Source organism: Molossus molossus, unplaced genomic scaffold (assembly GCF_014108415.1).
Source record: "Molossus molossus isolate mMolMol1 unplaced genomic scaffold, mMolMol1.p scaffold_m16_p_10, whole genome shotgun sequence".
NCBI lineage: Eukaryota > Metazoa > Chordata > Mammalia > Chiroptera > Molossidae > Molossus > Molossus molossus.
Window position 1 is genome coordinate 96953871 of NW_023425345.1, and position 288358 is coordinate 97242228.

Sequence of the window (288358 nt, forward strand, 5' to 3'; positions counted from 1 at the left end):
GACTGCCTGCTCAGGGTTGGGCGGCCCTTTTCCCTGTCCTGGTTGTGTGGCAGTCAGCGGAGAGTGCAGACGGAAGCGGTGAGAGGCAAGAAAAGCACAGCACACACAGCCGGCACCACCATTTGCCAAGCAGGGTGGCAGGAGGCAGGGGTCTGGCAGGTGTAGGCCTTGGAGCACGTAATGTCTGAAGGCCGGCAGGAAAGGGCAGCCTGAAATTTGAGAAAGGCAGTCTTCATCGAGACACATTTTTGAGAATACTTCAATTTCATTCCTGTTTCGTTTGTTAACTTTCAGGGATATTGGGTTTTTCTGCTTTTGACTGCACTTAAAAAGTAGTTCAGAAACATTCTGTGTATCGCTTTTTGGCCTTTCAGCTAAGAAATATTCTGTGTAATGTGAATTTTTGTGGGCTGGCCTGGGAGCCTTTTCCCGTTTGCCTCAAACCACAAACATATGCTATTATTTCTATGGTAAAAGTGTTCTGATTTTTTTAAAATTTCACAAACAGATTTTAATGTATAGGCTATTTGTAAGCCAAGGTCTACATATCCACTGAACTCTTATGCATTTGCTTATTAAATATATAGCTGAAGTGCATAAATGGAGAGATGAGCCTGGTCGCATTAAAAATTTTTTCTGTTGTTAATCCTCACCCAAGGATATTTTTCCATTGATTTTTAGTTAGCGTGGAAGGGAGAGAGAGAGAGAGAGAGAGAGAAACATTAATGTGAGAGCGACACATACCCCGACCAGGGCCGGGGATTGAACCTGCAACCCAGGCATGTGCCCTTGCCAGGGAATCAAACCCACAACCCTTCAGTCCAAGGGCCAATGCACCAACCACCGAGCCAAACTGGCCAGGGTGAACAAGGCCATTTGACTTTAATGGGTTCTCAGCACTTTTGCCTTGGTAGGCTCCTTCCTCCATAAATGTGTGTGTGTGTGTGTGTGTGTGTGTGTGTGTGTGTGTGTATTCTACAATCGTGTTATAAAGAGGAACATAATATAGATGGATCATATAGGTTATTCTCTATTGTTGCTGATATTGAAATAAATAACATTTTTCTGGACCCCTAAAAGTATCGTGGGACCTAGGCATTGTGCTTGCTGTGCTTAGTGGAGAAGTGAGCCCTGGGGATGAGGGTGAGCATTTGCAGAAATGACACTTGAGGTGAGATAGATTTAACCAGGTTAAGATGGAATTAACCAGAAAGTTGAGGGGAATGGCCATCATGGGAAGAGAGAACAGCAGGGGCAAAACCTTAGAAGTGTGAAGGGCAAGGTGATGGATCCCCTAAATCAGTGGTTCTCAACCTATGGGTCATGACCCCCTTGGGGGTCAAATGACCCTTTCACAGGGGTCGCCTAAGACCATCGGAAAACACATATTTCCGATGGTCTTAGGAACTGAGATACCGCTCCTTTATCTATCTCCAGGCGGGTCCACCCATATGCAGATACACCCACATATAACATGAGGAACTGTATTAAAGGGTCGCAGCATTAGGAAGGTTGAGAACCACTGCAAATGGTAGAAAATGAGGTTGGAAGAGGTGGGCCAAAACATGAAGGAAGAGTCTTTTATATTGTTCTAAAAACAGTAAGAAGGTACTGGGGCAGCTGGGGAGTGACAGGTCTAAACGTGCTTTGTAGAAAGATCGCATGGGGGCGATTGGAAGGGAGATAGGAGACAATGGCAAGAATCCATGTGAAAAGTGATGAGAGCTGTCACGAGAATGAACGTGATGAGAATGCCAAAGGACGCCGTTGGTCAACAGGATATGAGGAAAGAGGCAGAAGTCTATCTTTTGTTCCCTTCTCAGGCCTTTCGTTAGTGCTTGACTACCAAGGAAACTTAGACCAAATCAAACCAACGAATTCAGTGATCAAAAATAGCCACTGTCTGTGGTATTCCCTGATCCTTCTGCTGTTGGTCTGATTGGACTAATTTGGACTCAATCTCTTCTGTGCTGACACCCTATTTAAATCCGGTTCTCTACCTCTGAGGCTGATCGGTGTATTGATTTTATACTTGACCTTTGACTCTTCACACCCATAGACTTGAGTACCAGGCACTCCTGCTGCCCACTCTGACCCTTTGGACCGACTCATTCTAGCCAAGCCTGTCCTACCTGACCTCCTCACAGGGCAGAGGGATCAGACTTTTCTGCTTTGGAACTGGTGAATGGTAGAGGCACGGACTGAGCTCAGCAAAGAGGAATGAAGGACCATTTGGGGGGAAATGATTACTTCCGTTCTGGACATGTTAGCTCCGAGGGGATAGCCTGGTAGACGTTAGTCAGGCAATCTCAAATGTGGTCCTAGAATTTAGGATCATGTTCTGAGCTGGAGCTGGAAATATGGGTATATGCAGAGAAGAATTCACATAGTAGGCCTTAGATTACCCTCAGAAAGGCCTGCATCCAAGGCTGACCCTTGGCTGGAATCTGGGAAACTTGATTTGGGGAGTTTTTCCACCATTCCCTAACTTATAAGGGTGGCGTGCCATGCTTAAACTGTTTGTGTGAAGAATATGGTTAAAGCTGAACACCTGCTCTCTGGGAGTCTAGAAGTTGGTACATGCTAGGCAGAGGGTGCCCAGCCCCAGTAAAATCCTTGGGCACTAGGTCTGTAATGAGCTTCCCTGTAGACATTTCTCTCATATTGTCACATTTAATACTGGAGAAATTGAGCATGTGCTATGCGACTCTGCTGGGACAGAACTCTTAGAAGCTTGCCTGGCCTCCTCCAGACTTCATCCCGTGTGCCTCTTGTCTCATACATTTGCTTTGCCTCCTTTCCCTGTGATAAATCTTAGCTTGGGTACAACTATACGCTGAGTCCCGTGAGTCCTAGCCAACCCACTGGGGAGCTGCAACACAGGGACAACCGGGTCAGCGTGGCTCAGTTGGTTGAGCATCATCCCATGAATCAGGAGGTCGCTGATTCGATTCTTGGTCAGGGGACGTGCCCAGGTTCGATCCCCAGTAGGGGGCTTGCAGGAGGCAGCAGATGGATGTTTCTCTCTCATCAATGTTTTTGTATCTTCCTCTGAGCCCTTCTTCTCTGGTGTCAATATAAACATATTTAATGAAAATGTTTTTTCTAAAAAAAAGGACAAAAAAATCTAAATGAACCCCTCCCAATCTAAATGGTAGACTGTTCACATGACCTGACACTTGATAGGTCAGAATGGAAAGCCATTCTGCTTCATCCTGCAGACATAAATGAGGACACCTCTTTCCTATCGTAAAATAGTTGTCTGAAATACTGCAAAGGGACAAGGGTGACACTCAAGGGATGATTTAAAAGGGTTCCCAACTATGCCAGAAGCAAAATCTATTTAGCTAAGAATTAGAGCAATAGAAAGATCCTTCTAACAAAATGCTGAAAAACAAAACGAGTACCACATGATCTCACTTATTTGTGGAACATAACGAACAAAATAAGCTGTCAACCAAAAGAGATCCAGAATCATGGAAGTAGGGAATAGCCTGACAAACCTCAGAGGGATGAGGGGTGGGAAGAGATAAACCAAAGAACTTATAAACATATATGCACAACCAATTGACACAGACACTAGGCTGGGGAAGGCAGGAGAGGGTGGGAGCAGGAAGGAGGGGTCAATGGGGAAAAAGAGGGACATCCACTAACGGTGTTGTGAGGGCCATGATTATTCCTAGTAGCAAATCAAGAATAATACTTTACGAGATCTCTGGCAATGGATACAAGACCCCAAATGAAATTGTTAAGAAACTAAAGTTTTAAGGAAGTTGTATTGTCAAAAAAATCTCCTATCCTGTTACACAGAGACCTATGACTGTTCTACATTATGGCAGTCCCTGAACCAAGCACTTGTATCAAAGTGCTAAGGTCACAAGTACCCCCGCAAACCTTCCCACTTCCAGCCCCATCCTCACCAACCACACTACCAACAACAGGGAAATCTTTCCTCAGGGCCTTTCTGAAGGTGGCCCTAACTTAGGATCTGGACCAGACAAATTGGCTGGCCAGACAACCTACTCTACATCCACATAAGTGAGTCAATAAAGAGATTCTTATGAGACTTACTATTCTTATCATTCATCCTGCTAAACTTGCTCAGCAATATGTGGTGTATATTCTGTACCCAGTAATCAACGTCATCCATGACACTTTACCCCCTTTTAGTTTGATCTTTATTAAACTTTACCTTATCAGGTAGATAGAAGCTACATTTATAATTTATCCTATAAGCTGAATGAGGAGGACTCTCAATTAAACCTGATCAAATCCAAGCTAATGGAGTAATAGATACTATCCAGAGAACCTGACCTCAAAAGAGTGACTAAATTGTGTCACTTCACAATGCAGAAACTATAAGTAAATTTGGATCATCTCCCACTGGGGAAAATGTGAAATGTTTCGAATTGCTCAGAAGACAGTTGGATTATGGTTAAGTAGAGCAATGGAAAGATCCTTCTAACAAAATGCATTTTTGCAATTAAATGTGTGAGGAAGGATGCATATATTATGGGACATCAAGAGGTAACTCCATCCTCAAATAAGATAATACAGTAGAGGAAAAATACATCTAAAAGTGTGTTGGTTTTTTTTTTTCATTGATTTTAGAGAGAGGAAGAGAGAGAGAGAGGAGAGAGAGAAACATTGATGTGTGAGAGAAACATCGATCAATTGCCTCCCACATGCACCCTGTCTGGGGATCAAACCCACCACCTGGGTATGTGCTCTGACCGGGAGATGAACCTGCCACCCTCTGGTATATGGGACAACACTCCAACCAACTGAGCTACATTGGCCAGGGCTGAAAGTGTTTTTTTTTAATTTTCCAGAAGAAATATGATTATTTATCAAAAAGGAAAAAATATAAAGTATAGATGCCAACTCAGAGTCTTTAGAGATTTAATGCTTAAAAAAAAAGGAACAAAAACCTTGCTGAAAGTAATTATGGATCCCCAGTTATCATCAGGGCAGATATATTAAGGGCCTAATACACTCATAACTACTGACAAAAACTCATTATGTGACTGTAGAGATGGAAGAAAGAATCACCACTAACACTCATTATGTGCTTTGGAACACAGCACATTTGGCCTCCTCAATGAGTAGATGGGTCTGGCTTCCTGAGAAATCACCTCCTGTATGTGTGTTAACATATACCCCAACTCTCTGGTTTCCAATGTTACACAAAATTGAGGGAAAGACCCCAAATGAGCCTGCTGCTAATGCCAAGGGAATACTAACTACCCCCTTCATGGGGAGTGCCCTTTCTACACAATTCTTCCTCTGGCCAGGGACTATTCAAATGGAGAGCTAAAGGAAGATTAGATGTTCATTATAAATCCTTGTCTGGGAATAATATTCATGAAAATGCCGGAGTTCGTTTATTAACTCAGGTCCTTGACACAGCATTGTCAGATGCCTCGCTCGTCTCTCTTCTGGATTCTTCCTTATAAGACAGATTCTGTTTTATATCCTTTAAGAGCAGTCCTCTTGTCTTCATTCACGATACAGAAAGGATGTCTTTGGGTATGGAAATTAGGGTACTCACAAAGACATGATATAACCAAGTTATGAAATTAGAAACAGTATCTTTAGGAAGGGGTGAGCTAGACAGACTTCCCAAGGCACTCCCACTTCTCCAGAAGGCAGGGTCGGGGGGAGCACGAGCCTTGGGGGCCAACGGTCCTGTGACTGACTCAGCGCTGCCACTTACTATGTTCAATAGCAATAATACTTCAAGGAGATCTTGAGAGAGTGAATAAAAGTTAATTAAATATGTGTCATAACAATGCTAGTTGAAACTATAAAATCTGGGGAACAGGGTAAAAGGATATAATATGTGGGAAAACAGTTGGGAAGCTGACAGTTTAGAAGTAGAAGTTTGTAAGACAGCCACAATGTGAAGGAAAGTTCTAAGGACATGACATGGAACATAATATTATAGTGAAAAATTTTTGCTCCTTTCTCTATTGGGACCACAAATGGTACAATTGTTGCAAAATAGAAGCTATAGATAGGTACCGAGACTTTGTCTTTGTCATCAGCCTTGTTTACTGGAAAATGAATGAAAAAAAATGAAAGAAAACACTTCTTTGTTCCCAGTTAGCATACCAATTTACAAAACCCATTAAGCTTTCCGGCTGCTTTCAGAGAATTTTCCATATAGTATACATCTACTTCTGTTTCAAATGTCTATTTGGGCTCTCTTCATAAACTGGTCTTTCCATGTCTTGCAAAGAACTAAGTCAAACAAAGAATCAATATAATCAATGTGTTTGTTTTTTTAATCCCTACTTGTTTCATTTCCCCCTTTCTTCGATCTCCTCTTGATTTTCCTAACTGATCAGGCCAGGGGAGGTAGGACTTCCTGAGGAATATTCCCTGAGTAATAAATGCTGGATTTAGTCTCTTGTCAAATGGTAATACTGCAATGAGTGAGATACATGAATAAGGTTGTTTAAAATAAATATCTAAACTGACATAATTTGTACTCTCCCTCACTCAGGCTATTTTCCATCTGTGAATATATGACTCTGCCACCTTTTAATATCAAACCAGAAACCAAATGTCTTTCCCCCCATTTTTACACCCTTCTCTTTCCAGTTAGATAACTGATGATGATGATGATGATAACTGGTAATAATTATCACAATAGTTCCTCCATATTTTTTGCTTCCCATCTCCCTCCAGTCCATTGTGTTCTGAACACTACCACACCAGTCTTCCTGAAATATGAAAAATGATGTCACCATTCAGAACTAAAACTCAAGACATCTGAAGTCTGTAAAAATTCCTTAGCCTGCTATTTAAAGCTTTCAAATCAAACTTCCCAGTCCTATGTCCCATAACTAATCTATATAAACCATTTACTGCAAAGAAAGTCATGACCTTTAGCCCTGGCTGATTTGGCTCAGCAGTTAGAACGTTGGCCTGCAGATCAAAGCCAGTTCCATCTGGTCAAGGGCATGTACCTTGGTTGCAGGTTCGATTGCAACCCAGGTCGGGGTGGTGAGGGAGGCAACCAATCAATGTGTCTCTCTCATATCAATGTCTCTACTCCCTCCCCCAGACTCTCTCTAAAAATCAATGGAAAAATATCCTCAGGTGAGGATTAACCAAAAAAAAAGGAAGTCATGACCTTTACTAAAACCTTTCACTCCGGGAATTAAATGTACTACCTAACAATTCCTGTGCAGGCATCTTACCTATTGAATTGAATACAAAGATGGGCAAAAGTAGGTTTAGTTCTTACAAATAAATAGTACAATTACTAAACAATACAAAAATAAACTGTTTCGGGTACTCACAACTATAAACATACTTTTGCCCACCTTTGTATAATCACTAATCATAAAGAAAAACTAAATCTTGAGATATATCAAAATCTCACCGAATCTGGTCTTCATGTACATGTTCTTATGACTTTGCCCAAGCAGTATCACCACAAGAAAACAGTATCATATATTCACAAACAAACATTAAAGTCAGAACAGTAATTCATTTTGCGAATTGATTTTCAATTTCTAAGACCAAATATGTCTTTCCCATGAAGATAGGGACTTTGTCTTTTAGTCCTCTGAACTGTCAACACCTGCAACACAGCCTGGCACATAGTAGGTATGAAATATTTTGAGTGAATAAATAATAGAAAATTAATAAACAGTAGAAAATAGGACGGTCCATACACAGCTTTGTTTTAATATTTATTGGTATAAATAGATCTTCAATGCATACTTTGTGTTTATATAAATTATACATTCTCTTAAGGGTGTTTCGTTTTGTTTTATTTGGAGTTTTTGGCCTCCAAGTGCACTTAACATATTATCTATGCATTTGATTCTTTACAGACATTTTTTAGGCTCTAGAATTAAATCTGAGAATCCATGCACATTGTGTACCTTAATATAATTCAAAGAATTGTTTGCACATTCAAAAAAGTCACAAGAAGGCTGAACTCAAGTTAAATAACCTATATGTTCTAAAATACCCATGTTCCATTTCTGAAAGACTTTTCAGTATTATATATTGCTTACTGTGTAATAACTTAGATTGTCAGAGATGCTTCATCAAACTAGCTCTATTTTTAAATATCTTAATCCACTCCCTCCCAGAGATCTTGTAAATATTAAACATTGTGCCATATGCAGTATTAGCTGAAAAGCTTAAATAACCACCACACTGGTAGTTTTTAGACTGAATATTTTAACCTTAAAATTATATAACTATATGTACACATATGGTATGCTGCATATTAAATTTCACATTTCAAGTAACTTAAATGCATTTGGGAAACATTCAGCCAAACATTCTTTCATGAAAAGATATTGTCCTTAGAATAAAAAGGTAAAGAAAGGCTTATTTAGACACCAATGTCTGGACATAGTACTAAGACTATGAAATTTGAAATTTCAAGTAAAATCTGTTGTACTATTAAGAAAACAAAGATTGATTTTTAACCCACTGAACTGTGCAGTGTATACAAAAGTGCTTAGCTTAACAAAATTACCAAAATAAAAACATTTGAAAGGTTATTTGGTTCTAGCAATATTAACTATTCTGTATTTCTGGATAATTTAACATTTACATTTTAAATTTTATATAAATATTATCTTTTTAACAAGTTAAAAAAGCACACAAAAAATAGTTTAAACTATAATAATCTGTTACTTTTCATCCTGGTTAGTTTATCATAAATAACAAAAGAATGCTTGAATACTCAGCTCTACTAAAATGCAGTATTTGAATAAATCCATCACTTCATCTATTGAGTGCTATACTAGACCCTAAGACAGGCTGCCGACAGACAGGACAAGTGCAATTCTCTGAGAGCCATCGGTCAATACAATGGATGTGAAATTCGTGCATGCAAGGTAATTGCCTGAGTTTGTTCCCAGTTACATAGTCACTGATACAAACACTACAGATTTTACCCAGTTCACTGTCAATACTGTTATGCTCATAGTTCCGGGTAGAAAGATTGTCAATCTGCTCTTTGGTTAAGCCACGTATGCGATCATCATCATCGCCTTCATTTAGTAAAAAGAAGTGAGCAAGGCGAAGAATAGGTAGTGTTCCAGTGTCCACTAAGTTATCTGAATTTCGTAACTGCCTACCACTTCTACTATCACTGTTTTGGGTATGAGGCTGGGTGGTTTCATTTTCACCACCCATTTCAGTGCTGTCTTCCTGGGCCTGCCTGTCCTGAATGGAACCTTCATGGTGCTGGCTTATGTCATTCACTAGGTTACTCAGTTCTGAGTACATCTCTGGTAAATGCTGACCATTTCTCTGAATCTCTGACTCAGATTCGGCCTCCATTAGAGAACTCAGTTCTCCAAATCCAGTCATGATCTGCCTTAGAATGGACCGAAAAGCCATTGAGGATGGTTCAACAAGCTCATTCTCAGATATCCTACGAAGAGGAACTGTTATGGTACTAACGTAAGTTCGAATACCTGACCGTTCTAAACGAGAAATAGTTCGGCGAAAGCCGCCGCTATTGCTTTCAATAGTGACTGTATTTTCTTCTAGCCCTACTCGAGATCGTGTTCTATTTGCAATATTATCCCGATCTCTGTTCTCTCCAGAATGAATCCTTCTCACTTGAAGGTCCAGTGTGATTGTTGGATGGCGTGCAGCACTTGAGGATCTGCTAGATTCTTCTCCTTCTTCCACTGTTATTCTTGACACAAGTCTTGAGTTAGAGAACGGGTTATATGCTGTACCTCTGCGTGCTCTATCTGGTTCTAAAAAGACACGAGTTATACCTCTCCTCCTAACAGACCTTCTAACCGTTTGTTGTGAAGGTCTACCTTCTCTTTGTGAATTATGATAAACAGTGCCACCTAGTCTCTGAATTGGTGAACGGCTTCGACTATTGAAAGTAGACCGTAATCTTATTGGCTCTAATCTTTGGTTTGTATTCCTCACTGTAACATTAGTTCTAGCCTCATTTTCCCAAACATGTGCTGCTCCAAATCGCTGCCCCTCTCTTTGCCTGAGTTCACTACCACCTGACTGGTTTGTGTAACTGAAATTAGCACGTCGAGCACTAGTTCTAGGAATGCCAGTTGCTCCCCCAGTTCCATTTCTTAATCTTCCTGATGTTGAGAAAGATCTTTCTACTGAACTCTGCCCCCTTGAGCCAAGCCTAGCCCTTGGAATGTTAGAACTACTACCACTGAAATTCCCTGAGGTTTGGCTTCTTGTCCGCCTAGCCACAGGACTACTTGATCTTTGCTGCCTGTTTGTAGTGTGATTACTGCTAATATCTGAAAGTGGAATGCCTGTATTATCTTCATCATGAGTTTCAAGTCCACTATTCTCATGATTGATGTGGATTTCCAGACTAAACCGAAACTCTCCACTGGTTGGGTTTGTTTGACTCATAGCTCTCCAAGTTTGGTTCCCATTTTGTCCACTTCGAACTGCAGTGCCTGTGTGATGAAAGGTATTCAGCCATTCTAGTAGAGAATCTTCATCTGAACTTTCTCTAAGGACTTCTGAGTCTGGAAAGCAAACCAAATCAACTTAAAATCAATTCTTAAAATCTTTCCTTACATTTTTATTGAAAGTTTGTAAGATGAAGTTTTTATTAAGTTATATTTAAGAACATCTGTGCATTTTAATGAATGAAAAATGGCAAAAACTACTATCTAAAAGAAAAGTGTAAGCTATAAGCATATTATACCAATATGTTATAAAATCTTAAGTACTATTTATACACAGCTGTGAAGAAACTCTTGCTTTCTATGTGCCTGTTGTTGGCAGAAATATTAAGGCAAATGAGAAATATGTCCCATACCAAAATTATACATCTAGATTGCTTTATTCATGTGGCAAAGTACAGTGGAAAATTTATATACAATTAATCTAAATCTGTGGAATCCTTCTGGCAAAGGTAACTCAATTGACATTTTTGCAAGTAGGTATTTCTGTAACCTTAGGAATGTCATCCTGTTTCTCAGGAACTGCCAAAAATGTACAGCTAAAAAAATCTAGCTTTCTTGCCCTGGTTGGTTTGGTTCAGCAGTTAGAGCATCAGCCCGCAGTCCAGAGAGACCCGGGTTCGGTTTCCGCTAAGGGTGTGTGCCTGGGTTGCAGTTTGTCCTGGGCCTTGGTTCGTGGTGTGGGTGGCAGCCACTTGATGTGTCCCTTTCACATCGATATTTCTCTCTCTCTCTCTCTCTCTCTCTCTCTCTCTCCCTCCCTCCCACTCTGAACAAAAAATAGAAAGTGTCTTCGGGTAAGGATTAAAAAAAAAAAACTAGCTTTCTGAATACAATGTTAGAACTGCATTATCTTTCTTTATGTGAAACTGGAAAACTTTAAGATGTTATTTAAGTTCTCTATAGCTATACAGTGATACCTCGGTTCTCGAACGCCTCGGTTTTCGACCAAATCGGTATTCGACCAGGAGATTCGAGAAACTTTTGTCTCGGAATCCGAACAAATATTTGGAACTCGAACTTCCGAGATGAGCCGAGTTGAGCCGAATGGCGTTCATTCGGCCCAGCGCGCCTTGCTTGCGTCATCAGTGTGAGTGCAGAGAGAGAGTCACGCTTTGTGGAGAGAGTCACGCTTTCCTATTGGGTTTCATTGCTTCGGTTCTCGAACAATTCGGTTCTCGACCGTCCTCCTGGAACGAATTATGTTCGAGAACCGAGGTATCACTGTATATCCTTATCTAAAAATTGGACGTAGTAGGATAAATGTCACAGAATTACCATGAGGATAAAATAAGCTATTGTATATAAAAATGAATAATACAATAATACCTGGCACATAGGAAGCACTCAATAAATGTTAGCCACTATTCATAATATAACAAGATACATTTTCTGTTCATTTAGAACATAAGCTCCACAAAGACTAAGGGTTTTGTCTTATTTTATTCACTGTTAAATCCTCAACCTCTACAATGGTATCTGGTACAAATTAGACTATCAATTAATATTGCTGAATGAATCAATTTAGAAACAAATATGTTCCTGATAAACTTCGTTGACTCTGATACTGCTACTGTGGTAAGCTTCAGTTTACCATATTTAACCACTAGATTATACAAAGTGCAAAACTGAATGAAAAGCATTCTAATGCACATTAACTATATAAACTTTAACTAAATGAGACTGCTTTGAATTCTGTAATAGCTCATAAAAAGCTTGTTTAAATGTTGACTTAAAGATATTAATCAGCTGCTTGTGTAATAAAATAAACACCAACTTTAGCCATATTCTAAAGATATAAGCTATTTTATATGTGGTAAGTACATTTTCAATTAAAACAAAGGACCAACCTGGCCGGTGTGGCTCAGTGGATTGAGTGTTATCCCATGGACTGAGAGGTCCCGGTTTGATTCCCGGTCGAGGCACATGCCTGGGGTTGCTGGCTCAATCCCCAGTGCAGGGCATGCAGGAGGCGGCCGATCAGTGTTCTCTCTCTCACATCCATGTTTCTCTCTCTCTCTCTCTTTAAAAAAAAATCAATAAAACATATTAAAAAAAAACTAAGGACCAGCTCTAGCCAGTTTTGTTTAATAGTTAGAGTGTTGGCCCGAGGACTGGAGAATCATGGGTTCAATTCCCAGTCAAGGGCACGTACCTGGGTTGCAGGTACCTGGCCCAGGTCGGGTCATGGGGGAAGGCAACCAACTGATGTGTCTCTCTCACTTTGATGTTTTCCTTTCTCACTCTCCTTCCCAACCTTCCACTCTATCTCTATCTGAAAATCAATGGAAAAATATCCTCAGGTGAGGATTAACAAAAGAAACAAAGGACCAATATTACCAGTTGTATGAATATGATAGTACAATTAACATATCTAAACATAAAGTAGAAAAAGAGTTAAAATCCAATTTCCATTTTAAGTTTGAAAAAGACATGAGTAACTCTAAATGCTACTTCCTTCTTTAATTTCTAGAATGTAGTTATAAGAGTGTGTGTCCAGCCCTGGCCAGATCGGCTCAGCGGTTGGAGCGTCGGCCTAAGAACCAGAGTCCCAGGTTCGGTTCCCAATAGGGGCATGTACCAAAAAAAAAAAAGTGTGTGTGTCCAAGAGTTCACTATTTATTTAACAAAATCTATTCTACCCTTCTTCCTTTGTAAATGCAGTGTAATGGTTATGTGGACAGCCTGGCAGTTAGGTGTGGCCATGTGACCAAGTTCTCATCAATGGAATGGGAGTGGAAGTGATATATCTCACTTTCAGGCTGGTGCCTGCCTCTCCATCATGCCAGCTGAAACCAGATATGGTTGTGACTTAGCTTGATCATGCAAACAGAACCCTGGAGCAGCTGTGTCCAGTAAAACTTGGTGTCATAGTGGAGAAGTCCTATATCTATCCTGTCCAATACAGAAGCCACTAGCCACATATGACTATTAAGCACTTGAATGTGGCTAACATGACTGAGGCACTGCATTTTTATGTCACTTGAATTTAAATAGTCATACGTGGACTGCGCAGTTGTAGAAACTGCTAGCTGGCTGGGTCCTAGGAGAATTTATGGAGCAAAGTTTGCCTATCTTCCCTGGCCTGTTAATATGAAAGAGAAATAAATTTCCATCTTATTGAGCTACTGCATTTTTTGGTTATTAACAGTCTTTGCCCTAACTAATATAACACTCTTACATTACATATGAAACTACTAGTAATGAATACCTCTAGGGAAGAAAGTGGAACTGGTAACAGGGACATGACAGTTGGCTTTACTTTTAACTTTATATACTTCTTGTTTAGTTTGAACCCTTTTCATAAGTACTTTGTTTTTCACCATAACTTCTCACATTATGACTTAGTGTTTGTTCAATAAAATGACAAAGCAAACATAAAAACAACAAAACCAGAAAAACAGGTTTTCTGATTCAGTCTTTCTGTATTGCACTGCATAAATTTTTAGAAGCTAGGTTTAGTTATATTACTTTAAAGGAAGTAGTGTGTACATTCTAAGATTAAAAAGAACAATGCTGGTAATTAACCTATTTGTATATTATTTCATATATATGAGCCCCCTGAAGGAGATTTCTGTGTGTAAGACATCTCTGTATTTATATTGCCTGTCCCATATTACCTAATTATACATCCCTGTCCTATATTGCCTAATTTCACTGCTTTGCATATAGTACATCAATACTATCTGAGTAGCACATCAAAACTGCAAAACATTAAAAACAAATATATTGCACAAGATCCAGTAAGTTCATTTCTGGAATTGCTCTAATCAAACATGTTCCTTATGGAAAGGAGTCCACAGTACCTCTGTTATTTGTCTCATTTCTCAAGGTAGGCTGAGATGCTAGTTGTTCCTTGACTCCATTTAACCGCTGTTGTAGTTCTTGTGATGTTATTTCTCCTAAAACAATGAAAAATTGCTCATTGAAATTAAAAACTTCAAATTACCAAGTTTTATTATAACTCATGAAGGGTAAGACTAATCTTTAGCCGTAGAAGACATTCTATTGTTTTCACGTTCTGTCAATTTAAGACAGTTAATAATATTTAAATGATACAAATACACATCAATTTGGTTGTGTTTCATTAATAGTTTATTAAAATTAAGATTTAATTTGAAAAATTAATCAAGTGCTCTCAGTTGATACACTTAGGAACCCATAAGCTATAATTCTGTTTTAAGCCTCACCTGAGGATATTTTTCCATTTACTTTCAGAGTGGGAGGGAGAGAGAAACATCGATGTGAGACACACATCAACTGATTGCCTTCCACACCATTGGGACTGAACTGCAACTTAGGTACGTGCCCTTGACCAGAGTCAAACCTGAGACTCTTTGGTCCGAGGGCCGACGTTCCAACTGTTGAGCCAATCCAGTCCGGGCTAAATTCATGGATTTTTGTCAGAGTTTAAAAGAAACTAAGAAAGGGAGTATTTCTAGAGAAAACCTCAAGAACATACACAATGTTCTTTCCTATGCATACATACCTATGATAAAGTTTAATTTATAAATTAGGCACAGTAAAAGATTAACAACAGTGATAATAAATCAAAACAATTATAACAATATACTGTAATTAAAGTTATGTGAATGGCCTTGGGCCATTATTAAGTAAAATAAGAGTTACCTGAACACAAGTACTACAATACTACCACTGTTGCTCTGATAGCAGAGATGGCTGTTAAGTGAGTAATGGGTAGGTAATGAATGCATCATGACATGATGGACAAAGGGATGACTCAAATCCAGGGCAGGATGGCACAAGATTTTATGTTCCTTGAAAAATTGCAAAGTATTCAGAACGTCATGAAATTTATTTATTACCTTGGATAACTGAAACCTCAGAAACAGAAACCATGAATAAGCAGTGGGTCGGTGGGATGGACACTCAACTACCATAATTTTATTTGTACAAATATTACTCAGGAGAAATAGGGCCATCTATGTAAATACTTACCACTATTATATACATTAACCTGTTAATTTGGTATTTGTATAACAGTGTTCCACATGTAATAAATATTCTTACCTACTTATAAAATAATACAAGTAAGCCAGTGATTTTCTATTTTGTTATATTAAAAAGTTCTTGCCCTGGCTGGTGTGGCTCAGTTGTTTGGAGTGTTCTCCCGTATACTGAAAGGTTGTGGGTTCGATTCCTGGTCAGGGCACACACCTAAGTTTCAGGTTCAATCCCTAGTCAGGTCATGTACAGAAGGCAACCAACTGATGTTCTCTCTCACATCAATGTTTCTTTCTCTCCCTCCCTTCCCCTCTCTCTAAAATCAATAAGCATACCCTCACATGAGGATTTTAAAATAAAGTTATTGAATTCACAGAAACCGTACACTACATTTTGGGAGAGGGAAGGGAAAAAAACTCTCCTGATTTTGAATTCTTTCTTATGATAATGAAAAAGGTGTCTCCTCTTTTACTCATCTCTTACCAGGGGTGCCTAAAAGATTATGGTCTCTCATTAGTCGGTAATCTTCATCACTGAGTTCATTAATAAACTGATAATAAGCTTCCTCTCTGTGGAGACGTTCTTGCTGCCATCTTCTCTCATTTTCACGATGATCATGGTCTTGAAATGCGGTTTCTTCACCACCATCATCTGATCTAGATCTAGACTGATTCATACTGAGGTTCCTGGCTTTCTGTTCAAACAATATATATAAAATTCAAGGTATTAGTCATGGACTACACATGACTTCATGTTTTTAACTCAGTTTTATATATATATATATATATATATATATATATATATATATATATTAAAATTTTGTCCCCTACTCAAATACTTTGTGTGCCATATCTTGCAGTGAAGAACTTACATATTAAAAAAAAAACAAACAAAAAAACAGCTTCTAGGAGCTAGAACACAATTGGACCTGCTTTGCCTAAAGCCACTGTTTAAGTCAGACTGGATTTGGTTTCCCACACATTTCTCATACCTGAATACCAAAGTGATTATCTCATTTTTTTACTCTCTGATTCTCCAGTCATGTTGGTCTAAAGGTCCTCATTAATGTTTCAAATATCTGGGTACTTCATGTTAGCATATAAATTTTAAGCTGGAATCATATACATTATTTAATAAGCAAATGGCTATTGGGAGGGTATTATTTACACTTATTTCCAGCAAGGGTATTCTTCCCTAAATAAAGCTAATAAATGTAATATTACATCCCCCACTCCAACCCAACTATACTTTGTTGTGGTAAAAATAATTTAGCCTACTGATCTATTGAATAGACTTGGAGTTGATGTCTCCTTAAATCTAACAGGAAAAAAATCCCCAACGCATGGCTCTGGGGTTAAAATGCATCAGAGCACTCTGTGTCTCCCCATCCCAAACCTCATCCCTAAACCTGGAATAGTCTAGTCCCAGAGGTTTCTGAGTGCTAGTGAAACGTCCTGATACTGCCTAGGCAAACACTATCTTTAGGATTATACTCAAATGTCATTTCTGAGGAACTTACTTTTAAACTACAAGAAAATCAAGGGAAGACGTTCGCTTTGTTTCATAAATACTTTATAATTTCTTAAACACATCTATTTAGTAAGTCATTAAAGCAACAGTTCTCATCTGGGAGTGCACATTAAACTCACTTGAGAAAATTTTAAGAAATTTAGATGCCCAGATCTCATCCCCAATCCTTGGTCAGAATTTTCCAGGGTAGGGCCTAGTCAATCTTTAAGAGCTACCTTGGGCCCTGGCCAGTTTGGCTCAGTGGTTATAGCATCAGCCCACAGACCAAAGAGTCTTGGGTTCGATTCCAGTCAAGGGCATGTACCTCGTCTGCGGTTCGTTACCGCCCTGGTCAGGGTCATGCCGGACGCAACCAGTCGATGTGTCTCTCTCATATCGATGTTTCTCTCGCTCTCTCCCTCCCACTCTATCTGAAGAAAAATGGAAAAATATCCTCAGGTGAGGATTAAAAAATAAGATAAGAGCTAACTTGGGTGTTTCTGTGGATGAAATAAACTATTCCTTAACGATGTCTGGTTATATAATATAACACATGACTTAACAGAGGCTGGACATCAAATGACTAGGTTGCCAGTGAAGCAACTCTGGTTCAGTGTTTAATATGCAAACTACCTTAAATATAAAATGAAACTAGCCTACAAGTCTAAACTATTGTATGAGTAAGCAACAATCCAATTCAATGCATATTCTAACATTAAATTACAAATTCAAGGATTTTTTGCAGTGACTATTACATCACTTTTTAAGGAAAGATCTGGTAGCACTATTCAAATGCCAATTAAGGTTACTAAAGTCTCAAGATTTCTTTATATTTTCAGAATAGGACTGGATCTTCATTAATAAAGAGCATATTTGGTAGGTACCGCAGTAATGTGATATTTGTAATAAAAAATTTAAGAACTTGAATCTTATCATAAAATCAAGCTACCCTAACAGTATTTACAACTTAAGAGCTTCTCCTCAAAGGTAATTTTCTTGTATAATTAACCACAATTAAATCAAAGTGAATACCTTATTTTCCTTTCAACATGCTTTTAATATATGGAATGGTATCCATCCTTCAATGGTTTTTGTGCTTTTTTTTGAGAGCTGCCCATCTGAAGCAATAAAAGAGAGTTAAATTATTCAATAAGTGGTCTCTTTGAAGGCTAGGAGCTGCTAGTAGTCCCCCAACCCTGCTACAAAGTCAAAGCGAAATCTCCAGTCGATTTTGTTAGACGTTCCCCTAGAAAATTAGATCCCCAAACAACTAGATCATGAAAAGCTCCCCCCAAGGCCCCCTCTCTCACCGCAGAAACTAGGCCTTGCCTCCTACACTGTCACTGCTCCTGGGATTACAACTCCTCTCTCAAAGGCCTTCCTTTCTATCGCGTTCCCGTTCGGATGTTGCCAGGGTTAGATGTCTCCAATTTCCTTCCAAACCTGCACTTTCATGCCACCCCCGCCCTCCGACCGGCTACCGGTTACTTTTGCGGCCGTTGCGACCGAGGCTCGCGCCGGGGTACGGCCCGCACTACAACAAACAGACTGGGTCAAAGACCCAACCAACCTCTTCCCGACCGAGCCTCGAGTAACGCTTCCCTTAGCGACCGAGGTTCCCACCGGGAAGCAGGTGACAGACGGTGCATCTGAACCAATCACCAGTTAGGAGCGCTCCGTCAGAGAGAAGCTAGCCAATCGGAGGAGAGATGGGGGTCCTCTAGGATGGCTCCCTTTCTCTGTGCCTCCCGGAAGTAGTGGCGGGTCCCACAGCTTTCTCCCGAGCTCACCTCGCCAGGAGCCCGGCTGTCCTGCTCCTGCCCGGAGAAAAATCCGTGGCGGGCAGCTGTCCTTTCAGGTCCCAAAGGCTGTAAGCGGGAGGCGGGGGAAGCTTGCCCCCGGAGGCCGCTGCGCCCTCTAATCTCTACTGAAGGGAGAGGCTGGAAGCCCGGGCTGCAGCTTGGGATCGTTCAGCTGGAGGGAGAATATGGAGGGGGGATGGCGGGCCCCCAACGTTCTTCCCCACGGCCAGGTTAACCCTCCCTGGGGGGGGGGGGGGGGGGGAACGACACTCGCGAGTGCTACTGGGAACTGCGTCCGGCAGGATTCTGGAGGCCCGCCTGCCGCGTTCCGCCCTCCACGCCGCGGTCTCAGCGCTCGCGCCCGGGGATGGGCGTCCCTGGGCCGCCTGAAGTTGTGCCGAATACCCGGCCGCTCACCGCTCATCGCAGCCGCGTGGTCCCAGGAACACAGCCTGCTTTCCGCTCCGGGGAAGTACCAGCACCTACTCTGCGCTTTGGTGTCGCTTGTTTGCCACAGAGTGCAACCCAACAATCTGTTCCTGTCTCTTAATGTTCAGGCATCCCCGGAGCTAACCAGCCAGGCTCTTTCCCTGCTCACTGGGACCTGGAAATGACAAATCCTAGTCAGTTCTGGAGTGTTTATATTTTTTTCACTTTCCCGCTAAGAAGGCACTTTGAACCCCCCGCCCCCATCCCCCATTCTCACGTCTCTCATATTTCTGAAATGAGACGCTTACTAAACTCACCATTAGTTACACCCTTGACTAGGACTCTGCCCAGCCTCAGCCTCGTTGTATACTACATTCCTGGCATCCAGAAGACTTGGTCATTGCACAGTGTTTACCCTGCTATTATTCTTCGTTTAATTTCATTCATTCATTCATTCATTCATTCATTCATTCAAGAAATAAGGAGCTACTCTATCCCCCACCTTCATGCTGAGCCTCTGGGTAACAGACAGATGTAGTCTCTTGTAAATATTACAGATGTCCCCCGACAGATGTAGTCTTGAGCATCAATGAGCTACCAGCGTGGTAGGTGTAGATAGACAAGTAAAAAATAATAATAATAATAATATTCTTATACATACTAAACTAGAAAGAAAGAAATAGTGTAATCTACAAGGCCCTTCAAATATTTTTGCTGCATACCTCTACAGACTGATCTCTTCTTGGCATCGCGGAACTTCCTGAAGTTCAACAATCAGAGGAATTCCTAAGCAATGCCCAGCCCTACATATACCTAATTTCCTTTATCTCGCAGGTTTCAGCTCATCTCGTTTTCAAGGATTTAAAAAATGGTACCTCTAAAGTGACACCCTCACTCCACCCTCCAGCCAAATCTCCACATATAAAACTAGGAAGATGCCCCTGGCCGGTTTGGCTCAGCGGTTAGAGCGTCGGCCTGCAGTCTAGAGAGACCCGGGTCCCCTTCCCACTAAGGGCACAAACCTTGGTTGCCGTTTGTCCCCCTGCCCTGGTTGGGTCGTGCGGGAGGCAGCCACTCGATGTGTCCCTTTCATGTCGATGTTTCTTTCCCTCCCACTCTATCTGAACAAAAAATGGAAAAATGTCCTTGGGTGAGGATAAAAAAAACCCAAAAAACTAGGAAGATGTCCCTTTGCGGGCTCCCATAGCTCCCTCTGTATAACTCTATTTTAGCACATTCATTTACTTAACAAATACTTACTGAGTGCCCCTGTGTATTACCGGCTAGTGATGACTGCAGAGAATAAGACAACAAACGTCCTTGCCCCCCTTTCAATGGAAACAGATAACCACTGAGAAAGTACTTATAATGATCTTCTGTTAATTTATAAGTCTCCCCATCTAAGAGTCTAAACTCCTTAAGTTTGAACAGATGGTTTTATTCATTCTTATAGTACCAGAACTTAGCACAGCACCTGGCACAACATTCTCCTCAGCCTATTGCACGATGAGCAGAGAAAAATGCAAACTCTTTGCAAACAAGATGAATGCATGTTAGTACAATGGCCTCAGAAATTGTGAGTATGAGTCAGAGAAAACCACATTATAAGGTATCCAAAACCCAAGCAGAAGTAATTTTATATATTTATACACATTTTAAAGAGTGTAATATTCCATCAAGTACAAATACATTTTAAATATTAAACTGAAAAAAAAACATGTATACCCTAGGAGTCAAAAAATGCAAACTCCAGTCAAGCAATTTACCTGATGAGAAGCTGCAGCTATTTGTGAGTAGAGAGGCAATATCTGTAACTTGAATCAAACACCTTGTTTCAGTTTTTGTAGCCAAAAACAAAGTGACTAGAAAAGGAGACTAGATATGATCATTGGGATAGAGAGATGAATCATTTGGATATCTGTACTTCCAGGTCTCAGGACCTGACAAAATCTGTTCCAATTAATCTCCATCTACTGGAATGGTACCTGGCCTTTTTAGGATATGTGCATCTTTTAACTCCAGGGATTTTTACAATTATGATTTTTTTTTTTAAATCCTCGCCCGAGGACATTTTTCCATTTTTTGTTCAGATAGAGTGGGGGAGGGAGAGAGAGAGAGAGAAAGAAATGTTGATGTGAAAGGGACACATCGAGTGGCTGACACCACACGACCCAACTAAGGCCAGGGACAAACTGCAATTGAGGTACATGCCCTTAGCGGGAACTGAACCCGGGTCTCTCTGAACCACAGGCCCACGCTCTAACCGCTGAGCAAAACCAGCCGGGGCACAATTATGATTTTTAAAATGTGGTATTTTGTTATGGCAGCCCTAGCAAACTAATGCATTCCCTATATCAATAGTTTAGAGTTTTACTCTACCAGAAATTCCTCCAGATAGAAGTGTGAGCCCAGGGAAATGGAAGACTCAACCTTCTGAGCCTGTGTTCTAGAGATGTCCATCAGAGAACTTTCCTATCAGAGAACTTGCCCACTGCTTGGAAGGAGCAGCTTTACCCATGTGACCCCACCCCTCTGGCCACAGCTATTTAAAACAAGATACATACCCCTAATTTTCTGGCAATTTGGAATTATGTCATGGAGACACTGTTGGTTAACTGTGAGTAAAAGAACTGAAGGAGCATATCGACTAAAAGGCTACGACCTCTCAGGAGGAGGCTATCAGCACTGGTAACCCAGAGATGAATCACTACTTCAGAAAATCCTCACCTCCCCTAAGGGGGTAGAAATATGGCCTCTGCGTTGGTTCAGTTTTCCATATTTTGGTGTATACATTTAATTGGCAGAATATAATTTGCATCCCGAACTGTGGTTGCAAGAAAGTCTGGGTAATATCACTTTTCGTTTTCCATACTTTACACAAGAGGGCACACTGGCAGAAGGGCAGAACGAAGATCAGGCAAGAAAATATAAAGTACCCAACACTATTCTCATCAACCTCACCTACCCATTATGCAAAGACTATATTGGGTCAAGTTCTCCAGAAACAGAGCTTGAGGCAAGGATTCTTGATTTAGTAGGAGTGTGGTGCTCTCTGGAGAAAGGGACTGAAGGAAGCAGGACTGACTAGGAAGAAAAGGAAACAAGAATAAACCTCATCTGACCAAAAAGGCAGTTTTCTGTCCCCCTATGCCATTGGATGATATCTTTAGGGGCAGGAAGGCAGCGGAACCTCATCAGGGAGATGGGTCCTGTTTTGGCAAAGGACAATTCTCTAGAGAAGATGGCATCTGGAATTGTTATTTAACACTCAGAGCAGCTGGAGTAGAGATGCACTAGCTTAGAAAGTGGATTTGGGTAGGCCACAAACAGAATTCACTATAGTCTTCCCTTTGCTTAGATCAGTTTTCACATTAAGTTTCTCCATCCGAGCATCTCCAGAATTTGTATGAGTCAAAATTTCCTAAGAGGAGGGTAATGGGGTGAATTACAGTCCCTACTGCTACGGCTGGTCCCAAGGCCATGACTGATACTCATTATCTCCCTCCTCCACCACTCTTTCTGGATTCCCCTCCACTTGAGCTATCACTTCTGCTGCTATAGTTTGGCTTGACTGATGAATTGACTCAGGCACTCATCGCTGAGGGGTTTGAGACCCTGGTTATCACACTCTTATCAGGCTGTAGTGGTTGTATTTGCCAGTTTATAGTTACAATCAGGCATGAAAATACCAAGAAATGCCTACAGTGAACCTCCTGAGTGCCAAGCATATTCCTCTCTGCCTCCATTATGTAGCAGCCCCACCTCTTTCTGATAATTTGCTATTTTACTGGAAGACACATCAGAACAGGGATGGCAAGTCAATATGAAGGTCAATGTCAGTGGAAAAGGAAGCAAATATTAATGAGGACCCACCATGTTCCAGACACCATACCAACTGTTTTCCTAGCAGCCAAGGGGCATGGCATACAGTAGGAGCTTCAGTAAATATTGTCATGTGAATAACAGAGTGGGGATGGAGCAGAAGGCAGGTGAGAGGAAATGACTTCCATATAAGAAACGCCCTGCTGAAAACTGTCTTTTAAATCTGAAAGATGTGCCCAGCCAGTGTGGCTCAGTGGTTGAGCATCGACCCATGCACTAAGAGGTCACTGGTTTGATTCCCCGTCACAACACATGCCCAGATTGTGGGCCTGATCCCCAGTAGGGGGCATGCAGGAGGCAACCAGTCTATGTTCTCTCATCGATGTTTCTATCTCTCTCTCTCTCTCTCCCTCTGCCTTCCTCTCTCTAAAATTAATAAAGGGAAAATTAAAAAAAAAAAATCTGAAAGATGTTATATCTGGAAGAGACTGCAAAAAACTGGGCTGGGAATGGGGAGAATAGGAGACAAGGACATCAAACTAGAGGTGCTAGAAACTAATTTCAGTAAGCATTGTTTATAATTTAGAATGTGTATTCTGGCCCTGGCCGGTTTGGTTCAGCGGTTAAAGCGACGACCTGCGGTCCTGAGAGACCCGGATTCGGTTCCCGCTAAGGGCGCGTACCTCGGTTGCAGTTTGTCCCCGGCTCTGGTCAGTCGTGCGGGTGACAGCCACTCGATGTGTTCCTTTCACGTCGATGTTTCTCTCTCTCTCTCTGTTCCTCTCTCTCCCTCCCACTCTACCTGAACAAAGAATGGAAAAATGTCCTCAGGTGAGGATAAAAAAAAAAAAAAAGAATGTGTATTCTGGGGAGAAAACATGCATGGTAGTTCCCAGGCTAGTCCCAAAATACACATTTAATCTGTAGTGGGTCTAAATTATTGATCATTCAAATAGGGGCTTTGCTCCCTGGGATCACCTGTGCCTACTATAAAGAAAGTGTTGTGGGATGAATGAGGAGGAGGGAGGCGAGTAGAAGAAGAGGAGCACTTTATGACAGTCACTTAGAAATGAAGTTTCTAAATCTACAAGTTGATTGTGTTCGAAAGTTTGTAAATTGTTTCTCAGAACTCATTTCATGAAAAAAAACTATACATGTTGGTTTAGTTTCTAACTAGCCCACAGAGCTTAAGTGGTAATTTGGTTGAAATTAATTTATTTTTATTTTATTTGATCCCCTATAGTCCTTGCCCTGGAGGTTTTTCTTTTTCTGTTTTCAGTTTCTTCTTTTGCTCTTTGTGTGACCTTGAGCAAATTAATCTGTATGTGCTTCAGTTTCCTAATCTGTGGAATGAGAATATAATCACAGTACCTCCCTAATTCTGAGAAGTAAATGAATTAATACCTTGCACATAGAAAATATTCAATAAATAATTTTGATTGTTATTTCTATGATCACATTATTATTATGTGTCTCAGGTTGGTGCTTCCCACTCCCTCAAAGGTAGAACCTTAGACAAGGAGTCGTGTGAAAATGATTTATTTAGAGAATGCTCCCAGGAAAAGCCAGTAAGGGGGTGGGAGGGAAGGAAAGAAGCTCAAGTAGGGGTACAATATCCACTCTGACCTAAATTCAGAGGGGACATAGGAGACAGTGCAGGTCACCCCAGTGCTGTTCCAATCAGAGGACATAAGAGCAGGAGTATTGATACTTGTACCTATAGCCATTAAGTTAAGGTGGGAATTGCTTGATTCCCAGGTACCTGTACTTCAGCTTTGTGTGTGAAAAGGGGGTTCTGGTAGCCTAAAGGTGGTCGTCCCACAAAAAGGTAAAGAAATCTGAAGAGACAGCGTCAGCACACTGACTTTCCATCATCATCATCACCATAAAACACACAATAACACATAGTGTGAAAGGTATTGTGTTAGTTTTTTATCTGAGGATAAAAAAGCTGTAAAAATGATGTTGAATGTAAACTGTAATTGAAAAAATGAAAACGTTTTAAAAAAGAAAGATAAACCAGCCACAGTACAGTTCACCAAAGAGGGGTTATAGGACAACACTGGGGTGAACTTAATGGACTGGTCAAATTTTTCAGAAGACTAGCTTAGGGATAATTAACTTTTCCAAACTTAAAAAAAAATGTACTTTTTTTTTTTTTTTTTTAACTGTCCCTGTCATTCTACACCTTAAAATCCTGTTCAAGAGACAGGATAAACACAGAAAGGTAAAAGAAGTATATGCTAAGTGCCAAATCAGTATAACCAAGGCATTGCTACAGGAGTGTATCTGCACTGGGTGATCAGGAAAGATCCCAGAAGTACCCAAATTGGATCTCAAAGGGTGGGTAGGATTTAGATAAGTAAAAAAGGAAAGGGAGTATCGATGAGAAAAGGAGCGGGATGATGAATGGTTTAGGGAGAATCAATAAACTTGTTCTCATGTAGTGGTTCTCAACCTTGAATGTTCATTAGAATCACTAGGGAGCTTTAAAAATCCTAATGCCTGGCTGTAGCCCAGATTAATTACATCAGAATGTCCGGGGTGGGTCCCAGATATTTTCAATGGACACCCAAGGTTGAGAACCACGGTTTTATTGGATAGGAAGCAGCTTATGAGAAACTGGTTAGGATATTAGAGATACAGAAGAGCTCAGATTGTGGAAAACTTAGCTATGTGGAGCTAGTTATTTTAATTTAATTCTAATGTTTCTATTGTAAGCTTCCTTAAGTATTTTCATAAGTCAGGCTAAAATAAAAAAGAGCCTGAAATATTAGATGAAGTAGCTTGAACTTTATGCTGTAAGCAATGAAAGGTCACATTGGGTTCTTGAAGATTTTTGAGCAAAGGAATGATGTAAATAAAAAAACATTTAAAAACAGGAAGTAGGGTTTCAGAGCAGAAAGGACACTATAATAGAACTTGACCTTGGCTGGTAGGGGAGAAAGGCTACTAAGGGAGAAACAATTCCAGATGTTCTGGGCATGGAGTTGCATGTAAACAAATAGACTTGGGTATCAAGTGTCAGGTGGTTGTAGACGTGACCTCACCATGTTTACATGCATTAGAAAGAGAGCTATGTGGCTCACAGGTGATCCGTGTTTGCACAGGAACCAGCCAGCAAAGACTGGGCTTCTCTGGTGACTGGGCCTGAGCAGAGAGTCCAGCTAGCGGGAAGGTATAACGTACTGGAATATGAAGTCAGGGTAATATATTCAGCCTTGAAAAAGTAAACACAAAACTAAACTGTGTTCATATAGATTGCTTGCTACACTATTGTGCAGCAAAATATTTTACTTTTTTTTTTTTTTTAAATCCTCACCCAAGGACGTTTTTCCATCTTTTGTTCAGATAGAGTGGGAGGGAGAGAGAGGAAGATAGAGAGAGAGAAACATCAATGCGAAAGGTGCACATCGAGTGGCTGCCACCCATACGACCAACCAGGGCCGGGGACAAACTGCAACCGAGGCACATGCCCTTAGTGGGAACCGAACCCGGGTCTCTCTGGACCGCAGGACAATGCTCTAACCGCTGAGCCAAAGTGGCCAGGGCTGTGCAGCAAAATATTTTAAACTGAGAAATAGAAATATGCTTATGCAAGAAAAAAGATACCCAATGAAGGGAAAAAAAGGAGAAGATAACATAGTACCGGGTATCCATTTAAAGAGGTAAATTCTTAATACTTATAGAACATGAGAGCATAATTCATCAACTAATGTGAGATGTTTCCAGTCAGGAATGACCTTATCAGTCATAGTGATGGACATCTATTAGCTAAGAAAAGGAGAGATCATTTTTTAACCTGCTACGTACACTATTTTTCAGTTGTCTGTTTTAATTAGTATGTACTTGATGGAAAGGTCTTGCTACCATACACAAATATTAAGGAAGCAAGGAATGAGGGCAGGTATTTATTTTTGAAATGATCTCACACACACACAAAAAAACATTAAATTGAAAAAATTCAAGCTAGTATTATGATATAAAGGGAAATCCTGTCCTCCCTTTCTTCCTTACCCAGTTTAAATGTCATGGTCTGTCATTTTAACTACTCTACTGCCAATAATCCTCACACACAGACACACACACACCTTGCCTCATCTTATTGTCATCATACCCACCTGGAAAGGCCCTAATCTTGGATGAATCCAACATCTGTCTTTGCCTTGGCCTCCACCTGGCTGTTGAGTGCTAGTGATGAAAACCTCATAATAGGGCAGGTGAATAATGATATAAATGCATGGCCGCACCTGCAAATGGGCCCTTGACATTGGCTAGCAGTCCTACCATGCTGTCCTGCCAGCTCTCATTCCTGTTCTGCCCAGCGATAGTTATAACCTGCAGTTTTTCAGATATGCAATCATTGCTTTTTACCTTCCACCTCATCCCCTCATCATAGCAGGTGAACTTTTCTTTTACCTTCTAGAGAAACCCAAAGCCACCTGGAAAGAAACTGCTTCAATTTTCACAAACTCTACGGATTGATATGTATCCATACTTGGGTAGATTAAAAAGCATGGTCACAATATTTTAAACTTCCTACTATCAAGAGGTGGAGTCCACTTGCCCACTCTTTAAACCTGGACTGCTCTTGTGTCTTCCTTTAACCAACAGATGTGGGGGAAGTGATGCTGTGTGAGTGCTAGAGTCCAGGCTTTCACCTTTGCCCTCTTAGAGCACACCCACATGGTGTAAGTAAGTTTGAGCTTGACTACTGAATGGAAAATTCCGTACCGAGAGGCCCAGCCAAGAGCCAGCACCAAGGCTACAGTCAAGGAAATACGGTCATCTTAGACCCTCCAGCTCCAGTCTAGCAACTGCCTGCAGCCACATGAGTAACTTCAGACAAGACCAGCAGAACCACTCCATTGAGCACAGCCAACCTTTTAGAATTCTGAGAAAGAATAAATCACTGTTTTATGCCCTACATTTTGGAGTTGATTGCAGGGCAGCAATAGATATATATGTGATAATGACTCTTGTCGTTTTCCCCTTCCTACCTGTTAACCACAAAGAGATGCCTAAGCACGGGCCTTCCACCTATGCTCTGGAACATTCTCTCTTGCTGTTTTAGGGGTACAGAACTTCATGCTGTCCTCACTATCTCCCTTGTAACTGGTTCCGTCTAAACAGCAATGAAATATCTCCAGTCTCTTCTGACTAATAAAGCTTCCTTCGATCCCATGTTCACTTCCAGCAATAGCCCTGATCTGCATGCCCTTCATCTCTCCTTCACAGCATCATGGATGAGAATAATAGCTAACATGTACAAAACACTTACCATATGCTAGGCACAATTCTAAATACTTTACATATATTATTAATGCCTGCAACCATCACAACAACCCTGTTTTAATTTTACAGATGAGGAAACTGAGGCTCGAGAAAGTAAAGCAGCTGTTTCATTGCAAGTTCGGGTACAGAAGCCAGACTGCATGGACAGAGTCAGTTCTCGTAACCATTGTGCTATAAATTTATCTAACACTCATTGTTCCATTTCCTTTATTCACACTTACTCTTCAATCCAATGCAGACTGGTTTCAACCCCCAGCTCACCACGAAAACTACCCATAGTGTCAAAAATGACCTGTATGTTGATGAATCATGAATTCTCAATGGAGTGATATTATCCACAAGGGGTCAAAAGTTGGTTCTGAAGGGGCTAAAGAAATTCTTAGGTATTACAGTGGCTCGTAACCCTCCAAAGTGCCACAGTACATAAACAAATATCCAGTTTATATGTGGTATTAACATTTCATAGGGGTGGACAACTAGGAACAGAAGGCCTAAAAATGATCCCTGGTTGCGGGGAGTAATAGTTTTAAAAGAGGTTGTCAAACACGGTGATAAATTAAACACTAGAATCTTTATGATGTTTCTTTTGAGCTCTAGATTCTAATATCCACCTGCCCACTAGTTATACTCAGATATCCGAGACATCTCATGTTTGACATGTCCAAAACAGAGCTCTTACTTTTTCCTCCTAAACTTGGTCCTCTCAAAGTCTTCCCCATCTCAGTAAGTGGCAACGTCCTCAGGAGTCGTCTGGACTCCTTCCTTTTCTTTACTTCACATCCAACTATCAGAAAGCCGCAAATGTATGTATGTATGTGTGTATATGTCTGTCTGTCTATCTATCTATCTATCTATCTATCTATCTATCTATCTATCTATCTATCTATTCTCAATCTTGCCTCCTATAATCCATTCTTAACATTGCAGCCAGGATACTATTTTTAAAGCATAAATCATATCTGGTCACTTTCCTCTTCACAACCTTTCAATCATATTTTATTGTCCTAAAAACAAAGTCCAAGCTCCTTAACATTGTCTAAATGGCCCTATGTAATCTGCTCCTGCCTACTTCCGTCTTCATGACACACAACTTCCCCTGTTACTCATGACACTCTTTTCACACAAGCTTTCTTTCTGCTCCTTGGTTCCCAGCTTAAGGCCTTTGCACTTACAGTCCATCTGATCCACCTGGGCTACTCTGCTCCCAGACCTTGACAGGTTTCGCTCCTCATTATTCAGGTTTCAATTAAACACCATCGCCTCAGAGAGTCCTTGGCCATCCACCCAACATAAAGTAATCCCCTCCCTGTCCCACTTCCCACCACATTGCCCCGTTTTCTTGTTCACAGTACTCTCACTTTCCCTGAGAGCTCCCTACACCCATATTTCTCATCCCTCTGAATAAAGGTGCTCTCTTATCTGACCCTGCTTCCATGACCACACTGCGTGGGTCCAGGTTGGGCTCCTGACCTCACTGGACCACAGCCCTTCCTGGAACTTTTAAACCTGAATTGAGAAACAGAGTGAATTCTTCTTGAATGACAGGCATTGTCTGATATAAAATCCAGCAACTGCTGGTGGCCATGTTTCTAGTCATGCGGAGGAAATGACTCTAAGAACAAATGACGCATTTGTTGGGAGAAAAAGAGTTATTTTTGGAAACTTTTTTGTTTGTTTGTTTTGGTTGTTTCTAAGGTCTAAATTATATTCTGATTGTTTATCAAGTTAGTTGAGAAACTTTTTGTATCAGTATTTTCTTTGAAAAATTAAAAAGGCTAGAGTGTTCATTGATATAACTTGTTTTTTCTTGTGTCTAACACTGCCCTCAGATGTAGATGCTTAATAAGTGCTTTTGATGATAAAGATAATGAGTATTCCACCTTAGACCAGGAGGTTATATACTTCCCATTTAAAGCATACTTTGAGAACACTGAATTAAAAATTCTAGAGACAAGACGTGATCAACTCTGAGAAGACCCACTCAGGCTTTTGCATTAACATACCAGTAAGCACTAAATCCTTCTGCATGCTACAGAAAGTACACATTCAGAGGCAACATGTTAAATGTTTTTAAATGACTACCTCCCCTTTATTATTAAGGTCCATTTTACCCTTTATTGAAATCAACCAGGTTAAACACAGTCTAATTAAATATAATTATGCAAACTATATGTTGGGCACTGTAGGAGACACAGAGATGAATAAGTCAGAGACTCTGTCATGAAGGCTTTTATTAAAGGACAGATTTTTTTAAGTGCATAAAAGAAATGACTAAAATACAAGGTTAATGGGATGTTTTCACGTAAAGTTACAAATAAAGTGCCAAGGGTGCCAAGGATGGAGTAGGAATTCATGGTAAAGAAAGGTCATATTCAGTTTTAAGAACCAGGAAAGGCTTCATGGCTAAGTGAGGTATTTGATCTGTACTTAGAGGATGGGTAGGAATGCAAAGGTCAGAGATGGTATGAGGAAGCATCCAGCCCTTAAGAACAAGGCAGACAAAGGTATATTTGGCTATGAGTGTGAAGAACAATGAGCAGCTAATGGAGGCCTGACTTGTGGGGTTGGCAGTGAAACAGCAGAATGACTGTCTACTGGCATTGCTATTTGCAGGAACTGCACAGCACAGTATGTTCAGTTCCAGAAACTTTCAGTTTGACATGGCAGTACACTATCCCCTTAGTCTGATGAGGTAGCAGCTGAAATGTTGGGCTGGTGTTTGGGAGCATGTTAAGATTGGCACTGTTCAATTTAGAATGTAAATATAACCACATTTTATGAAATGGGCAGCACGGATACAGGCTCCACAGATAAGACTAGACTGATGGCATGGGGATAAACAAAAGACAATTACCACGCAGAAAAGAAAAACCTAAAACTGGATATTAGATATTACAGCTCCTAAAACATTAGCTAACCTCCCCTGTAAGGGGCCCGTGACTACCTTCCTTAGAACCCCATCCTGATGCTGTGTTAAGGGGCCAGCTTACCTCATTATACCATATTTCCCCAAACTGGAGTCCAGACCCTTCATTCTCACCCTACCTTCAGCGAGGAAAGCAGGCTTGTCTCTTTCGTGATCCAAGGCTGGCTTTCCTTCCTGCCCCAGGATCAAACAGAACACTGTTAGTTTGACTATAAGAATCATTTCACTAGCCCTGGCCAATTTGGCTCAGCGGTTAGCGCGTCAGCCTGCAGTCCACAGAGACCCGGGTTCGGCTCCTGCTAAGGGCACGTACCTCGGTTGCAGTTTGTCCCCGGCCCGGGTGGGTCATGTGGGTGGCAGCCCCTCGATGTGTCCCTTTCATGTCGATATTTCTCTCTCTCTCTCTCTCTTCCTCTCTCTCCCTCCCACTCTATCTGAACAAAAAATGGAAAAATGTCCTTGGGTGAGGATTAAAAAAAAAAAAAAGAATCATTTCACTATGTATATGTATATCAAAACATCATGTTGTACAATTAACATTCAGTACAGTAGCAGGATACAAAATTAATATTCAGAAATCAGTTGCATTTTTATATACCAATAGTGAACTCGCAGAAAAAGAAATTAATAGAAAAATCCCATTTACCATTGCAACAAAAAAAAACAATAAGGTACCTAAGAATAAACTTAACCAAGGAGGTAAAAGACTGTACTCAGAAAACTTCAGAATATTGAAAAACAAAAACAAAAAAAAAACAGAGAAAGGTACAAGCAAGTGGAAGCACATCCGTTTTCATGAACTGGGAAAATTCACATCATTAAACTGTCCATATTACCCAATGCAATCTATACATTCAATGCAATTCTTAGTAAAATACCAATGGCATATTTTACAGATCTAGAACAAATATTCTAAAAATTTATATGGAACCCAAAAAGGCCCCAAATAGCTTCAGCAATTTTGAGAAAGAAGAACAAAGCTGGAGGAATCAGTACTGGATATCAAACTATACCACAAGGCCACGGCAATCAAAACATCTTCGTACTGGCATAAGAAGGGGCATATAGATCAATGGAAAAGAAAAGAGAACCCAGAAATCAACTCACACCTTTATGATCAATTAATATTTAACAAAGTAAGCAAGAGCATACAATGGGATAAAGATAGCTTCTTCAATAAATGGTACAGGTACAATGAGACTAGACCACCAACTTACACCATACCCAAGAATAAACTCAAATGAATAAAAGACTTAAATGTAAGTTGCAAAATTATAAAAATCCTAGAAGGAAACATAGGCAGTAAAATCTCCGACACATCACGTAGCAGTATTTTCACTGATACATCTCCTAGGGAGAGCAAAACAAGGAAAAGAAGTACATAAATGGGACAATATCAAACTGTAAAGCTTTTGCACAGCAAAAGAAACCATCAAGAAAATGAAAAGGAAACCCACTGTATGGGAGAATATACTTGCCAATGATACATCTGATGAGGGGTTAATTTCCAAAATATAAAAAGAACTTATACAACTCAACACCAGAAAGACAAACAATCCAATTTAAAAAATAGACAAAGGACCTGAATAGACATGTCTCCAAAGAGGACATAGAGACAGCCAAGAGATGTATAAAAAAATGCTCAACATCACTAATCATCAGAAAGATGCAAATTAAAACTACAATGAGGTATCACTTCACACCTACCCGAATGGCTACCATCAATAAATCAACAAACAACAAATGCTGGTGAGGATGTGGAGAAAATGGAACCCTAGTACACTGCTGGTGGGAATGCAGACTGGTGCAGTCACTGTGGAAAACAGTAAGGAGTTTCTTCAAAAAATTAAAAATTTAACTGCCGTTTGACCTGACGTAGCAATCCCACTTCTGGGAATTATACTAAGAATCCTGAAACACCAATCAGAAGAATATATGTACACCTACGTTCAAAGCAACATTATTTACAATAGCTAAGATCTGTAAACACCCCATTTGCCCATCAGCAGATGAATGGATAAAAAAATCAGTGATACATTTACACAATGGAATACTATGCAGCTGTAAAAAAAGAAGGCAGTCTTACTCTTTGTGACAACATGGATGAACCTGAAGATTATTACACTAAGCGAAATAAGCCAGTCAGAGAAATAAAAATATCACATGTTCTCACTTATAGGTACAATCTAATGAACAAAGTAGTCCAGAGGCATGGATACATGGAAAAGACTGACAGATCTCAGATGGGAAGGGGTAGGGGGGACAGTAAGAGAGTAACCAAAGAACATATATGCATATATGCATAGACCACTGACACAGACAATAATGTGGTGAAGGCCTGGGGAGGGGCAGGAGCTGGGTCGGGGGAGGGGTAATGAGGGGATGATGGGGGACATCTGTAATACTGTCAACAATAGAATAAATAAATAAAGAAATGTGAAAAACAAAAAAAAGAATCATCATGTTGTACATCTTAAATCTATACAATTTTTATTTTTAAAAAACTCAGTTTCTTCAGGGAGAATTCTTACCTTTATCCAGAGTGGATTGAGTCAAAACAGTAGTCAAAAGGACATTTAAAGAAGTCTGGGACCTTCGGGGTTTTGGAATATCACATACAGGTGGTACAGAAGATCTGTAATAGGGTGGGGGCATACAGTGCAGAGCAAAGCCCAGTTCCATTTGTTTTCCCAAGTTTTCCTGCGGTGGTTTGATTTCTCAAGATCTATGGGTATATACTTGGACAAAAAAACACATCCCTCAAGAAACACAAAATGTATTTTTCAGAAAGAGTCTTTTCTAAATCCATATTTAGGAAAAAATGTTGCATTTCTTAATGCAAAGAAAACATAGTTGCTAGAGAATCACCCAATTTATATCGCGGAATAGAAACATGTAACATCTCATTAATGAAAGCTTACCTTTGTTGTGCACTTACTGTAAGCTGGGGGTGGGGGGGTTCTATCTCTATTTTGTAAAGAAAGGAACTGGGGGTCCAAAGACACACTGCTAATAAATGGCAAAGCAGAATTCATATCCAGGCCCACCTAACCAATCAGTGTACTTAAACACTAACTAAGATTTCATGTACTAGGTAAAACCGACTTCATTTAAACTAGTAGTGAACTCACTATTTTCTACAAGAACATTTATATAAGAGAAGAACACTTATGAGGATATTTCATAAAATGGTATCATTGTCATCTGCACATGGATATTTTTTAAATAAACATGCTTACTCATTAATTCAACAGTGTTTCCTGAGCACCACAATCCAGGCATTATAGGTGTCATGGAAGATGCAAATATAACTTCCCATAGGAATTTATAACCTATGGAGAGACAGGAAATAAAAGACAAACAATTTGATGAATACCACAGGAAAGGTGAAAAAGTTGTTATTGTGGTTTTAAAATGTGGTTCTGTTCAGTGGTTAGAGCTCAGCGGTTGACCACTAGAGGATCTAAGGGTCACAGGTTCAATTCCTGGTCAAGGGCACATACTTGGGTTGCAGTTTCCATTCCTGCTTTGGTGCCTGTGCAGGAGGCATCCAATCCACATGTATCTCTCACCTCAATGCATCTCTCTCTCTATCTCTCTCTCTCCCTCTCTCCCTCTCAGCCTCCCTCCCATTCTGTCTGAAGATAAATGTAAAAATATCTTCGGGTGAGGATTTAAAAAAAAATCCTTGGCTGAGGATTAACAACAACAACAAAAAGTGGGAGAGATTATATGTGTTTTGGAGAGTGGGGAGCTTTACTGCAAACAATAACAACTCTAAAATAAATACAAATATAAAATTAATATAAAATCAAAAAATTTAAAATAGACTTTTAAATAAAAGAGTTAAGACAAAATGAGGGGATTATTGTGAAGATATTGGGATTCCTCCAGCTGACACCTTCCCTACCTTAAAATGATTAATAAATTAGTTTCAATGGGTTTAGATTCACTGTTGTAATCATGGTTACAAATTGCTGTTTTTATAGGAAGAGGTGCAGAAGGTCATACTCAAAATAGCAGTCCTTTCTTAACGAATGGGAAGCATTTGGTCATCTGTCACAAAAGTAACACTATTTAGGATTAGCATGGACATTCGTCATTGACTAACTTTTATTTGTTTGTAATGTGTATCAGTATGCTGATATCATTCTGCAGCCCTTATCAGATAGCAAACAAGAATACACCAAGTGATAGTCCATGAGCTGTTTCCAAATATATAGACTTGTTTTTTGTTTTTTGACAGTGATAATGCCCTTTGAAATCTGGAGTTCGGAAGAGGCACAAAACGTGATTCTAATACAAACTAGCCTCCCTTACACGTGACTTTCTTTGGTTAAGTTTATGGCCCAAAGCAGACACTAACGATATCGCTGTAAAAAAAATTTGTTTCCTAAGTGATTGAAACTTATCTCACCTTGGACTACGAATCCCATCATGCAACGCTCCCCATATCCCCACTGTGTGGGGTGGAGTCGTAGGAGGGGCGGCAACAGCGGTGGCCCATGCATTCTGGGCATTGTAGTCTAGGGCGCTGGCCACTGTCTGGACCGTCCACGTGGTGCGTTTGGCGGCAGCTGTGGTCAGTGGCTACCCAGTTCCCTCCACATGGTCCTCCGGGTGCCAGCTCTGGCTGGGGCAGACAGCCGCTGCGGAGTGGGCTGGAGGGAGGGTCGGAGGTAGCCCGAGCCTTCGCGACGTTTTTGCGACAGCCGCGGCCGTGTTCCGAGAGTCCCCTCCCTCCTCCTCTCTCTGAGGAGGTACCGGCTGTTGTGCGGGGCTGCCTTTCTGTTTGAGTGTATGGGAGAGTGAGTGAGTGAATGAGTGAGTGTGAGCGTGCGTGTGAGAGAGGGTGAGGCGTGAGTGCGCGTTTGAGGGAAGGAGAACCCGCCGTGGCCGCCCTGCCGCTCCCCTCAGCGGGAGCAGAACGCGCGGCCGGAGGGAGTAGGAGAACCGGCGCCCCGGGAGCCAGCGGGGACAAGGGCAGAGACACCCTCTCCCCACCCCCAGCCCTCGTCCCTCCGCTCTCCTTCGTCCGGGGGAACCTCCCCGTCCCACCCCACCCCGGGCCGGCCTCTGCCCTGCCGCCCCCCTGGATGTCCCCGGCGCTCTCGCGGGGCCTCCTCCTGCTCTTGCCGCATCAGTCGGGCTGGTGCTGCGGCCGCCGGGTGTAGAGCGGGCGGGTTCCCGGGGGCTGCGGCTGCCGGTGCTTCCCGGGTCCCCACCCGTGTCCCCTGGTCCCCCGACCCCAGCTCCCCGGCCTCGGAGGCTGTGACAATGGACTATGACTTTAAAGTGAAGCTGAGCAGCGAGCGGGAGCGGGTCGAGGACCTGTTTGAATACGAGGGCTGCAAAGTTGGCCGAGGCACTTATGGTCACGTCTACAAAGCCAAGAGGAAAGATGGGTGAGTGTGAGTCTGCGGGTGTCCGCGCTGGGCGGCGCTCCCGCAGGCCCGGGCAGGTAGCCGCGGGGGAGCCGGGAGCCGGAGTGCCGGTCTCCCACTTCCTCGACACCGCATCTGTCTCCGCCAGCCAGGTTTGGGGAGGAAGTGGTGTACGAGGGATCCAAACCCACACTCAGCCTGCGTGCTGCCGCCTCTGTGTTCTACTTTGGTGGCTCGCGGGGAAAAGGAGCCTCTACCCCGTGGACTGTATACTTGTCAAGGGTTTCGGTACTAGATTAAAAAAAAAAATTCGTTATGAAACGTCAGTTTAAATCATTTGGGGGTGGGGTGGGGGAGGAGATGTTGTCGATACATTATGCTAAACTTCTGGGGATTTCCTCACCTGCTTCTGGAGTGACATCCACTAGTCTGGAAGGGAAGCTGCGACCCTTTCCTCCACCAGTTTGTGATTGATTTATTATCAAATTTGGATTTTATTTTGGGGAAACAGAGCAGCAGGTAAATCTAGTCTGAAGAGTTCCTCATAGTGATCATCTGCAACATAAATGTATGTAGCAACTGCTATTTGGATACCATTAGCTGTGAGTTTTATATAGAACAATGGGGGTTTGGTGCAGGGTTGGGTGGTGGGGAAAAAGGCAGTGTTCGGGCTGGTTCCCCAAAATTTAGCAGCTGTCAGTGAACTTTAAATAGTTGCTTTGCTTTAAATATTCTTCCCTATTAATAACTTAATTAAGTCTATGACTGGTAATGTTCCCAATTTAGTTTCTTAAACAGGCAAGTGAAGTGTTCATTTTTCCTTTGTCAGTAGATGAATGTCTTGTAATATTGACAAAGAGAAGGCAATTCTTAGTTGAGAAAATGTATTTAATTAATGCCTTGTTTTCCTCTTGTAAAACGGATATTGTCTCTGTTGCCTTTGACATTATAGAAAATTGCTGGAAAGCTAATATCAAAGCTTATTATATAATCTTTAGATTTTGTTATAAACAAAGTAGCTTCACTTGACCATCTCTGTTAGTTTAGTTAGCTGGTGTTTAACAATTAGAATAATTGCTTTTTTTCCCAAATTAGGTAAGGAGGGTATGTTCAGAACTACATAAGCACTAAAAAATGAAACCATTCATAAAGATGAAGTAAGTTACCTGGGGGTGGGGGAGGGAAGCCATATTTATAACTGCTTTAGTATTCTGGATATTGGAAAAGGAAGTGTATATTTATTCAACATTTTTTTCTTAGATTTACTGAGATATCTTTCTAAAAAACTTAAAATGTACTCAGAGTAATACAGTGATTCTAATTTTGGAATGTGCATTTCAGTGCTTATATGCAGCAGTAAAGCAGTACAGATATTTGTAAAAGATATTTGAAAATTTGAGACTTTGGGTGCTGCCTGTATTGAAAAGTACTTTTTAGTGGAATGAATATTCTGGTGACATTTGAGAAATCAGTGTCTGAAGATAATGTTGACTGTTGTTTATATTTCTTGTTGAAGTATTACTCTGTAATAACACATATATTTAAAAAATAATCCATGTTAATGTCCCATACAATATTTTTCAAAAGCCTTAAACCATCTTCCCATCCCCCAACATTATGTAATTTTTTGCATATTTATAAATTCCTCAACTCCATGAGATTAGACACTGTTGTACATTTGACCAGTCTGTCATTTGTTTTATAAAATTTTGGTGACTTTAAATTATTTTTAGTTTCTCTGAGAGAAGCCAGTTCTGTTTTTATAAATTACCAATTTAAGGTAATAAAATCTACACATTTTGTTAACTTTGATTTTTATATTTTATTTAAAAACTATAATATTGTATATTATCAAGAGGTACTTTAAACTACATTTTATATATCATCATCAGGTTTTAATTTAGGCTAAGAATAATTTTGGAAACATTATACAATTTAAAAATAACTGAATGTGTAGTATAGGAACATTCTTAGTCATTTATGATAGCTGAAAGGTAGCATTGCATTTTGTAAAAAAAAAAATAACTTTTTACTTATAATTCTTTGGGGTTGTTTTCAGCAGCCTTTAATGATTTTGTTTATAGGATGAACTTTTTAAAAAGTGGATCAAATGTCAAGAGAGCTTTAAAATTACTTAAAACAGTGTTTGTTTTCTAAAGGGAATACGTTTTGGCTTAGCTTTTTTTTTAATAACCTCACTTTGGTAAAATACTGCATTGTATTTATGAGATTCTTTTGATCTTATGTCAATGAAGTGTAATTTAATGCATTTTAGTTCTGGTAAAATAAAAATTGGTAGCTGTTTAATCTTTTATAAAAAGATGATGATGAAATATTTTTTCTACTATTGATTTACCTTCAAATTAAATTATATATTCTGTAACTGAAATTTTAGAGTACTCTCAGAACCCAGACAGTAGCACCTTCAAAAAGTCTTGAGATTTACAGTAAAATGAAATGTTTTGTTTAGACAAATTTGATTATTGAAATGAATGTATTTAAATGTTATATCCTTTCCTTGTCCAGGGAGCATCATAGAACATAAATGATTAGAAAAAAATTTAGACCAGAGAAGTTAGCTTCTTAAATTATTAACTGTTAGGAAATACACAGCTTGAAAGTCCATTTCTTTGAGTTAAAGAATTAGTAATACTATCCTGCTAGTATACTGCACTTAGATAAACTCAGCACTTTAGGAATGTGGTACAGGGAGAAATACTTTGTTTGAGGCATGATTATGTAAATGCATGGAACAGGGGCTTTTATAATTGTGTTAATTTCAGATTCAAATAGAATTAAAAAGTAAATGCCCAATAAATCTTGGAAATAATTTCCTCTTACTATCATCATAAATGAGATAGAGAGTGTCCTTTGTGTCTGAACCCCAAGAAGGTGCTTTAGTGAGAAGCAGGGGATTCATTTTCTTTCTGAGTCAATTGTATTTCCTCTTTGCAGAATTTAGACAACCAAACTTATTTGTTCCAAAGAATGGAAAACTGTGAGAAGGCAAAAAACAATTTGTGTTTTTAAATTCTGAATTCTCATGATAGGCACTGGACATTTTTAGAATTTAAAAATCAATTTGGAATAAGAGTTTTAATCTCCAAAAAGAAAAGGAGTCTTGCCCTGGCCAGTTTGGCTCAGCGGTTAGAGCGTTGGCCTGCGGTCCGGAGAGACCCGGGTTCGGTTCCCGCTAAGGGCATGTACTGTACCTCGGTTGCAGTTTGTCCCTGGCCATGGTTGGTTGTGCGGGTGGCAGCCACTCGATGTGTCCCTTTCACATCGATGTTTCTCTCTCTCTCTCTTCCTCTCTCTCCCTCCCACTCTATTTTTTTTACAAAAAATGGAAAAATATTCTCGGGTGAGGATTAAAAAAAAAAAGAAAAGGAGCCTTTCTTTCCTCCTTCTTCTTTCTTTCTCTCTCTCTCTCTCTCTCTCTCTCTCTCTCCCTCCCTCCCTCCCTCCCTCCCTCCCTCCCTTCCTTCCTTCCTTCCTTCCTTCCTTCCTTCCTTCCTTCCATCTTCACCTGAGGATATGTTTATTGACTTTAGAGAGAGAGAAAGGGAGAGAGACAGAGAAACATCGATGGGTTTGCCTCCTGTATCTGCCCCGTCAGGGGATCAAACCCTCAACTTTTTGGTGTATGAGAGGATGCTCCAACCTACTGAGCCACCCAGACAGAGCAAAAGAAGTTTTCTTGAATAAGGTTCTTAGACTTCTTTGCTCTACATTCTAAAGAATAGATAATATATAATTGGGGTTTGTGTGTTTCAAATATGTAGAAAACTTTTTGTAGAAAACCAAGATGTTAGTTGGCAGTGATAATGATAATAATAGCTAAATTATTGTGTAAGTGCTAGGCCCTGGGCAGAGTCCTTTATGTTCATGCTCTATTTAATATTCACAAACACCATATCAAATCAGTTCTGTTTTTTCCCTAACAGTTTTTGCCAGTGAGGAAACTGAGGCTCCGAAAGGTTAAACTAATTTGTCCATGCTTACATGACTACCTGATGTCAGAGCTGGAATTAGAGGATTACAAGCAGGTCTTTTAACTGTAAAGCTCATGCTCTTAACTATTATGCTTCATATTATCAATATATTAAAATAAATGTAAACATAGACATCGAAATTTGGTTTTTAGTGGGTCATTCAGAAAACATGAATGCCTTATCACAGGACTAGTCTTTTCGATTAACTGATGTGCTTGTTTTAGTAGATTTCTATACAGCCTGGTTTTTAAGTGCTACAAAGGTGTATATGTAGATATGTGTGTGTGTATTACACATACACCCATGTATATGTGTATGTCTACAGATACACACACGTGTGTGTGCATGTGTGTGTAGGACAAAACTCTCATAAGGCATGTTAAGATATGAAAGTTCTTCATCTAGTGAAAATAACCAAAATTGGAGAGACTGGAGACCTGAGTTTGAGTTCATACTCTGCCTCTGGTTACCATTATGACCTTGGGCAAGTCATTTCCTTGTAAGATTAGGGGGTTTGAGTTAAGAAAGTAAAAATTATGGCCCTGGCCGGTTTGGCTCAGCGGTTAGAACGTCAGCCTGCGGTCCAGAGAGACCTGGGTTCGGTTTCCGCTAAGGGTACATACCTTGGTTGCAGTTTGTCCCTGGCTCTGGTTGGGTCATGTGGGTGGCAACTACTCGATGTGTCCCTTTCGATGTTTCTCTCTCTCTTCCCCTCTCTCCCTCCCACTCTATCTGAACAAAAAATGGAAAAATGTCCTCAGGTGAGGATATAAAAAAAAGTAAAAATTATGAATATAAAATATAATTTTGCATGATTATGTGAAAACTACTAAAACAAAAACCTTCCTAATGCCGTGACCCTTTAATACAGTTCCTCATGTTGTGGTGACTCCCAACCATAAAATTATTTTCGTTGCTATTTCATCACTAATTTTGCTACTATTGTGAATTGCCATCAGAAATATGTGTTTTCCACTGGTCTTAGGCGACCCCTGTGAAGGGGTCGTTCGACCCCCAAAGGGGTTGTGACCCACAGGTTGAGAACCGCTACTTTTGAACATGGTATATACTTCCATATTTCTTAGCCTCATGCTTTAATGTGGGTCCTTAACAACTCCCAGAAAGAAGTTAGGAAACTCAAAAAGACTTATCAGCTACTTTACCTAACATGTCTTATACTACTTTAACATTTCTTCATACTTATCTCTTAAGATGTTGGGAGTTATGGGCTAGTACCTGTTTCCAATCCTGTGATCCATTCATTTGGTAGCTAGCACAAGGGACTCTTCTGATTCAATCTGCATTGGAGTTTGTATTCAGTTTTATTTTAGTTCCTTAACTATGATCAGAACTTGGTTGGAACCCTTCATTTTCCCCAAAGGAATTTAATAGTTTTTCTTTGAATACTGTTGAACCCTGTATATAGGTTCTGTTTGATTGAAATATTCCTTTAAATGTCAAAGTGCCAAATACAACATGTGATAATCCCCATCACTGGGGATTTTGTACGCCCAATAAGGAGTATTCTTTATAACCTTTAAAAAGTGTGATGAAAAGGGAAAAGCAGAGTATTTTCCTTGCACTTCTTATCTACTGCCATTTGAATTTGTCTGCCTTAGGTATTAGTGCATTCAGATCCACTGTTTAGGCCACTTAGAGGTTTCATTTTCTTGTAAGACTGGTAAATTAAACAAATTCTTTTGGGATTTGTTTATTTGATTATTACTTTTACTGTTTCTCCCAACATTTGAAGAAATCCATTCTATGTGCCAAGCACTGTCCAAGGTATTGGGACTGTAAAGATGAATAAAATATTCCGTTATTTGAGGAGATATCTATTGGGGAAACAAACATGTAAATAATTTGTAGTAATTTAATATGCACTATAATAATTAATACAAGGTACTGTTAGACACAAAGATGGAAGCTCCCAACTGCTTCGGATTTTCAGAAAGAGGATCTCATCAGAAAGGGTATTTCAAGAGGAATGGGACAAATGGGTGCTTTTGCCTTTAAAGAAATGGGACAAAGAGGGTGCTTTTTATTGTGCCCTTACAGGCCCTAGCAAACTTTGTGAGATTGAATTTTTTTTTATTCCCCCACATTTCCTCCCCATTCCTTTTTTCTTGCCAGCATTTTTGATTTTCTGCTTTATGTGTAGTACATGTACTACAAATGTTCCATTGTACCCACCGAAAATGATGCGGTCTCTCTTATTTAATAATAGAGATAAATTTATCAGCATGCACTAGACACCTTTAATTGTCTGTGCTGCAATTTTCCATCACAAGAATGTTGGCAAATCAGAATGCAAGTGGCCTCTGACGTCCAGCTATATGACTTAAGACTCTCTTACATCTAGAACTGCCATGGCAGAACTCCATTTTGACTGCAGCTCTGGATAGCAGATGATTCTTCTTTGGCCTCACCTACATGAGGAGCAGGGAGCCAGTCTCTTCTATGCTGCTGAGGTTGTGGTGGTAATAGATTGGAGGGGGAATTCTCTTGGTTGGACTCTGATGTGTGAAGAGATGGGAGGTAGAGAAATGGCTTCTGGCATACTGGATTTCAGTGAGAAAAACAGAAATAATAAACAAATAAAATAATAAACAAATAATAATAAACAAATTATTGTAAATTATTGTAGGCTATTTGCAAACTTAACTACTTTCTCAAAAATCATTTCCCTGGGAAAATGTGTTCAGAATTATGATTTATAAACATTTGACATGTGATCCATGTGTAAGTTGGGAACTGTATATGCCACTTAGTGTTAATAAATATATATTATGCTCTATATCTGGCATCATCTTTCTTGTAGTGCCTTTTATTGTTGAAGCCAATCCTCATTGTTCCTTTATTCTTTTTTTGTAAAATATGCTTTATTGATTTTTTTTTATCCTCACCCAAGGACATTTTTCCATTTTTTGTTCAGATAGAGTGGGAGGGAGGGAGGGAGAGAAACATTGACATGAAAGGGACACATTGAGTGGTTACCACCCGCACGACCCAACCAGGGCCGGGGACAAACTGCAACCGAGGTACATGCCCTTAGCGGGAACCGAACCCGGGTCTCTCTGGACCACAGGCCGACGCTCTAACCACTGAGCAAAACTGGCCAGGTCTGCTTTATTGATTTTAGAGAGAGAGGGAGGGTGGGGGGGGGGGAGAGAGAGAAACATCGATGAAAAAGACAAATTGATAGGCTGCCTCCTGCATGCTCCCCTGGGGATTGAGCCCCAAACCGGGCGTTTGCCCTGACCAAGAATGGAACTGGCAACCTCTGAGCTCTTTATTCTTTTTCTGTGCTTAGCTGCTTCTAGGGAATGAAAATCCTACTGTTCTTTCCAGTCTTGCAGGACTCCATCTTGACCACCTAGTATCTCTGTCATTAAGTGTTTTAGTCCTTTAACTTCATCTTCTGGGTTAAGTTCACCACCAGGTAGTTTGAAGAAACTTGTTCCCAGCAGTAGCAGTGACACATGGAGTAGCCGGTGCTCATGTACAATCAGAACCGTTTGTACAATCCTCCTTATTTCAGTTTTGTCAAATTTCTCATGTGTTGAAAACTGGCTGCCACAGAGCTGCCCTTCTTATAGAGGGGCTCTTTTATTCCAAAAGTATATAATTGGTAAGAGGTTAGAGGGTGATGGTGCGCCCCAAGGTGAGGGACTTGGTCTGCTGGATATACTTGTTGCCTAACTCTGAGCAGTTGGGCAAAACCACAGACATGCTGGCCATGCTGGCAAGGGCTGGTGGCAAGCGGAAAGGGGGGAGGCAGGGAGACTGTCCAGGTTATCTGTGTGCCACTCAGCAGCTGCCGTCCTCCATTAACATGAGAGTGCAAGAGGAGCTGTTTCTACTTTTTGGCTATCATGAATAATGCTACTGTGAACCTTCACGTGCTAGTTGTTATGTGGATATGTTTTCATTTCTCTTGGGCATATATCCAGGTATGGAGTTGTTGGGTCACATGGTAATTTATGTTTAGCTTTTTGAGAACTACTTTTGAGTGACTTTACCTTGACTTTGACTTAGGATCAAGATCTTTGTCCTTTGTCTATAAAACCCAACTAGCCTTCCTTGTTCCTAGGACAGTATTCACACTATGTTCTATTGCAGTGATTCTGAAATACAGAATAATACAGCTCCTCCTCCATCAAATCAGACCACCATTCAGAACTTTTTCTCAAGCAGCACCTTGTGCTAGAAATATTTTTCCCTCACCTGAAATAGGTTCTAACATTTAGCTTCAGAAAGTCTAACTACTTTATCTTAACATACAACTTAGATAATTCCCTCTTCACTCATCACTCACAAAACATAGTCCTTCATAGATGTATTATGTAACTACTTCAGTGTACATGTGGTTAATGTTTATATGTCCTTTGGGTCTTTCTGGTGAATGTTTATGGGTTAGATATTACGGATTTCCTCTAGGGCAGTAATTGTGTTCCCCTCAGTTCCTGGCACATTGCCAAATGTTGACAGGTATTTAATACTCTTTTATTTGTGGTGTACCTGAAATTTCATATTTGAAAGTCTTCTTTTAAACTTGCTAAAATTAAAAACTTAAACATATTATAGTGGAATAGAAAAGCAGCACCTTGTGCAACTACCCGGAAAAGCAAAGTTTGATGGTTGGCTATATTGATACCAGGAACAGAATTGAACAAAACCAAAGACAAAAGTAGAGGCAAACTTTGTTAATTGGCTGAACAGAACAGAAGGCCTGAAAAATTGAGCCACTACAAAGAATAAAGTATTTTTAAAAATATGCCTGTAAATGAAGCAGTTTAAATGGGAAGTCTATGTTTCTAAGCTTAAGGAAAATATAATTAGCTTCTGAATCAGAGTTGGCATTTAGTTTTGTTTAAATCCATGATTATTTCATACTTGAAGTTTACTTTTGTTATGTGAATAAAAAATTTAGGCTAACTACTGCTCAAGGTAACGTAGTTACCCATCTCTCTAGACAAGCTCTTAAAAATATTTAAGTTTATAATGGCCCATGAATTCTAATAAATAATCATCCTAAGGAGAGGAATTCTTTACATCATCATGATGCAGAGCCTACTCTGGGTGTTTCTATACACCTGAGTTTTATACGTTGCCTAGAAAACTAAAAGGATTACAATGAAAGACTTGTCCATTATTGGTGTTATGGCTTTTATTAAACAAGTATATTTTGGGGGGGGGAAGAATGTAGGTATTGAAAAATTATTTTTATAAGGTTTTTGTCTTAAGAAAGGCCAGTAAGTCATATGAAAATTTAAATTTACATAGAATAGATAGGTTTGGAGTTTTTTCATTTATGAAGGAATCTCTTTAAGTATATGACCTCTCCTGGCATATTTATCCTGTGACTCAATTTGTGAAAAGTTCTGTTTATACACAGTTTCCAAGAAAATGTCAAGCATAAAGTAAGGTATATTTGTCATTTGGTTTCTAATGCTGAATTAACATTGAAGATACATTCATTCATTTATTTATAATCCTTACCTGAGGATATGTTCCTATATTTTAGAGAGAGAGGAAGGGAAAGAAAGAGACTGAGAGAGAGAAACCTTGATTGGTTGCTTTCTACACATGCCCCAACTGGGACTGAACCCACGACCTTTTGGTGTACCAGACAGGAGCCACCAGACCAGGGCTGAAGATGCTTTTAAATGTAAAATTAAATTATTTAAATATTGACATTTTATTACAGCTTCTTTTTAGCTGTAGTTTTTTTGAGAGGTGGGTAGTAAATTTGTATATTTATGATTCATTTGGTAATTAGTTCCCTGATGGCTGTAATAGGCCAGATTCTATGCCAGATATAGGTGATTCAGCAGTGAATAGGTCATGGTCTATGTCCTTAGGGAACTTAAGACTTTTGAGGGACACAGGCAAGTAAACAGGTTATTATAATATAGTGGAATAGGGCTGTGACAGGGAAAATTATAGGTTGCCATGAGGTACCTAATCTGCTTTTGGGGGTTCAAGGATATTTCCATTGTGACTTGAAAGATAATTAGAAGCTACACAAGTGAATGGGCAGTAAATAAGAGTGAGTGGTGGTATAGTACAGGAGTTATAGTGAGGCTGGAAGACTAGCATCTAGTTCCAGAATTTCTCCTTACAGTATAGGAAAGGGGGTATAGTCTCATTGAAAAGGGAATGTGGTATAGGGATTGGATGATATGTAGTGAACAAGTGCTAACTTTAATTGTTTATTTGAGGTAATTTGGGAAGCTTGTATGTTTTAGGGGGGAAGCTGAAGTTCTCCCCAGAACCCTTTGGAGCCACCACTGAATAGCATTTACAAAGATTTGAGGGAAAGATAGTATAGTGAAGGAGTTAAAAGAATTTCACTGCAGATCTTAGGAGTAACTAACGGTAAAGTGAGAGGTGTAAAATATAAAGTTGGGGAAGTAAGTGGGGTCTTGTAAATCATGCTCTGTGGACTTCATACTTTATTCTGAAGACAGTGGGGGCCACTTGTAGGATTTTAAATAGGCAGTAACAAGTTGATTTATCACTTAAAATATTGCTTGGCTATACAATTAGAATGGCTATCAGGAACTGGGGTTAGAAGAATGCAGTAGTAATCCATGTGAGAGATGCTGGAGGCTTGAATTAGGGAAGTGACAGAAAGGATGATAGGACTGTTGAATTTTTGGATGTGAGAGGAAGAAGTGATAATAACCAAGGGTAATGCCTAGGTTTCTGGCTTGAGGAGCAGGATATTGCCATTCACATCAGTAGCTAAAATAGGAAGTGGAACAAGTTTGAGGGGGAAGATGATAAATTGAGTTTTGATATATTGAATTTTAGGTGCCTGTTAAATATCTAAGAAGAAATACCCATTAGGCAGATATGTATTTATTTCTTATTCCATGCTATCAAAGACAGTTCTTATTTTTTAAAAGAAAATAGCTCTTTTTTTTTTTTTTTTACTGATTTTAAAAATGATGATACATGTTCATTGTTAAAAAATTCATAGTCCAGAAATGTATACAGAAACTGAAGCCCAAACTGTAGTACTGGGCCACAATTATTATTTTCCTCATTGTCTTTCCAGATAACTCTATGGATGTAAGTATAGATTAATGAAATCTGCAATGATCTTAAATTTTTACCATTCAAGAATATTATGCATATTTTTATGTCACTAAATATAGTTCAAAGTCATCAGTTTTAATCATGGTGGGCATCACAGATATACGTACACAAATATGTATCTGATTGACCAGTTCTCTTGTGACCGGCAAAATTGAAGTAGTCTCCATATTTTAACCATTAGAGTTGGCAAAGGACCTCCCAACATCGTAGCAAGACCTTTAAGTAGAATTTTAGGGTCAAAGGTTATATACTTTCAATAACTTTTTATTATAAAATAAAACTGAATTATAAAGTTTATATATTCTCTTGATTAAAAAAAATTCAAACAGTATATAAGGATACCCAAGAAAATCTGTTTTCCTTTTTGAGGATAGTCATTGTCAGCAGCTAATTGTGTATATGCATATATATGTTTGGGCAGACTTTAAAATTTACTTTAATTTTTTATTCATTTTGGACAAGTAATACATGCAAATGGAAAAATGTAAATATGCTGAGGAAGTGAGAACTTAAGTCCTATCACCCCTGTCTTTACCAGCCATTCATTTCCTCTTCTCAAGCTGTCCACCATTTTTCTTGTATATGTTTTCCAGTTTGTGCAGTCATCTTTTGATTTTGTTTATGGTATTATTTTTCTTTTTAAAAATTAATTTATTTTAAAGTATATTTGAAAGACAATATTGTATTATTTTTCATGTACAACTAATTTTTATGAAGTCACATTTAGTAATCATTCCTTTAATGGTTGCTGGTGTCTGTATGTCATCATCTTTAAACACAAATTGTATGATATATATTATATAATATATATTATTCTGTGCCTTATTTTTCAGTTTATATGTTTTGGAGATCGATATCAACACATACTATAATGTAATTCATTTCATCAGTTCATCTTTCCATTTTATGGATATAGTGTAATGTAGTGGTCCAATTGAAGGACATTTAGGCTTTTATTTTTTATGCTCTTAAATAGTACTGCAGTAAATGTCCTTTACATCTGTCTGCACACAACAACTTCTCAGATACAGGTAGAACTTACCAGGTCTCCAAAGTTCCTCATGGGATATTTGCTGTGGATGCTACTACTTGCAAGGAGCAGTTTTTATGAGAAGCTTCTCCCTTGCTATGTCAACAGCAATTTTTATTCCTCCTGGTTTCTTTCAATGATGGTTCTAGAGATGGATCATCATGCCCAAGCACAAGTTACTGGTAAAAACCCCAGTGCATCACTGGTCAGTTTCCCAGGGATATCTTGTAACAGGCCTGGGCTTCAGGCGCTTCTGAGGTCCAATCTTCTGTCTTCTAAAAAGGCGGTATGTACCAATTACATTCACAGAAAAACTCCAAAAACAAAACTTATTTGTAAGGAAGAAATGGTAACAGATACAGTAATGACATATTTAGGTCATGGGGGTTAAATACATTGTAAAGTTAGAATTGTATGATTATTTTACAAATTTTGCTTTGGGTTTTCCCTCCCCAGTAGTCCTTTGTATTTTAGGTTACTGGTTGGGATCAAAACTTTAAGTGTATTATGTTTTTATATCTTCATGTTTACTTTCATCAGATTTCTTTTTTTTTTTTTTATCCTCACCAGAGGACATTTTTCCATTTTTTGTTCAGATAGAGCAGGAGGGAGAGAGAGGAATAGAAAGAGAGAGAAACATCAATGTGAAGGGACACATCGAGTGGCTGCCACCCGCACGACCAACCAGGGCTGGGGACAAACTGCAACCGAGGTATGTGCCCTTAGCGGGAACCGAACCCGGGTCTCTCTGTACCGCAGGCTGACGCTCCAACCGCTGAGCCAAACCGGCCAGGGCCATATTTCTTTATTCCAACTTAATACTGCTGCCACACTTTGTTCCTATCACAAATGATTGACACTGTTCATGTATTCTGCCTCAAACCAGTGCTTTAGCTCTGACCCTTAGTTCTCTTGATGATCTCTCTCCCCATTTCCTATTGCTTGGCTTTGGTCTTCATCTCATTCCTTGCCTGGCACTGACATTCCTCCACCCAGTCTTTCCCTTTCTTCCCCCTTTGGCTTGCTTTTTCTGTTTTGTGCTGATTTTGGCTTTGGCCTTGTTCCTTGTCATCTGTCTCAGTTGCATTCATCTCTGGGCTTAACTTCATAGACTAGGAAGCTGGAGCCCCTTTTACTGTCAGTGGAATTGCTTGACTGAGTGTTCAGCAGAGGTAATCATTCATGGTGGGTAAGGAGACAGGCGATTATTTATAAGACAATTTGGATGTATTTTGTTCATTTCTTTTTGTATTTTGTTAATTTCAAAGAGACTTAAAAAAGTTTTAAGTTCTACTCAATAGAAGTTGTAATGTACTTATTCCTTATAGATGGGAAGCTAAAGAATTACGCAAATATCTCATCTTTTTGTCTGAAAATCTATTTTAGAACAAATGAGTTCAGCTCTGCTTGAGAATTTAAACCAGATATCCTGGAGCTGAAAGTTACTGTTGTCCTGTTTTAGCCAAGACTAGCTGACCTTTGCAGATCCCTTTAGGCTTGTGACATGAACTAGACTTGGAATTGCTAAGTGAAAAACATAAGAAAATCTGTCAAACACATACTTCCCATACTTCTGGATTTTTTTTTTTCTGGATTTTTTTGAGGGGGAGGAGAGATAGAACCACTCAATTCTAAAAGGCAATACAGATGTTCTTTAAATACTTGGAAGTTTTCAGTGCATGTCAAAATACTAACCAAGTGTACTACTTTGTAACTTTTTTTTTTTTAATCATTAGTATCTTTGCTCTATTAGTATTTCACTTTGTGTGACTGGACTCACTAAGTTTAAGTATGGTTGCTGGTTTTCAATTCAGAATACAGTATAATTACATTTTTCCTTAGTGAAATTCTGTACTGTAATTATCCCTAAAATGTTTTGAATGTACGATAACATTTGCCACTAGTTATTTATTTTTAAGTGTTTATTTTTTAACTTATCTTTATTGTTGAATATATTACAGATGTCTCTACTTTTTTCAATAGGGAAAAAGTATTTTTAAGTGTTTAAAAAATAGTGTTTGATTTTGTTGTGGTCTACTAAGTAGAGAAACTAAATCTGTTGTTTTTATGGAGAAAATATAGTAATACCTTGCAAGAAGATATACATTTATAGTTTATAAAGTTTAAAATAACTTTATTGAGATAAAATGCACGTACCATACAATTTACCTACTTAAAGTTTATAGTTTATTTCTTTTTAGTGTATTCACAGAGTTGTGTAGCCATTACCACAGTCTAATTTTAGAATATTTTTGTCACCTCCAAAAGAAGCCCTGTATCCATTAGCAGTCATTCCCCCTGTCCCCCTGCCCACTAATAAGTTTTCTGTCTCTGAATTCACCTAGTATGGACATTTCATTTAAATGAAATAATTCAAAATGGGGTCTTTTGTGACTGGTTTCTTTTTCTTAATATGTTTTTAAGTCTCATCCATGATTTAGCATATATCACATTTTGTTACTCATTCATTAGTTGATGGATATTTGGGTTGTTTCCATATTTTGGTTATTATGAATACTGCTGCTGTGAACATTTATGTATGAGTATCTGAGTACCTGCTTTTAATTCTTTGGATATATACCTAGGAGTAGAATTGCTGGATAATATGGTAATTCTGATTAACTTTTGACTAACCACCAAATGGTTTCTATAGCAGCTGAACCATTTTACATTCTCTCAAGCAGTGCATGAAGGTTCTAGTTTGTCCACATCCTTGCTAACACTTGTTTTTTTCTTTTCTTTTTTAATATAACTGTTCTTAGGAGTATTAAGTGGTAATTCATTATAGTTTTGATTTGCATTTCCCTAATGGTTAAAGATGTTGAGCATCTTTTCATGGGCTTATTGGCCATTTGTATATCTATTTGGGAAAATGTATATAAATTCTTTGCTCATTAAAAAAAAATTGTTTTTAAATTGATTTTAGAGAGAAAGGAAGGGAGAGGGAAAGAAACATCGATGAGAGAGAACATCGATTGGGTGTCTCCTACATGCCCCCCACTGGGGATTTGGTCCACAACCTGGGCATGTGCCCTGACCAGGAATCGAACTGGTGACCTCTTGGTGCATGGGTCGATGCTCAACCACTGAACCACACTGGCCAGGCAAATTCTGTGCTCATTTTTATTTTACTTTTTTATCCTCACCCAAGGATATTTTTCTGTTTATCTTCAGGTAGAGAAAGAGAGGGAGAGAACGGGGGAGAGAGGGAAACATCGATGTGAGAGGGACACATCCACTGTTGCCTTCCCCACGACCTGACCAGGGCCAGGGACTAACCGCAACCTAGGTACATGCCCTTGGCTGGAATTGAACCCGGGACTCATTGGTCCATGGATCGACACTCTGCTGCTGAGCCAAACTGGCCAGGGCTCTGTGATTATTTTAAAATTGGGTTATTTATCTTTTTAATATTGAGTTTTAGGAGTTGTTTATATATTTTGAATATTAGACCTTTGTAAGATATATGATTTGCAAATATTTCCCCCACTCTTTTGGTTGTCTTTTTACTCTCTTGTTGGTATTATTTATAACACAGAAGTTTCACATTTTGATGTAGTCCAATGTATCTATTTTTCCTGCTCGGGCTTTTGTTGTCATGTCCAAAAACCATTCTCTAACCTAAGATCACAAATACTTTTATGTTTTTTCCTAAGAATTTTATAATTTTAACTCTTAGATTTAGGTGTATGATCAATTTTGAGTATTATGTGAGTTTGGGTCCAAGTTGATTTTGCTTGTGATGTCCAGTTGTCCTAGCATCTTTGAGTAGTCTGGGCATCTTTGTTAAAAATCAATTGGCTCTAAACAGGATTTTCCCCTACATCCTCAATTCAGTCCCATTGATCAATGTTTGTCTTTAGCCTGGTACTACAGTGTATTGATTACTGTAGTTTTGTAGTTAGTCTTAAAATTGAGAAGTGTGAGTTTTCTTAATTTTGTTTTTTTTCAAAATTTTTTTCCATTCTTTTTTTTTATTGCGGTAAAATACGCATAACATAACATTTAGTGTCATAACCAATTTAAGTATATAATTCAGTGGTATTAAGAACATTCCTACAGTTGTGCAACTATCTCCACCATCTGTCTCTGGGACTCTTTATATCCTGAAAAACACAAACTCTGTATCTGTTAAAGAATAACTCACATTCTCCCCTCTCCCCAACCTCCGGCAACCCTCATTCTGCTTTTTGTCTCTGATTTTGATTGTTCTAAATATCTCATGTAAGTGGTCTCATACAGTATTTGTCTCTTTTGTGACTGGCTTACATCACTTAGCACAGTGTCCTCACAATTTATCCATCTTGTAGCATATATCAGAATTTCCTTTGTTTTTAAGGCTGAATAAAATCCTACTGTATCTATATCCACATTTTACTTATCCACTGATTCATTGCTGGAAATTTGGGTAGCTTTCACAGTTTAGTTCCTGTGAATAATGCTGTTATGAATGCGGGTGTACAATATCTCCTTGCAACCCTGCTTTCAGTTCTCTTGGATGTATACCCAGGAGTGGAATTGCTGGGTCCCATGTAATTCTATTTTTAATTTTTTTGAGAAATCACCTGCCTCTTCCCTCAACAATAGATTATGTATATTCCATGTCATTAGCCATCTTTCTAATCTTTTCATTAAGTTTTAATGTATGTATTTATTGTATTGTGGGGTGGCATCATTTTTTAAAATAATTTACATTTACATTTTACTTTTACATTACAGTTTTTCATTTATTTGACCATATATGTGAAGGTTTATTTCTGGACTTTTTATTCTATTTTATTGGTCTGTATGGCTGTCTTTGTCCCATGACACCCTTAGGAAAAAATTCTAGAAGTGGATTTGCTGGCAAGTTTTTAAGATTTTTTTTTAGAAATAAAGGCCAGGCTTTCTCCTAGAAAGTTTGAACTAATTTGTAATCTCATTCATAATGAAAAGGAGTCAGTTTACCACTTAATTGATTAGTATGTTTATTGTTTTCTTTAACCTTTGCACATTTGATAAGAAGTCTATGAAATCATGGTTTTATTTATATTTGTTTCATTAATATTTAAATATATAGTTTCTTATTTATTCATTATTTAATTTCTTTGTGCTTTGCCCAATTTCCTATAAGACTCTTTTTTAAAAACTTTTTTGATAAAGTGCTTTGTTTATTGGTATATTAACTTTTTATTCATGCCTTATTTGTTTATTTTTACATTTATAGTTTAATGGTAATAAAATCTGTCATTCTGTTACTGCTTCTGACTTTTCTCAATAATATACATTTTTCTTACATTCTAAAATATTTGGGGGTTTAAAATTTTTTGCAGTTACATTTTTATTTAATCTTAAATTTATTTGATATCAAATGCAGACTACAGCCAAGAAATCAAGAGAAGGCTGAGACTTGGAAGGGCCACAGTGGAAAAATTAAGAAGAGATCACTAAGAGCAAAGATGTGTCAATAGAGACCAAGGTTAAGATCATCCATACCCTTGTATTCCCAGTTACTATGTACAGATGTGAAAGTTGGACAGTGAAGAAGGCTGATAGGAAAAAATGGATTTATTTGCAATCTGGTGTTAGAGGACAGCTCTATGGATACCCTGGACCATGAGAAAGCTGAACAAGTGGGTCCTATAGAGCAAGTTAGCATATAATATTGCAGGAGGCAAAAATGATAAAGCTGAAGTGATTCTACTTCAGGTACATCATGAGAAGGCCTGGTTCTTTGGAAAACACAATAATGCTGGGAAAAATAGAATGCAGCAGGAAAGATGAAGACCATGAATGAGTTGGATTGACTCCAAGAAAGTGCCATAGGTATGAATCTACAGGAGCTGAGTAGGGCTATTGAGGACAGGTCATGGTGGATGGTGGATGTCACTCATTCATAGGGTTGCCTGGAGTTAGAGTTGACTCAGTGGCACATAACATAACAGGTTATATAACTGTATTTTTTTAGTCATTTTAATATGTTGAATACTTTCATAGTTGATTTGAAATGCTACCTTTACCATTACCCTAAGTTCTCATGTTTTTTCACTTCTGGACTTTCTCTGCAAGTCAATCGATCTGTCTATTCCTGTTACTTCCCTTTTAAGTCTTATACATTTATATTATCCATTAAGATCATACCCTTTCATTATTCTTCTTTTTATTTTTATTTTAAATCTTTATTGTTGAATGTAGAATGTATTACAGATGTTCCTCATTTTTCCCCATTGACCCCCTCCTCCCCACTCCTGCCCCCCTCCCACCTTTTCCCAGACTATTGTCTGTGTTCATTGGTTATGCATATAAGTTATTTGGGTTATTTCTTCCCACCCCCCTACCCCTTTCCCTTTGAGGTTTGTCAGTCTAGCAATGAATTTGTACTTCTTAATCCCTTCACCTTTCACCCATTCCCCCAACCTCCCTCCCATCTGGCAACCAACAAAATTTTCTCTGTATCTATGAGAATGTTTCTGTTCTGCCTGTTCATTTTGTTTGTAGATTCCATTGTTGATAGATTTGTATTCATTGCCATTTTGTTTGTTCATATATTTTATCTTTTTCTTCAAAAAGACCCTTCATCATTTCATGTAATAACGGTTTGGTGGTGATGAACTCCTTTAACTTTTTCTTGTCTGGGAAACTATATGGCCATCGATTCTAAATGACAGCTTTGCAGGATAGAGTGATCTAGGTTGTAGGTTCTTGCTTTTTATCACTCTGAATATTTCTTGCCACTCCCTTCTGGCCTGCAAAGTTTCTTTTGAGAAATCAGCTGACAGCGTTATGGGAACTCCCTTGTAGGTAACTAGCTGCCTTTCTCTTGCTGCTTTTAAGATTCTCTCTTTGCCTTGAACCTTTTGCATATTGATGATGATGTGTCTTGGTGTGGGCCTCTTGGGGTTCATCTTGTTTGGGACTCGCTGTGCTTCCTAGACTTGTATGTCTGTTTCCTTCACCAAGTTAGGAAAGTTTTCTGCCATTATTGTTTCAAACAGGTTTTCAATTTCTTGTTCTCGCTCTTCTCTTTCTGGCACCCCCAAGATGCGTCATTATTCTTCTTTTTAAAAATTATACTTTTCCTTGTCCATTTATTACAGCTAAACTTTAAAATCAACAATTCAAGTCTAAAGAGTATTACTCTCCATACTCAGCAGTATGGTTATATATTTTTCACATGGACTGGTTGCCACCCACACAACCCCAAATCTTGATAAAGTCTTATTTTTTTCATATGGATCCCACATATTTTTTTATTACTAGGTATTTTGTCTTATTTATTTTAATAATTGTATGTACAGGTTTGTGTGTCAGTTGGTTTTAAGTAATATTTGTCACATACTTATACTAAAAATTATTTGTTACAGAATTTTAAAAACATACCCCAAAACAAACACAGTTCAAAGAATCCCAATTACCGTACCTTACCGTACCATAGTGCTCAAATAGCGATAAACTTTCTGCTGTTCCTGTGTTAACAGTTTTTTATTGCATTTGTGAGTCTTTCTTAATCTATTTTTAAAACTCTTATATCTAGTATATAATTTTATATATTGGGTTTAAACACTTTTAGTTCACTATCTTGGATTATCTAGGTAGATATTCATATAATCTGCAAATACTAATAGTTTTATTATTAGTTCCTTTCTAGTACTTCAGCTTTAGAAAATCTGATGTTATTGCATTGATTGTAACTTTACAACTAACTTTTAAATAATGGAGTGTTGAGGTATTTTTGCCTTTTAATTTTAAATGGGAATGTATCTAGTGTTTATGTTTTCTTATTTTTATTCTCATAACATTATTAGTTATGAGATTGACATCTTATATTCAAACAGCTAAAACTTTGAGCTTGAGCAGTTTATGAACTCCTTCTGAGCACTTCAAATTTCTCATCTGTAAAATGAATTCATCTCACAGAGTTCTTTTTGTATACCACAATAAGATAAAGCATGTAAAAGAAGTTTTCAAGTTCTCACAAGGCCATAAAAGTTACATGTACTTAATATATATATTAAATTAATCTCACTTGCTCAGTCATTAATGATTTCCTATTTCTCTAGTGCCCATTTATGCTAATTCACATTTTTAAAGAAGAATTTATGATTGTTAGTAGATAATTTTCCTAAATAGAGAGTGGGGCAAAAGTAGGTTTACAATTGTATGTAAAACAGTTTATTCTTATTATTTATTAATAATTGTATTATTTTCTATATGAACAACTGTAAACCTACTTTGCCCACCCTGTAAGTCTGTTTGTAGATAGCAACCTGTAGTCCTTCTGCTATAGTATCTTGGTTGTGTTTCTAAGTAATCTCTTATGAAAAATCCCTTATAAAAACGGCTGTTTCAAGGTAAAGGGGGCTAGAATGTTTCTGTAGGACTTGATAAAAGTATTTTTATAGCTTTAATCTAAAAGTAATAAATCTATTGATTAAAATTAATAGAAACAAACCAATTGCTTGCTCCTTTTCCATTTAGTCCACTCAGAAGATTCTTAGATTCCCCTATCACCTTTGTCCTTTTTTTTTTTTTTAATCCTTACCCAAGGACATTTTCGCATCTATCCTCAGATAAAGCAAGAGGGAGAAAGGGAGGAAGAGAGGGAGAAACATCGATGCGAGAGACACATGGACTGGTTGCCATCCACACAACCCCAACCAGGGACAAGGACAAACTGCAACCTAGGTACCTGCCCTTAGCAGGAACTGAACCCAGGTCTCTCTGGTCCTTGGGCCAACGCTCTAACCTTTGAGCCAAATCGCCCAGGACAGATTCCCCTATCTGCCTTTGTCCTTGACCAAACCAAGCAGCTTTGCTCGCAGTACTGTTTGTTACCAGTGCCAAGGGTAAACAAAAGCATAAAAGGATGCTTGAATAAATGAAACAGTTCTGTTCCAGAAGAACACCCAGACACCCAAACATTCTACATGTTTGCATGCAGTTATTATTTTTATTTACCCCGTGCTCATTCCAGTTTGCATTGTAATAATGCCTCCATGTGGTAATGTTTTCTTTCCCTCCAGTTAATCTGATGATGTTATAGCCACATTATGTTATAAAAACTCATGCTATAAGAGACTTGCCTATATTTGCCCTTGACTGAGAATCAAGCCCCAGGCTCGTGTTCACTGCTTTCGCTATAACCACTGAGCCAAACTGGCCGGGAAATGTAAATCTTTCTAGGATATTACTTAGGCATGATTTTATAAATGATGGTTTAAGACCTTAAATAAACTCTCAAATAGTCTTTTAAACCTTAATGTAGCACAAATCATATTAGAAGTAACTTTGAGTGACTCTAACTTTGTGAACATTTCACCTATTCTTTCTTGGAGCCTTGAACTTGCATTAAAACTGAGCCCTGAGCCCCCCAAAGACTGAATTTATAAAGATATTGGAATAATGAGATGGTGGCACTGGCAACTATACAGACCCTGTAGTTCTATAATAGTAAGAAGCTCAAAACTTGGTACTATCTGTATGTAAGTTAAGCCAGTAAGCCACTGGTGGTATGTTGTGGTACCTCAATGTGATTTTAATGTAATTTCGCTGATAATTAGTGAATGCGAGCACCTTTTCATATGATTAGTGGCCACTTGAATATCTTCTTTTGTGAACTATTCAAACATTTTGCCTGTTTTTCTACTGAGTTGTCTTTTTTTTTCTTATTGATTTGTAGGAATTCCTATTCTTTGTTGAATACATATGTATTGTAAAATTTTTCTGTCATTCTGCAGCTTGCATGTATACTTTTGTAACTGTCTTGATAAGTTCTTCATTTTTATCACAATTTAATCATTTTTCTTTTGTGAGCAGCAATTTTTGTGTCCTATTTAACAAATTGTTGCTTCAAGGTTGTTTTATCAACATTTAGATCTACAATCCCATGTAGGATTGATTTTTATATATTGTGTTAGATAGGGTCAAGATTTATTTTATTTTATTTTTTATCCTCACCTGAGGACATTTTTCCATTTTTAGTTCAGATAGAGTAGGAGAGAGGGAGGAAGGAAGGGAGGGAGGGAGGGAGGGAGGGAGAGAGAGAGAGAGAGAGAGAGAGAGAGAGAGAGAGAGAGAAAGAAACAGCAACAGCAACAGCAACATGAAAGGGACACATCGAGTGGCTGCCTCCCCGCATGACCCAACCAGGGCCAGAGACAAACTGCATCCGAGGTACGCACCCTTAGCAGGAATTGAACCCCGGGTCTCTCTGGACTGCAGGCCGATGCTCTAACTGCTGAGCCAAACCAGCCAGGGCAAGATTTATTTTACATTCTGTTGTAATTACTGTAACTTTATAATAAGTCAGGTCAGATAAGTCTTCCAGTTTGTTCTTTAAGATGATCGTGGCCAATCTAGCTCCTGTTTATTTCCATTTAGAATTAGTTTATCAATTTCTACCAAACACACACACACACACACACACAGACACACACAAATCACAAACCACAAACCCTATTGGAACTTTTTTTTTTTGGTACATGCCCCTAGCAGGAACCAAACCCGGGACTCTCTGGTCTGCAGGCCAACACTCCAACTGCTGAGCCAAACCATCTAGGGCCCTACTGGAATTTTTATTGTGATTATTTTGAATCTATAGATCAGTTTGGGTGAAACTTAATATTTTTATGATACCGAACCTTCCATTCCATGAACATGGTTAACCATTTCTCCCACGCTTCATAGTTTTCAGTGAAGTTCTTACACGTTTTGTGTTACATTTGTAACCAGGTATCTAATTTTTTTATCTTATTGTAAATTATATTTATTAATTTCATTTTCTATTTGTTGCTAGTATGCAGGAATACAGTGGGTTTTTATATGTAGACACTGTGTCCAGAAACTTTTACATTTGCTTGTAAATTTTAATAATTTGTCAAAAAATTTTCTAATTCTTGGTTTTATCCCTAAGATTTCTCTATCACAATCTAATGCACCAACACTTTTTTTTTTTTTTGTAAATGCTATTAAATTTTCTTGAGTGCTATACTGCATTTAGATTGGAAGTCATAAATATTTGATATTCAGTTAATGTGTTGTAAAGATAGGCTTTCTTATCTACCAGTTGTAGTCCAAATATTAAACATAATTTCATATATATCAAATTACAGAAACCAGATCCAGGAAGGTGCTAGTTTTTACCATGAGCTTTCTTTTAGAAATAACTTTAGCATAATCATGTATTAAAATATATTAAAGCAGTTTTAAAAACTATAATCAGATTTATGAAAGTTTACTAATTCACACTTTTCAGAAATACTTCTTTTTTTTACTACCAGAACATCACATAAGTTTATTTCAGATGTTAACAGCAATGCTAAAGTCAACAAGTTAAATTTTTTTTTTATCCTCACCCGAGGACCTTTTTTCCATTTTTTGTTCAGATAGAGTGGGAGGGAGAGAGAGGAAGAGAGAGAGAGAGAGAGAAACATTGATGTGAAAGGGACACATCGAGTGGCTGCCACCCACACGACCAACCAGGGCCGGGGACAAACTGCAACTGAGGTACATGCCCTTAGCGGGAACCGAACCCGGGTCTCTCTGGACCTCAGGCCGACGCTCTAACCTCTGAGCCAAACCGGCCAGGGCTAATTTTTGTTTTTTATACTTATCTTTATTGTTGAATGTATTACACATGTTCCTCTTTTTTCCCCCTTGACCCCATCCTCCCCAATTCTGACCCCATCCTCCCCAATTCTGACCCCTTCCTGCTTTCCCCACACTATTGTCTGTGTCTATTGGTTATGCACATATGCATGTAAGTTCTTTGGTTTCTCTCTTCTCACCCAACAAGTTTAATTCTTAACTGCACCAAGTACACTTAGCCATTTATGTATTTTTTAAGTTATTCCCTCCAAAAAACGAGGAAGCTTTTCTTTCCAACCCCACATACTACGTTTCCCAGTACTGTTTTTGGAAGACTTTCAGTTGATGAGTAAATTGCTTTGGGGATATTTCAGAACTTCTTTTCCCATATTAAAACTAATCTAGACATATTATATATTATAGATTTCTCTGCAGATTCTTTTCTTTAGAACCCAAATGCAATTTTCATCCAGTATAATTTTTACCTATTTGCCCCACAGTAAAAACTATCTGTCCTGAAAAATATGGTTATATCCTGTAAGTCAATCATCCAGTTAATAGAATTGTTTTATCTCAATGATTATTTTTATCATATTTCATAATAACCAACTTAACATGGGGCATTATTTTAGTCTTTACTGACTCATAAGCGGTAGTACCCAGCTTCTACTTCTATATCCTCCTCCTCCATAAGTAGATGGAATTATTTAATAGAAGTCTGATGTAGGACAATTAACCTTTTACCTTTACATTTTAAGTTAGTCATTGACTAGAAATACTTCTTGTTTTTCTTCCATTTATTAGCATTTATGAAGTGTCTGTTGTGCCAGGTAACTAGTCAGAGAGCTTGGAATTCAACAAGAGTAGAAGTAGAGGTTGGAAGCAGGTAAATAGTTGTAGTAGAGTAACACCATCTGATTGTAGTCTTCTCAGTGTCATAGAAACAAAGAAAGGGGTCATCTTATCCATACTGGAGAAAGACTATTCTGAGTATTAATGGTGCATTTAATTGCTGAATACAGTATATATACTCTACTAACCTTTTCTCCTAGGTCCCTATAAATAAATATCTTGAAAGTTACTTTAAATCTATCTCTTTTGCTTTCTTTTCACTGATTAGTTAATGTTGACATGAGTTGATATTTCATTACATCTATTTCAGTGCATTATTATATTGGTATTTGGGTTTTAAAAAATAACATGTTTTTATATCATAAATGTAATATATGTTTATTTTTTGAAATTTTGGAAAGTGAAAGAAAAAAAAAAAGTTACATATAAAATGTTAAAACGAACCCAAATATAGAAATTCAGACTGGAAGAAAACATCCCGAGGTATTGAATAGTACTTTTTTGAGTGGAAGACAAGTAAATGACTTTTGTTCCAAGATTTCTGCAATGAAGCTGTATTATTTCCTACTGTTTGGTCTTGGGGATATATAACTAATATATTTAACAGACTTCCTATATAGAACATTTAAGTTGTGATATAATCTAATGTTAAGCTTCATTTAAGAGTATTCCTTGGACAAGATTTCATTTGTTTATTTTAATGCAAATTATAAATCTGTTTTTTCTGGCAAAAATATTACTAGACAAGTAAGTATACATCAGTAGTTTTTGTTTTGTTTTTAATGAAACAGAAACTGAAAGCAGCTATAAAATTGAGGTCACCTTTATCTCATTTAGATGTCATTTCCATTTATTCTCTTAACTTTGTGATATAAGATAGCAAGAAAATATTTTCTTGAGTAACATAACTTAGTTTCTTGTTAAAATCTAATTCATTGAATTAAATAAAAAATACAAAAATAAAATGAATTTTCATTAGGTTTCTTTTGTAAAGATCTCATCTGTGTGAGGTGGAGAGAAGTGGTGAGCTTTATAATACAGTCTGCCCTCGTTTATCGGGGTTAATCAGTTCCGGACTCTACCATGATAAATGAATTTCCGCAAAGTAGGATTCTTTATTTATACACAGTTGTGAAAGTCAAAGCACGAAGTGGCAATGGACAGCTGTACTTATACAGGAAGATTACTACTTTACGTACAAAGCCCAGACTACAAAATAAGGACCTATATCAGAGATATTATAGAGTCCAATATTGTATAACAAAAGTAGTAGGATGTGAATCAGCTTTAATGCTCATGCTTAGTATAAGTACATGATTATACTTTGGTGGTCTACTCAAGATTTAAGCATATTTTTATGTTCTTTAAATTGCATATGTATCTCAGCTGCCAGCAGTCACTTCATCAGTTGTCATATCTTCCCGTGCTTCAGATCTCATCTTCCATTGTTTTCAACCACTGGCATCCAGAAATCTTAACCCAGCACTCATTATCCCTTGCTTTCTCCACCCTGCACTCTTCCTCTGTCCCCTCCCACTGCCCAGCATACACACAGGTGCATTACTGAACAATGTTGACTTTACAGAAGTGTTTATAAAAGAAATAGAAGCGCTTCATATGCTTCAAAAGTTCCTAATAGCCCTGGCCGGTTTGGCTCAGCGGTTAGAGCATTGGCCCGTGCACCGAAGGGTCTTAGGTTTGATTCCCAGTCAAGGGCACATACCTGGGTTGTAGGTTCGATCCCCAGTCAGGGTCATGTGGAAGGCAATCAGTCGATGTGTCTTTCTCACATCAATATTTCACTCTCTCTCCCTCCCTCCCTTCCATTCTATCTAAAAATTAATGGAAAAATGTCCTCAGGTGAGGAATAACCAAAAAAAAGAAAGTTACTAATAGACATTTCTGTTTTCCAGTCCCTTTTCTTTTTTATTCTGCCTTCTGGCAGCATCCAGAATCATTGACTTCTCCAGTTCACTCTTGATATGCTTGCCTCCTACTTCGAACTCCTCTTCTCTCTGTTTCCAGATTTGCAAACCCGAACTCCACAATGCATGGCAAAAAAAGGGACCCTTTCTAGTTAGTGCTTAGAAGCCCTAAGAGATAGTGAAAATAATTTATTCAGTTACACTTAAGTTTAAAAGCCTTATTAAATGTGACATCTATCAATAATGTTTTATTTATTTATTTTCTTTATTGATTTTTTTTAGAGAGAGAGGAAAGGAGAGGGAGAGACAGACAGAAACATCGATGAGAGAGGACATCAACTGGCTGTCTCCTGCATGCCCCTCACCGGGGCATGTGCCCTGACTGGGAATCGACCGGCAACCTCTTTATGCATGGGTCGACACTCAACCACTGAGCCACACTGGCCGGGCTATCAATAATGTTTGATGTATATAAACTATATATACACACATATAACATTTTCAAATATATGTAATATATATATGTGAAATTGTTAATCTGATCTCATGGTAGAATTCTGAAATTTGGAGTCTTATGAATGAATTAGAATAGCAACAATGAAATGATAACTGCTCAAAAAAATTTTAAATCAATATAATATATGTTCAGATTTTTAAAAGTAAAATGTGTATAAAGCTTATAAGAAAAAATTGCATTTTTGGCTCTCATCTTCTCTATCTTGTGATTCTTGCTTCTAAGAGGCACATACTTTCAAGTCTTGGCAATTTTTTTTCTATAATTTCAGTATACTGCTGTATTATTCTTCCTATTTTTTTATTTTTAAATTTTAGACTTAGCATTTGATTTTCTAAAATGGAATATGAAGGACTTAGTTTTGTTAAGCACGTTCTCCCATGCCCATATATAATTACATACTTTCCTCTCCCATCTTCATAGAATGTCTTAGGAATATTGAATATACTGTTATCCTGAGTATTCTTATAACCTGTCTCCTGTGTTGGATCCTGATTTCTGGAACCCTATCCTATATTTTGCTGAAACACTTCCTTGAGTAATTTTCTGAGAGAGGGTGAATGGAAGACACATTTTTTTTAGAACTTGCATGTCCAGAAAATGCCTTTATTCAGCTTTGTATTAGGTTTATGCATTAGAATCATAACATTAGATTCATACAGTTCATATTAATAGAGAAACCTCCCAAATTTCAGGTATTTGTGCGTGTGTGTGTGTGTGTGTATATGTGTATCAGACACTGATACCCACCTCTGTCCCTCTCCCTCTCAGCTGGTAGGTGATTGAGGCAAGGTAGAGTGGATTTTTGTGGAGTTATACAGGGATCTGGGTGCCTTCTATCTTGTCACATCATTCTCTGCTCTTGGACCTACCTGCTCAACGCTTGATTCCCAGACACAGCAGCCACATCATATGGGAGCTTGTTAAAAACGCAGAATTTCAGGCCAGAAGCAGACCTAATAAATCAGAATCTGCAATTTTCATAAGACTCCCAGGTGATTTATGTGCACATTAAAAACTGCTGTGTGGTGTACCCTTATCTATCTACTCAAAGATGACTTATCACCCTGTCCTCTTGCTTCAGCCAGGGAGATGGGGAAGAGGAAGGGCATGCAGATTTGTTTTTAGGACATGAACTGGAAGCTGCCCATCTTGTTTTCACTTAGATCTCATTGGTCAGAAGTTTGTCATAGAGCTACACCTGTTAGTAGTTACAAGGGGAGTAGGAAGCATTTAGTTAGAGGGGTGGAATGTGCTCAGGCATGTTTGGCAGGCGGTTACTAACAGGAAGACGAGAGGAATGGACATGGGAAACTAGCAGTGAGAATTTGGCTGAATATGAAATTCTAGGTTGGAAATCTTTTTTGAAACCCTAGAATTTTGAATATATTATTATGTTGTCTTCTAACTTCACTGTTGTTGAAAACTCCAATACCATTCAGATTCCTGATCCCTGTATATAACTTGTTTTTTTTCTGGAAGCTTTATAGTTTTTTTCTTCTTTTTACACTTACATTTTCTGTAATTATCATCATTATTCACATTTGTGGGTCTTATTTAATTTATTGTGCTGAGATGTAGGGACACAAGGTTTTCAATTAGAAAAGACTTATCCTTAAGTTCTATAAAATGTTATTTATTTGGTATTTTCTTTTTCTCCACTTTTATTTTTCAACTTTTCTTTCAACCTTTCTAGTTAATTTTTTATTTCTGCTTTCATATATATTTTTACTTGTCATCTGAATATTCTTTTGTTATAGCCTTGTTTATATTTTAGGGATGCAGTAACTTATCTCTTTGTGAAGATATATTTGTTTTAATGTTCTTTTCTCCTTTGTGCATTGTCTCTGTTTCCTCTAAGCCAGTGGTTCTCAACCTGTGGATCGTGACCCCTTTGGGGGTCGAACGACCCTTTCACAAGGGTCACCTAAGGCCATCAGAAAACACATATTTCTGATGGTCTTAGGAACTGAGACACTGCTTCTCTATTGGTCTCCAGGCGGGTTCGTCCCCATGCAGATACACCCACATGCAACATGAGGAACTGTATTAAAGGGTCGTGGCATTTGGAAGGTTGAGAACCACTGCTCTAAGCTATTTGGTCTCTCCTTATTTAGAAGCTTTCCTTAAATATTGTGATTCTCAGCAGTTTATTAATACTTAAGCATAAAACACCAAAACATTGAAAGATTCACCTATGGAAGAAGGTCAGGTAGGACACAAGCCATTTTTATGGACTCCCTTGATTTTAGTATCTGAAGATCTTTTCTTTTGGGCTTTCCAAAAAGATTTCAAAAATATCTTATTAATAAAGCAAAGCCTAGTTTATTGTGTACTGTAGTAAGGGAGCCTTTTGCCTTTTCAGAATCTTAGTAGTGTTTCAGAGAGGGGGAGGATATTTATAAGGCTTTTGGGATCTAGTTCAATGGACATCTTCCACTGCAGAGGCCTGGTTGGGATAAGGCACAGAGAACGGCAACAGGCAAGGGTTTCAAATCGAGTCTTAGAGAGTAGTCTTTGATAAGCTTAGTTGAGGGACATATTGTCCTGGGAAAGGGGTAATGAGTAGTTTACTTTTGAGTAAATGTATTTTGGGGACATTCCTGAAACAAACAAGGTCATTTGTAACTTCATCTTCCTGGGAAAGAGTTCCTGGAGTAGTAAAGCCCTATTAAGTCAAATAGTAAAGCCATGTTAATGTAGTCAAATGTGTGGTTTTAGATGGTTCTCAGCCTTTGCCTTCTCCATGCCCCCACAACACCCCCCAGCATTAATATCTAGGAACATGATCAGTCCAGATCTTTATTACTACATGAGGTTCCATGATGAAATAACAAGCTGGAGGGAGGGTACAAGGGTCACTTCAACCTTAGTAAGAAGCAGTTCCTTTAAAGAAACTGTGCAGTAGCATTTAGTACTCTGGAGGTCACACACTTAAAGCACTACAACATAAATACTAAGAAAAGGATTATGATTGGAGTCTGCAGTCCACTTAAAATATTTTTACTTTTAAAATTATAGTTGACATACAATAATATATTTCTTTCAGTTGTACAACATAGTGATTCAACATTTATATGCTTTGTGAAGTGAGCATCATGATAAGTCTAGCTACTGTACATAGTTATTATGATATTAATGACTATATTCCCTGTGCTGTACTTTATATCCCCATGACTTATTTTATAACTGGAAGTTTGTATTTCTTAATCCCCGTCTCCTTTTCTGCCCATCCCCCACACCACTGCTGGCAACCATTTTATTCGCTGTATCTATCTCTATTAATTTGTTTGTTTGATCATTTGTTTTATTTTTTAGATTCTGCATGTAAGTGAACTCATATAGTATTTGTTTTTCTCTGTCTGACTTATTTCACTTAGCATAATATTCTCCAGGTCTGTCCTGCAGTCCACTTCTAAGCCAGAAACCAGGAGTGCCAAAATCAAGCCAAGAAAATAGATTCCACTTTATCTAAAGAATCCACAAAACCAGATGTGGGTTATTGGCAAAATTAACAATTTTGTGATTATTTTCTTTGCTTCTTCAGTCTTTTTAGTAATAGTAAAGATCCCAGAAAGGATTGAATGGTTGTAAGCATGACATTTCCTACTAAGACAGACCAATATTATATCTAAAGTGGCTCTTTTCTGAACTACTACCTGTTTACACAAGCCTCTTGGATGAAGAGTTCCTTGATTTTGTTTGCATTGTCTAGTTCCATTGCTATTCTCTGAACCTTAGTGTATAGAATTCTTCTTACTTAATGGGCCTCTTGTAAAGCTGGAGTGAAGAAGCTTGCTATGAGAAGGAAGCAATTCAGAACCCTTACGAGTGGTTAGGGAGTTAGATTCTTGAATTGTTTCCAAAAGTGAGGAAACTCATGGGCCAAAATGGGATCTGGGTGATATGTCAATATCATAAGGTAGCTCTAAAGCAGAAGAGCTTGTGGTTGGATTTAAGTAATCTGTCTTCATTGTGAGGTCTGTGACAGTGAGACAGCCTCCACATATATTATCTATTCTCTAATCCAAGGCCTATTTCTGTGAAAGTTAAGTTATAAAAGCTGCCTCCTATGAAAGATCCCTGTGTATTGTTTTGATGGAGATAGTAGCCTTTCTTCCTATGAACTTATATGGTAGATAGCCTTTTGTAGGACTTACCACTTTAAAAGGTATTTCACATTTAAGCCCAGTTACTCAGAAAACCAGTGGATTCATTACAAGGAACTGGTGCCATGGGAAGCTGGGTGATTTCCAGAGGAAAATGGGTATAAACCCAGTAGTCAGTGCTATAGACTGAATGTTTGGGTCTCCCCAAAATCCATAGTTTTAAACCTAATCCCACTGTGTTAGTATTTGGAGGTGGGCCCTTGGGGAGGGCAAGCCCTCATGAATGGGATTAGTGCCCTTATAAAAGAGACTCCAGAGAACTCCCTTGCCCTTTCCACTATGTGAGAACACAGCAACAAGATAGCTGTCTATGAACCAGGCTCTCAGCAAACACTGAACTGCCAGTGCCTTGATCTTGGACTTCCCAGCCTTCAGTACTGTGAGAAATTTCTGTAGTACCCAGTTTATGGTATTTTTGTTATAGCAACCTGAATGGAATAAAGCAGTCTAGTTTGATTATATGTTTTAGTCAAATCATGCATACGTTTTAGCCAGGCTCATACCAAGTAGTGACTAAAAATGGGGGGAAAAACCCAAACAACAATTTTAAGAATAGGGGTCTTATAGGTAAAATAGTTAAAGATAACCTTAACGCAGAAGAGGAAAGAAGATAGCTAGGAAAACAAAGAATAGAATAACAGAGATTAAATTATAACAACCACTAGTCTTGTTCTAGAGGTCTTCAGTTAGAACATTTTCTTTCCAAAGACCTCCTTCTAGAAGGTTCTTAAGAACCTTCAGCTTGCGGTCTGGTTGGAAAGTCTGCCAATGACTCAAGGCTAACTTACACCCTTTTAATTGAGAGACATGATTCCAAGCAGTTTCACTGCCATACCAGTTAACGGTAGACAAGTTCTTTCCAATAGATTCTAGGACTGTCTTTCAAAAGACCATGTCTTTAGGTTTTAGGTTACATAGGAGTTATTTATGTGGATGTTGAGGAAAGGCTGTTTATACCTGTTGATAGTAAAACCGGCTATATTGCACGAGTCCCTGGCAAGACAGTATGGCTGTGTCTGCTTGTATAGTATCGGAAACAATTCCTAAGTGTATGGGCTGTTCTGTACTAACTCACAATTGGAGAATGGTTGAGCTCCAGAAGGAATTGATTTCTTTTTCATTAAAGACAGCGTCAGTATCTTAGGCCATAGAAGTTCTGAGGCCTTTGCTAATAATGGTTTCAGAATCCCCTTTGTTCTTTCTACCTTTCTTGAAGATTAGAGGTGATGTGGACATTAAAGTTTCTGAATAAGTGGAAGGGTTTTGGAAAGCTTTTTAATAGTAGTTTCAGCAAAATGGGTAACCCTCATGAGAGAGAGAGGTTGAAATTCCTCAGGCTTGGAACACAAAATCGAGTAAGTTTTCTTGCTACTGTTTGAGCTGTAGCTTTCCAACAAGGAAAGGCTTTAAGTCTACCCCAAGAATAAGCAAACAACGACCAGGACACGTTGAAAGCCCTTGTATGAAAAAACATTTGGTGGTGTTCAAAGGGATCTTAAGGTTTAGACTCTTGTCTATGTCTCACTTTTACTGTTTTACCTAAGGATTATGCTGGTGAGAGATGAGACATAGACCACAACAGGCTCAGCAATTTCAGTAAAGTTTCCCATTGATTTGAATTCACTAGCAAATTTCTTCTTATCAGGGTATATAATTTTATGTGAAAATTTCTGCAGGTTCCATTTGAAGACCTCTGATGCCACAAAGAAACTGTCCTGAGAGCACCAGTGGTGAACTTTAGTAATCTGCACTCATATTTCTCCTCCACTCCTCTCTTTTCCAGCTTCAGAGATAGTCACTGGCATTCTCTAATAGCCTCTTTAAACCTCTTTAAAGATTTGGTCTTTTCTTATCACAAGGGCTGGGATCTTAGTGAGGGATGCCTATGTGCCATGAGGATTAGCCAGGGCATTTTATGTAACCTTAATATTATCTCTTTTTTACAAATTGGCTTCTATCTTTATAATAGTTTTCTCTCTATGAAGCATGTAATGTTGAAATCAAGAATGCTTATCGTTTCTGGAGCATACCAAAATTGTGAACTACCCCAAAAGCAGATCCACTCTCAGTTTGTATATATTAACCCCTTTATCTCTGGTGCACTTGCTAGCTAACTGGCAAACTCTGGTGAATGCATTGAGTTCTGTCACCTGGCCATGTCTTGCCTCTTGTAAGAGGTCACATTCTGTGGGTAAGTTGAGATCTGTTCCAGCATATCCTGCTTCATATTTTCTTGTTTCATTCTTGAAATATGACCCATCAATAATGAAGATTAAGTCTGAATTTTCTAGAGGAGTTTATGATAAGTCTATTCAGGGCACAGTATGCTAGCAGAAACTAGTTTCGCTTTTTGGGGCGAAATAGAGGAGTAGCAGGCATCAGCAAACTTTTCCTGCAAAGGGCCAGATTATAAATGTCTTAGGCTTTTTGGGCCACATAACAGTCTGTTGTGTATTTTTTTTTTTAAACAATCCTTTATATATGTAAAAAACTATTGTTAGCCTTTGAGCAGTGAAAAAACAGAACGTGGGCTGAATTCGGCCTATGGATCATTGTTTGCTGACCCCTGAAATATTACAACAACGAATGGAAATGTATGAGGAATAAAGTTAATAGGATTTTGTATAAGCTAAGCTTCCTTGCTGAGACATGTTATATCTTTTTAATTGGCAACAAAAATTGTTCAGCATGAAGGACCTTGAAGATCCTTACTGTGGCTATTCTTAGACAAACTGGGTAGTCTTTTGCCAATGGGTCAAGAGAAACTTTAATAACCTAGATTTCTGATGGTTCTCATGAAGTTAAATCAGAACACCAAGGGCTTGTTCAGAATTGTCGTGGGTGAACAGGTGGAAAAGTTTATGATGATTAGGTAATCTCAGAGTAGGAAGTTGCTGAAGTGCTTATTTTAAATTGTAAAAGATTTGTACATGGTGAGGTTCCCAGGGAAGAGGTTTGGTTATTTAGGACTTAATTAAATAATTTAATAATCATACAATTATTGAAAAATGGGTACCCAATGTCTACAATAGTGAGATCTAGGAATCTTTGTAATTATATCTTAGTTACATGCCTTGGAGTTTTAAACAATTTTTAATCTGTCAATAGTAAAGAATTTACCTCCTTAGGATAAATCATGTGCTAGGTAGTATATTTGAATGAGGTTGCAACTTCTCTTTGGGAATCTTATTATGTACTTTCTGAGCTAAAATAGAAAAATGTAATCAGTCTTAGAGCTTACCTCATATTTCAAACACAACAGAAGATTATTTACATATTAAAACTAGAATAGAAATGCAGGGAAATTTAGAGTCCCCAAGATACTGGTTGAGGATTTGTTGAAAAATTGGAGGATGCCTCAGTAAACTCGTCTGGCTTAACTGTCCAGATATATTATTAATTTTCTCACGGCAAACAAGTATCAATATTTTGATCTAAAAAAACACTACAGAAAGACAAAGATCTATAAGTGTGATATATGTAGCTTCAGGAGGCTGTCAAGATAAATGTTTTGGTTTGGTTCTGTGGGAACGTGAAGTGGGAAGGGAGATGAATATTCTATTTATGGCCCTGAGATCCTGAATAGATCTGTATTCCTTTCCATTGTGTTTTTTCTAACCACAAAGATGGGAATATTACAAGAATTAGTATGAGGTATGAGTTCATTCTCTATAAAGTTTTCAGCTGTTAGTTTTAGTCCTTTTAGCTTCTGCTTTAGAGCATATTGTCCAAATTTGGGAAGATGTTTGGATGAGTCGGTCTGAACCTTGGTGGGTTTAGACCCAATAAATCTGCCCATATCAGTAGCTTTTTTTTTTTTTCCACAGAAAGTCAGTCTTATTAGAGATGCTAACTTTGGGCTTGATTTAAACACAAAGACACCATTAAATAAATATCTAAATTAGCTTGTGACTTGGTTATTGAAAAGGAAGACCTTGAGGATTTCAAGGAAAGGGCCATTAGGAGACCATTTAATCTGGCCATTCCTTTTGCACAGTAGATCTCTCCTTATTAAATTACCTGGAGTGATGTCACAATGGGGAGGAAAAAATGTTCCTCTGTTAAAGGATTGCCAGTGAGTTGAGATAGTACTGTCACCTGTGGGTAATGAGAAATGCCACCACTGAAGTAGTATGTCAGCTCCAGGGGAGAGGTTCTGTAACAGTCAGTGGTAGGATTTAAGGTTGATAATACCATCAGCATTAACACAGATTTTGCAAGGTTGTCCTTTAATATTTAGAGAAATTTCTCCTTGTGAGCTTAAGGGTAAAATGGGACATTCTTCATCATATCACCTTCCTTGATCACTCAATTTTTTTCCTTCACTTTCTTAGCAGTGGCAGAACTATTGTTTTTCCATTGTACTTTCTAATTATAGTATGCTACAGATGTCTGTCAAGAGACTCCCTTTATTAACTTGGACATTCTGTGCTCTTGCTATTTCTTGAATGGTAATTCTAGAGATTAAAACATTTTTGATTTACCAATGTCTAATATTTGGTGCATGAATACTTGTACAATGTACCCTTTTCCAACAATGCAAGAATATTAGAATGTTTTAACTTTTTTTACTCTCCCATTCCTGACTTAACATGCCAGTGTTGTTATATCTTAATTCTGAATGTTTAAAACTTACAAAATACTATCATTGTATACAGTCAATGTTCATTTAGAATTACTACCACCTTAACCATTTCTTATTTCTTTCTGCATTATCATGCTTCCTTTTGGGATCATTTTCAATCTGAAGAACACTCTTCAGTATTTTGTTTGGTGTGGAACTGTTGTTAACAAACTCTCTGTTTTAATTTGTCTGAAAATGTTATTATGTGACCTTCAGTATTGATATGACACAGGGTATAGAATTCTAGATTAGCAGTTGTTTTCTTTCAGTATTTTAAGATACTCTTACTCTTCTGATTAAGAAATAAGCTGTTAGTTCAATGAACTGTTCCCTTGTAGGTAATGTGTCTGTATTGTTCATTCTTTTTCGATTATTTTCTTTCTACCTAAAAAACACCCTTGTTACTTTTGTTGCTCTGATTCATAATTTTTTTTTTATCTTCACCTGAGGACATTTTTGCATTTTTATCTTGAGATATATACTGGGAGAGAGAGAAGGAGGAAGAGAGAGACACATCTAGTGGTTGCCACCCACATGACCCCAACCGAGGCCGGGGACAAACTGCAACCGAGATACGTGCCATTAGTGGGAATTGAACCTGGGCCTCTCTGTTCGGTGGGCCGATGCTCTAACTGCTGAGCCAAACTGGCCAGGGCATGATTCATAATTTTAATCTGTAATTTGCTATCATTAGTTTCTGAAAATTCTCAGCCATTGTCTCTTTAAATATTTGTTGTACTCTTTCTTCCTTCTCTTGTGTTGGGATCCAATTATATGTATGTTAGTCCTTTTTATTGGTCTTATCTATGTCTTTTATCCTCTTCATGGTTTTTTATCATTTTGTCATTCCATTCTTTCTTTAAAATACTAACTTTGTAAATAATATCTTTTTATTGATTTCAGAGAGAGGAAGGGAGAGGGAAAGAGAGATAGAAACATTGATAAGAGAGCCCTGGCTGGTTTTGCTCAGTGCTTAGAGTGTAGGCCCATGGACTGTTAGGGTTGTGGGTTTGATTCCTGGTCAAGGGCACATACCCAGATTACAGGTTCAATCCCCGACCCCAGTTGGGGTCATATGGGAGGCAACCAGTCAATGTTTTGTTTTGTTTTTTCTCTCTCTCCCCCCCTCCCTCCCTTCCACTCTATCTAAAAATTAATGAAAGCGTATCCTTGTGTGAGGATTGACACGAAAAAGAAATATTGATGAGAGAGAAACACCTGTTGGCTGTCCTCTGTAGGCCCCCTTCTGGGGATCAAGCCAGAAACCCAAGCATATGCCCTGATCAGGAATCAAACTAACAACTTCCTGGTGCATGGGACAATGCTCAACCAACTGAGCCACACTGGCTGGGCTTGTCATTCCATTCTTCATTTTGAATACACTGCTGTGATCTCTCTAGGTCATTAATAATCCCTCTGCTGTATACCTCTTCTTTTAAACCCATCTACTGTGTTATTAATGCAGTTATTTTTTCTGTTTTAGAATGTTTTTCCCCTTAAAAACTTGTTGCATCCTATTCTTGAGCTTTTGAGACTGCCAGAATTCTCAGTCTTTTATCATCTTGAGAAGTATATACATAAATACTGCATAGGAGCTCTTATGAGTCAATTTCTGTTGTTTGTAGTTTCTGCTCATTGTCTTATCTCCTCATGTGCCTGGTTATGTGTTACTGCATTTGAAATTTTGCTTTAGAAGTAACTTTATACCTAGGACATTTTCTCTTCCAACAATTAGCACTTTATTGGTGCCTGAAAGAGCTAGCAATCTGGGATTACATTAATCTGTTTTTAGGCTTTGATATTTGAAACTGAGCTGCAGTATCCATGAGGGTCAGCATACTTCTTGTTCATATTATATTTAGAATACTGTTTTTTAGAGTCTGAACCAAAAATGCATGGACATTTCTTAGCATCCTTTCCTTTTTTCCTGACTTTAGTGGTCTTTGGACTATTAAGTTTTATCACCTTAGCCCTGCAAAGCTATCAAAGGCATCACTTAGCTTCTTTGTAGGACTAAACATAACTCTTTGACTAGCATTACATCCTGAGTTAGCTTGTTAATTATGTACTGTTTGTACCATATAAATAAATTTTATTTTATCATAGTTTTTCTTATAGTCTTCATGCCAGTGATATTTTCCTCTTTTGTTTGTTTGAATAATTGGAATTTTTTTTTCTTTTCAAATGAAATGTTTTATAGGAAATTAAAAGGCAATAAAAAGAGGACCTGTTTAGGTTGAAGCAGGGCCAAGGCTTTGATTCTCCCATACTTCCTTCCCTTGACCAACCCTTTCTGCTCTTGAGTGATCTCATTAAATTTTAGGAGTCTATGAAAGTTTGAAAAATTTGTCTTGGAAGAAAATGTCACATCAAATGTTTTAAAACACATTTGAGGCATAAAAGAGATATAGTAAAAAACAAAATGAACACTTCCTCTACTTAAGGAATAAAATAAAGACTTCTTGCTTACCCTTCTGTGGGAGGGAGAATAATGGCCCTTGAAAAGTATCAGTGTCCTAACCTGGAACTTTTGAATATGTTGTTACATGGCAAGGGAGAATTTAAGTTGCACATGGAATTAAGGTTGCTAATCAGTTGACTTTAATATAGGAATATTATTCTGGATTATCTGGGTGGCCCCGATATAATCACAAAGATCCTTAAAAGTAGAAGAGGGAGATAGAAGTGTCACAGAAAGAGATGTGACATCCGAAGCAAGGTTAGAGTGATATGAGAAGTGCTTGACCCATTGTTTTTGACTTGGAAAATGGAGGAAAAGGCCCATGAGTGAAGGAAGGTGGTGGTTGCCTCTATAAATTGGAAAAGGCAGGGAAACTGGTGCTCTTCTAGAGCCCCCAGTAAAGAATGCAGCTCTGCTGGCATCTTGATTTTAGGTTACCGAGACACTTGTTGGACTTCCAACTACAGATCTGTCAGGTAATAAATTTGTGTTGTCTTAAGCCAAGTCTGTGGTCATATGTTACAGCACAATAAGAAACTAATGCACCCTCTCTGATCAAAATTATATCGCTCACCCTAGAAGTAACCAGTATGCTGGTGTTATAATTCCCATCAATGCTTTTATACTCCAGCACCATATATATGTCAAGTAATGCTTGAGTGTGTTTTAACTTCATACAAATGAGTGGTACTTGTGTGGCAAATTTGTTTTAAACATTAACATTTTTGATAAATACAGTTATATCTTATTCATTTGATTGCTATGAATTCCATTGTAACTTGTGAAAATTAGATATCTGTTATATATCCTTCTCTTAATGGACATTTGGGTTGTTTGGTAAGCAAAGTGAAGAGGAAAGTTGTGAGAGCAACAGTAGACCTTAAAAAGAAGTAACTGGGCCACCGAGCCGGTCTCCAAGTTCCAAGAAGACATGATCTTCTGTTCAGGATGGTGCCCTATGTCTCTTCATCTGGCTGTTGGCTACTGAATACCCTTTTCTGAGGATTTTTCCTTGTTGTGGATATGTGAGTCCAGGTCTGCAAAAATTGAGCCTCTCACCAAGACAAATAGAGTAAGGGAGCTTAAACTATAAATGTACGGTGTTCTTTTACCTTTGGAAGGATTCCTCTGGGTCAGACAAGATTAAAGATACTGTGAAACTGGAGTCCTAGAGCCTAGCTGCGCTGGTCAGCAGTGAAACTTCCTGAGCGAGCAGAGCTCCACCTGGCAACAGCAGAGTCTGGGAGCCTAGCTGCACCCAGCAGCAGTAGAGCCGCAGGAGGGGGTAGAGGCCTGCTGTCACCCACACACCCCAGCCAGATCCTTGTACCCCAGCAGTTCCTTCACGAGCCGCCAGCCGTTGATCCTCCTGGACCCGCAGCAGAGGAGAGGCACTGGCCCCCAAGGCGATGCACCAGCCTAGAGCCGCTGACCCTACAGACCCCGCAACAGCCATGAGCCACCTGCCTCATCACTGCAGCTGCCCTCGAGAGCTGCCAGCATCCCCAGATGACTGTACTGGCTCCGATCCACCCCACCACTACCTGTCGCCCCTGGATGCACCAACCTGCCAGCACGACCCTGTGCGTCCCAACTACCGGACTGCAAAAATGGTGAGACAAAGAAACAACCCCCAAGTGAAAGAAAAGGAAGGAGGAATCACCAGAAAAGGAACTATATGAAAAGGAGACAAGCAGTTTGTCAGATAAAGAATTCAAAATATTGGTTGTACGGGTGCTCAAACAATTTAGTGAGAATTACAAAAAACTTCATGAGAGTTATAAAGAACTTAGTGGGAGCTTGAAAAAGGAGGTAGAAGCTGTTAAGAATCAAGTGAAAGTTAAGAATGACACAGCAGAAATAAAGACCACCTTGGAAGGATTCATTAGTGGATTAGAAGAACCTAAGGACCAAATCAGTGAGCTAGAAGACAAGTTAGAAGAAAACACCCAATTAGAGCAGCAAATGGAAAAACAATTTAAAAAGCAAGAGGAGAGTTTAAGGGAGCTTGGGACAATATGAAACATAACAATGTACCCATCATAGGGGTAGCAGAAAAAGAACAATCAGAGAAAGGAATAGAGAACCTGTTTGAAGAAATAATAACAGAAAACTTCCCTAACATGGTGAAGGAAAAAGTCGCACAAGTCCAGGAAACAGAGTCCCACTCAAGATGAACCCCAAAAGACCCACACCTAGATACATCATAATTAAAATGGCAAACGTTAAAGACAAAGAAAGAATCTTAAAAGCAACAAGAGAGAGACCTACAAGGGAGCTTCCTCCCATTAGTCTGTGAGCAGATTTCTCAGTAGAAACACTTCAGGCCAGAAGGGAATGCCATGAAGATTACAAAGTAATGAAAAGCAAGAGACTGAATTCAAGACTACTCCATCGAGCAAGGCTATCATTCAAAATTGAAGGTGAAATGAAGAGCTTTGCAGACCAAAAAAGGCTGAAGGAGTTATTATTACTAAACCAACATTGCAAGAAACACTAAAGGGACTGTTGTAAGAAGAAGAAGTAGAGGAAGAAGGAGAGAGAGAGAGAGAGAGAGAGAGAGAGAGAGAGAGAGAGACAGGCATAAAGAAAAAAAATTGGCAACAAATAAGTACATATCAATTATAACCTTAAATGGTGTAAGGTTATATAAATGGTTTAAATGCTCCAATCAAAAGACAGGATAGCTGATTGGATAAGAAAAGAATGGCCCATATATATGCTGTCTACAAGAGACCCACCTCAGAACAAAAGACTCACACAGGATGAAAATGAAGGGATGGGAAAAAAATTTCCATGAGAGATAAAAAAAAGAGCTGGGGTAACAGTACTCATATCCAATAAAATAGATGAGAAAATGAAGACCATAACAAAAGACAAAGAAAGGTACTACACAATATTAAAGGAATTAATCCAACAAGAGAATATAACCCTGGTAAACGTATATGCACCCAATATAGGAGCACCAAAATATATTAAAAAACTGCTAGAGGACTTTAAGGGAGAGATCGACAGCGACACAATTATAGCAGGGAACTTTAACACCCCACTGACATCACTGGATAAATCTTCTAGACCAGGGGTGGGGAATGTCTGGTTTAATTTATTAAATGATTTTGACACCCTGGCCGGTTTGGCTCAGTGGTTTAGAGCATCGGCCTGTGGTCCGGAGAGACCTGGGTTTGCTTCCCGCTAAGGGCATGTACTGCAGTTGCAGTTTGTACCTGGCCCTGGTTGGGTCGTGTAGGAGGCAGCCACTCGATGTGTCCCTTTCACGTTGATGTTTCTCTCTCTTTTTTCCTCTCTCTCCCTCCCACTCTATCTGAACAAAAAATGGAAAAAATGTCCTCGGGTGAGGATAAAAATGAATGAATGAATGAATGAATGAATGAATGAATGAATGAATGAATTTGGCAAAGTAGCAGGATACAAAATTAACATCCAGAAATCGATGGCATCTTTATACATCAAAAATGAGACTCAGAGAAACTAAAAAACAATCCCATTTACCATTGCAACCAAAAAATTAAGATATCTAGGAATAAACTTAACCAAGAAGGCAAAACACCTTTCTCAAAAAACTACTGGACATTGAAAAAAGAAAAGGGGGAAGATATTAAAAAATGGAAGCATGCACTTCATGGTTGGAAGAATCAACATCATTAAAATGTCCATCTTACCCAAAGCAATATATAGATTCAGTGCAATTTGTATTAAAATAACAGTGGCATATTTCACAGATCTAGAACAAAACCTCCAAAAGTTTATGTGGAACCAAAAAGACCCCAAATAGCCACAGCAATCTTGAAAAAGAAAACAAAACTGGAGGGATCACAATACCGGATATCAGGTTATATTACAAATCCACTGTAACCAAATCAGCCTGGTACTGACACAAGAACAGGCATATAAATCAGTGGAACAGAACAGAGAACCCAGAAATTGACCCAAGACATTATGCTTAATGTTTGACAGAGGAAGCAAGAGCATACAATTGAGTGAAGACAATCTCTTCAATAAATGGTGTTGGGAAAATTAGACAGGTACAGGTACCTGCAAAAAAATGAAATTAGACCACCAACTTACACCATACACAAGAATAAACTCATAATGGATAAAAGACTTAAATGTCAGCTATGAAATCATAAAAATTCTAGAAGAAAATGTAGGCAGCAAAAATTGAAGGCATCACATGAAGCAGAATTTTCCGATACATTGCCTATGGCAAGAGAGACAAAGGAAAAATTGATTAAATGGGACTACTTCAACCTAAAAAGCTTCTACACAGCAAAAGAAACCAGCATGAAACTGAAAAAGGAACGCAGTGTAATGGAGAACATATTTGCCAATGATACATCAGATACGGGGTTAATGTCCAAAATATATAAAGTACTCATACAATTCAACAAAAGGAAGAAACACCAATTTAAAAATGGGCAGAGGAGCTGAATAGACATTTCTCCAAAAAGGACATGCAAATGGCCAAGAGACATATGAAAATACGCCTGTCTCCCCCACCTCACCCCATCCTCAGTATCACTTTTCATCATTCTCCCTCCTGTCCATGACTCTTCAGTCTGTTTCAGTCCCTCTTAAGTACCAAGTATCTTTTTGCCTCAGGGAACTTGGTGCCTGTGGACTGCTGGTACTTAACACATTGTTGACTGCTCGCTCACGAGTTAACTTGTGTTTTCCTGCCCAAACGTTGCTGCCCGCTCACGGGTTAACTCATGTTTGCACTTGCAATAGCTACTTCAATTTTAGAAACTCAGGGTAATATAGGATTATGGTATTTGTGACTCTTCGCCCTGAGGGTCGAAGTTTGAAAAACAGCACATCCTTCTGTATTCTTGAAGTAGCGAGGGAATGGGTATCTGCTGGTTCAAGTGAATGCAGCTCAGAACCTAACACTTCTTCTGGTACTCCCAGAAGAGCTCCTGACATTGATTCACCTCTTAGGCTTTCAGGGCAATTAAAAGACCACGTTTTAGAAAAAATAGTCACTGGTATTAAAAAAAAAAAAATCCAACTAGCACGAGTGAAGTGTGTGTTTCAAAAGGCAATTGCTATACAGTATACCACACCAAAAAAATTACTAAAATATATAATATGTATAAAATATATGTAGCAGATATGTATAAAGTTTCATTTAAATACATTATGTAGAAAGTATACTGAAGTTTATTTAGATTGTTTCACTTTCATACCCAATTATGAAAAAATAGCCAGTGACATGAGATAACTTCTACATAAAATTGCCAGTCAACAATGTGTTAACATTTGGAACTCAATCTAGAAAATGATAGATGTACATTAAAAATGGTTGAATAGCCCTGGCTGGTTTGATTCAGTGGTTAGAGTGTGGGCCCGTGCACCATAGAGGCCCGGGTTCGGTTCCCACTAAGGGCATGTACCTTGGTTGCAGTTTGTCCCCGTCCCCAATTGGGGTCGTGTGGGTGGCAACCACTCGATGTGTCTCTCTCACATCAATGTTTCTTTCTCTCTTCCTCCCACTCTCCCTCCCACTCTATCTAAAGATAAATGCAAAAATAAAAATAAAAAATGGTTGAATAAATGAAAGTGAACTTACTGTATATTTTACTGAAAAAAACAATGGGGGCAGCGTAGGAGAGATTTTCTCATCCTGTCTTCTTGTTGAAGACCTCACATTTCCTTTTTTCTTTACCATTTCTTTCTGTTCTTTTACTCTCTGCCTTCTTTTCCACTTTTCCTCTTTACTCTTCCTTCTGTTCTACAAGTAAAAATGTAAAAATATTTATTAAGTTCTTATTTATGGATTATGATGCATTTGGCTGAAAATAATAGAAAATTCTGTCTCACAGTGATTTAAACTGTAAGGAAGTTTTAATATCTCACAAAGCCATTAAATCAAGATTTAAGGCAACGTCCAGTTACAGTTCTCCAAGCACAGGGCCCCATTGATGTCATTAAGATTCCAGGTTTCCCCCTCTCTGTACCTGTTGTCCTCAACATCAACATCATCCTGAGACAGGTCTCTTTCATGGAGACAAAATAGTTATCACAGGCAGTTGTGGCTTTGTGCTTTCTGGGAGAGATTCTCTCTTTTTTGATCAGGTAAATCCCCCAGGAAGCTGCCCAGCAATCTTTAACTCGTGACTCATTGGCCAGAATTGGTTCTTAGCCTGTTCCTGAACCAGTCACATACATTGGAAATAAAATTACCTTTTGATCATTCTGGCCCACCTGGGAGCTCAAGAGGGATCATATTCTTTTGAGGCATATAAATTATATGGGAAAAGTAAGGAAACCTGAATAAAATAAGCATTCTGTAAAGAAGGAGTTAAGAGGAATTGATACTGGTAGGTAACCAACAGTGTCAACTATATATACAATATGCAGGCCCTGTGACAGCTCATATTTGTCACTTTTCCCTGAAGGTGTTCCTCCTCCTTTCCAAGCTCTTCCCCTCCTGTTAGGCTGTTGTGCTTCTGAGATGATCTTAGTTTGATTCATCTTACCTTTCCTGAATGTGACCATATTATTGTATTGGTACTTAACACTGTGTTCGTTTAGTAAATGTGCCCTATTTTAATAGTTTCAGCTGTCACTTCTAAATAGTTGATTTCTGGGTCTGCAGTTTGCATTGTTTTCTGTAGCTTTCATTTCTTTACCTCTCCACTGAATATCTCGGTATGAATGCTGTCATCTCAGGCTTGTTTCTCGAAACTAAAACCAATGCCTTGGCTATTTTTTTTTTTTTTTTATCCTCACCCAAGGACATTTTTCCATTTTTTGTTCAGATAGAGTGGGAGGGAGAGAGAAGAAGAGAGAGAGAGAGAGAAACACCGACATGAAAGGGACACATCGAGTGGCTGCCACCCACATGACCAACCAGGGCCGGGGACAAACTGTATCCGAGGTACGTGCCCTTAGCGGGAACCGAATCTGGGTCTCTCTGGACTGCAGGCCGACGCTCTAACTGCTGAGCCAAACCGGCCAGGGCGCTTTGGCTATTTTTAACTCATCATTTTTACCATCCATCCAGTTAATTCTTTTTTTTTTTTTTTTTATTCTTTAATTAATTAATTTATTTTTGTCACAGATGTTTCTCCTTTTTCCCCCACTGATTCCCCTCTGCCCCCTCCCAGCCCTGTCCCAAGCTGTGTTGTCCATGTCCATTGTTCATGCGAACTTGCATATAAGTTCTGTGGTTTATCTATCCTCCCCCTCTTCTGGGGATTGTCAGTCCCACTTCCACGTCTCTGGGACTACCCCATTCCTCAGTATGTTATGTTCATTATATTCCACAAAAAAGTGACATCATGTGATATTTGTCTTTCACTGTTTGGCTTGTTTTGCTTAGGATAATAAATACTTTCCAGGTACCACCATGCCATCTCGAAGGATAAGAGATCTTTCTCATCCAGTTAATTCTTATGTCAGATTAGCCTTTGCTTGTTTGTTTGACTTGAATTCATACTTTTTTTATTACTTTCATCCCAGTTTCTTCACCTAGAGTATGACTATCTTAGAGGCATGGATTGGGCCTTGTTTATCTTTGTATCTCCATAACATCACCATTCACTGTTTCTAGCACATTATAGATGCTTAGTAAAGGATGGACAAGAGGTCTACTACAAATGAGAGCCTCAAGTGGGGTGATGAAAGAGGTATTGAAAAGAGATGGGTGGATACCTATGGCTATCATTGGATTTCTCAGCAGAAACTTCACAGGCCAGAAAAAAGTGAGATGATACATTGCTGAAAGAAAAAAACCTGCCAACCAAGAATACTCTATTCAGAAATGAAGAAGAGATGAATAGTTTCCCAAACAAAAGTAAAGGGAATTCATCATTAATAGATCTGTCATAGTAAATGCTAAAAGGAGTACTTCAGGCTCTAAAGAAAGGATGCTGATTAGTAACAGGAAAACATACAACACACTGGTAGGTATATAGTCAAAATCAGAATACTCTAATACTGTAATGTGGTATGCTAACTACTTAACCCTAGTATAAAGGTTAAAGGACAAAAGTATTAAAAATAAATATAGCTACAATAATTTGTTAATGAACATATAAAGAGGACAGTTGTGACATTAGAAACAAAAGGAGGGGAATAAGAGTAGAGTTTTTGTATGTAATTGAAGCATAAGATAGAGTTATATCTATGTTTTATATAATCCTCAGGGTAACAACAAACTTAAAAACTATAGTTGGTACTCAAAAGATAAAGAGAATGGAATCAAAGCATGCCTCTACAGAAAATGATCAGTTCACAACAGAAGTCAGCAAGAGAGGGAGAAAGGAACGTGGGAACTACAAAATAGCCAGAAAGCAATAAGGTGGTATTACCTAGCAATAATTACTCTACATATAAATTTATTTAATTCTCCCATTGAAAGGTATAGAGTGACTCATTAGATAAAGAGTAAGACCCAACTATATGTTGTCTACAAGAAACTCACTTTAGCCTCAGGGATACAAATAGGCTCAAAGTGAAGGGATGGAAAAAGACATTCAATGTAAGTGGAGACCAAAAGAGCCAGGGTAGCTCTACTTATATCAGATAAAGTTTTGTTTTTTTTTTTTTTTTATCCTCACCCGAGGACATTTTTCCATTTTTTGTACAGATAGAGCGGGAGGGAGAGAGAGGAAGGGAGAGAGAGAGAGAAACATCGATGTGAAGGGACACATCGAGTGGCTGCCACCCGCACGACCAACCAGGGCCGGGGACAAACTGCAACCGAAGTACGTGCCCTTAGCGGGAACCGAACCCGGGTCTCTGCGGACCGCAGGCTGACGCTCTAACCGCTGAGCCAAACTGGCCAGGGCCAGATAAAGTTTTAACTAAAAATCTGTAATGAGATATCAAGAAGGCCATTATATAACGGTAAAGGGATTATTTATCCAAGAGGGTACAAGTCATAAATATATATGCCCCCAGCATTGGAGCACCCAAATATATTAAGCATATATTAACAGATCTGAGGGGAGAAACAAACAATAGTGCAATATAGTAAGGGATTTCAGTACCCCACTTTCAATAATATATCATCCAGGCAGAAATCAATATGAACTATACTTTAGACCAGATGGACCACACACACTCAATTCCATTCAGCAGCAGCAGAATATGCATTCTTCTCAGGAACACACGCATTAGTCTTCAGGATAAATCATATTAGATCATAAAACAAGTCTTAGCATATTTAAGTAGATTGAAATCATACCAAGTATTTTATCTGACCACAATAATATGAAACTAGAAATCAATAACAGAAAGAAAACTGGAAAATTCAGAAATATGTGGAGATTAAACAACATGCTCCTGAAAAACCAATGCGTCAAAGACGAAATAAGAAGATAAATAAATATATTGAAACAAAAATGCAAATACAACATACCAAAACTTATGAGATGCAATAAAAGCAGTTTTATGCCTACATTAAGAAACAAAAAGATCTGACAGACAGCCTCACTTTACACCACAAGAGGCTAGATATTACAGAAATACATAGGATCTTAAGAAACTTCTGTGAACAGTTACATGCCAACAAATTGGGTAACTTGGAAAAACGGATAAATTCCTAGAAACCTGCAAAGACTGAATCATGAAAAAATAGAAAATCTGATAAGACCAGAGCAAGTAAGGAGATTAATTATGTAATCAAAAACCTCCAAACAACAACAACAACAAAAGCCTAGGACTAGATAGTTTCCTGGTGAATTCTTCCAAACATTTAAAGAATTAACATCAATCCTCAAACACTTTTAAAAAATTAAAGAGGAGAGAACGCTCTTAACCTCATTTTACAAAGCCAGCATCACCCCAATACAAAGCCAGATAAAGACACTACAAGAAAACTACAGTCAAGCCCTGGCCAGTTTGGCTCAGTGGTTAGAGCGTCGGCCTACAGTCGAAAGAGACCCAGGTTTGGTTCCCGCTAAGGGCTCGGTTGCGGTTTGTCCCCAGCCTCAGTTGGGTCATGCGGGTAGCAACCACTCCATGTGTTCCTTTCACATTGATATTTCTTTCCCTTCCTCTCTCTCCCTCCTACTCCATCTGAACAAAAAATGAAAAAATGTCCTCTGGTGAGGATTTAAAAAAATAAAATGAAAAAAATAATCATACACCATGATCAAGTGGGGTTTATTCCTGGTATTGAGAATGACTCAATGTGTATAAAGGTGATATACCACATTAACAGAATGAAAAGTAAAAATCATGATCATTTCAGTAGATGCAGAAAAAGCATTTGACAAAATTCAACCTTCCATCACCATAAAAACTAAAAAATCATATATAGGAGAACCTATTTAAAAATAATAAAGGCTGTATATAACAAGGTCATAGCTAACATCCTCAGTGGTGAAAAGCTAAAAGCTTTTTCTCTAAGATCAGAGTATTCACTCTCACCACTCCTATTCAACACAGTACTGGAAGTTCTAGCCAGAGCAGTTAGGAGAGAAAAATAAATAAAAGACATCCAGTTCAGAAAGAAAGGAACATTGCTTCTGTTTGCAGATGATATGATCTTATATATGTGAGATCTTAAAGACTGCACCAAAAACGTAGAATTAATTAACAAATCTATTTTTAATCCTCGTCTGAGGATATTTTTTTTTAGAGAGAGGAAGGAGGAGAGAGAAATATTGATGTGGGAGAGACTCATCAATTGACCAGGGATAGAACCAGCAACGTAGGTATGTGCTCTGACCAGAAATTGAACCCAGAACCTTTTGTTGTACTGGACAATGCTCCAACCAACTGAGCCACCTGGCCAGGGCTTATTAACAAATTTAGACTCCACCAAAAAACTTAGAACTCATCAACAAATGTAGTAAAGTTGCAGGATATAAAATCAACACACATAAATAAGTTGCATTGTATATACTAACTACAAAGTATCTGAAAAAGAAATTAAATCAGTTTCATTTAAGACAATAAAATACTTAGGAATAAATTTAACCAAAGAGGTGAAAGAGCTGAACACTGAAAAGTAAGACCTAATGAAAGAAATTAAAAGACACAAACACATTGATATTTCTTAAGTATTGAAAGAATTAATACTGTTAAAGTGTCCTACTATCCAAAGCCATCTGTAGATTCAGTACACTCTCTGTTAAAATTTTGGTGGCATTTTTCACAGAAATACAACAAATAGTCCTGAAATTTGTGTGGAATCTCAGAATACCACACATAGCAACACAACCCAGAGAACAACAAAGCTGGAGACATCATGCTTTCTGATTTCAAAATATACTACAAAGTTACAGAAATTGAAGTAGTATATGGTACTGACATAAAAGTACACACATACATAATGCACCAACTACAAAGAACAGCATTTCAGACACATTATATTGACATTCAAGAGCAAGGCTCCTGGCTTCGAGTTCAAGATGGCAGAGTAGCAATATCCTGAGCACACCTCCTCTCACTGACACCAAATCTACAACTACGTATAGAACAGCTGTCTCTGAGAATGACCCGAAGACTAACAGAACAGATTTTCTACAACTACAGAGATAAAGAAAAAGCCACATTGAAACGTATGGGAGGATTCAAACTAAGTCTAGTCAGGACCTACCCTCTCCCTCACTCCCCATGTGCTGACTCACAAGTGGGAGGGATATCACAACTGTAGTGGTCATCCCTGAAGAGCAAGAGTTCCAAGCCCTAGCCTGGGGGACCTGACCAGGAGGAGGAGCCCCATAACTTCTGGCTTTGAAAACCAGCGGGGCTTATCCCTGGGAGAGCCAAAGGGCTGTCCTCTTTCTGAGTCCTGGCACAGAGGCAGCAATTTGAAAAGCACCTAGGTCATACATTAAAGTGATACATTGACTAATTTTAGGGTGTGTGCTGGAGGGACAGGGATCTATTGGGACTTTCTCTTGAGACAGAGGTTCTGGCAGGTGCCATTCCCCCCTCTTACTTTAACTTAGCTGGTCTGACACTGGTAGGTGCCATTTCTGACATTCTCGATTAACCTTGCTTACACAGTTCACCCCACCCTGGCATTTTCCTGAGGACCCACCTAGGCTAGCACCCCTTCAAAGTGGCTCCTGTCCTGCCACACTAAGTAGGCACCAGCACACAGGAGTGTGCCTGTAACAGTTGTGGCGAGGCCTTATAACCAGCAGGCCAGGGACCGGCCTTACCTCTCAGTGAATGCATACAAGTTGTGACCCAGCCACAACAGGAGACCACGCTACTCTACCCAGGGCACATTTCTGAAGTACCTGGTGCTGGTGACAATGGGGATTTCTCCATTGGGTCCCACAGGATACCTTCTAAATAAGGCCACTTCTTCAGGACTAGGTGATTTAGCTGACATACCTAATACATAGAAACAAACAAGGAAAGGAAAGAATGTGTTACAAACAAACAAAAAAACAGGACAAAATCCCAGAGAAATAACTAAATGAAACTGAGATAAGCTGTCTACTAGATGAAGAGTTGAAATAGTCATAAGGATGCTCATCAAACTCTGCAGGCAAGTAAAAATTATTATTTTTTTTAAAAAGGGACCAGTCAGAACTGGAGAATATAACAACTGAAATGAAAGATATACTGGGGTGAATCAACAGTAGATGAGATGACATAGAAGAATGGATCAGCAAGCAGGAAGACAGGATAGTTAAAATCACCCAATTGAAAGATCAAAAAGAAAAAAAAGTGAGGATAACATAAGGGACCTTTGGGACAACATTAAGCATATTAACATTCGAATCATAGGGGTTCCAGAAGGAGAAGAGAGAGAGAAAGGGACAGAAAACCTATTTGAAGAAATAATGGCTGAAAACTTTCCTAACCTGGTTAAGGAAACAGACATCCAAGTCCAGGAGGCCAGAGAGTCCTAAACAAGATGAACCCAATGAGACCCACACCAACACACATTATAATTAAATTGTTAAAAGTTAAAGAGAGACTCTCAAAATTAGCAAGAGAAAAACAACTAGTTAGACAGAAGGAAATGCCAATAAGACTATTAACTGACTTTTCAATAGAAACTTTGCAGACCAGAAGGGAGAGGCATGATATATTCAACATGGTGAAAGGAGAAAACCTACAACCAAGAATACTCTACCCACCAAGGTTACCATTCAGAATTGAGGGAGAAATCAAGATTTTCTCAGTCAAGCAAAAGTCTAAGGAGTTCATCACCACTAAATTGATATTACAAAAAATGTTAAAAGTAATTCTTTAAATGGAAAAGAAAAGGCCAAAACTAGAAATAAGAAAATACTTGAAAGAAAAATAATCTCACTAGTAAAGGCAAACATATAGAAAAGATAGTAAACCAACCACTTATAAATCTAGTATGAAAACAATTAAAATGGCAATAAGTACATACCAATCAATAATTACTTTAAATGTAAATTGACTTAGTGTTCCATTATAAAAACATAGGGTGATCGAATGGATATAAAAACAAGCCCCTTACATATGCTACCTACATGAGATTCAAATTGAACAACACACACAGACTGAAAGTAGAGGTGGAAAAGGTATTACATGAAAATGGAAATAAAACAAAAACAAAAGCTAGGATAGCAATACTTATATAAGACAAAATAGACTTTAAAACAGACTGTAACGAGACAAAATAGGACCCAGCAATTCCACTTCTGGGCACTTATTTGAAGAAAATGAAACACTAATTCAGAAAGATATGCACCCCTATGTTAACTGCAGCATTATTGGAAGCAGCCTAGGTCTTCATCAATAGATTAATGGATAAAGAAGTAGCGGAGATCTCTCTCTCTCTCTCTCTCTCTCTCTCTCTCTCTCTCTCTGTGTGTCTGTGTGTTTATTACACAGCCATGAAAAAGAATGAAGTCTTAGCATTTGTGACAACATAGATAGACCTAGAGGGTATTTATGCTAAGTGAAATAAGTCAGAGAAAGAGAGATACTTTATTATTTCACTTATGTGTGGATTCTAAAAATCTAAACAAATGAACAATCAAAACAAAAAGACTCGTAAAGAAAAACTGATGGTTGCCAAAGGGTTGGGTGGCTGGGGGTAGGCACAAAAAGGTGAAGGGGATTAAGAGGTACAAACTTACAAATAAGTCGTGGGGATGTGAAGTACAGCATATGGAATACAGTCAATAATATCACAATAACTTTGTATGGTGAAAGATGAATAGTGGATTTTTTATGATCACTGTTAGGTGTATAAATGTGAAATCTCACTAGGTTATACACCTGAAACTAATAATATTGTATGCCAACTATACTTTAATTATAAAGAGCTTTACATTCCAGAATAAAAATTAGACATGAAAAAAAAAAAATAGACACATAGACCAAATGGAACAGAATTGAGAACCCAGAACGAAACCCTCGCATGTACTAACATGTAACCAATATTTGATTAATACTTGGCAAGGGAGCCAAGAATACTCAGTGGAGTAACTAGGAGGTATGGAACCAGTTAGTTATCTGCTGTTATAATTAAGGACATGGGATAGTATGCCCAAAGAGTGGCACTTAGGAGAGAGTATAGTTTTTGATAACTGATAAGTTTAGATGAAATAAAGGAGAAAAATAAAATAATTTTCAAGTTGGTAAATGGTGAACTGTGAGTTGTGAGGGTGGTAAATAGGGATAGGACAATGATTTGGAATGTGTAAGCATGGAAGTAGATCCCTTTGGACTCTTTTGTTCTTTTACTTCAACCCTCTTAGGAAGTCTAGAGTTTGAAGGCTAGGGAAAAGATGTCTGAGAGCTTTTGCAGGTGTTAATTTTCTAATTCAACATAGGTGTCTATCATTTTTATGTTTCATTCACCAGATAGTTTTTCTATTTAATTTTTTTTCTTTCACATTTTATTTTGGAGATAAATCTTACAAGTAATTTTATCTAAGACTTTCTACATGTATTTTTAGTATAGGTGTATTCAGAAAAATATAATTAGGAAATACAAGCCAAAGAATATTTTCAAGTTTCTTTAAACATCATCAGTATAAATACTTTGCTTTTAACTCAACTTGAAATAAAATATTAGAATACAAGCTAACTCTGTAGCTGTGGCTTATATGTTTTGGAGAATTGGGTGACTAGGATGTAATAGCTTATATGTTTGTAGTTTTTTATAAGTCTGTGTCATATCTATATTACGGCTATCAATTCAAAATAGATATGTAGGTATAGAGTTGGTCTTCATGTAGACATTCTTGTTCTTAGATATCAGGTTTATAAGATCTATGTGCTTTAATCTTGAGATACTTTATAATAGTAGGAGTAAAGGCAAAAGTAATCCATAGAGGCACCAAGCTAGTCTTGTAAGTGCAGTGATGTGGAATATGGGAAAATTTGGAATTGCATTACCTGCTTTATAGTCATAAAAATACATTCTTTATAATTGTCTTCTCACAATTGATCTTTTCTCCAGATGTCGATTCAAGAACAATTTCATAGGTGTTTAATTACAAAAATTGTAGCAGCTGACATGTTACATGATACAGATTGTTTTATAAAATACAGCCTATCATTTTGAAGGATAGTTTTCATTTAGAAGGATTTAATTCTTTAAAGGTATAAAAGATCAGTTGAGTACTACTAGCAAAGCTTATTTAATGTGTAGGAAACGTTAAGGGTTTGGTATGGATAATCTAAATTTGTTTGTATCTCTTTTGTGAGCTGTTTAGAAATTAATTTTTATAATACCTTTATATTTTGGGATTAGTCTAGCTCTAATAATCATTGATGTGCCTTTTCTCTTGGTTTTGAGTCATAGTTTTTATACACAACTTAATATTTTTCACTTAGGTTTTTTATTTTTATATAATTAAAAGATCATAGGCTGTGAATGCTACAAATAAAACTAGAAACTTCAGGTTGTCTTTTGTTTGAAGGTGTCTCGGTCCTCTTTTTTTGTTTATAGAATATAGGCATGCTTTGTTTTTATGGCAATTTGCTTTATTACCCTGCACAGATACTGTGGATTTGTTGTTGTTGTTGTTGTTTATTACAAATTGAAGGTTTGTGGCAACACTGCGATAGAGTACATCTATCAACGTCATTGTTCCAATGGCATTTACTCTCTTCATATCTCTGCCATGCTTTGGTATTTCTCACATTTTAAACTTGTTTATTATATTTGTTATGGTGATCTATGATTAGTGATCTTTGATGTTGCTATTATAATTATTTTGGAGCACCATGAACCACAGTTAATATAAGATGATGAACTTAATCGATAAATGTGTGTGTTTTGACTGCCCCACCGACCAGCTCTTTCATCTTTCTCCCTCTCTTTGGGCCTTCCTATTCCCTGAGACACAATATTGAAATTAGGCTAGTTAAGAACCCTACAATGGCCTTTAAATGTTTAAATAAAGGAGGAGTCATGCTTCTGTCCCTCACTTTAATTAAAAGCTAGAAATGATTCAGCTAAATGAGGAAAGCATGTCAAAGGCCAGGATAGGTCTAAAGCACAAAACAGTTAGCTAAGTTGTGAACGAGAAGGAAAAGTGCTTGAAGGAAATTAAAAGTGCTAACTCCAGTGAACATACCAAGATAAGAAAGTGAACAGTCTTATTGCTGATATGGAACAAGTTTTAGTGGTCTGGGTAGATCAAACCAGCCCCAACATTCCCTTAAACCAAAGCCTAACCAAGAGTAAAGCCTCAACTGTTTTTGATTCTATGAAGGCTAAGAGAAATGAGGAAGCTGCAGAAGAAAAGTTTGAGACTAATAGAGGTTGGTTCATGAATTTTAAGAAAAGAAGTCTTCTTTTTTTTTTTTTTTTATCCTCACCTGAGGACATTTTTCTATTTTTTGTTCAGGTAGAGTGGGAGGGGGAGAGAGGAAGAGAGAGAGAAACATCGATGTGAAAGGGACACATCGAGTGGCTGCCACCCGCACGACCAACCAGGGCCGGGGACAAACTGCAACCGAGGTACATGCCCTTAGCGGGAACCGAACCCGGGTCTCTCAGGACCGCAGGCCGACGCTCTAACCGCTGAGCCAAACCGGCCAGGGCAAAAGAAGTCTTCTTTATAACATAAAAGTGCAAGGTGAAGCAGCATGTGCTGATGTAGAAGTTCCAACAAGGGATCCAGAAGATCTAGCTAAGATGATTAATGAAGGTGGCTACCCTAAATAATAAATTTTCGTTGTAGACAAAACAGCCTTGTATGGAAGAAGGTGCAATCTAAGACTTTCATAGCTAGAGAGAAGAAGTCAGTGTCTGGCTTTAAAGCTTCAAAGGACAGGTTTACTCTCTTATTAGGAGCTAATGCAGCTGGTGACTTTAGGATACAGCCTAGGCTTATCTGCCATTCCAAAAATCCTAGGGTTGGTTCTTAGGAATTTTGCTAAACCTACTCTGCCTGTGCTCTAAAAATGGAACAACAAAGCCTGGATGACAGCACATCTGTTTACAACATGGTTTGCTGCATATTTTAAGTCTACTGCTGAAACCTGCTCACAATAAAGATTCCTTTAAGAATATTACTATTCATTGACAATCCACCTGGGCACCCAGGAGCTCTGATGGAGATGTACGAGAGTAATGTTTTCATGCCTGCTAACAACATCCATCCATTCTGCAGCCTCTGGATCAAGGAGTAGTTTTGACTTTCAAGTCTTATTATTTAAGAAATACATTTTATAATGCTGTTGTTACCGTAGATGGTGATTCCTCTGATGGATCTGGGCAAAATAAATTAAAACCCTTCTGGAAAGGATTCACCATTTTAGATGCCATTAAGAACATTTGTGATTCATGGGAAGAGATCAAAATAGCAACATTAGCAGCAGTTTGGTAGAACTTGATTCCAACCCTCAGCAATGACTTCAAGGGGTTAAAGACTTAAGTGAAGGAAGTTACTGCAGATTGTCGTGGAAATAGCAAGAGAAACAGAATTAGAAGTAGAGCCTGAAGATGTGACTTAGTTGCTGCAATCTCATGATAAAACTTGAACGGATGAGGAGTCGCTTCTTATGGGTGAGTAAAGAAAGTGGTTTCTTGAGACGGAATCTACACCTGCTAAAGATGGCTGTGCAGATTGTGAAATGACAACAAAGGATATAGAATATTGCACAGACTTAGTTGATACAGCAGCAGCAGGTTTTGAGAGGATTCCAATTTTGAATAAATTTCTAGCATTGCATGCTACAGAGAAATCACTCATAAAGGAAAGAGTCAGCTGATGCAACACACTTCATTGTCTTATTTTAAGAAATTGCCTTCGTAACTAACACTCTGATCATTCATCAGCAATTAGCATCAAAAAGATTAAGACTTGCTGAAGGCTTAGGTCTTAGCGATAAATTATTTTTTAAATTAAGGCATGTACATTGTATTTTTAGACTTAATGCTATTGTACACTTAATAGACTAAAGTACAGTGTAAACATAACTTTTTTTGTGTAGTGGGAAGCAAAAAAAATTGTCTGACCTGCTTTATTGTGACATTCATTTCATTGCAGTGGTCTGGAACCAAACCCACAATGTCTTTGAGGTATGCTTTAATATATCCTTCCAGCCTGTTTTCATTTCAAGTATCTTTATTACATATTTGTATTCATGAAAATCCTGTTTTTGTGTATGGCTTAACATTTTTATATAAAAAGCTTTGTGGTATAAATCTTTTTTTTTTTTTTAATCCTCACCCGAGGACACCCTTCCATTCTCTGTTCAGACAGAGTGGGAGGGAGAGAGAGGAAGAGAGAAAGAGAGAAACATCAACGTGAAAGGGACACATTGAGTGGCTGCCACCCGCATGACCAACTAGGGCCAGGGACAAACTGCAACCGAGGCACATGCCCCCAGCGGGAACCGAACCCGGGTCTCTGGACCACAGGCTGATGCTCCAACCACTGAGCCAAACTGGCCAGGGCGTGGTATAAATCTTTTTTTAAGATTTTTTTCTTTCTATTTAACTATATATAGACCCAGTTCATTGCTTTTGACCACATAACGCTCAATATATGTACATACCACATGTTACTTATTTGTTCCCAGTGATGCACACATAGTATACCTCTATTTATCTGCTTCCACAAATATGTCACTTTTTATAGCTATATGGAATCTTTCCACAGTACATAATCAGGAAAGAAAATGAAGGTGTAGGAAATATACATACTTAATGTAACTATTCCAGATTGTTTTCTAAAATGGTTGTATCAACTTATACTCTTAGTAACAATGCATGGAGGCTATCCTCATCAGTTTAAATGAGAACCATTAAGTGATATTAAAATATTTTTATTGATTTTTTTTTTTTTAAGAGAGAGAGAGAGAAACATCATTGTGAGAGAGACATGTCGATCGGCTGCCTCCTGCATGCCCCCCACTGGAGATCAAGCCTGAAACCCAGGCAGGTGCCGTGACCGGGAATCAAACCGGGACCTCTCAATCCATGGGACGACACTCAGTCCACTGAGCCACACTGGCCGGGCTCTTTCTAACCTTTAAAGTTAGAAATATTTCTTTAAGTTCTGCATAGCTGTTTATCTAAACAAGTAAATATGAGTTCTAAGTATGAGAGCAAAGAAATTTAGCTTCAGTTGTATCAGATAATGCAGGTGAGAGATACTCATTGCTAGGTTTATAAGAAGCTTTGGAAGTTCTTGGAGCTTAGCATCTGGAGCTGCCAGGAAACTTGAAAGTAACTCCTGTTGGATCTCACGTTCAGTGCTATATATCAGGGACTGTAACGATGCCAAACACACGAACTTTCCCCAAATTGCCAAGAAATCCCCTCAAATCTAGAGTTAGAGTAGTTCCAATAGTCTTTTTTTTTTTAAATCCTTACCCTAGGATATTTTTCTGTTTATCTTCAGATAGAGTGGGAGGGAGGAAGGGAGCCAGAGAGAGAGAGAGAGAGAGAGAGAGAGAGAGAGAGAGAGAGAAAAGAGAGAAAAGAAAACATCGATGTGAGAGACACATCAACTGGCCGCCTCCTGCATGACCCTGACCAGGGCCAGGAACGAACTGCATCTGAGGTACATGCCCTTGACTGGAATCAAACCTGTGACTCATTGGGCCGTGGGCCGACGCTCTAACCACTGAGCAAAACTGGCCAAGGCAGTTGTAATAGTCTTTTAAATAAGCTTATGTCATTAACCAAAAAGTTAACTAGTGGGTTTTATTTGTCAGAATGATCAAAATAGTAAAACACGTTAATATGACAGGTGTTTTTAAGCAAAATATAGAATGTACTCTGTCATCAGAGTTTACCCAATTTAAATGAAAAGAAATATTTGTTTGCTTTAATGTATTGTAATTTCATGTAAGATAATTGGGCATAATGAATGACAAAGGCCACCAGGAATGCATCTATAGTCAAACAAAGTTTATTATCCTGCTGTAGCAAAGGAGAACATACCTAGCTGGGCACTATGAGGTGTCTTTAGTAAGAGAAAGTGGGCAGGGGTTTCATAGGGTTTAGGCTTGGGCTAAATGATTCTTAGGAATGTAGTCTGAATTGGAAACAGTCCTGATATAGGGTCAGTTTGGTAACTGGGTATCTCAGCATTCTGTTCAAGAGTAGGAGTGAAGCAGAGCTGGGTCTCTTTGGTAAGAATGCAGTACTCACTAAAAAAGGACCAGTTAATAATTTTGTAGCCGCGGTATGTCCTTGAGCAAAATTTCATTTCCGAGTTTTCTTACTCCTGGCCTGCCATTCATTCATCTGTTAGGGATATTAGGGATATCACAATCTGATTACCAGTGGGGCTTCTTTTTACTTTCTCAGTCCCTCCTTTTTGCCAGATTCAGCCATTCAGGACCATTGTTCTATGAAATCCAGATCTTTACTTTTACCATAATTCCATTGATCAGGAGACTATTCAGAGAACCTCATCTATTGTTGGACTAAAGGCAGTTCTTTTTTTTTTAATCCTCACTCAAGGATATTATAGAGTGTGAGGGAGAGAGAGGAAAAGAGGAGAGAGAGAAACATCGACATGAGAGAGACACACATCGACTGGTTGCCTCCCACCCGATCCTGACCAGGGCCAGGGACCGAACTGCAACCGAGGTACGTGCCCTTGACCAGAATCGAACTCACAACCTTTTGGTTGGCAGGCCGACGCCCTAACCGCTGAGCTGAACCAGCCAGGGCTAAAGTCAGTTCTTTATGAAACCTTTTGTTGTAAGGTTAGTTATTGAATCATCCGAAGCAAACGTGGCTGTGTACATTTAAGACTCTGGAGATCACATTTGAGCGCTGTAAAGAGTTGTAATCTACTTCTAAAGCCAAGAGCCAAGGTCCCAAGTGTGGTTTTAGTGTAGATAGAAACTACTAGGTTTGACATCAAAGGGGCTATCTATTCTGTTTACTATTTTTAGTTTACTGTTTAGAGAGTTGCTTGGAAATTGAGTGTAATTGCCCAGGAACTAGAGTGAGTTGAGTTGCACCTAAAAGAAAGTGGCTACAATCTCAACATATTTCAGTGAAACTGAGCAAATTGTAGCCAGGTATTGGACTCATACAGGGAGTGACTAGGAGATGCAAAGAGCAATATTATGTGTATGGTTGTTAGAGATAACAAGTGTCTGTTAATAATTCAGAAATGTAAACCAGCAGAGAGGGAAGAAAAGAGTGGTGGTGGTGGTGGGGGGGCATACAGATAAAAGCATGATTATCTTTGGTCTGGCCAGTCAGATCTTGTTCAATGGATCCTGGATGGAATCTTGATAATGGTGCTTGATTTGATGGTCTTGAGGAAAAGCTGCGTCATTCTCTTTTTTTTTTTTTAATTTTTTTTTTTTTATCCTCACCCGAGGATATTTTTCCATTTTTTGTACAGAGAATGGGAGGGAGAGAGAGGAAGGGAGAGAGAGAGAAACATCGACGTGAAGGGACACATCGAGTGGCTGCCACCCGCACGACCAACCAGGGCCGGGGACAAACTGCAACCGAAGTACATGCCCTTAGCCGGAACCGAACCCTGGTCTCTCCGGACTGCAGGCCGACGCTCTAACCGCTGGGCCAAACTGGCCAGGGCGCTGTGTCATTCTCTTAAATCATCTTCTGTACTACACCTGTACCCGATTGACAGGCATGCTAACTCCTACAACCAAAGATCAATTTGAAAGAGTTATTGCATCAGCCCTGGCCGGTTTGGCTCAGCGCTTAGAGCGTCGGCCCGCGGACCAGAGAGGTCCGGGTTCAGTTCCCACTAAGGGCATGTACCTTGGTTGCAGTATGTCCCTGGCCCTGGTTGGGGTCGTGTGGGTGGCTACCACTCAATGTGTCTCTCTCACATTGATGTTTCTCTCTCTTCCTCCCTCTCTCCCTCCTGTTCTATCTCAAGATAAAAATGCAAAAATGTCCTTGGATGAGGATTAAAAAAAAAAAAAAGGTTATTGTGTTAGTTTTTGTATATGAACATGAGTCTGCCTTTTCTTAAAATATACAATCATTGAACATACATACATGAGTGTATTTTATTTGCATTCAACTAATCATAAAGACAACCCTTTTGATTTGTCATATAAATGAATTTGGAGAGAACAGTTTTCACAATAGGAAATCAAAAGATATTTTAGGTGTTAAAGACTTCTTGTCAGTTTTATTATTTTTATTTTGGGACCTAATTCACACAAGGCAAAATTAAGAAGAGTTTTAAATGATATAATACATGAACCTTAGTCATGATATTTAAAGGGTAAGAAATAATTCCAGGCAATATTTGAAAATACAGCAATCAGAACAGTAATTATTAGGACTTAATCTTGTAAAATAAATAAATTTGATTTAAAATACCACTAAGGCCCAAATAATATATTTAAGAGCATTTTTAAATCCTAGATAGAAATATTAAGATCATTAAAAATACCAAAGGTATTACTAAAACAAGTCAGGCTTTTCAGTTCACATCTGTGTGGCATAAGGGCCAAACTGGTTTATTATCTTGCATAATCACTAAGATATCATTCTGTAGTCCAGCATTCTCACAAACTTTCTCCCCTCAATAACTATCGTATCTCAGCATACGTTAACAGTTGCTTATGATATGCTTCATATTATCACACAATAGAGACAACTAAATCTTAAATTTAACACATTAGCCTTTATATAATTTACAGTTTTTACTATATAACTAATACAGTGATTAGTTCAGCTGTTTTTTGTTTGTTTTTCCCCCTAAACAACTTTGTCCATGAAGGAAGCAGAGCACTGATTTATATTCTGGTGCTAACTCCTTGATCTGGGTGACTGTTCCATAATGTTTTCTCATCATTGCAGCTGACGATGTAATCCTACAGAACAGACCTTACACAGAGCTTTAACTCCATACCACAGCTGTTAACGGTGTAATCAGTACTTCATGATTGCATTGCAGAGCTAGTCTAGAACTTCTAGCTTCCAAACTGCTGTTGAGAAGTCCAAAGGCAAGGAAGGTATCAATAGATAAGTGGATAAAAAAGCTGTGGTGGCCCTGGCCGGTTTGGCTCAGCGGTTAGAGCGTCAGCCTGCAGTCCAGAGAGACCTCGGTTCGGCTCCCACTAAGGGCGCGTACCTCGGATGCAGTTTGTCCCAGCCCTGGTTGGTCGTGCGGGTGGCAGCCACTTGATGTATCCCTTTCACATCAATGTCTGTCTGTCTGTCTGTCTGTCTGTCTCTCTCTCTCTCTCTTCCTCTCTCTCCCTCCCACTCTGTCTGAACAAAAAATGGAAGAATGTCCTTAGGTGAGGATTAAAACAAAAAGCTGTGGTGAATTTGCACAGTGGAATACTACGCAGCTGTAAGAAAGAACGATCCCTTATCCTTTGAGACAACATAAAGGGACCTGGAGGGTATATTATGTTAAGTGAAGTAAGCCAGTCAGAGAAAGACAAGTATCCCATGATCTCACTTATTTGTGGAATACAATGAACACAATAAGCTGTCTAACAAAATAAATTCAGAGACATGGTAGTAGGGAACAGACTGACTAACCTCAGAGGGAAGGGGGTGGGGGGGGTGAGAAGAGAAAAACCAAAAAAACTTACATGTGTATATGTGTAACCAGACAACAGTGTGGTGAAGGTGGGGAAGGTGGTGTCAGTTGAGGTGGGGGGGTGACATCTGTAATACTTTAAACAATAAAGATATATAAAAACTTTTTATTGAGATATAATTGACATTGTGTAAGTATAAGGTGTACGGTGTGTAGGTTTGATAAATTTATATATTTCAGTGTGATTACCACCACAGTGTTCGTAAAATCTCTAATATGTAATGTAATTATTTGTGTGTGTGTGTGTGTATTGTGGGAACAATGAAAATACTGTCTTTTAGCAACTTTAAAATTTATAATACTGTAATTACTATGTTGTGCATTAAACCCCCAGGACTTGCCTACTGGAGGCAAGTTTATACCCTTAAACAACATTTCCCCAGTTCTTCCACGCCCCAGGCCCTGGTAACCACCTTTCTACTCTCTATTTTTACAAGATTGAACCATTTTACTCTCTGTTTTTACAAGATTGACTTTTTTAGATTTCACATATAAGTGATATCGTGCAGTACTTGTCTTTCTATCTGACTTATCTCACTTAGCGTAATGCTCTCAAGGTCCATTGGTGTTGTCACAAATGGCAGGATTTCCTTCTTTCTCATGGCTGAATAATATTATTGATTCTTTCCAAGTGACCTGTTACCCCTCCCCACTGGAAGCATGTAAAATCTGCTTTTTTGCACTTTTCTGAAATGTCTAAATATTGTGTGGGTCTGTGTTTCATCCATTTGTGTTGGGACTCATTGTATTCTTCCAGCTTTCCAAATCCTGTACTTCAGTTTGGAAAGTTTCCTTGAATTACTTTATAAATTTTCTTTCTTTCTCTGTTCTTTTTTTTTTTTTTTTTTCCTGGAACCCCTAATTATTTGAATATTGGATTTCATGAACTGGTTCTCTCATTTTTCTGTTTTTCTTGCACATTTCTCTCATTTTTGTTTTATTGTTCTGTTTTATAGGATAGCTCTACAACTTTATCTTTTCATTTGGCCAATTTTAGTTCCAGAAGTATCTCATACTCTCATTTCTCTGGCTTTTGAAGGATTTTGCTATGTAAATATAATTGGTTTTCAGCTCTGTTTACTGTCAGTTTTTTATTTAGTTTTCTTTGATCCTCTTAGACATTAGCTACTGTTTGTCCACTTACTTTCTAGTTTCCAAATTTTTATGCTGTCTTCTCTCCTATTTTTCATCTTTAAAAAAATTCCCTTTACCTTGTTTTAGTAGTGTTGTGGGAAGGATATGAAGTTTGATATATGTGTTCAGAACTTTTATTTTACCAAAACACTACTCACTTTTTAGCCATTTTTCTATAGCCATTTTATATTCTCTTTAAAAAATTTTTTATTGAGTACCTATCATGCCAGGCTAGAGACTGGAGATACAGTGATACCTCGGTTCTCGAACGCCTCGGTTTTCGACCAAATCGGGATTCGAGAAACTTTTGTCTTGGAATCCGAACAAATATTTGGAACTCGAACTTCCGAGATGAGCCGAGTTGAGCCGAATGGCGTTCATTCGGCCCAGCGCGCCTTGCTTGCGTCATCAGTGTGAGTGCAGAGAGAGAGTCACGCTTTGTGGAGTCACGCTTTCCTATTGGTTTCATTGCTTCGGTTCTCGAACAATTCGGTTCTCGACCGTCCTCCTGGAACGAATTATGTTCGAGAACCGAGGTATCACTGTATATCAGTAGATAATCTATAAAGACAACTTCTGGTGAAGGTGATAGCGTAGGTAAATGCAGTACTTGAATCCTTTCACAACCAGATCAAAATTACGGCAAAACTATACAACAGCCATCATTCAGAACTGCTTGAAATCTGGCTGAATGGAGGTTCTACAAATAGGGAGTTAAAGAAGAAACACATGGAGTCTAGTAGGAAGGATGGGGGTGTGGAGCAGGCTGGTCCCACACCCAAGTGTGGTGGATAAAAAGCAGGAGGAATATCTTGGCTGCAGAAGTACCCCCTGAGGAGCGAGGGGGTCCCAGCCCCACACCAGGCCTCCCAGCCCAGGGTGCCAGTGCTATGAAGAGAAGTCCCCAAAATTTCTGGTTGTAAAAACCAGCGGGATTGAGGCTGAGGGAATTGAAGGGATATGGAGCCCCAGGCAGTTCCTCTCAAAGGGTCTTTGCAGAGATTTACTTAGATTCACACTCTCTGAGCTCCAGGATTAGGGCAGCAGCTTGAAAAGCACCAGAGACACATGGGGAGGAACTGAATTGTCCCACATCAAGGTGAGAGCTGGGGTGCCCCGCTTTCTCTCAGATAGAAGTGCTGACAATGGCTGGTGTTGCTCAGTGGTTAGAGTGTCAGCCTGCACACCAAAGTGTTGTGGGTTCGATTCCTGATCAAGGGCGTGTGCCTGAGTTGCAGGTTTGATCCTTGGCCCCAGTTGGGGCCACATGCAGGAGGCAACCTAGCGATGTATCTTTTTCACATCGATGTTTCCCCCTACCCCACCCTCTTACACTCTCTGTAAAAAATCGCAAATATATCCTGAGGTGAAGATTTAAAAAATAAAATAAAATGCTGGCAGAGGCCATTGTTCTTTTGACGAGTCCTTCCCCCACAGAGCTGGCAGATGGGCACCATATCTAAGACTCTGTCAGCCTGATTCACAGGGTTTGCCCTGTCTTGGGGATTCCCTAAGGCCACACCCAAGCTGTTTCCAGTGGCTTTTCCACATGAATGGGTTGTCTTGGTTCATGCTTCATACTTTCCTAAAATATCTCAAACAAGTGGCATTTGGCCTCAGAATGCCCTGTACCTCTTGCTAAGTGGCCCCAAGCCTGGCAGTAACAGCAGCTGGCCCTGGTTCACAGCTTGGCCTTGCCTGGGTACCCCAAGCTCAGCACAAGTAGCAACCATATACAGTTCACATTGTAGCTCATGCTGGGTACCCTCAGCAGAACTCAGGTGGCCTGTACCTCCTGAAAGACCCCAGAGCCAAAGCAACCAATGGACAGTTTCAGACCCTGTCAATTGAGACACCACAACCTAACCATCTCCACAAGCAACACACTCAAGGGGCAGACTCATTGGGCACCAGACCCCCGCTGAAGTAAGTCCTGCTCTTTGGGGTGGGCTCCTGCATCCCACTCAGTGGTTGGTGGTCGTAGCCTGTCCTTGCAGCTGATTGGCCTGGGGGTAAATCCTCCCATTGGTGTACCAACAGTAGTCAAGGCTCAACTACAACAGGAGGGTGTATAAGCCCACACAGTGGGTGTACCTGGAGTGTCCAGCTTGGGTGATCAGAGAGGTTGTGCCACCAGACCTTAAGGGACACCTGCTATATAAGGCCACTCTACCAAGCCCAGAAGATGTAGCAGCTCTGTGTAAAACATAGAAACAAACACAGGGAGGCAGCCAAAATGAGGAGACAAACAAAATGGAGACAAGCAATCTACCAGATGTAGAGTAGTTATAAGGATACTCAGTGAACTTAGGGGAAGAGTATGTGACCTTAGTGAGATTTTCAACAAAGAGATAGGAAACAAAAATGGAGATAGAAAACGTAAAAAAGAACCAGTCAGAAATGAAGAATACATTAAATGAAATGAATATATTACAGGGAATCAGCAGTAGAGTAGATGAAACCTAGAATCAAATCAGTGATTTAGAATGGAAGGAAGCAAAAAATACCCAATCAAAACAGCAGAAAGAAAAGAGAACCCACCCCCAAATGAGGACAGTATAAGGAGCCTCTGGGACAACTTCAAGCATACCAATATATGCATTATTGTGGTGCTGGAAGGAGGAGAGAGAGAGCAAGGAATTGAAAACCTATATGAAAAAGTAATAACAGAAAACTTCCCTAACTTGGTGAAGGAAAAAGACACACAAGTCCAGGAAGTACAGAGTGTCCCAAAGATGAATCCAGAGAGGCCCACATCAAGACACACCATAATTAATGAAAAAGGTTAAAGACAAAGAATCTTAAAAGCGGCGAGAGAAAAGCAGTTAGTTACCTACAAGGGAGCTCCAATAATCCTGTTAACTGATTTCTCAACAGAAACACTTCAGTCTAGAAAGAGTGACAAGAAATATTCAAAGTGATGAAAAGCAAAGAACTACAACCAGCAGTTATAATTTAGAGTTGAAGGACATGTAAAGATCATCACCACCAAATCAGTATTATGAAATGTTAAAAGGTCTTCTTGAAGGAGGGGGGTGGGAAGGGGGAGGGGGAAGGGGAAGAGGATAAAAAATAGGAACAGTAAGATGGCAGTAAACACATATCTATCAACAATTGAATTAAAACAAAGTAAACAAGAACAGGAACAGGCTTATAGATACAAAGATGGGAGGGAAGTTGGGGGGATGAGTATAAAAAGTGAAGGTATTAAGAAGTACAAATTGGTTGTTACAGAGTGGTCATGGGGATGTAAAGTACAGCATAGGGAGTATAGTCAATAATATTCTGAAACTAATTTTGGTGCCAGAGAGGTGTGAAATTTATCAGGATGATCACTCAGTAAGTTATGTAATGTCTAATCACTGGAGTATACACCTGAAACTAATATAATAATGTATGTTAACTGTAAATATAAAATAAAAAAGATGATTAAAAATGTATCATGCATCACAAAAAAAAAGTCCTATTATTACAAAATTTGCTTTAGTAACTTTTTTAATTTAAATTTTATTTTTCAATTACAATTGACAGTCAATATTTTGTTTTAGTTTCAGTTGTACTGCATAATGGTTAGACAGTCATATACTTTACAAAGTGTTCTCCTCGATATTTCCAGTACCCACTTGACACCATACATAGTTATTGCAATATTTTTTACTATATTTCCCTTGCTGTACTTGACATCCTTGTGACTGTTTTGTAACTACCAATCTGTACTTGTTAGCCCCTTCATCTTTTTTTTTAAATCAGAAGTGTGAGTTTATTAATTAATTTTTGTTACAGATGTTTCTCCTTTTTCCCCCCACTGATTCCCTCCTCCCCCTCCTTCCCTGCCCTGTCCTCAGTTTGTTGTCCATGTCCCTGTTCAAGCATACATGCATATAAGTTCTGTGGTTTATCTCTCCCCCACCATCCCCTCTTCTGGGGATTGTCAGTCTGTACCCCACTTCCACATCTCTGGGACTACCCCATTCCTCAGACTGTTATGTTCATTAGATTCCACAAATAAGTGAGATCATATGAAACTTGTCTTTCTCTGTTTGACTTGTTTCACTTAGGATGATACTTTCCAGGTCCCTCCATGTAGTCTCAAAGGATAAGAGATCTTTCTTTCTTACAGCTGCATAGTACTCCATTGTGTATATGTACCAAAGCTTTTTTATCCCTTCGTCTACTGATGGACACTTGGGCTGTTTCCAGATCTTAGCTATTGTAAATAGTGCTGCTACAAACATGGGGGTACATATATTCTTTCTGATTGGTGTTTCAGGCTTCTTAGCCCCTTCATCTTTTTACCTAGTCCCTCACCATTTTATATTTTCATCTTACTCTTCCCACCTGTTAAAGGCAAGTGTTCATCATGGTTCCACCTTCTTTTTGGTTTCTCACATAACATAATTTCTGTCATCTTTTTTTTTTAATGTGATATTTTCTTGTCACACCTATTTGTTTTCTACATTCCTTAAGTGAAGTACATATACTCTACACCGCTCTTTGGAGACAGCTGGCATAAAGATCCTCTCCCATGTTACTCCTGCCTACTTCTAAAATCTCATCAGTCCTCAGGGCTGTCCTCATGGTTCAGCAATATTAAACTGCTACTGCTACTCTGCTATTCTCTGAGCATGGCAGACCTTCTCTATGTCTCTTTATTTTTGTCCATGCTGTTCCCACTTCCTGGGATGTCTTGTATTAACTGATTTTTGTGTCACCCTCTTTACCTTTTTTAAGTCTTTCAGAACTCATTCAGACTTAGTGAACATCAAATACAGATAGATATTCTTATTGTATTTTTAATATGAGTGCCCATACTGCTTTACTAGAAAGTATATTAAAAAGCTGATTGTGCCCTGGCCGGGCAGTTCAGTTGCTGAGAGCATCATCCTGTACACCAGAAGGTGGTGGGTTCGATTTCCAGTCAGGGCACATGCCTGGGTTATGGGTTACATCCCCTGTTGGCGTTTGTATAGGAGGCAGCCAGTCGATGTTTCTCTCTCACATCAATGTTTCCCTCTTTATATATAAACCAATTAAAAAATATATCCTTGGACGAGGATTTAATAAAAAAGCTGATTGTCATAAAACAAATCTTTGTTCAGAAAAATAATGTTGTAGATGGTATTTGTTTTCCCAACTAAGGTTTGGATGTAGAATATGTTGTAAAAACAAAGATAAAGCTATGTAGGTTTTAATAATCATTTAAAATGATAAACTATTAAATGAACTTAAATGAATTGATTTTATAAGGAGTTATTCATTTGTTCAGTCATTCATTCATTCTATTCAAGTCTCCAACTCCACCATCCCTGCCCTTCTTTTAGTATATGACCTCATTTCTAACATAAAAAAAAACGATGAAAGCCATCAAAATGAGAACTCCCAGTTTTCTGTCTCTGAACTGACTTCTTTGCGTCTGTATCTGTCCTTTTCTCTATCATCTTTCTTCCCATTACAATGGAAGAAGTATTTTTCTTTTTAGCCCTGACTCTAATTTCTCCTCAGCGTTTCAGTCTTTGTTCTGATAATTTTTTTCTCTCTCTCCTGTATCAGCAGCTTCTTTTCTCTGGGTTCTTCTGTCAGTACTTAACATACTCGAGTTTCTTTTATCTTTTTTTTTTTTTTTTTTTTATCCTCATCCGAGGACATTTTTCCATTTTTTGTACAGACAGAGTGGGAGGGAAAGAGAGGAAGAGAGAGAGAGGGAAACATCGATGTGAAAGGGACACATCGAGTGGCTGCCTCCCGCACGACCAACCAGGGCCGGGCACAAACTGCAACCGAGGTACATGCCCTTAGCGGGAACCGAACCCGGGTCTCTCCAGACCGCAGGCTGACGCTCTAACCGCTGAGCCAAACCGGCCAGGGCGAGTTTCTTTTATCTTAAAAAAATAATAATTTGCTGCCTGGCTGGTGTGATTCAGTGGTTGAGCATTGACCCGTGCACTAAGAGGTGGCCGGTCCGATTTCTGGTCAGGGCACATGCACAGTTTGTGGGCCCGATCCCCAATGGGGGGCATATAGGAGGCGGCCAATTGATGTTCTTTCTCATCAGTGTTTCTCTCTCTCTCCCCCTCTTTTTCTAAAAAGTCAATAAAGAAAAAATAATAATAATTTGCCCTGGATCTGTTTGGCTCAGCGGTTAGAGTGACGAACCTAGGATTGAGGGGTCACAGGTTGGATTCCCAGTCAAGGGCACATACCTGGGTTGCAGGTTCCTGCCCCAGTGGGGGTCTTGTGGGAGAAATCAATCAATGTTCCTCTCTCCCTCCCTTCCTTCCTCCTTTTCACTCTATCTAAAAAATCAGTGGAAAAATATCCTCAGGTGAGGATTAAAAATAATAACAACAATAATAATAATTCTTTAACCTTGTGTATTACTCCAGCTGCTGCCCTATTTTCTCCCCTTCAGGGAATTATCTTCATTTATGGTCTCAATTTACTTATGTCCCATTCATTCCTTAGTCTTCTGCTATATAGACTCTGCCACTATATCACTGCAACTATTTTAGCCTTGTCCACTATCCAGTAGTGACATCATCTCTTCTAAATTTAGTGGACTCTTCTTGGTCCACCTTTTACTAGACCTCTCTGCAGCTTTTGATACTATTTACTTTCTGCTGTTTTTGAAAAATTTTTTCTTTCTGGTCCTTCTTTATGGTCTCATCTCATCTACTCTGGTGTCTTGGATTACTATGTATATGCTAATTACAGTAACTTTCTCTTGAGCTTTAGATGTGTTTATTTAGCTTGCCACCCTTATTTAGGTGTTTCACAGGTATACAGACTCAACCTACACAAAATGGAACAATCATCTTCCTGTTTCCTCAGATATTTTCCTCCTGCTGTTTCTTACTCCAGTGCATGATTTCAATAACCTGTTACCTGAGACAGAATTATCATTGACTCCTTCTTCTGCCTTATTTCCAATATTCAGTCTTCAAATGCTATTGGTTTTACTTCACATCGGTCCTGTCTATCCACTCCCTATAGTAACCACCATTCTGTAGTAGCCACCATCATCTCTTACCTGGGAAGTTGTAATATTATTACTTTTAACTGGTCTCTGCCTCCTGTTCTTATTTACTCCCCTTAAACATTCAAAAGACAGTTAAAGCCCTGGCCGGTCTGGCTCAGCGGTTAGAGTGTCAGCCCGCAGACCAGAGAGTCCCGGGTTCGGTTCCCGCTAAGGGCACGTACCTCCGTTGCAGTTTGTCTCCTGCCCCAGTTGGGGTCGTTGGGTGGCAGCCAGTCGATGTGTCTCTCTCACATCAATGTTTCTCTTTCTCTCTTCCTCTCTTTTGCTCTATCTAAAGATAAATGCAAAAAAAAAAAAAGTCCTCAAGTGAGGATTAAAAAAAAAAGAGTTAAAGATATTTTTCCAAAATAACATATAATTAACTTTCTCTGTTAAAAAATATTTATGGAGTGCTTTCTGTTAGAGTAAAAAGACTTTTATGTTCTGGTTCCTAATTATATCTCCAGCCTCATCTCCAGTTGTTTGATGTATCTGTTTTTTCCTCAAATGCGTTGCTCTCGCCTCATATTCCTTCTCATTGTTTCCCCCTCTTAACTGATATGCGCTGTTTGTGGTTTGTACTTGCCCTGTCATAGTACTTGTCATATTTTGTTTTGGTAGATTATTTACCTGTCTAGTTCAGTAGACACAGAAAGCTTAAAAGAAGGAACTCCATTGTATCCCTGGTACCTAGTATAGTTCTGGATTCATGGCAAGTGCTTAATAAACACATGTTGTGGAACTCTCTTTGAAGGTATTTGATGTGAGGACTACACCATGTTTTAAATTATAACCATTTTGTACCTTAATGATGCATTCATTGTTTTTTGACCCACTAATGTGAATGGGTTTTGAAAGCAAGTTTTATTGTGTGTGTGTGTGTGTGTGTGTGTGTGTGTATTGTGCATAGAGAAGAAGTGTATACACATTAGAGCAGAAAGAACCTATTACTACTGGAAGTCAGAAACTCCATCGACTTCCACAAACAACTGAGGAACCTTAGACAAATCTTACTCCTTTGACTCTGACTTCCCTCTTCAAATAATGGGATTGGACTAGATTGTATAAAAAGTTTCTCCTGTATGACACTGAATATATGTGAGAGGTGTCAAATGTATATTAAATATGTGATATATATTTGTCTTTTATTTTATTAAAATGCACATAAATTTAGATTTATCTGTATATTAAAATAACTTTGTTTTTACAGGAAAGATGATAAAGACTATGCTTTAAAACAAATAGAAGGAACCGGAATCTCTATGTCGGCATGTAGAGAAATAGCAGTAAGTGAAGCTCTTTTTATTATCATTATTACCAACTGACTTAAAGGGTCAATTATATAGGTCTCTGAATTGTGTTTGTCACATATACGCATTAAATGAAAGTTAATATTTTTATATCAATTATCTATAGGAAAATATATTCAGTTTTTAAAGAGGTGTAGAGGTGGCATGTAGATCTAACAAAAATTTTTATATAAATTCATTTTATTGGAATTAAGTCAGTCTCAATTGTTTATATAAATAGATGTTATTCCAATAAATGTCACTGGATAGTTAAAGGTTCAGTTTTTCTTTTGATTTCGTCTAGTGTAATAAAAGTGGTATGTTAATTCTTATAAAATTAACCTTTCTATTTTAATGAGATTGTTACTTATATGAACTTAAAGTGAGATTGTGTTATTTTTCATTGTCTCTATTTATGTCAACATATATGCCTTTTTCTTTTGGAAGCATAGCTTTCCATTGGTATTAGAATCTCATTTTGATTTCAAAGGAAAATATTCTTTATGTTAATACATTACTAAATAAATATTCATACAATTAAGCCTACTACTCCCATGAGATTTTACCTCATTTCTTAGTATATAACTATGAGTCCAAAGTTGTCTTTTTTGGCTTCAATTTAAGTAATTTTACTTGTTAATTTAAATAATTTTACTCATTCAACAGATTCTATACCATAGGGGTTTTAACTAACAGTCATTTATTGTATATCATGTTGACAGGAACTAGAGTAGGTAGAAGTAAAGAAACACAACAAGGGTCCTTGGCCATAAGTATTTATGTGCTGATAAGGAAAGAGACTTAATAAATCTTATGATAATAACTATGCCAAGGACTATGACAAAAGTCTACAGAGAACGGGAGAAGGGTGTAACTCTAAACTAAGAGTCAGGGAGATTTTCAGCTTTTGGAGGATGTTTAAGAATTACCATGAGGGAAGAATAGGGGTGAGATGGAGGGTATTCTTAACCAAAGGTATACTGGGTTGGAATTGTATTTTACTTAATGGATAACTTTTTCATACTTTTGAGTCTGGAGGCAAAATATCTGTACATTAACTGTCAGTTCTTCAGCACCTACTATTCTGTATATTCTAGTCAGGTTAAAGAATTAAAATCCATTGAACTATGGTAGGGATGTTAGAAGTCATGATAGTGATTACTTTTGGAGGGGACAGGGAGTGGCAAGAAGTGGAGACAAGGTAGTTTTCAGAATGCTAATAATGTTCTATTTCTTGATCTTACCCTGAGTCTGGTTATATGGGCTTGATATGTTAAAACTCACTGAGATGGTTGAGTGCTTTCTCTCTTTTATATTTCAACCAGAATTTTTAAAAGCAAACAGAACTCCATTGATTTCAGGAATAGACATTCTTTATGTTTATATTGGTAACTGTAAGTTCAATTTAAGCACAAAAAGAAATATGAAAGTTTAATGTACTAATTATGGTTCTTCAACCTAAGGTGGAGAGAAATTGTTAATTTTGATGAAGTCTAATTTATGAATTTTTTTCCTTTTATGGATGTTGTTTTCTGTGTCTGGCTGAAGAAATTTTTTATTGACCTACTGATTGTGAAAATATTTCTCTCTGTTTTCTTTTAAAAAGCTTTTATAGTTTTAGCTTTACTTTCTAGTCTATGATTAAATTTTGTTTGTTGTATATATGTAGGGTTTGAGGCTCTCCTCTTCTCATTCTATATGAATATACAGTTGCTTTTTGAAAAGATTATTCCTTTGGCACCTTTGGAGAAAACTAAATGGCTTTGTAAGTGGGACCATTTGGGGGCTCTAGTTTGTTCTATTCATCTCTTTGTCTATCCTTATGCCAATACCAAATTACTCTAGCACAGTGATTTTCAACTGCAAGAATTTTTTAAACATGAAATACCTGACTATTTATTTAGTCAGGGACACTGACTTCTTTTCCCTTAGATTGTCAAATAAGAAAACAACAATAGCCAACACAACAGCCATTCGGTGTGAATGAATCAAAATTATACCTATATTTTTTGTCAAATCGGCAAAAAATATTTTTTGGTGTGCCGTGGAATTTTAGTAATTAGTTTATTTGTGCCATGAGATGAAAAAGGTTGAAAATCGCTGCTCTATCATCATAGCAAGACTTGAAATATGGCGTATAAAGCTACTGGCTTTATTCTTCTATTTCAGGATTGTTTGACCTTTGCATTATTATATAAAATTTTTAATCAGCTAGTCAGTTTCTAATTCTTAAAAATCCTTGCTGAGATTATGATTTTGATCAATTCAGAGAATTGACATCTTAATATTGAAACTTCTAAGTCATGAATCTAGAAAGACACACTTCCCATATTTTAAGATTTTCTTTTCTCTCAGTGTTTTAGTTTTTAATACAGAGGTTTTGTACACCTTTTGTTAAAAGCATCCCTAAGTACTTCATGTTTTCTGACAATATTGTACATCGAATTATTTAAAATGTTTATTTACCATTTGCTTCTGTGCTCAGTAGAATTGATTTTTTAAAATATTGTACATACATATGTATATATTACATATGTAGATTCACTGGTAGGTTTTTGGTGATATTTGGGGATTTTCTACATAATTAATTATGTTATCTATGAATAAAAATTACTGTACTTCTTTCCATCTTTATGCTTTTAATTTTTCCTCTTTTTATTTCGCTGGCTAGGGCCTTGCATACAGTGTTGAATAGTAGTGAGAATGGACCTCTGTAACTTGTTTGCAGTCTTGGGGGAAAGTGCTTTCAGTGTTTCACTATTAAATAAAATATTAACTGTAAGTTTTTTTATAGATGCCATTAGTCAGGCTTAGGATGTTGCCTTCTATTTTTTCATGAAAGGTATTGAATTTTATCAAATGTTTTTGTGTTAAGGAGTTCTGGGTCTATGAGTTTGAAGGATGTTAGTCTAATTATCTTTCTTGTAATGTCTTTGTCTTTGGTATCAAGATTATACTGTCCTGCCCTGTCCAGTTTTGCTCAGCGGTTAGAGCGTCGGCCTGGGGACCAGAGAGGCTTGGGTTGGGTTCCCACTAAGGGCACATACCTCGGTTGCAGTTTGTCCCCGGCCCTGATTGGGGTCGTGTGGGTGGCAACCACTCGATGTGTCCTTCTCACATCAATTTTTCTCTCTCTCTTCCTCCCTCTCTCCCTCCTGCTCTGTCTGAAGATAATGAAAAAATGTCCTTGGGTAAGGATTAAAAAAAAAAGATTATACTGTCCTCATGAAACAAGTTAGGGAGCGGTTTTTCCATCTTCTGTTTACTGACAGTTTCTATATGATTGGTAGTTATTCTTCCTTAAATGTTTGATACTATTCACCAACCAGTATTATTTTCTTAATAGATATAGAACTCCTAAATTTTTTATTTTATCTTGTGTTTGATAAGTTTTATTTTTTAAAAGTACTTTGTCCATTTCATTTAAAGTTGTTGAATTTATTAGCACAAAGTTGTGCATAATAGTCCCTTATTATCTTTTCACATCTGTAGTTTCTGTAGTGATGTCCCTATTTCACTGCCGATTTGGTTATTTGTGTTTCTGTCTATATCGTTGATTTCTGCTCTTAGCTTTATTATTTCTTTTCTTCTGCCTACTTTTGGCTTACATTTCTTTTTTATTTTCTTAAGGTGGAACCTTAGATCATGGCTTTTTAAACTATTCTAAAATAAGCAATGAAAACTATACATGTTCCTTTAAGCTTTATTTTACTTATATTCCACATATATTGTTGTATTTTAATTCTTTATAGTACAACATTTTCAGTTTTCATTATTTCATTTATTCATGGATTATATAGAAATGTATTGTTTAATTTTTAAGTATGTGAGGCTTTCTAGATAATTTATTGTTGTTGATTACTAATTTATTTTTTGTTGTGGTCAGAGAAAAGAGAACTTAGGTATGTTTTAGAGATACATACTGAAATATTTAGAGGTGAAATCATATGTTATCAAGGATTTACTTCAAAATTAATCCCACTTAAGGTGGGAGGAGAGGGTATGAATATAGATAAAATGATATAGCCCGTGAGTGGATAATGGTACAGTCAAACCTTGGTTCTCCAACATCTTCCATCTCCAACAGTTCGGTACTCGACCCAAAACCCTTTCATGCTGATGCCCATATGATCAGTCAAACGTGTCTCAGGCTACAAACAAAAGAGAGAATGTGCCAGTATGAGTCAGTTTACTGTGAAACCTTGCATTGTTAACATCTCAGGAAATTGTGCTGTGAATATTTTCTAATGGGAAAAAATGTTCAGTATTGGAACACATCGCTTCTTCAACAGACTTCCAGAACGAATTAAGTTTGAGAACAGATACTGGGATTTGCTTTACTATTCTACTTTAGTTACTTTTGAAAAAATTTTCATAATAAAAAAATCCTATCTTCTCTACCAAATCTTATCAGACTCTCTTTCATTTATGAAATCTTCCTCTGAGAAGTCCTGTTTTCCCACCACTCACCTCCATTATTCTCTTATAATCTGTACCTAATTTATTTTCTTCGTAGCACTTAATTACAAATTATAGTTATAAGGAGTTTCTTTTTTTTAAATCTTTATTGTTGAATGTATTACAGATGTTCCTCATTTTTCCCCCATTGACCCCCTCCTCTCCACTCCCGCCCCACTCCTGCCTTTTCCCACACTATTGTCTGTGTCCATTGGTTATGCATCTAAGTTCCTTGGTTTATTTCTTCCCACCCCCCAACCCCTTTCCCTTTGAGGTTTGTCAGTCTAGCAATGACTTAATCACTTCACCTTTTTTACCCATTCCCCCAATCCCCCTCCCATCTGTCAACCAACAAAATATTCTCTGTATCTATGAGAATGTTTCTGTTCTGCCTGTTCATTTTGTCTGTAGATTCCATTGTTGATAGATATGTATTCATTGCCATTTTGTTTGTTCATATATTTTATCTTTTTCTTCAAAAAGACCCTTCATTATTTCATACAATAAGGGTTTGGTGGTGATAAACTCCGTTAACTTTTTCTTGTCTGGGAAACTCTTTATATGGCCATCGATTCTAAATGACAGTTTTGCAGGATAGAGTTATCTTGGTTGTAGGTTCTTGCTTTTCATCACTCTGAATATTTCTTGCCATTCCCTTCTGGCCTGCAAAGTTTCTTTTGAGAAATCAGCTGACAGCCTTATGGGAACTCCCTTGTAGGTAACTAGCTGCCTTTCTCTTGCTGCTTTTAAGATTCTCTCTTTGTCTTGAACCTTTTGCATATTGATGATGATGTGTCTTGGTGTGGGCCTCTTGGGGTTCATCTTGTTTGGGACTCTCTGTGCTTCCTAGACTTGTATGTCTGTTTCCTTCACCAAGTTAGGAAAATTTTCTGCCATTATTGTTTCAAACAGGTTTTCGATTTCTTGTGCTCTCTCTTCTCCTTCTGGCACCCCCAAGATGCGAATGTTGGCGCGCTTGAAGTTGTCCCAGAGGCTCCTTACACTATCCTCATTCTTTTGGATTCTTTTTTCTTTTTGCTGTTCTGATTGGGCATTTTTTGCTTCCTTATATTCCAAATTGATGGTTTGTTTCTTGGATATACGTACTCTACTATTGAATCTGTATAAATTATTCTTTATTTCAGTTAATGCCTATAAGGAGTTTCTTTTTATTTATTTACTTATTTTCTATTTGTTGTTTCTACCCCCACTAAACTGTTACACGTTTCTCCACCATGTGTACTAGGTCTGACACACAATCTTTGCTCAGTTAGTAACTGTAAAGGGAAGGGAGGAAGAAAAGAACTCTTGAGAATTTCTACCAAAGTGAAGAGCATTGCATATCTTCATCTTCACTGTATTGTAAGTGGTTTGTTTTGTGTTTCCAGAATTTCTTGTGAGCTGTAATTGTTTAGCATACTGGTTTTCCAATTGTGCTTTAGTGGACCCTCCTTATTCCCAGAGGCTGCCTTGTAGCTGGGATAGGGAAGCTAGGGCAGCAGAGGTAAACTTCCAGGCTTTCTTTTTAAGGCTCCACATCTCATCTACTTTAATCTGAACACCTCAGTTTTTAAAATTAATTTTCAAGAATTCTATTAAAGAAGAGGTTCCACAGCTCTTTAAAAAATTGAAATAAATTTTGGAATAATTTTCCATATACTTATATAGTAATTTTAACTCAACTATCATACTTATGCCATAAATTTAGAATTTATTTTTGTTTCCTAAAATTTTTAATTTTAGAAATCAATGTCATTTTGAGAAAATTACAGGTTTTCTTAACCTATTTTCTCACCATTGTCAGTGGTATTTATTGATAAACTTTAGTTTTAAATATTATTAATAATTAATCAGTTTTTACTTTAAAAGTTCAGATTAAGTATGATATTTTATGGCACAATTAGAATGAATTAAGTTTATTATAAATGAGGTATTAAAATATTTATATTTTTAGCAGTGATCTTAGTACTCAGGAAGTTAAGAAATAGGCATTTATATATTAGGGCTCTCCATGGGGTGATAAAATGCTGAAGTTCTATATATTGGATATGAAAATTGTAGAATGCTTCCACAGTGTCAGAGCACCAACTTCACAATATTGCCCCTAGTGGTTAAGACCCTAGCTAGATTACCTGAGGTTTTATTCTAGCTTTACTTGTTAACTCTCTTGAAGGGCCCAAAGCAAGTTACTTAATTTCCCTGTTTTAGTTTCCTCATTTGTAAAATCGGAATAATAATAGTATCTCATAGGGTTATGGTAAGGAGCCTAGAATACTTCTTCAGACATAATAATTCATTTATTCATATATTTATATATTTACCAAATACTTAATATCTGCCTCCCAGGTGCCAGGCAACGTGCTAGAAGCTAGCAGGGCAATGCCAAGCAAGACAGAATGCCTGCCATTGTTCAGTTCACAACCTAGTATGTATTTAAAACATCTCTGTGTAGATTGTAAAGAGAACTAGTCCCCCGGTTTTTAGGTTTGGGAAAGTATTGGTATTTGCCACAGAGTATTGGCTTTGTATTTTTTAAGTTAATTAATTTTACCTAGGAATATGATCTTGAGCAAATTATTTAATCTCATTATACTGCTATTTCCTCATTTGTAAAATAGAAGTCCAGTAATCCCTCTTTATCCAAAGAGGATATGCTCCCCCACTAGATACCTAAAACAACACAGATAGTACTGAGCCCTGTACTATTCAGTTGACCCTTAAACAATATGGAGTTTAGGGCTGTCCCCTATCCTTCCCACATAGTTGAAAATTTCAGCATAATGTTGTTTTTTGTTTTTTTTTTTTCAATACTGATTTTAGAGAAAGAGGGAAAGGTGGTGCCGGGGCAGGTGAGAGAAACATTGATTTCCACTTATTTATACATTCATTGGTAGATTCTTGTATTCGCCGTGATGGGGGAGGGGATCAAACCCACAACCCTGGCACATCAGGATGCTCTAACCAACTGAGCCACCTGGTCAGGGCCTGAACATAACTTTTGACTCGCCAGAAACTTAACTAATAGCCTGTATTCCTACAATAAAGTAAGCTAGAGAAAACAAAATGTCATTAAGAAAATCATAAGGAAAAGAAAACACATTGACGGTATTTATTGAAAAAAAATCTATGAACTGTGCAGTTCAAACCAGTGTTGTTCAAGGGTCAACTGTACTGTTTTTTCCTATACATACCTATCTATGATAAATTTTAATTTACAAGTTAGACGCAGTAAGAGATTAACAACAATAATAGTAAAATAGAACAGTTATGAGAATGTACTGTAATTAAAGTTATCTAAATGGCTCTGGGACCATTACTTAGTAAAATAAAGGTTACTTGAACACAGGCACAGTGATACCAAATAGTGGATCTGATAACTGAGATGGCTACTAAGTGACTAATGGTGGGTAGTGTATGCGGTGTGGATATGCTAGACAAGGCAGATGATTCACATCCCAGCCTGTACAGTGTAAGATTTCATCACACTACTTAGAATTGCATGCGATTATTTCTGGAATTTTCCATTTAATATTTTTAGACCACAGTTGATGGTGGGTATCTGAAACCACAGAAAGTGAAACCGAGGATAAGGGAGTCTACTGTAATATAAATACATATTTCATAGGTTAATTCATGATTGAGATAATGTGTGTCATATGCTTAGCACCATACTTGGCAGCTAGGAAGAGCTTAATAAAATGGTTGCTGCTTTTAATTATTTTTTAAATACAGGAGCTAAATCTCATCTTGGAGGTGAAATTGTGGAGATATCTAAGAACAGCTTTACATGTAGGTTTCTAATAATTGAAGAGAACTTTTGCCAAAGCTTTGGCATTTGTTTGTGTTAATTTCTACCCTGCCAGTTTCCAGAAAGGACTTGAAATAGCTGTCTAGCCAAGAAGTGTGCTTCAGTTGTGAGGTAATGGAGAAAACACTGACCCAGTACTGAGATGAATTTAGTACTAGATTTAGCTCTTTCAGCCAGCTGGATGATCCTAGGTGACTAGGATCTTTGCTTTATTTATTAATTAGGATATGGTCACTTTTAGACACTGGCCTTTAGATCTGAGGATTTGTACATAATCTCTAATGTCTCATAAGTTTGGAATTATATTCTAAAAGCAGAAATATATAACTTGAATTTAATCTTGCTCCTGACTAAAATAATTATCATTTTCTAGAGAGTAATTGTTAATATAAGTGACTTAATATATAATCTATTCATAGTCTCTCTTTTTTGGCTGAATTTATTTTAGAGCCCCTGAGATTTTACCATTGCATTTATATAGATTCTTGTTTTGGTGGCAATGTTCTTATAAAAGGTACTGAAGTCATAAGACCTTGATATTCTCACATGCCTGTCATGTATTAGGAACACATTTGTGAGGCACTGTGTAAGTTAAGTTTTAACTGATATAAGTATATCAGGCTTCATGAGAAGTTTTTTCTTGTCATTATTGGTATTATTTGTGTTTTTGCCTGGTGGGATGGAAGTGCTTTTTAACTGATGGATTATTGGGGCCACTTTGGTTATTAAATGAGATAAAATAAGGAGATAAAAGATTTTAGATAGAAGAATGTCCTGCTAGGAGATGAGAAAGGTTAAACCCATGAACATGTGTTCTACTAGGATGCTTCTGTATGTATTGTTTTATGAAAAAACTTATAAAAGTTTAATCAACTTTACTACATAATTTAAATGCCTAAAAAAATAGGTACTGTTATCTCATGGAGTTACAGATTTTGATTCTCATTTTGATGAATGCTGTGTTTTCTAATGTTTTAATTAGTTTATTTTAAAAAGAATTACAACCTAAAGATTGGTTTTAGTTCAATTGTTTTGTAATGTCAAAACATAAACTAGCAGAGTGGGAGAAAATATTTGTAAATTATGTATCTGCTAAGGGATTAACATCTAGACTTTATAAAGAATTACAACTCCACAACTACAACAAAAACCCAATTCATAAATGGGCAAAGGACTTGAACATACACACATACATTTCTCCAAAGAAGATATACAAATGACCAATAAGCACATGAAATCATGCTCAACATCATTAACCACTAGGGAAATGCAGATCAAAACCAGAATGAAATACTACTTCACACCAATTAGGATTTAGCTGTTTAAAAAAAGAGAGAAAAAAGAGTGGTGAGGATGTGGAGAAGTTGGGACCCTCATGCATTGCTGATGGGAATATAAAATGGTATAGCTGCTGTGAAAACCAGTGTAGTGGTTTCTCAAAAAGTTAAAGAGTTATAACATGATCCAGCAATTTCACTTCTAGTTATATACCTAAAGAATTGAAAGTAGAGAACTCAGGTGCCTGCACACCAGGGTTCATAGCAGCATTATTCATAGCAGCCAAAATATGGAAACAATGTCTGTTCATCAGCAGATGAATGGATAAACAAAATGTGGTGTGCACATACATAGGAATGTATTCATCCATAAAAAGGAATGAAATCCTGACACATGCTACAACATGGATAAACTTTAAAGATATTATGCTAAGTGAAATAAGCCAGGCACAGAAAGGACAGATATTGTTTAATTCTACTTACATGAGGTACCTAGAATAGGCAAGTTCATGGAAACAGAAAGTAGAAGTTACCAGTGGCTGAGGGGCAGAGGGAAATGGGGAGTTATTGTTTAATAGGTACTGAGTTTCTATTTAGGATAATGCAAAAGTCTAAAGTAGATAGTAGAAGTGGTTGCACAACATTGCAAGTGCTCTTAATGCTAATGAATTGAATACTTAAAAATTATTAAAAGGGTTATTTTTATGTTATATATACTTTACCGCAATAAAATATTAAAGTAAAACAAAATTAAAAACCACCTTAATAAGATAGATTTATTCCTATATTATCTTTTCACTGTTTTCCCCACAGATTTTTTTTTTTCCTCATATATCACTGAAGCACCTGTATGGACATCTCAAAATTATGAGAGTACTTATTAGATTTTTAGGATTGCAAATGATTAGATTTTAGGATTGAGTTTGCCTTTGAATTACAAACAGTGTGGGTTTTTTCAAACATTTTATGACAAAGATTTTTAATGGATTTCCTTTGTTTTGCAGTTACTTCGAGAGCTTAAGCATCCAAATGTCATCTCTCTTCAAAAGGTGTTTCTGTCTCATGCAGATAGGAAAGTATGGCTTCTGTTTGACTACGCTGAACATGACCTCTGGGTAAGGTGAATTGCTGGTAGACCTAGAGCCACTAGTTTCGGTCAGGGGTGTAGTAAGAGGGACTAAAAACAAATCTAGGAGCTAATCTTACTCTGAGATTTACATTTTAAAATAAAAATAACTTCATAGAATGTGGTTTATGTATTATCAAGGCTAGAGTAGTTTGCTTTGTATTACATTTTGAACTTATTATTTTGACCTTTGTAACATATTACAAAAAAAACAATAGAGCCTGAAGAGTAAAAATAAGTATTTTCTATTGCTGCCTAGCTGTAGTTTCCCCCATCTATAAAATGTAATGCTTTTCTTGCCATTTGTACATGATTTTTCTGACGAGTAATTTTGTATTCGAAAAGCTTTATAAACTAAGTGTACTATACAAATGTAGGAAACTATTATTAATCATGTATTAAACATTCACAATTGATATTCAGTATTCTAATGTATTTCCTATTTTCATCAGCAGAAATTCAATATTGCGCTTACTAGAATTGGGCATATTCTTTTATAGCAAGACTTCTTTGTGGCAGAGAGCTCTACTACAAAGTTAGATCAGCATGAAAGTAGATTCTATTGCAGCTTTTAGATATTTTATGTTTGACCTATAATGAGAATATTTTTAGATAACTAGACTCAAATATTTGAAGATTCTCAAAGTTATTCCAGTTTACAGTTTAGTTAATATAATGAAAAAGTGCTATCTTGACAAAAATTATTATAAACTAAGAATTTAAATACAGTTTTTCTAAATAGCTGAAATACAAACAACTACCTCAGTATTTTGCATTTACTAAAAAGATTATTTTTAAAGTTGTTATTAATTAAAGTCTGGAGTAACTAAAATTTGACTCCTTTATTAAATATAACGGTTACAGCCCTGGCCGGTTTGGCTCAGCGGTTAGAGCATCAGCCTGCAGTCCAGAGAGACCCGGGTTTGGCCCCCCGCTAAGGGCATGTACCTTGGTTGCAGCCTGTCCCCAGCCCTGGTTGGTCGTGCTGGTGGTAGCCACTCGATGTGTCCCTTTTACGTCGATGTTTCTCTCTCTCCCTCCCACTCTATCTGAACAAAAAATGGAAAAATGTCCTCAGATGAGGATTAAAAAAAAAAAAAAGTAACGGTTATATTTTTTAAAAATTTAAATGCCATATTGGGGATAAGACTTTCTTATATGTGTATAATGAAAATATATAACAGAATAGCCAAAATAATTTTGAAACATACTCACAAAACTTTAATCCTGATCAGTTATGTGTAAAGAACATCTTAACACAGATTACAGTTTAAAAAACAAGTAAATAAAAACCCCATACTACATTAATTAATTTATTTATTTAAATTTTTTTTCCTTTATTGATTTTAAAGAAAGAGAAACATCGATGAGAGAGAACATCGATTGGCCGCCTCCTGAATGCCCCCCTCTGGGGATCGGGCCCACAACCTGGGCATGTGTCCTGACTGAGAATCGGAACGGGCGACGTCTTGGTGCATAGGTCGTTGCCCAACCACTGAGCCACACCAGCCGGACTACATTAATTTATTAACAGCTACTTCACTACTGTGAACTATATTTTTTTCTGATATTTGAAAGTAATAAGATCTTTAAACACTTCACTGTGTTTTGCATACTGGTCTATATTTGCTAAATTTATTATGATTGTTCATTTATTGAGATAAAAAAGAAAATACAGGGTATGACAAAAGTAGGTTTACAGTTGTTTGTATGGAAACAAATACACTGATTAATAAATAATACAAGAATAAAATCTGCCCTGGCCAGTTTTGCTTAGTGGTTAGAGCATTGGCCCACGGTCCAGAGAGACCCGGGTTCGGTTCCAGCTAAGGGCACATGCCTCGGTTGCAGTTTGTCCTCGGCCCAGTTGGGGTTGTGCGGGAGACAGCCACTCGATGTGTTCCTTTCACGTCGATGTTTCTCTCTCTCTCTCTCTCTCTCTCTTCCTCTCTTTCCCTCCCACTCTGAGCAAAAATGGAAAAGATGTCCTCAGGTGAGGATTAAAAAAAAAAAAAGAATAAGATCTGTGTTTCTCGTACTCAAAACTGTAAACCTACTTTTGCCCCATCCTGTATAAATATTGATACATAAGAGATTATAATATCCTGACTCATTTTCAAAATAACATATTTTTCATTCAACTCTAGTTTGTAATTATAAATACAAACTTTTGAAATAAACCAAGCACATTAAATTCACATTCAAAAATAGTAAAGTAGTTTCAAACTCTTTTGCTGATTTTCAAAATTAGCCTCCTTTATATAACTTTAACTTTAACAGATTTCAGAAATGGAAGTTTATCTGATTTTCATATGCTTTCAGATTTTTAAAAAAATTTCACTCTTTATACATTTCAGTTTTCCATGACTAAATGTAATATGATTCAAATTGCTTTTGTAAATTATCTGGAATTATTTCAAACAGAATATAGACACTTGAAATTTTCTGTTTTGTGAAATTATTGTCCAAGGTTCATGCAGATTGTAAATATTTTTTTTCTTTTACTGTTAGCTTTTGTTCATTTAAAAGAAATCTGGTAAAATCAGATTGGGGTTCCTTTAATAAAAATTCATTAAACCAGTAGCCAACATTGAATTGAACACTCAGCATACTCAAGCCTAACATAAACTCAAATATAATTTCAATTTATAAGAAAATTTCCAGGCTGGTTTATAAACATAAACATAGTTGAGCATAGGAGATAACAATATTCAGTGTGATTTCTAGAATGTTGGTACCTGATATTTTATTTTACACATAGGTATAGTAATTATACTTTCACAAATTATACTGTATTTAATGTTGCCAGATGTGTATAGATAATCAACATTGGCTTTATCATCATCTTATTAATACTCTTTTAAGACAGGTAAGTGTTTTTAATGTTCATTTTAATGAAAACCAAATGATAATTCAGTTTGCTAAAACCTCCTTTATTTTGTTTTCTTATTTTAATTGGAATATTGAAATGAATGAGCTGGAGTATAAGGCAGCAGAGGGTATCCGGAAAACAGTTTTGGTAGAGAGTCATTTATAATATCACTTAGATGTTAGTGAAATTTCATGGTATACATACCCCGTATTTGTATAGATCTTTAAGAAAAGTAAAGCAAAGAAATGTCCATACTGTGGTTTTTGTAGTTATAAAATGTTGGTAAAATGGGGACTTGTAACACCCTAATGAAAACATGAACTGAAGCCCTGGCCAGTTTGGCTCAGAAGTTAGATCGTCAGCCTGCGGTCCAGAGAGACCTGGGTTCGGTGCCCGCTGAGGGCAGGTACCTCGGTTACAGTTTGTCCCTGGCCCTGGTTGGTCGTGCGGGAAGCAGCCACTCAATGTGTCCCTTTCACATCGATGTTTCTCTCTCTCTCTCTCTCTCTCTTCCTCTCTCTCCCTCCCACTCTATCTGAATAAAAAATGGAAAAATGTCCTCAGATGAGGATAAAAAAATAAAGATAAAAAAAATAAAACATTAACTGAAGAAATGTATGTGACGTCAGTTGATTATCTCCCCTCCCCTCCATATGTGTTCTTTTCGTTCTTACTCTGGCAGGTTTTAAGTTTTTAAAAGAGAATGTATTTTAATTTACTTTTATTAAGCTCTGAAAGCCACTAGCTCTCCCCAAGCTGAACAGACTTGATTGCCACATCATTTCTTAGGTGACAAAACAGTCTAGATTATTTTGTGTGCTTGCTCTTCAATTCTTTGAGTAAAAAAATGACTGAGATGAAAATTACAATAATGTAATGCTACTAATATAACATAGATTAATCATACACTTTACCTTTCCACCAGGTAGTCTTCACTGTATATTTTTTCTTTAGAAAGTAAAACACTTTCACTCGTTAATCATTAGTTATTCCTTATCTGTTCTTCTGCTTTCTATATCGTAAGAAAATACAAAGTAAAAATTTTAACTTATAATATTAAATATCTCACTCCTGTTTTAATAATGTTTACTAGTTTCAAGAGTCTGCTGCTGTGCATACGCACAGTGGTGCACACAGTCAAATTTACTGCAGCTGACTTCTAGATTTTCTTGCAGTTAAGAGTGCTTTAATTAGAATCAAGAAGCCTGTCAAGAGAGTTTGAAACATTGGATCTTATTTCTGTCGAGGTACATTTATTTCTAAAGTGATTGTTCTGTTTATAAAGTGGTCTTGTGTATTCCTAGATGTCCATTAACACTATACCTAGAAAGCTTTGATGGATGGTAATGGCTTTTTTTAATATGAATTTTTCATATTTCTAAGTATTTCCAGTGTGAACTGGTCATTTACATGTTATTTCTTTGTGCTTCAGTACATTTTATTAAAATATTTCCTCATTTTCTTTCTTTATAACCTATATATCACAAGTAGATACCACATCTATGCTTTATAAGCCTGCCAGAAATGTCTCTCAAGATTTGTTCTGTGGTTTTCTTTTCATTTAATCACTACAGGAAAAACAAACAAACAAACAAAAAAAACGATTCTGTTCTGGAAAATTTTCTATCAGATAAACAAGGGTTAAGTATACTCTAAAAGTAACTTTTAATTATACTTTAAAATAAATTTACATTATTTTCTCCTTCTCTGTTGTAATCATTTATTTTGTGAGACACTATCATATGCGTAGGAAATGAAATTTTAGCTCCAGTTGTTAGGAAGTTTATAAGTTGTTATTCAGCAGAATGTGAAATTATATTGTCAGTATTTTGGGGACTCCCTAAGTGTTTCTTTTTTTGTTAGGAAAATATTATATATCAGATGATGTTTTCCTCTTTTCTTTAAAGTGTCTGGTGATATCTTTCTTTTTTTTTTTTCCCCCAGCATATAATCAAGTTTCACAGAGCTTCTAAAGCAAATAAGAAGCCAGTTCAGTTACCTCGGGGAATGGTGAAGTCACTATTATACCAGATTCTAGATGGGATTCACTACCTGCATGCTAACTGGGTGTTGCACAGGGATTTGGTAAGTCGATATGTACTTAAGTTTAAGCAAGAAAGATGCATTTATATTTGGATTATTTTTTAGTTGTGTCTAGATAATCGGAGCTAATAGGCCTGTAAACCTTCTAGAGGGAGTGGGATTGCCTCAGTCTCAACATCCTGGCCTTGAGCTGTTCATATATTGTCCTGCTTCTCTGATGTACACTAGCTGTCGTCCACTGAAGAGGTCAAAGAGGGCATATTTTTCCTAAGCTTTTGCCCTTTTCTTAAGTCTGTAAATAAAGCATTGGTTTGCTTTACATTGATTATTAGATGCCAGGCAAGCTCTAGAAATTGACATTTATGAATAACTTGAAAATAAAACTTGGAGCCTACTGCTTGCTAAGTTCCCTGTTAGAAGAGGAGATGTTAATCCACTATATTAGTAGCAGTCTTATGACCACTAGGTCTTTGTTAATTAAAATTGAGTACATCATTGAGAAACCTTGCCATGTTAAGGTGCATTAAATTTTAAGGATTTAGAAACTTCAGAAGTTGGCTTTTTTATTTTTATTTTGTGTGGCATAATAGTTTATGCCTCTTTTTTTAACCCATCTAACATGAAATTGTTCATTGTTTATTAAATCTTAATAGACTTCAATTATTTAAACCTCAAATTCCCCTTGCTTATTGCATAATCACATTGTTGTGCTTTTGTTGTTCTTTGTGAAGGTAGTAACAATAGTAAGGTTTACAGCACTGCCTCCATTTCAAGCAGTTATAAACACAGTGCTGGCAATGATGATTTGGTCTCTATTCATGTATGTGTGTGGGGGGGGAAAACCCTGCAGACTTTGAGGTAAAGCTGATCTGCACTCATGCAGATATTCTTTCCAAGCTGCTCTATATTTAATGCATTTAATCTCTGGCCTTCAAATCAGGTGTTGCAGTATTGTATTTCATCGGTCTTCAATAAATCTCCTTGAAATACATTTAATGGTAGTTATTTCATGTTCAGTTCTCATACCTAGAAAGCATTTAGACTAAGACCGATAACATGTCAGAAATTTGGTTGAAAGAACTTCTTTCCTCATGCAAACTTTCTATTTATTAGTATTAGAATATTTTATTTACAAAATAGTGTATTTACAAAACAGAAATGAGAAATTATTTTAGTCTTTATGAAGATAAAAATTTCAGCTTTTAGGGGGTAGAGTTAACATAGGGAAAAATTACTTTTGAGCTATTGATCTTTTTTATGCTCTCTAAAAGAATGAAGTCTGGTCTAAAGGTCATTTTATCCCCCCACAGAGTTAATTATGCTAAAATAATGTTACATTTTAATGTAAATTATATTTTCATCATTAAAATGTGTATGTTTATTAGATGAATACAAGCTGATTTTTAAACCAGTATTTAAGTTTTTATGTTACTGTATTTTGTACTTGAACCACTTTACAGTAATAATAACTACAGTAGTAAATATAATTATGAAGTCTAATTTCTTTTACTTCTCTTTTGGGAAAGCTTTCTGTTGCTGTGGTTTAAACAAGTTCTTTGACATAGGGATAGTGTAAAACAGGTCGTTTCACAGGTTGTTTTAGTCATCTGTGTTGTTAGTGCTGTACCAAGAGTTGGATGTGATGGGAGCAGTGCACCCAAGGTGCAGGCAACAGAGGCATGTACTATCTGTAGATGATTTTAAAATAATAATGAAGCAGACTAAAAGTAGTGTTTATTGTCACCATATGCTGGCAATTCTGGACAATATCAGTGATAAAATATTTCTCTTCAGCTGAGGCAGACCACTCCCACTCCTTTACCCCTCTTGATATGCCACTGCTATCTGTTTAGTAATCTCTTCATCCAGAATAGTTTCCTGACTGGAATATATTGTTTGTCTACTGCTACCTCCTTTGATTTCCTTATTTGGAGTAAGATTTCCTGTATTGTCTGTGCATGACTTCTTAGTGCTCTTTCTAAACACCTAACCCTTCTGTGCATCGTAGACACACACAGGCTTACTGAACCATTGTCATGTAAGCATAACCTCTGCCCCTAATTTGCATCTTACTGGTTCAGCTGTCTAACTCTTGAATTATTCTTCAGTTCCTAAAGCAAAGACTCATTTTCATGTTGTTGTTTTTTTAATGTGCCAACCGTTCTGCCAACTGAAAATTAAATTTTGGTGTTTTGATGTTACAGTCGTCCCTCGTTTATCACGATTAATCTGTTCCAGACTCTAGTGGTTGCACCTGGCATTGAAGGATTCCTGGGGTGCTCGAATACATAGGCCTGCAGTCCATACATATAGTCATTTTAATTTTAATTATAATACAGGGGTGTATAATTAATTCACACAACCGAGTGCACGCTGTATCATTTTCACTGTCTCGATCAACATTTTTTTATCCTCACCTGAGGATATTTTTCCATTTTTTGTTCAGATAGAGCGGGAGGGAGGGAGGGAGGGAGGGAGAGAGAGAGAGAGAGAGAGAGAGAAACATCGAGTGTCTGCCACCTGCACAACCCAACCAGGGCTGGGGACAAATTGCAACTGAGGTACATGCCCTTAGTGGGAACCAAACCTGGGTGTCTCTGGACTGCAGGCCAACACTCTAACCTCTGAGACAACCTGGCCAGGGCTCAATCAACTTTTTAATGAATGTATTTGAAAAAACCGATAGAGTGAAGCCATGAAAGTCGAAGCATACAGTGGTGAGGGACAACTGTACATACTTTTTCAACTATAGCTACATGAGATATTAATATATGTAGTAATAAAGAATTTACTCTGAAGAATACCCTTCATAAGATGTCAAACATGACTTTTTATTGTTATTTGCAGATGAAATATTTACCCTATAAGAATAAATATAAGTAATAATTAATTATATTCTTTTTTTGGTCAGTTTTAGATGAAATGTAGTAATACTGACCTTAACAGATCTACATAGATTTCTAATGTTATAAATTGAACCTGTTGATTGAGTTTCCAACTTACTAAAAGAAATTTCATACTAATTTGGATAATTGGCACAGACTCCCAAAAAAATACGATTCTAATAATATCCCAAAGTGTTATTGAAGCTTTTGCCTAATAAAATTGACTTTGTTATTAATAGAAATACTGATTTGAGATGGTAGAGTTATGAAGTTTTTTGTTTGACATGTGAAGTTAAACTTTAACAATTAATCTATTTAATAAATAAAGCTTTAGTTACTATTAATTATCCCATAGTAGCAGATCAATAATTGGGGTCTGTCATCCTTGATGGAGGTTTAATAATTCTGGAGCCCTTGTTGGGCTGAAAGTGATAAAAAGTGCATATGTGTGGATGTTTTAAGAAAAATGAGTCAGAAAGGAAACACAGTATTTATTTTTGTGAGACAATTTAAGAATCCAAACTGAACTTTTAGTTTTAGAAAATTACAATATCTGTGTATCAGTTGGGTGGGCCTGAGGGAAGGGTTGCAGTTGAGTTCAAAGGCAGTCTAGGGGCAGAATTCTTTCTTTTATCCTCACCCAAGGACATTTTTCCATTTTTTTGTTCAGATAGAGCGGGAGGGAGGGAGGGAGGGAGGAAGAGAGAGAGAGAGAAAAACATCGACATGAAAGGGACATATCGAGTGGCTGCCACCCACACAACCAACCAGGGCCAGGGACAAACTGCAACCGAGGTACGTGCCCTTAGTGGAAACCGAACCCCATCTCTCTGGACTGTAGGCCGATGCTCTAACCGCTGAGCCAAACTGGCCAGGGCCAGAATTCTTTCTTGATCAGCTTTTTTCTATTAAGCTATTCAACTGATTGGATGAGGCCTGCCCACATTATGGGGGGGTGAGGGGGGTGGTAATCGGCTTTACTCAGAGTCCATTTAAATGTTAATCTTATCCAAAAACTTATCCAGAAACATCCAGAATAATGTTTGACCAGATACCTGGGCACCATGACATTGCCATCCTATATAAATGAGTAAACAGAGGCACCAGTTGATGTCATGTGGGACAAGTTATTTCAGGTCCCCCTCCCCCCCAGCTTACCTGCTTATATAAAACAGGAGTGTTGGTTTAAGGACTATGAAGAATTTTTACCTGGTATTATAAAAAGGAACTAAGTATGAAATTTTAATGAAAACTTTGAATAAAAATATATTTAAGTGACTCAAAATAAGGAAAGGTTTGAAGTCTTAGGCTGATTGAATTGAGATTGGTGGTTTTCTGAGTCCAGTCAAATGAAAAGACATGAAATATCCAAGTCATATTTGATATTTTTGTGTAAGAAGCCAAGGTTTGATTTGACAGTGGTGTCTGACACTTCTGAAAAGTTAGTCCTCTTGTGTTAAGTTACAAGCACATTGGCGCCTGGCTGGTGTGGCTCAGTGGTTGAGCATCCACCCATGTACCAAGAGGTCACCGGTTTGATTCCCGGTCAGGGCACATGCTCAGGTTGTGGGCCTTATCCCCAGTGTGGGGCATGCAGGAGGCAGCCAGTCAATCTCTCCCTCTCCCTTCCTCTCTCCCAACTCAATAAAGAAAAAAAAGTTTTAAAAAAATTGTGAAAATAATTTTTAGAAAACACATTGGCAACTCTGGCCAGATTAGCTCAGCGGTTGGAGCGTCAGCCGGCGGACTAGAGAGTCCCTGGTTCGGTTCCCATTAGGGGCGCGTACCTTGGTTGCGGTTTGTCCCCGGCCCTGGTTGTGGTCGTGTGGGTGGCGACCACTCATGTTCTTATGTTGATGTTTTTCTCTCTCTCTCTTCTTCCCTCTCTCCCTCCCACTCTATCTGAAAAAAAAAAAGAAAAGAAAAGAAAACACATTGGCAAGGGCATGAAAAGTATTCACTACCAGTGCCTCTGTTGTGACCATTTTGAGGACATCCAGCCAATTCACTTACTGTCTGGCCTCTTTCAGTAGAACTAATTATATTTTATAAAACTAAATTTAGGAATGGTTTTCTTGTGCAGTGTGTGAAATAAATTTCTAAGTCAATTAATTTTTCTCTTACTAGGAAAAATTCTGTGATAAATTAACTCAAAAACACTGTCAAGTAAATATGCATGCTAATATTTGTGAATTGGAGTGAAGACTGACAGTGGAGTCTGGCTCCCATTTCTTTTTCTTCCATCTCCTTATGCTTATGTTTCAGCCAACCCAGAGCTAGCCCTGCCTGCTTGAATTCCCTCCTACCTTCATCTCCAGCATTTGAAATTCTCTTCATTCTTTTATGTTATTTTTATTTTAAATTTATTTTTGTTTTTGAAAGTATTACAGATGTCCCTCCTCTTTTCCCTCATTGACCCCCTTCCTCCCCACTCCTGAGCGTGCCCCCTCCCCTGCTGCCCTCTTTCACCGCACTACTGTATGTGTTCATTGGTTATGCATTTATGCATATGAAATTCTGTTCATCCTTTAAAGCTGTACTCACTCCATCCAGCTACCTCATCATTGAAGCACCACAGCCCCCAATCCCCCATCACCATCTGGAAAAGAGAATGTTTACATCTAATATCCTCTAACAGTTACTCTGAACTGCTTATGGGGCACTTACTAGTTTTGGTAATCTGTTCTTTATTTGATTATAAGCTCTTGAGGGCAAGGAGTGTGGCTTAATAATTATTTTTATCCCTCCCGATGCCTAGCAAAATACATATGTATATATAATATTACTTATATTTGTTGAGTGAATGAACTAATTTATAACAGAAATAAAATGGCTTCCAGTTATTTTCTATAGGTCATTTCTGATATTACCTGATACTTCACTAAATTTGCAGACTCATATATATACTCTTATATTTTTTCTTTTTTACTATCCTCTTAATCTGTGCTGTGATTTACTGCATTGAAACAGTACAGAAAACTTTTTCTGTTCATACATTTTAGTCCTTTCTGCAGCCTCCTTCTTTCTACCTGAAAGGACTCAGCTGTTACCAGTTAGTTCAGAGACCATTCAGCTAATGATACTCATCTATTACTCTCTTTTATCACACTCTTCCTTTACCCAGTGTTTTTGTTTCACCCAGTGAAACTTATTTTCTTTTTTTTTTTTTATCCTCACCTGAGAATATTTTTCCATTTTTTGTACAGATAGAGTGGGAGGGAGAGAGAGAGAGAAACATCGACGTGAAGGGACACATCGAGTGGCTGCTACCCGCACGACCAACCAGGGCCGGGGACAAACTGCAACCGAGGTACGTGCCCTTAGCGGGAACCGAACCCGGGTCTCTCCGGACCGCAGGCTGACGCTCTAACCGCTGAGCCAAACTGGCCAGGGCGAAACCTATTTTCTGACCCTTCACTTATCTATTCTGATGTTCTCTTTATTTCATTAATTTTTTCCCATTTTTTTCTTTAATCTTAAGGTTAGAACATCTCCATCATAGTTCATTTACATCCCTCACTTTTTTTTCAAAAACATCTTAAAGTCCCTTCTGTGTAAATTATTCTTTAATTGTAGATAAAGGGGCATTACCTACCTTCTCCTAAACATACCAGCTATTCTGGCCCTGGCCGATTAGGTTCAGTGGTTAGAGCGTCGGCCTGCGGTCCAGAGAGACCTGGGTTCAGTTCCCGCTAAGGGCGTGTACCTCGATTGCAGTTTTACCCCGGCCCTGGTTGGTCGTGTGGGTGGCAGCCACTCGTGTCCCTTTCACGTCGATGTTTCTCTCTCTCTTCCTTTCTCCCCCTCCCACTCTGTCTGAACAAAAAATGGAAAAATGTCCTTGGGTGAGGATTAAAAAAAAACATACCAGCTATTCTGAATTTGCAATTCTCATATTTCTTTTTTTTAATCCTCACCCAAGGATATTTTTTTCCATTGGTTTTTAGAGAGAGTGAAAGGAAGGGAGAGAGAGGAGTGGAGAGAAAGAGAAAAAGAAAGAAAAACATCAATATGAGAGAGACACATCTATTGGTTGCTTCCTGCATGGTCCTGAACCAGGGCTGGGGATGGAACCTGCAACCCAGGTATGTGCCCTTGACCAGGAATCAAACTCAACCCTTCTGTGTGCAGGGGCGGGATTGCGCTCTAACCACTGAGACAGCGCTTGCATTTCACTTTTATCCAGCGTTTAACTGACCAGTTCATCACTAGTCACAGTGTAAATAATTCCTAGCTCATAGTTGTTCATTTTTTAATTTATTAGTTCATTAAATTGCTGGCTGAATTTTATGCTTTTTGTTGAAAATATTTGTGCAGCATATCAGACCATGGAAATGGTTTACACGTAAATCAGACGTCTAAGTAGTAAGTAAAGACTTGGGCTTTTGACATATTTTCTAAGGAACTTAATAGAGAGTAAAGGAGTAGTTAATATGACTGACCTATTTGCCATTGATTTTTGTTACTATATATGTCAACTTCTCATCAATATGTTCCTTTTTTTTATCCTCACTCGATATTTTTGCATTTATCTTGAGATAGAGTGGGAGGAAGAGAGAGAGAGAAACATCGATGTGAAAGAGACACATCAAGTGGTTGCCACCCACACGACCCCAACCGGGGTGGGAACAAACTGCAACCCAGGTACGTACCCTTAGTGGGAACTGAACCCTGGCCTCTCTGGTCTGTGGGCCGACGCTCTAACTGCTGAGCCAAACCGGCCAGAGCAATATGTTCTTTTTAAAAAATCTGATATCCGCCCTGGCCGGTTTTGCTCAGCGGTTAGAGCGTCCACCTGCGGTCCGGAGAGACCCGGGTTCGGTTCCCGCTAAGGGCATGTGCCTTGGTTGCAGTTTGTCCCCGGCCCTGGTTGGTCGTGCGGGTGGCAGCCACTCGATGTGTCCCTTTCACGTCGATGTTTCCCTCTCTCTCTCTTCCTCTCTCTCCCTCCCACTCTGTCTGTACAAAGGATGGAAAAATGTCCTCGGATGAGGATAAAAAAAATAAAAAATAAAAATAAAAAAATAAATAAAAAATCTGATATCCAAAATTTTATTTTAATTATTGCTTTAATGATTTTATCATAGTGGTAATTAACTTGAAACTGCCAGACACATAGGGTTGAATTTTTGCCTTGTTGCACTAAGTGGAGGATAGTATTAAGTGAGATATACTATAATATGATTTTTCATCATAGTTTTTTTTCATTCAAGATGAATTACAAGGTTGTATATGAAATTTGGAGTGTTTTGCAGTATTGCACCTATCTGCTAGTTGGTCTCTCCTGCCCTAAACCAATTCAAAATAGTTTTTTATGCCATAGTAAAATTTCCTAGAAAATAAATCTCTAAAGAGATTTCCTTTGGGAGTATCCCAGTGGGAATGTGTTACTGTGAGTAGTGCATGATGTGAAATAGCCCAGGGGGCTACTGCTAAACATATTAAAAGATGGCTGGAGCTATTTCAAAGCTTTAATCTGACTTATTTTCCTAAATATCTGATAGTGCTGCTGCCCTGCAGTTTATTTTAATTATACTGAGTAACTTGGAGTCACTTGGTGTGGCTTTAGCTGTCCTTGGTGAAGAATGTTTTGGTTTCCTAGCAAACATTACATTAAATAAGATTAAACTCTCAGAAGTGAACCATGGACTAAACTTAATTGTATAGGGCCTATTTTATCAAGGCATGTTATTATATACTGATGGTAACATGGTGAATTATTGGGGTATTTTGGATCGGATTCTTTGTATTTGAGTGAAAGATTGCCTTGTTTATTAGTTTTGCTTACTAATACCAATGTTTCCTCATGATTATATGTTTTTTTGTTTGTTTGTTTGTTTGTTTGTTTGTTTGTGGTGCACTTTCTTAATGTCCACTGAACTCTACAACTAGTAAGTGGAAAAACTGAGTAACAGTTAAATGGCTTGATTCTGGTTACTTAGAGAACTCTAACCAAGCTGGACCACTAAATTTAAGGAATTTTCTTCTAGGTCAATGATTTTTAAATTGCAGATCATAAGCCGTAAGTGAGTTGGGAAATCACACAACACAACCAGCCTTTTATTTCTTTATTGACAGAGAAAATATCAGAGTACATCGAATGTGTTAACGGAAATTGTTGTTTCATGAAACTTCTGTTTAATGACGTATGTTTATATGTGGATATGGTCATATAATATTAAATGATTTTTTTCTATGGATTGTGTTCAAAAGGTTTGAAAGCCACTGCACTAGACTCTCTCCCCAAACCTACTTGCTACTGTTAGGAAAAGAGAACACCAAGGGAAAAACTTAGTTAAATCTTTAGAAAATACTTAGTATTATAAGTAGTTTATTGTTTTATGCAAACTTCTTGACATTGATTATAAAATCATTTTGAATAAAGCCCTTTATGGTATATATTTTTCTAGGTAGAGTTTATATATGGATGGGAGAATTTGAGGCAAGTTTCATTTTTTTCTTTTAATACCTTTCTAAATTGTCTGGATAATGTGTAGTTAATATATATTATTGTTATAATCAGGGAAAAAAATGTGTAACAGACTGATAGATCTCAGAGAGTGGGGAATGGGAAGAGAGTAACCAAAGAACTTATATACATGTATGCATAGCCCATGGACACAGACAGTAGTGGGGTGGAGGCCTGGGGTGGGGTGGGAGCTGGGTGGAGGGGGACAAAGGTGTGAAATGGGGGGCATCTGTAATACTGTCAACAATAAAAAATATATATATAAAAAACTGAGGAAAATGTCGATTTAATCTATTAATAAAGTTTACACAAAATATTCAATGTGGTTTAGTGTATTTTATGTTAAAAGAAGATTGCTATTGAAAATAAAAGGCCATGAATATACTTTATGCCTAAAAAAGAAGGGTCAGTAAATTCTTTAGGAGAAAAATAAAAAACAAGTGGAAAAGACCTAAGAATATCCATGTGCTGAAAGAGATAAAAGCAACAATGTAATTGAACAGTTAGGAAGAAAGGAACCTGCATTCATGGCCTCTGTTCTCACTGTTTTGCCCTTTCTCTGTGAATTAGCTTCCTTGAAGTAAGTGTTGAGATCAAATTAAGTATGTTTTCTTTAAAACACAGCTTCTTGGAAGAAAAATGCTTTGTAATTACCAGGTTTAATCATTGTTTATTACTTGTGATTTGCTTCATTTATTGGGAACTCCTGGGATTTACTCTAATTTTCTTGTTTAATTGTGAAGCTAGTAAAACATACGAGATTGCATCCATAAAATTTAGGCTTGGGGATAAAACACAGGTTTTGTTGATAACAACTGGTTAAGGCAAACTTAAATGAGGTTTGCATTAATTTTGTTAACATTATGACTGGTGGTTATTGTAGAGTACGTTTACTTAAATGAGCAATTGGGTAGTTTTCCTTCTCGAAAGTATCTGCGAACAATCCATTTAGTTTCTTGATAAATCCTATATTTGCCTGATTTTGATAGTGATATTGAGCACACACAATGGACTGTGTTGTATTATTTGTAAATAACAAAATGTTTTCCACTTAATTTTACTAAATGGCACAACTGCAAATATTATTTATGTTTATATGGGTAGATTACAAGTTCATATTAAAAATACTGTTATTTGGTTTGCATATTGCTTCTAGTCTACTTTTCTTTAGATTCCGAATGTATTTTAGATACTTTATTAGCACAATGCTAGAATCTTTTTAGTCAGATTTCTCACCAATCAAGAATGGTTGGCTATTCTAAATAATCTCATCAAGTTGTGTTCTTTTCAGTGGAGTTTAAGATAATATTTCTCGGTGGTCCTGAAAATTAACCAGAAGTAGAGGGATATCTAAGTTGTAAGTTAGATGTATCTTTTCTCAGTTTTTAACATAATTGATGTGATACATCATTATGCAATTTACATAACTGCTCCCATTTTTATAAACAAAATTTACTATCATCCAGAGTAATGTTTCTAAAGATGGGGCAGATTTGGGGTGATTTTGTTTAAAGGACTTTTGAGTTGTATTCTTGGAGACAAGAATTCACCAGTCTCTGCCTACACATCTGATACAGGCTATTGGCTTATTATATATGATGTTAATGGTGTAGCACCTGCCCACCACCACTTTATTTCTTTTGGCCTTTAAAAACTCTTACATTAGCAAAAGAGAATATACTGTTTGTAGTCAGAAATAGGTTTTCCAAAAAAGATTTCAGAATTCTCTAAATGATACTCTGAAAAAGCATATAAAATCAATATTTCAGTCCAACTTTTTAATAATAGACTCAGGCCTGAGAGTATTATATAATATCCCAGAGTTTTAAACATTTGCCAAAGTAATTTAATCTTTAAAGACAGAACGTATTAGATTAGGTTTTCTCTTACCTCAGCTAAAGTTATCTAAACATGTTTTAAGTCACTGGTGCCCACGGCCACATACATCTTTCATTAAGTCTTTTTCAGTTTGGCAACCATATCACTTTACTGGATACAAGCAAATGAAAAATGATCAAACAAGGGGTAAAATAAGTCTTCTAACTGAAATAAGCACAAGCAGCTAGCCATATTTCAAAGTTAGTTCAACATAAAAGTTCAAGATTTTGTGTAGATTTTTATAAATGTTTTTCTAATCAACACAGGAATTTTAATTTAGATTTAGTAAAGCTCTTTCCTCATGCACAATTAACTATTAAATGAGCACTAGTTATTGAATTAACTATTGAAAAAATATTTCTTTATTAAAGTTACCTAACCTCAGACAGCTGGATTTTACTTTATACAGTATCACTTTGTTATAATTACCTATGTTCATGTTTAATTATTTAATTTATATATAATTTGCCTTCAGATTTATATCATGCTGTAGATACAATACTCTAAGTAGTATATAATCTGAAGATTCCTAACTTTCTGTTCTAAAATAGATGTCTGAATCTAAGATTCGTTTCAGCTCTGAATTTGTAGTCTTTTCAAATCACAGATAGGCTTGTAATTCAGGTTAGTACAGTTCAAGATGCCTATTTAACAAAAATATGAAAGGTAAATACAGGCTACTGATTTTTCAACTCATATAAATATGGCATTGAAGTGAAAATCATATTTTGTTTTCCCTAACTTTATAGACTAATAGACCATAACTTGGAAGGTATCTTAGAAGTGACCTGACCATTCCCATCCCTTGCATGATGTGGTGATTAATTCTTGGAATATCTGCAGCAGATAATAATCCTGTTACTGCTCATCACCTCCGATAGTGGCTAGCATTCTGTCTTATTAGGAAAGATTTGTTGTTACACAGCTGTAAGCCTTAGAAGGTTAAGTCACAAATTTGGAGTTCATGACACTCACTCATCCTTTGATCCCCCTCTTTTGATTGAGTTTGTTTTGTATTGTCTTTCTCTTGATTAAATTAACACAAAGGCGGTAAAATCAAATGTTGTCTGGGACTTCATGGTGAAGAAGAAGAGGGAAATCTGAAAATAAAAAGAAGTAGGTGAAAAGTAGGAAGAAGTGAAGAATAACAAAAAATTAAGAAGAAAAATAAGAAAGAGTTGAATATAGTAGGGAACAATTAAGGATCTTATTTTTTCTACCCTGAATAATCATTTTCTATCATCATGACCCAAGGAGGAAAAAATAAGCCCCTATTATTGTGGGCCTGTGATTTGTATGAACCTTCATTCCACCACTTAATTATGTAACCTTTGGAAGTATTACCTTTCTGTGTTACTTTCCTCGTATATAAAATGACCCTTACCTATATTTTTGTCTTTTTAATAGTCATCTGAAGTATTAGGACTGTGTCTGGCACACAATAAATGTTCACTAAGTGCATTTTACTTTCATCATCATGTTGCTCTAGGAATATAAATTCCTTAGGGGAAGGAACTTGATTAATTTTATTTATGGCTGTATCATCAGTACCTAGAATATTGTATGTATAATATAAATTTATTGAATGAATAAATGGATTCTTGTCAGCTCTACCTTCAACACTGTAGATCAAGTTACAGGAAGACCCTCTGTAACTCAAATTTGAGTATAGTACTGTTGGCCATTGGTCCCAGTGTTCTGACCAGGGTCTTTTCTCAAAGAAGAGTAAACTGTAGTGCTTATTTTCAGGGACAAGAAGCTTCAGGAGTGTAAACCATGAAAGGAAGGGCAAATCTGGCAGAGATTCTGCAGTTCTAGCTCACTATCCCTGGATCAGTTCAATAAATCAGGTGCCAACTAATGCAAGATTCCAAAATTCTTTGCTGCCAGGACATGATTTGGATTTTGTAGGTGGACTTCCCGGACTGCTAGCTGTACAGGCTCACCTTGTTCATTTCATTAATTTCTATTTGCCCTACGATAATCTGATCTCCCATCTCCATCTTCCAGTTTACACTGTTGAATTTTTTTGGACTTCACTTATTACCTCAAGGCTTTGCTTCTCATCATTTCTATTAATATTATTTTAATCCAGGCCATATGGATTAATGCAAAAATTCTCAAGTGATCTTCCTGATTCATAGTCTTACATTGTTATGATCTAATATCTATATAGCAATCGAATGATCCCTCTGAAAAGTAAATCAGTCATTCCCCTACCTAAAATTTCTTAGTAGCTTCCCACCTGTGAGACTGATACACTCAAAATCTATCCCAAACGTATCATGTTATGTCTTTTAACTGCAAAGACTAGAAAGCTGAAAATTGCAGAATTGTTTTATGTGTCACTAAGAAAGAAAGCATGCTGCCAATTTGACTGTTACACCACAGAGGTTGTAAGACACAACCTGATTATGAAATGTTAAAATTTAAAAGAAAGTGAAAATTGGAATTTATGAAATGCAATTTTCTTGTCATTTGGTAATAAAAAATTGTTAATATATATTTACTAGTACAGTGGCAAATAATTGAGACTGTTATTTCTGTCTCTAATGAGAATTCTTAAGCTTCACCATTATATATGATATTTCTTCTGGGGTTTTGGTGGCTATCTTTTATAAGGTTAAAGATGTTCCTCTCGCCCTGGCCGGTTTGGCTCAGCAGTTAGAGTGTCAGCCTGCGGTCCTGAGAGACCCGGGTTCGGTTCCCGCTTAGGGCACGTACCTCGGTTGCAGTTTGTCCCCAGCCGTGGTAGGTCGTGCGGGTGGCAGCCACTCGGTGTGTTCTTTTCACATCGATGTTTCTCTCTCTATCTGTTCCTCTCTCTCCCTCCCACTCTACCTGAACGAAAAATGGAAAAATGTCCTCGGGTGAAGATAAAAAAAAAAAAAAAAGGATGTTCCTCTATATCTAATTAATTGTTTCTAAATCAAGAGTGAACTTTATTAAATGCTTTTTCTGCATCATTTGAGATGATCATATGGTTATTTTCTTTAATCTGTTAATGTGGTAACATATTTATAAGGTTTTATTTTGTTTTTTTAAAGTTGAACCATCTTGCATTAGTGGGATCAGCACTACTTGGTCTTGATTTCTTTTTCAGTCACTATTGGATTTCCTTTGCTAATATTTCATTCTGTCTATATTCACAAGTGAGAGTGGTTAGTAATCTTCTGTTTGTATACTGTCTTTGTTCTATTTTGTTATGATTATATTAGCTTCAGAAAATGATTTTAGTCTTGGGAATAATTTGTATAATATAGGAATTATTCTTGAAAGGTTGGTAAAACTCATCTGTACAACTCTGATTCTGGTGTGTTGAAGTGGGGATGGATGATTTTTGACTACCATTTAAATTTCTTTAGTGGTTATTGAACTACTGGTGTTCTGCAAAACCCTGGATTAAATAAGCATTTAGAAATAAAGTACAAATTACTATAATTGGCCCTAGAAGAGGTAGAAAAACTAAGTAGACCAGTAACTATAGAAGAAATAAAGACATTTGTCACAGGGCTGGCTATCTTTAAAAATGTAACACGAAAATGGTTTCACAGTTGTTTTAACCCTCAAATAACATAATCCTGCATTACATAAACTATTCTATAGTAGTTAGTGGAAAATAAAGTTTCCTTAATAATTTTGTAGGAAGAAAGCATAACACTAACACAAACCTGATAAAGATAATGTCTATAACCCTGGACCAGTGTCACATGTAAATATTTATGCATCTATCTTAAACAAATGTTAGCAAATAGGATTCAATGGGACATTAAAAGCCTAAGACTATGCTATAACTAAATGAAGCCCATTTCAAGCATGCGAGGAGGATTCCATATTTGTAAATGTACTAACAATTCACCATATCAGTAGTGCTAAGAGACTAACACTATGGTTATAACAGTAGTTGTAACTAAAACTTTTGCAAAATTCAATATTCAGTTTGACAAAATTTAAAATGTTCATTTCTGATTGAAATTTTTTTTTTTTTTAAATCCTTACCCAAGAATATTTTTTCATTGATTTTTTTAGCTAGAGTGGGAGGGAGAGAAACATCGATGTGAGAGAGACACATCGATTGGTTGCCTTGCTCACGACCCCAACCAGGGCTGGGGTCGAACCTGCAACCAAGGTACATGCCCTTGACCGGAAATCGAACCCATGATTCTGGTCTGTGGGTCACTGTGTTGGTGGTCCCATAAGATTATAATGGAGCTGAAAATTGTTGTAGCCATTATAAGTCACAGCACAACATATTTCTCATGTGTTTATGGTGATACTAGCGTAAACAAGCCTTTTGCACTACCAGTCATAAAAGCATACATATAATTATGTGCAGTACACAATACTTGATAGTAATAATAAGTGACTATGTTACTGGCTAATGTATTTACTGTACTATATTTTCATTATTTTAGAGTATACTCGTTTTACTTAAAAAAATTTTGCTGTGAGCCCTGGTGAGTTTGGCTCAGCGTTTGGAGCGTCAGCCTGCAGACCAGAGAGTCCCGGGTTCAGTTCCCGCTAGGGGAACGTACCAAAAATAAAAAATAAAAATTTTGCTGTGAAACAGTTTGTGGTGTTAGACCAGTGACAGCCTCATAAATGTGTTTACCATGTCTCTTGATAGCTTCATTTTCTCTTGTGCTTGATTTAATCTCATGTTTTATAAATTGAGTGTGACCTGAGTGTACAGTGTTTATAAAGTCTGCAGTAGTGTATGGTAATTTCCTAGGCCTTCAGTTTCACTCACCACTCACTTACTAACCCACCCAGAGCAACTTCCAGTCTTGCAAGCTCCATTCATGGTAAGGGCCCTGTACAGGTGTACCACTTTTTATCTTTTATACCATATTTTGACTGTACCTTTTCTATGTTTAGATATATTTAGATGCACAAATACTTACCATTATATTATAATTGCCTATAGTATTCAGCACAGTAATATGCCAGACAGGTGTGTAACCTAGGAGCAATAGGCTATAGCACATATAGCCTAGGTGTGTGGTAGGCTGTACCATCTATGTTTGTGTAAGGGCACTGTATGATGTTCACACAGTAATGAAATTGCCTGATAATTTCTCAGAATGTATCCTTGTTAAGCAGTGCATGACTGTGCAGCTATTCTGCTAACCTTCTATCTCTACTATTAGTTAACAGTGTTCTGGAACTCTTCTGGTCCAAACATATCCTAAATAACTATGCTAGGGAAGGTTAAATAAAGTAGGATAAATGCAGTAGTTACTGTGCATTTGTTATTCATTTACGGTTGAAGGAACAAATATAGGAATCAAAAGAACCTTTATAAGAGATTTATAATAAATGTAAATAATACAGATTTAGAGAAAGCTGGAATTACGTCCACCACAATGTTTGTAATGATTCAACTCTGTAAGATGAGATTTCAGGTAAATTTTAATTTCTTTATACTTTTCTGTATTTTCATTTTTGACAAGAACATATATATTTTTTTAATTTAAAAAAACTAGCTAATAATAAAGTTTTTAATCTGTAAAAGGCATAAATGACTAAAAGCTAGAAAATGATCAAGAGCAACTAAGGTCATCTTATCAGGTGGTATAGAAAAATCACATTGGAGGCACTGTCCAATCATGCATGGGTACCCTGTCTTCCAGGAAGTTTCTACTAAAGAATCACCTCAATAGCAAGTCACTGTTAAAAAAATTATAGTGTTATCTGCCTTTATAATTATCATGATAAAACTTCATGACTGTTTATATACCCAGCATTATATTAGGCTGTTTCTGTGTATTACTCACTTACAATCTTAGCAACAACACTAGGTTGACATTTCTCTGATTTAAAATGAGGAAATGAATGTTCAGGTCCCACAAGTAAAATAGCTGATGATATTCCTGATTATTTTTTCAGCCTCTTTATGAACTGTTATTCTTACCTTCTGAAGAAGTCTATCATATTTCTCAAATGTTTAAGGGAAGAGAAAAGTTGAGAACTAATCATCTAAAGTGTGTCCAAATATTGAAAAAAAGTTATCAGTAGATAAAATATATTTCAAAAGTTTGAAACATTTTGTAACAGCAGAATGAAAATACATCAGAGAACTTATGGTTTCTTCAATTTGGCAGTTGTATCAAAAGAAATAGAAATATGTAGTTATGTACCTTGACATTTTTCTATCAGATTATTATTTTAAAATAAAAAATGAGCAAAAATTATGGAGTTGCATATTTAGAAAAAAATCAGTGTGTACTGGAAGACAAAGATATACATAGTAAGTATTCACTAAAGCACAAATTCTGCATTAATTTCTCAGAATACAATAAAATGAACTAGAAATAAAAGCAGAATTATATTTTCTTAGCTATTATACGCCATCAATTGAAGTTTTGCCATTTAAGATACAGAGTTTGAAAGTATGAAAGATATTCGAGTGAAATGTATACATTCATGGCAAGTTGTAAGACACATCCCAATGGCAGAATTCTTTGAAATCATACAAGTAGGCAGAAAGATACAGCTTTAAACCAATTGTTTGAAAACCAAATAACAAAAACTTGGAATATGTTAGGAAAAGGAATAATAACAGATCCATATAAGTTAAGAAAAACACCAAGACTAACCAAAAGTCAGACCACAGGTAATATAAGCAATAAATTCACTCAACATGCATATGCATAGACATATATTGTGTGTATAAACATGTTTTTAGCAAGTCCAATTTTGTTAGCAAAGTAATGCCATCATATCAAGGAGATGTCATTTCCTCTGGTTAAATGACAGCACTCAGTTGTGCACTGGAGTGTGGTGCAGTCGCTAAGAGGATGGACTCTACCCATTCGAGCCCTGGCTTTACTAATGATGAACTAGTGTCAAGTGGTTAATGTGAACTAACTCAGTTCAGCTGAGTTCTTTCTGGCTTTGGTCATCTTCTCCATAAGTGGAATAGTAACACCTACTCATAAAGAGTTATTGTAAGGATGGAATTAATTAATCCGCGTAGTGGACCTGGTACATAACATTCATATTGCTCTTGTCAAATTGTCACTTCCTTCCAAAAAAGCTTTTACTGAAATTTTATTTTAGAGCTACAAAGGACATTTTATTTTATTTTCATTTTTAGAGCAGACAGACAGCTGGGGTTATTGTGGGGAAGGATTGAGCACAAAAGAAAGAGAACTCAAGGACAGCAGTGAGGTGATTGTGGGGTGGAGGGGGATGGGTGGAAGTGGAAGATGGCATAGAGGGGATAACAAGTGATGGAGAAAATTAAATTAAAAAACTGAAAAACAGAACAGAATAGAGATTTACCAAGCAAAGCTCTTTGTGTCTTAAAAACAAAACACATATAATTATGAATGATACAGCTAGGGAGCCCACCGTAAGGAAATGGATTTGTATTCACTATACCTTATATGAATAGCACCATGAACTTCTTTGCTGTAGTTTTTTCCCCCCAAATGTGCAAAGGACATTTTATATGCAAAGTAGACCCTGCATTGTCTGGCCCCCACCTATGTTAGTAACCCCATTTCCTGCCAGTGTGCCCCTGCACAATATGCTCTGCCTACGAATGCCTTCTTGAATAAACCAAGCCATTTCCCACTTCGGAGCTTTCTTTTTATTGATTTTTTTTTTTTTTTTTTTTTAAGATAGAGGAAGGGAGAGAGAGATAGAAACATCAGTGTGAGAGATGCATCAACTGGCTGTCTCCTGCATGCCCCCTACTGGAGATCAAGCCCACAACCCCGGTATGTGCCCTGATCTGGAATTGAACCCAGACCTCTCAGTCCATGGGATGATGCTCAATCCACTGAGCCACACTGGCTGAGTGCACTGCAGAGCTTTCTTGTTTTTCCTTCTGTCTGAGAAGTTTTTCTGACTTCATCCACTTATATAACACATAAGTAATCCTTTCCTCTGGGTAGTTCCTTCTTATCCTTCAGATCCTAGCTTACATGCCACCTCAGAGAGGGCTTCCCTCACCACTCTCTCCAAAGTCGTACCCCCCCTTTTTCCTTTTCCTCACCACCGGATTCAGAGTAGGCTCCCCATTCTCTCTAACAGAATCCTTTTATTCTTGTATAGCATTTATTACACTTGATAACTTTTTACGTATTTGTTTATCTTTACTAATATCTAGCTTTCCTGTGTGACAGGGACCATGTCTCTTGTTAACCACTGTCTATCACATGCCGAGGACAGTACCTGATATGCCCTCAGTATGTTGAGTGAATGTCATAGCTGCTATGACATAAATTACAACCTGGAAAGTAAGAATTATCAACAACTTAAAAATATTCATTTCTTTTGATCCATCAATCCTACCTTTAGTAAACTTTTAGTAAACTCTTTTTTTTAATCCTCACCCAAGGATATGGTTTTATTAGTGATTTTTAGAAAGAAACATTGATTGGCTGCCCTCCTTACACATCCCAGTGAGGGTTGAATCCGCAACCAATGTATGTGCCCCGAACAGGAATTGAGTCCAAAACCTTTTGGTGTACAAGACGATACTCTAACCAACTGAGCCACCCAGCCAGGGTTTTCATAAACTCTTTTAAGGGTATTATTTTTAAAATGATGAAAAGGCCATCTCACCATTATGAATAATAATGATAAGTTGAAAAAAATTATATGTCTAACAACTAGAAAATAATTGATCAAATTATGACACAAAAAAAATTGTATAGTCACATGAAATTGTGGTAAGCTTAAATAGTGTTACCATGTTAAGAGAAAAAGCATACACAAAATAGAAATAAGAAACTAAAACAAAATACATCAACAAAAGAAAGTATACCAAAAAATTGTGGTTAAAGCTGTATAGTAAATTGTATTAATCATATTTAAAGAAAATTAAGCCCTGGCCAGTTTTGCTCAGCGGTTAGAGCGTTGGCCTGCGGTCCAGAGAGACCTGGGGTCGGTTCCCGCTAAGGGCATGTACCTTGGTTGCAGTTTGTCCCCGGCCCTTGGTTGTGCGGGTGGCAGCCACTCAATGTGTCCCTTTCATGTCGATGTTTCTCTCTCTCTCTCTCTCTCTCTCTTCCTCTCCCTCCCACTCTATGGGAACAAAAAATGGAAAAATGTCCTTGGGTGAGGATAAAAATAAAAAAATTTTTTTAAAAAGAAAATGAACTTTTCTACAAAACCATGTATTCTAAAAGGAAAATGTATTATGTTTTTTAAAGTATCAGAAGTATTAATAAAAATTGCATGAATAGATTCACACTATGTTCATATTTATACAAAAGGGAAGAAACTGCTTTATTAGAAAGTGGTAATTTCTGTTTTAGCTTAAAGTTGTTAAGCACCAGTCCTGGAGGAAAATTTACTATTACAGGTTTAAAAAATACAAATTCATAGCGCTGAAGAAAAACTGAAAACTATTATTAAGATATCTTCCTGACCACATTCACTAAATTTCCAAATTTCTATCTGTAACTGAACTCCTTAGAAAATTTTATTAAAACAGTTTTTTAAAATGACTGAATATATGTTTATTCAAGACTTTGTGGGCTGCATTTGAATATCATATATATATACATATATCATGTATATACATATATACATATATCATATACATGTATCAGTTAATTTTTTCAGTATGTGTTGTAGTACAAAATGATTAACAACCAAAGTCAACGTCATTGAGTATGTAGAGTTTTGCCACCAGGTTGTGTTGTTTATGGTGTTTGATGTTTGTGAAAGTTTAATTGTGAACAAATCTGGGATAAAAGCACTTGGTTACTTATGGATTGCTTCATTTTTTCATAGACAGATCATCGAGAATCAACTTTTCCTATTGACTCAAAGTCTCCATTTTGCCTCAGTACATTAGTGAACATATGAGGACCCCATTTTCATCCTTGGAATAAAGAGTTGCATTTAATTTGGCAATAAGCCTCCATTCTCTACTTCTGCACCTGTGTCAGATGCCTCTGATTGATGGTGGCAGTTGCCTGATCAGTCCAATTTCTATTCTTTCTCAGGAAAGAGCTCTCGGTAGTACTTACTTTTTTTTTTTTTTTAAATCATAGTTGGCTCAAGTGAAACCAATTTGCCATTTCTGCTGTATGCCAAAATTATCAATGTACTATTCCTCAGCTTGTCCACATGTTCAGTTCTGGAGAACAGAAAGCCTCTATGAGGATGGTTGTCTCTGCAACACAAAAATCTTGCTTTGAGAATGAGTGTTTGTTTGGAGCATAACAACAGAAAGCAAGAAGCAAAGCTGTGAGCCTACAAAGCAAGGACATGTTTTTTCTATTACAAGCATAGTTGTTTTTTGTTGTGGTTTTTTTTTGAAGGAGGAATGAAACAACAATAAGATAAAGATATAGTTTCAAACAAATATACCTCAAATAAGTCTCTCATTGATTTATTTCATTACTCAGCGTGCAGTAAGGTGTCTGTAGTCATTTCTGTGCCTAGCATAGCTGTACTTGAAGATGTTGCCATGATGTTATAACACTTTTAAATCGTGTTGGACCTCTGATCTCCATAGCAGCAAATATAGTCTGATGGAGTAAATGCCTCATATATCACCAGCAGAGTTCTATATGTTCTTTCAAGGTGATTATATTTGATAGCATATGAAAGATCACAGACCATTTACCAAAATAACAGTTATTACTCATTGTTTTGTGTATTATCACCAACTACTTGGAAATTTTTGGCTCTAGAGTTAAATACTGCTACCAAATTCTCCTACTTATATCAAAATAGAAAAAGAAATTTGCTTTTTTAGAGGATAGAATATTATTTCAATGTGGCATTAAGTACTGCAACAAAAATTGTCCATCAAGTCCTTTATTTATGTATGTATGTATTTATTTATTTATTTTTGGTATGTGCCCCTAGTGGGAACCGAACCCGGGACTCTGTGGTCCGCAAGCTGATGCTCCAACCGCTGAGCCAAACCAGCCAGGGCCCATCAAGTTCTTTGAAACTTTCTCTAATACTGATTAAGCAATGAAACACATGCTGATAAGAGTATTCATGATCTTCAGGGCCTTTCTCCCTTTTTCCAGTGAGATTTCCATTAGGTTACATGTACAAAAGAAACTTAGACTTGTCTGCTCATCTTAATATCATGCCCAGGGGCATATGGAATGCTACCATGGAAAATAACAAGAGGAAGGACCCATTGTTTATTAAATAGTGTTATTAAAGCAACACTGAAAACCAGCCCCTTTATGACTGTAAAGTATGTCCAAACTGAATTTAAATTCACTTAGAGGCAGAGGCGCTGTTTGGTTTTTTTTTTTAAGAACTTTACATTTTATTTTTCAATTATAATTTACATTCAGTATTTTGTATTAGTTTCAGGTATACAGCATAGTGGTTAGACAGTAATATATTTTACAAAGTGTTTTCCCTTATATTTAAAGTACCCACCTGGCACCATATATAGTTATTACAGTATTACTGACTATATTCCTTATACTGTACTTTATGTTCTAACTACCATTTTGTACTTCTTGGTTCCTTCACCTCCTTCACCCTGTCCCCCAACTCCCCTCCCCTCTGGCAACCATCAGTCTGTTCTTTGTGTCTATGAGTCTATTTCAGTTTTGTTTGTTTCCTTTATTTTGTTTTTTTAGATTCCACGTATAAGTCAAATTATATGGTATTTGTCTTTCTCTGACTGATTTCACTTACATAATACCTTCTAGATCCATCCATGCTGTTGCAAATGGTAAAATTTCATTCCTTTTATGACTGAGTAATATTTCATTATATATATGTACCACAACTTTTTTATCCACTCGTTTATCTGTGGATACTTGGGTTGCTTCCCTGTCTTGACTATTGTAAATAATACTTCAATGAACATAGGGGTGCATATAGTTTTTCGAATTAGTGATTTGGGTTTCTTCAGATATATATACCCAGAAGTGGAATCGCTGGGTCATATAAGGCAGTTCCATTTGTAATTTTTTGAGGACCCTCTATACTGTTTTCCTTAGCGGCTGTACCAGTCTGGATTCCCACCAACAATGCATAAGGGTTTCCTTTTCTCCAAACCTTCACCGACATTTGTTTGTGGATTTATTAATGATAGCTATCTGACAGAATCTCATTATAGTTTTAATTTGCATTTCTAGGCAGAGATACTTTTAAGTAGAAGTATGTCATGTCTTTGCCTAAGACCTACTTCTGTCCATACAACAGTCAGTGAGTTGCCTAGCAAATTAATGTTTAATTAACTGGAGCTTTGGCCCTAAACCCTAATACTAGGCCATACCTTGACAAAGAAACTGTTTACTCCCTACCAATACTCAAATCCAAGTTTGGAACTGGACCAGTCCCGTAAGTCTAGAATAAAATGAAGAACAAGAGAAGGAGTTTTCCCTCTTTGCCCAGTAGCAGGCTGACCAATAGCTACCATCCCAGGGCTTCTCAGTTCTGGGCCCAGCTGCCGAATGACTAAGAAGAGGGCAAACAAGATTTTTTCCCACTCCTTCCAAATATAAGTAGGAGAAAGATGCCCATGAATACTTGTGATTTTGCCAGATATGGAGATACAGTAAACCCTCACTCAATTTTGCGAACCTTGATTTAACGAATTTCAGATTTAACAGACAAACTATCTGGTCTGTATGTTGTATGTGAAAATGAACGCCCTGTTAATTTTAAAATGCTTTTAACCAAAATTTGCTTATAATTAAATTAACAGTTTATATTCTGTTATTAATTCACTGTTATTTCTAACAAATTTTAGTGACTAGGCTATATGTTGGAAAAAACACTGTAGTAATTTTGCCGACATAAATAATATTACATATCTCCAACTGTAGTCTACACATTTAAATCCAAGAGTCACCGCACATAATAGTAGTTGGCAAATGGTTAGCACATGATCACACTGCATTGCTAGCAGTGACAGTGACTGTTTCTGTTTTCCCCAGTCATGACTATGCAGCAGTTTTAAGGAATCCTGGCCTATGTTCCCACTGGGCTAAGCCACACCCCCAGTCGCATGCATTGTTTACTTTTGGTGACGTGAATGCACACATTTACTAGACCTATTCAGTATAAACTTTAAAGTACTGTGACATATAGAAAACTTTTCTGTGAAATTAAACTTTTCATACATACTTATTTTAATTACACAAACATGTTTACATAAGTAAAAGTAGGTTAACTAATTTGTCAATTTTTTAACATACAAAATCGGAAAACCTACTTTATTATGTAACAGACTTTTGGCTTTAAAGGACACCCCCTTGCCCTAATTAGTCTGTTATATCAAGGTTTTACTGTAATATTTTAGGATTGAGCACTCTAGTGGTAGAAAAATCCATCACAGCAAATCAGTAGTTACCTTGTTCCTCTGGAGAAGAGAGTGGGACTTGGGGTGAAGGAGCAATGGGTGGTGAGAGGGAATGTCTTTGGGGACAGAAATGGTGGGATAGCAATGATACACCTGTGAGAAGTCTAGTCACACAACACTGAACATACATGTGGCAGAGCAGTGTGAAGTGGCGAAAAATTGGGCTGCAGAGATCAATGGGAATGAGCTTACAGGTGTCTTGCATCCCGTTATAAGGACTTTGGATTTTGCTCACATTTGGTAAAGGAATAAATGAAGTTGAAATAATATTTTAGTAATAATAATAAAGCATAGCAAAAGCATTCAAAGACATTTTTGAAAAGGTTCATCCATACCTCCTTCTCTTTCTTGTTCTAGTCCTACTGAGCACTTTTTAGAAACATAGTTATAATCATAGTTTATGTATGTATGTATCATTTTGTGTTCTGCCCTTTTCCCCTAATCTTCTTGTAATAATGTTTCACTTTACTCTAGAAAAGTTTAAGGGAAGGTGTGACAAGATCAGTTTTATCTCAGAAAGATAACCCTGGCATTAGTAGGGAAGATGGACTTGATGGGAAGAGAATCAAAATGGGGTTAAAGAGTAGGGAGTGTGTTTAAGAGATGTTTAGAGAGTCCTGTCCTGGGAATCATGAGAAGAGAGTTCTAGTAAACATGAAAGTATCCTGCTGAGCCCACATTGTGAGTTGAGAGCAAGCCTTTTCCACCAGCCAAATAGAAATGCTGTCTTATTCCCCTTGGAAAGCTTCCCTCTGCCTTCACCAAAGTCTCAGAGATCTGGTTTCATTTTGAAGTAGGCTGACTCTAAGAGTCTCTGCAGAGATGAACCCAGTGTTGGTCCATGAACAGTGCACAAAGCAGGCAGCACACAGGGGATATTATTAGTGCTGTACTTCCTTTTGGTGCTTAGCCAGTTATCTCAGTGGCCAGGAGTGTGTGGGGGGTAATGACAACTTTTTCTTGAATATAACTATCATTTTTGTTAATTGCAGTAATACATAATAATTAAAAAACTCACTACATAAAGTTACTTTCAGAATAATATATTAGGAAGGGAGCACTAGATTGTTTTGAGATGGGGTCGATTCTGCTGCTCCCCCAGTCTTGTTGATTATACTTAGGGCAAGTCATTTAATCTCTCTGGTGCCCAGTCTCCTCACCTTCACAAATATAGGGATGTTTAACCTCTGAGATATATATGCTACCATTTCAGCAATCTCTTGTATTTTTCTGGGGACTAATATTTTTTTGATCTTTTGTGGTTGATAGAATAATGCACTATAAGTTGTATTTTGTCAGTAATAGTACAGGGGCTGTCACTAAGCAGGTTAGGAAAGCCTGTGAACTAGTTACCACTGAAAAGAGCCTTCATTAAAATCTTAAATTTTATTTTAAGGCTGCTTTGATCAATAATGAAATCTAGTTTCACTTTTACTTAGCAGACTGGTAGAATTAGTATAACAGGATGAACACAGCGTGGGGATTGCTTCTTTCTTCCCCTCCCTCCCCTTCCCTTCTCTTCCTTCTTTTCCTTTTCCTCCCCCTTCTTGAGGAGGGAGCAACCCTTTTATGTTAATGTAGTAGGTACCACGAGAACAAACTTTAAATGACAGTTAATCATATACATTTGTAGAGATTTAAAAATTTTTAAATATTTTGTAAAATCTTACTTTAAAATTTTAGCTTTCTTTTTATATTTAAAAATAAAAACCTCAAAACTGTTCAGGTCACGGAAAATTCCTATTACTTCACTAAATCATTTAGAAAAGACTTTATTAAATTGATTTCACTATCATTTTCTCATGTAAGCATGATGCATACCTGGCTGTTTTCAAAAAGGGGGTATTAGGTGGCTGTAATTAATTTGCTACTTAGTATTAAATCATCTTTAAAAATCTATTCCTTAAAGTTGCAAGATATTTTATATAATTGAGAGTTAAAAGGAACCACAACACACACCTTTCTGTCAGATGATCCACAGTTGTGAAAACACTGACAGAAGGGCCAGGAAAAGCCTTAGCTGTGTGGAGAAAAGCACTGCCGTATTTGGGCCTTCGTGAAGATTCTGTATTGCTTTGCATAGAGTTTCTATGGTGACCTGTATTTGATTTTAATTTTTTAGTAAATGAGATTTTTAAAAGGTGGATTTATGTTATATTGGCATATTGTATATTTGAAAGAAACCACTGCTGTCTACTGAAAAACACTATTTTGTTTCCACAGAAACCTGCTAATATTTTAGTTATGGGTGAAGGTCCCGAGCGAGGAAGAGTAAAAATTGGTATGTTATATCTTTGATAAATCACAGTGTAGTACTTTTGAGACTTTTGCAGGCAGCTTTATCACTTCTAATTTTTGCTTTAATAATATGCATACATTCATGTACCTCCATATGATCAAAGCCATTTTTAAAGAGTATACACGAAAAGTGAAAAGTGTTTCATACTCTTAAAGGTGTCAGAAAATCTTTAGACTGAAGTGTTCTAATTATAAAATAAGCCATGCAAGTTTTTTAGAAACCTTTACCTTCATTAAAAATAGCCTGTGGAGGTGAGTGGCTTCTATCTATGTTAGATGCTAGCTTCACCTTTATTTTAGTCCCAAGGGCATACAGCAGCATACTAGTAATTAAACCATCAGTTCTATTCATCTGAGCCGGATTAGATTAGAACATATGCCTCCGCTGACCTCATCTAGATTAGGAATTACAAACTAGGAAAACCATTGAGGCCAGATAGGCACTGAACCATAAGTTCTAACAAGCCTGTCTTGTAGCAGGCCTTTGCCTGATGGGAAAAAACTTAATGAGCATTCTCTACCTTGGCATGTTTTAAAATTTTTTTCCATTGATTTTTTTATTTTGTAGAGAGAGTAGAAGGGAGGGAAATAGAAAGAGAGAGAGAAACATCATGTTGAGAGAGAGACATCAATTGGTTGCCTCCCACACTGCCCTGGTCAGGGACTGGAGAAACCTGCAACCCAGGCACATGCCCTTGACCGGAATTGAATCCCAGACTCTCTGGTCCCTGGGCCGATACTCTAACCAATTAGCCAGACAGGCCAGGGCTCTTGGCATGTTTTTTAACAGTTTTTTTTTTTTTAAATAGCAAAACAAAATTTTACCCATTTTTGGTCTGATAATCTATAAGGATAGAATGAATTTATCCTACCTGGTTACTTTTTTTCATTGTCATTTCTAAATTGTGTTTGTCACATTTATTTAGTTTGTTTTGTGTGTGGGTGGAAGAAATGTTGTAACTGAATTGTATTAATTTAAAGGCAGCAGAATTGTGGGAGTCTTTAACAAAGTAAATAGTAATTTCTGATTGCATAATTTAATATGAGTTAGAATTATAAGCTGATTTGTATCACTTCTCCAACAAAGAAAAAGTAGATGTTCCACACCCAGCCGGTGTGGTCCACTGGTTGAGCATTGACCCATGAACCAAGAGGTCGCTGGTTCGATTCCGGGTCAGGGCACATGCCCGGGTTGTGGGTCCGATCCCCAGTGGGGGGCATGCAGGAGGCAGCCAGTCGATGTTCTCTCTCATCGATGTTTCTCTCTCTCCCTCTCCCTTCCTCTCTCTCTAAAATCCATAAAGAAAAAAGAAAAGTAGGTACTCCTAGCTCTCTTCCCTATCCTCCTCTATAAATTCCCCAAGTATCACTTTCCACTTTTAATTAGACTCAGATATACTTTTATGATATAAACTTTACAAAATCTTTAGTAGTGATAACATCTGATTCACCTAAAAGTACTTCTAGTTATTGACTTCCAGGAGAACCAGGCCCAGTAAGTACTGTCATCAAATGACTGTTAACGTCCTCACATGTCCATCCAGTTTTGTGGCACCAAATTCAAATATAAGCTTGCAAATTCATGCAAACTATAAAAGACCCATCCAAACAGTAGTTACAGATGTGTTCCTTACTGTAAAATTTGAGGAAAACAATAAGATAATCTATTTTTGTGTAATTATACTTTTGTGTAATGTATATAATGTTGGCTGGTTTGGGGGGCACTAACAGCTCAAAGCATTCACATTTAAGAAATGTCAGTCTTCTATAAACCAGTATTTAGTAATCTGACTTATAGTTTTAATCCTTTGCCAAATGTCTGTGTTGTTTCTTTAAACCTCCATAGTTAATTAGGTTAGTCTAGGCGCAGTGGTTCTCAACCTTCCTAATGCCGCGACCCTTTAATACAGTTCCTCATGTTGTGGTGACCCCCAACCATAAAATTATTTTTGTTGCTACTTCATAACTGTAGTTTTGCTACTGTTATGTCTTAGGCGACCCCTGTGAAAGGGTCGTTCAACCCCCAAGGGGTCGCAACCCGCAGGTTGAGAAGCACTGGGCTAGGGTCTGTTTCATTAAAAATGTATATCAGGCCCTGGCCAGTTTGGCTCAGCAGTTAAAGTGTCGGACTCAGTGGTTTGATTCCCAATCAAGGGCACGTATCTGGGTTGCAGGTTTGATTCCCCAGTTTTGGTGGAGGTCATGTAGGAGGCAACCAATCGATGTGATGTTTCTTTCTCTCTCTCTCTATCCTCCCACCCCCACCCCACCTCTCTCCCTTCCACTCTATCTAAAAAACAATGGGAAAATGTACTCAGGTGAGGATTAAAAAAATGTATATTAGGAGAACAAAACTAAACAAATAGTGGATAAATGTTGAAATTTTTGAATTGGTGGTGTGATAGTGATTTTTCATTCAATATGTATTTGCCAAAAGCTATACCTAATGACACCCTACTTGATGCTAAAAAAGGCAGAGAGAGGAAAAAGACAAATTTTGCCTTGAACAAGATTATAGTTTAATAGGATACAGCCGTACCTGAATAACTACACTACATAATTAAACCATGTTAAATGCCACGAACTGCATCTCACCACTGCTCCAGTTCTGATATGAGTGATGGCATTTGTCAAGTCCGTTTTCTCATTTGGAAAAAGAGGTGATTGAATTATATGACTTTAAAGTCTTTTCTAGCTTAACAAAATACTATGATTCTTAAGTTAGTAAAATTCATCCCAAATAAATGGGGGGAAATAGTGGTGTTAACATATTATACATTCAACTTTTGATTACACCATGAATGAGCTATTTGATGAAATAATGGAAAGCCTTACTCTGATCTGGTTTCTCAGTGCTTTTGACTAATGCAAAGAATGGAAATGCAGCTTAACAATCCTGTCCCCAGTGGTGGTATGACAGATGGAAAGAAATCTGCCCAGAGGGGTAGGGTCACCCTTGACCTCTGGCAGCACAGCCTGTCTCTAACCCAGTGGAAGGGTGAGTGATAATTGTTTGCAAAGAATGAAGATCTCAAACTTGTTTTATCATTAGGTTTTGTGGGGTTTTTCTCCAGAATTCAGCACATTTTTATATCTTACTAAATAACAGTGGTAAAATTAGAGTAATCAATTACATTTGTTAAAATCTATTTATTTAACATTCTTCTTTGTTTGTTTGTTTTTTACAGCTGATATGGGCTTTGCCCGATTATTTAATTCACCTTTGAAGCCTTTAGCAGATTTGGATCCAGTAGTCGTGACATTCTGGTACCGAGCCCCAGAATTACTTCTTGGAGCAAGACATTATACCAAAGCTATTGGTGAGTACAACTGATTAAGAGTCTATGACATTTTAAAAGTGACTTTGTTGTTGTAAAATATACATATTTCTATATATTTGCAAATCAAATAACAGAAAATGATAAAAGTAAGAGCAAAAACTAACCTAAAATTCTACTACCCAGAAATACCATCATTAGCATTAGCGGTATATCAGTATATCATCCCAGACATATCTCTCTGATAGATAAATAGATATTAAAAACATTTTAAATATATGGGATCATGCTATGCATTCCAAATAAAAAGTATTTTAAATTTTACTTGAAAGGAAAAATAAGCACAGTAAAATTTCTAAATCTTTGAACTTCAGACAATTATTCTTTGAAATATTAGCTCCTAAAAGATCCCCTTAAAGTTAAAGGAAAAAAAATATTTTAAAAAGTAGTTGTTTAGAACATTTAATTGACTTTTAAATTTTTATGAAATTAGTGCTCTTATACTTCTTCCCCCACCTCCCTCTCAATTTATAAACTATATTAGTAATGTCATCATCATAATTAGTATTACTACTTTGTCAATGTTTACAACATTTATTTTCTGTTCAGAAGTCATAATTCCCATAGTTTATACCTAGATCATATATTGTAATAGATTCAGTGTTCAGCTGCCAGTCCTTTTTCCCCAAGTGTATGTTCTTTGCCTTTATTGTGTGTCTTTATTGCTCACTTAACTTGTTCTGTGTTCTCCAGGATGGTATTGAGCCCACCTTTCTTTCCTTGGATATATCCATCCTGAAGTCTTCTGCATTTTGCTCTGTTCTGGGTTGTGTTTCGTCCTGGCTTTTCCTTTTTTTCCCCCCTCTGGGTTGGATCTATTTCTTTCTGGATTTCATTATCTCATTCCTTATTTTGCTGCAGCATATTCTCAAGTAATTGCCTTTGGAAGGGTGTCCTAGAGGTAAATTTTCTAGTTCTTGTATTTCTAAAAAAAATGCCTTTATTATACTTGACAATTTGATGGGGTTTACAATTCAAGGTGCAAAACAATTCTCTCTTAAAATTTGATGACGCTTCTCCATTGTCTTCTAGCATGATTGTTGCTAATGAAATGTCTCATGCCAACCTTATTCTCACTTACTGGTTGATTTCCTGGGGTTTTTGTCTTTCTGAAAACAAAACAGAATTTCTCATCCTTATATTTCACAGTGATGTGCTGGGCACTTGGTAGATATATTCATTCCAAAGTTTATTTCCTACATCCCTGTTTTTTCTCTCCTGAACTAAGTATAGACAGATGTTGGACATCTTGGATTGAGCCTTTATACCACTTTGCTTATGTTTTCTGCCTTTGTCTTTTTTATTTCCAAGATCCCCTTCGTAATTCTGATGATTACTTTTTCATAATATCTTGTATTACTTTATGAAAAGAAAAGGTTCTCAAATTAAGGCAGTGATAACAGTGCTCTTTAATTGGTTATAATTTGCTGTATTCCTGGAATAATTAACTGTCTTCTCTATAGGCACTCTTTTTATGTGTATGTCTTGGTCACCTCCTCCCATGTGGCAAGTATTCTTCAACTGCTGTTGACCCTTGATTGTCTTTTAATATTTAAAAATATGATTATAAAAAGTTGCTTGGGAATTTTGTGTACATAGATCATAGGACTTTACTTTGGGGTGCTCCATCAGAGAATTGCCATTAACTGGGGAAGCTCTAAATGCTAGTATATACAAGTCTTTGCCCTGAGACCATTCAAATTCTTTCAAGGAAGAATTCTCCAACTTTTGGCCCAATCTGTGTATATACCTGATAGCCCCAGGGCAGTGGAGGAGAGTGGCGGAAGGAGGATCAGCTCTTCAAAAGATAGTTGACTCTTGAACAGCGCAGGGGTTGGGCGACAACCACCCACACAATCAAAATTCAGTGTATGACTTGATGGCCCTCCACATACTTCGATTCCCAACTGTGAATCACAACTATGTACCAATTTTGTAGTTGGTATTTTAAAGTACAAAATTTTCTAGAGTTGTGCAGGACAATTCTGCTTCCTACTTAATAATAATACTGTAGCCTAGGGCCTTCTCTGAACTATTCCACAAATAATTTCTATGTATCTGCCTAGATAGGTCTTCACATGGCCAGTCTCTTCTTTTCATTCAGATCTTAGTCAAAGTACTGTCTCTTCACAGAGAAATTCTTTGACCACATACTAGAGTAACCACCCTACCTTCCCCATCACTCTTCTATCTTACTATCTTGATAGCACTGAACAGTGCCTTGAAAAATAGATCAACCTGTCCTAGCTGTTCTCCATTGTAGCCGGTGCCTATATGGTACATAGTGGTTACGTCATACTCTTTTGAGTCAGTGAATGAATCTTGTCCCTGAGGATCTCTTCCGGTTCTTGTTATTATTGTGGATTTGTACCTTCATTGCTTTATTGCCATTTCAATGTATATTCAAGAAGGCAAAAGGAGAAATACTTGTGATCATTTCCCCATGTCAATCTTGAATCCAGTGTGTCTTTTTTTTAAAAAATCTTAGTGTTCACTACTCTTCATACCAGCTTTGAGACCACATTTTATTTTATAGAAAAATAAAGGTAGATAAAGTTAAGTCAGATATGGAATTTCTCAACTATCTTGGTGGCTTTTCTACAAATCTAAAATAATTCTAAAATAAAATACATATATTTTAAAAATCAGAAGGAAAAGTAAGATTATTGAAGATAGTTCTGTTTCTGAACTATCCAAACATAATATGTTTATCTTTTTTACAAGTACGTTATCAATGTACTTAAAAAAACATATAAACTAATATGGTACATAGCTATTTTTTCCACCTAGAAAAGGAATATTTAAAAGCAGTGTTATTTTTGGTAAGACATTAACAGACCATACAAATAGAAAGTGATTACCTAATCTTAGCTGATGTTAACTGAAAACTTGAGACTTTGAATTCATTTAAATTAATTAAAAAATATACTTTCACCCTGCTAGTATTGCTCAGTGGTTGAACCTCGACCCATGCACCAAGAGGTTGCTGGTTCGATTCCTGGTCAGGGCACATGCCCAGGTTGTGGGCTTGATCCCCCGGGGGGTAGGGGGAGGCAGTGCAGGAGGTGGCCAATCGATGATTCTCTCTCACATCCATGTTTCTATCTCTTTCTCCTTCTCCTTTCCTGTCTCTCTAAAAATCAATAAAAATACATTAGAAAAAAAAAAAGGAAATATACTTTCGACCCTAGATGGGTAGCTCAGTTGTTTAGAGTGTTATCCCAATACACCAAAGTCTCAGGTCTGATCCCTGATCAGGGCACATACAAGAAGCAACAAATGAATGCAAATAAGTGGAACAACAAATCTCTCTCTCTCTCTCTCTCCTCTCTCTCCCTCCCTCCTTTCTCTCTCTCCTTAAAATTAAGAAATAAAAATTGAAAAAAAAAGAAATGTGCTGTCACAGAAGCTTGTGACTGTTTCATTATTTATTATCTTTTTCTTTTTTCTTAATAAACTTGTATTTACTGTGAACAATAAGATTTGTATAACCTGTTATTCACCAATTCTACAGTCCAGCAGTTTCATTGCAAGCGTTCTTTGTCACAAAGCTAACCTATCAGCATTTAGGTAGATTATTTTATTCTAATGACTTTATAATTTGAGAAAGAGACTGTCTTTACATTTTTCCCTTTTCCTTCTCATCAACATTAACATTTATTGGATAACTTAAACATTTTAAAATTAAGAGAAACCAAATAAATGCAAATTAATGTAGTTTAAGGGATGTCCAGTCCAGATGAGAAAACTATGAATATATGCATAAAATAATTTTCTCCTATTTTTAAACAATAGAAGTAACAGAGACAGGCACTCTGTCTTATAGCCTTAGTAGCTTTGTCATTCTGGAGGGTGTGTGTGTGTGTGTGTGTGTGTTTAGGCAAGACATTTAATCCTTTAGCCTCATTTTCTGAAAATGAGAATTTAGCCTACTCATCTCTTCAGTTCTGTGGCCTTAGGTAAAAACAACTGCCTTCTGAGATAGGAAGATCACAGGTTACTGACTTGGGTGCAAATGATTGACACTCAGGTCCATGGTAGTTCCTCCGCAGTGGTGCTCCCTACCCTCTGTCTACCTGACTTGACTGGGAACAGTTTTCTATCAAATTATTATCTCAAAAAAATTTATATTGGTATCTTACAAATTGCTTTTTGTTTGCGGGAGAAAGAAATTACACATAAACCGTTTTTAGAATAAAGGAGTAAAAATTGAAATTTCTTCCTTGATTTCAGTCTCTCCCACACATTCACATTCTTTCCATTACCTATGCAGGTAGCCTAAGAGTCCATTAAAGTAACCAACAGATTCCCCACACCACAGGGAAAGCGCCTGCCAAGATCTTCCCTAGCAGATTGACTTTCCCAGCAGATAGTTGTAGTGTGAGTAGCATATAGAAGAACCAGTGAGGTTGAATCTATACACAAATACCTTTGGCATCATTTAGAAGGGTTAAATCTGCTAGTGGAGTTTAGTGGATTATGTTAAACTAAAGGCTACTAAGAAACAGCAAAAGAGCATAGGGAAAAAATCTGAACATCCAACTAACATGTTCCCACTTTCTAATACAAACAGATTTTAGTGCTGTGGTCATTTATTCTGTTCAGAAACTGAATCATTAAACCAAAGAGAGAAAATAATAGGTTAGTAAACATTATACTCCCAAGGACAAAGTTTAACTCAGTTTTGATTGACTTTGTGGAGAAGGCTGGAAGAAAGTTATTAATTTTTCATTAATTAATAGTAAGGTAGTCTTAAGTTTTACTAAAGTATGGACTTTCAAGCTCAGATTTTTATCCTCAGATAACTGAATGCCCACTTATTATGTAGCATTCTTTAAGATGGGAAATGTACAATAAGATAGGGAGAATGAAAACTTACTCTTTTATTAACTAGAAGCTTGCTATTAGTACACCTGTTGATTAAAACATTAGTTAAGAAGTCTTCCTCTCCTGTTTGGGCCTATGTAGCATGCCAGTTGTTATCGACCTTTCCTGGCTACTTCAGTAGCTACACATGAGCGTCACAGATTTTGAGAAGTAGATGGAATTTATATGTTTCTAATTTGGAAAATCTTTCTAGAAGGAGTTAAGCTGGTAGGTGAGCAGGAAAGGACTTTCCCATGAAATGAACTTGGTAACTGACAAAATAGGCATGATAGGGAGGAGAGACTACTTACAAAGGTTAAAAAGGTGTCTGAAATAATAGCCTGATCAGCTAACTCAAATTCATGATTCATGTCTGGATCAGGATTTTGAAGGAAGGAAGGTTGGTGAAATGGATAAAAATGAAAGATAGCAGAAGAAATATAAGAAAAGAAGTTATTAGAGTGAGGTTGAACAAGGTTGAATAAACTTTTTTCTTTCTTGACTTTTTATTGAAAAGCAGTATAGCTTTAGGGATACCTACTTAGATCGTTTATTCACCTCCCATCTTTCTTTACATATTTTATTTTCTTCTTTAGAGTTTTGCCTCGCTAACCAGAAGGACTTGTTACATTGTCTTCTGGGTGCTATGAGTCGAGTTTTAGACATGCAAGCTGACCTGTCAGCCCTTTTTGTGATCCTGCTCAGCTTGCCTGTCTTTCATTTGATAAAGATTATCAGGGGTCAGGTTTATGTGGGGTACACATGTAAAAAGAATTAATTACAAACTCCATAACATAATTTTCCCATTTACGTTCAGACATTAAAAACGAAAGCTTGGTTTATATTTCCTGATGAGACTTTTCCATATGGTGGTATGAGCTGGACTTGGTTCCTAATGTAGGATAATACTGATAAACAGTGTAATTTTCTAAAAATCACTTGCTGATAGTGAGGGTGTATAATCTTTAAGTAAACAGATAATTTATTTGTTACTCTGAAATGTACATGTGATAATTTTATTTTAAATTAAGTATATTTCAGTTTTGGAGTTTAAGAATTCTGTTACTTATAAGTTAATTTTTTTGTCATTTTCTATTTAAGTGACAACTAATAATAGATGAACAATCAGCTTTAATAAAAGTGATTTTTATTTATCCCGCTATGGTTGTATTGGTTAGATCAGTCAGAAAGCACTGACTGAGCATCTGCTGTGTGCTTATTGTACTCAATGTGAAGAAGTTAATATTGTCACTCTAGAGATTTGTTACGAGTAGAACTGAAATACTTTCAACGTTAAATTCTAAATTGGTATATAGATCTTTCTGTTGAGTAAAAATGTAATATGAATGAAAGTTATCCTGTATCTTAATGCATATGAAGGGAATTTGTTGTGTACAGAGAAATCCATTTACTTGATTTTTATTAAGTTATAGCCTTTGTACCCATTTTAAAGGTAGTATTTTACACCCCCCCCCTCCTTTTTTGTCCCTTTAAATACTTCACCTTGCAAAATCATCTGACACTTGCTAGACCATAAAGAAAAACTTTGAATGAAAAACTCTTCAAGTAGAAATAACTGTTTCATTTAAAATATTTGAGGTCAGTCCCTGTCCTTTTCTTGTTGTAATAGCACCTTGCTAAATAGTGCTAATATGGGAGCATAATTACTAGACTTTACAAATTAGCAAGTACATAAACAAGATAAAGAAAAAAATATTTTTGCCAAAAAAAATTGTGCTGATTACTTTTGGCAAGTATGCTCCATTTCAGAGGTTGTTTGGGTTTTTGGTTTGTTTAATTTTTTTCTTTAGTTTTCTTTGTTTGTGGTTCCCAGGCTCCATATGTAGCTTTGTATGTATTTCATAGATAAGGTAATGTTTGAGACATTTAAAACTTGCCAAAAATGTAGCTAATAAATTGATTTAAACTTGGAATGAAACCACTGGATGGGGTGGAGGTATAACAGGGAATGAAAAACTGGGGTGGGTGGAATGGGAATCTGTATTTGCAAACCATATTCTGTGATATTTATAATTATAATTGCTTAGGAATTAATAATGACTTATTAGGGAAAGAAAGGAAAGAAAAACACTCCCCACCAAGATAAAAATGCATTTTCTTTTGGAAAGAACCACTTTATTTTCCTCCTTTCTTTTTCTTTTTTCCTTTCCTTTTTTATTTTTTCCTTTCCTTTTTTTTTTTTCTTTTTCTTTTTTTTTCTTTGTCTTTTTATTTTAAAGATATTTGGGCTATAGGGTGTATATTTGCAGAACTACTAACGTCAGAACCAATATTTCACTGTCGACAAGAGGACATCAAAACTAGTAATCCTTATCACCATGACCAGCTGGACAGAATATTCAATGTAATGGGATTCCCTGCAGGTACACATTATGTTTTTGTTTTTGTTTTTAAATCACTGTTGTTTGAACTTAGTATCTTCATTGGAAAGGTGTATATTTTTAGCTGATCAAAGCTACTCTTAACTTGATTCTTTATATTTATGACTTGCCTTAATCAAAGATCCATAGAAGTAGCAAAATTTGTAGAGTTCACATTTTAGCATAAAATATTTATGGGTTTCCTGAGGGTGTATTTTTGTTTCATTTTGGTTTCTGTTTTATTTTGTTTTGTTGTTTAATATTTGAAATGACAAAATATTTGCAATATCTGTATTAAAAAGGAAGGTGCCTTTAGTTCTCACCAGTGGAAACTATAAATAAAATTCAGTAGCGTGCATTTTTGTCTGGCAGCACATATAATACTGCCATTACTTGGCATCTGAATATAAATTTTGAACATTATTTTTATTTAGGGCACTTTATAGAATCACATTGTATTGAATAATAGCATTTTTTACTCTATAACTTTTGTCAATAAGAACATTATTTTAAGTTTTGTGTTAGAACAGTCAGAATGTAGGTAGAAATGTAGATTTCACAGCAACCTTGCCTGCACTGTTCTGTCACAAGTAGAAAGTTGTTTAGGTGTCTCACCACAGGCGTTAGATCTCTCCAGCTGTATCCCGTTCCTTTGTTATACCACAAAATGATAGTTCATCGGTCACCAAAAACTCTGCCCAGTGGTCCAGAATAATGAAAATTTGCTTAAAATACCTACATAATTTTGGATAGTCAAGTACTTATTAGAAATTGTTGATTAGGAATTTTTCTCAGATCAATATAACTCAAGACTAATCCAGAAATATCTGGGAGTTATAATTTCACATTCCCTTATAAGGGTGTTAATTATAAGTAAATGCAGAGTAACTACGCAGATACTACCTTTCCCCAAAAGTAGTTAACAATTCTGCGAAGACTGCTTTGTTGTGATGGGAATTTCATTTATTCACTGAATATTTACTGAGTACCTGCCATGTGCCAGGCACTGTGTTAAATATAAAAAATGGTTGACTTAGACATGATTCTCGCCCTCTTAGAGTTTATATTGTACTATTCTAAGTAGTCTGTTTACAGAACAGAGATGGTTTGAGTAGATAGGGAAGAGTGCCTTTGCTTTCCACTTCTGAATGGGCCCACTGTTTCTAAGGTCCCAGGGAAAGGAACGTGGCTAGGATGGGGTGGAAGCGGGTAGGCTCAGCTTAGAAGGAGCTTGAAGAATAGGCAGCAGGATTTAAACTTGTTATGCTAAAGAGTGAAAATCCATGAGAAAAATTTGAGAACTATTGGCTTGATTTATGTTACATTTTTAAAAGATTAGAATGGCAGTGGTATGTAAAAATCAATGAAAGTAAGTAACGTAAGTCGGGGAAACCAGCCGCTTGCCTGTAGCAGTACTGCAGGTGTAAAGTGATAATGCAGATGGAGAATCAAGGACAAATGTATAAATTTGTAGGAAGTGTATAATTGAGGGAAAGTTAAAAGATTATCTCAAGATTTCTAGCTTGAGAAATTGACAAAATAGAGAAATTGAATTAAGAAAATAGTTGAGAAATTTTATTTATGAGCTTAAACTATATATCTAGTTTACTTTATGAAATGTGATATTTGTGGAGGAAAATAGCAAATATTTTTACAAGTAAATTGAAAGAAAATTGAACCTGAAAAGGCCATTTAAAAGCTAAAGGTGCTGTTTAGTTAGCTACCCGTTGTAGTGCTGTGCTCCTCGTAGACTCGTTTTACTTTATCAAAGTAAAAGTTCATTGATAATGATGGAGTAAACAAGCTATCTATCATGTATTGTTTGAGCAACTCTAATGCCAGCAAAACTAACTGGAACGTTTTCTACCTAATATATTAGTAGCTGGAGTTGTTTCTGTTAATGTTACTGAAACTATCCAAGGCAACAGCTGACTGATTAATATAGTAGTTGTAGCCTACTTTATTCTATTTCAAGTAATTATTACTACTTACATATTGTTGATGTAAAGCAATGTATTTAATAAGGTAAAAATGAGGAGGGCCATATAAAAAGAAGTATACCTTAAAGCTACTGAGGGGAAGATGTTACATTTATCATGGAAGAGATTGATTACTGATTTAACCAAGAAATTTGGCAGAAAGGGGAAAAATGGTTTTATAAATAGAAATAGAACTATTTAATAATAGAAATATTTATAACTTATTACCTTCTAGTTATAGAAATTGAGGTAACACAAACAGTAACACACATAGAAAGTAGGCATTAAAAAGAGAGATCTAATGCTATACAAGGGCGAATTGTATTTATTTACAGTTCAAGATGAGATGTTTACTATAGCTGACTGTTTATTTGAAGTGTGCGTTTTCATAGAGGTTAAAAGTATAGGAAGTGTAATGAAAATTGAAATAACCTTTATTAAAGTTCTTGAGAATAGGAACCTAGACAACATAAAATTTTATCAATGTATTTCACAGATAAAGATTGGGAAGATATAAAAAAGATGCCTGAACATTCAACATTAATGAAAGATTTCAGAAGAAATACGTAAGTTGGAAAGAAAATAGACCTTGTGTTGAGTTTTGCTTTTCCAGAATGCTCGGTAGAAGATTGAATACTCCACATAATAGAATATAAAACATAAGATTATTCTAATAAATAATTTTTTTATATTATGACAGCCTTCATTTCTTAAGATGTTTAAATGATATAAAGAAGGTAAATATCTAATATTAGTAGCCGATTTGGATATGAGAAAAACTTATTTTTTTCCATATTTATGACTTTCTCGAAGCATCAGTGGAAAGTATCCTAGCTAAGGCAGCAAGAGAGTGAAATTAAAAAACATTGTAGATAGCCACTTGCCTGTCCATGTAGGTTGTGTAATTTTAACAAGTTTCACTAGAAAAGAAGGAATATTTCATTTATAAATTCAAGATCAGGATTGGGAGAGGACAATTGATAGACCTGTAATAAATTTTTTTCTTTTTTATTTATTTATGACTGAGTTAAACTTCTGATCTATAATGTTATTTAAGATAATTGTTGAGATAACATTCATATGAAAAAAGCTATTCAGTATATATTATTAATGAAATTATCTTGCATGTAATCAGTGATATGCATTCAAAAGTGACTAGTGTGAATATTCAGTGAAATATAAAATTGATTTAGTGCCACTCTTTTTATGCTGATCATACCATTTTTAATATATATTCAGTATTGATTGAAATAACCTTTATTAAAGGTTATTTAATATATTTAATAAAAGAATTCTGTTTGGAAAAACTTTAGCCAATGTAAGATTTACCTCAAATCTAATATAGATATTTCATAGTATTTCTCTTTCAGGTATACCAACTGCAGCCTTATCAAGTATATGGAAAAACATAAAGTTAAACCAGATAGTAAAGCATTCCACTTGGTAAGCTTTAGATAACAGTACTAATAAAATGCATACCCCCCCCCCAACTGATTAGCCCATCCTGAGGCTTTATTGGGTCAATTTATACGGTTACTTAGCCCATTTAGAGTACTTTAATGATAAATGTGGAAATCTTGTTGGTAAATACCAGTAAAGACATCAAAGTATTTGTTTTTCCAAACTCAGCATGATTTAACATGGTAGAGTAGGTTTTCTAAAGATAGTCATTATATCGAGTCTGTCAAGAGCATTTTAAAAATTACTTTATTGGGTTTCATCCGTTATTTTAAAATTTCTAAAATTTGAGAGAAGAATCAAGAAGAAAACCCCACCATTCAGAAATATTTTTTACAGATTGTTTTGTATTTCAACTCTTTTAAAAACTATTCACAGAATTTTTAACTCCCAAGATACCTCCTATAAACTTGGGTATTAGAAGTCCTTCAGCGATTGTATATATTATTTGCTTTTTCTGGAAGAGTATGAGAGATGCAGTATTTATCAGTGTATAATGGAAAAATAATGACCTAGAATATGAATTAATCCATGCACTATCAAGGTAATTTATGATGTGGTTATATTCAGCTATTGCCAACTTAAATTTGTTTAAAATATTTCTATTTTTTATGCCATAAAAATTTAAAATGTTTTTCACTTTTATGTTTTCCACAAAAAATTACATAACATAAAAAGGGTAATCTGAGGAATCGGGTTACATTTCGCTTAGCTTAAAATCGTTTTACTCCTTTATTCCAAATATTTTTAAATTAGTTTATTAAATGGGAGTTTTTTTATATTGTAAGAATTAAACTTACCTTTATTAGAGTCTAGGCCACTTGGCAAACATTTTTTCTGTTTCTGCTTTTCTTCTCCTTCTACTCTTTCTGCTTCTGTGTCTTCAACTTATTTTTATATTGTCATATATATTTCATATCTCATCAGCAATTTAAAAAATAGTGCTTGCCCTGGCCAGGTTGGCTCAGTTGTTAGAGCATCGGCCCACAGACCAATGAGTTGCGGGTTCGATTCAGGTCAAGGGCACACACATACCTTGGTTTTGCTTCGTCCTGGTCAGATCATGTCAGAGGCAACCAGTCGATGTGGCTCTATCACATCAATGTTTATCTCTGTCTCTCTCCTTCCCTCCTTCCCTCCCTCCCACTCTATCTGATGATAAATGGAAAAATATCCTCAGGTGAGGATTAAAAAATAAATAAATGAAAAGCAGTGGTTAATGTATTATATTACCACACGATGTATTATTATCCAAATAAGCTTATTGTAATGTACTTAAAACAGGACCCAAATTGGAAAGTAAGTTAGATCCTTCAAAAGGATGGACTTAACTTAGTGTACAACATAATGATAATAGTGATAGGTAAACATCATGATTTAGGGGAATTATTCTTCCCCCCTATTCAGTGCTACTCAGTGTAGTAGTCTGAGGTGACTCTCACTACTGTTACTGCTGAAATTCTAGAGATACACCACCTCTGCAGCTTATTTGCTTGTTTTTACTATAATGACCTGTCTTAGCTGTTCCCATCTAAAAATTCAGCTATAACTCCATTAAAACTGTTGTTGAGTATTTTAAATAGCAAATCCATGCTTTCCCTTTCTACTTTAAAAATAAAACTGTACTTTCATTAAAATATCAGAGTATTAAAATTGAATTTAAATCTCACTATCCCAAGCATTTTAGATGTATTTTTAAATATATTTTGTCCTGTCCTCTGATTGTGTCATCTCCCTTTAAGGCTCAACGTGTCTATTAGTTCCTTGGTTTTCAAAGTGTGGTCCTAGTCCAGCAGCATTAGGATAATCTGGGAACTTGTTGAAAACGCAGATCGTTTGGGCTCCTGCCCGGGTAGACCAGCAGGAGCTCTGGGAGGAGGGTCCAGCAATCTGTTTTAAGAATTGCTCCAGGGATGATTCTGTTGTACTCTAAAGTCTGAAAACCACAGCATTACATCAGAGACTATAAGCTAAGAGAGCATTATTTTGATAAGTTCTTAAATCACATTAAAATAAAATATTCTAGTTCATAGAGGCTTCAGTCAACTGTTTAGCTAAAAAAAAAATTGAGTTTTCACATTAGTGCCATGTTTCTATATGTAGTGATGATGATGATCATAGTAATTAACACTTATATAGTGCTTTCTTTGTGCCAGCCACCAATATAATTGCTTTTCATACAGATATTAACTCATTTAATCCTGAACAAACAAAGATAATAGGTTCTATTTTTAGTCTCCATGTGACATGTGAGGTTACAAAGAGATTAGCTAACTTATCCAAAGTCATTCAACTAAAAAATGTCAAGTCAGGATTTTGACCCAAGCAGCCTCTTTCCAGGATCATCCTCTGTACTTAACTACACCTCTGTACTTTCCAAGTTCTGTATCAGTCACCATATTTATTTAGACTAGTACAGCACTGTCCAGGAGAACTTTCGCTGATGAGCTGAGCTGTCCAATAGGGTAGCCCAGCAACATGTAGCTATGGAGCTCAAGATATGGCTGAGAAATTGATTTTTAAATTTTATTTTATTTTAATTAATTTGGATTTAAATCTGAAAAGCTGCATGTGGTAGTATATTATTTGTGTTATAACATTTTTTCCTCTCAATAGAAAAAGAATAAAAAGTAGAAGAATTTTAGTCCTGTTCTAAATTGAATGAACCAATTTGGATAACAGGGAAACGATCATTGGTTTAGAGTAAGAAGATATGAGTTTAGTTACGTCTTATAGGAGAACCACATGAGATAATGAGTATTAGAATGACTAAAATGTGAATTACTACATTAAATTTAATGATTCATTTTTATCTTAATTTGGGGGGAACAAATGCCCTCCAAATTGTGGTGTTAGTCATCGAACAGCATAGACCTCCCACCTGTGTGCCAAGGGGTATAACTAGGAAGGAGAAGTAATGCGGTACTGTTTTATGACTTACGGTTTCAGCTTCAGAAGTTGCTTACCATGGACCCAATAAAGCGAATTACCTCAGAACAGGCTATGCAGGATCCCTATTTCTTAGAAGACCCACTTCCTACGTCAGAGTAAGTGATGCATTATTAACTCACCAGCAAAATTGGGGGAGGCCTGTTTTCTTTTAGTCATCAACTCCGAGTTGCCACTCCTTTTGTACAGGGACCCAAGGAAATCTTTACAAGCAGACAGTGAGCACTGGTGACTGAAGTGGCACGCGGGGCTTTTGTGGTTTAGAGGTGCTCCTGCTTCTCTGTTGCTTATGAAACACTGTAGCGTTGGTCTCAGCAGGGGTCCAGGTGGTGGGTGGAGGGTGGGTGTGCCGTGCTGCGCCCCGGGCTCCCTGAGACCACTCACTGCTTTCAGGTCCAGCTTTGTGTTCCGATGACAAATCCATTTCCAGATAAACTCTGTTCCCTGCACCATCTTGTACCTTAAATGTGGTGGGGAGGGTAAAAAATAATTGTGTTTGGACAGTGACATCTCAGCTAGAATCTGTATTTTGGTTGTAGTAATAAAAGAGTAATGGTGGGATAAAAGAAAAAGTTGAGTCATATTAGATGATTATTGATTATTTTTATACAATGAAAAGCCCTTAAATGACCTGCTGTAGTGTCACTGATGAGAATAGATTTGTTTTATCCCAGTTGTATGAACGGCCTTTATATTATAAATATGGAGACAGACTCCATCTTAAAAGATGAGAATGAAAACCACTTAAATGAAGTATTTGAAATATTGATTAGTATACCAGAAGTCTTTTTTTTTCCCCTCTTGTGATCAGTGTTTTTGCCGGTTGTCAAATCCCTTACCCAAAACGAGAATTTTTAACAGAAGAAGAACCTGATGACAAAGGAGACAAAGTAAGTATTAAAGTATAGTTGGCAGCTTCTTGTTTTAGTCAGTTCTACCATCACATTTTCAGATTTGTATGTATTGTGTTCTCCTTCTGAGTTGAACTTTATTTTTCTGTTTAACCAATTGAGAAGAACCAGCAGCAGCAACAGGGCAATAACCACACTAATGGAACTGGTCACCCAGGGAATCAAGACAGCAGTCATACACAGGGACCCCCGTTGAAAAAAGTGAGAGTTGTTCCTCCTACCACTACCTCAGGTGGACTGATCATGACCTCAGACTATCAGGTATTTCACGACTGTTTTGTATTGACCTGCCGTGTCAGTATTTGCATGGGTTTGTGACCATCGGGAAATGTGATGTAATTAAGAAAAGGCCTTTATGTACCTGGGGAATTTCATGGACATGCAGTGTCACTGGCATGGAAAGTGCTGACGTCAGTACCGTAGAGGGAGCTTAGACTTTTGAACTGGACAGACTTGAACTTCTCAAATTTAAATTATGCCATTTATTAACTGTGTGCCCTTGGACAAGTAATATACCATTTCCTGGCTTTAGCTTTTTATCTGTAAGGTGAGACTGGCAAATAACTTGCAGTTGTTGTAGGAGAAGACATGATAAATCTTAGCACCTTGTAGTAGGAGCTCAATAAATGGTATCTACTGTTTTGAAAGAGCCGTATACTATAGTGATTAAGAAGAATACAGGCTCAAACCCTAGCTCAGGCACTGTTCTGGGTAACCTTGAGTAAGTGATGCAGAGGTACTCCCTTTCCTCATTTGTAGAATATGGAGAATGGTAAGTGTGAGGTTGCAGTAGGATTAAATGAGAGAGTAGATGTATGCTAAGACACCCTACGTGTGTAAGGCTTACCTGACACAAGCACTTACAATCACACAAATCACTCGTATTGTTTTTATTATCATTATCATTAAAAGTCTTAGTAGCATTTATGGTGCCCAGTAAGCACTTAGGAGCTGTGGTGGTGCTGCTGCTGCACAGAGGAATCATCAGAGCTTGCTGAGTGCTCACGGTGTGCCAGCTGCTGTTCTAAGGATGAAGCATGCGTTATTTTCTGTCATTTCAGAGAACTGAGGTTTGTAGAGGCTAAATAACTTTCATGTGTTCATTCAACAAGTTGGTAGTAGCCCCAGGACTCAACTCAGATCTGGCTACAAAGGCCACTACATTGCCTACTTGTGAGTCCTGTCAAGTGACATTGTCAGTTCCTTTGCGGAAAGACCTGTTTTGAAAAGTGTTTACCACTTCCCTGCTTATTCTAATCATATTCCCAAATAACCTGGGTTTCAATGTGGGAAGGATACTGAAGCCTTGACCAGTTAGAATTAGTTACCTACTAAAGAGAAAAAGAGATTTTGTTAAACTGATAAGGTTCCCAGAGCCGCTGCTGTACTTCAAGAATTAAATACTGACTCTGCTCTGGGTACGGAGAGGTCCAGGCCACCCAACCATGGAAATTGCCTGAAAGTAGTCTCTTCCGGAAAGCCAGACTAGGAAATCAAGGCAGACATCTGTGAGCACTGGTGTTTGTTCCACCACCTTTTTCTCCCTGTCTGGATGGGAAGCGCCCCCTTGGGCTCCAGAACGTGTCTGCTCAGGGAAGTGGCGGCATCCCTAGGACGGAGCGGAGCAGTGTTCCAGCCTTTGCCCCTGAAACCAAGAAGATGTGACTGCGTTTCTCTGTTGATGTTATTATTGTGGTTGGTGTTTCTGGGTGATTTCAAAAACAGTATCTCTGTCCACGCTTTTTAAAATGTAATTTTTGCTAGGATGGGCAGAGTTTAGAATTCTGTGACTTATTAAATGGGCTTTGAAAGAAGAAAGTAATCAATTATGGTTCATCTTTATAGTGCTTGTCTTGCGAGCTAATAGAGTGAGAGAGGTGCAGGAGCGTGAATAATGTAACATCAGAATTAGAGGGCTCTAAACTCCATCGCTGTTCTTTCCCTCTGTGCTATCTTTAGAACTGAGAATACCACTCTTACATTTCAGTAATTTTACTTTTATATATATCTTGTAGCAGAAAGTAAGATTCATTAGTTTAAAGGGCATAACAATATTTAATGCCAAAGAAAATGATTCTGTGGTACCTTTTCTTGTCATGTTCATTTTTATTCTCTAGTCGTTGGGAGGTTTCTGTTGAAGAGACTAGCGTGTAAGTTTGCTTTGGTTTACTTAATACGTAAATGTATACATCATGAAGTTCATGTGTAAACCTCTCAAGCAGATTAGTTGTTACTTATCAAGTAGATATAAAACAGCATAAAAAGGGGTTATTGCTGTAGGAAAAACGAACTGTAGTATAGTAATAGACTCAACTAAGTGTTCTTTACTAGCAATACTTCTGATGTTCATAAAGAAAAGCTGATATTAAACAATCTGGGAGGTTTGCCATTTTAATGGTAAATCTAGTACATAGCACAAGACTTTTATTTCTTTATGCCTTGAAGTAAATGACATTTCAAACACACATGATCGGCCCTGCTGGCTTGGGATGTAGCCAACTCAGAGAAACACATGGATCACATGTCTCCCTCAATCTCCTTTCTAGCGTTCCAATCCACATGCTGCCTATCCCAATCCTGGACCAAGCACATCACAGCCACAGAGCAGCATGGGCTACTCAACTACCTCCCAGCAGCCTCCACAGTACTCACATCAGACACACCGGTACTGAGCTGCGTTGGAATATTGTCAATGCACTGTTGCTAATGCTGCAGGACTGACTGTGCAGCTCTCTGCGGGAACCTGGTATGGGCCATGCGAATGTACTGTACAACCACATATTCAAAATGTCCAGTAGCCAAGTTCCACCACTTTTCACAGATTGGGGTAGTGGCTTCCAAATTGTACCTATTTTGGGGTTAGACTTGAACGAAAGTGCTAGCACAGTTTGTGTTGTGGATTTGCTACTTCCATAGTTTACTTGACATGGTTCAGACTGACCAATGCATTTTTTTCAGTGACAGTCTGTAGCAGTTGAAGCTGTGAAATGTGCTAGGGGCAAGCATTTGTCGTTGTATGTGGTGAATTCTTTCAGTGTAACAACATTATCTGACCAATAGTACACACAAAAAAGTTGAACTGGTACTTGAAACATACAGTATATGTTAATTCAACAAAATAACCGAGACTCAGAATCAGATTATTTTGGTACACCTTTCATCTTAGTGTCTTATCCGTGGGTTGGTTCATTTTCTACAGTAATCAGTGTTTTTTGACCAAGAATATTGCTTGGGTTTTTTGGAAAGTACAAAAAGCCACATAGTTTTTCCAGAAAGGTTTCAAAACTCCCAAAGATTAATTTCCAACTTCTAAGTTTGTTTTTATTTTCAATCTATGACTTGACTGGTATTAAAGCTGCTATTTGATAGTAATTAAATATGTTGTCATTGATATAAATCTGTTTGGTTCAGCAAACAAACTAAAATGATTGTCATAGACAGTGTTTTATTTTTCCTGTTGGTGTTGCTGATTTGTGAGCATGCTTTAAGATGAAAAAAGCATGAATGGTAACTTCCTTAAAAAGGTGCGGCATCCAAGTCAAATATTTTGTCCTGATTTTAAAGCTGGTTGGTGTAGTGCTATTAAAATTTTATTCAGTTAATTTTTTTTAAAAAACTTGTTCGCACGTTGTTTAGGGTGCCCTTACTTCAGCAAAGGAGACGGAGTAGGAGAGCCTTAGAATTTTTGAGGAAAAAGAAAACCTATAACATACAATGTACTGTATCAAACTATTTTACATGAATGACAAGTATTCTGAATTAAAAAAAAATTGAACATTGTTAAAAACAAGGTGTTATGTAATAAATTTATTTTTCATAAATCAAAATACGGAGTCAGCTGTATTTTTATATAACAAACGGTGTTTTATTTTAAAATACGCCTTAACATGTGGCCTCTAGGTCAGTCTCCCGTTGTTTTCATTGATGCCCAAGCATTCTGCCCCCACGGTGAGCAATGACAGTGGAAGCAGATGTGGATTCCTTTCTGCTGCACTCAGTGCTGTACCCCCGGAAGATATGCAGGACGGCTTCCTAACTGAAAGAAGTTACAGTGAACCTTCCGTTTCTAGAATAATGCCTAATTCTTTGTCATGCTGAGACCAATTTGACTGTTTTGTCCCAATATTTTTCCTCCCTCCTTCTGGACAAAATACAAAAAATAAAACAATTTTTTTTTAATTCAACTCATTCATAGAAAAACATTCCAGAATAATTTAAGAACTGCGGAATACCAATACTAATAGGCCTGATCATAACAAAACTCATAAAACTACACTTTTTAAAAAATATGTTTTTATCTCCTGGCTGGTGTGGCTCAATGGATTGAGCATCGCCCCATGTACTGAGAGGTCCCAGTTCGATTCCCAGTCAGGGCACGTGCCCAGGTTGTGGGCTTGATCCCTAGTGGGGAGCATGCAGGAGGCAGCTGATTCATATTTCTCTCTCACATCAATGTTTCTATCCCTCTCTTCCTCTCTCTCTAATCAATTTTTTAAAATATGTATATTTCAGCCCTGGCCAGCTTGGCTCAGCAGTTAGAGCGTCAGCCTGTGGACCAAAGGGTTACGGGTTCAATTCCCAATCAAGGGCACATACCTGGGTTTCAGGGGCCTTGCGGAGGCAGCCAATCAGTGTGTTTCACATCAATGTTTCTTTCTCCATCCCTCTCTCCCACTCTATTTAAAAAAATTAATGGAAAAATACCCTCAGGTGAGGATTAACCAAAATAATAAGGATAATAAGCCCAGCCAGTGTGGCTCAGTTTTTGAACATCAACCCATGGACCAAGAGGTCACTGGTTCGATTCCTGTTCAGGTCACCTGCCCAGGTTGTGGGCTTGATTCCCAGTGGGGAGCTTGCAGGAGGTAGCTAATCGTCACCAACGTTTCTGTCTCTCCCTCTCTCTAAAAATCAATAAAAACTTATTAATATGTGTGTGTGTGTGTGTGTTGATTTTACAAGGAGAGAAAGAAACATTGATGTGAGAGCAAAACATCAATCAGTTGCCTCCCATATGCACCTCAACCAGGGATCAAACACGCAAACTGGGTAACCTGCAACCTTTCGGTGCACAGGACAACGCTCAACCAACTGAGCCACCCTTACCAGGGCCAAACTGTACACTTTAAACTGGCGATTTATACTGTATGTAAATTATGCCTTAAAGTTGATTTAAAAAAAATCTAGCCCTGGCCAGTTTGTTAAGTGGTTAGAGCATCAGCCCTCAGACCAAAGAGTCGTGGGTTCAATTCCAGTCAATGCACTTACCTTGGTTGTGGTTCGGTTCCCAGCCCTGGTCGGGGTTGTGTAGGAGGCAACCAGTCGATCTCGATCTCTCTCTCTCTCTCTCTCTCTCTCTCTCTCTCTCTCTCCCCCCCCCCTTTACACCCTATCTGAAAATAAAAGGGGAAAACAAATCCTCAGGTGAGGATTAAAAACATAAAATCTAATAGGCATAAAACACATGGCACATGCCTAGCATATAAGCATTTGTTCATTGTTATCTCTCTATATGGGATGTAATTTTTTCTTAAGACTTAAAATATGACCCAGTTCTAGCAAGTAAGTTCATCTTTCTGAGTCATTTCACGGGCAACCATTTCCTAGCCTCTTGTGAAGCGACCTCAAGTATTCACATGAGCGAAAGCCGAGTGCTGGAGTATTGATAATCCCAGGGCTGAAATATTAGAAGTCCCTCTGCATTCAGTAATCTTTGTTAAGTTTTTCCTTTTTAAATTCTACAAAAGTTAGGGGTTCCTGCCTCTCAAAAATGTTACTGAACAGTGAATGCTCTTCACAGTATTCATCTCACCTAGGCAGAGCTTATGGTTTCTCATAACCCGAGAATGTTCTTTGAAGGAGCAATAGAGTTAAATTTACTAGATATTTACCAAGCACTGGGTATGTGTTTACTAGTCACTAGGACTTGTGGTCCAGCAGCTGAAACAAACCACAGTCTCCTCAAATACGCAAGGAACTTAACTTAGTTGCGGAGTCGGGATACGCACACGGGAAACGCAACAATGGAAGCTGTTACCGGATCAGACCCCAAACGGAAGGCTAAGAACCGTAACTTCCTCTTTTGAGCAGAGAAAAGTGGGGTGGGAGAGGCATCAGAGGAGAGGGGGTGGGTGTGGGGCATCAGGAAGAGCATGAGCTTTGGGGGCATGGCCCCGCCACGGGTGGAAGGCCTTGGTCAAGCCATTCGACTCTCAGGCCCCCGTAAGTAATAGTGCGGTAATCACTGTGACGCGCTCACTGACCCCCCGAAATGCTGAAAGGCACTGTGTAAGCCAAGCTGTAAAAATCTTCTAAGTTGCACAGTTAACTTTAGTATCTCATCTGGACCCTACAGTAACACTGACACCTAGCATGTGCCAGGCACAATATGAAGCATTTTACACATTTTTTTATTCCTCATAAATACCTTGTGAGTTAAGTATTATTTTTGCCATTTTACAAATGAGAAAAACGAAGTTCGGAGAGATCATGCCCTGCCCCAATTCAGTCAGCTATGTGGGAACATCAGATATGTTTGACCTCGGCGTCCAGGGCCCACGGGAAGGAATCGGCCTAGGATGGGCATACTCTCCAGAGCACAAAATGTGACCTGGGCAACAACAGATAGCCAAAGACGAGATTGCTAAGCTTGTGGGCTGCCAGTAAAGGCTGTTCCTTTTCCAAATAAGTCACTTTTTAGGTGTGTTTTCCCACTTAAATTTCAGACTGCAAAAAGAATTTGTATTTCACTAGTTCCTGATAATGTCTGTTGAAAGCATACTGAACAGAACTAATTGATTTAAAAACTGATGCTGGTTTAATAGGCCCTAAAATCGGCTTGATTTAATAGGCAGTAGGTGCTTTTCCAGTTGTGTTACTTCGTTGGTAGGAAAAAAATGGTACACGTAGGTAAAAGTAGACAACTACCAGTGTTCTCTGATTTAATTGGAAGCTTTTACTGTGCCAGGCAATAACTGGACTCTTCCTGTGCACCCTCAAAATCCCCTTTGCCCCCTTCTTCCAGCCACTACTGCAGTGACGAGTTCTACAGGGGCTGTGACCATGTTTGGGGAGGGGCTTTGCCTGGGGCCCTAGTCAGGCATGTGTCCCTTCCTGCCACAGAGCTCGATCGTAGTGCAGAATGCCCAGTGGATCCACTCTGGGCTCAGGAATTCACAACTTGCATGTGAGGGGCGCTAAGGCCCACAGGGTTACCCTTGCCCAGTGGATTAAAGGAGTCAATAGGTAGATGCTTCCTCCTTCGATTTCCAAAGCAGAACAGTTTGGAGCTGCATTTCATACAGCTTTTTAGAGGGTTTGACAGAACTGAGCAGCAGTGGCCCGTGTCAGCCAGCTGAACAATGCATCCTTGTATTGGTTTTCATGCTTCCTTTTCTCTCCCTTATCTCACATTACTGCCACCTGAGATCACACTACAAGTAAACCAGCTGCACACAGCCCTTTGTCTCAGTGTCTGCTTTGGGGAGCGTGGAATCCAGCTTTGAAAAGTTTGTATTTAAACGATCTTCAAAAGCAGCTGGGCCCTGGCCGGGTTGCTCGGTTGGTTGGAGCATCGTCCCATATACCAAAAGGTTTGGGGATCACTTACCACTCAGGGCACATACCTAGTTTGTGGTTTGGGGTGTGTGTGGGGGGGTAAGAGTGGGAGGGGACAATGGATGTTTCTGTCTCTCTCTTAAAAAAAAAGTATATCCTTGGTTGATGATTTTTTAAAAAGCAGTTGGCAGTAATGTGCCCGTTGCTAGTGGCAAGTGGATGGTACTCCCTGCTTTCCAGTAGCATCAAAATTACTAAGGTTTTCCCTGGGGTCCTTTGGGGTGATCACTGGGTTATGAAAAAGCCAGGGACATTCGAACAGTATTGAAACAAGGATATTTAAAATATGGTGGGATTGGCTCACTGTTGTTAACTGCTTTTGGAGAACGACAAAAACAAAATGACAAGTTCAGGTCAGCCAATTAGCAATTTAAGACACGCTGTTAAAGTCAGAGAGTCGGAATAAATGGTAAACTAATACAAATTTAATGTCGACTGAACCAAATAATAGCCCTAATTGCAGCTGCTTTGCCACACGTGTTATCTTTGTTGTTGTTCATGCTCACCGGAGGATATTTTTTTCCGTTGATTTTTAGAGTCAGTGGAAGGGAGGGGACAAAGAGGGAAACATCGATATGAAAGAGACACAGCAATTGATTGCCTCTCACACACACCCTGACCAGGACTGGGGATCAAACCTGCAATCCAGGTACACGACCTTAATGGGGAATCGAACCTGCAACCCTTCAGAGTGCAGGCTGCCACTCTAACCACTGAGCCACACCAGCCAGGGCCACCTGTTATCTTCACTAGAACAGATCAACATAGCCTCTGGCACTTCATATGTGGCTTTTGATTTGGCAAACACATTATTCTCAATTACCATCAATAAAGATAACAAACATGTTTACCTGGGAAAGACAATAGTGCAGTCTTCCTCTTGCCTCAGGACCACATTAACTCATTTGTTACAATAGTGTCTGCAGAAGGGTTATGTCAGGGAAAGTGGCGGAGTCGGAAGCTGCCAGGAACCCACCTCCACCTGGACAACAAATTACTGGCAGAAATAGCCTGAAGTGAGATTTAGGAACTTGAGTTTATTTGAACATCTGCAGCTTCCGGGGAACAGGCTGGCTGGTAAATTGCAGTTTAGTTCCGCAGTCAGTGTGTTGGTGGCTACCTGCCTTTCATCCTGTGGCAGAAATTTGGGCACAGCAACCCACATTTCTGGCACAACTAGCTGAAGCCAAAATAAACAATAAGGACCTTTAAAATATCTGGGTTCTGTGTTTTCATTGGGGGTGTTTCTTGATCACTGAGGGGTGGGCAGGGAGCCCAGATGCCCTTTTATCAACCTCTGCTAACGGAAGCAGCTTCCAGGAGATTTAAGGGAGCTGAAGCTGCACCTGTTTTTTGTTTGTTTGGTTTTGGGTTTTTGTGTGGGTGAGTGGGTGGACATTAAAAAACAACTGTGTGTATGGGAGGATTTAGAAAATCACCACACACGCTCAGGAAAAGACACAGGCTCAGATAAACCATGAGAAGAACTTAAGCTTTTACCTCAGGCTGATCCCTGGCATAGACACCCTACAACATTTTTTTTTTTTTTTTTTTTAAATACAAAGCCCTGGGGAAGGGTTTTTAGAGTTTCCATATGAGATTCAAGTAACCAATTATCAAGAACAAAAAAAAATTACAAGGCATATAAAGAAACAGGAAAGTGTGACCCATTCAAAGGAACAAAATAAATAGATACAAAATGTAAGTGAAGAAGCCCAGGCATTGGACTTCCTAGAAAAAGACTTTAAAAGAACTGCTTAAGGATGCTCAAGAAGCTCAAGGAAGACATAGACAAATACAGAAGCCAGTGTGTAAACAAAATTAGAATATCGATAGAGATAGAAATTATAAAAAGGAACCAAAAATTCTGGAGCTGGAAAGTACAATAACTGAAATTTAAAAATACACAAGAAGGGTTCAGAATTAGATTTGAACATGCAGCAGAAAGAATCAGTGAACTTGAAGATAGGACAACTGAAATTAACAAGTTGAGAACAGAAAAGAGAAAAAATGTAGAAAAGTGAACAGAGTCTAAAGGATCTGTGGGACAACACATGCATCGTGGGAATCCTAGGAGGAGGAGAGAGAGAAGGAGCAGAGAGATTATTTGGACAAATAATAGCTGGAAAATTCCCAAATTTATATCTTAAAGGGCCAGAAAAATAAGAAAAAAAAATGTAGCTTAAAGATAGCAAAAGGAAGTAAATTATAAGGATTAGACGAGAGATAACAAAATAGATAACAGGAAAACAACAGATAAAATTGATGAACCCCCAAAGTAGGGTTTTTGAAAAGATCAGCAAAGTTGGCAGACTTTAGCTAGACTTACAAAAAGAGAAGATGCAAATGACTAAAATCAGAATTGAAAGTGTCATTACTACTGACCTTACAGAGATTAAAAGGATTATAGGAGAATACTATGACTAATTGTACAAGGATGAATTGGATATCCTAAAAGAAATAAACAAATTCCTTTACACACATATTAACCTAAACTGAATAAAAAGAAATCACAACAGACGTACAAGTAAAGAGATTGAAGGATCAGTAATCAAAACCTAACATATTAATATCCTGGACCAGACGGCTTCACCAGTAATTCTTCCAGTATTTGGAGAAGAATTAATACCCCTCTTTCTCAACTCTTCCCAAAAACATGTAAGAGGAGGGAACACTTCCAGAATCAGTCTGTGAGTCCGGCATTACTCTGAGACCAATGCTAAAGGCATCACCAGAAAATTACAGACCAATATCCCATAAGAATATAGAGGCAAACATCCTCAGTAGAACATTAGCAAATTAAATCCAATAACTTATTGAAAGGATTATTTATCATGACCAAACGGGGTTCATTCTAGGAGTGTGGGGTGGTCCCACAGAAGAACACCAGTCAGTGTAGTAATATATTAATATTATGAAGGGGGGAATGATCACCTCAATTGATGCAGAAAAGGCATTTGACAAAATCCAGTGCCCTTTCATGATATAAACTCTTAGCAAACTGGGAATGGAAGGAATATCCCTCAACGTGATGAAGGGTGTTTATGAGAAAACCCGCTGCTGACGTAAGCTGACAGGCTGGGCGCTTTCCCAGGGTCAGGAACAAGACAAGGGCGCATATTTTCACCATTGCACAGTCCTGTGCGTGCTAGCCAGTTGGTAATCAAAGAGAAAAACGTCCAGATTGAAAAGGAAGAAGTAAAACTATCTGTAATCATAGATGACCTGAAGTTACATAGAGAAAATTAAAACACACACACAACACAATAAAGCTACGAGGGCTAATGAATTCAGCAAGATGCAAGACACACGACGAACACACAGAAGTCAGTTCTGTTATCCACCAGCAATGAACACCCCAGAAAGGACATTAGGACAGCAATTTCAATTACAGTATCCCCTACAAGAAGTAACTACTTAGGAATAAATCAAGAGAGGAAGGTAAAAGGCTTGTATGACAAAAAAAAATTGCTGAAAGAAATTCAAGAAGATCCATCCAAATGGAAGGATATCTGGGTTCACAGGAAGACAACATTGTTAAGAAAACCTGCAGTGTCTAATTGGTTACTAATATCATCCAACCTATTTTTTTTTCCTTTCAGCTATTGTGTTTTTCAAACATAAAAATCCCATGTGGTATGTAGGCTCTTTCATCTCTCATAATGCTCATATGTACCTCTGCCTTCTTGAATTAACAGGGGTGGGCAAAAGTAGGTTTACTATTGTGAGTACACAAAACAGTTTCTTCTTGCATTATTATGTGGTGGTATTTTCCATCTGAACAACTGTAACCCTACTTTTGCCCACCACTTCGTGGAGCACATTACAGCTGTTACTTTAACATCTTGTCTCCAGCTCCCGTCCTCTCTGTCTTTTTTAGGTCTATGTTGGTTGATTGATTTTGCTCCCACTTATGGCTCCTATTTTCCTGCTTCTTTGTAAAACTGGTAATTTTTTTCCAGCTTTTTTTTTAGGTAAAATGGACTAATCGATTTATAAGATATTAAAGTGTACAGTGTGCTGATTTTACATGAGCTGTACATTGTAAAAAGATACCTCTCATCTAGTTAACACATCCATCACCTCAAATATTTATTTGTTTATTTATTTTTTGGTGAGAACATCTGAGTTCTACTCTTTTAGCAGTTTCAATTATACAGTACAGTACTGTACTATCAGCTGCAGTCACCATGTTATACATTAGAGCTTCGCATCGTATTCATTTTGGAGCTGAAAGTTTGTACCCTTTACCAACCTCTTTCTATTCCCCCATCCCCCAGCCCCTCACAACCATTTTTCTACTCTATTTCTTCGAGTTTGACTTTTTTTTAGATTCCACATATAAGTGACACCATACAGTACAGTGATACCTCGGTTCTCGAACGCCTCGGATTTCGACCAAATCGGTATTCGACCAGGAGATTCGAGAAACTTTTGTCTTGGAATCCGAACAAATATTTGGAACTCGAACTTCCGAGATGAGCCGAGTTGAGCCGAATGGCGTTCATTCGACCCAGCGCGCCTTGCTTGCGTCATCAGTGTGAGTGCAGAGAGAGAGTCACGCTTTGTGGAGAGAGTCACGCTTTACACTGAATTTAACCCTTAGACATACTGTACACTTTTATTTCTTGTTGAGACTTATGTTTTTCTACATATTATATACAAATTAGGCCAGTAAATAGGCATTTTCTGGGGCTTGGAACGAATTAATCCAGTTTCCATTATTTCCTATTGGGTTTCATTGCTTCGGTTCTCGAACAATTTGGTTCTCGACCGTCCTCCTGGAACGAATTATGTTCGAGAACCGAGGTATCACTGTATTTGTCTTTTTCTGTCTGGCTTATTTCACTTGACACAATGCCTTCAAGTTCCATCCATGTTGTCAAAAACAGAAGGATTTCCTTGTTTCTCATAGATGAATAATATTTCATGTGTATATAATATATATATCACATCTTCTTTATCCACCCATCCACTGATGGACACTTAGAGTGTTTCTATATCTTGGCTATTGTGAATAATGCTGTAATGAACATGGGGGTGCAGATATCTCTTTGAAATAGTCATTTTAGCCCAGCCACTATGGTTCAGTGGGTTGAGTGCTGTCCCATGGACTGAGAGGTCCCTGTTCAATTCCTGGTCAGGGCACATGCCCAGGTTTCCTGCTCGATGCCCAGTAGGGGGCGCGCAGGAGGCAGCCAATGGATGTTTCTCTCTCACATCTGTTTCCATCTCTCTTCCTTCCTCTCTCAAAAAATATCACTAAAAACATATTTCAAAAAAGAAATAGTAGTTTTATTCCCTCAAGATATGTACCCAGAAGCGGAATTGCTGGATCATGCAGTAATTGTTGTTTTTTAATTCTCTGAGGAGCCTCCACACGGGTTTGCACAGTGGCTGCACCAACAGCACACACCCTCGCCAGCATGTGTCTGTTGTCTTTGTGATGTGCTGGTTCAGAACACTGCCTCTTCCCACTGTCACTAACAGGACATGATTTTTATTCCATCTCTTATGTGCACCTTTGACTTTAGTAGTTTTGTCATTGCTATAATGTCTTTCTGATTTATCCAAAATATCATTGTTAGGTCATCAGAGTTGCTTGAAATAAAGTACTTCTTGACCTCTGTGTGTTGCTCTCCCTGGAAATTTTGCCGAGGCCACAAGAATTCATTCGCAGTACAGGAGGTGACTCACTCAAGGGGTGTGATGTTCATTAACGTGGGCTTGGACTCGCTGTGTACGCTCGTTTGTATTTGTTTTCCTGATCCTTTGGCATATTAACAATTTCCGAAGAAAATTTTTGTCTTTCTCGCCCCCTTACTACACAGACCGCAGGCATTTCCTGCCGTGAGCCCTTTAAGGGCAGGTTGGGAGGTGGGGTGCCCAGCAGGGGTCCCAGGCTTCCAGAACCCCTTTCGCCCTGACAGCGTTTGTTTATTTTTGGTTGTTTTTTTTTTAGACAGAAGTCTTGAGGACTGAATTTCCTCATAGAACTAAACGTGTTTCCTCCATTCTTTCCGCAGCACGGTAACGACGATGTTTCATTCTCCCCGCACCGGGAGTCCTGGCGGGCGGCAGGTCTCTAACAACTTCACTTGTCCAGCGCTTTATTAAATTAGGAGGGGAAACAGCATTCTCTGCTTTGGTTCCATTGCAGAGTCGGTGAAAAAGTGCTCAGCTCTTTGTGACTCCCGATTGTCCTCAGTTAGCATCAAACTGCGCCCGGCTGGCATCGCTTCCTGATCCGAACATGACCGCTGCTCTGTGGCGGGGATGCGCGCTGGAGGTGAAGGGACAAGCCGGCAAGGGATGCAGCCCAGCCTCCCTGGGGAGCAGGAGCCTGAGGGGAAGCCGTGCGGCAGGGGCAGGTCTTCCCCGCATGGGCTGACAATGTTCACTGTGGTGGCACTCGGCGATTTGGTTGATTGGTTGGTGTTTTCCTGGCGTAGCAGAGCAGCTGCAGCCCCCGGCTCTGAGGGAAGGAGAGGCTCCCTGCCTCGGGCTGGCAGGGGGAGGGCAGGGCGCCCGCTCGGCAACTTCTCTGCCTCGGCTTAAAAGGAGTTTCTCCAGCGCATTCCTATCCCCGAAGAACATCCCGCTTCTCCTTCCAGCAGGTTCTGGCTCTGCCAGCTAGACGGCTGATAGTAACCAGAGCTGGGCCAGCCCCGGGCGCCAGGCCTCGTCCACATGCTGACTCGTGTTTTCAGCAGAGCCGGGTCCGTGTGTGCCAAGTACCCGGTTCGGAAAGGGTTTCTGCAACGGGTCGGGACGGTGGCATTTCCTCGGGCTCTTCTCTCTCCGCCCTCAGGGCAGGTGTCCGCGGCCCCGGTGTTAGAGCATCCTCTCGGCCGACCCTGCCAGGCCAGCTTGGAGAGGTGCCCGACGGTCTTCCTCTGTAACTTGACTTCTTTCACAGTGTTTTCTACGGAAGGATGACGTGTGACTTGGGGTCAGACTGGAGAGGGGCCTGAGGGGACGGTGTGCCCTGGAGGGAGGGCGGGACCAATAGTGTGCCCCACTCCGGGCTCCTAGGGCAGCCTTGAGCACCTCAGGCTGGTTCTCTGTGGCTCGTGTCCCCTCGAGAAGCAGGGAGAGGGAGATGGGCCCACAAAGCAGTCCTGGGGCTGCCGGGTGAATTCCAGGCTGAGGCCTGCTGCCATCTTCACAGAGTGCCGGCGCCCCTGCGTGGGCGACCAGCATCTTCGCAGAGTCCTGATGCCCCTGCGTGGGCGAGCAGAGCATCTTTACAGAGTCCTGATGCCCCTGCGTGGGCGAGCAGCATCTTTACAGAGTCCCGGCACCCCCCGAGTGGGTGAGCAGAGCATCTTTACAGAGTCCCCGCGCCCCTGCGTGGGTGAGCCAGCATCTTTACAGAGTCCCGGCCCCCTGCGTGGGGGGCCAGCATCTTTACAGAGTCCCCGCGCCCCTGCGTGGGGGGCCAGCATCTTTACAGAGTCCCCGCGCCCCTGCGTGGGTGAGCAGCATCTTTACAGAGTCCCCGCGCCCCTGCGTGGGCGAGCAGCATCTTTACAGAGTCCCCCCCCTGCGTGGGCGAGCAGCATCTTTACAGAGACCCGGCGCCCCTGCGTGGGCGAGCAGCATCTTTACAGAGACCCGGCGCCCCTGCGTGGGCGACCAGCATCTTTACAGAGTCCCCGCACCCCCTGAGTGGGTGAGCATCTTTACAGAGTCCCCGCACCCCCTGAGTGGGTGAGCAGTCTCTGGAAGGCCTGGGATGGGACTCACACAGGCTCACAACAGCCCCCCTTTCTGTGACTTCCTGCCCCACCCTCTGTGAGCTTCGCTGGAGCAGGAACCCCACCTGATACGTCCATGGCCTGGTGGCTGGCAGACAGGGTCACTGGTGAAGGGGAGACTCCCTGACCCGAGGCTGAGCAGCTTGGACCGTCTGGGGAGGGAAAGGGTTAGCTGGGTTCCAGTGGGCAGAGCTCAGGAGGGGGCGGCCGGCACTACGGAGGAAGAGAAGAGTAGGCAAATAGAAATTGTAAGAAGTCAAATGTCATTTTTATGGTTATTTTAAACATTTTGGTTGCCTTTTTTTTTTCTTTCCCTGGAGAAAGTTGCTTAGCCATTTCAATGTTTGATACCTGTTAAAAGTATCAAACATGTCTGAGCACAATGAAGTACTTACCGTAACCTCGTCCCAAAACAACTAACTGGGAATATGATGTCCCCAGGCCGATCCGTTCCCTCCAGGAGCTCCGCTCAGCTTCTCGGGGCTTGAGCCGGGTGTGGCCCTTCTGGCCTCAGACAGTAGAGAATGTCGGGTTTCTTTGTGCACAAGTGTTTTTAAAAAAGCATTCTGCTCCCATTGAGTCAATAATACCCTTTCTTAAAAATAGTGTACTTGGTTCGAATAGCAGTTCATTATGAGACCAAATCCGTGCTTTACATAAAGGAGCTTCAAGAATTTGAAGGCGCTCGGAGGGTTCTGCCACCTTCCTCCCCCTTCTGCTTCTCTCTGCTGTCCGCCCGGTGCCAGCCCGGCACACCCCCGGTCGCGCTCCTCTCGGGGGCACGGATATCCAGGGTGGGGTCCCACCACGACCTGTCCCGACAGCCTCGGCGCTCTGCATTCCCAGTCTTGTCTCGTAGGCTTGCGAGGTGCCTGCGCTCCGCACGCAGTCCCCTCGCCCCACAAGGGCGAAGCGTGAGCGCCTCCTTTCCAGGGCCTGCTGCCTGCCAGCCGCCGTCTCAGCACCCCACTGAAGCCCCACAGCAACCCCGGAACGTGGACGCTTCTTCCCATCCGCCAGACGTGGAGCCTGGTGCGTAAGAAGCTCGCACTTGCCCAAGACGCACAGCTCTCGGCAGAGCCGGGTTCGCTGGGCGCATCTGTGTGGTCTGCAGCCCTCGGCTGTGATCAGTGAAGTCCGTGGTTCCATCAAGTCTGGGTATGGGAGGGGGGCCGGGGCCTTGGGGTGCAGCTGACCCTGCGGGTGGCAGAGCCGGGAACCACGAGAAAGCCTGCCCCGCTCTGGGCTTGCACAGCAGGCAGCAGACACCCTTCCTCCGGAAGCCGGCCGGTGGTGTTTGCAGTGGGCCCTGCAGAGCTCTGGCCGAGCCAGCGCGGGGTCTGGGATCCTTCGCCCCCTGCGCACTGTTTACAGCCGAGCCCCCGCGGTCGCCTTCTCTGAGGACGTCTTCACGATGTGGGTCACAGACCAATTGGGAATCAGACCATGTCCGTAGGCGAGTCAAGTGTGTTCACATGCTTTCGTTTCCGTGAGTGTTAAACCCTTTAACTTCTGTCTGCCATGCCCTCCGAGGTGGGCTGCCTGGGGGCACGGAGGGGGCGCAGTGGGGTCCTGGGGCGCTGCAGCTCGCTCCGGCCACAGCCCCTTTCACAGCCCTTCCCAGACTGGAGAGCGCTTCTCACCTCCCCAGAGCACGCGGGTCAGACATGGTCAGTCCGGGCCCAGGCCGCGCCTCGGCATCCCCGACGACATTGAACCAGGGCCCTTGTCCTGAACACCCCACTCTAGTCACCAGGAGCACTTGAGCTCATCCCCACGGACGGAGGGCGCCGCAGTGAAGGGTGTCACACACCGCTGGGGCAGTGAAGGGTGTCACACCCCGCTGGGGCAGTGAAGGGTGTCACACCCCGCTGGGGCGGTGAAGGGTGTCACACCCCGCTGGGGCGGTGAAGGGTGTCACACCCCGCTGGGGCGGTGAAGGGTGTCACACACCGCTGGGCGGCCCCAGCTGGGGGCGGGGAGACAGCGCTCAAGGGGTTCGGTACCATGCAGACCCATTTGCTCCCGGACCTGCTGGGCCGAGCCTGGGAAAGGGATGGGCCGGAGGAGAGGATCCCTGGCCGTCCTGGTGGGGACACTTGAGCTGCCTGTAATTGTCCTGCCAGGGGTACAGCCATGAGGGGACAGTGCCCGTGGGCACACGACTAGGAAAAGAGAGACCAGGGTGAATGCAGACCTTCAGAGCAGCCCCTCGAGGTGGAGCCTGGACCCCACGGACAGCTCAGCCAGCGAACAGGATGCCAGGCTCGGCGCGTGGGGAGGCGGACACCCTGACAGGACAGCACTGGACGTGGGGAGGAGGACACCCTGACAGGACAGCACTGGGCCTGGGGGGACGGGCACCCTGACAGGACAGCACTGGGCCTGGGGAGGCGGACACCCTGACAGGACAGCACTGGGCGTGGGGAGGCGGACACCCTGACAGGACAGCACTGGACGTGGGGAGGAGGACACCCTGACAGGACAGCACTGGGCCTGGGGGGGACGGGCACCCTGACAGGACAGCACTGGGCGTGGGGAGGCGGACACCCTGACAGGACAGCACTGGACGTGGGGAGGAGGACACCCTGACAGGACAGCACTGGGCCTGGGGGGACGGGCACCCTGACAGGACAGCACTGGGCCTGGGGAGGCGGACACCCTGACAGGACAGCACTGGGCGTGGGGAGGCGGACACCCTGACAGGACAGCACTGGACGTGGGGAGGAGGACACCCTGACAGGACAGCACTGGGCCTGGGGGGGACGGGCACCCTGACAGGACAGCACTGGGCATGGGGGGGACGGACACTCTGACAGGACAGCACTGGGCCTGGGGGGGACGGGCACCCTGACAGGACAGCACTGGGCCTGGGGGGGACGGGCACCCTGACAGGACAGCACTGGGCCTGGGGGGGAGGACACCCTGACAGGACAGCACTGGGCCTGGGGGGACGGGCACCCTGACAGGACAGCACTGGGCCTGGGGGGGAGGACACCCTGACTGAGTCTAGAGCAGTGAGGTGGCCCGTGGGTCTCGGCCCTCCGTGCGCGGGGTCCGGCGGCCTCTCCGCTGAAGCTCAGCTGGAGCTCAGGGTGCACTTGCAGGGTCAGCTGTGGTGTTAGCGTCTGAAGGACCAATCTGTTCTGTTGTTTTCCTTTTTTTTTTTTTTATCCTCATCGGAGGATATTTTACTATTTGTCATCAGGTAGAGTGGGTGCGAGAGAGAGAAACATCGATGTGAGAGGGAGACGTCGACTGGTTGCCTGTCTCAGGACCTGAGCAGGGCCGGGGACGAACCACCACCGAGGCACGTGCCCTTACCGGAATCGAACCCGCAACTCGTGGGTCCACCGGCCAACGTTCTAACTTCTGGGCCAAACAGCCAGGGCATTGTTTTTCTTTTTTTTTTATTAATCCTCACCGGAGGACGTGCTCAAGAGAGGAAGGACGGGGGAGAAAGGGAGAGAAACATCCTTTGGTTGCCTCCCACATGCGCCTTGACAGGGATCGAAACCGCCACCCCGGTGCGTGCCCTGACCGGGGACGAACCAGCGGCCTTTCCAGGCGCACAGGACACCGCGCCAGTGAGCCACGCGGCCCGGCTGGGGCTGATCTCGAAACCACGCTCACTCACGAGGCCGTCTGTGCCCCACTGTGGGCGCTTCGGGAACTATTGCGAACAGTGTCTTCTCGGGTGGGTGCGGGGAGGTGGCCTCGTCACAGGTCTAGTAATATTTTAAAAATTCTAAACTAGCTTCTTATGCAAAGAAATGTTGTTATAACGTCTTTCCTAAAATGAGAACTTCTATAATTCAAAGTCATCCTATTTATAAGTACTGGGGTTCACCGCCGGCCAGTGGAGGGCTGGGGAGCCTCCGAGCAGCTGGGCCCGCCCCCTCGAGCCTTGTGAGGAGTGACAGGGACGTGGGGCTCCGCCCCGCCCCCGCCCTGGCGGATGAGGGGCGGCAGGGCGCACCCTGGGTGTCCCTGGGCTCCAACTCCCCTTCCCGGATTGTTCTGCGCAAAACTCACCTCGTTGTGACGTGTTTGAAAACGTCCACTTGGGGCCTCAGAGCCCTCCCACAGCTCTGTGGGTGCAAGCAAGCGGGGAGGGACTCCCTGGGGAAGGTAAACATTCCCGTGACAGTCATCAGGAAGGAGGCGGCCCCCAAACCAGGACACGGGCGGGCCCTGGGCCCTGCGGGCGAGGCTGGGCCCCCTGGTTCCGAGCCTCCCTCCCTCGGGTGCTGCTCCAGGACCTCTGTTCAGGCCCCTCATTGCTTCCCAAGGGAGGTAACATTCGGTCCGGAGAGAACCTGCGGGAATGCACCGTGTTCCTCACACAGCCTAAAACCGGCCCCGTCCCCCGACCACACACCGATGTGCTCTAGGCACGAACAGGTTTTAAATGCAGGAATTATTCTGTGACAGGCATAGTTATATTGCACTCTATCTGTGCAGGCATGCTAAATTTATTAATTTATTGAACTGGAAACAGTTTTGGGAGGCGTTTGATATATATATATATATATATAGATATATATATATATATATATATATATAAAACAAACACACCCAAGGTCATTTTTTCCTCACCCAAGGTCATTTTTTCAGATAGACTGGGAGGGAGAGAGAGGAAGAGAGAGAATCATTGATGTGAAAGGGACACATCGAGTGGCTGCCACCCGCACCACCCAACCAGGGCCGGGGACAAACTGCAACCGAGGTACGTGTCCTTAGCAGGAACCAAACCCAGGTCTCTGGACCGCAGGCCGACGCTCTAACCGCTGAGCCAAACGGACCAGGGCTATTTTTATTTATATTTTTAATTAATTTTTGTTACAGATGTTTCCCCTTTTCCCTCATTGACACCTTCCTCCCGACCCCCCTCCCCAGCATTGTTGTCTGTGTCCACTGGTTATGCATACATGCATATAACGAACTGGGAATATTTAAAACACGGCAGTATTTTTGTAACTGCTGTGCATTTCTTCAGTTTTCAGTATATCAGGTGATTTTTTAAAAAAAAATAGACACAAGGGTGTGGCTCTGGCCTTTTCTATCTCCGAGAGGTCCTGTCTGGCCCGGAGGTCAAGGTTCCCCAGGTGGAGGGGCCTGGCTTCTCCAAGCGTGGTCCCTGGGTCAGCACATCTGAGTCACCTGGAACCGGTCCAAAGAGGAGAATCTACCTTCTGACAAGATCACCAAGTGATTTCCAAGCACACAGAGTCTGAGAAGCACAGCTCTGGGAACAGAAGAGGAGGAGTCAACCAGAGGCGAAGGCTCTGCTCCGCGGCTCCCTGTGCCTGCCCCTTGCATGTCCATGGTTGCAGAGACAGCACCCCCTGCTGGAGCACAGCCAGCCCCCAGACCAAGGAGGAGCTCACAGAGAGCTAGGCTCCCAGATCCAACCACTCCTTGACTCATTTCAAAAATAAAAAAGTAAGCCCAGCCGGTGTGACTCAGTGGTTGAGCATCGACCCATGCACCAAGAGGTCACTGGTTCGATTCCCAGTCAGGTCACATGCCCAGGTTGGGGGCCTGATCCCCAGTGGGGGGCATGCAGGAGGCGGCCAATCAATGTTCTCTCTCATCAATGTTTCTATCTCTCCTTCTCTCTTCTTCTCTCTATAAAATCAATAAAGAAAAACATAAATAAAAAAGTGCTCAGTTAGCACCATCCCATTTAAAATTTTGTCAACAAAAAAAAATGACAGAAATGTATGTTCTTGTTTATTTTATAAGTCAGTCTCATAGGGACAGAAGTAGAAGGGTGGCTGCCAGGGGCTGGGAAGGGGGAAGGTTGTTCAATGGGGACAGGGTAGCAGTTTTGCAAGAGGAAAAGTTCTGGAGATGCATGGTGGTCATGGTTGCACACCGTGTGCATGGACTTAACACTGCTGAACCGCACACGTGACACGATTAGAATGGTAAGTGTAACGTTATGTGTATTTTACCACAATGAAAAGGAATAGAAAGGCGGTACAATCAGTGGGACTCCTCGTGGCCTCGTCCTGGCTTGGACACGGGTGGAGGCCAGGACAGAGGGTGGCGGCTGCACTGTGGTCCATCCTGAGTCCATCCCGGCTCATGGCTACTTACCCTTCACCCTCTGCTCCCAAAGGCAGACGCCGTGTTCGAGTCCTGCCTGCTGACAGATCAGTGGCGGAAATCCCGCCTCCCCGGAAGAGTAGGTGCCCGGGACAAAGGGATGGAAGAGCAGTAGCTCTCCAGGCAACAGGTCAGGACAGCCTCAGCAGCCAGTCCCGGCCGTGGCCCGAGCAGTCAGGTGCCCTCTGCCTTCTGAGCCTCCTCCAAGAATTCGGCAGGTCTTGGGGTGGCAGGGCAGTGAGGGGGCTGGAGGGCAGGGGATGCCAGGCTGCTTGTGCAGTGGGGTCCGGGACCACCACGGCACTTTCCTGGGGGACGAGGCCATGAGGCAAAGCCCAGCCGAGGGCCCGTCCACACCTCTGACCTGCACTGCCAGCTGCCGGTCGAGGAAGGCAGACGGGTCCCGGACAGGCGGGTGCAATTGGGCCAGAGGAGGCCTCCGAGTGGGCTCCTGGGCTCCTGCGTCAGGGCTGCAGGTAGGAGCTCACCGATCCCGTGGCCAGGGCTCCATGTGTCCCGTGTCCCCTCTTTGTGCTCTGACTCTCGTCCCACAGCTCCCTCCAAAGCCATCCTTGAACAAGAGCCACCCTGAAACGGAAGCTGGAGGAAAGGGGAACCTTCGGTCACCAGGACAGGGAGGCAGGGCTGGGGCAGGGCCCTGGGCATGGGGACGCCCTGGAGAGGGGTGGGTCAGAGGCCAGGGCTGGAGTCTGCCCTGTGCCCAGGGAGCCAGGACAGGTTACTGGCCCTCGGCTGCCTGCAGGGCGTCTGGGAGTGGACAGGGCCCTGTGGCTGGCTCTCCGCTGCTTTGTGAAGGGGAGGTGGGGACGAGGAGGCAGGGCGCCGTTAGAGGATTCGGGGACTCCGCTGCTTGGGCATCTAGCCTTCTCTGCGGGCTAGCTCGGTTGTGGAGGGGTCCCTCTCGTGTCACCCTTGGGTCAGAGGGCAAGCTCCTGTTCCAAAGGTCAAGTGAAACACAGCCCTCACTTACCTCCTGGGTGGTATGAGCTGTCAGTAAACCATGTCTGCCTGGTTCTCTGAGAACATAAGAGATGGAGACATTCTTGAATGTTACCCACTCTCAGAGCCTTGTGGTTCGAAGGGAGCCTGACGGGACTGGGGGTGCTTCCAGGCCAGGCCAGGCAGAGCCCTGAGTCCGGCTGACCCGGGACACCGCTCCCCCGACGCCAGGCTCACTCGAAGTCTCTTTCAGGGTCCACTTCCCGAGCGTGCCGAGCCTTCGATCCTTTCTCTTTGCCTTAAGAGCTCCTGGTCACCCTGGCTGGGTGGTTCAGTTGGTAGGAGCGTTGTCCTCTACACCCAAAGGTTGCAGGTTCGATTCCCAGCCGGGGTGCGTACGGGAGGTGACCACTTAATGTATCACTCTCACATTGATGCTCGTCTCTCTCCCCCCTCCTTCCTTCTCTCTCTAAAAAAATCGATGAAAACAAAGCAAAACAAATCCTCGGGTGAAGATTTAAAGAACCCAAAGAATTCCTGGACAAACTTCAAGGCACTTCCAGTGACCTCTGTTCCCTGCCACGAGCCCAGTGCCCGGCCTGCCTTCCAGCCTGGGCCCCGCCGCTCTGGGTTTTACACCTGCCGGCCGGCCGCCAGCCTCTGAGCCACTCCTGGGCGGTCAGCCTCCTGCTTGGGCTCGAGTGGGGTCAGGCTCGCTATCAGTTCTTGCTTCCAGGACATGAAGACCCTGAGCCTCGTCATGCTCAAGGGCAGGAACCAAGGACACGCGACGGCCGCTCTTCCGCAGGCCAGCGGCCAGGAGCACGCAGGGCGGCCAGGAGGAGGGCTGGTGGAGGGCAGCGGGTGGAGGAGCCCGAGTGAGCAGAAGAGGACACAGGTGGGTGGGTGTTTCCATCAAGAGCTGCCCTTGGGGAAATGCCCGCTGAGGCCCCTGGGTGGAAGGTGAGGCTGAGGCGGGGACCGGCCGTGGCCCAGGCCACAAAGCAGAGGGCAGAGCCTCAAGGGAGGTGATTCGAAGGGGGTGGGAGGGAGGCGAGAGGAGGGGAAGACGGGCCAGTAGCCAGCATAGGGAACTGAGTGGCCAGCGACTAGAGAGGCCCGTGACCGGGAGGGCAAGGCCAGCTACGAACTAAGGTGTTTAAGTCTGTAACCACATTGATGTCATCTGAACCTCTGGGTTCCCATGACCCGAACGTGGTGTGTATGTGTGTGGTGTGTGTGTGTGGTGTGTGTGTGGTGTGTGGTGTGTGTGTGGTGTGTGATGTGTGTGGTGTGTGTGTGGTGTGTGTGTGGTGTGTGTGTGTGGTGTGTGTGCGTGCACAGGAAGGCAAGAGAAGCGTTTCACTCTGGGCCTGGCAGCAGGAGCTCATGGGCAGAGGCCCTGGGCACAGGGGCTCCCTCTGCCCGCAGGTTCTCAGAAAGTGTAGTTCTAGGGCGGCGACTCTCGCTCCAGCTGCACGTTATACCCGCCCAGGAGGCATGCTTTTTATTTTTCTTTATTGATTTTACAGAGAGAGGAAGGGACAGGGAGAGGGAGATAGAAACATCGATGAGAGAGAACATCTACTGGCCGCCTCCTGCATGCCCCCTGCTGGGGATCTGGCCCACAACCTGGGCATGTGCCCTGACTGGGAATAGAACCGGCGACCTCTTGGTGCATGGGTCGACGCTCAACCACTGAGCCACACTGGCCGGGCAGGAGGCATGTTTTAAAACCCATTGTGGGGCGCCCCTTCCCCTCCCCAGATTCTGGCCTCACCCGTGTGATGGTGGGTGTCGGCCGTGGTGCGTGTTAAAATGTGCAGAAGGGGTGAGGACTGCTGGTCTGTGGGAGCAAATCAGGAAAGAAGGGAGAACGGTCAGTGAGGCCCCCAAATGGGAGTGGAAAGCAGGGATGCTCTGGATCAGGGGTCAGGGGGGCAGAGAGCTGGACCTTCTGGGGACACGCAGAGACCCGGAGACCCAGTTCCAAATACTAATAATTGCCTGTGTGTCCAAGCACAGGCCCTGGGGGCACTGCTCCAGGGGTCTCTCAAGTGCTGACTCATTGAAGCTTCACAGCATCTAGTTTTGTTTTGTTTTGTTTTTTGTTTGTTTTTTGGTACGTGCCCTTAGCGGGAACCGAACCTGGAACTCTCTGGTCCGCAGGCCCACGCTCCAACTCCTGAGCCAAACTGGCCAGGGCGCTTCACAGCATCTTGTAAAGTAGCCGCCTGCCCGCCTGGGTACCAGATCCTGCCCTCTGTGGCTGCTACCACTCTGGTCTTGGTATCAGCTTCTCCGTGGCCTTAAAATGATGGAGACGCTCAGTCTTTATTTTAGCTCATGAAAATGAGAAAAGATTCTGGTTGCCTAACTCAATAAATCTAGTGTTGTTCGTTCCAAATTATGTATGCATGGGTCATAGACACGTCCATAAGGAAACTTCATCAGTGAGTCACCAACCCTAGGAGCTGCGGAGGACTCCAGGCAGAGAAGTGGAGGGTTGAGTCCAGTCCCTTGTCCCACCCCAGAGATTCGCCTTCCAGGCTGCACTCAGGAATCTAGATTTTAAACTCCCTGGGTGACCTGGGTGCCAGGGATTGGGAGCCCCTGGCCCAAATGGCCGACAGAGCAGAAGTCAGGCCCTGAAACTAGTTGGCTTTACTGCCTCCTACAGAACAAGTGATGGCCGAGGCTACGGGGAGGAGGGGGAGACGCCCTCTGGGGGCCGCAGCCCTGAATTCCAGGCCTGGCTCTGTCCGCATGGGTGCTCGGCACCCCGGGCTTCTCATCTGTGAAATGAGAAGACGACGAAGGAACCTCCAACCCTTTCCTGTTGTGAATTTATCTGAAAATATGAGAGTGGAATTCCTTATTATTCAATGAAGATAAAGATATTTCTAAAAGAATGGGGATGATTCCTGATTCTGCTAAGGAATTTGGAGAGACCTCCCACCAGCTCTCTTGTCGTCCTTCCTTCCCACCAGAGGGACCTGCTATGCCAGTGACCCTGGCCCCCGGGCCTTCCGCTCCTTGGCCAGCTCCCAGAAGTCTCTGCTCTGACTCTCCTGCTCCTCCTTTCCCTGGAATCCCCAGAACCGCAGTGTTGGAACCTGGCTGAATCATGCAGAGGCTTGTATGAAATATGGATACTTGGACCCCATCCCAGACAACTGAATCAAAATCTTGGGGGAGGCTTAGGCACCTGCGTTTGTAACGCTCCCTGGATGACTGTGATATATAAAGTCAGAGCCAGCTCCCCAGAGCTGGTCTGAACGCAGGGGTGACTAGATCTCTACCTCTTTATCCAAGTAGAGGGAGCAAAAATTAGGGTTGAATTTCTTTGTAGCCAGGTCTTCTCTGCCTAGGCCTACTTGCCACATTTTTAAAAATGTATCTTTATTGTTGAAAGTATTACAGATGTTCCTCCATTCCTCCCCCCCCCCCCACATTGACAGCCTCCTGCCCGCTCCTGTCCCCCCTGCCTTCACCACACTGTTGTCTGTGTTATGCATGTATGCATGTAAGTTCTTTGGTTTATCTCTTCCTGCCCTGGGAAGGGGAGTGGGGAGGCGAGAAGAGATAAACCAACAAATCATCAAACAACAAATGCTGCTGAAGATATGGAGAAAAGAGGACTCTATCTAGAACATTGCTGGTGGGAATGCAGGCGCATGCAGCCACTGTGAAAAACAATATGAACCTGTCCAAAGCAGCAGTTTCCTCAAAAATTTAAAAATGGAACTGCCATTTGACCCAGTGATTCCACTTCTTGGAACATATCCTAAGAAACCTGAAACGCCAATCAGAAAGAATATAGGCACACCTATGTTCATAGCAGCACTATTTACAATTGCTAAGATCTGGAAACAGCCCAATGTCCATCAGTAGACGAATGGATAAAAAAAAAGCTGTGGTACAGTTGCACAATGGAATGCTAAGCAGCTGTGAAAAAGAAAGATCTTTTACTTTTTGGGATGGCAAGGAGGGACCCGGAGAGTATTATGCTAAATGAAATAAGCCAGAAAGACAAGACGTATCACATAATCTCACTAATATGTGGAATATAATGAACAAAATAAGCTGATGAACAAAACAGAGCTTTTTTTTTTTTTAATTCAAGTGAAGTTTTAATTAAAACCTGACCTTGACAGGTCTTGACTAGATACTTTCTAGAACAATACCTAAAATGGCAATTGTCTCTTATGACAGGAAATTCAGGTTGCTCTTGGAGTCTCACTCTTATTAATGAATAAAGGTATTTAACAAATAAAAATTTAAAAAATGTTTTCAATTATAGTTTGCATTCAGTTTTACTTTGTGTAATTTCCAGGTGTAGAGCAAAGTGGTTGGACAATCCTAGGCTTTACAGATTTGATTTCCCCTCTATTACCCACCTGGGACCATGCATAGTTATTACAGTATTATCGACTATATTCTCTGTGCTGTACTGTACACCCCCTTGACTATTTTGTAACTACCAATGTTTTTAATGTGTCTTTATTGTTGGAAGCATTACAGATTTACCCCCTTTTCCTCCAAAGCCCCCTCCCACCCCCACCTCCGGCCCCAGGCCTTCTCTGCACTGTTGTCTGCATCTGATGCCCGATCAATATGCACAGGACCAAGCACCAGACATGCTGGGAAGTGAACGGAAAGGCCAGGCCGACCGGCGCCACCACATACCCACTGGTTGGCTGGAGTCAAGTCTCCTGAGATTCAGTTTTCTCATATGCAAAGCGAGGCCTGGGATTTCCCTCTGACCTTACAGGTTGTTAGGTGGATCAATGGGTCTAAGCAATTTGCATCTAGGGAGTTCACATTTCCAACAGAAATGGTGTCAGTGCGTCCCCAAGTTAGCGTCTGGATTCAATCCCAATCCCAGTCAAAATCCCTGCCAGCTTTCTTTGTAGAAATCAACCAGCTGAGTCCCAGGTTTGCATGGAAATACAAAGGGCTTGAGGAGTCTAAACAGTTCTGCAAAGGATGTACAAACTCGGAGGACGCATATTTCCTGGCTATGAAGCAATAGTCATCAGGATAGTGTGGTATTAGCGTAAATATAGGCCATTAGTGCTATGAAATAGAGCAAATCTCAAAACAGATAGATCCCCGAATAGACGGCCATTTTTAACAAATTGCCAAGGCGGTTTAATGGAGGAAGGATAATCCTTCAACAAATGATGCTGGAACAAGTGGACAGCCATAGTTGAACAGACATATGTAGATGTATGTATTTATATCTATATATTTACGTGTCTATATCTAGCTAGCTATCTAATTATCGATCTATATAGCTATCTATTGACCTTCACCTCATGCCATTCACAAAAATTAACTTGAAATGGAACATAGATGTAAATAAAAGAGTTGAAACTATCGTAAAAAAAAACTACAGGAAGAAAATCTTAGCACTCTTAGGCTAGTCAATGATTAATATTAGATGAGACCCAAAAAGTAAAAAATTGATCAGTTATATTTCATTAAAATTTAAAACTTCTGCTCTTCCAAAGATAGTGCTAAAAAATTAAAAAGCAAACCACAGGCTGCGAGGAATTATTTCCAAAACATATATATGACAAAGGACTTATGTCTACAATATATAAAGAATGAATACAACTAAATAAAAAGAAAACAACTCAACTTAAAAAAAAAAAATTAGGCCAAAGATTTAAAATACCTTTACCGATGAAGAGAGGTGTATGGCGAGTGAAGACTTGGAAAGATGCCGCTCTCACGGATCAGTGCAACACCACGCACACCCGCTGCAGCAGCTGTGGATTGAAACACTGGCGAGATGTAAATGCAGGAACGCGGTGCGCTGCTGGTCCGAATGAAAATGTCGTGGTCATTCGGGAAAGCAGCATGGCAGTTTCTTATGAAGTTAAACACACACGTACCATATGACGCAGGAATTCCACTCCTCCCATATGTCCACAACAACTTGAGCTCAGAAGTTCTTATCAGCTTTATTCGCAACAGCCTGAAACTGGAAATACCTTAAATGCTCATCAAGCTGTGAGTGGATAAACAAACTGTGGTTTAGCCAGGCAATCGATACTACACAGGAAGAGGAGTGAATCCGAGGCGTGCATCCGTGTGGATGAGTCGCTAAAATATTATAATACTAAGTGAAGGAAGCTGGATGCAAAGGTTATAGATTTATATGATTTCACTTATGTGAAATTCTACAAAAGGCAACACTGTAGTGATGGAAAGCAGATCAGAGCTTGCCAAGGGTCCCACGGGTGGAGGAGGGGACTGACTACAGTGGGACCCGAGGGGCATTTTGGAGAGATGGAAATACTCTGTATCACGATTGTGGGGATGGTACACAGCTGTATACATTTGTCAAAACTCACTAAATTGTTCTATTAAAAATGGTGAGTTTCATTGTATGTAAATTTTATTTTTATTTATTTTTTTATCCTCACCCGAGGACATTTTTCATTTTTTGTTCAGATAGAGTAGGAGGGACAGAGAGAGAGAGAGAAACATCGACGTGAAAGGGACACATCGAGTGGCCGCCACCCACACAACCCAACCAGGGCCGGGGACAAACTGCAACCGAGGTACGTGCCCTTAGCGGGAACCAAACCCGGGTCTCTCTGGACCGCAGGTCGATGCTCTGACCACTGAACCAAACCGGCCAGGGCTGTAAATTTTATATTAAGAAAGTTCATACACACACAAAAAAATAATTGAAGCCTTCTGCCTGCCTGGCACTTTGCTGGCAGTATCACGATGAATCGGACGTGGCCCCGTCTGCAAGTGCTCGCAGTTAAAAAAAATGAAGTGCAACAAAGCATTGAAAGTGCTCTGATGATAGAGATTTGCATGCAGGATAGAGAGGTGTTGATTCTAACTAAGGAGAGAAAGCAGGCTCGCGGAGTCTTGAAAGATAGGTAGCTATTCACCAAGTAATAAAGGAGAGAAAAGCAATGCCAGGCAGCAAGAGCAGAAGAACAAAAGCTCAGATAGTTAGATAAGTTCCAGGAAATGCAAGGGGTTGGCTGAAACGTGAGGTTCTGGGAGTGCCTGTCCCGAGAGGAGCAGGTGGACAGCAACGGTACTCGCCGGGTCGCACACCGCTCGCCAAGGCTCTCGGGCTTTATCCGGTAAAGAAGGAGAAACTGCTGAATAGTTGTGAGCTGTAATAAACATAGTCAGCCTTGCGTTTTGTAAATATTACTCTGGAAGCAGGGAGGAAGCCAGATTGGAGGCTGGTAGTAGCTGGACTGAAGACTGAGAAACCGATTAAAAGACTCACCGTCATTAAAATCGTGTAAGACGTGAGTTCTGTTCTGTGGAGTAAAGTGATGCAGAGGGGAGAGTTGTGACAGGTATAGAGAGAGTATAATTGGCCCTGGCCGGTTTGGCTCAGCGGTTGGAGCGTCGGCCTGCAGTCCAGAGAGACCCGGGTTCGGTTCCCACTAAGGGTGCGTACCTCGGTTGCAGTTTGTCCCCACCCTGGTTGGTCGTGCGGGTGGCAGCCACTCGATGTGTCCCTTCACATCGATGTTTCTCTCTCTCTCTCTCTTCCTCTCTCTCCCTCCTGCTCTATCTGCACAAAAAATGGAAAAATGTCCTCGGGTGAGGATAAAAAAAAAAAGAGAGAGAGAGTATAATTGCACAGAATGTGTTTGAGGCTCCATCAGAGAATGATGAAGAGGCAAAGATGACTCTTTGGATTCTGCTTGGGTGACTGTGTGGTCCACCGTGACATTTGTGAAGATTACGAATGCAAAGAAGAGCAAGTGTGGGAGGGAAAGATGAGTTCAGCTAGGGCAGGTCGAGTTTAAACTGGTTCATCCCAGCAGAGTGTCTAAAAGATCTCTGAATACCCAAGAGTAAAATTCAGAAGAGCGTTCTAGACCAGATGTGTGGTTCAAAGTCATCCACGCAGAGATGGCGTTCAAGCCAAGGAATGGATGAGGGTGACCACACAGAGCGGCGAGGAGGGCATGTAGTTATGAAAGGGCTGAGCAGAGAACAGGAAGCCTTACCGGAAGCTGAGAAATAATGGCCAAGGAGGCGGAGACGAACCAGGAGAGTACGGTGTACAGGACGAAGGAACAGGCAGCTCTTAGAGAAAGACCCGGTCAACACCGTCAAATGCATACCTGGGCGAGACATCGTGAAAGCAAGACAGAGTCCAGTGGAGTTGCCAAAGCGGAGACTGTTGTCAGGTGCCAAAGCGGTTGCTTTAAAGTTGCAGTGACCTAGCCTGATGGCAGAGGTGGAAAAGTGGAGGCTGAGTACACTCGGGCAGCTGGGCAGCAGAATGGCAGAGAAAGTTAGTAAGTAGGCAGAGAAAAAGATTTTTTTAATGTTGAAGAGACTTGAAAAATTGTATAGACTGTTGAGGAAAAGCCAGCGGAGTAGACATTAAAAATATAAAAGAGTGGTCCAATGAAGAAAGGTCTTAGTCATGGAGGAGACAAAAAGGGCAGAAATAGGTAGAGCGTGCCTTTCCCTCTGGGAATGCAGGGAGAAAGGAGAGAGCAAGTACAGATACAGGTGATTTTGCAGGTTTGTGGGCAGGAAGATGAGGGAAGTCATGACTACAGACTCGTCTCAGTCTTCATGAAAGTTGGAATGGCTGTTGCAAGGTGTTGGAGGGAGCTAAGCCGTGAATTGACAAAGGCAGTGCAGGTCGGACTCCGCACACGTGTCATCTGTCCATAAGGGTTCTGATTTCTCTGCATCAGCACTGAACTGACTATGTGGCAACCAGGAACACAGCTTGTTGGATTCATCCACGATTTGGATGTAACAGGAAAACGAAGTAGACGGGCAACGTGGTGGGGACATTTAGAGGTTTATTAGCAGGGTGCGGAAAGTGATGAACTCCAGGAATCAGGCTGGATGGAGAAAAAGTGGAGCCATCGTGGTGGAATCAGAGGTTTAGGGGTCTTGGTGAGAAGGCAAACAGATAAACTGATAGAGCAGGACGAGAGCAGATTCTGGTCAAGAGCAGGGAACTCAAGCATAAGATTTCAGAGAGAAGACAGTTCTGGGCAATGCCAAAGTCCGAACTGTGGTCATGGGAGTGGGAGCCTGGGGTGGAGGAGAGGAAAGGTCATTGGTGCCCAGACTGCGGTGTTGCAGGGCATGCAGGTGCAGAGGAATATCGTGACCAAGGTGTCCAAGTCCTCAGTGGATGGGGCAAGGGAGGGTAAGAATGTCACCTGTGAGCTGCATGTATGGTGAGCGTGGCCTGGACTTCAGAGGAGAAGTCTGTACACAAAAGTAGCAGAGTGATGGTCTGGGAGCAGCAGTGGGGAGCGGGGGTGCTGCTGCCACCTGAGGGCTCTGAGATGTTGAAAATGGGGTCTCTGCTTCAGAGAGAGGCTGGGGTGTTTGGGGGCTTGGATGGGTTTCCTGTGAAGCTAAGAGATGAGAGAGGTTGAAGCTAACGGCACAGCTGATCGGGTGATGGCAAGGCCTGGGCTAGGAGGGGGCCAGCAGCAGGAAACCAGGGAAGGGAAGGGGTGGCACCGCTGGGGCCTGCGAGGACACCGAGAGGTCCCCGTTGTGGCTGGTGACAGGGTGGCCCGATGAGAGGCACGGGCGAGGTCTGTTGGCCTCAAAGTCCTGGGCAACCACATGTGGAGACTTTCAGGGGTCTTAGTTCCAAACCGAGGAGTGTGGTGGATGCCCCGGAGGAGGGGGAGGAGCAGGACACTCTGCAGGGATCAGGCCTAGAAAAGCATTTCTGCCCGGGGGGCTGCAGAGCTTCTAGGACATTGACAACTTGCTGGAAAGAGCATTACTTATGTGACTTGGAAGACAAAGACTTTACCTGTACACTCTTACTGTTTGTTTGTTTGTTTGTTTGTTTGTTTTTAATTTAAAAACAAATCCTCACCCAGGGATATTTTTCTATTTATCTTCAGATAGAGTAGGAAGGAGGGAAGGAAGGAGAGAGAGAGAGAAACATCCATGCGAGAGGGACACATCAGTTGGTTGCCTCCTGCAGGACCCTGACCAGGGCCGGGCACTAACCGCAACTGAGGTTCGTGCCCTTGGCCGGAATTGAACTTGTGAGTCATTGGTCCGCGGGCCAACACTCTAGCCACTGAGCCAAACTGGCCAGGGCTTACTTGTAGACTCTTTAAAGGGCAAAGATTATGCCTGAAGTTCCCTCAACAGATATTTGTTTAACCCAATTGAAATGAACAGTGGAGCTCATCTGTTACTTGTGGAACACAGAACTCCCGAGCTGGAAGGACTCATCGGAGAGCCAATGCGTTTTCGTCCTCTCCACACTCTGGTTCCGTCTCCTGCTCCAGCTCATCCCCCCACCGCACCAGGGGTCTCCACTTCGGGCTTCCTCGGTCTCGTCTGGCTCCTTTGGGGCTCCCCGCACACACACCTCTCTTCTTGGAAGGAATCTTTCCTCTTCTGTCTGGCTAACTCCTCATTTTTCAAGCCTCACAGCAAAGCCAAACGTTTCTTCTGTGTTAAGCTATTTCTGGCTCTCCCAGCAGACTTAGGGCCCCTTCTGCTACATTCCTACACTCTCTGATACTTTCAATAAAGCAGTGATCTTATCACAGTAGACTTGCTTATTGTGATACTGTGATTTATAAGAAACATGTATTTGGTCATTCAGATGACTGAAATATATTTCTGATGTGTGCTTGCTCTTTGTACATGATTCCTGGTTCTTGGCTCAAGAGCCTTGGAATTTCCTGGGTGATAACAGCTATGGAGCATCTTGTGTTACAACATTTAGTTTCTTATTCTCGGTTCCTGAAATTGCTTAAGAATCATAAGATAAAATTTATTGATCGCTATAGCAAATTCATCAAACCCAAGGAGGGGGTTGTGGGAATCTCTCTCTGATTTATAGCCCATTGGTCAGGAGCACAGTCAACAACCTGGGCTTGTGACTGGTGTCTGAAATAGGGGAGTCTGGTGGGATGGAGCCCCTTACCTGTGGGATCTATGTCTAGGTGTATAGCATCAGGGTTAAGTTGAACTCTTGGACGCCCTGGTGGTGTCAGAATTGCTTGGTCCAGAACCTCATTATTTGCCTGTCTCTTGACTGTCAACTCTTTGAGGGTGACGACTGTCTTCTCATGTTTTACCCCCAGCTCCTAGAACAGTGACTGGACACTCATTAAAGATTGTCAAAAACTGGTTGATGAATGAATGAATGAATGAATGAATGAATGAATGGGCAAGAGAACGAGAACCGAGAGAGACTTGGGGCTGGGGAATGCCCCACATCCCATGCTCAGGCTCCGTGTGTGCTATTTGTTTAAGTCTCATCGTTACTGTAGGTAGACATTACTAGTTCACTATACAGGTAAGGAAAACACGACTCACAAAAGGAAGTGATTGTTACATGGAGCCTCATTTACAGAAGGGGCTTTGATTCCTGTTCTGTGAAGATCTCTGTTTTTGTGTCTTTACGCTCAGCTTTTTTGAGCTTTAGGGTCTCAGTAAGTGATTAAATGCACTGATTTTGGAGCAAGACTCAAATTCCAGCTGTTACTTATTAGCTGCTGTCCTCGTAAGTACCTTAAGGCAAGTTATTTCATCTTAAAGTCTCAATCTTGTTGTCTATACAGTGGAGGTGATGGTAGTGGTGTCAGTGTAAGTCGTGCTGCTGTTCTGGACTTGAACTCGGACCACGAATCCAGAGCTCTTCCCACAGGGCCCGGCACACGGTCAAGTCTCAGTACGTATTAACCATCACTTTTATTGCTTTTTTTTTTTTTTTAAAGATTCAGAAATTCTCTGACAACCTAGATCTACAAATCCTGGTGAATTCAGATTTACACCACTTTATAAACCAGGAGACCCGAGATTAGTTCACAATAAGAAGGCCAAACAGACCAGACACCATGTTTCCCTCCCACCTGGGGGCAGTCCCAGGGACACACTGAGAAATTGTCATCACCCTCCTACACATTTTTTATATTCTGGTATGACTACTAGTCTTTGCAATGTCATTTTCACTTCTTTTCATGTCGCTTTCCAAGTAATTTCCATCGAGCTGTGATAGTGAAAGTCTCCTTCATTTCAACTTTCAGTCAAAAAAACTGACCCTTCCCTGGCCTTTGAGTCGAAGATCTTGGACTCCCTCTGACTTTGAAAACTGACCTCCCTGCCCGGTCCACTGAGGACACTGTTCATCCCCAAAGGAAAGAAAGGCGGGTTTTTATTTATGGGCCAGATGATGTATCATATAGAGTTGCAAAGTATTTCCCGCTGGAGACTCAGCAGCGGAGGATCAAGCGCGCTAGTCAAAGACACTATTGATGCCAAGGGAACAGGGCCAAGTGTCCTCAGCTGCCCTGGGAACGTCTTTCCTGAGATGTTTGCCTGGGAGTGGGCCTGACATTTCTGACATTGCAAGGGAGCCTGTGGGACTGGCGTCTTAAGTAAGGAAACAGCTGGTAGCTCTCTCTTCCAATCAGCCCTGAAATGCTGCGAAATTCCTTAGTTTCTCATAGCCCGTGAACAGAACCGGAGAGATGGGAGTGGGTCATTACGGATTGTTCTTTTTCTTTTTTAATCCTCACCCGAGGACATTTCTGCATTTATCTTCAGATAGAGCAGGAAGGAGAGAGGGAGGAAGAGAGAGAGAGAGAGAGAGAAACATCGACGTGAGAGAGAGATCGAGTGGCTGCCACCCACAAGACCCCAACCAGGGCTGGGGACAAACTGCAACGGAGGTACCTGCCCTTAGCGGACACCGAACCCAGGTCTCTCTGGTCTGCGAGCTGACACTCTAACCGTTGAGCCAAACCGGCCAGGGCCAGATTGTTCTTAGACCACACCTGGTTCCTCACCCCCAAGCTGGGAAGACGTTCTTTCTGTCCTCTCTACCTTTCTGTCCCTGTTCTTCCTCTCCCACCTCTCCTTGTACTTTCTTTTCCGGGGTGTGTGTGTGTGTGTGTGTGTGTGTGTGTGTGAACCTACACAGAATGCTTTAATAACACCTATCCTGGAGGTTAAATATATTTAGGATAAAATGTACTTTTATTGTAATGCTTTTTAAAATTAAATAAAAATTCTGAAAGGTCAAGGGATATATCGCAGGAGTGTCAGGAAAGAGCGGATCTCACACATCTTATTTGAGAGAAGGAACTTCAGGTATGGTCTGGGGTTACCGCCTCCACGGGACCGTGTCTCAGATCTTGGTGTGGCATTCTGATGGCTGTGGCCGGGTCCAGCTGCACCGCGGATTTCTCCTACGTAAGAAAATGGCAGAGTGCTATATCTGAAGGTCACGTTCACTCAGACTCATACGTGCCTTCTTCTTGTGCTGGATGACTGAGCTCCTCTCCTGGATAAGGGTACTGAGTGATTTTGTAAAACTCAGGGATTACCACCACAAGCCGCAACACTGGCAATGATGAAACCTCTAAGGCATCAGGTGCAACACCCAGAGAAGTACCATGACACAATGAAGGCTTGATTTCCCAGCTTCATTTAAAATTATTGTTTCCCCGAGCATATATATATATTTTTTTTAATTTGAACCAATTTCTTTCCGTTGCTGAGATATGGAGTTGAAGCTTATCAGCTCAGCTGTCAGGTAGGTTCGAAGGTTTATCAATGCTTTCATCTGAGTCCTTGCAACGACCCTTCCAACATCTTAACCTCATGATCCCACATCCTTCATGACTCCGTGTCGCCCCCTGGCTGGTGATATCTTGGTCCTCGCTAAGCCTTGCACTGCTTCCCCTCCCTTCTCCCAAATTCCCATCTCTCTACCTTAACCCACTTGCCACTCTCTCCCTCCTTGTTGTTTTATCCACGCAGGAAGAACCATGCTCGCCTTCCCCATCCTCACAGCGAAGTGTCTACAACTAGCTGGGGGTGAGAGGAGATGGCTGATTTGTAGCATTTGTTGATTTCTGTTGTGTAAACACTCTCATTATGGGAGTATTTCAAGCCCATTTAACAAGAAGCTCACGGAAGTCCTGGCAATGTGAGAGCCAGCTCTCCCCGAGGGGGGAGGGCCCCAGGGCCTCGCTGCCACCTTCCCGTGGCTCCGCGCTTACTTGAGCTACATCTTTCTCCTTTGTTGGCTGTGAAGCTTCTCAAACAGCAATCAATCTACAGCCATCACTACGCGTTCTAGTGTTGGACTCTCCCTTTGGCCTTTGCAATCTGGGTTTTACTTCTTCAAGATCATTAGTGATTTTTGTTGTTGTTACAAAAGCTATCCATGTGAAATCCAAAAGCAAAAAAAAAAATTGCATCAACCAAAATGAATAAGGGTATAAAAGTGATACTGTCAATGAGTTTTGAATTGCAAATCTCCACTCTTACTCCTCATTTTCTTTAGCATCTCTGGACCACTGGTCACTAGTGACCCCCCGGGCTCCCCACCCCTGCTGTCCCTTCTTTGGCTTCCATAAGGCTGCATTGCCCTGTCCTTCTGTCCCTCTGATGCTCCCTCCTCTCTCACTTCTTCCTCCTCCACCCCCATGATGTCCATGTTCCAGAGCTCTGACTTCAGCCCTCTTCTTTTATCTTCATCATCGCTTCCATCGTTCTTGATGTTGGTGGCTCACAAACAAACAGATCTTTCTACATTGGACCTCTCTTTGGAGCTCCAGTTGCCTGAAGGGCCTTTGTTCCCAGAAGTCTGAATAGTCCAGAATAGACTTCAGCAGCTGGACGTTCACATCTTCTCTGCCTTCTATATTTCACCTGCTTCTGTTAAAGTGCCAACCACCCTCTCAGCTGCTGAGGCTACAAATATAGATATGGGTTCTTCCATGCTCTTCACCCACACATTCTACTGATTGACTCTCCAGCTACCTTTGATTCACCTTCATAGTTCAGACCATCATTACCTTTTGTCACGACTTTTAGTCTCTAGAATTGATAAGAGTTCCTCTCCCACTGATAAAAACCCAGCTATAAGATTTACATTTATAAGGCAAAGCTGGACTAATCTCACCTTCCCCCCCTCAGATACCTTTTACCATACCTGAGGTGTAACCTTACCCTAGCATCAAGGCCATCAATGTCACTGCCCTGTGACCTCCAGCATTATCTACAGCTATTCACCTGGCCCTGACCTCTGCCCATGTTGTTTCCTCCTTCTGCAATTCTTCTTCCCGTTTCTGCATATCTAAATCTTCAAAGCCAAGGTCAATGCCACCTCTTCCATTAAATCTTTTCTGAGCTCCCCTAGCTGTAAATAATTGCACCCATTCTCTGAACTCTCAGCACTTTTCCTTACCTCTCCTGTGACACCACTTTCTGCCTTGCATTAGAGCAATTTGTGGAAGGAAGGAGGGAACTAACATTTATTAGGTTAGTCATTGCATTAGGAATTTTTATTAGCTCCTTCAGTGTTCACATAGCCAGAAGAGGAAACAGTTGCTCAGAGTGGCACCATGAAATTGAACTCTGATGGCAGCTCGTCTGACCTCACATCTGTGCTGTTACCGCTGGGTCGTGTGTACGTTTTAACTGGTCAGTGAGGACTGGATTTTTTTCTTCTTTATACACCTCAAAATTCCTGGAGCCTGGCTTGGCACCGGGCCGCTCTCTAGATGCTGAGGGACTGGATGGCGGGTGGATGGCCCGGCTGGCCTGCCCCTTGCCGGTTCCCAGCTGTGCTGCCGACTGCGGCCGCTCTTCCGAGTTACACGTGCTGCAAACATCCCACCGCCCATTCGCGTCCAGATGTTTTTCCTGCTCTCTGCGCCCTGCTTCCGCGTCTCTCTCTGGTTGGCAAGCTGTGCGGCAGGCAGACTGAATGTGCGGTACTCCTTTGTTCCGCTCCTGAGCATAACACCAACAAATGATTTCAGGCGATGAAAACAAGTTGTTTATCGAGGTGATTTTGTGCTGCTTTGTAAACCAATTCTGCTTGCATTTTAACAGACAGAAGTTGCTTGTGACGTCTACTATGACATCACCTCCGTTGTGAACATTATTTATTCTCAAGATCCCCAGCGTGTTGAGACCTATTCGGCAGCTCCTTCGGCACCCACACCTTCCCCGCACTCCATCCCCCACTCCTTGCCCAGGGCCCTTTCTCGCGTGTCTGCGCAGGCGCGGGTGTGGGGCTTCCTCCAGGCCACGCCCACAGTCCTGAAGCCCTGGCACCAGAGCATACCTGCTCTTGGTCTCTGCTAGCTCTACTTGGCTACTCTTCTAAACTAACCGGGACTAGACAAGTACCCGGGGAATGACTGCATTAATTCCTTACTCCTTCCATTTGAGCAGTGGCTTTGTGAAGTCATTTACTTGAAAAGTATGCAATGGTGGAAACTCAGGCACCAGGATCTCCTATGGACAGAGATATTTTAGGGGAAGGGGACCGTTCTGAGGATCTTCCCACTGCACCTGCACGCCATCACGCAGGTCCCACCTCAAGAAGACGGACTTGCTCTGCAGCCAGGAAGTGATGATGAGCCCCCACAGCTGCCTGGTATCTATTTAATAGTCAGCACGACTCACAGACCAGGCTGGTAACACTGGTGACGAACAGAAACGTGACTCCCCCAGGGCAAGAGGGATACACAGCTCCGGTGGGGCTGGGCTGTCACCTGCCTAAGGGGCAGTTTTCAAAGGCAGCCAGGGAACACCAAAGACCACCGGGCACAGCATTTCTGCCCTTCTGAGGGCTGGTGGATCCCTGCTGCCTCTGACAGAATGGGGTACTGACCTGGTCCTGTGTGCCACACCTCTCCAGCGCTGAGACCGAGAAGGTGGAGTGGCAGGGTGTGGGAGGGCACCACGCCTTCCCTGTCCTGCAGATGGTGGCATGAGCAGAACCCTGTACATGCCTTTGCCTTTTCAAATCACCAGAAAGTCTCCGACTCCCTTGGCGTGTTACTTTGATATTAGGAAATTCTTGTTTTGCCTCCAAATTCATGCATAAATCCCGCCAAGGCTCAGGATTTATGGTGGGTGAATTTCATGGGCATCAATGGCCCTGAGCAGCTGCTGTGGGATTTCTGGCTTTTGAATGCACATTTCATTCCCAGGAAGAGCTCCTGGGACATCTAAGCCTTTGCATGCTTCCTCCTCTGCCTGTCCTCGCTCTGTCCCCAACATGGAGGTCATTGTAGCTATTTCTGCAAATGCTCCAGGCTCATTCAGTAAAAAAGTTGTTCCTTTTGCTCTGGCTGGGTGGCTTGGTTGGAGCATCATCCCTTACACCAAAAGGTTCTGGGTTTGATTCCCAGTCAGGGCACATACCTAGGTTGCAGGTTTAATCCCTGGTCAGGGCCCATACAGGAGGCAACTGATTAATGTTTTTCTCTCTCTCTCCCTTCCTTTCTCTCTAAAATTAATAAATATATCCTATGGTAAGAATTTTTTTTTAAAAAGTGTTCCTTTTAATCCAGAGTTAATGAAATGTTCTGTGGTTTATTTGCATATATTTATCTGAATCTCAGTGTGTGGTGGGATGAAATGTAACAGTAAGAAGTAAAATCATTCTACTGTGACTAAGGATAATGTTATTATTAGTCTCTTTTTGGATATGGGAAAAATTTGATTTGTGGCAAGGTGATACATTGAAAAAGAGAGAGTGTATGCCCCTGATAGAAGAGTTAGGAACTAGTCAGTTAAATGGCAGGTATTACAGATAGATAAACAGGTACATATGTACACAAATATATGTAACAGAGAGATGCAGTCTCAGCTACTAAATGATAGGAGTTCAAAACTTCTTTTTTTTTTTTCTTTATTGAGTTTTAAAGAGAGAGGAAGGGATAGGGAGAGAGAGATAGAAACATCAATGAGAGAGAACATAGATTGGCTGTCTCCTGCACGCCCCCCATTGGGGATCTGGCCCACAACCTGGGTATGTGCCCTGACCAGAAATCGAACCAGTGACCTTTTGGTGCATGGGTCGATGCTCAACCACTGAGCCACACCAGCCGGGCCAAAACTTCTTTTCTTTAAGGAGAAGGAAAACCAAGGCATGGCCGTGAGACAAAGGAGGACGGGGGCCTGATCTCCTGTACCCTCAGCCAGACAGTTGTTGTCATGTGCTGGCTCCAGCCCTGGTACCGGGATTCACCTGTAGGCTCACCAGTTCCCAGCGTCCGCAGAGGCAGACCGTGGCCGGGGTGCGCTCCCCGGGCCAGCCAGGCCCGTTCCCCAGGGAGCCCCGAAGCATCCGGGAGTGCAGCCTCGGGAAAGGCCTGGCATTCGTGCACTTGACCTTCCAGCCGCTGCACAAGCGGGAAGTGACCCCCAGCAGCAAGGGCGCCCTTGAACGTGAGGCATGGCAGGGCCGACCTGACGGGCAGTGTTAAGGAATGAGGAGCTCTGACACTTAACCTTTTAAACTCTTTCACGTTTGAGCAGTTTCTTGAGCTCTCAGATCCATCATGACAAAGCATAAATGTGATCTTCACTTTAGAGGCAATTATCTAATCCAGATGCCAGTCTCAGGACCAGCTGTTCCAGATAATTTGGTCAACTTGCTGAGAACACAGATTCCTGCCTCCCACTCTGACTTCCAACATAGTAGGTCCGGAGTGGGCCCTGGAATCCTCAGTTAAACAAGCTGGGGTACAGCCAGACTGGGGACCTGGCCTGGTCTAAGTCCCCGCAAACATAGAAATCCCTTCCACAATACTCCTAAGCCAGAGTCTTAACAGCATTGTTTCTCTTACTGAGCTGAAATCTGCCACAGAGAACTGTTTACCCATCTGCCCGGTAGCCTTTGGCACAACAGATCAAAGCCCTCTGGATCTGAGGGGCTGGGAGAACAGCCAGGCCGAGGAGTTGGTGAGCTGTGAATAGGGGTGTGTGTGTATCCGCATGTGTACCATGAATGCATGCTTGCATGCGTTGGGGGAACTGGTTGGAGCAGGCATGAGACAGAAGGAGAGCTAGCCTTTAGAACTCAGTCGGGGGTTGGCAGTCCAGGTCCAGCAGCAGAGAGCGGGCAGACAGGAACGGCCAGGTGTGCAGAAGCAGCGCGGCGCCAACACAAGACCGGCTTGCCCGGGGGGCTCCAGCTGCCGTGTGTCTGGTGGAGGAGGACGGAGCCTGACCATCAGAAATGGGGGACTGGAAGAGACGGGGTAGGAAGCCGGCATCAGGCACCCACTGAAGTGAAGGAAACTGATCCAGGGAATCCTCCAAGGACCCAAGAGACTTGAGCGGAAGGAAGTCAGTCGTCTCTCCTTGTAGGGGAAGAAAAGGAGCCTCTGGCGTACAGTGTCAGCGTAGAGTGGAGCCCTCACACAGAGCAATAAAGCGATTTCTAGGCCTCACTAATTCATAGGCCCAGGGCTGTCACCAGAATGGTTCCCTTCATTCTGGAGGGGTGAGGGCTGGTGGAGAGGAAGGGTCTGGTTTTGGGCTTCTGACTATTCTGCCAGGACGGAGCAGCCCCAGGTCCTTGAATCTGCAGCTACCTCTTAGTTTTCAAGGGACTCTTTGCCAGCCGGTTGAGCACCTTCAGTTAATAAAGCACAATATTTCAGAGGCAGTCTAATCAGCACAGAATAGGGTGGAGCTAACACCTTCGTCCTGTACACCTCACTGCTGTCATTGTGGTCCCCAGCGGCTCGTTCAGCCTGTAGCCGTCCTTTACCAAGGCTGGTTTGCACCGACCTTGCAGACATCTAAACCCGCTGGAGACTTTCACAGAGTTTTTCTTAAAATCAGATCAGAGTACAAGGGGAGACTTTACATTTCTCCTTCTTCAATTTTATCTATTCATTTTAACATACTTTTTCTAGGTTTTGGAGGTTTTTCTGAATCCTGATGCACAACCAAGTCTTTAACTGTCCTCCACGAGTTGATGTCATTGGCAAATGTGATGAACATGACTTTGATGTCTTCATGTAAGTTTAAAAATTTTTTTTTGTTCTTTATTGATTTTAGAGAGAGAGGAAGGGAGAAGGAGAGAGAGATAGAAACATCGATGAGAGAGAACATTGATTGGCCGTCTCCTGCATGCCCCCCACTGGGGATCAGACCCATAACCTGGGCATGTGCCCTGACCAGGAATCAAATGGATGACCTCTTGGTGCATGGGTCAACGCTCAACCACTGAGCCACACTAGCCAGGCTTCAGGTAAATTGTTTACAAAGGGCCTGGACAACCTAGAACTGATATAAATCTTTGTGGTGCAGTAGTGGAAACCTCCCTCCAACTTGACGCTGAATAATTAATGTTCTTCAACCAGCTACAAAGTCACACTTGTTCTGTCCCACACAGCACTTTGTAAATAACTCGATCACATCATGTATCAAAGTGTATCATAATTTCTTTACATAGCTGTCTCACCAGGCGGAGTTTCTCCAGGACGAGGACCATGCTTCATTCATTTGTGTGATTTTAGTGTCTAGCAGAGCACAGTAAGGTACCATGTATGTGGTATGGATGACTAATCTGGCCAACATTTCTCCAACTTGCCTACAGAAATATGTATCAGAGAGATTCCTAAATCATCTTGCCAAAAGGAAGGTGCTCTTTTATCATGCATCTCAATCTATCAAGAAATTTAATGAGATGTGAGGTTAACTGGACAGACGTGAACTCCCCAGAATCATTCCTTCTTCTCCTTAGTGTACATGAAACATCAGCTTAATAACACACCATCGGTTTGGACCGCTGACCTAGATATTTGTTAGGACTCGAGGTCACACTCCCTCGTGTGTAAGTTTTGGTATCCGCCTTGTTAGGTGCCCCCCACCTTTGCATATCCACAGTCCCTATGCCTCTCATCATCCCCTGTGATTTCTCAAAAATTTCTAACTGTCTTTATGCCTCCAGGGCGCCTCCCCCGCCTTCCTGGGAGGTCTTTGCCTGGCCCCGCCTATCTGACTGATGGAAAGCCGTCAGTGCCGCTGCCTGTTTCCTCCTTTCTTGGACCACACATCCCTGTTAACCAGGACTCAGTGTGGTCTGTGGCCCGGTCTAGAAGATGAGGTGAGGATGTTGTCTGGGGTCCCAGGTCAAGGCCAGGAGGCACCGCCCCCACTCTCAAGGACTCTGGCACAACCCTGCAAGAAAGAGACCTCCACACAATCACAGAGATTGGATTTCCTGCTAACCCTGGAAGGAGGGATGGATGAGGCTTGATGTAATAGAGAAACATTGAAGAAAGCAGCTTGTCTTCCCTCATGAGTATCTCAGAGTGAAAATATACTCTTACATAATCTTTCTTCTCCTTTAAGATCATGTTCCCCGACAGAGAAACCAAGGGCTGGAAGCAGGGCTGAGTATCTGTCTTCACCATGCTGCTTTTGTAATCTGGCCACCTGCCAAGCCCAGCTTCAAAGCTTCTGGGCTTTATCTTCCTGAATCTCATCTCAAAATGTGCATTACTCTGTCCTGTGCGTCCATTCTCAACTGTGACCATACATTCATTCAACAAGGGGTGTGTACCACCCACACTGTGGGGACAGCACTGAACAGAATGGGGGAACTCATCACCTTTGCCCTTAGGGAGGTCACAGTCCACCAGGAGACAGGCGACACACCAGACAAGTAAAATAACTGACGTGCCAGAGGACCATAGCTGCTGTGGAGGAGAGCTAAGCAGAGAAGGGAATGGGCGCTGGAGGGGGATGGACGGGAGTTGAGATTTGAATTAGTGTGGCCTGGACAGGTCTCGCCGAGAGGCGTTCGAGTCACCTCAGATGGGAGGGAGGTGGGGAGCCGGCCAAGCAGGTGCCTGGGGATGGCTGTTCCAGGCAGAGGGAACCGCAGGCCTGAGCTACAGCCTACTTGCTTCTTCAAGGCCGGGGTGACTAGCACAGAGAATTGGAACCTGTCCTATTAACATCGGAGCTTCCCAGAGAACCTGCTAGCGTCTCCCTCTCTGTGTAGAATCGACCGTTCTGGACTCTGATGCAGGAATGCGCTAGCGGCCATGGAAGTAAGTGGGTGGGGCTCTTGGACCCACCAGGTGGCCCCGATGGCTGTGCCTTCCGAGTTCTGGAAGTCAGGCCACCCACTGGCATTGCATTCATTCGTTACAGACAGACCAGCCCATGCCCGTGGCGCAGCCATGAACAGAACCTTCCCCACCCTGACCTCGTGCAGGAGGCGGCCACGAATACGAGCAATTGTTCTGACGTAAGCAGCAAGGGGCCGCTTATGGTGGGAAACGACGTCCAAGCCCCATCTTGAAGAAAGGACAGGAAGGAGCAGACGCAGCAGAGGTGGGGAAGCGCACTGCAGACAGTATTCCCAGGGTACCGGGGGTCTGGCATCTGCTCTAGATACTCAGGTCTGATGTCCCGAGGGGGTGAGGTGGTGGATTGCTGGGGGTGACAAGGTAAAGCATGGCCGGGAGACGAGTGTGGTAGTCAGCAGCTCTGGTCAAGTCTGCCCTTGTCAAGGAGGATGGTATTCTGAAGAGTGGAAGTCACCGAGCAGTCTGACTGGCGGAGTGACATGGTCTGATTGGCTCGCTTTGGGGACATGAGGAGAGGACATTGGAGAGAAGCTCAGCAGCAAGACCTGTGAGAAATGACGGTGGCCTGAGCTTGGGCGGTGTCACAAGCACAGAGACTGATGACAGATGGAAGTTTAGGCACCGGGTTTTCGGGTCGAAGCACCGATGAGTGTCTGGTGTGAGGGAGAGGGCGGAGTTAAAGATGCCACGCGTTCTGGCCTGGATGGTGGGTGGGGGCGGTGCGTGAGTGCTGTCCCCTGAGCTGTCGCTCTAGCTCTGGTTCCCCAGAGGCAGAGACTGAGGCGGGGATCTGCTGCTCCAGATGTTTGGAGGGAGAGCTTTTGGAAGGAGGGCAGTGAAGGAAGCAGGACGGGGCAGGGCAGCTCAGCAAGGGTGCGGCCTCAGCTAGACTGATGCTCGGGGGCTCTGGAGTGCGAGCTGCCCCCAGGTTGGCTGCACATTGAGCAAGGCAGCCTTCCCTTTGTACCCCTATCATGTACCCCACAGTCTGCCATTAGCTGCGGGCTGTCTGGGACAGGGTTGGGGGATGCTTCTAAACCACTCCCTGCTTCTGCCAAGGACAGTTCTCCCAAGGAGACACCTATGAGTCCATACCAGCCACTATCCCCAGGTGCTGGGGTTCAGGGAGACAGGTGCACAGGCCCAACGGAAGGGGCCTGGGAGGGGCAGCCCCTCTACCCCCAGGCTCTTCTCGTCTTCTGTTGATTGGGAAACCAGATAACCATACTGACTTCAAGGATGTTATAGTCTGAATGTTTTTGTCTCCTCCAACTATTTGTTGAGCCCTGGCCACTTTGGCTCAGCAGTTAAAGCATAGGCCTGCAGTCCAGAGAGAATCGGGTTTGGTTCCCACTAAGGGCACAAACCTCGGTTGCAGTTTGTCCCCAGCTCCGGTTGGGGTCGTGTGGGTGGCAGCCACTCGATGTGTCTCTCTCACATCGATGTTTCTTCCTCCCTCTCTCCCTCCCACTCTATCTGAAGAAAAATGCAAAAATGTCCTCAGGTGAGGATAAAAAAAATAATAAACTATATGTTGAAATCCGAACCCCCAACTGTTGGTATTAGGAGGTGGGCCCTTGGGGAAGCATTAGGTCATGCGGTGGAGCTTTTGTGAATGGACCGAGTGCCTTTATGAAGGGTTCGCAAGAGCTCCCTGCCCCTCTCCCCCACTACGAGAGGATGTGGGAAGTTGGCAGATTGCGACTCAGAAGAGGGCACACACCAGAAACTGGCCAGGCTGGCACCTCCAGTGTCTGCTGTTTATAAGCCACCAGTTGTGGCACTTTGTTATAACAAATAGAAGAGGCACCGAGAGGAGAGGTTGCGCGGACTGAGGGCCTGATTCACTTGCTAATGAGCGATTGCACAACCTTGGCTTTCGAAATCTGTTTCTACTTCAGAAGGTTTTTCTGGGGCCCAACTAGTTCTTGTCTGTTAGGTATAGTTGAGGTCACTGGAAAGTGAGTTGGTATTCGGATCCCAAATAGATGGTGCTAGTGTTACTCCTGCAGGAGGGCCCTCGTCTCAGTCTGTGCGCACAGCGCCCCCAGGGCCCAGCGGTGGTGGTACACCTGGGCGGCCCTGCACAGCACCCAGGGATGTCCTGAATTGCCACTCAAGAAACCCCCAGCAATACTGCCCTCTGTTAGCTCCTGGCTCTTGCTGGTTTCTAGCTGAGGTGGGGCTGGTAGGCAGTGGGAGGGGCCGCTGGGCAAGGAGCCCTCCAGACCTGCTGCTCCGTGAACCAACCACCCGGCACCAAACACGGATTACAAAGTCCCAAGCGCCCGGAGGCCTGTGCCTGGCTCCCCTCCCGTGGCATGCAGTATGTGACCGTGACCTTGTTCCCCCGGGGACCGTGCCTCTTTTACATCATTGCTGGACTGTGTCCAGGTTGCTGTGGGAACGTGCAGGGGCTCTACTGTCAAAACCCAGACCCCTCGGACCTGCTGCAAAGTAAACAGGATGGACAGGGCCAAGTACCTGTTTCTGTGGCTCACAGGGCTCATGGGGAAAGCTCTTGAAGGGACACTATCCAGCCCTGGGCCTGTTGCTGGGAGACAGTGCCCGTCCCTCCCTTGAGGAGGCTGTGCTCACACACAGGACTCACTCCCTGGGAGCTAGGAAACGGAGGAAGGGCACAGAGGGAGGAGGGAAGACTCCATTCAAATCCAGGCTCCTGCACCCCCAGGCCACCCTCTTTTCAAACAGTAACAGCCCCATCCCCCAGGGTTGTCCTTGGGCTTAGATGAGAGAATGCAGGAAATGCTGAGCCTGACACCTGACGCCTGCAGCCCTTAAATGGCAGCCAGTGGAGGCAGAAGGTATATTATCTTCCTACCCATAGCCTGGTGCCCTTTTCAGATTCACGGTGTCCTTGGTGGCATTTAGTGCCGGAAGCTTGGTAAACATCGGGGACTCTGCTTCTTCCAGAGGGACCGTGCTTCCCCAAATGGCTCATCCCTTCTCAGCTAGTCTCATTATCCCCTTTCCCGTTGCCTGCCACACTCCCACGTCACACAGGAGCTCGGCCGGTAAACACCTTTAATCTCTGTAACTATGGTTTCTTTTGTGTGCTCCTCTTCATGTGCTGAGATGGGAGATAAAAATAAGCTCTGGTAATACCTCATCGTCATAGAAAAACTAGGTAATGCAGATAAGCAACAAGCAGAAACATAATCAGGACAATCCAAATTTTCCACTCAGAGACACCACTGTAACATTAAGTTTTTCCCTTGTAAATGTAATGTTGATTCATACTGTACCTATAGCTGTTTTAATTGCTTTTCCAACTTATATATGCTGAACACCCTTCCAAATAAGTAAAGACAGAAGTATAATCTGCAGCACCATTTAAAGCGGCTGTATAGTACTCATATAGGACATACTATATTTTGGTAATTATTCAGGAGGTTTGGATAGTTTTTGCTGCTATGAACACTGTAGTGAGTAATCTTTTTAAAAAATATTTTTGTACTGATTTTTTAGAGAGAGAAGAAGCGAGAGATAGAAACATCAATGTGAGAGAGAAAACATCCACTGGCTGCCTCCTGCACGCCCCCTACTGGGGATCAAGCCTGCACATCGGGCATGTGCCCTGACCGGAACCCAACTGGGACCTCTCAGTCCACGGGACGATGCTCAACCCACCGAGCCACATGGGCCCGCTGTAGTGAGTGATCTTATGCTTCGTCTTTGTTCATTTACCTGCTTGTCCCTGAGAACACACCCCTGGAAGTTGAATCATATGAAGGGTGTGCATCTTCTGAAGGCTTCGGATTATTTCCTCAAGTCGCTGATTCCCTCCGCAAGTGCACCTATTTACAGTCCCTCCCATCAGAATGCGGGTCATTTTCCTCATACCCACAACACTGGTTATTAGTGTTTCAACATTTTCCCCACCCAACGTAGGAAAATGCATTCTCGTCATGGTTTCTTCCATTTGTGTGATTTTCTCCCCTTTGTAGGAGATTTATCACTTTTGACACTTATTGGCCATCTGTTTTTCTTATTTTATTAAATGTCTCTTCATTACTACTCTTGGCCATTTTCCCACGAGGGTGTTTCTCATTCTTTGCTGATTTATGCGGGCTTTCCACCTGCGCTCACACGGAGTGGTGGGATGTTCCCCTTGCGCGGGGGCAGCGGGAGCACAGCTCCGGCAGGTGCTGGCTGAGGCCCCCCCAGGCCTTTGACGGAGGCTGGCTCCCAGGGCAGGGTGGGGGTTGGGGCGCTTGTGCTTATTGTCCAGACTGGTAGTAATGAAGACTGACCCGGGCAGCGGGCACAGCGATTGGCCTTGGGGGGGGGGGGGGCACCGGCTCGAGGTGCCGGGAGTTGGGGAGCCGGTCACTGCCCTACCTCATGTTCGCCACCCCTCGGGTCCAGACAGGCAGCCTCAGCCTTGCTCAGAACCCTCTTTAGCAAAGCAGGTTCTCAGGCCCCAGCCCAGGACTCAGGAGACGTGGTAAAATATACAGACACAAAATACACGGTCTGAATTCTTTTAAAGTGCACGGTTCAGTGGCATTAGGCACATTCACGTTACTGTACGACCATCACCACCATCCAGCCACGAACTTGATCATCACCCCAAACTGAAACTACCAGCTAAACACAGAGGCCCCGTTTCTCCCTGCCCCCGCTCCGGCGACCGTCCTCCTTTCCGTCTCTGCGGACCCCACCACTCCGGTGCCTCGTACAAGTGAACCACACAGCACTGACCTCAGGTGGCCAAATGTCCTCGAGGGCCACCCGTGCTGCGGCATGTGACGGAATGTCCTTCCTGTCGAAGGCGGAGTAGTGCCGCACGGCCCGCACACACCACATTGTGTCCTTCCGCCTACTAGTGAGCTGACTGCCTTCTGAGGAGCGATGTGCACAGAATCCACGGGGAAGGGGTTAGACACATAATTCAATGAGTATTTCTGGAGCGAGACTGAGACTCTGCAGCAAGCTTCTGGACCGCCTGCCCTATGAGCCGGGCCAGTTCTCCATCCACTTGGGAAAATAAGCCACAGCCTCACGGGCTGATCTCAGCGAGTCCGGCCACATATCTTACAGGAAGCTTGTTACAAACACAACCTACCCATTCTCCCTTCCAGCCTGTTCCACCCTCTGCCCGTCCCCACCACCTGCCAGGTCAGAGCGCACTGAGTGGGTCCCAGTGCCTGTGGGCTGTGGCCAGGCCTCCTCGGCTGGCCCAGTTCCCACACCCCTGCAGGCCTCTCCCCCGCTTCAACCCCCGAACCCTGTTTTGATCTGTTCTGTGTATTTGACTTCACTCGTTTGGAACGAGGATCCCGAGTCTAAAAGTCTGTATTCTGTCTTCATCTATTCAACAAATATTTATTGAGGGTTACTACGTGCAAAGCACTGATCTTTCTAGGTACAAAGGATGCAGCAGAGAACAAGAGGCCCAAATCCCCGACTCCATGAGCTGTCATGCTGGTGGGGTCAGAGATAACAAACAAGCTAAACAAGCACAATATTGGCTGGAGATACACATGAAGCACAACAAACAGAGTGAGGGGAGAGACAGGAATTGGGGTGATGCTGAGTGTTTGCAGAGGAAGGCCAAGCGGTCTTCACGTAGGAGGTGACAGCAGGTGGAGCTGTGGGGAAGTGAGGGAGCCACCGAGTGTCTGAGAGGCTCTTCCAGGTCCAGAGAACAGCCAATACCAAGTCCCCTGGCAGGAGCCTGCTTGGTGCACAAGGAGGCCAGTGTGATGGGGACAGCGCGGGTGAGGCAGAGGGGGGAAGGAGACAAAGCCAGAGGGCAGCGGGCTAGATCATGTAAGGCTCCGGGACTGTCCAGAGGAGACATGAGAGCCACGTGTGTGCTTTTCAGTTTTCCTCCCTAAAAAAAATAAAATAAAAAGAAACAGGTGAAATTCATTTTGATATATTTTATTTATCCCAATTTATCTAAAATGTTATTTTAACATGTGATCGATATAAAAATTATTGATGAACCCTGGCTGGTGTGGCTCAGTTGGTTGGAGCATCGTCCCATATAGCGAAAGGTGGTAGGTTCGGTCCCCAGTGGGGGCACATACAGAGGGCAACCAATGGATGTTCTCTCACACATTGATGTTTCTCTCTCTCTCCCTCTCCCTCTCTCTAAAGTCAATAAGCATATCTTTGGGTGAGGATTAAAAAAATTATTGGTGAGCCCTGGCTGGTTTGAGCATCGGCCCTGGGTTCCAAGAGTCTTAGGTTCGATTCTGGCCAAGGGCAAGTACCTCAGTTGCAGTTTGTCCCCAGTCCTTGTCGGGGTCATGTGGGAGGCAACCAATCGATGTGTCCCTCTCACGTCAATGTTTCTCTCTTTCCCCTTCGTACTCTATCAGAAAAATAGAAAAATATCCTTGGGTGAGCGTTTTAAAACATTATTGATGAGATATTTTACTCTTTTTTGCATTGTCGTTGAAACCCAGTGTATATTCCACACTTATTGCACATCTCAGTTTTGACACCACATTTCAGGTGCTCACGCCATATGCCAGTAGCTACTTCAGTGAGCAGCAGAGTCCAGAACATGAAGAACTCGCCTTTTCCCCTGAGGGCATGTTAAAATGCAATGGATCAGGAAATGAGTGCCACCGAAAAGCTAGTTGTTACACTTACAGTTCCCAAGGGAAGGGGCGCACCACAACATAACGAAGCACCAGGGTCAGCCAGGAGGCAGAGGGGAAGGGGAAACTGAACAAGAGACTTTATCGTGGTTTCCATGGGAAGGAATTAGAGAGCGTGGGCAAGCAGGCACAGGGTTGGTCATTTGGATGATTCCAGTGGACTCTGGGGCATTGGGCTGCCCCTGGCCGTCTGGCAGCCGGCCCTGGGATGATTAGGCCAGGCAGGCAGGCGGGTAGCGGCCCAGAGTGTAAGGGCTTCTCAGAGGAGGTGTGCGGGTGCGGGCTCTGGACTGGTTGATTTGGGTACGAAAGATGCCCCGCCTGCCAGTTTGCTCTGCACACCCTGGGTGGGACAGTCCCTCCACAGTCCCCATGTCCCAGGATGTCAAAGCATCAGAAAGGCAAGGTTAATCCAGGGGAAACTGGAGCTCTGCAGGGCTGGAGCCTCAGTGTGAGCAGCAGCTGGGTGTGAGGGACTCTGGTGGAGGGGAGAGGAAGGTGGCCGGGCGGAAGTTAGAAGGCTGCTGCCACACTGCAGGGAGTTGGGGGGGGGGGGGGTGTAGGCTCTGGGGTGGGGGGGAGGAGCAGCAGAATTCTACAGACAGGTCATGAAAATGATTCCTCACGTAAGCACCTGGATGCTGAACCACATGAGAATAGGCCCGGACCAGTGTACTTCTGAGGCCGACTAGGAGAACATGTTGCCCAAACACTTACATATTCATAAAATTCCGGGGGAGTTTAGACAGTGAAGTAATACTGAGACAGACCCAGAGCCCTCTCTGCTGGCTCCTCGCCAATCGGACGGTCCCTCTGCCAGGCCTAGTTGGGTCGTTATATTTCCCAGGTTGAAGCCTGGGGTTGGAATCGGGGTCTGCCCCCAGTGCAGGTCAGTGCCCAGAGAGGGTACGCTGTCGGGGCCAGCTGAGGCCCTCTGACTCCCATACACCTCGTTTACATGGGGTGTCCCAGGGCTTTGCTGCAGAAAGACTGCTGTTCAGAGAGCCATTTGTCATTCTGAAAGTGCTGCCTGGCCCGAGGTCCAGTGTCAGGAGTCAGTGGGGCTCGATCCGGCCAACAGCTCCTCCACGCCATCCATCACCTTCATCCCGGCATGCAGTCGGGAGACGCCAGACCGACTTGTGCGTATACTCTTCATACTCCAAACAGGATGCCTGGCCCTGGCCCCCTCGTGCCTCTTCACTAATCCAGCCCCGCAGCACAGAGCACAGCCGGGGGACGTTCCCCTCTGCGTCCACGCGAGAGAGGGTCGAGCCAGACTCAGCTCACAGGGGTGCTGAAGACAGAAGTATCGAGTCACACAAAACCACCGTTTTCCTAGAGCAGGTGACAGGATGGGGACATTTTTAACCAGGTGTGTTTGTAAGGCGACGAGGCACAGCACCTGCGAAGTCGTGCCCCCTCCAAAGAGTCCTGCCCTCGGAGCTCGTGGGGAACGCGCTTCTCGGCAGGGGACTTCAGGGTCCACTCCAGCCTCCCAGGAAACCCCAGCTCATCTTCTAGGACAAAAATAACAGTGTTACCCACTTTAATTTAATATATTGTCTCCCAGATTTGATTCTGAATTTTTTTTTTTTTTTTGCTACTTTCCAAGTCAATTAAAAAAAACCCAAAGGCCTAAGGCCTGAAAGCAATTATATTCAAAGTCTGCTGTGACATTCAAGTCATTGTTACATCATGGAAATGAGGGTATTATTACAACTGGATGTGTATTTAACCTCTCATGGAATAACTATTTATTGAGAGCTTATTCCGAATTTACATACAGAAAAGTTTCCAAATTGTATGTGTACAGATTGATGAATTTTCAGGACCTGACCCCCTGGTGTGACCAGAGCTGTCAATCACAGTGCATACTACCTTCTCATCATGCCTCCCCGGTCTTCCTTCCTGTGCTCCACCCACATCCTCTCTTCGCAAACACACACCCTGTCCAGCGGGCAGCCTCCCTCCTCTCAGGTCTCTGCAGCTCATGGGGGGGCCCTGTGGGGCTGTGCACTGGCCTTCATTTCATGAATGTCCCCTGTGACGATGAAGCTCACCGGCTCACTGCACCATCCCAGATGACCGATTGGCCCATCCTCCTGAGTCAGATGTGGCCACAGAGTCACCTCCTCAGGCCAGAGGCCTTCCTTTCAGGATAACATCTGTGTCTGCTGCCAACTAATATTACTTTCCCAGTCTGGATGTCCCAATTCCCAGCTGCCATGACTGGGTTTTAGAATGGACATCGATCTCTTAAAGTTGGATTAGGGTCTAAGCCAGTGCTGCGATTAGAGTTACCACACCCTAAACGAGCTCTGCAGCCCACAGACAGACACCCAGGCTGCAAGGAAGCCTTGGAAGGTTAATCACAGGAAGGGGTTGGGACCGGGGACCAGCAGTTCAGGTCCTGGCACACATGTCTTGAAAACCCTCTTGGGATGAGCTCTGCACACCTAGGACACCTTTTATCTTCCGCTGTGTGGTCTTCGCCCACAGGGGTTGCGGTCCATTTCTGACGCCCGAGCATCGCTCTCACAGGGGCCAACAGAGTTCATTAAATCACACCCCAGGTCTCTTCCTTGACCAAGTGGGAGATGAGGAAATGGCCTAAACTGGGTACCCCGAGTATATGCCCACTACAGAGTATCTTAGACTTTCCATGTTGGTGGGCAAACAGAGCTATAAAAGAGAATGTTTAACTGTAGTTCGGTTTTACTTTGTAAAGATGAATTTTCTTCCCTTAGTAGATCTGTCCTTTTCTCATGTTTTGCCAAGTCGAATGTTACACTATTTTTGTGTTTCTTGAGCACACATCAGAGACAGGGGCCGTGGGCAAAGTGGGAAAACCCGCTAGATATTTCAAGTACCCGGCAGTGCGTGGTGTGTAGTAGGCGTGCCAAAGGCTCTCACAGTGCGTATGAACGTTTTGCTAACCAGTCCTCTCGGGCCTTAAAACTGACCTTCTCTCTCCACTGTTCCTCAGCAATCACAGTCTTCGTTCCTTAACTCTCTTTACTTACTTTCCATTTCCTCACTTGTCTCCCGGTGGTTTCATCTTCAGCCCAGCTGTCGGAAGGTGGGACCATTCTCCCTTCTTTCCCCTCATCTTTCTCCCCTGGTTAATTTCCACCCGCCCTCCATGAAATCCAGTCTAAATCCAGTGGCCACTGAGTTCCTGCTGCCTGTCTGGTTTAGATCACTTACTGCTTGGGAGTGTAGAAAAATTTCCCCCAATTGCCAGAGGCTAATGTTAAATTTTAAAATAAAAACTTAGGATGCTAAGAAAACAAGCATGGCTGTATGCAAAGATTACCAGGTTGTCCATCACAACATTGTCTAGAATAGAGAAAAAAATAGAAGAAAAGTAAAAGTCCATCTATAGAGACTTAATTAAATTAAGGTGAGTTCTTACAATAGAGTATTAAAAGCCATAGAAATATAATATTCGATGATGGGGTGAGTTGTTTATTATATATTATTGGCAAAAAAAAAAAGTTAAAATCAGTATGTAGAGGATGAGTCCATCTTTGTAAATGAACCAAAACCATGCATCCCTAGTCTCAGAAAGAAAAAAACCCCAAAGTGGATGAGAAATAACAAATGTTAATGGTATTAGTTCTGGGTGCAGGAGAATCATGTTTGGATTTTATTTTCTTTGTTTGCTTATCTATATTTCCTTAAAAATGCACATAGAAGTTTGAAATAAATTACTTTTAATTTTTTTAATTTAAATTGTCAATGAACAGAGACATAGTCTTACCGGGGACCAGAAAGGAGGCAGGCAGAAGCAGGTGCAGGTGCAGCCATGTAAGCTCCATGAGGCCCCGCCATGTAAGCTCCATGAGGCCCCGCCCTCTTCACGGGATGCCTAGTGGGTGTTGCACCTGAATTAGACAGCGACCAGCCCTAAAGAGGCCCCTCGGCAGGAAGGATACAAATGGAAAGATGAGATGTTCAATGATACCGAACATTTACCTTCCTCAACAGTGGGGAGGCTTGTGGCTGAGTTATCTACTAGGGCCACCATAACAAATACCACAGGCTGGGGGCTCACACAACAGAAATTCATTCCTCACAGTTCTTGAGGCTGGAAGGCCAAGATCAAGGTGCTGGCAGGGTTGGTTTCTCCTGAGGCCTCTCTCCTTGGCTGGCGGATGGTTGCCTTCCTGCTGTGTCCTCACGTGGTCTTTCTTCTGTGCATCATGATCCTGGTGTCTCTTGGGTGTCGGTCCATATTTCCTCTTGTTATAAGGATACCAGTCTTAGTCTTATTGGACTAGGGACCACCGTAGAGGCCTCATTTTAACTGAGTCCCCTCTTTAACGGCCATCCCTGCAAACACAGTCACATTCTGGGGTCCTGAGGGCTTGAACACATGAATCAAAGGGGGGTGCTACGTTAGCCCGCCGCAGCTGCTCTCAGACAAGTGTGGGGCATGCTGCAGAAAGGCATCCTGGGTTTCTTAACATCATGTGCATTTTTTACCTCTCTCCACCAGAGGGCAAACTTTTAAAATGCTTATTGGAAAATGTTAGCCTTGACTCTTTAACCCTTCACAACCTAAACAGCTTCTCTTAAATAAAAAAGAAATAGTCAGAAACAGATAACATCTGTCTCAAGAAATCTCAACAGGCCATTCTTCTCTTTTTTTTAAAGTTCAGGATCATAGACTAAGGTAATGTTCCACTACCAGGCCTGAATGTCTCGACAACTTCAAAACCAGTTGTTCAAAAAAGCAAGTTTTTGCTCATATTACCTTTTATTAGAACTCCTATAATTTTAGTTTTGTTACCTCATCTTTTAAACACCTTATGAGGTAAAGAATGATCATGCAAGATTACTCACGGTGAATTTGACGTCAGAGCACTTGAATTTGCTCATTTGTTTATTCGGTCACTGGTCCAGTCAACAGACGGTTACTGGGAGGGAAGGAGCTGGGAGCCACTGGATCTCAGCAGCATAGCTCCTGCCTGCCCTGCATGTGACAAAAATCACAAAATGTCCCTGGGGGTCAATATCGACCCGGGCTGAGGACCACTGAGCTGGAAAAAATGGGATTGTCATCAAGCAGAGGCGTCCCAGCCCAGTTCCTCTCTGGGTGCAATGGCTCAGTCCAGCCCCCTTGAAACCTGGTCCACACTGTCCACACTGTCACTTCCACAGCTGCCTTCATCCAGGGACTGCATTCCAAGGAATGCTTTACAGGCAGGAGCTCCTGGAGGTGGACATTGCTTTGAAGTCTGATTCGTAAGTGAGGAGCCCAAGGTTCAGAAACTGTGCCCAAGATCACAGGCGAGTCCAGATCTGCCTCTGAACTCATTGTTTTCAGCATCTCTACCTCCACTGGTAACTAATGACACCCCACTTGGTCACCCATCTTGCATACACTGCCTAATCCAACGGCAGGCTTTTCAAGGACCGTGTCCCAGAAGACTGCCCGTACCTGCCCGCGTGCTGACGCTTGATCGTGCTCCTGGGCTGACTTAGCACTTTCCAGGTACTCTCACCTTTTGAAAATGGGAGTGAATTCGGGAATCTGTCTCTTTGTGGACCCCGTGCCGCTCCCTCTCATAGACAGGGTCGTTATGAATGTCAGAATCATTCGGTTCCATTGACGGAGACGGTCTGTCCAGGGGAGGTGTGGATGCCCTCCCTTTTGAGGGGCACAGCTGTAGGGGGTCACCGCTGGCTTCTTATTGTTTACTAGACACATGGCGGTGGCGCTTAAAATCTCATGCCAGAGCGTTCACCTTTCATATTTGGGATACGGAAAAGCTGGGTAACACAAATATAGAGAGAGTGAAGCGGAGCACCGTGGGAATTGACGGGTCAGAAATCCATAGGCTGAAAAGAGATCAAACATGGATTCAAGGGCGAAAAACTAACAAACGCAAAAGACAGAATCACAGAAACGCTGTGAGGCCAGCACAGCGCACTGGGACTGCAGAGGCTGAAGAGGGGGTGGAACAGTGTCCGTGGGCTCAGGGTTCCCATCTGTACAGTGGGCACCACTGCCGCCGACCTGGCAGCTCAGCCGTGAGCTCTCTCAGGGAAGTGGCGTTCGTAATCAACAGCACGGCGCCTGGCATGCAGTACCGTGCCTCACGCCACCCCTCTTCCCCCCTTTGGGCCACCTTCTCGCTCTTGGCCTTCTCGTCGGTCCAGAAGGGCTTTCTCCATTTGTGGCTTGGAAGGAGCAGTGTGTAGACACCCACATGGCATCATGCATCATGTTGCAACGGCACAGCAGAGGGTGTCACAGGAGGGGCGCTCATTCACAGTATGGGGTCTCTTGGGCTCAGGGGCTTGAGCCAGGCCTTGCTTGATTGGTGGTGGGCAGCACTTTTGGAAGGCAGGGTCCCCGGACCTCTCCAGCATTTCTGTAGGAGCAGAGAACGGGTCCAGGACCCTGCACCCAGACACCTGCCAAGCCCCAGCCAAGCCCCTTCCCTGGGGCCTCTCAGTCAGAGGAGGCTTCAGGAACTCCCCCTGCTGGCTTTCAATGAATTGGCATCTAATTTTCAATGACCTTATCCTTTTGTTTTTTTAATATGTTTTTACTAGACAGAGAGGAAGAGAGAGAGGGATAGAAACATGATGTGAGAGAGAAACATCGATTGGCTGCGTCCTGCCTGCCTCCTACTGGGGACTGAGCTGAAACCCAGGCATGTGACCTGACCAGGAATCGAACCGGAACCTCTCAGTCCATGGGATGATGCTCAGTCCGCTGAGCCACACCAGCCGGGCCAATGACCCGATCCTTAAAAAGCCTTAGCTTCCTACTGCTTGAAAATGCTTTATGTTTGTAAGTAAATTTTTGCTTATTTTACTTATCCTTCTAATTCTCTAAGGCTTCTGGTCTTTGTTTTATAACTTTATGTGTTTTTAATGACCTTAATTTCCTCCTTATCCCGTTTAGAACTTTTCTATTTATCTTTTTCTTAACTTTTATCTTTTAAAAATTTTTATTCCTTTATCATGGCTTATAAATTATTTTAATTAAGCTAACACCATTTTATTATCCCCATTTTAATTTTTTAGCTATCATTTTAAAATCTTACATTTTGTCCTTCTTACACTCTTTATTTGTTGTTGTTTCTTTCAGTTTCTTAGTTTTGGGTAATGTCTGCTTTCTTTTATTTTATTTTTTAAATATGTTTTTATTGATTTTTTTTTTTTAGAGAGAGAGGAAGGGAGAGAGAGATAGAAACATTGATGTGAGAGAGAAACATCCATTGGCTGCCTCTTGCACGCCCCCTACTGAGGACCAAGCCTGCAACCCAGGCACATGCCCTGACCGGGAATCGAACCAGGACTTCTCAGTCCATGGGACGATGCTCAATCCTCTGAGCCACACTGACTGGGCTGTCTGCTTTATTTTTAGCTCTGGTTTATCAATGGTGGGCAAGATATGTGTGTGCAGAGTGAGAGAGCCTGGTGGGAGGTCGTCTCTCACATGACTATAGATGGGAATCTGGGTACAGCTTCCATCCCCTTCCATGTCCATTAACCTCAGTTCATATCATTAGAAGCACCCAAGATGTATTCATCCCCAGGAGAACGATGATTCACCTGTGCAGGTAGCAACCTGAATTCATTATTTAACAAATGCCCACAGGCACCACCTGGGTGCCACTCTGGTGCCCATCAGACAAGGCGCCTGCCTCCTGGAGCTTCTGCCGGTGGCAGACAATAAACAGCTTCTGGGAGTCATACAAACCACAAGGGAAACTGAAGGAGAAATGAAGGAACAGGCTGAAGAACGACGACGTGAGGAGTGGGAGGCTGGGGAACTCCGCAGAAACGGTGGCAGGACCCTGCTCCGGACCCTTCCTCTCTAAAGACAGGGTCGCGCCTCTTTCTGCGGCAGGTGGTGGTGCCTGGGCCAGGGAGCCCGCGGTGTGAGGCGGGGGCTGGAGGCCTTTCAAGGAGTTTTCAATTCTGTGGTTGTATGATGAACACCTGTAGCCATGTACACCCATTTGTTCTTTTTATGTTGTTTGCTGGTTTTGGATAGCTGGGACCTTGGAAAGAAAAAGTGTTGGACAATTTCATTCAGGAAGATTTGCCTGAGTGGTGTTGATGTACCATTTATATACTAACCACATCCCCTATGAGGCACGAACAGAGTGAAATCACATACAAACAAGCAAAAGAGATGGCCTCTGCCACCTGTGGTGGACAGACCTTGGGCAAGCCATGCAGGTGACGGACTCCCAGCAGGAGGGACGGGCAGGCCCTTCCCTCCTCTCGGGGGCACCAGGCCAAGCTGGCCTGCAGGAGCTGGGAGTGATGCACGCCTGTATGAGGTTGCCAGCAGCAAGGCGAACAAGGCCTTCCATTGCTCAGGCGAGTTTACTGTACGGTGGTCAGGGAAGAGGGCTGAGCCACGGAATCATTCTGCAAAGCCCATGGAATAGCGAGCAACTTCGAGCCTCCGGCCTCTCCACAGACCCTGTGTCTAGGCACCGGAGCTGGGCAGGGATGAGGCATATAAGTCCGCCTTCAGATTCTTGCTACGGGCTACAAACCCACCCAAGTGTTGAGCGAGGGGACCTGGGGAGGAAACGAATCAAAATGTCATCTAAGTGATCCAGGGCTACCACAGTTTTGGGACCCGGTTGGTCTTTGCAACCCTGCCTTATCCCCTTCTCTGGCAAGAAAGTCTGACAAGCCCAACAGGAGTGGCTCAGTTGGTTGAGCATCATCCCAGGCACCAAGAGGTCGCCGTCGATTCCCAGTCAGGGCACAGGCCTGGGTTTTGGGCTCCACCCCCAGTGGGAGGCATGCAGGAGGCAGCCGATCAATGTTTCTCTCTCGTCAGTGTTTCTATCTCTCTCCTTCTCCTTTCCTCTCTCTCTTAAAAAAAAATCAATAAAAACATATTAAAAAAAAAGAAAAAGAAAGAAAGTCTGAGAAGGCTGGCCAGGCCAGTGGTGTCTAGCAAAGCCGGAGTGAAAGGTGGCGTGTCTGTCACCCTCACCTAGCCGGGCATGGAGCCTGCAGGTAAACACCAAGTGGATGCCAGGGAGCGGAGCCAACGAGGTCTGTCTGCCACAGGTGATAGTGCTGGGCATGCAGGCTTGTCAGAGAGGCCCCAGGAGAGGCCAGAAGACAAGCAGGGGAGGGAACTGGAATGACCCAGTATGCACTGTGACGGCAGGCCCCAGCGAATGGCATGGACAGACCCCACCCTCTGCAGGGCCCAGGATGGTTGGGCCTGACTGGAGGCTCCACCTGGGACTGGGTGCCGAGCCCCTGGCGGGACTGGAGCAGGAAGCCTGGTGCTGCCTTCTGAGAGGACTCCCTGGGAGGAGGGCGTGCGGAGGGTGCCAGCCCCTGCAAAGCTGGAGCCTGGTGGTGGGCTCCCCGCTGCGCCCAGCGAGTTACCCCTCCTCTGGAACAGCATGCCTCCTGCCACATGGCATCATCGTTGTCCTTTTGCAGTTTAGTCCACTCATTTGTACATTTAGCGCAAGTGAATTCAACTGTAGATGCTTGAAGGAAACGTTAAATTAAAAAAAAAAATGTAAATAACGTGCGGGACTCTGCCAGCCATCCCCAGAATAAGCATATGCCCCGGAGTGTGACTATGTGAACATTTGCATCTAGTTCTGATCCTCTCGTGCTGGGAGTATCTCACACATCAGTGTTTAAAACCAAAATACATGTTTTTCATGCAGCATGACCTCAAAACGCAAGCCAAGCCCAGGGCTTCCTCCGGTGCTCAGCCGCGAGCGAGCGACCATCTGCTCAGTGCTGCGCAGAAACGGGCTGTGTGTATTCACTGCGAGCCCATGTCTCAAACGCCAGTGTACCGCCTCCCCGAGGGACGTTTTTTCCAAGGGTAATTTTGACGGTACTTGATCTTCTCTGGGAGGTTGATTTGAGAATGGAACTAACCACTGCTGAGAGGCAGCTCTGCCTGGCGCCTCCCTTCCCCACGCGGCTGGGAGCTCCTGGAAGGCAGCCCTGTGCCATGAAGGAAGGAAGAAGCCAGAGGGCAGCTGAGGTCGGTTCCCGGGTGGCCTTGCTCATTTCCCCGAGGGCGGGCAGAGGATGGTCTGGTGGTGGTTCAGGTCTGGGTGAGAGCGGTGCAGCTCCAGTCTGTGCTGTGTTCACCCACCATAGCTTCTAGCATTTCCTTGCAGGGGCTGTCTTCTGTGGGTGAAACCTAAACACTGACGCACACCGGAAACACTCACCTTTTCTAAGGGTCTGCAGCCCGGCTCCTAGTAAGTGCTCAGTAAACACGTGCTGCATGTCGAGGGAATAAATGAACAGATGAATGCGTCCACTCCCCTTCTTGTCTGCTGAGTAAACGTCTCCTTAAACTCCTTCCCTAGAGTCTCAGGCTCCTTCTAATATGCAGTCTAGTCTCCCAGTGACCATCTTCAGCTGAGTTCCCTAAGCACGCCTGATGTCTGACCTGTTCCTTCTGAACTTGTCCCGTCCTCTCCCGATTGGGTTCCTCCCAGCAGGGTGCACAGCAAGGCTTAGAAGTGTGGCTACACCACTGGTAACGTTCCTGCCTCTGTTCTCCAACCCCATGACGAAGATGATGGCTCCAGTGAATCTGGATGCCAAGACGGCTGCAGGGCCGTGAACACCCCCCACCCCACCCCCTACTCCACCCCAAGATCTGAACTGGCGGGCTCCGACCCAAAGCTCTGGTCTAGAGATTACGTTCATTTAAATAGAAAACCCCTTGCTGACCTCAGGGCAAATGTTTAAGTGGCACGGCCCACCATCCTGCTGCATCTCGCTGTCCAGGGCAGGTGCCACTGGACTTGCCTGGCAAGTTCCTTTAAATGCTGATTCTCACAACTGGAGAAGCAGATCCTACTGGCCTGCGGCAGGGCCCAGTACTGATGTATGGTAAAAGGTCCCTGGCGACGCTAGGTTTCAGAACCACTTCACCTATCATGATGCCCTTGAGATGTGCCTGCCCCACTCCGGCACTCTCTGGAAGCTGGTGTCACACCGTCTTCCCTCCCAGACGCCCATCCCCCAGACAGCTCGACCCCAGCTTCCCGTGCCCCATCCCCACACCAGCATCTGCACCCAGGGCACCTTAAGTGATCCTGCCCAACCCCCTAGGTTGTTTTGTTTTTTTAATCCTCACCTGAGTATATTTTTTCCATTTATCTTCAGATAGAGAGGGAGAGAGATAAAGAGAAAGGGGAAGATAGAGAAACATCGATGTGAGAGAGACCCATCGACTGGCTGCCTCCCGCACGACCCCCACCAGGGCCGGGGATGAATCGCAACCTTGACCAGAATTGAACCTGAGGTCATTGGTCCACGGGCCGACTCTCTAACCACTGAGCAAAACCGGCCAGGGCTCAACCCCCTAGATTTTAATACCTTCTAGTATTGTGCTTTTCAATATGGTAGTCGCCATCTACATGATGCTACCAAGCCCTTGAGATGTGCCTGCCCCACTACTCCCCGCAGTGAAACTGGCTTTCTTACAGTTCCGCAGGCATGTCAAGGGCATTCCTGTCTCAGGGCCTTTGCACATGCAGCCCATTTTCTGGGAGCACTTTGCTTCCTGGTCTTGTGCTCCTTCCGTCCCTCCCTGTAGTGCAGAGGCGGGGAATGCCTGGCCCGAGGGCTGTACAAGGCCCGCAAAATTATTTGGTCTGGCTCTGCCAAGGCAACTGCAGGTGGGACTTGAAATTCAATAAGTCCAGGAGCTTGTTTCATAGCAACATAAATTTAGATTAAGTGAATCATAATAATAACGTAAATTTTGAGAGACAAACAAGGAAAGTCCTTTCCGAGAGAGACAGGACACATACGAGTACACAACAGGACAGACATGTATACTTCTCGTTGGCCGCCTGCGGCCCATCTGCCTGTGTTTCGGTGACACAGAGGACAGTCAGTGCAGGCAGGATGGGAGTGTACACGTTGTGAAACTGTTAACACACTGTGGTGAAACTACGATGATCCAGTGATGACGAAATGAGATGTGATGGGATGATTCCTCGCGACATTGATGACCTTGCCTCCGATGATTGACAACCATGTTGTAGACACAGACAAGAACTCCAATCCAACCTTTATCCACACGTCCACCATTGACAATCCTCGCAAAAACTCAATCCCAGATGAAGTTTCAGGAAGTTACAGTTCACAGAAAAGACCTCAAGATCTCAGTTATTAGAACTTGAGTGGTGTGACATCCTACAAATGGCGACTACAGAGAAAAGTTGATGCAGAGTGTCAATCTTTCCGAGAGAAATGGAAAATGATTCTTTGTTGTTGTTGAAGTCAAACGTAAACCTGTGTGCCTAGTTTGTGGTGACGCGTTAGCAGTAATGAAAACCAATCTGGAGCATCCTTACAGCTCAAAGCATGTTAAACCCAATGACTTGGGAGGCCAAGTGCGTCTGGAAAAAGCCAATGCTCTCCAGCAGAGTCTGGAATCACAACAAGCCGCCTTCACCAGGCCTCGTTGTGACAGAGACACCGTTCTTCAGACCAGTTAGTAGTGAGCTAACCCGAAGAAGCTGAGGCCTCGTGCAGAGGGAGAGACTGTGAGAGCATGGTGGCTGCTGCGGAGTTGTTGGCACCAGAGAGAGTAAAATTGGCTCAGTGTTGGTTTGTCTCTGAGAACCGTCTCAGATCAGATTCCTGACTTAGCCCAAGATATTGAAAAAACACTGAAGGTTTCTGCAGGAGATTTCCAATGTTTCTCTCTGGTTTATGATGAGACAACAGACATAACAAATAATGGCCAACTGGCCGTTTTCTTTCGTGGGATATCTGTAGAGTTTGACACGTAAGAAGACTGCTGTCCCTGGAAGCCATGCATGGCACTACAAGAGGCGCGCTTGTTTGAGGAATTTGTTTTATCAATGAAAAAACTTGAGCTAACATTTGAAAAGTTAAGTGGCCTTACTACAGATGGAGCTCCAGCCATTGTTGGCTCGCAGGAAGGGTTAATTGCATTGGTCAAAAAAGAACTGAATTGTCTCAGTCTTGATCCAAGTGAGTTAATTATATGCCACTGCATCACACACCAAGGAAGTCTCTGTGCACAATTGTTGCAGCTCGACAATGTGATGTCAACAGTAGCGTCATGCATAAATTTTGCCAAAAGCAGAGGATTTAGCAGTTGAAGGAGTTACTGAATGATCTTGACTCTGCATACTGTGATCTTGTTTATCACTGAAAAGTGCGGTGGCTGAGTCGCGGGAGCATGCCCACGAGGTTTTACGAACTGCGGGATGAAGTCAAGCAGTTCATGGAGAGGAAGGGAAAACCAGTCAGGGAACTCAATGATAATAGCAAGTGGCTGTGTGATTTAGTGTTCATGGTGGACATTACCAAGAACCTCTCAGAGCTGAATGTCGAGCTGCAGGGCCCCAACCAGCTTCTCAGCTCCCTGCTTTCAAATGTGAAATCATTTGAAGTTAAATTAAGGCTGTGGAAAGCGCAACTAGAAAGGAATAATGGTGCTTTCCCCAGTCTGGAAGGACAAAAGCCTTCTACCACACTTGAATATGCTGGTGAATATGCAAAACTAATTGAGGCATTTAATGAAAGAATCAAGGACCTGACAAGTAAATAAATGGAAGGGAACATCTGTGCTACGGAGTTCAATGTGGAACGGCTGATGCGCCTGATAACCTCCAGCACGAAATCATTCAGCAGCAAAGCGATGATGAGTTGAAAGCTGGGACAACCACCCCCCACTGCTGGAGTTCCATAAACGTTACATACGCAGTGATGAATGTCCCACTCTGAGGAGACAGGCACGGAAACACGCATCTGTGTTTGGAACAACGTACTGCTGCGAGCCGTTCTTTTCACCACTTACCATCGCAGAATCGACTGCGCTCCAGGCTGACCCACGCAGACCTGGTAAAGCCGTTGTGAGGGCAACATCAGCAGGGCCAGCTACCATCACAGCCTCGCCACAGAGAAGCGGCTCCAGCCATCCCCTTAGGGGGTCAATCAGTTAGATGTTTGACCAAATACAGCAGGCTCATTTTTAAGTTGATAATTTGTATGGCCTGCGAATGATGTTACAATATCCAAATGGCCCTTGGCAGAGAAAAGGTTCCCACCCCTGCTCTAGGCCAGGGCACCCTGCCAGGTCGGCCCTGCTGCCGGGGAGGGGGGGGGGGCACTTCTTTGGAGCCACACATGGCTTATTGCACATCACCCGGGGGCTGATTTGGCTGTGGGAGCCAGGGGTGGGGAAACTTATATGCCAACGGCCATTTGGGTATTTATAACATCATTCGAGAGCCATGCAAAATGATCAACTTAAAAATGAGCCTGCTGTACTTGGTCAGGCTAATTTGATGAGATGTGTGGTGTTAGCTGGTATTGACTTGAGGGCCTTATACAGCCCTCGGGCTGGACGTTCCCCTCCCCAGAGGTGACCTCACTCACCAAGTGCTGATGGGACTTCTGGGCTCCAACTCCAGGCCACACTGAACTCCCCCAGTCCCAGTCTCCATCAGTAATGACAATAACAAGCGTTTCCACCCCGTAGGTTTGTTTGGGAGCATGGAAGTGGTAATCCTGGTAAAGTACCAGCACACAAATATTCAACATATGTCAACTAAGACATTGCTGACTTTATTAGTCAAACTTATAGATGAGGAACTGAGAGCTGTGTGACAGGACAGGGCAGCCTGTAATCCAGGTGTGTCATTCGTTGTACCCACTCACCAAGAAGAGAGGCTAAGGGATAGTTATTTTGGGGAGGGGGTACATAATCTGGTTTTTAAGAGAGAATCAAGTCTCATGTTACAAAGTTAGCATTGGCCACAGGAGTGGGTTCCGGATGTTCTCTTACTACGTGTCATCTTTACTGGGTTTGACTCATCACTACCTTCTAGGCTGCCTTTCTCCCAACTCAGCATGTCGGGCCTACGGTCCCAGCAAGTGACATACTGATTTTAAGGTGAAATGTGTGATCCTGGCAAGTTGAGACTATGTTGGGAGAAGGGGCTTCTCGTTAAAATGGGCACATTCAATAGGAACTGCAGCCCTGAGCCAACGAGAGGGTAGAGGTGTGTCTCGGTTACAGGTAGGTGATGGTGACAGCAAAGGGCATGTCCTCTCAGAACCACTGTCTGCGTCTTCAAGGAACACAAGTGGGAGGCGCACTGGGGGACTCCAAGCAGAAAGTAGGAATTTTCGAAATGTAAAAACAAGAAGAGCACATGGAGCACTAACCAGAACGTAACCTGGTCTTTCTCTGATACCTCACAGGGCATTTCGGAGCTGCGCTGTTGCACCGGCTGAACTTCCCGGGGGGTGGGCACAAGTTCACATTAACCCGCTGACTGTTAACCATTAACAGCTTCCAGGGCAACGGGGGCTGATGTGTTAATAATCTCTTCCATTCACCGGGCACCCTCTGTGCCAGGAGCAAGGCCAGGCGCCTTCCTTACACTTTCTTGTTTCACCCTTTCTGCCACCCAGTGAGGTCTGCACTCCGAGGACACTGAGGCGGAGAGAGATGAGCACCGGGACACAGGGACAGTGACAGGAGCCGAGACTCCCCACAAGGTCTGCAGTTTAAATGCGGTGCTGGTAGCTGCTGCTCCGTACTGCCTAGAAAACCCAGACTGTGTTTTGATGAAGGAAAGACCAGAGAAGCGTCGAGCGAGGAGACAGAAAGCAAGCATCGCAGAGAACAGGCCAGGGAGGCTCTGGGGAGTGCCCCGCACTGCCCCCACGAGGCAGGGTCTCCAGGCTGGGCGCAGCATTCACCCGGGATGAAGGCTGCTCTCCACGCGAGTGCCGTGAGCCGCCTGAACCCAGGGTGCGAACTCCAAGTGGACTTGACGTGACGCCGCGGCCACCTGCATGCTCGCTGTGTGCCTTATCGGTGTGGCTTCCCCTCTGCCTCCCAGGACCGGCCTCTGGGACCAACGCGTCGTTTATAGTCTGTCAGTGAAAACGGCCCTCCACCTTTCCTATGTTCTACTTCGGATTACTTTTACTTCATCAGCCCCAGGCCCTGGCAGGAAGCAAACAGACCCTCAAACTAGGTACCTGAGGAGAGTTTAATGAAGGGGTTATTCACAAAGATCTGGGCAGGGCTGAGGTGAAGGGGAAGGATACAGGGAAGGTGTCAAGACTCTTTGGCTCTCTTGTTCTAGAAGGACCAAGAGCAGGGAGCAGGTTCCAAAGCCTGGGGACAGTGGCCGTAGGCAAGGCTGTGTGGCCTGTGGAACATGCACAGAGGGGGTTGGGAGGGAGGCCCGGGAGGCATTCAGAGTCTAACCTCACTCCCTTCCCAACCTGGACCTGCCAGGGCCTCCCAGGAGAAGTCGCTGAGCAAGAGAACCTTTCTGCTCCCAGGACACAGAACAAGGTGAAGAAAGATAGAAAAGGGATTTGGGTGGGTTTAACAGAAGACATCTAGCACAGTCCTATACCCACCCACCCCCTCCCAAAAAATTAAATTCAAACCATTAAAACAAGAGCAAAAAGGAAAAAGCCAACTAATAAAATAAATCATACTAAAAAAAAAAAAATCAAAACAAAAAATACCCATTGAAAAGTCACAAAGAGGCCTCAAGCAGAAAATAGCCCCGAGACTATTTGACATTGCCTGGTACATGTTTTACACACATCTGAAGTCATTGCCATTATTTAAATATTTGACGATTTGACACGGAAATCTGTATTTCCTGTTTTTCTTGAACAATCCCAAGATCCCACACGTTGGCCCACAGCTGGAGCTGAGGGGCTGCTGCCCCCTGGAGGAAAGACTGAAACATGCAGCCTCCAGTTCCTGGAGGTCCCCAGCCTCCCCACTTGCCAATGTCAACTAGCTGGGTGGTCTCAGTGGGCAACTGGGACTTATACCAACTAAGAGAATCTGAGGCACCTTAGTAGAAAGGCGAATTCTAAGCTTTCTGGCCGTGAACGCAACAAGGGAAACTGTACGGGGCTCTTTGTATTATAAATGTAACTGTACCAATTCATCAGAAGAGTATGTTTTTTCTAGTTCTAGTTGTGAGAAGAAACCCAACCAAAGGCACATCAACGCCTTTTTCTCCTACTACGTTTTATGTTCAGAAGAAGCTCAGCCCAGCGGGGATAGGAAGACGGGAACAATGGCAGGGGAAACGGCTGTAGCAACTCAGACTGCCGACTTCCCTGCACTTGGGCCTGGTGCTGCTCAGAAGCTTTCCATGACTCCCCATGGCCCCTGGAACAAGAGTTGCCAATAAAGGGAACTTTTACTTTCCAGAGGGCATTTGGCAATGCCTAGAGCCATTTTCTTTTTTCGTCTTTATTGGGGAGATACTACTGGCTACTTTGGGCACGAGCCAGAGATACTGCTGAACACCCCACAATGTATAGGACCGCCTCCTGCCCTGCCCCACGATGAAGAATTCCTCAGCCCCAAAGGTCAGTAATGCCAAAGCTGACAACCCTCCTGAGGAACAAGGTCCAGATTTTTCCACCCCACTCAGGATCTCCAGTGTCCTCCCCTGCTTGCACCACCCTCCCCACCGTCACGCCACAGTCCCCCACTCCTCTGATGCTCTCTCCTGTTTGGGCCTCTGCCCACACTGCTCCTGGAGCAGAACACACCGCCTTCATCTGCCAAGGGACAGTCTACCTTAGATCTCTCAGCTGTCACCTTAGTCCCTTCCTTCGGGAAGTGTTGTCTCCAGGGGCTCCCACGGCGTCCCCAGGCTGGTAATAACTACGCTCCATCATCATCTCTGGACTAAATAAAAAAGGCAGGGACTGGGACTGTCTGCCTGTTGTGTCCCCCAGTACCTGTCCACGAAAGCCACTCAATACTATCGGATGAATATGTGGCCACACCCTGATTTCTAATAGGTTTTTTTTTTTTTTTTTTTTTTTATCCTCACCCGAGGACATTTTTCCATTTTTTGTTCAGGTAGAGTGGGAGGGAGAGAGAGAGAGAAACATCGACGCGAAGGGGCACATCGAGTGGCTGCCACCCGCACGACCAGCCAGGGCCAGGGACCAACTGCAACCGAAGTACGTGCCCTTAGCGGGAACCGAACCCGGGTCTCTTCAGACCGCAGGCCGACGCTCTAACCGCTGAGCCAAACTGACCAGGGCTAATTTCTAATAGTTTTAAAGAAATCCAAGTCAAGTCCTATAAGCAGCTTTAGTTTCGTCTCCAAGATAACCAGTGTGAATCAAGCGGCATCCGGGAGAAAGCGAATGACTTTGAAAAGCTTCACTGGCTCACTCCCCAGCAAGAGCTGACTGGCAGGCCCCAGCAATCCCGCCTGTCCTGAGAAAACATCTGGGTTACCACGTTCTGGCTTGGCCTCGGAAAACCAAGAGCACGTTCAGTGTGATCACCATTCAGCGTTAGGCAGCATAGACGCCCAGAAGTCTTCGCTCTACATATTTATTAAGAAATCCATCCACCCTCATTTTTCTAGACAGGGCAATTTCAGACGCTTCCTGTCTCCATGAAGTCATTGCTAATATTGAATTCCTATAGATGTGAAACTGTGGCTGGCAGCCAGTCAAAGATGCTTTAAACTCCAGCCTTCCCTCGCTCGCCCAGTGACTTGTGAGCAACCTAACAGGCGCTGAACTCGCTGGACTCTGAAGCCCAGGTCTTTCTCTTCTGGGGGCAAGAGCTGAGTGAGGACCCATAGCCCCAAGGAGCTGCTCTTGCCATCAAAATCGCCCTGCGCTCACATGGAGTATCATTTTCCCAGAAGACTGGAAAATGTCCCCTGAAGTGAGAAGGGAAAATGCTGGAACACATTTGCTTTCTCCAACTAGAAGGCAGATGCCATTTCTAGACCTGACCTCAGCAAGGCAGGCAGGGAGGGTGCCAGCCAGCTCAGGCCCCTGTCGGGCTGACCCGCAGGTCCTCGGGAGACGAGAGAACCCATCTGCTCGCCCAGCATGCTCTCGCTGTCATGCGTGCGGCAGGTACCTTGTTATTTCCTCTCTGTGGGGGTGTCACTTAATGTCTGTTGAATGCAACCAGAATCGCAAAAGCATGGAGTGATCAGGGGGAAATGGGCCTCAAGCTGCAAACATAGCCCAATAAAAAGTAGTGTTTTTTGTTGATGGGCGTTCCCTGGGGAGGGACCCCACCCCCAGGAGGAAGGAATTACATTACACCAGAGTCCTTCAGCACCCCTGACAAGAGGACATGACAGTCCACAAAGAGGTGTAGAAGTGACTGCTCTGTTATTACCACGCAATTAAACGTGACTCATTGACAGGAGCAGGAGGAAGCGACTGCTACGTTTATCTTTCTTTCCCTGGAAAGCGGCCTGAGCTGCTGGAGGGCGCGTGGTCTCTACAGGGGAGCCCATCATGCAATTAACAACTGGTTTCACAGAATCACGGCTGTTCCAGCTCCAAAGAACTGGGAGCCCCGTGACCTCCTCTATAAAATGTGTTTCATGGCCTAGGCCGTGAAGCACCTCAGGGCCTGAGTGATTGCCCAAGGTCACCAGGGCCTGTAGTAGCAGAGAGAGGACTGAATCTCTTGTTTCAAACTGTTACCCCCCCACACCCCATCACCTCCCGACTCTGCCCTGGGGCACAGCCCTGCACACGGGCGCAGTCAACAGCTGTGGGGTTAAGTGCTATCTCAGTCTGTTTGGGCTGCTGTAACAAGAATACCATGGACTAAGTGGCTTAAACAACAAACATTTATTCTCACGGTTCTGGAGGCTGGGAAGTCCAAGATCAAGGCCCCAACCTATGTGGGTCAGGGCCCCCTTCCTGGGCCGTACATGACGCCTTCCCCCCCGTGTCCTCACATGTTGGAAGTGGCACAGGATCGCTGGTTCCCTTCATGCAAGCTCCAGGTCCTGATAGCGTCACCGTGGGAGCTAGGAGTCAGGGTGAGTTTTTCAAGGACACAGCACTCAGTCTACACCGGCAGGACAGAAAGGGCCTAGGCCCACAGGGCTGCTCCGCAGGCGGCAGGAGGCACCTTCCTGCACTGGCTCGGCTTCCTTTCTATCCCCTGCCTGCTTCTTTTCTCCTAAATCAAAGACCGAAACGCTAAGGGCAGGAAAGGTTCCAAGACTGCAAACCACACGGCAGTGGGGCTGTAAGTCACCAGGACGTTTGACATCTTCTGGGACCTGCAGGTCCCCACCTCCAGGCTGCACACACACCTCCGCCCAAAACCCTCTTTCAGTCAGTGGAACCCGTGCTGACAGGGAAGTTCAACCATTTCCTCTTGCCAAAATAAATAGCTGCAAAGGGAATGTTGTTGAGGGGCCTAAGAGGGTTTTGGGGGGGGCGGTGTCAGATACCCCCGATGAAAGGCAGACTGGGCAGGAAAAACAGAGCTGGTAGGTTGCCACACTGCATGACAGTCCATCCCTAGCCTTGGTCTCTGTGTTATTTCCTCGGCGGTTAGTGAAGGAACTCCCAAGAAAGTATAAACCATCTGATGTTGCAGTTGGGGATGGATGAGCTCTTCTGTAGCCCAGCGTCTCCGACCTATGCTTCATGGGTAATGAGCTTCCTCTCCTGGACCCACACAGCGTGGGGAGGGGTAGAGCAGGAGGGGGCCGCTGGACGCCCAGGACTTCATGCGTCCAGTGTCCATGGCAATCCTGTCCTCCATCAGCCAGGCTGGCGGTCCTTAAAATGGGCTTTCAGTGATAAAGTGGGGGAGGGCCAGTAGGATCTATCAATTCTACTTCCTCTGTAACTTGACATGAGCTATGGATGATAGATTTCAGAGTATGAAGAGAGAAAACGGTCACGTTCATCCCCTGATTCCTTTTATCAGTCAGGCAGTAGTGGAGACAGGGATCTGCTCCGACAAGGAGCCAATAAGCTTGGTTTTCAAATTTATTGAATTTTGCCTGATCGTGAGCTTCCCAAAGAGTATTTGCTTTTTAAATTTTTTAAAAATTAAAAATATTTTAGGTCTTTCTGTAAATGAGTAACGTGATCTTTTTGCAAAACAGCTTAGCCTGCTAGCTGGTCCCTGGTGAAAAGCTCAGTCTCTTCATTACTTCATTGTAAAAGTAAGTTTGCCTCAGTGAATTTACCAAAGTAAATAATCCTAAATTCTGAGAAACTCTACATTCAAGACTGCGCATATGATAGCACCACATATTAGCATGAAAATAATAAACACTTTAAATATTTTATGATAGGGCAATGGTTAAGTAAGCTGTGCAAATGTCCTGTAAGGAATATCATTCAGCTATTAAAAGTGATGAGAAAATGCTAAGTTCACTGAAAAAAATCAGAATATAAAATTAAATGATATTCATGCACCTCTATAGAGACATGGAGGAAAAAACCTGCCATAAAATTTGCTAAAACATCAACAGTGATTGCAGAAGGGTGATTACTTTTGTTATTTTAAAAATTTGTAGTTCCACAATCATATTTTTATAATGGGAAAATGTGAATGTAATTTTCCAAAGTAAAGCTATTCCACTGACCCACTGAGGGAAGCCGTCCTCTGGGCCCGGGAAACAGCGACCTGGCCTGAAAGAAACCCACGTGCAAAGGATTTGGTCGTTCAGTGACTCGTCCAGGCCACCCTGAGCCAACGGCGTCTACTGCTCGCTAGGCGGTGTGAGAAAGGTGTGGTTTCTAGAGCTCCTGCGGTTCTCGGTGCTGGTCAGGTAGCGAGCAGAGTTACCCATCCAGAACTTGTGTTAAAACAACCAGAAAGTTGTAGGGGTGAGAATTGCTGCTGGGGAAGCTGAAGTCTCAAGATGGGCAGGTGGATTGGCGGGGGGGGGGGGGGGAGATATGGCAATGGCCTTCTGGTGACCTCAAGTATTTGGGAAACTGACATCTTGTTTTGTCTTGACATCTAATCCCTCCTCACTAGGAAGCTGGTACTTTGATCCAGGAGTGACCAAGGAAAAAGTCACTCTTCTGTCCTTGTTGCCCCGGCTCTGAATCCTCTCTGCGATTCTCACTGTTTCATGTTCGAGGACAGTTGGTGTTGGAATCTCCCCCCTTATATCAGGGTTGATTTGCCAATCACAGACAGAATTCTCCCGCTGTAGTTGCTTACAGTCATATTAACGATGAATTCCTCATCATTATTTCTGTAGCTATCGGGACTGCTGGTCCTGCTTGACTGCTGCACAGGCCCATGCTGGGCTGGAACCGGTCATTCTTCACACCACAAACATTTCACGAGCACTCCCTGCGTGGCGGCCCTGAGCTAGTCACCGGGGCACCGCTGCAGTGCCCCAGACAGACAGCGTGGCCCCCAGCGAGTGTGAGTGCTAGTGGGACGGGACGCGTCCATGATCACTCGGTATTTGTGTACATTGACTTACTTAATACTTATCCCAACCCTATCGGACAAGTACGGTCGTTATCTGTTTTAGAGATGAGAAAATGGCGACACAAAAGTGTTAAGCAACTCATCCAAAGAGACAGAATCCAGGGTCTCACTCTTCCCCGTGGGCTGGAAGTGATTCTCTGTGGCAGGAGCACCCTTCTGGGACTCAGCTGCACTGTCTGCTGTCTAGAAATTACTTCTCACTCAGCCACAGTGAGGCGGGAGGTGCCAGGCTGGAGACAGAACAGACTGACAGCTGTCAGGGGGCGGGGCTGGGGCGCTGGGTGAAAAGGTGAAAAGATTAAGAAAAAAAAATTCACAGATACAGACAATAGTATGGTTATTACCAGAGGGGAGGCGGGGTGGGGGGAGGTGGGAGAGGATAAAGGGCATAAATGGTGGTGGAAGGAGACTTGACTTTGGGTGGTGAGCACACAATACAATATACAGATGATGTATCACAAAATTGCACACCTGAAGACTACATATGTTTTGAACAAATGTTACCCCAATGAATTTTTTAAAAGAAGTGAAAAATAGAATGACTTCCAAGTTGAGTGCTACTTGAAAACTCTATGGGACTTGCAGTTACATTTCATACAGACTCAATATAACAGCCTCGGGCTTCCTTGGACCATTTCATGACACTATCAGTTACATTTTTTTTTTTTTAAGTACACCAAAATAAAATCAAGTAAACTACTTTTTTGCATGTGCCACACTTTGGAAAATACTGTTCTAACCAGCTGGGGTGATGGCTACATATGGGCGCATCATCACCATGATGAAAGTGCCGCTATTACAGCAGAGTGCCCGGGACAGCTGTCCAGAGGCCAGCGGGGCTTCTAACATGCTGACTCAGGAGGCTGACTTCAGTGACAATGTAACTTTCATGATAACCATTAAACTTACTAGTTCAATTGCTAAGTTTCTCAGGTCAATCTCACAGAAAGTGCTAGATGCCCTGTTAATACTGTGTTGTCTGCAAGCATCTTTATGGTTTTGTGATGCACAGTCTAAGATTTTGGAAAGGATCCGTAATGAAGAAAACAACTTTTCCCTAGCCTCTGGTGTCAACTTAGACAAGAAGGTATCCTATGGAGGGCATTCCTATACAGCTGTTTTTCTCTTAAATATTATATATATTCTTTTATTTAATTTTTTTTATCCTCACCTGAGGACACTTTTGCATTCATCTTCAGATGGAGCAGGAGGGAGAGAGGGAGGAAAAGAGAGATAGAAACATTGACGTCAGAGAGACACATTGAGTGGCTGCCACCCACACAACCCTAACTGGGGCCGGGGACAAACTGTAACCGAGGCACGTGCCCTTAGCGGGAACCAAGCCTGGGTCTCTCTGGACTGCAGGCCGATGCTCTAACTGCTGAGCCAAACCAGGCAGGGCTACATATATTCTTTTTTTTTTTTTTATCCTCACCCGAGGACATTTTTTGTTCAGATAGAGTGGGAGGGAGGGAGAGGAAGAGAGAGAAAGAGAAACATCGACGTGAAAGGGACAGAGTGGCTGCCACCCGCACGACCAACCAGGGCCGGGGACAAACTGCAACCAAGGTACGTGCCCTTACGGGAACTGAACCCGGGTCTCTCTGGACCACAAGCCGACGCTCTAACCGCTGAGCCAAACTGGCCAGGGCCTACATATATTCTTTTGTTTTTTAGTTTTACTTGTTATTTCATGAACCTAATATTTCTTGAGTGCCTACTATGTGTCAGGTATTTTTCTGGGCACCAGGAATCAGATACATCAGGCAGACAAAAGCCCTCATGGAGTTGGGGGGTTAAGGGGAGGACGGCCAATAAAAAGAATACAAATAAGTGTATAATATAATGTCAGGTGGTAATAACCACTATGGAAAAAATAAGACAGGCTAAGAGAACATGAAAAAGGAAAGGTGGTTTTATTTACTTATTTATTTTTGTTAATCCTCACCCAAGGATATTTTTCCATTGATTTTAGTTAGAGTGGAAGAGAGGAAGGGAGAGAGAGGAGAGAGAGAGAGAGAAGCGTCAATGTGAGAGAGACACATTGATTGGTTGCCTCCTGCACGACCCTGAGCAGGATCAAACCTGAGACCCTCTGGTCTGTGAGCTGACGCTCCACCCACAGAGCCACACTGGCCAGGCCAGGACAGATGGTCTTAGATGGGTTTTGAGGCATCTCTGAAGAAGTGCCATGTGCTACAGCCTGAGTGATAATGTGTATAGGTGTTCAGACATGGCCGGCACAAAGGTGACCTCCTTACACTTCGTGGTCTTGGGCAAGTCACATGGCGCCCTAACTCCTCACCACTAAGATGGAGAAAATAACAGTATCTCCATCATAGGGGGTTTTATTAATCATTCTGTTTTTTATTATTATTAATTTGTTTTTGTTACAGATGTTTTTCCTCCCCCCCCCTTGACACCCTCCTCCCCATCCTCCTCACCCCATCCCCAGCTTTGTTGTCTATGTCCATTGGTCATGCATACAAACATGTATGTTTTTGGTTTATCTCTTCCTCACCCAACCCCCCTCCTCTGAGGTTTGTCAGTCTGTCTGTACCCCATCTCTATGTCTCTGGGTCAATTTTGTTCATCAGTTTGTTTAGTTCATTATATTCCACAAATAAGTGAGATAATGTGATATTTGTCTTTCTCTGCTTGGCTTGTTTCACTTAGAATAATACTCAAAGGATAAGAGATCTTTCTTTCTTACAGCTGCATAGTACTCCATTGTGTATATGTACCACAGCTTTTTTATCCATTCGTCTACTGATGGACACTTGGGCTGTTTCCAGATCTTAGCTATTGTAAATAGTGCTGCTATGAACATGGGGGTACATATATTCTTTCTGATTGGTGTTTCAGGCTTCTTAGGGTATATTCCTAGAAGTGGGATCACTGGGTCAAATGGGAGTTCAATTTTTAATTTTTTTGAGGAAACACCATAGTGTTTTCCATAGTGGCTGCACCAGTCTGCATTCCCACCAGCAGTGCACTAGAGTCCCCTTTTCTCCACACCCTTGCTACTTGTGGTTTGATGATTTGTTGATGGCGGACATTCTGACAGGTGTGAGGTGATACCTTATAGTCATTTTAATTTTAATCATTCTGTTTTTAAAAACATTTTAAAATTATCCTCTGCTAGTTTTTCTCACAAATGTATAGTGATCCTATTTTCCAAACGAACAGTGAAAGGTGACCACGTGCCTTTCCAAATGATTTTTCTGGTGTGTGGATTTACTTCAGCTTTTACAAGGGCATGAAAGTTCACATTTTGATGCACATGTAAATATACACACATACTTATTTTGCAATAATTATAAGCTTACATGAAGTTGCAAGAATAGGACGGAGTCCCAGGTACCTTCCCCCGCTTCCCCATGGTGACAGTCATGTAGCTTCGAGTCTGCTCTCCTGGGCTGGGAGCTGTGCCCATACCGGACGTGTGGGGACTTGTGTGGGCCAACATGTTGTGTATTTGGACCTGGGACAGTTCACGGAGTGTTTTCACTTTAGACGTTAAACCGTACACAGAGCTTCGTGCATTTTCCAGTAAGTTATACTTGACAGTTTCTACAGGGTTACAGGAGAAAGCACGAGAGATCAAGAATGAAATCTGGGGATTTTGCTCCATTCCCCCACGAAACTTCACTGACACGACAATAACGAAAGTATCTGAAGTACAAACTCACGAGGAGAAAACAATGGGAGAGGAGAAGACAGAGTACTCGGCAGATCTGTGGAGGAGGAGAGGAGCGGAAACCGTGTTGGCAGAGTGGCTGAGGCCTCCTTGTAAGGCCGCCTTCCTACCAAGGCCATGCGGGGACCAGGACGGCCAATAAGGACAAAAACCCCGTAAAAGCTGGCATCTATGGTGGGACCCAGGATGGGGTGGGAAGGCAGAGTCGGGAGCAAGACTTCTCGAAGGAGATACCTTCTTACAGTGTCTGGTTTGTGATATATGCCGATGGTGATCTATTCACAGAACAGAGAAGCACGGGGCAGAGGAGGGGAGAGGGAGGAAGGGCCGGGAGGCGGGGACTGCAGGAGCCTCTCCAGGTCCCTGGAAGGCAGGTGGGCTGGGGTGGGGGTAGGAGCCCGGCTTGGTGAGAAGTCAGGCCCTAGCTGCCCTCCTCCCTCCCTGGAGGGCCTGAGGTGAGGTGACATTGCAAGAGGGACGATGTGTCAGCTGACTGGATGAGGCCTCTCCTCAGCCTCCTTCTCCACCTGGGCTCCCAGGCCTCCAGAGGCCAGGCTCCCAGCTCTCCCGGTATGTCGGAGATTTCTGTCCAGGAGGAAAGACCCTAGAGATGGACAGAAAGTCCCAGCACAGGTGAAGGAGCTGCTGCAGGGGAGTCCTCCCGGACCCGACACCCTCCTATTCTTGCTCTGGACAAGGGGAGCAGACTGTGTGGCCGGACCCCGCCCCTGCCGCCAGCCCTGGGCTGAGACCTCCGCTGTCTGCCGTGGTTGCCACTCTCCACCTGCTGTGAGGCTTCAACACGGTGTTTACAGTGCCCCCCTTTCCGGGCCCCTTGTCTTTGGGGTTAATTTATATGTTTTCAATTGATCAACTATTTTTAGAGCAGTTTTAAATTCACAGCAAGCTGAACAGAAGGTGCAGGAATTTTCCATCTGCTCCCTGCCCCCGCGCGCGCACCGCCTTCTGTATCAGCGCCCGCCGGAGGGGTGCATTTGTTACCACCCAGGAGCTGCGCTGACCCATCGAGCCCATGGGTTGCATGAGGGCTCACTCTTGGTGCTGTCCATTCTGTGGGTTTGGACAAATACCCATCATTCAGCGTGTTTTCCTGCCCTAAACATCCTCTGTTCTTGCTTGTTCATCTCTCCCTCCCCCCAACCCCGGGCAACCCCTGATCCTGTTACCGTCTCCATAGTTTTGCTTTTTTCAGAATGTCATATAGTTGCAATCATAATTAATATTTTTAAAATGTTTTCTTTCCTTGCTGTCATCTTCACAAGGTTTGGGAGAAAAGGGTGATTAAGTTGATGTTTAATATTGCTGAGTTTAAATGGAAGATAATAAACCCCATTACTTCTACCCATTTTTATTTTAGAATTAAAGGTGAATTTTTTAAGAAGAAAAACTCTTCCTTAGGTTGAGCTCAAGACCGTGAGAGGGTTTGGTGAGGGCGGACCGGGCCCCTGGAGCCCCGTCCCGGCTGCTGCAGGCGCCCAGGGGCCAGCAGTGAGGTGGCAGCATCACGCTCCCTGTCTACGTCCCCACCTAAAACCCTGTTATGGGTTGAACTGTGTTCCCTAAAAGTAGATACGTTGGAGTCCTAACCCCTAGTACCTCAGAATGTGACCTTGTTTGGAGACGGAGCCTTTACAGGGGTAATCAGGTGAAAATGAGGCCACAGCTGGGGTCCTTGTGCAAGGGGGACATTCGGACACACGCACACAGAGGGAGACAGTGTGAAGACACAGGGAGATGGCCATCCACAAGCCAAAGAGCGCCCCAGCCACCAGAAGCTAGGAGAGAGGCCTGGGACAGATTGTCCCTTAGAGGTTTCAGAGCGAGCAGGCCCGCTGATACCTTGGTTTCAGACTTTCGGCCTCCAGGACCGAGATAACACACTTCTGTTGTTCTGAGACCCCTGGTTTGTGGTACTTACGGCAGCCCAGGGAATCCAGTAGCAACCCCTGCAGCTGGAAATACTACAATACATTGCCTTAAAAAAAAAACTTTTTGGCTCCTGGTGTGAAGGCCAGTTATGGAGGTTTCTGTTTTGTTTCGCATTTTTATAATGGCCTTTTAAATATAAAGAACTGATGTGTCTAGCCAGTATGGCTCGCTGGTTGAACATCGACCCATGCATCAAGAGTTCACCGGTTCGATTCCAGGTCAGGGCACATGCCCAGGTTGTGGGCCAAATCCCCAGTGGGGGGCGTGCAGGGGGCAGCCAATCTATGTTCTATCTCATCGATGTTCCTCTCTCTCTCTCTCCCTCTCCCTTCCTCTCTCTCTACAACCAATGAAAGAAAAAATATATATATAAATATAAAGACTGCTCTCCCCTTCCCCCATTTCCCACCAGTCTGAAGAATTCCTTATTATTTTGGCTAAAGCAGGGTTTTTTCCCTCTTTGGGAAAAGAAAAAAAAAAGACAGGTAGTTAAATATCAAGGTCTTTCTCCTCCCGAGCTTTGAAGATGAAGAAAAGCAGCTTAATTGGGTCTGGACTGTCTTGGGGGAGATCTGCTATTCTTTTAAAAAGTAGCTAGCAAGAAAATGGTCTCATTGAACCGCAGCTCCCTGGTCTGTGGTGTTGAGGATCGCTCCACAGGCCCCCTCTGCTGCTCAGTCGCCCGGCCCCGCTGCGTCCGGGGCCAGCTCCAGGCTGGGTCCGTGATCTAGAGCAGAAGCAAGGACCCAGGAACGTGGCCCCCTGCCAGCACCGCCTCCGTGTCCTCATCTGCTGCAGGGTTCCTCCCTTTCAAGAGTCATCAGAATCCCAAGGAAGTTTGGAAGAGAAAAATGCACTTCTTTGCCTTTGCCACCTGTCACTCACCCTGAGTGGAGGAGAGGGAGCTCTGTGTCCCCGAGGACTCAGAGGGGACACCCTCTTCCTAGGCCACTACCACCCGGGCCGGCGGCAAATCTCCCTCTTTCAGGCTCCACCCCGACACAGCACTGCAGCGCCCACAGGGAAAAGCCGCAGCCTCTGGGCCAGCCCCGCGCGGCTAAAGGGTTACGGGTCATCAGCTGTCCATCGCCCGGCTGCCCCATCAGGTCACCCTGGACACATTAGTGGAGCATAACCCTGGGATCTGAACAGAAGGGGAACACTTTGAAACCTTGTTAACTCTTGTGTTTTCTGTTACAAACTCTAGATCAGGAGCCTGCTTCCCTTGGGTGCTTTGTCATGCCAAGCTCTTTCTTTGTAATGCCACCTCTCTGCATATGCCATTGAACTGTACTCAGATGAAACATCGCAACGATTATATGACCAGATTTATTGATAACAAAAGACCACCAAAATATCTCCTTTTCATCTTGGCTTAATTTAAGACTGTCCCTGAAGCTCTGGTGATAGCAGCTTTCTGTTGAGGTTAGACCCTCTCGACTAAAATGGCAAGACTGGAGGCCGGCGGGCAGAGTCCTTTGGTCCTTTCACTGGAGGTGTTAACACCTTAAAACGTGGGATCCTTTATAAAGGTTTGTGTTAAAGGGAAAGCGATGTCTAAGGAAAGAATCAGAGTAACAATACCTTTATCACAAATAACGACCTCTGTGGTGTGCCATTACAGTCTGTCTTTAATTTCCTTTTTTGCAGCTGTGAGTGGTTTACTATTTAACCATGCAATCTTAAATTACAGAGAAAATGGTGGCGGGGGTGGGGTGCAATCCCTGCCTACACTCACCTTTGCAGATATCTTGCAGTGAGCATAGCAATGCTTCTGATTAGTTGCTCTACAGTTTGATTCTAACACCTACCTCCTGGTTGCTTGTGTAGTGTTGAAAGGAGCATATTCATAAATAAGAAAAATCTGGAAAAATTCCAAAGCTGAGCTAAAATGACAGTGATCTGGAAACTAAAATCAAGGCCATAACCTTCTAAAAAGAAACAATCAACCTAATTGTTCATTTGCCTTTGGACATTTCCCGGGACCCGGCAAAGGCAAATTGCAGAAAGGTCAGCCAGACTGCAGCCGGGCAGAAAATCTTACTTAGAATATATTATCACAGCCGACTAGCACTCTTAGAAATCAGGCGCAAGTGACGCCACGCACTGAGGGAGCCGGGCGGACACGCAGCCCTCACAGCGCCCGCCCCGGACCCTGACTGCTCTGCGCAGGGCAGAAGCGGCAGCGCGGGGTCGCTGGTGCCACTGCCGTCACCAACAGCTGGACTTTGGGACAAATGCATCTCAACTGCAGAGTCTTCAGTTTCTTCATCTGTAAAAAGAGGGGGTTGAAAGAGATCATCACGATTCTTTCTAGTTCAAAAGACGGTCCTGGCGATAGGCCACTTCCTGATGTGGCGCTGACGTCAGGTGCCTGCAGAAAGTCTTAGGGAAGACATGAAACCAGGAGCAATGTCACAGGAATTTGGTTCAGAGTTCCAGGGGCATTCCAGGCTGGAAACTGGTCTAACAGACGCCTTGAGATGAGTGAGAACAGAAGTCCCCGGGAAGGGTGGACTACCCTTCCTGCTCAGCCATTTCCTCAGCTGCACCGACACTTAGAAATAACGTCAAGCAGGACAGGACTGGGGATTTTGTAAATGGAAGCTACTAGTGAGACTAGACGTTGGCTGCCCATTAGGAAGGGTTCATGTGCAGAAAAATGATACGTGAGAGGGAAATTTGCTGAAGAAACCTTGAGTCACAAACTGTAAATTACTGTGAGGGGCCATTGTGACCTCTCTGGGGGTCTACACAGATGATCTAGGAGTCACTGCTTGAGAAGGGGGACCAGGTGGACAGAGGTGGACAGGCCCCGAGCTGGTTTATCCTTGGACAATGTGGCTGTGAGAACTAACCCTAGATATTCCCTGCGAATGGCCTGTAATGAAAATCACACGAACAGCCACACCGGGGAAGCCAGGGCCAGTGCAAGGTCGGAAAGTCCTGGGAAAGGAGCGGGGAGCCAGCCCTGGGCAGGGAAAGGCAGGATGGGCAGAGGTGCAGGGAACACGGAGATCAATGAGGGGGTCTCAGACGGGCCAGGCCAGCGACTTCCAACCCGTGTGCCGCACGAATTTTTAAAACATGTAATGCCTGACTCCTTAGTCAGGGACACTGGCCTCTTTTCCCTTAGACTGTCAAATAAAATCTTAAAATGACAACAGTTTTACAACAACAGTCTTCTGGTGTGAGTGCATCAAAATTATCGGGTTTTTTGTTTTTGTCAGATCGGCAAAAAATGTATCTTTTGATGTGCTGCGGAATTTTAGTCATTCGTTTATGTGGGTCATGAGATGAAAAAAGTTGAACATTGCTGGGCCAGGATGGTTCCTGCTCATTTTTGGACACTTAAGTACTTATTGCCCTGGCCGGTTTATATCAGTGGTTAGAGCATCGGCCTTCAGACCAAAGAGTCACGGGTTCGAGTCCAGTGAAGGGCATGTACCTCAGTTGCAGTTCATCCTGGGCCCTGGTTGGGGTCATGCGGGAGGCACACAGTCGATGTGTCTCTCTCACATTGATGTTTCTCTCCCTCTCTGTTCCTCTCTCTCTCCCCTCCTCCTCCCTTCCTCCCACTCTACCTGAAGATAAATGGAAAAATATCCTTGGGTGAGGGTTAACAAAAATAATAATAATAAGTATTCATTCATTGACAGGCTAACTAGATGGATGGAAGTAACCTTGAAGTTCAAGATAGAAAGTCAGGAAAGGGCGGGGGAATGTAACAAATGGCAGAATCCACGTCTGACAGAGGTCCATTGTTTCTCTCCGCCCCAGTTAGTTTTTGGTTCCTCCTCTCCTTGCCTGTGTGAGGACTGTCTCAGGTGTCTCCCAACCTGGTTCACGCCCAGAGGTTCCCCGACTAGGACCTGGCGTCTGTTTCAACCCCCTGCGGATGTTATTCTCACTGCTGTTTCTGCAGGCGGCTGCCAGTCTCTGCCTTCCCAGCAGCCTCCTGGTGGGCCCCTGCCTCCAGGTCGCTCTGATATAAGCCATTAGATCATTCCATGTTCCTGCCTGGAATCTTCCAAGGCTCTGGTCTGTGTATAATTCAAAATCCCAGTTGCTTTGTTTGACCCGCCATATTCGTCCAAACACAACTGTCCGCGTGTGTCTTCTCCTTTCTCCCAGACCCAAGTTCACTCTTCCGACACCCTCTGCCCCGCTCAGCTGGCCTGTGTGCATTTCCCCTGCCTACAAAGTCCTTGGTCCCCCACCCGCCACTCACTTTTTGTGGGTCCCCACCGGTCTTCAGGTGCTTCAGTCCCTACTGATCCCCATTCCCACCCTCCCTTCCTTTCCAGACTTCGTTCATCCACTCACTTTTCCTTGGCGATTATACCACCAATCCCAACTAGGTACTAAACACTGCGAGGGTAAGGCGCGCACTTAATATTCCCTTCCCCACAGCGCCCAGCACTGTCTGATTAATAGAAAGCGTCATCGGCTTTAACAAGATGTCCAAGGCATTTGTAAATTTACAAAGTCATTTCAAGTAAGTTTCCTTAAAGTGAAAGGAAGCTACTCTTCTGAAGGCTATATAAAAATAGCCTTTTAAAATCAGAATTTCCATCTGAGTATTAAATTCAATTAAATTTTTGGATTTGGAAAAAAGAAATGTGCGCCTGGCTTTTCTTTTCTTCTGGCTGTTGTCTCCAGGCAACCTCGAACTCGTCGAAGAAGAAGTTGAAACGGAAGACCTGGACACATGTCCGTGCTTTGACAAGCCTGCATTAGCAGGCCAGACACACCGTTCAGCATTGTGACCAGACACAGCCCTCATTTCGCAGGTTAGGCGTTTTAGGGAGATAACTTGGTGCCGCAAAGAACACAGGATTTGGAGTTACATAACTCTGAATGATTTGAATTCTGACTCTGAGACTGGGAAAAGTCATTTAAACGTTCTGAGCTTTGATTCGTTACCTCTGACATAGGCATAGTCACCTGCGACCTCCCTCACGATGAGGCAGCGTGCGCCATGTGACGGAGTAGTTGACAGAATAATAAAGATGACTTTGGTTGTCATTGTCACCACAGCAGCATCACCATCGCCATCACCCCGAGAAGCACTATAAAAATGGCAGAGAAGCCCAGCTGGTGTGGCTCAGGGGTCCTGGTTCGATTCCCAGTCAGGGCACATGCTGGGGTTTCAGGCTGGGTCCTCAGAAGGGATGTGCAGAAGGCGCCGATCAATGTTTCTGTCTCACATTGATGTTTGTCTCTCTCTCTAAAAAAACCAATAAAAACATACTTAAAAAAAAAAAAAAAAAGGCAGAGAAGGCCCTGGACAGGTGGCTCAATCGGTTGGAGCATCGTCCCATACATCGAAGGTTTGTGGGTTCGATTCCCAGTCAGGGCACATACCTGGGTTGCGGTTTGATGCCTGGTCAGGGTGCATATGGGAGGCATCCCATCGATGTTTCTCCCTCACATTAGAAGAAAATGAAGACAGAGAAGCACAGGTGGACCTGTGGGATTGCTGTCCGGCCAGGCGGGCAGGAGCATGCCTGCGGTTCCTGTCCGGGGCTCCAGCGGCACAGCCAGCTCCCGCCCAGCTCTGCATGGAGAGCCACCTCCACACAGCCAGGGCTGAACATGGCTGTGCCTTCCACCTCCCTAACCCTCAGCCAGCGATGGCTCCTTTTAACCCACAGCCCGCTGTGACCCTTGCTCCTGGCTTGCTGAAGGGCTCAGTCTTTTCCTGGGATCAAATGGAACCGCTCAGAGGGAGGCCTTTACGGTGCTGAGAGCTGATCACTCCCCGCCCTGCGTGTGGCACCTTCATTCAGAGTGAACACTGGGGGCGAACAACTGCCCTCCTGTGAAAGTGCTGAGGCTTCCTGTCGCTTCTCCACCGCCAGGCAGGACCAGATCAGGACAGATGGAGTCAGGAAGCAGTGGGGGGCCCCGGGGCTGGCAACTTCTGCAACCCCGCAGTCTTCAGACTAATTCGGAGGCTCACCAGGAGAGAATTTCTAAGTGGAAAGAGGAAATACTGGATTTATTAAAAAGCTTTCTCTTCCTGGCAGGGTAGAAAAAGCCTTCTATCTCACCACGAAATATGCCATTTCAGGAGAAACCTAACTTTTTTTTTATTATGACAAAATAAAATGTTCCTATTGCAGGAACGGGTAAACTCAGAGGCGGCCCTTTCACCCCAGGCATGAGGAGTGACTTGGCGATATGTTCTTCCGTTCTAAGGTCAACGCAACAGTGGACAATTTCAATGACATTTTAGGTCCTTAAGGCCAGCTCCCAAGGCTGGGCTGGACCTCACCTGGGGTTGTGGCTGGGACATCATTATTCTGGAACAACATGTTATTATGGGACATCATTACTCTTTTTTAGAAATATGTTTTTATTTATTTATTTTTTATTTTAGAGAGAGAAGGGAGAGAAATAGAAACATGATGTGAGAGAGAAACATCCATCTGCTGCCTCCTACATGCCCCCTACTGGGGATCAAGCCCATAACCCCGGCATGTGCCCTGACCGGGAATCAAACCAAGACCTCTCAGTCCATGGGGCGACGCTCAATCCACTGAGCCACACCGTCCAGGCAGCATCATTATTCTTCATCCTGACCCATGAAGCTTATGAGACATGCCCAATGCTTGAGACATGGTAAAGAGAAATGTGGGTAAACAAACATGTATTTCAATAAAATTGAAGAGTCCCATAAAATATAATCATAACAACGACAGGAGGTGTACTCGCTCTGTAGCTCACAGGTGGCATGTTGTGGGCGACGTGTGTGGCATGAGCAGAGGTTTTTGCACAGGTGATGTTTTCATTATTCTCTTCTGTCCATTTTGGGGGCAAGGTTTCTGGTTTGTTGTGCATTCCTTCAGATCAGCTTTATTTTACAGAATTTTTTAGGGCGTCTACGAGTACAGTATATTGAAGGTTTTCTTTGTGCTTTTAACATTCTTGTTTACGTACATGAGTTCTCTTTTGCAGGATTGGAGGAAAAAATTAAGAAGTGCTTCCCCCACATACTTCCCCTGTTTTTCCGCCTCTGCTTCAAAGGGCAAAAGCGAAAGGCAGCTTTGCTGTGTGGACCCCTCTCCCACCTGTGCAGCGAGATTAGAGTTAAGTTAAAGGCACAGTAGCTGTTTTTCAACAGCAGGGCGGAATGGGGGAGGGAGAGCGGCTCAGCTTTGTTTTCTCTGCATTCATCCTGTCCCCAGTCTGCTTTTTCTTCTCCATTGCTCAGCGTCTCTTTTCTTCTCTGGACCAAAGCTATCAGGGTAGGCAGTGGGAGGATAGGGCAGGGAAATGGAAATAACAGGAGGTGGGGTTACTGAGCTGCCTAATTCTCTCCTGCCTGGACCTAAGCTGCTTAAACACCTGGAACACTTGAAGGTAAAGCGAATCCTAGCTCTAAGCCTGGATCAATCACTCGAATGTAATCTTTCCTCCTTCTTCAAACGCACGCAGCCGCCTGCAGCCTTGCTTGGAGCAGTCTTTTCTGAAAGTAGCACCAGCCAGCAGGGAGATGTTAGAGGATCCAGGCTGTAATTGAGGTGGCCTCTGATTGCACTCAATGAGTCCCCTCTATTTGAAAACAGGCTGAACAATCTCAGATTAAGAAGGTTGTACAGGACAGCCCAGGTCAGGACCGAGGGGCTCCCCTGAGCCCCTGTCCTGTGAAAATTATATGAAATGGGAGCTCTATGTTTATAATTTTAATCATGAATTAAAATATCCGATAAAACTGTCCCTTGCTAAGCCATGAATTAAGACACAGCCAGGAGCAAACGGTGGCCCCCAAACGTCACAGCTCTGTGTCCTAAACCCTTGATGTGGAAACACAGTGAGCGTGAAGAGGAGGGTGGGGGTCAAACCAGCAGCACGACATGGTTCTGTCATAGGAGGGCCCAAAGCAAAATGAGGCCAGTACTTCTTCATCTTAAGGACGAGAGCTAGGCTCTGCTTTTCCACATGTGGGGACAGGCAGAGTCTGATGGCCGTCTGGATACCCTCACCCCCTTTCCTCCGGTGGCCATACTGCCGGCCAGAGTTAGGACTAGGCCACTTGGTATCTCGAGTACGCACATCACGTCTAAAATTATTCCCGTTAATACGAGATAGACAAGCCAGACTGATGATCAGAGTTGGCATCCACTAAATATTGGATGGAATTAAATGAACATGTGAACGCATGAGTGCCTAAATGAACAAATGCCACAGTACCAGCGGCCTGGTACTTGCCTGGTTGGGACTGAACATGGAACAGTGGAGCCAAGACAAACATACAGGAAACACAGGCTCACAATGTCTCCCTGTGGCACTGCCCCTACCCCGTTAACCGGCGGGAGGGTGGGGGTGCCAGCTTCTATACGGGTTACTGAGGGGCCTGAGAAAATGTGGGGTTTCCTTCTTACTAATGGAAACCCAGAAGATTCACAAAGCCGATACCCTCTGAGCTCCTGTTATCCACAGGTAAACATGGGGCAAATATATAACTATCTATTCACAAGGATAAATATGTCTATACCGGGATTTTTTTTAGGGACTTTTAACTTGAAAACAAGTCATTTAAAATATACAGAAAAGTTACAAGAATAAGAATAGTACATGAAACACCCATATCTCCCAGATTCACCTGCTGTTAATATCTTGCTCCATTTGCTTTATTATTTGTTTACATTATTATGTTATATTATATGTCATGCATCAAATGAGTGAGAGACTTTTTCCTGAAGTATTTGAGAGTTGGTACATATGTTTGGCCCTTTAACATCTAAATACTTCAGTGTGTGTTTCCTGTCACTGAGGCTAGAACCAACGCACTGACCGGCAACCTCCACACGGCCTCTCCCAGGGGGCTTCCTCACACGGTGCACTCAGGGAAGTTTCACTTTTGTAGCTTTTAAGAGGTAGCATTCCTCCCTGGCCGGTTTGGCTCAGCGGTTGGAGTGCCAGTCCGTGGACCAAAGAGTCTAGGGTTCGATTCCAGTCAAGGGCATGTATCTGGGTTGGGGTTTGGTCCCCAGCCCTGGCCGGGGCCGTGCAGGAGGCAACCAATCAATGTGTCTCTCTCACATCGATGTTTCCCTCTCTCTCCCTCGCACTCTGTTTGAAGATAAATGGAAAAATATCGTTGGGCGAGGATTTAAAAGAAGAGGTGGCATCCAACAATGCAGAAGGTGCAGATCTCTTCAGAGCCCACTCAGAAGTCGGGGCCTCCCTGTCACTTTCTGTTGGTCTAGACAAGCCAAGGGGCCGGCTGGATTCAAGACAGGAAGGAGAACGAAACCCTGTCTCTAGTGGGAAAGAACTGTTGGCCTCTTGGATCCACCACAACACTCGCCACTTGAGGTCTAGGCATTTAGACCTCACTAAACTCTGTCTTATGAAACACAGGCAGGCGCCTGTCTGACCCAGTGACCTCTCCCACGGTCCTCAGCTCAGTGACGCTACACCGTGGGTGCCTAGTATTTACGGAATACGTATTAAAAACAGACTCCTCAGTAGTGAAACCTCCTCACATTATTTCTGAAACTTTAAAAAAGCTCTTTGAAAGTTTAACAAAGCCTCATCTTGGGAATCAGTGGGCAGGAGAGCCTGGGGGGGGGGGGGGATGTAAAGAGGCCGTTAGGGGAGGTGGAGATGCAGTAGGGGAGGGAGTGTCGGCTTTCGCTGTCATTGGTGCCTGCGTTTTTCAGTAAGAATCCTGCCTCGAATGGTTAACCGGTTTAAACTATATCCATAAAATAAACTTGAAACGTCTTTTCTCTGTCTCTGCTGGAAGATGTGAAATCCCATGGGAAGCACGGAGGACAGAGGGTGTGTGCTTCTGCAAGCAGCGGTGGAGATGCTGAAAGGGTGACCGTCCGCTTGCCCCTCCCCTGGTCCACTGTGACTGTGCCTGGGAATCCACAACACGGGCTTGCTCAGGGGACAGGCCAGAGGTTAGCAAGTCCTCAGGTCCCTAGTGCAGCTCTGCTCAGGGTGGAACGGCAGAGATGAATGACTTCATTGAAGGGATCGAGCATTTTCTCTTATGCACCACCATGTCCCCGGCCCCGGTGGGAGCCAGCCCCAAATCAGAACCGACGCTGGTGGCTTCTCTTTCGTAGGCTGATTTGCTCAACGTCAAGATTGTTGTTTGCCGTTTTAAAAACTGCCTCTCCAGTCTATAGGCCCTCATTTGGATGATGGTTCTGAATGAATTCTAACAAATTACTGTGTCTTTCTGGATCTTTATGGAGATGTCGTAAGATAAATGACATGTCTTCCATGGAAGTCACCAGTTCAGCAGAATGTCAGGCTGGGGACGGTAGAAGGGACACATTCCTGGCAGCGGCCACGGGGCAGCCAGCACATGCCAGAGGACACAGGCTAATGACCCTCACATTCCAGACCCTGGGAAACTTCACGCCTACGGAGGCCTCTGCACCACTTCAGTGGAAGAAGCAGTGCCTCCCTTGTCTGGCAGTCATCGCGATGGTTGTCACAGCTCTCTGTGGTGCTGCCCAAATCCAGGAAGCCAGTTACATACAGTGTCTCCGAGGAGTAAAAGAGACGTCACAAAATGTGTCCGCACAAATCCATGAATTTTTTGATAGGATTCCAACAAACCTGCTTATCTGGTGTCCAGCTCACAGCCAGTAAGACCACCTTTTGGACGAGTGCAGGAGACTTTTAGAGGCAAGAACATGAAAAGCTGGAGGAAATCACAGCCTGACAGAGTGGGAGGAGACGAAGACAAAACAAAACAAGCACTTTACAAGCACAGTGGCCTGGGAGGGCTGGGGAGGAGGCAGCCAGGCCTGCACCCTCAGTGCCTGAGGGCGGGGCGGGGCTACACTGGGACCTGAAGTACAATGAAGATAAGCAGCTCCTGATGGCATCAGCAAGGGGCTAAAACATGCTGATTATGCTGCCATTTATAGGTACAGCTTAGAAATACATCCGTCCAAAAATGATTAGAAATTTTGGAAGTTTTTACATTTAAAACGTAAAGGAATAGATTTCAGTTTTCCGGGAAATGGGTTACCTGACTGCATTGGTCTTCCTGGGTTTGAACAGCCTGAGTCTGTTCTCTCGTGGTTCCAGAAGCTGAAAGTTAGAGATCAAGGTGTTGGCAGGGGTGCTTTCTCCTGAGGCCTCCCACCTTGGCTTGCAGATGGCCACGTCTCCCTGTCCTCACGGGTGCGCTCCTATGCTCCAGCATGTCTGGTGACTCTTCTTAAAAAGACACCAGCCACACTGACTTGAAGTCCACCCTAATGATCTCCTTTAACTTCAGTCACTCCTTGAAAGACCTTATCTCCAAATAGAATCACATTCTGGGGTAGTGGGGGTTAGGATTTCAATATATGGATTTGGGCGGGAGACACAATTCCGTTCATAGCACTAACAAAACTTTATTTTCTTATTTGTGCTGTCTTGTGCATCAACACGACTAATTCTGCCTCAAAAACATTTAGCAGAGCTACCGTGTGAGCCCCTCATTCTAGCTGTTCTGAAGCACAGAGGCACCCTGTAGCCGAGGAGCAACCCAAGTCCACTGGTAGGCGTCCCCTGACCGCCACGCCATCAGGTCCTTCTCTACGACCTAAACGTACTTAGCCTCCCAAATTCACCCTAGAAAAACCTCACCATCTCTTCTTGGAAGTCTTTCCTGATCCTTTCCCACCCCAGTCCCAAGTTGTTAAGTACCCCCTTGCTGTGGGTTGAATTGTCTTCCCCCAAGTTCATGTGATGCAGTTCTAACCTCCAGTACCTCTGAGTGTGACTATTTGGAGAGAGGTCTTTCAAGAAGTGATTCAGGTTAAGTGAGATCATTAGGGTGGGCCCTGCTCCAAGTGCCTGGTGTTCCTCCCCGTTTTTTTTTTTGTTTTTGTTTTTAATCCTCACCCAAGGACATTTTTCCATTTTTTGTACAGATGGAGTGGGAGGGAGAGAGAGGAAGGGAGAGAGAGAGAAACATTGACGTGAAGGGACACATCGAGTGGCGGCCACCCGCATGACCAACCAACCAGGGCTGGGGACAAACTGCAACCGAGGTACGCGCCCTCAGCGGGAACCGAACTCGGGCCTCTCGGGACCGCAGGCCGACGCTCTAACCGCTGAGCCAAACTGGCCAGGGCAGTGCCTGGTGTTCCTGTAAGAAGAGGGAGAGACACCAGACATGCTTGTGTCGGAGGGACACCACGCGAGGACGCAGGGAGAAGATGGCCGTCTACTGGCCAAGGAGAGAAGCCTCAGGAGAAACCAACCCAGCTAACACCTTGCTCTGGGATTTCCAGCCTCCAGAACCGGGAGAAGATAGATTTATGCTGTTTAAACTACCCAGTTTGTGGTACTTTGTTATGGCAGCTGGAGCTGGTTAATACCTCCCTCTTCTGTGCCTCAATCACCCCTTGAGCATAGTTCTGTTAGTTGTACCCCGGAGTTGGAGAAGCCTAGGGGTTCTTGCTTCCTCCCCACACTAGATCATGGGCTCCTCGAAGGTAGTGGGATCTTGTTAGCATTCACTCCCTGTCACCTGGTGCAGTGCTCGACGTCAATATTTATAGAATGAATGACTAGGCAGAAAAATTCCTATCTCGTTTGGCATCCTGAGAAACTGTAGCTGCTGCTACCATTGGAGACTCGAATGAGAGGAACACATTTTATGAAAAATATATTCAGGAATGCAATTTAATTCCCTCAAATGTGTACAGTATAGATAATACAATGCCACCAGAGAAAAATTATGTCTTCCCATTAGTTATGGGGTTGGCTTCTATCTATATTCCAAATTTAACTCCTACCTCTCTTTACCTTGACCATTTGGCTGTAACGAAGATACGAATTTTGCTGCTTCCTCTACCTGCCTCTCTCCTGGACCGCCCCTGCTCACCACATCCTGCTGTGTCAGAACCCCCCTCGCTGGTGTGCATGCATCCCTCCGGGTCTGGATGCTTCTTCCCACTTGACCTTGATAAGTCTTTTGTTTTTATTCCTCACCCGAGGATATTTTTCTATTTATCATCAGATAGAGTGGAAGGGAGGGAGAAAGAGAGTGAGACAGAGAGAAAATAAATGTGATAGAGCTACATTGACTGGTTGCCTCCCACACAACCCGACCAGGGCCAGGGACGGACCACAACTGTGGTCCACGGGCCGCTGCTCTAACTGCTAAGCCAAACCGGCCAGGGACACCCTGATAACTTTTATCTACTTCATAGCCTTTGCTCAGGTTTCATCTCTTCTAAGAATTCTCCCATAAGTGATTCAGACTAGATCAAATACTTCTTTTATAGTATAGAGGATCCTCAAAAACTTAAAAATGAAACTGCTTATGACCAAGCAATTCCACTTCTGGGTATATATCTACAGGAACTCAAAAAACTAATTCAAAAGATTATATGCACCCTTATGTTTATTGCAGCATTATTTACTATAACCAAGATATAGATGCAACCCAAGGGCCCATCAATAGATGAGTGAATAAAGAAGTAGTAGAATATATATACAATGGAATATTACGTAGCCATAAAAAGCAATGAAATTTTACCATTTGCAACAGCATAGATAGACCTAAATGGTATCATGCTAAGTGATGTTAAGTCAGTCAGAGAAAGACAAATACCATATAATTTCACTTATATGTGGAAACTAAAGAACAAAATAAATGAAGTTTTCATTTATTTCAAAATAAATGAAAACTGAAACAGACTCACAGAAACAGAACAGACTGATGGTTGCCAAAGGAGGCAGGGCATTGGGGGACAGAGTGAAAGAGGTGATGGGATTGAGAAGTGCAAATTGGTAGTCACAAAGTAGTCATGGAGATGTAAAGTCTGCAGAGGAAATCTAGTCAATAACAATGCAATAACTATGTACGGTGCCAGGTGGGTACTGGAAATATTGAGGGGAACACTTTGTAAAGTATATGATTATCTAACCACTATGCTGTACACTAAGACAAAATAATATTAAATGTAAAAAATATAATAACAATAATTAAAAACAAATTTTAGAAAATCTTTATCCTTGTTGTATGACACAATGCCTGGCATATAAGTCGCTCAACATAGGCTAGCCAGTGTCATCACTTGACTAAAACAGTAATAAGTCATGGGAGGAAAGTTAGGCATCATATAAATCAGTATGGATTATTTACAAACTGAATAATATTTTCTTTTTCTTTTTTTTTCTGTTGAATGCTTCCTAACATAACTTGTTTTCAAACTGCTGATCCCTAAGATTAGTAAAAAAAAGAAAAGAAAAAATAGGGAGAGAGAGAAAGGAAAGAGATGAAAGTTAAAGAGAGTGAGGGAGGACATATTTAGAGAACTTCACACCCCAAAAAATTGAAGATGAGGATTTTACATGTTTTAATTGCCAAATATCAGCACTGAGTCCCTTAGTGCCCTGAGATGAAGCATATAAAGGGTATTCCAAAAAATATGTATATACTTAATAGCTGGTAGTTCAATTGATGTTTCTTTCTTTTCTGATTTAGCCCACTGGAATTTATAATTATTCAAAGTGTGTACACATATAGTCCCAAGTCTCTGAAAGATAGGGATACAAAACACATCTCCTTCAGTATGGGATGCATGTATTCATTAATGCTCACAAAGCTCTTTGAGGATGAACATTTGCACAGAAATTCTTATTAGTATTAGATATGCTCTGTATAATAAGTCTTAGATGTGAAATTTATGCCATAAGCCAAGTAACATGGCTCAAAAGTAGAAAAGCATGTGCGATGTACATGTTCAGCATCCACATGAATCATATATTGTCAACAGTTCCCAAGTGCTCACTCCAGACTGATCTATCAATAATCTGAATTTTAATCCTTTGTGTGCATTTCAGTGTGACTATTGGCACACTGTAAGGCTTTGTGATGCCTGTTTAATGTCTTCCTAGATTTCCTCTTCTGTGTGTGTTAGATACATTTAGAAGACCCCATTCTGATGTTGTTTTTTTTCCAGTGAAGGGAAAAGTTGACAGCCTTAAGAAATTTAATATATTTCATTTTATGAGCTTTGAAATGCTGGGTTTTGCCATTATGCATCCATTGTTGAGGTAACAACTAGGCTATTATAATGATAATAATTTCTTCTGTTACTTTTCCTCAGTTTGGATGAGAGTCCTTAAGCTCTTTATAAGAAAGAGCTACTTTTCACTTCTCTAAAACAGGGAGATCTTTATAGGTGATAACAGTGCTACTTTATGGTAATTGCTTATTTAATGTCTTTCTCCCTCGGATGGTAGTTCCACAAAGCCAGAGACTGTGCTGCCTTCTCACACAGTATTTGGCTCACAGCAGAAACTCAGTGAGCATCCCACACAAAGTGGAGGGGTAGTGTGGAGAAGGGGAGAATGAACATTAGTGATATTAATACTACAGGGGGGGGTATGGAGGAAGAGACTGATGGACAGCACAAAATCTAGAAGGCTAAGAATAAGGGTAAAGTTTCAAGATTGAACAGAAGGTTCCAGCTTGGTCGGGTTGGTAAATCTGGGTTCAAACTACCCAATTATGTATACACGACATTTATTTTTGAAACTCCTTGTCCTAAAGGGCAAGGGCAGCTTCTGAGAAGTAGGCAGAACTCAGAGCTCTCTGGAATTCAGTCTCACTCATTTTGGGTGAGTAGGATGTGTTCATACTATCCTCTATGGAGCCCTTACTCTGTTATGTGGAGTTTGGAATTTTACTTGCTTTATCTCTGATCCTCACTACTGTGCACGGAAGACATTCTTACACCCCTTTTATAGAATGCGAGCACTGAAATCCAGATTCCACACAGTTGTTAAGGGGCAGACTATGGATTTAAATCCACTTCCTCGAAGTGATCCTTCTATACTATGCTATGTTGGGAGAGACCCTGCTTTTGGATTTAAGCCTGTCATTTAACTGTTACAAGCACCTGTAAAGTAGAGGTGTGAAAATAGTTAATCTTTCAGGTCTGTTTTTCTCTAACACTCTACAAGGAGAACAGAGGCTGGGAACACACTCCCTGCTGCGAAGGAGCTGTCCACGGTCCTGACAAGACTGCAGCCAATGAAGCGATAATCAGCTTATCAAAGAAAGAAGCACAAGAGGCCAGAAATGCCTCCATTAATAAAGATCTCGCTGTTGTTCTCTGGGTCTCTTAAGCAATTAAGCAAGCTATTTCTTACTGCTGAGTGTATGGATTATGCCAGGAACAAAGCCATTGCAAATTAAAGGTGCAGGTAAACTTGCACACGCTCTCCTCCCCGCCCCCACCTGAATTAGCCCATGTGTTGCAGCAGATGAGCAGTAGTACATTTTAAATCTATTTTTCATTCCTTTGTCTTACATTAAAAATTCTTTTTCTGGTCCACTGACGTTTGTGAGCTTAATTTCCCAAGCTTAGCCACCTTAAGTACCAAGAACCTGCTCATTAATGTAAAGAAAACCAAACAAGTTCCTTTGTTTCAGCATCTTTTCATTGCCTCTTCCATTGGCTCATAGGGATATGTATCTCATATGTGTGTGTCAAGGGATGTATTTACTGCATAAGCAGTGATACAATTTCACTTCAAAAAAAGATGTAGTGGAGCCCTGGCAGGTTTGGTTCAGTGGTTAGAGTGTCCGCCTGCGGACCAATGAGTGGCAGGTTTGATTCCAGTCAAGGGCACGTACCTTGATTGTGGTTGTGTGGGAGGCAAACACATGATGTGTCCCTCTCACAGTGATGTTTCTCTCTCCCTCCCTCCCTCCCACTGTATCTGAAGAAAAATAGAAAAATGTCCTCAGGTGAGGATTTAAAAAAAGATGTAGTGGATATAGGGATGTGAAAACATGTTAAGATAAGCAACCACCATACTTTTCTCTGCCGATCATGGCTAGTTATTGAATTTAGTACATCATTTCTTATCATCAGTGTAACTTGTAAAATGATGTTAATAACAAACCTCTGAAAAAAAGAAATAATAAACCTCTGGTATTTTGAAATGTTTTTACTCCATGATGACCTTTTCAGGGTTTTAACAAAATAGCCATGTTGAGAAGCATAAGGAGAGCATTCCAAACATATTGAAATATGTATTCTATTGATAATTAATTATAAGCTGAAACTGTGTTAATTAGGATGTATTGGACCACAGTGAAAGTAAAATTCCAAAAGCAACAAGTGGTAAAATCATGAAATGAGCACTGCTCTTATTATTTGCCTGAGTCCCTCTTTGAATTGTGTGTTCACTCATATATCTGGGTATGTAATTATAGCTTTACACTTTCAAATATACATGCACATATTTTCACATATGCATGTGTAAATAAATATATATGACCGAATCTAAGCTATTTGCATAGATGTGGGCCAGAGAAGACTCATTTCCCCCTCCAAGTTATCTTCCTGAGTGATTGGCAAGGGGAAAGAGGATCTTCAAAGGGAACATTTAGCGTGTGCTAAGAGCAAGCAATGAGCGAGGTGAATTCCTAAGTCAAGGCAAAGAAAAGAAGCAGGGGGCCTAGTAGCTGGTGCTCATCTCAGCTCCAAGGACTAAGATCAACACTTGAGGGAGAGCATTTCCCCCAATTCATGCACAAATAGACAGGCTCTAGAGCTGGGAGGTCTGAAAGGAACAGAAAGTTGTTTGGGCTCCTTGAGAGTTTGCAACTTTGGGAATGTTAGAAGCAGCCCAGAGGCAGGGGCAGACCCGACTGGCAGGACATGGAGGGTTCTCAGCAGCAGGGGGATGCCCACTGACCTGGCCAAGCAGCAGCATGAGCAGCTGGTGCAGACTGGATCAATTCCTCAGAAGGCAGCAAGGACCTAGGGGATGAGTACATTCAGCTGTGTTTGGGGAAAACAATACCAACCTCCAAATCAGTTACAACATATTTTTGTCTCATTATTGTTTATACTTATTTAAAATTTAATTTTCAATTATATTAGTAGTGCATGAATGTATGTTTCCTTGGAAAACAGCAACAATTAGAGAAAGACTAAAATCCCAGTGCATCATCCCCAAACCTGGTTCCCTATCCCTTTCTTCAGAATAACCACAATTTATTCCTGCTATATTAAGAAACATTTTCCCAGAAGAAAAATTATTGACTGGGAATCAATGCAAGTACAAGTTTTAATATTGCCTTTTTAAAAAAGAAACACTTAAAACATCAAGAATATAGGTAACACAACACAGGCACAAAAATAAGAGTTAAGATGTTGGGAACATTGACGGCGTAAGCCCAGCCTCATAAGTACAAGTACAAGTTTCTCAGTGGTAGGAAAATGGAGGGAAAGATTTGGGACTCAATGGAAGAAAGAAAGAAAGAAAGAAAGAGAGAAAGAAAGAAAGAAAGAAAGAAAGAAAGACAGAAAGGAAGGAAGGCAGGAACGAACGAACGAAGGAAGGACGGAAGCAACGAAGGAAGGAAGGAAGGAAGGAAGAATCACATCCCTAACGTCATATCTACACAAGAGAAACCTCTGCTGATAATGTCTAACCGCCTTTTCCAGAAGCTGGTTTAGTCTTCCATATTGATAACTTAAGGGTACTTACAAGGTAAAGGTCTAGGCAGCCTATCATGGGTGGCCTATTAACACTTTATTAGGAGACTGATATTTGAAGATTTCTATAAAATATGATAAAATTCCCTGGTTTGAAATGTTTCACAAAGCAGACGGATACCTAAGGCACAGAATCGATAGTTGAGGCCTCAGTGTGCTTGTTAATTAAGTCCTTCTGCATGTATTTGAGAGGAGCCATGCCAAGTGATTATCATTATTTCATTTAATGAGTTAGGTGCTCTGACTATTCTGAAATAGCAGTCTGGTAAGTGAGACTTCCTTGGCCTAAAAGAGTTAGTGCAGCTTCCGTGTGGCTTACTATTCGGGTCAGAATCCTTGGCACCAGGGCGTTTTGTTCTTGTTACCAGATGGACCACACAATGCAGAACGGATGACTATGCTGCCGGTATGGCTCAGCGTGAGAGCGTCATCTGAGGACCAAAGAGCCCCAGGTTTGATTCCAGCCAAGGGCACTTACCTCAGTTGTGACTCCTCCCCGGTCCCAGTTGGGGTTGTTTGGGTGGCAACCAATCAATGTGTCTCTCTTACATCTCTCTCTCTCTCCCTCCCCTTCCCTCTCTCCCTCCAGCTCTGTCTGAAGATAAATGTAATAATATCCTCGGGTGAAGATTAAAAAAAAAGAAGGGGTGACTAGACAGTTCCTTGAAGTGTCAGGCAGATGAGAGGGGAGTTTCTCCACGTGTATGGAAGGTCCGTGAAAGGCGAACGAGGCGGATGCCTGTGGCTGGTAAGTCCAAGTTCACGGAGCCCCTGCTTTTACAGCCAACACACTAGGACTCCTGGGCCATCCCATCAGCGCTGTGCTTTCCTTCTGTGGGAAACACGCATGGGCCCCACGGAGAGCCACCCTTGCTTTCTCCTCAGCTCCAGTGCTCAGGCACACTTGGTGTATGGCAAGTTTCAGCAGAGTATTTCTTAGAAGTTGTTTGGCAGCCTGATTATTTTTGGCAGGATTTGTTCAAAGAAACGATTAGTTGGGGGTTATAATGACCACACTCTTGAGGGGAAACGGGTCTGTGGCCTGCTGCCCTGAGCCTCAGTTCTACATTGCCCTGTTGTGTGCGGGCACCACAGAGGACTCGGGGAGAAAAGGAATCCCTCCTTGGGGAAACCTGCAAAGCTTGGTAGAAGGTCCCTTGAACCCACTCCTAACCATCAGCCTCCAGGCTGAGGTCTACCTAGTCAACAACCAGGATCTCAACAAAAGTGCAACCCAGACCTTGAGGGAGCCACAACTATGTCCCTAAACAGAGGGGGATGATTTGATCACCTAGCTGTCACACGCACACCACACAGGCCCACGGCCGGTGCTCAATGCTGCGGCATTAATGCAAGTAGAAGTAGGGCCAGGTGCTGGGGGCAGGAGGATAAAGAGCGCATGCGGAGGGCGGAGGTGGGAAGGTCGAGGAGGGTTTGCAGAAGGATGTGTGGTGACAGAATGTGACAGACCTGCTTGAGAGCGCTGGCTTTGGAGTCGGCAGGCCTGTTTCAAATCCTGACTGCCACTTACTAGCTATGTGACCGCACGGAAATTCCCGAGTAATTCTGAGCCTCAGTTTCCTCCTATTTAAAATGGAATGAATGATACCTACTTTGCAAGATTGCTCTACAAATGAAAGGAGATTTCCACCGTTTAGACTTGAACACAGTGCCCGGTCCACTTGATAAACAGAGGCAATTACTATTATGGGAAATAAATAAATAAATACATAAATAAAAAGGTGTGTCAGGGAAGTGTAAGTGATTTAATAAGGCTGGAACTGGCCACATGTGTGTCAGCCTAAAGAGAGGAGGCTGGGGGTGCAGATTGCCTTGTAGGTCAGAGTGTGGGCTCAGACCTAAGTCCAGAGACAGCCAGTGAAGAGTGTAACTGGGATAGGAGTGAGAGGTGGGTTGACAGCCTGTTAGGTTGGATAGTAGAATGAAGAAGGGACAAGCAGAGAGGGTCATCTCTACCTATGTATGTTGAAGTGTAAACACAATGGAAACAGTTATTTGCTGTAGGCTCCTTACATGATTGGAAGAGAGAAAACAACCTCAGAAATCCTTGCTTTCCAGCTTTGGTAAGTATCCCAAGATCTTACATACTTTTGTTAACTTTGCATATAGACATCTCAACAATAAGGGACATTTTTGTGTGTGTTAAGTTTAGATTAAATGCATAACCATTAAGCATGCAGGAAGCTGGCCTGGGGCTGCACACACAGGGCTGGCGTTGAATCAGACTCTTCTGCCCCCTGGGATTCTCCTACCTGCTATTAGGATCCAGGAAGATACTTTGTTTCTACTTGCAAGTTTTCTGCTATCTTTGGAGGTGAGTAAAGAAGATGTGGGGATACAAATATTGATCTCAGGGTAAAAACCACTTTCCAAAACAAGAGTTTATCACTTACCAGCTCTTTGATCCGAGGGGAGTTAACAGGCTTCCGTTTCTCCATCTGTAAACTAGGAAAAACAGTACCCATCTCCTTGGGGCCATTACGAGAACTCACAGGAGAAACTGAGTTCCTGACATTAGAGGAGGCGTTCAGTGATGAAGGGGAGACAGAGCCTAACACCCACCAGCGAGGATTCAGAGATGGGAACTCCAGAACAGGGAAGCAGTAACCACAGCACATCTCTCCGTCTCTTAAAACATACACACACACACACACACACACACACACACACACATTTTTTATTCATGGCCTGCTCTGTGCAAAATTTCAAAATTGGCAAATTTATTTTTGGCTTTCACTACCCTTAACTTTTCTTTTTAAATTGTGATAAAATGGCCATAGCTGATTTTTCTCAGTGGTTAGAGCATTGGCCCACAGACCAGAGTCAAAGATTCGATTTTGGTCAAGGGCATGTACCTCTGTTGCAGTTCATCCCTGGCCCTGGTCACTGGGGTCATGCGGGAGACAACCAGTCAATACGTCCCTCTCACATCGATGTTTCTATCTCCCTGTCCCTCCCTCCCTCCCTCCCTCCCACTCTACCTGAAAATAAATAGAAAAATATCCTCCAATGAGGATAAAAATATAATAATAAAATATAAATAAATAGTGATAAAACGAATATAGCTAAAACTTACCCTCTTAACCATTTTTTTTTTTTTATCCTCACCCGAGGACATTTTCCCATTTTTTTGTTCAGGTAGAGTGGGAAGGAGAGAGAGGAACAGAGAGAGAGAGAGAAACATCGACGTGAAAGGAACACATCGAGTGGCTGCCACCCGCACGACCGACCAGGGCCGGGGACAAACTGTAACTGAGGTACGTGCCCTTAGCGGGAACCGAACCCGGGTCTCTCAGGACCGCAGGTCGACGCTCTAACCGCTGAGCCAAACCAGCCAGGGCTCCTCTTAACCATTTTTAAGTGTATAGTTTAGTAGTAGTGTTAAGTATATTCACATTGTGCAATTCATCTCCAGAGCTTTTCCATCTGACACAACTGCAACTATGTATCCAGGAAATGCTAACTCTCCCTCCCCTTCCCCCAGCCCCTGGCGAGCAACCACCATTCTACTCTCTGTCTCTGTGACTTTGACTACTCTCTGTGCCTCGTATAAGTAGAATAATTTCATATTTGTCTTTTTGTGACTGGCTTATTTCATTTCACGTAGCAAAATGCCTTCAAGATCCATCCATATTGTGGTATATGTCAGAATTTTCTTCCTTTTTAAGGCTGAATAATAGTCCGTTGTAAGCATGGACCACGTTTTGCTTATCCTCTCATTCGTCCATGGACACTTAGGTTGCTCCCACCTTTTGGCTCTAGGGAATAATGCTGCCGTGCACATGGTGTGCACGTAATTCTCTCTCTGTTTCTGGTGTTTTCGCTCTTGCTCAACGTGCTGTCATCAGGAAAGGAGAGCTGAGAACCATTAACACCTTGGTGCCAATGTGCTTGATGTGTCAGCACTAAATGAGAATCTGAATTTTAAAAAGAGGACCACAGGGGAAAGAACATAAGGAAATGCATATCAAATTGCGGAGTTTCAGGGCTGAGGTCCCTGGCGGGTGCCTAACGGAACACCTTAGAGCTGAGTGGGACTTCTCAACCAGTGAAGGCAGGGCTCTGTTCCCATTAGACCAGGACTTTGCTGTCTTACGTGCCAATACCCGACTGAGTCCATTTTAACCATTAAACTCACAGAGGAATTACAAAAATCAAGCATACACTCGTCTGTAATCATTTAATTTTATACTGGGAGGGAAAATCCTTACAATAGAGAAAGCTCATTTACTCAAATTATGGCTCAAGTCCAATCCAAGGACATTCCTTCACATTGAGCCTTTCCCTCACTCTGGCATCTCACCCATTTCTAATCCCTCCCCCTTCCTCTGTGGGTTTACTCATCTCTATTATCTCTTTCTTATGACAGGCTCCTGCTCTGCTTTGCCACACCTGTCAATTCATTCTCCTCTCCTAGTTAACCACCATGATTACCCTGCCGCCTGAAACACAAATCCTCCCACAGTGAAAGAAATGCAACCTAGGAAGTATTTTTCTTCCTACAGGCTTGACGCCCTGTATGTTCAGAGAGGGCTAATGAGCTGCACACACTCTCTGTTGCTCAATGAAATCTTGCTCTTCTTCCTTCAGTTGTAATGGCACAGTCATAGCCTGTCACTTTCAATCCATTGCCAAGTCCTTCCTCTGCACTGTCCCCAGATCCCCCGCTCGTCTGCTCTGCACAGACTCGGGGTGCAGGCTCGCCTGGAAAACAATGGCACGTATCAAATCATGTCGGGAAGGCAAATGTAGAATTGGAAGCCACAGTCAAGGTTAATGACTGAGTGTCAGGATGGCTGGCCAGGAGTGAGTGAGTGAAGGTGGAGGGTGGCAGAGGAGAGGGATGGGTGCTGGAATAGTGGACCAAAATTCAGGTAATGATGCAGAAAGGAAAGAGCAGGGACTAGAGGTCCAAGGAGGACACGGACAAGGGAATGTAATCCTGTAATCAGCTTTTTGCAGGCTGCTTTTAAAAGAACGGATATATTGCTCAGCCATGTTTTAAGGATATTTCCTTTCCATAAGACTTTCCATTCTCAAGTAAGATTCTCATGATATTTAAAAAATGTTTTTCCAAGACCAGTTAAATATGAGTCTCTGAAGGTGGGACCTAGGCATTAAATGAAAATACAACTTCCCAGATGATTTTATTTATTTGTTTATTTTTAAATATGTCTTGATTGATTTTTTAGAGAGGGGGAGAGAGAAACATCAATCATCTGCCTCCGGCACACCCCCTACTGGGGATCGAGCTTGAGATCCAGGCATGTGTCCTGACCTGGAATCGAACTGGTGACCTCTTGGTGCATGGGTTGATGCTCAACCACTGAACCACACCAGCCAGGCATTCCCAGATGATTTTAAAGTCACTAGAATTGACCACTGCTTCAGCCACTCTGCCTAGATATGCATCCTCCATACTTCCTCCAGAGAAATCTTTCAGTCTCATGCGTTGGAACCCTTCAGGGGCTTCGTATTTACTTCTGAATTTGACCCCAACCCTTGGAGCCATGGCCCAGCCCATCTCAACCTCAGTGTCTGTGTGTCACCTCTTTCTTCTTCCTGCCTGTCTCTGCTTTCACTGCGATGTCTCTGGACGTGCAGGGTGTCGGCTGGTTCACTCCTGCAGCACAGAGGCCCCGGGAGGGACCAGCCCAGGTGCAAGCATGGGCAGGAGTCCCATCTGGCAGGCAGTGTGGTGTCTGAGGGCCAGGAGGCCAAACGTGAGTGAAGCCCAAAGCAGGGATTGGGGGGGCCCCGTGAGACAACGGTAGTTATAGTCAGAGGTTCAAGCAGACAGAAAAATCGCAGACCGGAGCAGGCTCCCACCCACAGATTTGTGGTCCCAGAGCCCTAAAAGGACCGATTATTGAGACCACTCGGGCAATGAGAACCAGGTAGAATGCCAATCCTGGACCCAGTCTGGCTCCACCCCAGCTTTCAATAACAAGGGTCCAGAAGTCTGCCGTCGGTGCCCCCTCCTAAGGCAACAGCCTCTGCCAGGGAGAACCGGCACAGCCCCCAGCAGGCAGGCCGAGTCCCGCAGGCCCGTGGGTAGGCTGGGCCACCTGTTGCACGTGCTCTCCTGCCCCCTGCTGCTGTCCCTCACTCCCTCACGTCTGGGAACCCTGCCGACCTGATTCTTTCCGTATTGGCCTGCCCTCCTGAGGCCTCATCAGTGTGGAGCCCCGACACAGCCCCTCGGGGCACCTGCACCAGCTTGGCATCGGTTGACCTGCCATGCTATATTGTCCCATCTGGACTAGATCTACAACTGTGAGGCCTTCCCAAGGTATCGCCTCTGCTCCTGCTTCCAACTATGTTTACTCAATTCTAGGACCTTCTTCCTTGTTTCAGATCCCAAAAGAACCCCCCGCCCCCTACCTTCTGCAGGCTTGCCTCTGGCCTCATCTAATGTCCTCTTAGCAGACAACACTTAGAACAATTTAAAACCAGGCTGTAGATAAATACTTAATGACACGGGAAATGTCTGTGTGGGTGCTAAGTGAAAAAAGTAGGTGGAAGATAGTTTGGATCTGTACGTGTTCACCCCAGCTGTGCACAGGACGGTCTGCAAGGACACTCGGCATATGCGAGGTGTGGCTGCCTCCTGGGGAGGGTGTGTGTGTGTGTGTGTGTGTGTGTGTGTGAAATTATGAAAGTTCTTAAATTTTCTTTTTTGTTTAGCTCTATCATTTAATTACTCTGCAGTAAATATGTATTGCTTTTTTAATAAGGAAAACAATAACATGATTTTTTTAGATATATTTTTATTGATTTTTAGAGAGAGAGGAAGGGAGGGGGGAGAGAGATAGAAACATTGACGAGAGAGAAACATGGATTGGCTGCCTCCTGCACGCCCCTACGGGGATCAAGCCTGCAACCCAGGCATGTGCCCTGACTGGGAATCAAACCAGCGACCTCTTGGTGCATGGGACAACGCTCAACCACTGAGCCATACCAGCTGGGCAAATGATGTTATTTTTATAAAGAACCCACGTAAGGTAACTCCAGAGGTCCTGGTTCTCAGAAGCAAGACAGAGGTCCAAGGGAGAGTGCTGACCCTAAAGCAGAGTCAAATGAAAAACTAGAGGCTGCAGCAAAGGTCAAAGTCTTGGGCAAGCTCTCAAGGGCAGGGTAAGGGGTGCTTAAGGCTGTTAACTGTTAGCAGCTCACCTGGGTTTGAATTCTAGCTTACCACTTGATAGCTCTGCAACCCTGAGCAAGTTGCTTAACCTCTCTGTGCATTGTTTTTCTGATATAAAAGAAATGGGATAATATTACTGTATGGATAGTCTCATAGGAATATTTTTGAGGATTAAATGAATCCTAGTAGGTATCACGTACTTCGAATGGTGGCTGGTACACAGTAAGTCTGCAACCAATGTTAGCTGTCACCGAAGATACGCCTGGCAGGGCTGGGTGGAGAACCCACCTAGCCCTCTAACAGCCTTTGTTTCTCCTCTTTATCTCCCGAAACCCCACCCATTCTTTAAGCTCCATCTCAAAGGCCATTTCCTTCATTCAAGTCTTTCTTTTCTGAGCCTCCAACCAGCAGCAGCCTCCCTTCCCCGGCATGGCATCCATCTGTTACTCTGCACCAGGCCACAGCCCTGGGTGTACCTGACTTCTGTCCGTTATTCGGGCACTTGTTTTAGTCCTTGTTTGGAACCCTGTAGCAGGAAGGCGTTCCATGCCTTCCACGCTGTAGTACATATTAAGTATTTGAGTTGAATTGTGACAATCCTTTGTCCTCCAAAAGTGCACCCTGAACTCCTCCACCTGGGCACTGTGACGTGCTGAGATTTACTGCGTCCCTGGAAGTGTACAGAACCTGTTGCTTTGCCCACAGAGGAAAGATTCATGGCACACTTAAGACTGCGCTCTTTGGTCACATGTAAAAGCTAAACACGTCAAAAAATACCACTATTGTCATCTTGGTTATTTCCAAAGCAGGTTATAAATAGGATTGCAGGTTGTTTGAGTAAACCAGTATCTGGCCACAAACTTGCAGTGTCTGCAGTGGCATCTAAATGCTGAACAGTGATGACATCTCATTCCTGGCCAATTTTAGTGCGAGAAACTGTGCAAGGCTGTGCTGTTGGCCTGTCGTCAGCAGCATTATATTTGGAGACGGAAAATGCTAAACTTGCTAGAGTTTTGTTTTATATTTGCCTCCTACTTGTCTTGGCAAATAAACTAGAAATCGTTTGTTATTCTCCATCTAGACCATACTTCCTTTTTAAATGTTTTTGTGTTGCATTTGCCAGAGAGCCGCAGAACCCTAATTGTAGTACTGTATCAAAATCTGTCACTAGGAAGTGTTCGTGTTGAGCGCCTGTTTACACAGAGCTGTATGTTAGCCACGCACACTGCAGGGAGAAGTCTGCAACAGAGAACTCAGTCACACACCTGACACACGCTAGCCGGCTGGACACGCGCCTCGCCACCTCCCGCCCCAGGTCCTCCGAAATCAGGTGAATGTGTTATTGTTGCTCTGGGCACAGCATAAATACTCAATAAATGCTTCTTGGGTCGGATTGTCTGGAGACGTGTATTTAACGCCCCTTTATGAAAGGTGATACGTGGGGCAAAGAGAAATGGTGTCTTCACACGAGGAGCCCACAGTTTTAATTTATGACTTGGGCTGGACAGGTGGGGAAATGTCGAGTACGTGGAGGGGATGAAAACAGGATGGAGGGCGGTGCAGGGCCCTGGGACGTCATGTTCTGCGTGCAAAGGGTGAGCCCTGCTTCTCGAGGGCACTTCGGAGCAGAAGGAGGTTGGGATGCTGTGGAGGAGGCGGGAAGTGTCTGCCCTGGCTTGGATCCTGGGGTCTTGGTTTATCTGGAAGCATCCTGCTTTTCTCCTTCACTTGGGATTTCCTCTGCCAAGGAAGGAGGTGGGAGGGAGCTAAGCATTGATGGATGGATGGAAAACAAAATTTTAAAGTAATGTGGGTCACAATGGGCAAAGTTATTGGGAACAAGAGTATATTATTTATTGATTCAGAAAGGCTTTCACTTCCCTTTATAATTAAACAAAATATAATAGGGATTGTTTTCAAAGAGAAAAGGACTTCTTTTTGAACCATTTAAACGGAAGTAACACTATTACTGTTGCATGTGGGGATGAAAAGGGGAGAGTTATAGATTAATGCTCTCTTAAATTTCAGCTCTAAAGGCCCAACTCTAGGGAAAGGAAAAGAGGAGGAAGTGTAGACACACGGTGGGAAGACAGAACAGAGCCAGCCGAGCCTAACTCCAGCGGCCAGAGCCCTCCCCACCCCACAGAGCGTGGAGGACAGATCGGTCCTCACTCCTGCATCTCTGTCACTGTGAGTCCTATGACGCCTGCCTGATGGTCTCTATCGTTCAAAAAAACACAGAATTACAGAAAGATTGTAGGGCACTGTTAGTTTCTGCAATCTGGCTGGGCTTGGCTTCAATTGAGTGGGAAACCACTTTTAACAGGGCCTCACTGCCATAATCTATAAGTCATTAACTGTAGCTATATTTAAACCTGCAAGAATCAATCTCTAAGATTCCAGCAATTGCTATTGACAACGAGGCCAGTTCCTCCAAAAATCCTTCAGAGACAATGATTCCGGATCTGGGCACTGGAATTTGTGCTTCCCCCATCCTCCAGCTCTGATCTGCTCCCTGGAGCTGGGAGGGACTCGCCATCACAGCCTTCTTCTGTCATTGAAGGGTCTTGCAAGGGGTCCTGTGATAGATATTTCATATGTATTGGAGTAGATACAAGATTAGAAATACAGTATAAGTTGAGGCCAATGTTTTCCAGTTAGACATTATTAATGATGCTCTCATATGCTGAATTTTATACCCTCAAATTCATATGTTGAAGTCCCAAACCCCAGTACCTCAAAGTGTATCTATAATCGGAGATAAGATCTTTAAAGATGTGATTAAGTCCAAATGAGACCTCTAGGTTGGGTCCTCATCCAGCATGGCTGGTGTCCCTATAAGAAGGGGACGGGACACCAGGGGCTCCATGCACAGAGGGAGACCATGTCGGGACTCAGCGAGAGGGAGACCGTGTCAGGACGCAAGGAGAAAGGCCTTGGGAGAAGCCAACTCTGCTGATACCTTGTCTGGGACTTCTAGTCTCCTGAACTGTGAGAAAATAAATTTCTGTTGTTTAGGTTCCCCAGCCTGTGGTACTTTGCTAGGGCAGCCCAAGCAAACTAATACAGATGCTAAATCATTTCTGGGCATGTTTATAACTAGGTACTAAACAGACATAATTCTGTGGTGGTTATTTTGGGGGAGCAAATCAGGAATTGTTTCAGACACAGTCCTGGGGGAACAGATGGTACATTCCAACGGGCCACTGGAGAGTGTAATGAAGGGATCAGTTACAGAGCTGCAGGCAGGCTGAGGGAACCGAGGAGGGACGGTGCACACCCAGGGACTCGAGACAGTGGGAGGCCATTAGCAGCCCTGGACTGAGACAAGGGGAGCGAACAGCGTTGCTGGAGCCCCTGGAAAGGTTTAGCTGTAGGAGAGAGGCGGCTGGACAGGAACGGTGGCCACAGAGCGACGGGGTTGGTGGGGGATAAATGAGCTGCCCTGCCCCCTCTCTCCTCTTGTCCTCTTACCTTCTTAACTTCTGCCAGTGCCTCCCACTGCCTGGACTGAGACGTGATGCAAGGCAAAGGGCGGGGAATAGCTGAGGGTGGGGTAGCAGTGGAGAATGGGTAGTGCAGGTGAGCTTGGGGTGTGTGGCTGCTGACCTCTCGGCAGATCCTCTGCAGAGAACCCACAGCATTTGGAAGGACACCTCCTCACCCTGGGTTCCTGTTGTTTTAAATCCTCACCCAAGGATACTTTTCTATTGTTATTTTATTTTTTTTTAGGTAGAGTAAAAGGGAGGGAGGGAGAGAGAGAGAGATCGAAACTGCAACAGGTATGTGCCCTTGACCAAGAATCCAACCCACTACCCTTTAGTGTGTGACGCTCTGACCACTGGCACACACTGGACAGGGCAAGGAAAACTTGTAAAAGTGTTGTTGGTGGGCCAGAAGAGTGCTTCTCACTCAGGCTACCCCACCCAAAGGAGTCAGTGACTGCTGCTCCGAGAGAATGGGAGCCACAAGGATGCTTCCTGGTGTCATCAAGAGAATTAAGTGAATGTCAACTGTCATCAAAACACCAAAGTGTAACTAATAATAGAAATTAAGCTTAGATCTAGTCTAAGGTAATGTCACAACATAAGTTATGTTCTTCCTGAGAGTATGCCATTGTTACTGTGTGTTGTTGTTACTGTGTGTTGTTGTTACTCTGTTGTTGTTACTGTGTGTTGTTGTTACTCTATTGCTGTTACTCTGTGTTGTTACTCTGTTGCTCAGAGTACATAAATCTGCAGCGTCCGTTTACTCGGTGGAGTTTGCTACCATGGGGACTGCAGGACCCTTGGTCACGTGAGTTGACGAATGAGATCTCCTAAGCCCATCATGGTGAAGACCAGACTCTGGATCAGAGAGGTCCTGCCACACTATGGACATCTAATGAAGCTACACTTGCTCTGCCTGTTATTCTGCCTGTTTCATTTCTCAGGGGCAACCCTGGCTCTGTACTGATTCTACCCAGTATAAACTAAGCAGTATGTCTTCCACTGACCTTCAGTAAATAACTGAAGGACGTTCTCTGAGATTGACTTGGGCACCCTCTAGATGTTTGAATGAAAGAGGGAGGCCATCCCTGATTCCAGCTGAGAAGAGTCGTGGTTATCAAGGGGAGGAGGTACTGTGCTGGAGGCAGCCGTTGCCTCGCTCAGAGCATCATAGTGGCCTTTGCCCTCTGCACTCTCCACCCCTGTGGAAAACAGGACCAGTGGTGTGGAAGCCAGGTGACACTCAGGTATTGGTTAATGATCTCTACTGCTGTGTGCTTGCTACGAATGTTCTCTCATCCTCTTCCATCTGAACAGAGAAGAGTGGGTTTCCTCAGTGCCTCACCTTTGTACCCTGAGGTTATGTTAGGGTACATTACGGCTGTGACTTACCTGACTTTCATTGTCCTTTTTAATTTTTTAATCCTCACCCGAGGACATACCTCCATCTATCTTCAGACAGAGTATGAGGGGGAGAGAGAGAGACAGAGAGTGAGAAACATTGATATGAGAGAGACTGGTTGCCTCCTGCACGACCCCGACCAGGACCGGGAACCAAACTGCAACCGAGGCATGTGCCCTTGACTGAAATCGAACCTGTGACTCTTTGGTGCATGGGCCAACACTCTAACTGCTGAGCCAAATCAGCCAGGGCCTTTTAAAATCGTTTAATATTCCCTCTCTTGCTGTAGTTTTCAGAATGCTTAGATTTTTAATGAGCCTCGGGTTCCATTCCGGTCAAGGGCAGTACCTCAGTTGCGGTTCAGTTCCCGGCCCTGGTCGGGGTGTACGGGAGGCAATTAACCGATGTGTCTCTCTCACGTTGATGCCCCCTCCATCCCCGCCACTCTATCTGAAGATAAAAAATGGAAAAAAGTATCCTCGGGTGAGGATTTTTTAAAAAAGGATAGTTCTCCCCAAATCTTTACTTGCTGGGTCTCCGTGCTCCTATCTGCAAACTCACTTTCCGGTGAATCTTAAGGAGCACAGTCTACATTCTGGGCACTGCTGCTTCTGCTGAGCAACTGAGTTCCTTTTAGTTCAGAGATGTTGTGAGTCATGTTTTCTTCTTCGGGTTGGCAGCTAGAAAGTTAACCAAATAACCTTTAACCTCTTCATAATTTCAGCATCATTTCACACATGCCCAACCCACATGTTTGTTCTTTGACGTCCTCATGAATTTTTAATTCTGTTTTGTTGCATGTATATTTTATAAGGCATCTTAATATTCTTTGTAATAATATAATGTGCAAATAAATTGACCAACTGTATAGGGCCTGCCTCAGTTTCCTTCCTCGGTCTCATTTCTGTGTAACTTTCCACATCTCTCTCCTCCTCCCTACACACAACCCCCCCCATATACATCAGTTTCCCGGGGCTACCCAGAATTAACAGTGACACCTGAATCCACCAAGCATCCTTCATGCCTTTGTGTTTGGTGTGCCTTCTGCTAGAGTTGGCTCTTTGCTTGACTTCAGGAATGTGAATCTCCTCCTCGAGAAGCCGTCTTCAGTCAGTTTCCCTCTTTCCTGCCTTTCCACTTGCGATGCTCCTCCCTGCTCTCCTAGAACAAACACTCCGGAGTGTGTGTATCCTCACTGTAATCATCTGTTTGCTTCCGGTTTTCTCCACTCCACTGCAAATTCCTTGGTGGCTCAGAATTTTAATTTTTTGAACGTTTCCATTCAGTGCAAGTAAATGCTCTCAGGACACTTGAGAAATGAGTGACAAAATGTAAAAACCAGTGAGAACACTTTTAGAGGCACAGACCTTTGTTTGGGTGAATTGCTACATTTTCTATGTAGATTTGATCTAGTAATTCAATCACGCACCCATTCAATGAATGGCATCATCCAAAATTGCTTGGTTTCCCTATCTGTGCTAAAGATCAATTGGTTTGGTAGGGATCGACCTCATATTCAGTTTAGTAGAGGGATAGTTCAGGTTTTCAGATTCCAATAAGTAAAACTGCACGAATATATATGTGACTGTGTCATTTGTATCTTTTCATTGACACAGTACTCAAAACATTCCCGCGGCTGTCACCATGGAACTCCAGACGCGTCCTTCAGACTTGCCTTCTTCAGCCGCCTGTGTGTAATGCATCCTCCTGCTCCTCCCAGAAGCTCGAAACCCTGAGATAACCTCTGACTCTCCTTGTCCACGTCCTCTTTTTTATTTTTGGTGGGGGTGGGGGAAGTAGCACACTCCAGAGTATGCGTCCTGATGCCCCAGGTAGTTTTTGTTGTTGTTAATCCTCACCTGAGGACATTTTTTCCATCAAATTTTTTTTTTAAAGAGAGCAGAAGAGGGTGTGAGGGAGAAACAGAGATGTGAGAGAGACACAACAGTTGGTTCCCTCCTGCACGTACTCTGACTGGGACCAGAGACCCAACCTACAACCCAGGCAGGTGCCCTTGACGGGAATCGAACCCGCGACCCTTCAGGCCGGTGCTCTAGCCCTGAGCCACTCTGGCAAGGCTCCCCTTGTCCTCTCACTTGCGGCCCGTGGATGGTCCCCAGCAACATGTTCCACACTGCTCTTTTCTTTCTCTTTTCTTTGCAACTTTCTCGGTCTGGGCTTTCGTTACCTCTTACTTATCGTAAGAACTTTATGACTCTTCTGCTTGTCAAGGGACATCCAGCCTTCAAGGTTCGACTGAAAAGTGACCTCTTCCATGCTCCCACTTGGATGGATACATTGTCTCTCTCCACGGTATGCTAGTGGATTTTAATTTATAATTCACTTCTCTCGTAAAACCTACTACGCTTTTTTTCTTGCCTTATAATGTTCACAGTGGGGAACGTGCCTGAGTACTCCCTCCTGTGCTGTAGTGGAGGGTTCTCCTTGGTGGCAGGAGGGGACATCGACTGCCTCTGCAGCCTCCAGAGCACCTGGCAACATATGTCTCCTTTCAGAAACGTGCACTGACTACAATTAGAGCTTTGCAGTGACCGAGAGAACTTGATTCTCTCTTACGGGTAGTGGGAGCTAGTGGATGGGATGTGGGACTCACAGAGATGAATGAAACACAGCCTTTTTTACCAAGAACTACTCTGGCTGCAAACTCAGACAGTCAGGAAATCTCGTAGGGTTTGTTAAGTAAAAACCCTCTGAGACTCCAGGCAAGTCATTCGACTTCCTTGTGTCTTAGATGACTTCTTCTGTCAAATGTCCCATCTTCAAGGGCTTTTCTAAGGAAAATAAAATTGTTAAAACAGCCCTGGCCCGTTTTGCTCAGTGGTTAGAGCATCAGCCTATGGACCGAAGAGTTGTGGGTTCAATTCCGGTCAAGGGCACGTACCTCGGTTTTAGTTCATTCCCAGCCCTGGTCAGGGTCCTGCGGGAGGCAACCAGTCGATGTGTCCCTCTCATGTTGATGTGTCTCTTTCCCTCCCTCCCACTCTATTTGAAGATAAATAGAAAAATATCCTTGGGTGAGTATTTAAAAACAAAACAAAACAAAAATTTAAATATCCAAATCTATTAAGATCTTTAAATGTTATAGGAAAATCCGTTGCATAAATAACCCACATAGCAGGGGGTTTGGGATGGTTAACTAGCAAAAGCCCCAGGCCCTGATCATCCAGGGAGAAGGTCTGATAATGAAGGCAAGTTCTTAGGGTAGCATCAGCCTGGGAGTCACTTGCTTCTGTCGAACCCAGGGGCTTACATAACTCTGCCTTGCCACAGCACAGAGACAAGAGCCATTGGGGTGACGGCGGCAGGTTGCTTTGCACACTATGCATTGCGAGAGCGTGGCGTACATTTGTCTCAGGAGCCAATTAGGAACAGTAATAACCCTAGCAATAAAATGAAGACACTGTAGTTTATCAACAGGATTTGGAGCAATTGCTCAGTTTTTGTAATACTATAAAAACAGGGTACATGCGGGGCTAAAGCAGCGTAGTTCCCAGACGGACGGACAAACTAGAGGAGGGTCTGTACGGAACCAGCCTGGGGCAGTCAACCTCACTAACACGAGACGATGGGGTTTGAGTTCTAAAAAATTTCTTATTGTATTCAGGACCATCCTGTACCTTATTTACCGTTTGTTTAAAAATGTACAGTAAACTTGAGTTCACTTCATAAACTTTGGTTCAGTCATTTCCACGAACAACTTCTGCACTGCTTGTAAAATGCTGACTTAAAAGATTTCCTTCAGGCAGTGAAGGCAACGGATCTAATAAATCAACAGGAGCAGTCTGGAGAGAGAGAGGGTCAGATGACTAATATTTCCTGAATACTGGCAGTCGTACAACTTCTTTTCTGCTCATTTGATACGAAGGAGAGGCTAACGTACTTTCCCAAGTGAACAGTGGATGGAGTGTACAGCCTGAGTGGGTTAACTCAGGGGCCAGAGCTCTGCATCCGGTCTCGCCGCCTCCCAAGGTTCTGGGGCCCAGAGTAAGCAGACAATGGATGGCGTCCAATTCTGGCCCGTGCTTATCTTGTAACATTCAGCAGCCAGGTAACTTCAGATCCAAGTGCTCTCGCAGTAGCAGGGTCAGGACTGTGTGTCCACACATGAGGTCAGGAGAAGCTGACAGGTGTCTTGTGGAGCCGGGGCAGTGTGAGAGCAGGCAGCATTCACAGACGGCCAAGTGACAGCCACCCGGGACTCCATCTTCCCGACGCTACTGCCCTCAGCTCCTTGGCTGAGTGGGGATGGAAGCCTGTGTTCCACATGCTCCCCACGGGAGTGTCCAAGCCTGACGCCTTGGAGCCCTCTGTCTTTAAGTGCCGTTTGGGTTGCTTGCATATTAGTTATTCCTGTATCTTGAAAACGCATTGAACAAATATTAACTGTATGTCTAGCCTGCGTTAGGTGCCAGGGATTCCAGATGAATACAAAACAGTCCCTGCCCTCTAGGAATTCCCTCTCTGGTGGCAGATGGTGACATCACTGGTAGGAGAGGCTGGTGAGGGAGGGCAAGGGGAGCAGAGGCGGGACTTTGCAGGAAGAACTGTGCAGGAAGGCTCCAGAGTTTGAGCAGCATAAAGCAAGGGGAGCCTCCCTGGTGAAGGAGGGTCCAGTATTCAGACAGAAAATGTCCAGGCGCATGGGAAGAATGTGAGCGGGGCAGGATGCTTAAGGAAAATTGGTGGAGCCAGATAACAATGAAGGGCTTTATTTGACTTCCCTTGGAGATGGTGAGAACCTCCGAAGGTTTTTGAGCCAGCAGAGAGGTGCAAGCAGATCTATGTTTTAAAAGTCACCCATAAAACAGTGTGAAGACAGGCTTAAGGGGAATGAAGCCAAGGGAAGTGTTAAAAATATTGTCACAGTACAGAAGGTGATGACAGTGACCTCGACGTGGGTGGAGGCGATGAGAGAGGCGAGGGGAGGGAAGAGACTTGCTGTGGTGTCAGGACATCGCTGTGCGACTTCCACTACTATCCTGGTTCGCTGGAAATGCTGCTTTTCATTGAAAATGTCACCGAGTCTGAGTAACGCTGGATAGATGTTGTAATCCTTCTGTGCCTTGTCTGTAAAATGGGCATAATACCATGTATCCAATATGTGTTGGGAATGTGAAATATGGCAAGTACAGCATACTGCAAAGAGTGAGTTCTCAATACATGTTGTTTTCACCTTCCCATCATTTTCTCACTTGAAAATAAGATTAATATCAATATACTGCCCTACTCTCATGAGATAATTGGGTTCAGATTCCAGTTTAAGATCAAGTTTCTTATTTTTCTGGGGAAGATTTTATTCTTGTGAGATGTGGGTATGTAGAGGTGCGTATTTATTTCACTCTAGTGTCAAGGTAAAATAGATACTTTCCTTCCAAAGAAGCTAAGTCAGTGAAGCTTGCTTATAAAGATTTATGTGTGAAGCTAAATTAATTCTTGAGAATGGTATTTGTAGTCATTAGTTCACTTCATTCTAAGAACAAGTACAAAGGAACATGTCAGAAATGATGACGATTATTATGCTTTTATAATTTGATTTCTTACATATTCTAATTATATTCTTTTAATTAGCAAACACTCCTGTTCTTCAGCTTCCCCAAAGTGAGATTGAACTCACTTCTTCATGCAAAACAGTTTGTAGTTTTTATGGAAGATGACATGCTATTAAGTAAAGAGAATGACAATTGTTTTTCCACTGGTGACTCAGTAATGATAGAACAGGCAAATCACTGAGCAAGCATCTACTTTATAAAGCGTGTTGAAAAAGTCACAGTCATCACTATCAGATTTATCTGATTCCAAATAAAGATGGCACTAAAACTGCCCACATTTTAATTGGGGGAATTTATCCAAGATTTTGACCAGGCAAGGGTAAAGAGAAACAAAAATGGCATGTTTGAAGAGGTTTTAAATTCTAGTTGGGAAGATCTTATTAGGAATATGCTTGACAGCTTGTTTAGTTGTAATCACACGAGGCCACACACGTGCAGCTCAGTGGTGAGTCCAGGGCCTCGTGCTTCACAGAACACAAATGATGGATTACCTTGTGTCAGAATTCTCGTCGGCGTGATGCTGTATCACCATCTCCCTGGTTCCCAAATTTAATTTTACTACTTCAGCATGATAGCAGTTCATGGGGATGAGGTATTACATACCAGGCTGGACAGAGATTCACAGGAAAGGGAAAAAATGAGTAATGAAGTCTTGAAAAGTTAGAGGTACCTAGTCTCTGTGATGAGGGAGAGAGGGAGGGGCTGTGATGAAGAACACGGAGGCACAGACAACGGGTGAGTCTGGGCAGAAGGTATATAGGTGCTCATGGTACCATTCCTCCAAGTTTTCTTTACATTTGAAATTTTTCAGTGTAATAAAATTAGGGGAAACCCCTCAAACTAAAAAAGTAAAAAATGTGATAAAGAGCCTTTTTTTCTTAAATTCTCACCTGAGGATGTGTTTTTTTATTTGTTTATTTGTTTTCTGACTTTAGAGGGGGAGAGAGAGAAACATCGATGTGAGAGAGAAACATTGATCTGCTGCCTCCCAAATGCACCCTGACTAACTGGGGACAGAACCCAAAACCTGGAATGAGCCCTAACCAGGAATCGAACCTGAGGCCCTTCAGGACATGGGTACTCTAACCAACTGAGCCACACCTGCCAGGATGATGAGGACTTTTTAAGATTTAGCAATAGTTGAAGGACAATAGAATTTGTGTATGAATGCATTAAAGTCCCATAAATAAAGCAAAGTTGATGCCTTCAAAAAACTTTTCTTTGTTATGTTAACTTCATTATGTTAACTTTGCTATGTCAACTTAGTTCCTATTGTTTTTAATGATTAACTGATTTTATTTTAAAGTACAGTTTTAGATTTATAGAAAAATTGAGCAGATAGTACATAGAACACCGTATAGTCCCCCCACTCCCACCCCTCCACCCTCACACAGTTTCTCCTATTATTAACATTTTACTTTATTGTGGTTACAGTTAATAAACCGATGTTGATACGTTTTTATTAACTAACGTCCACAGTTTACGTTAAGGTTCATTTTTGTGTTCTCTAGTTTATGGATTTTAACAAATATATAATGACGTGTCCACCATTACAATATCATACAAATAGTTTTACTGCCCTAAAAACCCTCTGTGCTCTGCCTATTCACCCCTCCCTCCCCCTAATTCCTGATATTTATTTATTTATTTATTTATTTATTTATTTATTTATTTTTCTTTTAGAGAGAGAGGAAGGGAGAGGGAGAGATAGATAGAAACATTGATGAGAGAGAACACTGATTGGTCGCCTCCTGCATGGCCCCCACTGGAGATTGGGTCCACACCTGGGCATGTGCCCTGACCGGGAATCGAACTGGTGACTTCTTGGTGTGTGGGTCGACACTCAACCACTGAGCCACATTGGCCGGGCCACTGATCTTTTTTTAATGTCTCCACACTTTTGCCTTTCCAGATGGTCATATTGTTGGAATCATACACTATGAAACCTTTCTCACTTAGCATTATATTGATTTCAAATTCCTCCATGTCATTTCATGGCTTGATAGCTCATTTCTTTTTGTCATTGAATAAAATCCCATTTTCTGGATGTACCGCAGTTTGTTTATCCATTAACCTACAACAACACATCTTGGTTGCTTCCAGTGTTTGATGATTATAAATATGCATCTGGGTGCAGGTTTTTTGTGTGGACATAAATTTTCACCCCATTTTGGTAAATACCAAGGAGCATAATGGCTAGGTCATGTGGTAAGACTGTGCTGAGCTTTGTGAAAAACCACCCATTTTCCAAACTGGCAGGACCCCTTTGCATCCCTACCAGCACTGAATGAGCATTTGCTCTACACCCTTGCCAGTACTTGATATTATTATTTCTTTGGACTTTAGCCATTCTAGAAGGTATGTTGTGACATTTCATTGTTGTTTTAGTTTGCAATTCTCTGACACATAACGGTGAGCATATGCTTATTTGCCATCTGTATATTGCCATCTCTACTTTGCTGAGGTGTCTTATTCAGATGTTTTGCTCATTTTAAACTGGGTTATTTGTTTTCTTACTGAGGTTTGAATGATTTTTTTAAAAAGTGCTTCATCTCATGAATAAATGGAGGGATTCATGTATTCATTTATTCAGTAAGTATGACAGAAACTGCATTCCCATGTTCCCTATGGACAGAACCCTGACGTTGTAGACTAGGTCCGCAGCTTAAACTACTTAGTATTTCAGGCTCCCTTGCATTTAGTGGTGGTCAGTGTGACAGGGCCTACCCAGTAAAAAGCAAGCAGAAGACTCAGTTGGCATGTACCTCTTTGATCTTTTGCCCTTTACCCATCCCTCTACCACTTTCCAGAATGCGATACAATGCCCAGAACTGGAGCAGCCATCTAGTGAAGAGGAAGAAAAGTCACAGGTCAAGGATAGTAGAGCCAATGACTAGAAAAAGCCTGAGATACGCTGACACCAGGAAGATACTGCAGAAGCCCCAGGGCTGTCTCCAGATTTCTTGTGTTGTGATAAGAAACACCCCCTATTTTGTAAACATTTTAGTCGAGTTTCTGTTACAGACAATAAATTCACTCCCTGATTTGGCAACATTTTTCAAGCACTGCTGAGTATGAGGCTTTCGCCCGCTAATAAGACTACTCTGAGTAACTTGTATTTAAAGGACTGGTTCACAGAAGTACTGTATCGAACATTTTTATATTGTGGACACAGCACTAAGGACAGAGTTATAGTAACTACATGTTCTGCACTGTACTAGCCGTTATGGGGGAGGAAACAGGAATATAAAATAAGGACTTTACCTTCATGGAGCTCACCATCTAATTAGGGATCAGACTGACCTATATGGAACAATTCAGGACAGTATGAATAAAGGTGAACTAAATGTAGCAGCAGTTCATATAAGATGGGGGTCACTGAAGCAGGGAGGGGGAAGGGAAATGTGATTAGCAACCCTGAAAACACACTCTGGGTACCCTATACCTTCTTATTTTAAAATTCTGAATCAATGACCTAAATATAGTTATTGAAGCTATTCCCTTGGGTAAGTGAAGACAAAATGAAGGAAAGTAATCTTAATTTGAATGGCAATTCAGCAGAAATATAATATTCTAGCACCAATATTTCAAATACAGAGCACCACTGTAATAATTCACTAAGATCCTGTTTACCTTATTAATTACTGGTATATTTCACATTGGCATGATATGAAAACTAAGTATATTTCATCTTAAAACAGAGCTTTTAAAATCCTTCCTTTGGAAGAAATATGAGTAAATTACACATAAAGAAGGGTGCATGGCCAGTTTGGCTCAGCTGGCTGGGTGCTGTCCCTTGCACTGAAAGTTTGCCAGGTTCGATTCCCAGTCAGGGCACATGCCCAGGTATTGGACTGTATCTCTCTAGCGTGTGTGCAGGAGGCAGCCTGTTGATGTTTTGTTCTCACATCAATGTTTTTCTCTCTCTCTCTCTCCCTTCCTCTTTCTGTCTCCCGGAAAAAAAAAAAGGGGGGGGGGGTGTATAATTTTTTTCTGTGTTTCTGGTACTGCCAATTTTGCTAAAAATTGTTATGAACTGCTATTCTTTTTTTCCTAGATGTTAGTTGCTGCCTGTTAATAACTGCAACAGATGAGGATAGTTATCACAGATATGTAGAGACGAAGAAAACAACATGAATTAGTTCTTCTTAGACACTTTATTGGGATTGGAACTTCTTTTATTCCCGTAGTTTTTCAATGTAGCGATTTTATTTGTAAATCAAAAGAATAAAAGCATGCAAAGATAACATTTCTATCTGACGCCTTTAAACTCCTTTCCTTCAGGACCTAGGAGAGCATAGGTGGCTTTTCTGTCTTCTTTCCTTCCTTGTCCTTTCCTCCTCCCTTCTTTTCTTAAGTTTCCGCCGGAATCATCAAATATCGCCTGGTATGTTCCAGTGCCACCGAGTTTAGGTTGGGAGTTCCAGGGACATCCTATGTTTAATGGATAGTGTGGATTTTTAAACATCCCCGGTGGAGGGAGATTGGAGATAGTATGAATAAAAAGGGACGAATCCCTAGCGGGTGATGAGAAGATTTTGTGGGCAGAATGTTAACAGACTTGAGAAGGGCATAAAACCAGCCGATGACACGGCTCTAAGCCTTTCAGGGTTGCCTGACAACATGCAGGTTGATAGAGCCGTTTCCAGAGACCCTCAAACCCAGGTAAGGTCAGGGCGTGGGTGGAAACTCAAAGGGACCGCAGGGGCGGCACGTCGTAAACAGGCGATACGAAGGCCCTACAGTAAACTCGGCCCCAAGTAGCCCTAC

General features: G+C 41.8%; 2 protein-coding genes across 16 annotated transcripts; one reads left to right on the forward strand and one right to left on the reverse strand.

Annotated features, from left to right (window-relative positions):
• Nucleotides 1-7692: 7692 nt before the first annotated feature.
• Nucleotides 7693-18557, reverse strand: RNF6 (ring finger protein 6). Its single transcript, XM_036253011.1, has 5 exons — nucleotides 18496-18557; nucleotides 17958-18043; nucleotides 15900-16110; nucleotides 14258-14353; nucleotides 7693-10511 (listed from the first exon to the last, which is right to left on the reverse strand). Exons 3-5 carry the CDS (start codon nucleotides 16090-16092, stop codon nucleotides 8761-8763), a joined length of 2040 nt encoding a protein of 679 aa, XP_036108904.1. The 5' UTR covers nucleotides 16093-16110; nucleotides 17958-18043; nucleotides 18496-18557; the 3' UTR covers nucleotides 7693-8760.
• A 17371-nt stretch (nucleotides 18558-35928) lies between these two features.
• Nucleotides 35929-172355, forward strand: CDK8 (cyclin dependent kinase 8). 15 transcript variants are annotated; one of them, XM_036251652.1, is made up of 16 exons: nucleotides 93265-93285; nucleotides 108139-108214; nucleotides 113922-114037; nucleotides 115022-115100; nucleotides 118765-118875; nucleotides 122934-123005; nucleotides 123703-123843; nucleotides 150572-150629; nucleotides 153835-153966; nucleotides 161091-161234; nucleotides 163707-163776; nucleotides 164581-164653; nucleotides 167618-167715; nucleotides 168429-168507; nucleotides 168631-168789; nucleotides 171075-172345. In XM_036251652.1, exons 7-16 carry the CDS (start codon nucleotides 123766-123768, stop codon nucleotides 171198-171200), a joined length of 1017 nt encoding a protein of 338 aa, XP_036107545.1. In that variant the 5' UTR covers nucleotides 93265-93285; nucleotides 108139-108214; nucleotides 113922-114037; nucleotides 115022-115100; nucleotides 118765-118875; nucleotides 122934-123005; nucleotides 123703-123765; the 3' UTR covers nucleotides 171201-172345. The 15 variants fall into 15 exon arrangements, with proteins under 15 accessions (XP_036107547.1, XP_036107531.1, XP_036107533.1 ...); XM_036251651.1 differs by lacking the exon at nucleotides 122934-123005 and having other exon boundaries at nucleotides 93260-93285; XM_036251644.1 differs by lacking the exons at nucleotides 113922-114037; nucleotides 115022-115100; nucleotides 122934-123005 and adding an exon at nucleotides 92734-92769 and having other exon boundaries at nucleotides 93254-93285; nucleotides 171075-171586.
• Nucleotides 172356-288358: the final 116003 nt, after the last annotated feature.

What these genes read in the sequence shown, in the direction of transcription:
- RNF6 (XM_036253011.1), bottom strand. Translation starts at nt 16,092, where the DNA reads ATGAATCAGTCTAGATCTAGATCAGATGATGGTGGTGAAGAAACCGCA. An exon ending in TAATCTTTTAGGCACCCCTG is followed by an intron (nt 14,354 to 15,899) that starts GTAAGAGATGAG and finishes TCATTGTTTTAG; the next exon opens with GAGAAATAACATCACAAGAA. An exon ending in AAATGAGACAAATAACAGAG is followed by an intron (nt 10,512 to 14,257) that starts GTACTGTGGACT and finishes TTTGCTTTCCAG; the next exon opens with ACTCAGAAGTCCTTAGAGAA.
- CDK8 (XM_036251638.1), top strand. Translation starts at nt 36,477, where the DNA reads ATGGACTATGACTTTAAAGTGAAGCTGAGCAGCGAGCGGGAGCGGGTC. An exon ending in GGGTGTTGCACAGGGATTTG is followed by an intron (nt 123,844 to 150,571) that starts GTAAGTCGATAT and finishes TTGTTTCCACAG; the next exon opens with AAACCTGCTAATATTTTAGT. An exon ending in TCATGACCTCAGACTATCAG is followed by an intron (nt 168,790 to 171,074) that starts GTATTTCACGAC and finishes TCTCCTTTCTAG; the next exon opens with CGTTCCAATCCACATGCTGC.